Source organism: Mus musculus, chromosome 6 (genome assembly GCF_000001635.26).
Source record: "Mus musculus strain C57BL/6J chromosome 6, GRCm38.p6 C57BL/6J".
In the NCBI taxonomy this organism is placed as follows: domain Eukaryota; kingdom Metazoa; phylum Chordata; class Mammalia; order Rodentia; family Muridae; genus Mus; species Mus musculus.
The window spans coordinates 145087470-145327911 of NC_000072.6; the positions used below are offsets into that span (position 1 = coordinate 145087470).

General features: G+C 44.5%; 4 protein-coding genes, 2 long non-coding RNA genes and 2 pseudogenes across 50 annotated transcripts; 5 read left to right on the forward strand and 3 right to left on the reverse strand.

Annotated features, from left to right (window-relative positions):
* Nucleotides 1-24245: 24245 nt before the first annotated feature.
* On the forward strand, nucleotides 24246-87460 carry Lrmp (lymphoid-restricted membrane protein). Of its 13 annotated transcripts, none has more exons than XM_011241570.3 (20): nucleotides 24246-24315; nucleotides 49991-50138; nucleotides 50713-50794; nucleotides 57480-57539; nucleotides 60167-60213; nucleotides 60311-60375; nucleotides 60510-60608; nucleotides 61818-61888; nucleotides 71175-71232; nucleotides 72905-72968; nucleotides 73064-73091; nucleotides 73408-73548; nucleotides 77728-77862; nucleotides 80500-80647; nucleotides 82278-82321; nucleotides 84035-84097; nucleotides 84186-84235; nucleotides 84515-84616; nucleotides 86235-86342; nucleotides 86968-87459. In XM_011241570.3, the coding sequence occupies exons 2-20, from the start codon at nucleotides 50068-50070 to the stop codon at nucleotides 87209-87211; spliced, it is 1680 nt and encodes a 559-aa protein (XP_011239872.1). In that variant the 5' UTR covers nucleotides 24246-24315; nucleotides 49991-50067; the 3' UTR covers nucleotides 87212-87459. The 13 variants fall into 13 exon arrangements, with proteins under 13 accessions (XP_011239872.1, NP_001268910.1, NP_001268909.1 ...); NM_001281981.1 differs by lacking the exons at nucleotides 24246-24315; nucleotides 57480-57539 and adding exons at nucleotides 28167-28262; nucleotides 50577-50617; XM_011241568.1 differs by lacking the exon at nucleotides 24246-24315 and adding an exon at nucleotides 28170-28262.
* Casc1 (cancer susceptibility candidate 1) lies at nucleotides 87364-123548 on the reverse strand. 21 transcript variants are annotated; one of them, NM_177222.4, is made up of 16 exons: nucleotides 123338-123501; nucleotides 120952-120969; nucleotides 117773-117854; nucleotides 115468-115559; nucleotides 113009-113110; nucleotides 109346-109483; nucleotides 107023-107169; nucleotides 105333-105436; nucleotides 103889-104225; nucleotides 98342-98423; nucleotides 95751-95911; nucleotides 94290-94446; nucleotides 91491-91705; nucleotides 89864-90031; nucleotides 88703-88816; nucleotides 87403-87855 (listed from the first exon to the last, which is right to left on the reverse strand). In NM_177222.4, the coding sequence occupies exons 1-16, from the start codon at nucleotides 123338-123340 to the stop codon at nucleotides 87583-87585; spliced, it is 2193 nt and encodes a 730-aa protein (NP_796196.3). In that variant the 5' UTR covers nucleotides 123341-123501; the 3' UTR covers nucleotides 87403-87582. The 21 variants fall into 21 exon arrangements, 18 of the variants coding, with proteins under 18 accessions (NP_796196.3, XP_011239890.1, XP_011239892.1 ...); XM_011241588.1 differs by having other exon boundaries at nucleotides 87406-87855; nucleotides 105366-105436; nucleotides 123338-123426; XM_011241590.1 differs by having other exon boundaries at nucleotides 87406-87855; nucleotides 117773-118668; nucleotides 123338-123411.
* Nucleotides 94806-100161, forward strand: Gm15543 (predicted gene 15543). The gene is made up of 2 exons (NR_157240.1): nucleotides 94806-94900; nucleotides 99896-100161. It is a non-coding gene; the product is annotated as a predicted gene 15543 (long non-coding RNA).
* A 116-nt stretch (nucleotides 123549-123664) lies between the features above and the next one.
* Etfrf1 (electron transfer flavoprotein regulatory factor 1) lies at nucleotides 123665-129899 on the forward strand. Of its 11 annotated transcripts, none has more exons than XM_006506983.4 (4): nucleotides 123666-124007; nucleotides 127053-127315; nucleotides 127715-127802; nucleotides 127882-129899. In XM_006506983.4, exons 3-4 carry the CDS (start codon nucleotides 127758-127760, stop codon nucleotides 128095-128097), a joined length of 261 nt encoding a protein of 86 aa, XP_006507046.1. In that variant the 5' UTR covers nucleotides 123666-124007; nucleotides 127053-127315; nucleotides 127715-127757; the 3' UTR covers nucleotides 128098-129899. The 11 variants fall into 11 exon arrangements, 10 of the variants coding, with proteins under 10 accessions (NP_001157100.1, XP_006507046.1, NP_001348986.1 ...); NM_001362057.1 differs by having other exon boundaries at nucleotides 123678-123783; nucleotides 127882-129073; NM_001362058.1 differs by having other exon boundaries at nucleotides 123678-123783; nucleotides 127053-127076; nucleotides 127296-127802; nucleotides 127882-129073.
* Nucleotides 129230-162951, reverse strand: Kras (Kirsten rat sarcoma viral oncogene homolog). Of its 3 annotated transcripts, XM_006506919.4 has the most exons (7): nucleotides 162580-162672; nucleotides 159226-159347; nucleotides 146779-146957; nucleotides 144626-144785; nucleotides 137613-137728; nucleotide 135832; nucleotides 129230-133255 (listed from the first exon to the last, which is right to left on the reverse strand). In XM_006506919.4, exons 2-7 carry the CDS (start codon nucleotides 159334-159336, stop codon nucleotides 133139-133141), a joined length of 684 nt encoding a protein of 227 aa, XP_006506982.1. In that variant the 5' UTR covers nucleotides 159337-159347; nucleotides 162580-162672; the 3' UTR covers nucleotides 129230-133138. The 3 variants fall into 3 exon arrangements, with proteins under 3 accessions (XP_006506982.1, XP_006506981.1, NP_067259.4); XM_006506918.4 differs by lacking the exon at nucleotide 135832 and having other exon boundaries at nucleotides 137605-137728; nucleotides 162580-162951; NM_021284.6 differs by lacking the exons at nucleotide 135832; nucleotides 137613-137728 and having other exon boundaries at nucleotides 162580-162762.
* A 108-nt stretch (nucleotides 162952-163059) lies between these two features.
* On the forward strand, nucleotides 163060-164380 carry Gm15706 (predicted gene 15706). The gene is made up of 2 exons (NR_045598.2): nucleotides 163060-163320; nucleotides 163743-164380. It is a non-coding gene; the product is annotated as a predicted gene 15706 (long non-coding RNA).
* On the forward strand, nucleotides 178890-179382 carry Rps25-ps1 (ribosomal protein S25, pseudogene 1; annotated as a pseudogene).
* Gm15707 (predicted gene 15707) lies at nucleotides 227665-229243 on the reverse strand (annotated as a pseudogene).

Genomic DNA, 240442 nt, shown 5'->3' on the forward strand with positions numbered 1-240442 from the left:
TGTGTATACAGCGCACATGATGGCCAGAAGAGGACATTGGATTCTCTGCAGCTGGAATTACAGGCAGCTCAGCCACCCAAAGTGGAGGTTGGGAAGCAAACTTGGGTCCTCTGCGAGAGCAGTACAGGGTCTTAACCACTGAGCCAACCCTCCAGGCTCCCATGCTTCACTTGTTTGTTTGTTGGTTGGTTGGTTGGTTGGTTGGTTGGTTGGTTGGTTGGTTTGAAACAAGGTCTCTCTACATATCCCTGGCTGTCTGGAAACTTACTCCATTTGACTTTTAAAATGACCTTCTACAAAATGCATTTTATGTGGGAGATGAATAGATTCTGAGGTCAACATAATAAAAATATACAAACTGACACGGGAAATATACAAACAGTACAGACTTTCATATGAATGTTTGTGATGACTTTTGAAGGTTTTTTTTTTTTTTGAGACAGGCCTTCGCCATTTATCTTGTCCCTGCTGTCCTCAAACTCACAGAGATCCATCTGCCTCTGCTTCCTGAGTGCTGGAACTAAAGACCTGTGCCCCCATGCCCTGCAAAATCTATTCTGGTTTTTTTTAAATATGTATAGGTGTGTGCGCGTGTGCGCGCGCGTGAGTGTGTGTGTGTGTGTGTGTATGTGTGTGTGTGTGTGTGCATGTGAATACAGAAATGCCACCCAAGACCAAAGATGTTTGGTCCCCTGGAGCCGAAGCTACAGATAATAGAAGATACTCACCAGTTACAATGAGTGCTGGGAGCAGAAGCTGGGTCCTCTGGAGGAGCAGCCAGTGACCTTAACCACAGAGCCAACTCTCTAGTCCCTAGGAACTGTTTATCTTCAATCTTCCCCCCTATCGAAGGCCAGGTTCTCACAGGGTATGGCAGTGAAGTAGCTAAATACCACAGGCTTGCTGTAGCAGAATTCCAAGTCTGAGGCCTAGCCTGGGTGATAGACCAAGATTCTAGTTTTAAAAATCCAACAAACAACCCAGTTACACTGTGTTGTGTGTTTTGAAACTTGAATAGTTCCACAGTAATATGAATTATTTCCACATCATTCGAATATTTTCAAATCATAACAATATTATGTCATATAATAATATATTATTATTCACAATTGAGCACATTATAATAAATCATAATATTTTCAGAAACATTGCTTTCCAACTAGCTACCACTAGAGGGCGATTCTGATTCATATTTTTCACAGCATCTAGCATTTTAACTGGATTTCTTCACCAGTGTTTATGACATTTGACCTATCTATATTGTAAGAGTTATCAATGTCTTCTGGGTTTATATGTAGATAAATCTACATTGTACCTAGTTATCATGATCTCCAATTTATTCTGGATTTATATGTATGTATATTTTTATTTACTTCACCTGTCAGATTGGCAAAGATTGGCACAATTGTCGTCATGAGGTCATGGGTACCACAGGACCACAGGTGCTGGTGAGGCTGCACTGGTATAATCTCTACAGCTATAAATTTGGTAACTGCTAACAACATTTTATAATAAAGTTAGGTGTGGAGGAGGATTGCTGCGAGTTTGGGGCCAACTTGGGCTACCCAGTAAGGGCCTGTCTCAAACAAACAAGACTGGAAGTATGCCATAGTGCTTACTTCAAATTCATGAGGTCCTAGATTCAAACTCCAATACAGGAGAGAAGAAATTCAAAATGAAGCTAGCAATCCAGGGAGACACCTGTGACTGGGGTAGGAGGCTGAGGAAGGAGAATCGGGAGTTCAAGGCCAACCTGTACTGCCTAAAGTTGACAGCCACCAAAGGTTATATAATGTGAATCTAACTCAATAAAAAAATTAAAAAAAAAAAACCAAGCAAAATAATCCCGCAAAATGTCTTAGTCTCTTGACAAACCTTTATTAAACGGTTTGCATGTTTAGAGGTTTAAAGGAGAGGCTGTAGTCTGTGATCCCACCAGAGGCCATGGTGATGTTCATGGCTCCTGCTGCCTCCTGCTGATAAGGGCAAGAAAGTTTCTTTTGCAGTCTGGATGACTACAGACTTGTAACTGGGAATAAGAGACACAGAAGACTGACAACCCCCACACACACCCACACACACCACCCCCCAAAATAACCAATCCAGACAGGAAGCTGTGGAAAAGAGTCCTGAACAACCATGATAAGGATTCTGAAGTGTAGCTCTTCACAGCTGATGGCGTCTGGTGGGGGCAGGGAAGGACTCAGTTTCCTTTAAGGGGCTGCGTGTTTGACCGTGCTCCAGTGATTATACAGGTAATACAAATGGACTCGGTGGACTTTCTTTTATCTTTTGGGGGAAGACACAAGGGTGGGAGGTTGGACCAGGGAGGAATAGGAAGTGAGTGTGATATGAAGTTCCCAAGTAATTAATAAAAATATTATGTTGGGGAAAAAAACAAACAAAATGTAAAACACATAAGAACAGCAACAAAGGGGGAGGAGGAGGAGGAGCTATACAGAGTCTAAAAATAAACACAGAGCTGCTGGGCATGGTGGCGCACGCCTTTAATCCCAGCACTCGGGAGGCAGAGGCAGGTGGATTTCTGAGTTCGAGGCCAGCCTGGTCTACAAAGTGAGTTCCAGGACAGCCAGGGCTATACAGAGAAACCCTGTCTCGGAAAACAAACAAACAAACACAGAGCATGGGAACCCGAATTCGTAATTCGTGTATTTTAGGAGGCAGAGGCAGGAGGATCAGGAGTTCAGAGTCACCCTCAGCTACATAAGCTGCGCTCAAGAGATCTTGCTCAAAAAGTATATAAAGAAGGAAAGAAAGAAGAGGGAGGGAGGGAGGGAGGGGGAGAGGAGGAGGAGAGAGGAGGGGGGAGGAAGGAAGAGCGGGAACTCAGGCCTAACAGCCGTGACACAAGGCTCAGAGCCACCTGCGACTCCAGCTTCAAGGGATCTAACGGTTCTTCTGACCATGGACCCTTGCACAGATGTGGCACAGACATACATACAAAAGTCTTTCAAAAATAGAGAAGTCTACCCTGAGGTACACTGATAGGATAACCTGCAGACTCTCCATTCTTCATTTCTGCTGGGATTTATGGTCAGCCACCATCCTCTGCTGTTCTGAGAAACCTTCATGAATGCTCATCTGGAGCAAGCCAGAAGTCTGTCTTAACTGTTAGTCAAGCGATATGGTCTAGTGGGTTTAAACTGTTGTGTTTGGTTCTGCCCTGTTTCCTTTCTGCCTAGGGGTGGGGGAGGGGAGGGGTGGGGACCTCTGGGTGTTACTGGCTTTGGTCTCTGTGGACCAAAAGCAGGTGACAATCCTGGATATATGTATGATATATGTATGTATGTGTATATATATATCTTAGTGGCTCAAGTTCTTGCTTAGTGTACATGAAGCACTGGGTTGGATCCCCAGCCCTACAAAAACTTGGTGTGGGGGTGCAAATCTGTAAACCCAGCACTCAGGAGGATCAGGGGTTCATAAAGTCATTCTTGAGTAGTTTGAGGTCAGCATGGGCTACATGTAGCCCAGGCTACACCATGAGTTCAAAAACAGCCTAGGCTACAGGAGACCCTGCGAAAGGCACACACTATGACCCTTTTCAGTGGGAGGCACTGTGTGTAATAAAGAGAAACGTCAACCTTATAAGTAAGTCTGCAGATGGCAGCAGAGCATCTGTGGGTTTCTTTAAAACTGCAAACTTGAGGCAGCTTCAGGTCCTGAGCTTAGGAGCCCCCATCCCCACCCCATCGTGGCTTGCTTCCTTGTTGCCTTAGAGTTGGGTTTTGTCACTCGCTAGTTTTGAATCTCTCAGCTGAGTGTTCTTTTCTTTGAAGGACTGGCATGCATGCATTTCTTCACTCTGACTACCTACTCAAATCAGCGGCACCCACCCACCTGGCCCCTACTTCCATCAGAGTGTGTGTAGGATGCTGAATGGGGTTCGTCCCCCCTCCCCCCACGGATGCAGCCTCATTCCTGTCCTAAGCACTTACTGCCTTAGCTGTTATATTTTGCACAATTTATATACCATGTCTTCAAACCAGAAAAGGAAGGGACAGCCTCCTGTATGTTCGTAAACACCACACAGCAACTCGGATTTGTATTATCTTATAAAATTTCAAAATGGCTTCTACAGCTGTGCGTGTAGCTAGGAATGGTAGAGTGCGTGCCCAGTGCACGGCCACGGGTTCAATTCCCAGCACTTCATAAACCATAGCGCATGCACATAATCCCAGCATTCTGCTGCATCATGAATGTGAGGCCAGCCTGGGCTACTACTGTGAGAAGAGAAGAGGAGAGAAGAGAAGAGGAGAAAGGAATCTTCCATACTTCTGACTGAAGTGAGGATATTCAGGTGAGGTTAACCTGGCAGACAGCATCCACATGGTCGGTCCACTCCCCACCTCCATCCCAACACACATAGAGGTGGACTCATCCATGTGGTCAGTTCACACACACACACACACACACACACACACACACACACACACACACACACACACTGGTGGACATATCTTCGAGGTCCCATCCCATCCCCCCCCATGCCCCTCCTCTGCCCCCACCCCGACCCGTCAGTGTCTTTCCTTGCCTTGAGCTGGATAAGAACCAAGACAGGTGTGCCTGATCCCACTTTGATTTCACACCACTCCCTGCCAGCAGGTACAACTTAGCATAAATGAGCTCCACGACCCCGGTCCACCAGCAGACCTCCACCCTCCCTGGTGCAGATGCAAATGACGGTTCTTGTCAAGCTGGGAAATTCCAGTGAAAATACAGTGGTGAGACTTCCCCAAGCAAGTCAGTGGCTCTACTTCAACGGGCCCCAGCTGGGAAAGTGCTTCCTCTGAGGGGAACCACCCAAGGTCACCCCCAAACATTACCTTATTCTTGCCTCACCCTCAAATTACCTGTGGAAAGGCATTGGCCAGGTTCGCCAGTGTACACAGTGGAGATGATGGGAAATGTGAGGAAAAGCCGACAAATGAAGAGAAGAGATAAGGAGCAGATGGACAGAAAGTTCTAGAACCATCTCCACTGAGGCACGTACTCAAACGCCCTTCTTTTTCTCTCTCCTTCCCTCTCCCTCCCCACCCAATTTCTTTCCTTTCTCCCCTTCTTATTCTGACACAGGCTCTCTCTCTCTGTAACCCAGGCTAGCCTCCAATCACAGCAATCCTCCTGCCCCACTCAAGTCCCAAGTGCTGAAATTACAGGCATGATACCACACCTGGCTCTAAAACTGTTTTCAGACTTTGAGGTAGGCTTCTGAGGTCTCTTTCAGGGGTTCCAAGCCTGGTCCTTTGGAAGGCTCCTTGTCGGAAGCAGGGTTGTGGTTTTATAACCTAAGAAAACAGGGAAGCCCTGGGATTCTTAGAGTTGGGGGTTTATTGTACATTTTCTTCTGGGAGAGAAAATAGACTTGATAAAATAAGGAAAGCCAAGGAGACAGGTGACTCAGGAGAAAAACTGCTGTTTCAGAGATGCTAATGGGTTTGCTATGACACAAATAAAGCTTTAAGTCGACAAAGTTATGTAAGGTGTGGCGTGTGTGTGTGTGTGTGTGTGTGTGTAGTATCACCAACAAGTTTGCAGACAACCAACTTCAGGAGTCCAGGACGTGGGGTTTTAAGTTATTTTCAGGACAGCTGTTTTCCACCCCCATCCTAAGAAAGAAAGCAATGTGTTTAATCTAACACTTGTAGAGCTCACCGGTTTAAAGGGAGCATGGCGGCCCACACCTGTAACCTGAGCATGTAAGCTGAGGCAGTAGGATCTTCACGAGTTCAGAATGAGGCTCTGTCTCAAAACACCAGCAACAAAACCGTGGGCTAAGTAGAAAGTGCTCTCTGCCCTCCCACCAGCCTGGCTGAGAACGGGTCTTCAGGGGCTTCCCCTCTGCCCTCCCACCAGCCTGGCTGAGAACGGGTCTTCAGGGGCTTCCCCTCTGCCCTCCCACCAGCCTGGCTGAGAATGGGTCTTCAGGGGCTTCCCCTCTGCCCTCCCACCAGCCTGGCTGAGAATGGGTCTTCAGGGGCTTCCCCAGTGGGCAGGAGTTTCTAGCTTGTTTTGTTTTGTTTTGCTTTGCTTTGCTTTGTTTGGGTTAGATTGGGTTTTGGTTTTTTAGAGACTGGGTTTCTCTGTAGCCCTGGTTCATTCTGGAACTCCATCTGTAGATCAGGTTGGGCTCCAACTCAGAGATCTTCCTGTCTTCTGTGCTGGGATTAAAAGTGTTCCACCACCCAGCTGCTTCTTGCCTCTTGTTGAAGGTTTTGGCTGTACCTGATCATTGGCTATTCAGGGAGCCCCTTGTTTACCATTTAGCAACACATACCCATTTTAAAGTTTACATGCATCCTGGGGCCTGGGGAGATGGCTCCCATGGTTAAGAGCACTGGCTGTTCTTGCACAGGGTTTGATTCCCAGCACCCACTTGGCAGCTCAAAAACAACCTAGAACAGCAGTCCCTGGGGAGCTTAAGTCCTCTTCCAAATGCCAGAGGCCCTTTCAAATACATGGCAGGCACACACACACACACACACACACACACACACACACACACACACACACACACACAGAGTTCTTGACATTGATAGTTGAACAAACCGTCTTTATACACACATATAAAGTGAAAAGTGAGATTTCTTATTTCTTTTTAAAGGTTTATTCATTTTTGTTTATGTGCATGGAAGTTTGCCTGCATATTTCTGTGTGCCACGTGTGTGCCTGGTAGCTAGGGAGGTCACAAGAGGGTGTCAGATCCCCTGGAACTGGAATGACAGACGGCTGTGAGCCACCACATGGGTGCACGGAACTGAACTTGGGTCCTCTACAAGAGCAGCTAGTGCTCTGAACCATCACTCCAGCCCATGGTTTCTTCTCGAGAATGACTCCACTGGGTGTAGTGGTGCATGCCCTTAGCCCTGCATTCAAGAATCGGTTTGAAAGCAGGTGTAGTCTCCATTGACAGTACCAGACTAGCCAGGCCTAAATGCTCAGACCGTCTTAAACAGACAAGCAAACACTACAACCAAGAAGCAGTTAGTTCTAGTAAAATTCATTCTTCGCACTTTACTTTCTATCAAAACCTTTCCACAGGCAGTTACAGCCTAAAGCAAGTTCTTGAGTCGTTTGTGTTTTCTTTGTTTGGTTTGAACCAGTCTCCTGTGTCCCTGGCTTGCCTTGAGTTGGATACAAAGCCAAGCATAACCTTGAACCTCTGACCTCCCTGACTCCTCCTCCTGATTATAGGCGTCTGTCACCACACCCAGCCTCAAGTTTGTGCTTCTCAGTGGTTTGGAGAATGAAATTAGAACTTTTCTACCTGGACTGAAAGCTAAGAAGACAATCAGGGCCTAAACTGCAAAGACAGGACATGTTTCAGGCCATGAGAAGGCTGCTCACACTGTGCAATCTTTATCGATCCATCTCTGACTCCCACCTCGGTCCTGCTAATCCCAGGACTCTTTGTCAGTCTCGGGGAAAGCTGCTCTCTCTGAACTGGTACCTCAGTGCCAGGCAGTAGTCAGCTGAGTCACAGAACTGCAGAAGATGAGGAAAATGGATGGCAAAAGCCAATGGAGTCTTGTCCAATATTCTACGGACAGGATGTTTCAGATACCAGTGCCTATGAAGTAAGAGTTCTCACCATAGCTTGAAGAGACCCCACATCAGTGTTGGGTAGAGCAACCGACAACCGGGGAGTCCAGGGTCTATTTAAGCGTCCCTGTTAGCCTCAGGCCATGTGTGACAGATAGCTGGGGAATCCAGGGTCTATTCAAGGGTCCCTGTTAGCTTCATGCCAAAACAACCTCAGCTATTTGGCTCTAGAAGAAGGAAACAGCCAACTTAATTGAGACCACAGCTGAATAGGTGAGCAGTCTCTGACAATACACTTGGAAGAACCTAGACGGAAGTCACCTTCCTCCCTTCTAAGTCACCCTCCTCCCTGCTAAGTTACCCTCCTCCCTGATAAGTCACCCTCCTCCCTGCTAAGTCACACTCCTCCCTCCTAAGTCACACTCCTCCCTGCTAAGTCACCCTCCTCCCTGCTAAGTCACCCTCCTCCCTGATAAGTCACCCTCCTCCCTGATAAGTCACCCTCCTCCCTGATAAGTCACCCTCCTCCCTGATAAGTCACCCTCCTCCCTGATAAGTCACCCTCCTCCCTGCTAAGTCACCCTCCTCCCTGATAAGTCACCCTCCTCCCTGCTAAGTCACCTCCTCCCTCCTAAGTCACCCTCCTCCCTCCTAAGTCACCCTCCTCCCTCCTAAGTCACCCTCCTCCCTGATAAGTCACCCTCCTCCCTGATAAGTCACCCTCCTCCCTGATAAGTCACACTCCTCCCTGATAAGTCACCCTCTTCCCTTCTAAGTCACCCTCCTCCCTGATAAGTCACCCTCCTCCCTGCTAAGTCACCCTCCTCCCTCCTAAGTCACCCTCCTCCCTGATAAGTCACCCTCCTCCCTGCTAAGTCACCCTCCTCCCTGATAAGTCACACTCCTCCCTCCTAAGTCACCCTCATGGACATGTGTTCTGTTCACAGGTGACTTCTCACTCCCACGTCACCTTTCTTTCCTCTCAGAATTTCAAGTAAAGATGTCACCTGAAAGTAGCTGGTAATGGGCAGTGCCGGCAACTGGGAGAAAGCCTTCTTGGGGCCTGATGATTGCAGGTGTTGGGTGTGGGTGTAGGTTACCAATGCTGCCTATAATGTATGGGCTTTTTATAAAAGATGTGTTTCATGGCTTTTGATCTCAAGGAATAAAAGTATCTCTAAGGAAACAACACAGATGTATCAGAGAAGAGAGCAAAATTAGTTCTGCTAAGAGATGGCTCGCTCAGTGGTCTAGACTGCTTGCTCAATTCCCAGCAACCACGTTGGGCAGCTCACAACTATCTGTAACTCCAGCTCCAAGGGATCTAATGCTTTTATCTGGCCTCATCGGGCACCTGTACATACCACAGGTGGGTACACATACACACAAGCAAAAATAAATCTTTAAAGTTACGTCTATGACAAAATAGTTGGTAAAATTATAAGTCTCAGAAGAAATCAGAAAAATTGGGGCCCAGTGTCTTCACAATGATTTTGAGTGCAATGGTGTGCCTCAAGCTTGGGATCAAAAGATCAGCCTTAGACATGCAAGCTCAGAGCTGGCCACTCCCTCTGATGGTGGCCGCTGTTGGACACTTCACTGGCTGGTGTTGATGGCCATCAGACTGGGTGACGTTGGAGGTCCTACACTCTGACACCGTCTCCCAAGTCTGTCAGGCATTCTCTGGCTCAAAACCGAGCACAGGACCATTAAGAAGCTACTGACATCTTTGAGTCTCAGTTTCTTTGTAAAGGAGATTTTCCATGTATGCGACAGGACATATATAAAGTCCAGGATCAAACACGTACATGTATGTACAGAGAACATCTTGTTAAAGATTTCGGTTGATGAGAAGCAGGGCTGGTGTCAGTGTGCATATGGGAGCTGGTGGCACCATTACAGACTATGGCATCATATGATCTCATATATAAATTTAAAAATAGCCAGGGGGTAGTGGTGTACGCCTTTAATCCCAGCACTCAGGAGGCAGAGGCAGGTCAATCTCTGACTTTGAGGCCAGCCTGGTCTACAGAGCAAGTTCTAGGACAGCCAAGGCTACACAGGGAAGCACTGTGTCTAAAAATAATAAATTAAAGTAAATTAAAAGGCGATGTGGTTAAAAGTCCAGCTCTAGAATCTGCATGGCCTGGGTTTAAGTGTGGACTCTAGATCTGCTCTTTTCTCTCTCTCTCTCTCTCTCTCTCTCTCTCTCTCTCTCTCTCTCTCTCTCTCTCTCTCTCTTTTTGTTTGTTTGTTTGTTTGTTTGTTTGTTTGTTTGTTTGTTTTTCGAGACAGGGTTTCTCTGTATAGCCCTGGCTGGAACTCACTCTGTAGATCAGGCTGGCCTCGAACTCAGAAATCCGCCTGCCTCTGCCTCCCAAGTGCTGGGATTAAAAGCGTGCGCCACCACAGCCCGGCTTTCTTTCTCTTTTTAATGCCCAGGCTGGCCTGGACCTTGTCCCTTGCCTGTGTAGGACCCAGAGCTCTGGTCTCCAACCTTCACTTACTGAGAGCTGGCTTTGCAGGTCTGTACACCACACCCAGATTATGCTGTTTGGGGAATCAAACCCAGGGCTTTGTGTATGCCAGGCAAGGACTGTACCAACAGATCCTCAACCTTAGTGCCTCTGACACTTAAGAGGTGTTGGATGTGTGCTTGATTCTCTTCATCAGATAATGGAGGCAATAGTAATGCTACTCCAGAATCCTGGTTATCACTGTTGCTGTTTTTAAGGACTTATTTTTATTTATTTTTTAAGACTGTATTTATTTTGTGTATTAGTGTTTTGCTTGCAGGTGTGTCTGTGCACTGCATGTGTGCCTGGTGCCTGAGAGGCCAGAAGAGGGTATCAGATCCTCTGGAAGTGGAATTTCAGATGGTTGTGAGCCACCTATGGGTGCAGGAACAGAACCTAGGTTCTCTGTAAGAGCAGTAAGTGCTCTTAGCTGCCGAGACAGCTGGCCAGCCCCTCAGAGCACTGGTTTAAGAATGAGCTGGTAGGCAGACAGTCCTCAGCTCAGTACCTGCTCAGGGTGAGATTTCATCTACACTGTTGGTAGTCCCTGAAAATGTCAGTCTCCCTGTGATGCACAGGAAATTGTTGAGAGCGGCTGAACACTTGGTGTCCAGTGCCTGCAAAATCAATGTGGGAATAAACAGCTGACTGCTAAATTATTGTTAGGGCAATGCTGACTACAAATATAATGTCTGTCCCTGCCTTCGGTTTAGCCACTTCTAACTCATGGGATGGAGTCAGGAAGGAAGGAAGGGAGCCAAGAAGTATCAGTAGAGAGTGTCTGTGGAAAATCAGAGCCATCCATAAGAGAGAGGCCATTTCTAAGCTGCAGTCTGGCAGCTCTGACAGTCCAGAGTCTAAAAACAGAGAAAGCCTTTGGGGGGTTGCTGAGCAAAGTGACGGGTTCCTGTGCTGGGCTCTTGCCTCTCACGTTCTGAGAGCACACACACCCTCATTTCCCATCCTGAAACTCTGGCCCCAAGAACCTCCTCTACCTGGCAGCACAGGTCTCCTCAGGAAAGCAGTCACCTAGCTGTTCTGACCAGTTCTGAGAACGACTCACAGTAGGGATCTTGGAGCAACCAGAGTCCTACATCTTTGAAGTCTCTGTGGGACCTCAGGGGACGCTTCCCCTGCAAGGATCTAGCTACAATGCAGACTCTCTCAGTTCCTCAGCCCTTGGCTTGGATTGCAGCTCTGAGAGAAACACTCCTCAGGATTGGGTGGAGAGAAAACTCTCGCTGAATGTCGATGGTAAATAACCAACCAAGCTTTAAAATACTTGCTCTAGCCAGGGGTGATGGCACAAGCCTTTAACCCAGCTCTCAGAAGACAAAGGCAGGTGGATCTTTTGAGGTTGAGGCTAGCCTGGTCTACATACCAAATTTCACGGCAGCCAGAACTATAAAAGAGACCCAGTCTCAAAAAATAAAACATTTGCTTCCTGTCTGCCTTTTAGTACACCTAAAATAAAACAACAAACTTCTAGAGAGATTGGTCCCCATCCTGGCTTTTGTTTGTTTGTTTGTTTGTTTGTTTGTTTGTTTGTTTGTTTTTAGTTGGCATACAAAGCAATGGGTTGTCAGAGCAACGCTATATTACCCCTTCTTGTTTGTTCCATCCTCCATCCCCTTCTTGTTTGTTCCATCCTCCCTTTCTTTCTTTCTTTCTTTCTTTCTTTCTTTTTTTTTTTTTTTTTTTTTTTTGGTTTTTCAAGACAGGTTTTCTCTGTGTAGCTCTGGCTGTCCTGTAGACCAGGTTGGCCTCGAACACAGAAATCCGCCTGCCTCTGCCTCCCGAGTGCTGGGATTAAAGGCGTGTGCCACCACGCCCGGCTTCCATTTCATTTTTAAATGTTTTATTTTTTTTTGTACATGGGTGTTTCTCTGGCATATGTATGTTTACCACGTATATGTGGTGCCCTTGGATTCCAAAAGAGGGCATTGGATGCCCTGGAACTGGGGTTACAAATGTTGGCTACAGATTGTGAGCCACCATGTAGGTGCTGGGAATAAAACCCAAGTTCTCTGTGAGAGCAGCCAGTACTCTAACCACTGAGCAATCTCTCTATTCTGTTCACTTAAAGTGTGTCTTTCTCTCCATGCCCCCCCCCCCCACTTTCCTGGAGGCCTTGGGTTCAAACCCAGCACCTGACAGATGAGTTTCATTGCAGGAGCCAAGGAGACATACCAGGATGAGGTTAACTTGTCAGTCTTAGAAGCAAAAACTCACTGGAGGGGGGGGGGGAGGGGCGGGGATAAGCTTTAAAGACTCCATCCTTGTGGTCAAAGGTTAAAAGGTTAAAAGGTGCTCAGGGGCTGAGAGATGGCTCAGCAGTTAAGATCATTGACTGCTCTTCCAGAGGTACTGAGTTCAATTCCCAGCAACCACATGGTGGCTCACAACCATCTGTAATGAGATCTGATGACCTCTTCTGGGGTGTCTGAAGACAGCAACAGTGTACTCATAAAATAAATAAACAAATCTTTAAAAAAAAAAAATAGGGGCTGGAGAGGTGGCTCAGCGGGTAAGAGCACTGACTGCTCTTCCGAAGGTCCTGAGTTCAATTCCCAGCAACCACATGGTGGCACACAACCGCCCATGATGAGATCTGATGCCCTCTTCTGGTGCGTCTGAAGACAGCTACAGTGTACTTACATATAATAATAAATAAATAAGTCTTTAAAAAAAAAATAGGTGCTCAGAAGCAAAAACTGAGTGGCATGGCACATGGTGTGGCCTTGCAGAAGTGGAATCGTTTGTATGTGTCTGTCTGTCTGTCAATGTCCCTCATGGCGGGCTGTAAAATAAAAGAATTATGCTTAGCATCATCTAGCTCCAATTGAAAATGATGATTTATTTATCAGGCTCTGCGCAATTACTGGGGGATTACCCCTAATCTAATCCTCTAACCCTAGACTGGGTGCTTCCCCAGCTGTGGACCCCAAGCTGTTTGAATCTTTCTGAGTTATTTTCCTCCAGCAGGCTGCTGTTCTGGGGAGGCATTTCACTCCGTCCATCATGGCTAGTGGAGAGCTACTGTTCTCTCTGTCTTTTCTTCCTCCTCAGCTCCCTCCCCCTCCCCCTCATGGTCCCTACCTTCAAACCCCTCCACCTGGAAACTCGAAACTCCACCTCTCTCTATTCTCCCCAGTAATTGGTTGTAGACATTTTTATTTAACCAACGGTTTTAAATTGGGGAGTAGGGTTTGCACAACGAAGGCTGGGAATTTGCCCCTCTTGGGACAACCATATCTTGGGATACAGAATTTAGCATTTGAATATATAACAGCATCAGACCCACCCCCAACAGTGGGCACAACCTAATCTGAAAAGAAGTCTAGCTGCTTGGGTCATGGCTGTTTCTTTATTTCGGGGACCTACTTAGCCACTGTCTGACTTTCACTCCCTAGGACTGGGCTCAGGAACAAACAGTTTAAGCGTATGAAACTGATTGCCGAATTTAGCTTAAAGACTTTTAATTTTAGCTTTTCACTTCTGTCTTTTTTTGGGGGTGGGGGTGGGGGAGGTTGTTCTTTATAACTTTCCACGGGTTATTTTTAGCACCTAAACACTTCCTGTCCATTGTAAGAATGACACCGTCCTGGGGAGCCCAGGAAGCAAAACCAAGCGGTGGCCCTCACTGTTCTGGGTGGTTTGCTATACACGTTTCCGTGGCCGCTTCTGTCAATGTGGCTTTGGGTTTTGTTTTGTTTTTTTAACTGTGGAGATGTTTGTTAAGACATACAAAAGTAAAGTGGGTAGCATACCGAACCTTTACACCATGGAGCCAGGGAGATAGGTGGTTCAACACGCACACACAGAGGCCCAGTGTCCAAGGCTTAACACTCATGTTAGCTCCCACATGGTGGAAGAGAGAGCCAGTTCCCAAAATTCTTCTGAGCTCCACCTACCCGATGAAGTGCGTACACGCTCTCTCAAACACACAACCAAATAAATACAATGTAATATAATTTTTATAACCTTATATTTGTATGTCTCATTTCTAACTCTTCCCTGTTTCTCCCCCCCCCCCTTTGGGGCTAATTCTCAATAGGACATTTCACTCAGATATGTCAGTACACATGTCTACAAGTCAACTGATAGTTATTTTAAAATTTTTATTACATTTAGTTATCAGTGCTGTATGTGTGTGCAAGCATGCACACATGGAGATCAGAGGACAGTTTGCAGGAGCCTGTGTGCTCCTTCTACTGAGTTGGTAGGACTTCAGCCCGCATCCTGCCCTGTGACAGCTTGACAGGATGGCAAAGGTTATATGGATTATTTTTAGAATCTGATGTATTGGTACCTCATTCATCATAAATGCATGTTTCAGGCCAGTGAGATGTCTCAGAGACTAAAGGTTCCTGCCACCAGCCCTAATAGCCTGAGATCATCTTGGAACCCAGATAGCTGAAGGAGAGAAACCAGCTCACAAGTTTTCCATTGACCTACACATGCACAGTGTGGCTCATGTGAACCTGCACACATGTGCACAAGCTTATACATGCAAAGTACATAGAATTTAAAAATGTTGTCCAAACTCAGGATGGTGTTCTGTTGCCTAGGATACACAAAGTACCCAGGTTCACCCGCTAATACCATGTAAGTCAGGCGTGGTTACACACACCTGTAACCCATCTGTTGGTGGGTTGGCCTGATGCTGCTTATATTCTGATGCTAATTTGAGCCCCCAAAACTGGTTATCCAGAGACAGAGAGTCCCCATGTAGATGCTAGCTGCACCCTTCCCCCAGTTAATTGTGATTGGTGAATAAATATGACAACAGACAATAGCTGGGCAGAAGAGACATGGGTCCTCACGGGCTTGGGTCCTTCCTGTTGACTTCTCGGCCCACATTATTAACCACACAGTGCTCTTTGTTTGTGGAAGAACTTAACACAGATGGTCTTAGACGTTTAATTATTCTCCTCCATCTGTGTTAGAACTGCCTTCACTGGAACAAAAATTTGTGTAAGATAAATACTAAAATAAGTACTTGCTCATAAAAACCGTATCTCCATCATGGGCTTCCAGGGTTGCCCGTAGCAAGTTCTGTCAAAATAAAGTTATGAAATTGATTGTAATTCTTTGGGAGATAGTATACATTGTACATAGAAATACAAAAAATAAGGGTAGATTTCTGAGACAAGGTCTTACGTGACCCAGGCTGGCATGAATCTCAGTGTAGACCACTCATGGCTTGAATCTCCTTATCTTTCTCCTTGGTATTGGGAGCACAGACATGTGCCACCATGCCTGGCTTGGAGAATCTTTGAGGCTAAGATAATAAATATTTATTGTATACATTGACCATATTTATGGTATTGAGGAGGAAACCGGATAAAAAGTTAAGAGCATTTACTCCAGTTCAGATAAACTCCTTGCCTGGCTTTACTTAGAAGGGACAGAGACGCCCCGAGGCTGTCCTCAGGCCTTTTCTCACCTCTAGGGAGATGTCTGACTTGATGACCTGTGTCGCAGACCTGCACTCCAACAAGCAGAACCCAGAAGAGGAGAACGCTACTTAAATCCTTTGGCAATGTATAGTTTACAGTGCGTGAGCCTAGCCTTGGGGTGTCTAAGCCAAGGTCATGCCATATCCACCATTATCTAGCTCATCTCCATCCTGCCAAGCAGAAACTCAATACCCTTCACCAGCAACCCTTTATTCCATCTCCCCTTCTCTCAGGCCCTGGCAACCACTAACACTGCATTTCTCACATCAGTGGAATTATAACAACACCTGGCTTCTGCTTAGGATCGGGTTTTAAAGGCTTGTTCATATTGTAGAAGATATCACTACTTCCTTCCTTTTTATGGCTGAGTACTGTTCCACTGTATGGATATACCACATTCTCTTTATCTATTCTCCAAGTAATGGACTTTTGGGTTATTTGTGCTTCTTGTTTAGTATCAAGAGTAGTGTAATGAACATCTGTGTAATGGTTTTTATGCGTACTTTTATACAGACAGCTTTAAATGTTTTCAGTTCTTCTCGGTATAGGTCTAGCAGTGACATTTCTGTATAACAGAGTAACCAGAGCGAGACAGCTTACATCCTTAATTACCAGAAATACCTGTGAGCTCTTTTCTAATGCTTTCTGTCTCATACAAAACAGTACTGTCTAAGACTCATGTGTCTATGGTCTAAAAAAAAAAAAAAAAAAACAGGCCTAAGGTCAGGTAAATTCTTACTCTGTGCAAAGCCCCATGCTGAAAAATGATGACTGTGGTTTAAGACTTGCTTCTAGGTAGCTGAATCCTAGAGAAGCAATAAAGTACTAAAGAACCACAGAAACTCCAGACAGGGTGTCCCATAAAACACAGACCACAGGGAAACAATCAGGAAAAGAGTAACAAACTTTATACATAGTTGCATCTCCAAACTAAGAGCTAGCATTACAACTAACAAAGTCCCGGGTTAGATTAGAATAGATTCTAGTTATGGTGTGTGTGCGTGTGCATGTGCATGTGTGTGTGTGTGTGAGAGAGAGAGAGAGACAGAGACAGAGACAGAGAGGGAGAGACAGAGACAGACAGAGAGAGACAGAAAGACAGAGAGAGAGGCAGAGACACATACAGACAGAGACATGCCTGCCACGTGCATGCAGTGCTCAAGGAGATGAGGTTAGTCCCCTGAAACTAGAGTTACGGATGGTTCTGAGCTGCCTACCTGGAGCCTGCACTCTAGCCTGGCTGAACAGCCTATGTTCTTGGCAGCCCAGCCATCACCAGCCTCACTTCCTCCATTTTAAATGATCAGTGTAACATTCCGTGCAGAGGTGGAGCTCTGCCATCCCTTGTCTAGGAAGCCTGTCTGGCCAACACTTAGCAAGGAAAAGAAAATGGGGCCCGTGGGACCATCTGAGGATGTGAAGTGCAACAGGATATGCCAAGATGTAGTTTCAGAACACACTGAGCCAGCTTCCTCTCGATGGCTGTTTAGACTGTTTCTCGTGCTTAGATATTCTCAAGTACTATAATTGACCTTTTTACCAAATATGTCATTCAGAAACTAGTACTTTCCCTCAAGCACCAGTTTCTAAACTCTGAGGACAGATATGCGTGCCTCATCTTCCATTGAGGGCCCCCCATGTGGGAAATTATTTAAATATCCGGATGGTCACACTGACTAAGTCACATTATTCGCTAACAGGAAAGGAATGTGCTGTTGAGGCCATGAGAGGCTTTCAGGAGACTCTAAATCTTACAGAAGAAGTTATATATCGTTCTGTGTGTGCATGCATGTAAGCCTGTGCCTCCGCATGATGCGTATCTGTGCAGGGATGTGCCCAGGCATGTGACTTTACCCTCTGGCCCAATTCATTGACCTGGGATTCTAATTCCTTTAAATTATATATATGATTTAATATATTTTTATTCTTCGAGATTTTATAATCCATACAGTGTATTTTGATTGTATCTACATTTTTACTTCTCACCCCCACCCCCTCCTAAATACAGCCCCAAAGCTTCATTCTCTGTCTCTTAAAAGAGCCTGCTCCCTGCTCTCTACCCTAGAGTCTGAGGTAGGACTTTGTCTCTATTTTATTTTTTCCTGTTTCCCTCCTACCACGTGTTCTCACCAACCCCCTCTGCTTCCTAGCACCCTGAGTCGGGTGGATTGTGGTATTTTTACTACTTGGGCACCTGGGTTAGGCTTTTTGTGGTTTTCACCTTGGGTCCAGAAATGCTCATGGCTTTCCTTCACTCCCCATATTTTTTTTTTTTTGTTTTTTTTTTTGTTTTTGTTTGTTTGTTTGTTTTTTTCGAGACAGGGTTTCTCTTTGTAGCCCTGGCTGTCCTGGAGCTCACTTTGTAGACCAGGCTGGCCTCGAAGTCAGAAATCCGCCTGCCTCTGCCTCCTGAGTGCTGGGATTAAAGGCGTGCGCCACCATGCCTGGCTCACTCCCCTGATGTTAACTTGGGGTTCACTGGCTACAGTCCCTGTCCTCACCCTTGCAGTGCCCGGCAGGCAAGGAGAGGCCGTCCATTACAGAAAGAGCTAGAGGACCTATGGGTTTCCATGGCTGCCTCAGAGGCGCAGAGGACCATGGCCACGGGCTAGAACAAGCTGCGGGTAAGTCATCAGACCGCAAAAGCCTACCACAGAGGTCACATGACTTAAATTCGAGCATCAAGGGCTTGCCTACCATGCAGAATCATGGGTCAATTCCCAGCACTTTTCATGCTTGCACATATACCTGCGTACACACACACACACACACACACACAGGCATAATGTATGTATATAATAAATGTAAAAAAAAATATTTTAAATTGTTTTTCTCCCCAAGATTAAAATTCTTAGCCAGATGTTGATTCATGCCTACAATCCCAGCACTTAGGAGCTGGAGACTGGTCGGTCAAGGTCACTGTCAGTGATATTGTGAGTTCAAAGCCAGCCTGGACTCCAGAAGACCCCACTGAATTTTTCATAGATGTCTCAGTAGTCATATACGCTGGTCTGTGAAAACCTACCAATTCCTGGGCTATTTCCCAAAGTTGGCAGGTGAATTCATAAATATACCCAAACTCAATTGAATTCTAAAAAGAAATTGTTAATCTTCTGAGTGCTGAGGCCACAGGAAGTAAGCCCAGAGAGTTGTTTCAGAGCAAAACATAATTTGGCCTATGCCTTTGCCCAAAGGCCAGAGAGGTAGTCATTGTCTTCAGGAAGTCCGCACTAGTCGCAGTAGCATTACACAGACTTTGAACTCCAGCCTACTCTAGCCTGGCTAACACTAAGGGTGGGGCTGGTGAGAGTCATGCTGACTTGTTTGTCACTCTCTGGAAGTCCTGGGGACCCTCACTTTCCAAGGTCAGTCATTCATGACTGTCCTACACCAGCAGTTTCTGGGTTTGACACCTGCAGAGTAACAGATGTGGAGATGAACTGGTACCAGGTCCCCTGTGACCAGAAGACTTTGTGAGAGATTCCTGAGGAGGCCTGAGACCTCTGCGCAGTGCCTAACTGTGGGCGTGGTGGCAAGGGCACCCTGGGAGATGAAAAAGGAGAGACTACTGTGATAGCTGTCACTGGTCCTAGCTAATGCTCCAGGTGGGCCAGCCACTGTCACAACTCTGATAGCTTATACAGATCTTTAGTTGTGGCACTGTAATTTTTTTTTTTTTTTTTTTTTGGTTTTTCGAGACAGGGTTTCTCTGTGTAGCCCTGGCTGTCCTGGAACTCACTCTGTAGACCAGGCTGGCCTCAAACTCAGAAATCTGCCTGCCTCTGCCTCCCAAGTGCTGGAATTAAAGGCGTGTGCCACCACACCCAGCTGTGGCATTGTAATCTTACACTTTAACCTGAAGGTGGCTTTGGCACCCCCACCCCAAGTTGTCTCCTGAACGAGTAAGCTAGATCACAGAAGCATGTAGTTTTAGTTATTTTCAAACAGCAGGGAGTTGCTCTCTGGGCAGCTGGCAACCAAGGCCATCTTTGAAAAGGCAGTTAGGCAAATACTTACTACATCCGATAAGAGGTTTTGTGGCCCTAAGGGTTAGCTTTTAAAGGTGCCATTTCAGCAAGTTTAAATTCTGATGACATCAGAAACCCTCTGTTTCTGTCTAAACTATCCAGATGAAAGCTGTCAGTAAGCTACCTGTCTTCAGGTTAAGTTTGAGTAATGACTGGCACAGAAGTCCTTTACCTTAATTCCTTACCTGTGAAACTGAATAGTTTCTGGGTGAGCTTGTTAGTGACTGTCACAGCTTGTTATTTTACTTTTTTCCTTCACCGAGAGATGACAAGCCCTGGGGAGTCGCTGCCTGTGTGCTCACCCTGGCTTTGTGGGAACCACTCTAGCTTTCCTGGCTGAAATGCTGGTGGCAGCTCCCCCCATCCTCCAGACACACACACCCCACACACAAAGCTTAACATGTGCACAGTGTCCAGTGTACATTCCTCATATCTGATGTCTGTGACATTCACTGTTCTACCAGAAATTCCAGTGTCCTAGACATAGAATTCTAAACCTCTATGTTTTATAATTTCAAGAGAATTCCTCCACCCCCACCACTACCTTCCCTTCTCCTTGTTCTGCCCTGCTCACTCCAGCCCATGGGTTTTTGGTTTTTTTGCTTTGTTTTATTTTTGTTTTTAAATTGATTTATTTGTTTCTTATTACAGATGGTTGTGAGCCACCATGTGGTTGCTGGGATTTGAGCTCATGACCTCCCAAAGAGCCATCAGTGCTCTTAACTGCTGAGCCATCTCACCAGCCCTCAAGAGAATTTTTAAATATCATTAGTAATCACAGAATTACTAATTCTGTGAGATGTAACTAGAAGTCACTACAGCTGCCTCTACATATATTTTAAGTTTTGCTAGAGTCTGGATGGCAAGGTCAAAGGAACTGTGAGTTATGCAGCAAGACCTTGGATGAGTGGGTGGGTGGGTGGATGGATAGAAAGAGAAGTCGATAGATGGTTGAGTGGGTGGATGCATGGATGAGTATTTGGGGGAGTGGATGGGTGGATGGGTAGATGGGTATTGGGGGATGGATGAGTGGGTGGATGGTTCGGTAGGTGGGTGGGTAGATAGTTGGATGGGTGGGTGGGTGGATGGATGGATGGGTAGATAGGTGTATGGATGGTTGGGTAAGTGGATTGGTGGATGGGTGGGTAGGTGGTTGGGTAGACGATCTCTGTGAACTGGCAATCAGCCTGGTCTACATCATGAGTTCCAGTGTAACAGGGCCCTAGACCTTAGTAGGTCCCAGATCTTAGCACAACCAACCCCATGATGGAAGCGTAAAACTCAGCACATAGACAGCCCCAGTTGCCAAGACTAAAACAAAGACCCAATCCATCGAAGTCTGGGAAAGTCTCTAACTGGACTGACCTTGCTTTCTGGCTTCTGTAGTCCTGCTTCTGGATAACTATTCTTGATAACTAAAGCACGTCATCCCAGAACATGGTTTTGTGCTTAAAAGCTCACCCTGAGAAAGGTTCAGTGTTACACTGGGATCCCAAACACCCAGTACAGTCACTGGCAGGCTTTCGATGGGTTTAACCCACGTCTGTGAGCAGCCTTCTCTGGTGAATTCCCATCACACTAGTCCAGCCAAGACTACATAGTGAGACCCAGTCTCAAAAACTAAAAGAAAGCAAAGACTATACAGAGCACGGTAATTATAATTTCTGTTTGGACAGTCAGTTTTAGGGTTCGATTCCCATGGCTTAGGTAAATACAGAATGTCAGAACCTTAGACACAGCTGCTTTGTGGTCCCTCCCTCCTCCTGTGGCTTCTGTTTGAATGTTTACTTAGGACAAGGCTGCTCTGCCCTGGTTTGCCTGGAGCTCACTACTTTGACCAGGCTTCCCCAGAACTCATGGGTTTCACCTGCCTCAGCCTCCTAAATGCTGGGATTAGAGGCATGTGCCACCAGGCCCAAATTCCCCTATGTTTTTAACTATAATTAAAAAACCATCGTTCGGCTGCCCAATAGCGATTGGTTAAAAAAAAAATCCCCAATTTAGGAATCTGTAGTTCTTGTAAATTAGTTGAGTTATATCTATCCCTGTCTTGCTTCCAAATGAATGAGATTGAGACTGTGATTATTTATTTAACTTTTGTGCAATTGCTGGGGGACTAATCTAATTGGGCTAGACTGGCTACTTCCTCAGAAGTGCTCTCCTTACAAACACTTGCTGTTTGTGTCTCCTTGGGTTATCTCTGCTCCACCAGCCTGTCCTCGGGGTCCATTTTGCTTGGGCACATCCTCTTGGTCCATCATATCTAACGAACACCTCTTGTTCCCTCTGTCTTCCTTCACTTTCCTTTTTCCTCCTCGTGGTCCCTACCTGCGACCCATTCATCATGGAGCAACCAGATCTTGGGGTATAGAATTTAGCATTTGAATGCATAGCAGCACTAGACCCAACCCCCAACAAGTCCTACTGTGGTTCACACTCATTCTGAAAGTGTGATTTGCTGGCCCATTATTTTTATGCCATTAATTCACTCTTCCTTCCAGAAGGATTTGTGCATAGAAAAACGTAAGTCCAACCTTTATAATATACAGAAACATTATAGAGGTATGTTATAACCTCTCAGCTCACAATGTGGGGCTTGCAATCTGAGTTTTTCTCTAGTCCAGTTTATACAGATTCATGTGTGCATGTGGTTTCAGAATTTATGAGGAGATAAAAACAGCCTGGGCCAGGAGTTACAGCACTTGCAACACAAACTCATTGTGTGAGTAGAGAGACACCCTCCATGTCCTCTCTGAGCCTCCACTCCAGGTGACTGGTCCACTGGTTACCTGCAGGGCTTCCTGTGCCCGTACCTCTTCACTGCCTTGTGTGTGGTATCTCCTGTGCCTTTCTCTACTTCCTCTATGGACCCTTCTTCCTCAGTCAGGTAGGACTAATTCAACAAAATGCCATGGGCTGGGTATCGTCTTCCAATACTACCAATACCTGGAAGTCTGAGGTCAGAGTGTCATCGCTGTTGGTTCTAGTGGTGTGGAGGGCAGACACTGAGGCGTTAGCTCTGTGGCCTCTTTCTAGAAAGGACAAGTCCTTTACTCTGATGACCTCTGAGGTCTCTATCTGTACACAGGCCTGTGAACATGGTGCTCTGTAGAATTCTATCAGAGCCATTGTGTCTGGCAGGAATTCTGGAGCGATGGTGCCTAGGCTTTGAAGCGTCCTTTTGTAAATAGTCAGTGATTGTTATCTGAGGTTTATGGAGTTGTAGTTCCTGAAGGATTCATAGAGCCTTTGCCCAGCTTAGTCCTAGAGACATACCGGGCAAACCTGAAAGGTTCTTATGGCTAAGCATTGCTTAGGTAACGGCTCCTTCGGAGAACTCCTAGATCAGATAAGAGGTTTTGGTGTGTGGAAACTGGCTTGCTAAAGGTAAAGAGCTTCCAAAAGGCTCCTTAGCAGTCTAGTCCTTCAGAGGCTGATCTCTGTCCTGCTGAGAAGCCAAAATTCATCCTGCAGTCTCTATCTTTATCCCATATAACCCAGAACACCGACAGTGCACCTTCCTTCCCTTTTTCCAGGCTATGTAATCTTCTCTATAGAGTCACTGTGTGTGTGTGTGTATGCATGTGTGTGTGTGTGTGTGTATGTGTGTGTGTGTGTGTGTATATGCATGTGTGTGTGTGTGTATATGCATGTGTGTGTGTGTGTATGCATGTATGTGTGTGTGTATGCATGTGCGTGTGTGTGTGTGTGTGTGTGTATGCATGTGTGTGTGTGTGTATATGCATGTGTGTGTGTGTGTATATGCATGTGTGTGTGTGTGTGTATGCATGTATGTGTGTGTGTATGCATGTGCGTGTGTGTGTGTGTGTGTGTGTGTGTGTGTGTGTGTGTGTGTGTGAAAAGGTAACTTACCAGTTCAGGACCTGCTAGTGAGGCAATGGAATGGAATGCTCACACCCGCATCGCTCACTCCTCAGCTATGGGAGACAGAGGCTCCTCTGCCAAGCTCTGCCTGGTAGTAATGTCATGACTTCACGCCATGTGCTCATAGCTCCTGACCTGAGAAGAAAAACTGGAAGTCTAGGTTTTCAGTAGAATTTTGACTTAGAATAAATATTCTTAGGTTTCTGTTTCTTAAAACTGCTATTCCTGACATGCTTGCTGGTGGCCATTTACAGTCACTAGCCTGCAGCTCATGCAGAATAGATTGTTTCTTGTCTCTGTACCATATGTGACAGTTTTGTTGAAGGAGTTATTTTTGTCTTATAATATAAAGGCTCGGTCCATGGTTCTTTGTTTGTTGATTCTGAGCCAGCCGTAGCAGAATGTCATGGTGACAGGACTGTGTGGTCAACACTGTGGCTGAGGTTACTCACCTCATGGTGGACTGGAAGCCGAGGGGTGGGAAAGAAGAATGGGAGAGAGCAGGGGAGTAGAAGGAGAAGGGGGGATGGGAGGACGGGGGTAAGGAACATGGAGGGTGGGGCTAGAGGGAATCATAACCTTTGAAGGCATGTCTGCAGTGAGCGGCTTCTCAAGGTCGGCTCTAGAGGTTTTTTAATGTGCCCCAGAATTGAGGGACAAAGCATTGGACACATGAGCTGTGGGGACATCACTGACAGTATAGTGATAAGTGACCTTATCCCTGTTGGAGTCACAGCTAATGGGACCTGACAACAGTGTTTGTTTCTCTCAAGGAACGGAATCTGCGTGCATGCCGAGGACACAGCCTCTGAGGGGGAGAATTCTCCATACCATGCGCTCACTCTCACCGGGACTGCAGAGGTGAGGACAAGAGCTGGAGGTTAAGTCCTACAGAAACCACCAGCTGCACCTCTGCCCGTGTAGACAGGGCTTACTTGTATAGAGGGAGGACCAGTGCTACAATGTATCTCCTGTGTAACCATAGCTTACTCTTGCCAAAGATCTGAACTTGCTGAAAACTACCCACGGTATTTGGGAGCTAGCTCTTGATAGGTTTTTGTTTTTTGTTTTTGGAATTCAAGTTTAAATTCTCATAGCTTGGGTAAGTAAATCATTTCTAAACTATACCCAAAAGCCACAAGCAAGTCAGAATTCCGTGTGTGTGGAAGCGTGTTCTGTAAACTGGGGCTTTGGAAATCCTTAGACTGGTGACGGTAAGGCAGATGCTGTCATGCATTAGCTACACTTTGACGTCATTCATGCAGACACTGTCATGTGTGAACTGTGTTGCGATGTCCATGCAGACGCCACAAGCTGTACTTTAGTTTAGTTTTCCTTGGTCTGTGTTTGTTTGTTTTTTCTGCAGGTTTTTTATTTGTTTCGAGACAGGGTTTCATGTATTTTAGGATAGCCTCATGCTTGTGTAGCTAAGGATGATCTTGAACTCTGACCTTTGTGCCTCTACCTGCCGGGTGCTGAGGTTACAGGTGTGCACCGCTGTACCCACCCTGGGGATCAAACCCAGGGCTTTGTGTGGGAGAGGCAAGCCCTCTATCAACTGAGCTGCAGTCTCAGTCCCTTGAGTGTTTTCTGTAGCTCTCAAAGTTAATGCATTTTCCTGAAGTGAAGACACCCATACACCACGAATGTTTGTAATTCAGTGAAACTGATCATCAGAACCTGGACGGAAACTACCATTTTTAATGTGCAATAGTCGATCTGAAAATGGCTAGATAAATTAATTACTTCTTAAAGTCTATGGTTTGTGTGATTTTGCTTTGTATTTTGACAGACAAGAGTCTTTACAACAGGGGAAGAAAACAAAACACTTCTTAGTGATGAAAATATTGTCAGCCTTACATTTTTGTTTCTTGTGCTTCTTGGCTTTGTGCAGTGTTTTAGGGAACTTTTGGTTTTGGTTTTGTTTTGTTTCTGCTTGTTTGTTTGTTTAACTTACTGATCTCTGATGGTTCCTTCAGTGGCTGGCACTGTATCAGAATGTCTCTAGTAGGCAGCTGTGATCTAACCTTGAATGAGAGCAAGGCTCCTACCAGGCCTGTGAGAGTGACCTTGCTTCCTTTGGCCTAAAGTCGCCTAGATGGCGAGGATCCTTTCACTCTGTTTTGGAAACGCAGCCAAACTGCCAGCCTGGAGGAAGCTGTGTGTAATCGCCATAGTGTGTGCTTGGTTCTCAGTACTCTGAGATCAGAATGGTGTCAAGCAGCCAGCCTGGAAAGCTCCACACCTCTAAACGGGCTGACCAGCGGGTGGAATTCTAACCTTGAGGGTTTTTCCTCAGTGAGTTAGGCAGCTCATCCTTCAACTCAGCATGGAGAAGCCCTTGACTCTTTACCAGCCAGCGTGTGTCTTGTCTCGTCTTGTATCTTCTGAAACACCCTGAGTGAGAGTTGTGAATGGGAGACAAACACACCTGCTCTTAGTGGATGGAGCGAGCACCCACGCAAGTACCTGTTTCTCCTGCGGATTTATCTCTCCCAAGTTTTACACTGAAACCAGAGTCACAGCTCTGTTCCTAGCATCCACTTGCTAATAATGTGACTGTTTACAGTTGAGTTTTCTTTTTATTTTAAATTAGATATTTTCTTCATTTACATTTCAAATGCTACCCTAAAAGTTCCCTATACCGTCCCCCCGCCCTGCTCCTCTCCCCACCCACTCCCACTTCTTGGCCCTGGCGTTCCCCTGTACTGGGGCATATAAAGTTTGCTAGACCAAGGGGCCTCTCTTTCCAATGATGGCCGACTAGGCCATCTTCTGCTACATATGCAGCTAGAGACATGAGCTCCGGGGGTACTGGTTAGTTCATATTGTTGTTCCACCTATAGGGTTGCAGATCCCTTCAGCTCCTTGGGTGCTTTCTCTAGCTCCTCCATTGGAGGCCCTGTGTTCCATGTGTTCCATGCAATGTGCGTCCCAATGCAGCCACTTTAGAGAGGGGATGTTGTCTTTCTAGGATCCTGTGAGCCTGCTCAGAACTGTTTGATGTGGACAGCGGCATCAATCCCTGACTGTGGTTTTCAAAAATCAAAATGATGATCTTTATTAGGATGGCAATTATGTCAGAGCAACGGGCCAGCAGCATAGCACAGGCTGACCAGCGTGTCATCTCTGGATGCTGTGACACAGGAATATGGCTTTTCTCAATGGTGCCTGAAGAGAAAGCAATGGAATTCACCGTGACGTGACAAAAGCTGGCACCTCATTCGTGGACTGTGATACCTCACATGTGAGTCAGTTTGGCTAAGAATCTGTAGATGGCCGCAGAAGGGTTTACTGCATGGATCCAAATGTGTCTGAGTGTTGTTGAGACTCATAAGAATCCTACTGTGAAGAGATTGATCTTCTAGTTCTGGGCCAATCTTGACTCATAGACAGGTCCTCAAACAGGACAGTGGAGCTGTTTTCTGTGGGTTGTTCATCTCAGTATCACAGGACTCCAGACATGATGTTGACTGGACACTTTCCTTCTCTTGTCTTTTTTCTTTTTCTTTTTCTTTTTCGTAATGGCCAGTGTCCATCTCTTTCTTCCTCTCTCTCTCCTTCCCTCCCTCTTCCTCACATGCATGCATGCACACCCATACATGTACACACACATATATATGCACATCTATACAGGCATGCACATGCACATACATACATACATGAACACACACATATATGCACACACACTTGATTTTCTTTTGCTGGACATTCTAGATGGTTAGAAAAGTCGAGCTAATGTGTTTGCATTTCTCACATCAGAGCCAAGCCTGTGGTGGTTGCATATTATATCATTGGGTGGACAAGAATCCAATGAAGGACAGAAATTATGACTCAGTGAGTAATGTGCTTACTGAGGACCTAAGAGGGCAGAGACAGGAGCATTGTGGGAACTTGCTGGCCACCAGCATACAGTGAGAGCCATTGTCTTAAGAGATTTAGACAAAAGCAATGGAACAGGACACTAACGTCCTCCTCTGGCTTCTGTATGTATTATGCATAGGCTCATATTATCCACTCTCCACACCTGCACACTTATACATATATGACATACATGCAACATACATACATAACATGCACAAATAAACAAATGAAATATTTAAATTATAAAAATTGGCTATGCTTGTTTTCTTAGATTTGAAAAGGAAATTGGAAAGGAATCAGTAGGATTTGTTCTGGAAAATACCTTCACTTAGCATATGCAGAGTGACAGCATGTAAGTATTGCTACATCACAAGGAAAAGCGAATTCATCAGAAGCATTGGATAAGGAATTCTACCTAAAGCTTCCTGAATTACCCATAGCACACACTTGCTAGGTTATTTTTAAAAGATATATTTTTGATATTTTAAAACACTTTATAATAAATTATTTTTAAATAAAATATATATTTTAGACACATGCAAATATGAGTGTAGTGTCCATAGAGACCAGAGGGAGTAACAGGAAGGAGGGAGAGAGGGAGGGAGGGAGGGAGAGAGAGAGAGAGAGAGAAAGAGAGAGAGAGAGAGAGAGAGAGAGAGAACAGAGAACAGAGTCGAGTGACCATTGTGGAAAAGGACCCAGGGTATGGTGGTTTGAATGAAAATGGCCCCCATGGGCTCAAAGGGAGTGACACTATTGGGAGATATGGCCTTGTGGGAGGAAGTGTGTCACTGCTGGTTGGCTTTGAGGTTTCAGAAGCTTATGTCAGGCTCAGGGACTCTCGCTTCCTGTTGCCCGTTGATTCAGATATAGACCTCTCAGCTACTTCTTCTGTGGGCTGCCGTGCTTCCCGCCAAGATGACAATGGACTAAACCTCTGAACTGTAAGCCAGCCCCATTTAAATGTTTTCCTTTATAAGAGTTGCCTTAGCCTCACTGTCTCTTTACAGCAGACACAGGGTGTCCTAACTCAGACACAGGGTGGACAGTAACCGTAGACAGTGATGTAGACAGACAAGAATAAAGGGAATGATTTATTTAAAACTATAACTTTTTATACACATGTGATCGCAGGTGCCCTTGGTGGCCAGAAGAGGGTGTCAGGTCCCCTGGAACTGAACACATAAAATAATAACATAAACAAATATTTTGGGACCCTAGCATTGGAGGGAATATTTCTTGACAATACTGGGATGGTTGCAGCTCCTGCACCTGGGACTCAGTTCAAAACAGAGAAAGCTACATCCAGTGATTGGACTGTGGGTTTTAACTGTGGCTATGGAAAGAGTGAGATACATTTGGGGGTGGGGGATGGGTTGTCTGTGCTTAGACAGGTAGGAGTGTTTACTGAGGAGAAGGATAAACATCCACTCCCCTGTGTGTGACACAACCTCCAGCGAGGAAAGGAGGTCTGAGTGCCTTCTGCAGGGGCAGTCCATGGAGTGATTTCTTTCAGAGGACCTGGTGAGAGAGGCAAGGGTGGTCTGTAAGGCATCCCACGCGTGCTGCCTCCAGCTCAGCAGCCTCTATCCTCACAGCTGCTGGGGAACTGCAGGAATCAGGCACAAACAAGGAACAAAAGGCTTTTAACTCTCTAGTGACAGAAAGGAAGAAAATTAAATAGGGTGACAGAAAATCGGAAGGAGGAGGCAGGGCACTTTAGTTTGGAAAGGGCAGCCACAGGGGTGCTGTCTGCAGGGGCCTGAGCTGAGTGGAGAGCTGAGGGAGGTGGGGCCATCTGGGGCCCTTCTCAGCACAGGAAGTGAAGGCAACAAAGAGCCTGAGTCTGTAAGGACTTTGCACATTAGAGAAGCAGCTAGGCCCTGGCATTGCAAGGGGGTGGGGGGGTGGGCTGGGCAGGGAGAGGAGAGGGAGGGAGCCCCTGGAAAGGGACAGGGGGTCAGGTCACCTGCAGCTCTGTAGCCCTCGTTTAGGTTGCGATTTATTCTCAGTGTTGTGGGAAGCTGTTTATGACCAGAGTGACCACTGCGTTGTATAGATTTTCGGGGTGAAGAGCTGTCCCTAGGGAGCAAGAGCGAAAGTGTCAGGACCAGAGGGAAGAATATTTCAGCAACAAATCGCTTTTTGGAGAGCCTCACGAGTCAATTTAATTGATCGTGACCCGTTTTGGATGAATAAAATGAAAATTTTAGAGTGTGCAGCATAATAGCAGAAAGCAATACATTTTTTTTGTCACAGTTATCAGTGTATATATGTGTTGGTTTACAAGGTTGAGTTGGAGAATGGTATAGGATTTGCTGTTTAGCAGAGGGTGGGGCATCGTGTGAGTGGCGTGATAGCTGTAGGGAGAAAGCAGGCACCCTCAAATGAGAGGTTTTCCTCTGCAAGGTAGACAGGGCACTCAGAGAAGCAGATGTGGCTGGGTTAGAAACCAGGGTTTAGCATTAAGTCAACCAGAAGAATTGCTGAGATTAGGAATGCAAATTCACAGCTGATATATGTGAATCTTATTTTAAAAAAATATTTATTTTTTGTATGTGACTACACTGTCGCTGTCTTAGGACACACCAGAAGAGGGCATCGGATCCCATTACAGTTGGTTGTAAGCCACCATGTGGTTGCTGGGAATTGAACTCAGGACCTCTGGAAGAACAGTTAGTGCTCTTAACCACTGAGCCAACTCTCCAGCCCAATATATGTGTGTCTTAACACGCTAGTGAAATTTCCTGAGGGAGAAAAATCTTCAAAGATTTAACATCCGTTTCATATCTTTAATGATGGTACCATGTAAGTCTTGAAGAGCTATTTCAATGTCTTCTATAATTCATAAAATCCATGAGTGTCATTATCTTCTAGATGAATGCACATCAGTAGTGGAGATTTTTATTATTAAATATGAACTTCTGATGGCCTTTAAAGTCCTATTACTTTCTTTCAGACTATGATAGGCAGGCACTCTTGGGGTTATTTCTAAAGCTAATGTCTTTGGGGGGGAAACTATTATGGAGCTTTTGGGGATCCCACTTTGGGAGATACGTGGGAAAGGTGACCTTTAAAGGTGACTTTTTATAGGCAGGTAAGGAAGTGACATTTATATATCCTGCTAGCCTGGTGCTCCTGGCTACAGTTAACAATTGAAAGCACAGTGTACTTACATATAAGAATAAATATAATAAATGATTCTTTGGGCCAGAGCGAGCAGGGCCAGAGCTAGCAGAGGTCCTGAGTTCAATTCCCAGCAACCACATGAAGACTCACAACCATCTGTACAGCTACAGTGTACTCATGTACATAAAGTAAATAAATCTTTAAAAAAATGTCCATACTGATCGAGGTCATTCATAGATTCACTGCAATGCCATCTCAGTGGAGGCTTTATAGAGGTAGCATTTTTTAAAAATTCCTGTGGAACCACAAAACAAACAAACAAACAAACAAACAAACAACCCTGACTAGTTGAAAGCTTGAGAAAGAAAGATGGAGGAATTATCCTTCCTGATTTCAAAAACGGTTACAAAACTGTAGAAACCAAACACAGAACTGTGTAGCCCTGAGACATGCAGGCAGGTGAGCAGAGCAAAGAGTCTAGAAAATAAATAGATAGATAAGTAAATAAGTAAGTAAATAAATAAATAAATCCCACACCTGTGTGCACAGCTCATCTCTGACATGACCATGAAGAGTTCTCCATGACCATGAAGAAGGCATCCACAGAGAAGGGAGGTACTAATGGCATCTTTCACTGTGTGCAGAAGTCAACCCTTTGAAAGGCTTAAACACTTACTATATATAAGATCTGGCTGGGCAGTGGTGGTGCACGTCTTTAATCCCAGCACTTGGAAGGCAGAGGCAGGTGGATTTCTGAGTTGGAGGCCAGCCTGGTCTAGAGAGTGAGTTCCAGGACAGCCAGGGCTACACAGAGAAACCCTGTTTCAAACAAACAAAAACAACAACAAACCCAAAAAACAAAAAACAAAAAGATCTGGAACTCTAAATCACCCAGAAGAAAGCAGAACTGTTTTGACAAGATTTCTTGGGTAAGACACCAAAAGTCCAGGCACAGTAAGCGAGACCACATCAGACACGGGATCTCCTACAATAAGTGAGATTAAGAGAAGCATGGTGTTCAGAATGGGAGAAATACTGGAGAATCCTATATCAGATATGGACTTAGCATTTTAATATATAAGGAACACTAAGGACTACATTAAAATACACACACATACACGCGTGCACACACTGGCTTTAAAATGGTCGGGTGAGATGGCCCGCTCTCACAGAGGACCCAGGTTCAGTTTTCAGCATCCATCCACACAGAGGCTCATAACCGTCCCCATCTCTGATTCCAGAGGATCTGATGCCCTCTCTGGCCTCTGTAGGCAGCAGATATGCATATTGTGCACATACCCGCACGCGTGGAAAATGGACACAAGTGTACTGTTGCATTTCATAAAAAGCAAGATGCAGAAACAGCCCAGATGTGTGTCTAGATGTGAATGGATGAAGGTAAGGAGGCGGCTAAGACATGGGAGCTTCACAGCAGTCCATTCACAGATGAGTGGATAAAATGTATCAATCTTGGGTAACAATCTTATTCAACCTTAAGGGAGTTCTACCGCATATGGCAGCATGGATGAACCCAGAGGATGTTAGGCCTCCAGTCATGGAGGATGGGGAATCTGAAACAGCTTAAGCCTCCAAAAGGCAGAGAGTAGGGTGGCTACAGGCTGAGGAGAAGAAGGCAGAGTTACTTTTCATCAGGTGTAAAGCTTAGGCCATTGTGACAAGTGACCTCCTGACATCTGCTGCATGACACAGTACCTGTTATTAACAATACCATATCCTACATTTAACCGTACTGTACACACTGTACCTAACAGTACTGTATACACTCTGACATTGGCAACACCATACATGATGTAGTTAACAATACCATACACACAAACAGTACGAGCATAGAACTGGGCTGTAGACAGTTTGGCTGGCAGCAATGCCAGCTTAGCATGCTCAAAGCCCTGGGTTCAAGTCCAGTCTTTGTACTGAATAAATTAGACTTAGTGGTTGTCTCAGCAAATAGTTAAAATTCTGCTTTATACTCCTGGTAGGTTCGCGTTAGCTTTTTGCTCACGTTGGTTTATTTTTAATATACCTTACCTAGATAAATGGCACTTAAACTGCCCCGAAGCTAGCATACACTCCCTTCTGATATTCCTGAGTTAACACTTACTAAATATATATTTTATCTTTGCTGTCCAAGACCCTTCTGGGCAGCCCTTCTGGGGCTGCTTTCCCCCTCGTACCTACATTTCAGCCTGCTCTCCCCCCTGCTCCTTCCTGGCATAGTCTGTCCTATGCCCTTCTCATGGTGGGATCCCTTCTTCCTCCTCCTCTCTTACTCTGGAATTCTAAAAGTCCCGCCTCTGTCTCCTTGCCCAGTCATTGGCCACTGGCAACTTTATTTTCCAATCAGAGCCAGCTGGGGGTAGGCTTCCTTTAGCCTACATGCAGGACACTGCAAACAGGTTTTTGGGTAACATAAATTAGCATGAGAGCACAAGCTGCTCTAGGTGGTGGATGTGTGTAATTCCAACTCTAGGGAGGTAGAGGAAGGAGGACCAGAAGTTCTCAGCTACATAGAAAATTAGAGACCAGCCTGGGGTATATGAGATCCTATCTCAAAAGAGCATTACCTCTTTTAGTAAGAACTATAAATATTTAAGAGTGTAGATTTCAATATACATTGTTCATATTGTTTTAGCGCCATTACAGAGCATAAGCGACTGTAGGCGGTCGCGCAAGCAGCTTTGGGGAATGCCTCTATATACAAAACGATGCTGAAAGGGCCGTGGTCCTTCTTGCTTCTGATGTTATAAGCAGTGCTGTTTTATGCAGGCACACAGTTAGGCTTTAACTGCAAGGAGCCTGGGACTGATGGCTGTCTTCCCTCTACCCCCCCCCCCCACTTTGATCCTAATTCAAAATGGGTGGGCCCAGTGGGTTAAGGTTTGTACTCAAGCAGTTCCTGGTAACCACTGAGTCATCAGTACGCCACAGATTAGTCTTGCTGGCTAGCGGAGAGTGGGAGCCAAATGAGAAGTGCTAAAGGCTCAAGGACATTTGTGGTGGGAGATAAGAGGTAGAGAATGACCTCTGAGTTCACAGTGGGAATATCCAGTGAGTTTCCAGCTGTGTTGGGGGAGATACTTCCGGTACTAAAGCTCTGCCCGTTTCCTATGATTGACAGTCCAAAGGAGAAAGGTTAACGAAACAAAGACGCATTTCCCTCCGCACCCACTTTCCTCTAAATAGCTCGTGTTGGTGTGTAAAAACTAAACTTGTCACCCTGCTCCCAATGTAGAACATCCTACTTGTGTGCCGCAGGTGTCACAGCGAGCTCGTGGGGAGCCAGTCATGCCACGTGCTCATCCGAAACAGCCCGAGGAAGCTGTGGAGTTGATTGTGAGCTCTGGGGTTGCTTTACTCAAGAGCCTGTATTTCTAAATGCTTTCATTTTTTCAGGTCCTCTCTAAAGAAGTTTGAGTTCCTCACAGTTTCTCAGAGTGACTTGTGACTGAAGTGTCACTGAAAGCTCAGGGTGTTTCTGTCGTTCCCTCCACACACCCCCTCCCCCCCTTTCTTTTTTTAAAATTTCGACTTCATTCAGAAACCATTAGACATTGCTAAGCGGCTGCAAGATGTGCCCACTAGGAAGAAGGTCCATAGCCAGAGAGCACATAGAGCCAGGGGTCCGGAGGCCTTGGCAATATGAAACTCAGGGATATCACCTCAGATGTCCTTAAAATGTGAAGCAAAAATGGAGGAGGGGGAAAAAAGGAACTATTCAATTGTCCCAGGAGGCTGGCCTTTAGCCTGCGCAGAGGAAGTGCAGGGCGCAAGGGTGCAGGGGTGCAGGGGTGCAGAGGAGGCGGTGTTAACAGCCTTCTGGTGAAAGAGGGGAGTACAGAAAGCTTAAGTTGCTTCTAGGGACTCTCTGGGTGGAAGGATCTGGGCCTGCTGCGCCCGCCCGTGCAAACAGAATTGCAGAAGTTGAGCCTACGCTTATCATTTCCCTGAGAAGAAAAGCATATTTCCAGTTTCCTGTGCCTAAGAACAAGCATCCAGCGCCCTTCCCGCGGCTCAAACCCAGGCTGACCTGTGCATATGGGTCAGGGGGATCAGGATGGGGCCTGCGCATGAGGCAAGCCTCTGCTACAAGAACTAGAGGAAGCGATTCCAGAAGGAGATCACAGTCCCCAGCACTACTCAGACTCAGGAGCTGAAGACCAGGGGCGTTCAGTGTAAGTAGCTCATTCTACTCTGGTTCATGTCGCCCAGGATGAGGAGGAAGAGCCTCTGCCGCTTTCCTGGATCCCAGCTGCTGGGTTAGCCAGTGGAAGGGTTAGCTAGCATCGCTCGCTCTCGCTCCCGGGATCTCAGCCTCTGGCCAGGGCCATAGACCCCTCCCCTGCTCCCCGCACCCCAGGCTGTTGCTAGATTTGTCTATGGCTATCTTTCCGTTTAAAATGAAACAGAGCTGGGGCTTACTTAGCTCAGAGGCAACTTACCCTTGTGTGCAAGAGTGTGTATCAATATTAAACACATGTAAACTTGCTTTAAAATTTTTAATGTGTTCTTAATATAAATGTGTGTGTGTATGTATGGATATATATGCACACTTTAGTTTTGTTTTTGAGACAGGGTCTCACTGTGTAGTTCTGACTGACCTAAAACTCTCTGTAGACTATGCTCACCTCAAACTCACAGAGATCTACCTGCTTCTGCCTCCAGAGTGCTGGGGTTAAACTGTGTGCGTTCCTCTGCTCAAATATACTTTACCTTTGAAACGGGTATTTAGAATTTTGTGTGCCAGCCAAAGGCCTATTATGAGCATTTACCAAGAATAATGTGAGAAGACAAGTGTCAAATTACAAATGTCAGGCTATTTATAAACCTGCTTTATTCTACAAAGATGAAATGGAAATTGTAAAGCTTGCGTGCCTCGCCGTTTACCGGACAGCTGCTTTTGTTCAGTGAACTTCTTAATTTAGTGGGACAGATTTTTTTTTTCCAGACATAAGAGTTCATTTATCTCGTGACCCAAATGGTGCTTGGTCTGGGTTTATTGTGAATTTCTGTACCTTTTTCACTGTTGGCCTGAGGAAGTGGCTGAGGCGTTTAAGGAATTGCTTCCTTTTAGAATAGCAACATTGTTCAATATTTTATTGTTACTGTCTTGGTTTGTACAGCTCACTGGTTTTCAATGTTTCAGAAAGCAATAAAAACTGTTCTTTAAATCAGGGAGGGTACAGTGTTGTCATTGCTCAGGAGGCTTTGGAGAAGGGTCTCTTGTGAGAAGAGCTACCCTGTGGAGGCACCGATAAGCAGCTGCGCCCAGTTTGGTGCTTCAGAGCCCATGCTCAGAGCACTAACCCACCGGCCACTTACATCTGTCTTTTGATGAAATTGATATTACATCTCAGTGTTTTGTGAGCAAGTAAGAATTTGGGTCCCCCTTCTCAAGGGTTCCCTGTGGCATCTGAGCAGGAGTGTCTACAGTTATGACACATCCCAAAGGCCATTGTGGGGTTCCTTGCTGGTTATGGTCCTCCAGCCCAGCCTCCAGAGACAATTGGTTGGAATGGTATTAGAAGCGCTTTTTTTTTTTTTTTTTTTTTCATGTGTGGACTTCCTTCCTCAATGCACCTGCTCTCGAGCTACCAGAATTCATGGAACACATGTAGATGGGTGTATTTTGCCTGCCCAGAGAAGGCACACCTATGGGTTTTTGCTCAAGACCATGTCTTTACATGAAGGTCTCTCTCAACACCTGTGAAAATCAACTTTTGGGCAAAGAGAGCAGTTCACATTTTCACAATGCTCTACATAGCAGGTCGACTTGGGACAGCAAAGAGTGAGGATAGTAGCCACACACACACACACATACACATCCCCCACCGCCACCCAGGCCTCTCGAGTTCTGAGTCAGACACTTGAATTATGAGTCGGAAAGAAAGGTATTCAAATGTCCTCAGCTGTTCTGAAACTCTTGAGCTAGGTGAATAAATTAGCAACTGTTCTGACCCATCTCAAATTCATGTGCCAGCTGTGGGAAGATGGGATTGGTTTTCCAGATGAGCAGGCCAATGCCCACAACAGAGAATAAGGAAGTGGTTAGTCACATTTGATTCGGCATCTGAACAGTATTGAAGAACCTAGTCAGGGTATTATTTGGCAGCAGGTCGGGCTGGCCTGTGAGCTGATTGTGCCCACTTGCCTCTAAGGTGGAGCGCACCTTCCTGCTGTAGCTTGCCTGAATGGTTACTTATATATATATATTTTTTAACATTGTATCTATCCTGAGGCCACCTGCATGTTTAACGCTTTCTTCCTGGATTGTATACAAGTATCTTGTGTTGATAGGCAGTATTGGGCATCTGTATCTCTGTTATTGTTATTCATTTTATATGTATTATTATTTTCCCACATGTACGTCTGAGCCCCAGTATGTATTTGATACCTGAGGAAGCCAGATGAGGATGTTGGCACTCCTGGAACTGGGTATATATATATATATATATATATATATATATGGTTGTAAACTGTTAGGTTGTGCTGGGAATCTAACCCATGTCCTCTGGAAGAACAAGTGCTCTTAACTGCTGAGCCATCTCTCTATCCCCTTGTTTGATTTTTTTTTTTTTTTGAGACAGGGTCTTACGTAGTCCAGACTGGCCTGGAAATGGTTAAGTAGCCAATATGACCTTAAATTCCCCATCTTCTGTGTCATCCTCCTGGGTGTAATTGCTAGGATTACAGGTTTGTGCCACCATGGCAATACTGGGCTATCAGCAGATACTTTGAAAAGGAAATGTCAAAGCATTCTTAGATGGAGGTCAGGCATATAACATAGTCAAGGCTTCTTATCTATAGGAAACACAGATGAGAGCTAATCTGGGCTCTCATGATGCCACTTGACAGACCACAAGAGGACTCCTTTGGGGGGAATCCTGAGAAGAGCCTGTCTTGTATTTTTTTTTTTAACAGTGTCTGCATGTGTATGCCACAGGTTGAGGGAGGCTTTCCACTAAACTGTTTCACTGAAACCTCTTCTTGATGGCCTCTCTGTGGAGGATGTGAGCAAGTGAGAAGGGACCACCTGAAGACTCTGAGGACAGATAACGGGTGACAATCACATGCCCTGCATCAGCAGAAACTGGAGGGATGTCAAGGAAGGAACAGGCATCTGGGTGACTGAGACACACACAGATAAAAGGCCCTGGGGGCTGAATGTGACAGTCCATGCCCATGTCCCAGTTCTGAAAGTCATGAGGGGATAACTTGAGCTTCTTAGAAAGGCATTGTCTCAAAAATAAACAAATGAAAGATGCAAAAGGATGGGTGAATGAGGAAACAAAGACAAGGAGAGTTTGCTCAGCACTTCTGATGGGGTTGAGGGACAAGCTTTCCCAAATGCAGATACAGATATGGAGCTGATGTAATGGTTCAGGATGCAAAGGCTCTTGCCACCAGGTCCTACACCCTGAGTGTGATTCCTAGAACTAAGATAGCAAAAGAAAAAAAAATCCCCACAAGATGTCCTCTGACTTCTACATGCATACCGTGACATGTGTGCTCACACACAAAACGCACACACATACCACAGGCATGTATGCATCTGCATGCAGAATGAATAAATATAAAGAAAAATGCAGGTGTAGGTGAGATAAGCAGATGATGTAGTATGGTGGCTTAAGGACACCGAGCTTAATGTCAAACTAGCCTGTGTTAAGAATCCAAGTCTGCAAGAGCACCTGCCAAAACTGGGCAAGTCACCTGACCTCTCGGAGTCTGTCCTTCATGGAAGGCTGCTTCCGGGAACACATGCACTACAGCGACGAGATGCATCCGGAGTGTTGGGCTGGAGCAGGCTTCCCTCCTTCACAATTGGTGTGTGGAATGACATGCTCTGTTATCTCACCAGTCTGGCTAACTAGGATTAGAGTGCCAGGCTTTGCAGCAGAAAAGCCCTGAAGCCTGTGGCTGCCAAGCAGGCAGCAGAAGCCTTTTCAGCCACCTTTGAGAAAGTCACACACACATGTCTGTGCCTGGGTCCTCCTCCCAGCCTCTCAGCTCCCCACGGGTTGGGGCTGGGGGACAGATCTGTGTTTACCTCCACAGCCCAGTGCCTCAGAACTCCCCTGCCTCTGCCCTTCCTTGGCACCAGACCAGTGGCACTGACATTTCTGTAACTTTAGAGTGTGTCTGACATCCTTCCAGGCCTTCTGAACAGGCTCGTGTTATCTCCCTGGCTCCTAGCAACTGAGTAGTTTTCTTACTGTGCAGGTGACAGTCGCACACATTTTTAAGTGGTTTCTTCCTAACCCTGAGTAGCACACAAGCCTTGCATTTTCTTTGTTTGTTATCTATTATGTTTATTATTGTTACTTTATTATTTATTTTTTGCATGTGTGTGTATGTGCACATGAATGCAGGTGTCCTTAAAGGCATAGGGGGTGGGTCCTCCTGAAGCTGAAGTTACAGGTAGTTAAAAGCCTCCTGACATGTGTGCTGGGACCCAACTCAGGTCCTCTGAAAGAGCAGCAAGCATTCTCAAGTGATAGACATTATTATTATTATTATTATATTTTAAATTCTGAAATAATATAATTACATCATTTCTTCCTTCCTTTCCTCCCTCAAAACCTTCCCATATACTTCCCCTTTCTTACTGTCAAATTCATGATCTCTTTTTTATTAATTGTTGCTACACGTACGTGCATGCATGTGTGCACACATGAATTCAGTTGCTTTCAGAGTCCAGAAGAAGGCATTAGATCCCCTTGAGCTACAATTACTGGTGTTTATGTACAAATATGCTCTTAACCACCATTCCTGAGTTATTTTCATTTATATGATTTTCTTTTCTCTCTGTGTCTTTCTCTCTGTTTTCAGTCTTTCTGTCTCTCTGTCTCTCTGTTTTCTGTCCCTCTCCCTGTCTCTCTCTGTCTGTCTGTCTGTCTGTCTGTCTATCTGTCTGTCTGTCTCTCTCTCTCTGTCTCTCTTTCTGTTTTCTGTCTGTCTATCTTTCTCTCTCTCTCTCTCTCTGTGTGTCTGTCTCTCTCTCTGTCTCTCTTTCTGTTTTCTGTCTGTCTATCTTTCTCTCTCTCTCTCTCTCTCTCTCTCTCTTTCTTTCTCTCTCCCTGTGTGTGTCTCTGTCTCTCTCTCTCTCTCTCTGTCTCTCTCCCTGTCTCTCTCTGTCTCTCTGTATGTTTTGTTTTTTGAGACAGGGTCTTACTATTTTCTCTGACTGTTCTGGAACTCATTCACTCTGTAGTTCAGGCTGGCCTCAGACTCACAGAGATCTGCCTTCCTCTGCCTCCCAAGTGCTGGGATCAAAGGTATACACTGTGCCAAGCCCTCATCCATGTGATTTTTCAATTCTCTCCTTCATGCAAAGTCATAAAACATTCAGGACTTAAGTGTACTGTTCAGCTAGCTTGAAAATGTACAAGAAACACAGAATTTCTGCCAGTGAGTGCCCATCCCTGGCCTCACAGCACTCAGCCACCGTGGAGTCACCAGGACACATGGAGCTGGGCTGAGCTAGGCTGGAACCGAGGAAGGCCAGAGGTGTTCTCTGCATTCTGTCTGTCCCTCTCACATGTGTCTGACATTTACTGTGTTTACAAGTAACAAGTTTTGAGTTGTTGGGCTGCATTTTCTCTCTGAATGTCCCATGCATTGGTTCTGTCTATTAATAGAAATCTAAAATATTTGCTGTTTTTAGTTATGGATAAAGACACTGTGAGCAATTGTGCACACAGCTCTGAGGGGACAAGTTCACCACAAATAAATACCTATGTGTAGGGCAATAAGTCATAGCTTAGTCTTAACTATAATTAAAAAAAAATTCTACCAAGAAACTGGAGCAATGGATCAGCAGTTAAGAGCACTTATTGATCTTCCACAGGACCCCAATTTGGTTCCCAGTACCCACAGGGCAGCCCACAACCATCTGTAACTTCAGTTTCAGGGGATCTGATGCCATCTTCTGGCCTCCTCAGGTACTGCACTTATAGGGTACACACATAGAGACAAAACACTCATACGCATAAAATTAAACTGAGAAACAAATCTCTAATTTCCCACCCTATTGAGTGCTCCAAACTCCTCCAGTGCTGTATGAGGGTCTGTGCTCCCCGACTTCAGTGTTTGCAGTTTGGACCCCACTGGCACATCGATCTTAACTCATATTTGTAGGTAACTGTCATGTTGAGTAGTTTTCTGACTGGCTACTGTTTTGTTGTTGTTTTCCAAACTATTCATTTATTAATAGATACACAGATCACTAGATCAATAGCCTCCTTGTTAATTTTCATTTAAAATTGCATTTATTTACCTATTTGCTTTGGTGCGTGTGTGTGTGTGTGTGTGTGTGTGTGTGTGTGTGTGTGTGTGTGTGTGTGTGTTTTAAGACAGCGTTTCTCTGTGTAGCCTTGGTTGTCCTGGAACTCACTTTGTAGACCAGCTGGCCTTGAACCCAGATATCCATCTGCCTCTTCCTCCCAAGTGCTGGGATTAAAAGCATGTGCCACCATGCCCAGCATTTACCTATTTGCAGGATTGAATAGAAACCTAGAACCCCTGTTTAGTTTTGTTTACTTAATTAGTGCTGTTGGTGCTATGGGCTCTCCCAGCTCTACCTCCCAGTCTGCCAACCCAGATCCTTGAGCCTTTGCCGCTGAGATGTACCCACTGCTAACTCCATTGTATAGATTCTTAGTTTATGGCTATGCTCACACTCATGCTGCTGCATGCCTGTTGGAGTCAGGGGACAATGGGTCACCAAATTGCACGGCAAGTACCAATACTCCGAGACCTCACCAGCCCCTCTTCCCCCAACTCTGGTGTCTTTTAATACCCAGAACAGGAAGGGTTCTTTTTTTCCCTGCAACATGTACTGTGTTGTGACAGCAGGTGTGTGGCATTGTTGATGATGAACATTGCAGTTCTGATAAGAGTAGCAGGCATTTGATTTTCAGCAGCCCATTGAGTATTAGAATTTTGTCAGTCTGTGCATTGTCATTCAGAAAGTTGCTTTGGTCAGCTTCCCCCATGGCAGGGCATCTGAGACCTCTGAACTCACAGGCGGCCACAGGAGCTGTACCCACGGGAGGCAGCAGGGCCAGCAGCTCTTGTTTGCCCTGGTTCTTCATGAAGCCTGAACGCTCCAACTCTGCAGCTCCTGCTTTGCAGAAGAATCCAAAGTCCAAATGCAAACAGGAGGCCATCATTCGGCCTGGCCTGTCATATGGAAAATATGGAACTCGCTACTGCTCACGGTGAAATTAAGCGTGCCGTAGTTGGTGTTCTTGCTAGTAGCATGTCTGCAGCATACACCAGGCTAGTAGTGGTGAGGGAATTCTACATTTGTGTTTTGGAGCTGTGTGGCACCCTTTAGAAGGCCCAGACTTCTACAAGTCTACAAGCACCAATCACTTCTATAAGCATCAACCACCGTTTGTAATCTGGGAGGAGCCACCCGTGTGCTTCCTACAATGAGCACAATTTCACAAATCTAAGGGGTCCCCAGGGCATGGTGGCTCATACTGGTAACCCCAGGACTGGGAAGCTGACCTAAGAGTGTTTTTCATTCGAGGCCATGCTAGGCTACACGGTGTTCCAGGCCAGCCTAAGCTACATAGCATGACTTTGACCCTGAGAAACAAAACAAACACAAACAAGCAAGAGTTCTCAGTAGGTGAAATGCTTGTTTTGCAAGTATGAGGATGGGAGTTCAGTCCCTGGAACTTCCATGATAAATTCTGGGCATGGCCATGCACATTTGTAATTCAAGCAGATATGGGGAACAAGCCAAAAAGGAAGGATATGAGCTGGAAGAGAAACCTGATGGAGGGCACTGGGTGGGGGGTGGAGTCAGAGGAAGGAGGGCACTGGGGGCGGAGTCAGAGGAAGGAGGGTAAGGAGGCGGAGTCAGAGGAAGGTACAGAGGTAGAAGGGTTCCATCGTTTGTATGCTAGCTAATATAGCCAAACTGGTGAGATCCAGGTTCAGTGAGAGCCTGTCTCAAATATTCGGGTAGATAGTGAATCAGGAAGCCTCCTGTTGTTGTCCTCTGGTTTCTGGATATGTGCCCATGTGTTAACTCATGTGGACCTATTTTCCTATTCTTGACTATGGGCTATCAAAGAGCATCTTCCCCCACATAGCTTAAAGCGTTGAATAGGCATTATCCCCAGTCTCCAACATTTGAGGGATATGGCTTTAGAAGCCATCAGGAAACAGATTTTATGTAGCCCATGATGGCCTAAAACTTGTCATCCACCTGCCTCAGGATCCCAAGTGTTGAGATGACAGATGTGCACACCGCTACATCCAACTCAGAAGGACAATTTTTTATTTACTTATTTATTTGTGTTTTTATATGTGTGAGTGTTTTGACTGTGTGTATATGTCTGTGTGCCACGTCTGTGCCTGGTCCCTGCAGAGGCAAAAGAGACCATTAGATCTCCTAAAACTGGAGTTACAGGCAGTTGTGAGCAGTCACATGGGCGCAGGAACCAAGCCTGGGTCCTCTGCAAGAGCAGCTAGCGAGTGCTCATAACCGCTACATCTCCAGCCCCGTACAAAGACTTCAGCGAGTAGCTGAGTTCTTCAGGACAGTGTTCACATCGACATATGTATCTCTGGAATTATATCTGTCTGTAAGGTAAAATTTATCTGTCTAAGTTGGATCACTGCCCAGCAAGCCCCACTGACCCTGTGTGTCCCCCACGCTCCCCCAGCAATAAGATTGCAGTGTGCACTACCACACACGCCTTTTCCTGTGACGCCAGGGATCTAAACTCGGGTTCTCAGGCTCTGGCTCTTCCTCCCTCTTTCATTTCTTCTATTTAGGCTAGACTCTCAAAATGTTCTTTTCTTAAAATATTTATTAATTTTTAATTTTCTTTTCTTTCTTTTCTTTCTTCTCTTTTCTTTCTTTCTTTCTTTCTTTCTTTCTTTCTTTCTTTCTTTCTTTCTTTCTTTCTTTCTTTCTTTTTTGTTTGTTTTTCGAGACAGGGTTTCTCTATGTAGCTCTGGCTGTCCTGGAACTCACTCTGTAGACCAGACTGGCCCCGAACTCAGAAATCCGCCTGCCTCTGCCTCCCAAGTGCTGGGATTAAAGGTGTGCGCCACCACACCCGGCTAATTTTATTTTCTTAATTAAATATTATTCTGAGTGTATGAGTGTTTTGTTGGCACGTATGTATGCATACATGTGTGCCTTGTACCTGAGAACTTCAGAAGAGGGTATTGGGTTCCTGAAGTTACAGTTGTACATTGTCATGTAGGTGGCAGGGACTAAAGCAGAGCGGTGGGTATGTCCTACCACTGAGTTCAAGATTCACTCACTCATTCATTCATTCATTCATTCATTCATTCATTCATTCATTCATATCTGTCTGACAGAGTGCATGTGCATGTGTAAACACTTGGACGTCAGAAGAGGGTGTTGGATCCCAGAGCTGTCATTACAGGCATCTGTGGGATGTCGAGCTCGCTATGCGGATGCTGGGATCCGACCTCCAATCCTCAGGCTTACACAGCGAGTTCTCTTAACCGTCCAGCCAGCTCTCAGCTCTCCCTTCAACACGACCCTAAAGTAGAATGGATTTGAGTCTCCTCCTTAGTTCATAAACCTGGAGCCTGAAGGACAAGCTGAGCCAGCACAGGGCAGAAGAAGAAAAAGGGGTGGCGTTTGCACATTTCTCTTTCCAGGGCCCATAATATAACTAATTATAAACACGATATAGGCCCATTTAATAAAAAAAATGACATAAATTAGGTAAAGCACCTAAAACATGTGCGTGTCTGCGTGTGCACGTCTGTGTGTGCACGTCTGCGTGTGCGCGTCTGTAGTCCTGAGCTCTGCAGGTGGCAAGAGGACCAGGAATTCAAGTCTAGTTCAACCAGCCCAAGAAAAGCAACATTTTCAGCACTAGTGATGGTTGGTAGACACCATCCTCTTGAGCTAAAGCCATACTTATCTGGAGATATACAATTATATTACATTATACATATTATATCCATATAAATATCGTATAATTATATATGATATAATTATGCCATTTTAATAAAGAAAATAGTTATATATTATACATAATAATGTTTAAATTTTTTTCATTTTATTTTTATTTATTCACTTTATATCTCACTTACTGTCCCTCCTCTCGGTCACCCCCTCCAAAATTCCTTTGCCCCTCCCTCCTTGTCTTCTGAGATGGTGGACATCACCCTAGCTATAGTCCAGCCCTGGCACATCAAGTCTCTGTGAGGCTAGACTCAGCCTCGCCCACTGAGGCCAGACAAGGCAGCCCAGCTAGAAGAACATAACCATGAACAGGCAACAACTTGTAGGATAGGCCCCACTCCAGTTGTACAGGACCACATGAACATGAAGCTCTGCACGTCTGCTATATCAGTGCAGGGCGAGGGTGGGGTAGGGCCAGCCCATGTATGCTCGTTGTTTGGTGGTTCAGTGTATATATATACATATATATATGTATATATATATATATACACATACTTCATAATATATAAATATATTATATAATATTGTATAATTATATATTATAAATTATATAATTTATTTTATGATTAATTTTTAACATTCTTCTCTCACATATTAATCTCGACTGTAGTTTTCCCTTCATCTTCCCCTCCCAGTCCCCCTCCCCACTCCCCCTCTCCCCCAGATCTGTTCCTCCTTCGTTTCCCTCAGAAAAGAGCAGCCTCCCGGGGATATTACCAAACGTGGCATATCAAGTTGCAGTAAGACGAGATACCGCCTCTCCTATTAGTGCTAGACAGGGCAACCCAGTAGGAGGGAAAGGGCCCCCAAAGCAGGCAAAAAGGTCAGAGACAGCACCTGCTCCCACTGTTAGGAGTTCCACAAAAAGACCAAGCTACACAACTGTAACACATACGCAGGCCTGGTCAGTCCCATGCAGGCTCCCTAGTTGCTGGTTTGCTGACTATAGATTATTTTATCTTTTAGAAACTTACATTTATATGAACGTGTATATGTATGTACATGTATGCATGTGTGTGGAGGGGACCACCTGGGATATTTATATGTATGTACGTGTATGCATGTGTGTGGAGGGGACCACCTGGGATATTTATATGTATGTACGTGTATGCATGTGGGTGGAGGGGACCACCTGGGATATTTATATGTATGTACATGTATGCATGTGGGTGGAGGGGACCACCTGGGATATTTATATGTATGTACGTGTATGCATGTGTGTGGAGGGGACCACCTGGGATATTTATATGTATGTACGTGTATGCATGTGTGTGGAGGGGACCACCTGGGAGAGTCATTTCTCTCCTCCCATCTACTGGGTGTCAGGACTCCAATACATCAGCTGGGCAGGAAGTTCCTTACCACTGATTTATCCAGCACTGTGGCCTCTGGGAGCTGCGTCTTTACAAACTTCTTTGTTCTCTGCCTCAGGATCTTAGTGCCGATCCACTCAGCTCCCTGTTCAAAGTCTGGCTCTTACTGATGGGCTAACTAGGGAAATACAGCGAGAATTTCATAGTTGTGAATGTTTTCCCTTGAACAATAGTGATTAAAACTAGTCACTTTCAGCCTCCTCAGGCTGTGGGCGTTCTCTAGGGCCCTGTTGTGTCTTGTGCTTTAGATGATTATAGTCTGTCTATCTTTCAATCTACGCTGTCACTCTCTCACAACAGGGCTTTTCTGAGTCTCCTCACTATGAGCCCCTGTCTTGCACAGAGAGACACCAACTTCTGCAGGAGAAATTGGTAGGCCTGAGGTTTTTGTTTTTAAAAAAATTACTTAGGTAACAACTGTGATTTGGCTAGTATAGGAAAACAAAATGTAATTTAAACCAGGCACAATGGTTGCACCTCTAATCCCAGCATTCAGGAGGCAGAAGCAGGTGGATCTCTGTAAGTCTAAGGACAGCCTGATTTATGTAGTGCCTTTTAGGCCAGCCAGGGCTACACAGTGAGATGCTGTGTCATTACAAAAACACCCTCAAACCACACAGAAAAGAAAGGATGGACAGGGACTGGAGAGATGACTCAGCGGTTAGAGCACTGGCTGTTCTTCCAGAGGACCTGGGTTTGAGTCCCTGTCCCCTCGTAACCATTCACAACTATCTATATTTCCATGGGGTCCATTATCCTTGTCTGGTCTCCTCAGGTGCTGTACTCCCATGGTGCATACATATAAAGGCAGGCAAAACACCCATATACAAAATAATAATAATAACAATTAAAAAATTATTTAGTATGTATGAAAAGGCTGAGGAATCTAAACATATTACTTTTCTACAAAAAGATTACCAGATAGGCAATGGATACCTCTCCTCCTCTTCTTCTTCTTCCTCCTCCTCCTCTTCTTCCTCCTCCTCCCCTCCTCTTCTTCTTCTTCCTCCTCCTCTTCTTCCTCCTCCTCCTCCCCCTCCTCCTCTTCTTTTCCTTCCTCCTCTTCTTCTTTTTCTTCTTCTCTCCTCTTCCTCTTCCTTCTCCTCCTCTCCCTCCTCCCCCTCTTCTTCCTCCTCCTTCTCCTCTTCTTCCTCATCTTCTCATTTCCTCCTCCTACTCATTCATTATACCATTTGGTGTAAGAGGTAGAAATCTACCTTTTGATCACAATACCATGAAGAATGAGGTAAACGGCCCTGCCCTTCACTCCTACCCCTTTCCCCAAAGCCTTGTTTCTATCTAGGTGTGAATTGTGTGGACTTGGTGATGTGTGAGCATCCCGTTAACTGCTGCCCAGGGGTATTCTCCCTGGTTTTGTTTGTAGGTGCTTGGGACTGAACCGTGGAACCTCACAGGTGTTGATAAAGGCTGTACCTGAATCATATCTCCAGCGTTTTAACTTTCTATTTGGAGACAGGGTTGTCCTAAGTTGCCCAGGCTGGCCCTGCACCCACTATGTGGCCCAGGCAAATCTTGAACTTGGATGCTCTTGCCTGCTCCCTGGGTATCCTGACTCTACGCCTCCTCCTCCAGGGCAGGCTTGAATAAGAATTTGGATTTGTTCCTGTGCCATAGCCTTGGGAGAAGCTTTGTTCTGTAACAATCCTCACTTGGGACCTATCACATCCTGGCTACTTTTTTCTTTGAAATTTTATGTGTTGTTTATTTTATGTGTGGGGGTGTTTTGCCTGCACATATGTCTGTGCACTACATGTGTGCACTGCCCACAGAAGGCAGAAGAGAATGTCGGATCCTCAGGCACTAGAGTTATAGATGGTTGTGAGATGCTGGTGTTGAAAACCACAAACTGGGTCCTCTGTAACAGCACCCAGTGCTCTCTAAAACCTGTCTCCTTTTTAAGAACTATTTTTAATAATTGAGAATGTCATACAATATATTTGGCCATATTCACACCCCCTCTAAACTCCTGCAGACCCACCCCCACCTCACTGCTCATCTACCTTCATGTATGTTTGCCCCGTTCCCTCCCCAGTGTGGTTTTCTTAAGCTGAAGGAATTATCTTGAGAACTATGGGGTGGAATTTTCCTTTAGACAGCTAATGATGCTGGTTTTCTATTCAGAAGCAGCAAACCATAGCAGAAACAAGAAGGAAGCAGACATCAGGTACCCCTGACCTGGAAACACTCGGTCTAGTGTACACCCACTGCTGAGTGAGTGTGGACACGCCCCTCCCCACTCCTGCCCACAGAAAGGTGGGGAGGACTTCCTGGAAAGAGACAATAATTCATAACAATTAATCTGTCCAGGGAGATCTATTGGATATTTGTCTATGGATTCAGTTCATTTAAACTGGAAGATCCACTCTATACCAAGCACCATTATGCATCATTAAGAACAAATCCTAAAATAACAAGACTCAAGTTCAGAAAACTTCCATAGAAGATGGAAGAAGTGGACCAGGAGGGGAAGGGAAACGGCTTTGGGAAGGACTCCAGTGGGTGGGGTGGGAACAGCCAAACCAGCACTCAGAGAACAGAGAAGGAAGGGCATGTGAGCTTCAGCCTCCATGGAGTGTGAGCTAACATGGGTTAAGGGGTTACTAAGAACGAGGAGAAAGCAGTGGAGGATGGGACCTGGTGGCCGGTCTGTAAAGCCAAGCCAAAGGTCAGGAAACCGCATCCTGTGAATGGCCCAGGGCCAGACACCATCAACCCTGCCTGTGTTTGTTTATCCACGAAAACTCTCAGCTGAGCACCACCCTCACGGTGGAATTATGGCTGCATCCTGTAGTCTCAACGCTCCGGTTAACTTAACTGTTCCTCTGCACAGTCTGATGGGGGCGATGCCAGTGTGATTCCCATTTACTGGATCTACAATTGTGGGGCTGGGAACAGAGTATGCCCGATGATGCTCTACCACTCAGCTGCTGCCCTGGCTCCTGGACCATCTTATTTCTCATTGAGAAATATTTTTAGATTATTTTATCTTATTTTATGTGTGTGATTGTTTTGCCTGAATGTAAATGGACACCATGTTTGCCTGGTGCTCACAGAGACCAGAAGAAAGCATCAGACCACCAGACCTGGAGTTATACAAGATTGTAAGCCATTGGGTGCTGGGAACCAAACCGAGGGACTCTGAAAGACCAACAAGTGTGCTTAAGCACCACATCCCTGCCTGTGGTAATCACTTGAAAGATGGAGAAACGGAAGAACATCAAACATAATTTGCCTGAGATCATGTATCCCTTTACATATAAGTGGATTAGGGCCCTGAGTGGAGACCTTATTTACATACAATCTCACAACCTGCAAGAGGCCAAGCCAGGATATCAACCAAAATATTGTGATGGATAGAAAAGCTGCATTTCTGTTTGTTTGTTTGTTTGTTTGTTTGTTTCAAGACAGGGTTTCTCTGTGTTGCCCTGGCTGTCTTGGAACTCACTCTGTAGACCAGGCTGGCTTCAAACTCAGAAATCTGCCTGCCTTTACCTCCCAAGTGCTGGAAGCTTGCATTTCTTTTAAAAATTAAACCTGGCTTCTTCCTGTGCCCCAAAACGCAACAACCACACTCCCCAAAAGGAGTGCTTTGTCGCCACAGCCCGTTCCCTGCCTGCATGCAACACCTGGTGGTTTCTGGTCACAGTGCCTATAGCTTTCCTCTCAAGGAGTCTGCAAAATTGTTCTGGAAGGCTGGGTAGCACATACCTTAGGCTTTTCTAGTCCTGTAGTCTCCATGGCAATGCTTGGGCACCAGTGCTAAAACACACAAGCAACCACAGCCTGTCCTCAGATGAACAGCCATGGCTATGTTCTAATTCAACTTCACTTATAAAAACAGGCCAGTGTTGTGTGTTGTCTGCTGGCTGTGCATTGCAGAGCAGCTAGTGGCTCGGTAGACAAGGGTGGCTCGGTGAACAAGGGTTTCTGTCCTCCAGTAGCCACAGCTCAGTTTGTGGGGTTTTGTTTTGTTGTTCGTTTTTAATACTTCTACCTCTATGTAGCTAAGCATCTAGGGGTTTTAGAATACCATGTTAATAGAATTGGTTTGTTTTTTACCTTTTCAGACATGGTGCAACCAATCTCTTGGGTGAGAAAAGTTTAATCTTTAAGACAATTTGAATCAGAAGTTCACATCTACTCTCATTCCTTCCTGCTGCAGATGCCTGTGTCTTGACGGCCTCACAGCAATTCCAAGGCTAGAACTGACACCCATCTCATGTGCCAGAAACTCAGCCCATGCTCTGTGTAAAAGGTCCCCCAGAGCAGGAACCAGAAGATGGGGCTTTGGACGTGACAAGAGGGTGCCAGTAAGTGAGGTCACAGCCGCCCTCCTCCGCCAAGGGTGTGCGTGTCTGCTAATGAGCTCTATTTTATTGACGTTGTTACTTCTTTGCTATTTTTTGATGGCGCTTCTCCAGCTTTCTGAGGATTCACGGTATAGAATCCAGACATTGCTTTTGAACTTCATGAGACAGCTTTGAGGAACACATTACATTTTTACTGCTGCGTTAACCCCGATGAGTCATGGACGTGGTTCAGACTCCCTATGCCGTAGTCCTCACCTGTACTTTAAAGCCAAAAGACTGATTTTTAGAAACGGTTGATGATCGGTGGAGTTGGCAGGGCTAACCCCTCCCCCACCCCCATCCTCCCAGTGAGAGTCCTTTCTGCTCCTGAGTGGAGGAAACAAGACTTTGAATTGCAAATGTCATATTTTCATTTCTGGTTGGCTTTTCTGTCCTTAGTAATTTCTCTCTGGAGGAAATAGGAACTCTCTTCCTGCTTGGTAAGAAATTGGCTGGTCTGGGGAGGGGTACTGGGAACTCTGGTAGTCCCCTGCTAAGTTTTGCAGAAAGCCACTCTTTCTACCTCTACCACCAGGTGCCCACTCCCCACGGAAGGCTCCATCTTGGGACAGGAGCTTCTAGACTGTACCAGAATGAACGAGGACCAGAGTACAGACGTGAGTACGGACAGAGATCTGTCTTGTTCTCAGTACCACCTTGCTCTGACCCCTTTGAGGGCTGTTCCTCCTTCCTCCCCTTTTTTATAAGAAATAGTATGGGGCGTCCTAGGACTCGTGTACATAAGAAACATCTAACTTTGAAGCCAGGAAGTTAAATTCAGTGACTTAGGGGCTTTCTCTTCCATGCAGAGTAGAAATCTGGGTTACTGGCTGGGAAGTTGGTTCAGTGGTGAAGAGCACAGAACACTTGCTCTCACAGAGGACCTGGCCTCAATTCCCAGCACCCATCTGAGGGCTAACGACCACTCCTAACTCCAGTTCCAAGGAAAATGAGACACTCTTCTGGCCTCCATGGGCACTGTGTTATGTGGTTCACATACAAACATGCAGGCAAAAGACCCACACACATAAACAAATCTAAAATAAAAATAGAAACAAGTTTTGGGCTGAATGAGTTGCGTGGAGTGGGCTGAACTTTGTGCTGTGTCTTGTTTCCATATTTAAATTTGCTAATGGCTGTAATAGATCTCAGATGGCCCTGACTTTCTAGGACCTGAGATCAGGGCTAGATAACCTTAAAGGCATTGGCTTCTTATTAAAGAGTGCACATCACCAGAGGCAGGTACCAGTGGTACCCCTCTGCTAAAGATGACAGTAACCTTAACAGACTTCACAGGTCCTAGGGAACTTCTCCAGGCCAGACAGACATTCTGTATGTTTGTTCCTTCCTTGGTGTTCAGGATGACCATCGCAAACTGAACAAGTAGTCAACTCTTTTGATGTAGTTACAGATTTGAGAGCTGCCGTAACATTGGAATGCCTCGATTACATCCCCCGCCCCTGTCCCTACACCCATTTAGACCTCTGTCTGTACAGCCTATTCCTCGGTGACCAGCAATCTGCTTTCTCTAAAGACTTTCTCTCTTGGAAGTCTTCTACAAATGGAATGAGCCCTCTCTGGTCTCTTGGGCCTGGCTGCTTCTGGTTAGCATTAGGTTTTCAAATGTCATCCTTTTCGGGTCCTTGCTCTGCTGTATGGTGATCCTTCCCTTCTTCACTGGCTCATGGGCATTGGAGAAGTTCCTGGCCTCCTGGGAACAATGCTTCTGTGAGTATCAGTGCGTACGTTTTCGTATAAACGGCTTTAAAATGCTTTTGCATGTAGACCCGTGAGGAGACTCGTGTTCGCTGTCGTGATGAGTTGCAGAACAGACGGCCTGCTCTGTTTGACATCGCCACTATCAGCAGCCTAGGGCTTTAATTTCTCTACCTCCTCACCAATTCCACTTCACTGTGGCCAGCTCAGAAAATGCAAAGTGAGACCCTCGTGGGTTTGGATTTGCATTCCTCTTATGAATAATGGTGTCCGTCATCTCTGCATATGCTTGTTGGCCATCAGCTCTTTCCAGTGAAAATATGCCTTCCTGAGGTCAGCCTCCCACTTTACCCTTCCTCTGCTTATGTTTCTGAGCTGTTCTCATCCTTCCTGTTATGTGCACGCATCGGGTTTTTATACATCTGTGATTTCTGACATGCAATTACACATAGCTTTTATATGTAATTACTCATTTATGGTTTCTAGACATCGGTACCCACCTTACCGAGACACTAAGGACAGGAAATGAAAGGGACATGAGTGTTTCTTTGCTATTACTTAGCTTTCTTCTAAAGTTCTAATACAGGAAGTTGGCCTTAGCCTCTCACAAGGATGTTTGGTTGTTAGTAATTTCCTCTTTATCGGGCACCAATTTCACAAAACAAAGAGGGAAGCGGCAGCATGCTTGAGCACCAGGCACGGGTGCGGGAAAGCATTTCCACAAGCCTCGTTAACCCTCTCCCCTGCCAGGGTGGGGTGGCCTCTGCTTTGGCAAAGGAGGCATCTGGAGTTGAGGGAGTTAAATCATTCCTTGAAGATGGCTGTACTAGCAAGTAGCAAACTCAGGGTTCAAATCCAGCTTCCTGTAGCCTCAAAGGTTCTAGACTTTCAACATCCCCTCTTAGCACATTGAGCTTAGATGCCTCCCTCATTGTGGTCACTCGTGGTTGCACTGAAGGTGGTCTGATGCCTAAGAGATGGACCACTTTGTGCATCTGACAGGAGCTGGAGCTCCAATCAGTAGGGTCGGTGGCTGAGTTGTTTTGTCTGTGGTCTTGACATCCATTCAGAAACGGACGCCCCAGAGTCACAGTAGAAACATCTCTAGCATGCTGCTGGAAGAATGCCTGGGTCCCCCACTCTACCTTCTTACAGCCCCAGGAAGCTGTCTAGCCTGTCAGCTGTACAGTGGCCTAAACTACTGGTTCTCCATATTGTCACCCCAGGTTTCTGTCCTCCAAGCAGGCTCTACAGCCTAAGATTAACATCTCCACCTCTCCCCCACCTTGTCCTCTGAACACATCCCCAAAAGAAAGCACCCCCTCCCCTTGCCACCCGCCCCTGAGCATTCCATGGTGAGCTCTGACTCTTAGTGTTCTCGTGAATAATGAGAACAGGGATTAGAATAAGCACAGGATAAACGTGAACAGAACTCATAATCCAAGTTCACCAGAGCTCCCAGCGATGCCGGCCTTTCCTTGACCCCTGGCTTTCTGCCACGGCTCTCTGTCCATCTCTGCTCCTATGAAGAGCTGCTCGCCTCCTGCCCGAGCTCGTCTGCCACCTCACATCTGCATTTCTACCTTCACCTCCCCAGCATGGCCTTGTGTTATCTCTGTAGCTCAGCCAAACCAGGCAGGGGTAAGTCACGATAAATCATGTATACCTGTCTGGGCGTTTCCCCAGAACGCTGCTGTTTCTCCAGGTGTCAAAATTCTGTTTGGTTCTCAAGGCCAGTTTCAAAACCCAAGTGCCTCACAAGACCTTTCTGTGGTAACAAAGTGTTGCTGCTCGAAAGCCTCCACTGCTTGGGATAGAGACTTCTAAAAATTGGGGTTCAAGGTCTGGTTTCCTGGGCTAGCTTGGATAGTCTCCAGAAAAGTCATTTATGGCCAACATGCCTTCCTCTCTGACTCTTCCCATTCCCTTTAGGGATCCCAGTGCCTCTTTTAAAATTGAAATTATTAGATTTTCAAACATTTCCCCCAGGGTGGGGGAGGGTGCATGTTTCACAGCCCAGAAGTGAAGGTCAGAGGTCAGAGGTCAGTTTGCAGGAGTCAGTTCTCTCCTTCTTTCAGGTGGATGGAGGTCAAACTCGGGTCAGGAGGCTAGGCAGTGAGCTGCTTATTCACGGAGCCATCTTGCTAGTTCTAACTAGATAATTTCTGAAAGACTCCCATAGTTCATGTTGCCTAGAGCTCACTGTATAGCCTAAACTATCCAAAGACTTTGATCCTCCTGCCTCAGCCTTGTGAGTACTGGGACTGTAAGTATGCACCAGACCACCAGACTCAAGGCCCCAGTAGCTGTGTTCTCCCTTTCTGGTCACACTGAAGTCATTCACCTTATCTGTTTATCTGTCTCTGTGTGCGCGCACCTGTGAGCACTCATGTCATGGCAAGTGTATGGAAGTCAGTACAGTTTGCAGGAGTCCGTTCTCTCCTTCCACCGTGTGGTCCCAGGGGCTGCCATCAAGTTCTCAGGCTTGGTAGCAAGCACCTTTACCTGATGTCACTGGCCCCAGATTCTTATTTTCGGTCCTGTATCAGGCGGTAAACTTGGTGGAGACAGGGTCAGATGGGGACACAGAAGCAGTTTGTCCTTTAATCAGAGCATGAAAGACAGCAGTTGCTCCGTGGATTGGCGACTGAGTGCGCAGGCGCAGGGTGTCGGGGGGTTTCCCTTTCTAGAGAGCAGAAAAGGCATCTTCGGAGGTGGGCGGGTCTGTCCGCAGATCTGTTCCCCTGCAGACTCTGTGAAAGACACCACTGGAGGTTGGTATGTTGACTTTCTTACCTGGAGCGTCCTAGGTCCTACCTGCCTAGAAAATGTCATCAGCGTGGCAGGCTTTCTGTCTGGAGGCTCTCAGCTCGTCAGAGGGTTGGGAGTTATTAGCCCCATAGGCAGGGTCCTTCGGTCACTTATCCGTGTGTCCCCAACAACCTGGGTAGACTGGAAGCCGTGTCACCCCCCGAGCCCCCACTCTCAGTGTCCACTTCACCATCGTTACAAAGAAGGCTCAGCTTGCGCTCTCTCTCTCTCTCTCTCTCTCTCTCTCTCTCTCTCTCTCTCTCTCTCTCTCTCTCTCTCTCTCTCTCTCTCTCTCTCTCTCTCTCTCTCTCTCTCTCTCAAGGGTGTTCCTAGAGTCTGAGGAGTTACTTCCTCCCTTCCTCTATGGTGTGCCTAAAGTCTCAGGATTCACTTCCTAGTTTCCCCCACATCTACTGAGGAAGCTCCATTTTTTTCATTATCCTAGATCATAATAGGTAAAAGTGAACAGCTGTGTTTGTGAGAGGGTCTTCGAATGGCTGAGGGAGTCGCGGAGAGAGCCGGACGTCCTGTGTGGGAGGCTCTAAAGGAGAACAGAGCTCACTTAGGGGCAGAGCAGAGAAGCAGAGAGGCGGCTGAAATGAGCTCCCTGGATTTCACAGCAACGCGGGAGGGGTAGAGAAAGAGAGACTGGCTGGAGACCGCGAGATAATTCAGAGAGCTAACCCTACTATCTACTCTTGTTGATTAATTTTAGCCAGATGGAATCAGTTTTGGAACTGAGCAGGCCTGAATGAAGACTGAGCCTGTATTAGCTCTGGGAACTTATACATAGCTGCACCTGTCTGAATTTGTGTTCCCTGTGAAAGGGGGTGTCCTTTTGCAAGGCTTTTTGCATATCTATGTAATGCATGCAAACGCATTCCTTTATGTATATTCCATATGCACCTGCACATAAGCATCTATATAGCCAAGTTCCTGCCCACTGGCCTGGGTGCAAGCCAAGTAGATCCACAGGGAGGGAATGCAATGCATTCTGCATTCCTCTGCTCTACTCGCTGATGAGCAGGGAGGCCTTTCATTTCACGAGCCTCTTCCCAGCATCTCCAGGGTGTCCCTAGAGCTCACAGACGTCTATGAACCCCAGGTGGACTCAGAGCTTTGCAGCTTGTTGAGTAAGGAGGTTGTTCCTCCACACACCCACACTTCTGTGACATCCTCGCTTGCTGGCCACACGGTCCACAAGCCTGTCTGCATCTCAACCTCTGCCATTCCTTTTCCTAGGTCAGTAACAGACAGTTCCACCCCACACTGCAGGGCTCTCAGAGAATGCCCAGGTGGTACAGTGTGAGCGACAGCATGTGAAAGTAACTGTCCACCTTCTGGGATGGGCAGATGGCTCCACAGTGCTGGGGACAGCGGTCAGGAGCACAGCGTCCAGCACTGCTGTGCCCTCCACAGTGGTGTCCATTTCCCCAGGGTCCTCTCAAGTCACAGAGATTTCTCTGGGACAATGGCTCCTCCTCAGCCTGCCTGCTTCTCCTCAGGCATTGCTTTCTCCACTGGCCTAAAGAACAGGCAGCTGCTCTCCAAGTGCCTTGCAAACCTCCATACATGCTACATGCTTGTTTCTCCCCTGAATGCCCTCAAGTTGAGAGTTCTGTGACACAGCTCTCAGGAGGCAGCATCAGGAAGGGAGGGTTGAGTCTGAGGCCATCCTGGTCTACGAGGTAAGAGCCTGCTTCAGAACAAGACAGAATAAAACTGGATGTTCTTTCTCTCCCTCCTCTTGTCTCTGATATGATCCTACAATGATACTTGGCAGTGTATGTAAAATTTCTGGTTATATTAAAAGATTTAAAAAATTTTTTATTTTATGTGTATGGCTGCTTTACCTGCAAGTGTGTATGTGTAACACACATATTTACAGTGCCCAAAGACAGTATTGGATTCCCTGGGGCTGGAATTACAGACAGCTGTGAGCCACCGTGTGGGTGCTGGGAATCAAACCAGGTCCTCTGCAAGGGCAACCAGTGCTGTTGACCACTGAGCAGTCTCTCCAACCTCAGGACTGATCTCTCTCTATCTCTCTGTCTCTCTGTCTCTCTCTCTCTCTCTGTATGTGTGTGTGTGTGTGTGTGTGTGTGCTCATTTGTAACACACCATGTACGTGGGTACTGGCAGAAGTTAGAAGCTGGTGTCAGATCCCCTGGATCTGAGTTCCAGGCAGCTGTGTGATGCCCAGCACAGGTACTGGGAACTGAACTCAGGGCCTACGCAAGGGCAGCAAATGCTCTTAACATCCAAGCCCTCTCTCCAATCCCAACCTGGCTTCACATCAAATGCTCACAAATAGTATCTGTGGCTCTGACCCAGAGTCAGAATGGCCAAGGGCATTAAGCGCAAAACCTACTCCCCAGAGAGCAGAGGACTGGCAGACGAAAGTCCGAGGTTTTAGTATAAAAGGCCGTCATTGTTTTTCCTCCCTCGGATCCTCGTTCCTGTCCTGACTCGTTTCCGGATGACACAGATGTCACCGGGAGAGCAGAGTCACTGGGGCAAAGGATGGGATGGATAGAAAACTGTCTTGGGGATTTTCTGGGCATTGTCTGTCCTGTCTTCTCAGGCTGTGCATAGTCACAGCATTAATAACCCTGGAGAATAAATAACATTGCCAGCTACAAGATTGACTGATAACCGGTTCTAAAGTAACCTCTCAGTGCTGGGTGTGCCCGCGGGTCCCAGGGTGTGGTGCGCTTTTGGTTACAAATCAAAAGGGGGGAAAAATAAGGAAATTGAGTTCTGTTTCTGTCCCAGGTCAGTAGAACACTGTTCCTCTCTTCCGAACATTTAAATGGGCACAGAGTCCAGTTTGAGGTCTGTATAAACTCCGGCTACGTTTTTCTTGTCTTGTTAATTTGACTAGCATTAGCTGTCTAAACTCAGTCCAGTAGTAAAATTATATTGGCGACACCTGTTTATCAGAGGAAGTATTTCCATTTGCAAAGATTGTGGTTAAAGCAGCATTTTACTGAGAACAAGTGTCCCAGGCTACCAGGCTTACAAATCCCTACGATCTTGACTTTCCCAACTGTTTTTCCTAGTTTTCTTTGTGCTCATTGAGATGCTGTTGCTCTGTGTGTGTGTGCGTGCGTGTGTGTGTGTGTGTGTGTGTGTGTGTGTGTGTGTGTACCTGTGTTTGCTGACCCAGCCCACAGGAGACTGTCACTTTGTTCCATACCTCGACAACCCCACCCTATGTTAACTCTTACTCACAAGAGCAAGGGCTTTTATGTAAATGGGATCAGGTCTCTATTTGAATGGATTGCCAGAGAGGAAAAAGCTGTTCTCCTTCTGGGGTTTGCTTCGTGGAGTGAGCCAGTCTGCTGCAGTAAGTCTCCCACCCGAATTCACTTTATTTCTTGACTTTCTTTGCGTTTAAACTATGTTCAAGGGCCGTGTTCTCTCTCAGTCTCTCCAGGTCACAAGGTTGGTGGTGGTGGGGTTAAGGTCTTGCGTGAGCGTGGGATAAGGGCTTAAACAGTTTAAATTACTCCATATACACAGAGAGTTTGAAGGCCTTCTCTCAACTCTCCTATACTACAACCTGACATTTGAAATGGAATTTGGGAACAAAAGTCCAACCCCTTCCCTCTGGTTATTCTCAGGCGGTGAACGCATTGCTGGGCCAGGCTTATGACAGGTTAGGCTTGAGTTCTGCTGTGTCGTTCCCTGATTTATAAAGATTCATGACGAGAGCTAAATCTGACTGCTTTACCGGGAAACTCTTCAGGGCGTGGGGGGAACGAATGGCCACTCAGTTTGTCAGGTCTCTCCCGGATCGCATGGTACATTTGTGCAGTTAGTAGGAGTCTGATATTTATGAAAACACTTCTGAGCATGGATCAGATCATGAGGTGGGAGCTTTCTACTGTGCAGACGCTAAGGGGACAGCTTTGGGACAGGAAGGCCGCTGCAGGGCACCCCACAGATGCTACCTGTCTGAGACAGGATAGGGACAATCATACGTGTTCCCTGCAGTCATATTTTGGCTTTAAATGAGGTAATTAGACTTTTAAAATAGAAGGTTTGCAAAAGAAATTGTTTCCTCTTCTGCCCCTTCTGGAAACCTGTTTAATGAAGCGGGAACACTCTTCTAAGTTCAAGTGTGAGCATCAAGGTGCCAGCCGACAAGCTTGGCGTTATCACCGCAGCTAGTCAATGCTGACGTGGCTTGTGTTAAGGCATCATAAATGATTTTAGAGAAATCAATTCTTGATTTTTTTTATTATGTAAAATATTTTTTTTAATTTTATTTAATCTTTTTTAAACAATCCAGATTTTTATCCCCCTCCCAGTCTACCCTCTGACTATTCCACATCCCATATCTCCTCTCCCCACCTCCTGCCCCCTCCAACCCCACCCCACCCCCATCTCCATGAGTATGTCCCCACCCCACCAGAACTCCCTACTCCCTGGGGCCTCCAGTCTCCTTAAAGGTTAGGTGCATCTTCTCTGACTGAGCCCAAACCCAACAGCTCTCTGCTGTATGTGTGTTGGGGGCTCATATCAGCTGGTGTGTGCTGCCTGGTTGGTGGCCCAGTGTCTGAGAGATCTTGGGGGTCCAGATTGACACTGCTGGTCCTCCTACAGGGTCGCTTTCCTTCTCAGCTTCTTCCAGCCTTCCCTAATTCAACACAGGGGTCAGCTGCTTCTATCCATTGGTTGGGTGCAAATATCTGCATCTGACTCTTTCAGCTGCTTGTTGGCTCTTTTGGAAGGCAGTCATGTTAGGCCTCTCAATTCTTGATTTTTATAAACTATGATAGCCAATGAAATGGAACAATATTTAAAACTTCCCCGGTTTATAGATTCTTTCATGTGCATACTGTATATACGTAAAACTGTAATCACTATGTATTTAAATAGTGCATAGATAGGGCCAGCCTCATTTAGCATCCTGTAGGTGATACAGAACAGTTCTTCAGCATCTGATAATGACCCCAGCTGGCTACGTGAAACAAAACATCTCACTATGTGGAGATATCTACAGCTATCAACCAAACATTTTAAAATGCAAAACCAAAAATAAGTAAGAGTTGTGAGGAAATTTAATAGAAGCTTAAGCAGTGACACAGAATCTTATTTTTGAAGTTTGAGCTTTTTTATTTTTATTTTTTTAGTATTTGAGAACACACGAAAAATTAATATTTAATTTAAAAATAATTTTATGTCCATGTGTCCTTGTGAATGAATGCACATGCACATGCAGGTGCTGGCAGGGTTGGGGCTGGAAAGGGGGTATCAGATCCCCTGGAGAAAAACTTACAGGTTCTACAGAGCTGACATCCGAGGAACCAAACTCGGGTCCTCGGCAAACGCTGCAAGCCCTCTCACTGCGTAAATAGTGACTCATTTAGCACTGATGGGGATACGTGCCTAAAGCGACCTTCCTGGGATGGTCACTGTAGATCCCTCACCATGTGTCTCCTTGTTCCCTGCAGGAGAATGGTGCTGACCACTTGTATTCCGAGAGCCCGTCACAGCTCAGGTCTGCCACATTTATGAACTTGGATGTGTTTTCAGTTGGGCTTTAAGAGAGTTATTTGCCGAGCGTGTTGAAGATATTTCTTGTGTCCGTTTGTCAGGGAGTATCTCACACAGCCATCGTCTGAACAGACTTCATCCTCGGAGAGCACTGTGACGTCAAGTGGTAAGTAGCTCTGCGAGAGAGGAAATTGGCGTTCTCGTTACCAACCGGCTTAGGTGTGTGCAGACGAGAGGTGGCGCCCAGGCAAATGCTTCTTTTGTGTAGCTCTCCTGCTGTCCGCCTTTTCCCGTTGGCAGAGTCTGGATCAGACATTTTGCACATGGCTTCTGGTGACCTTGACTGCAAACCTCTCTGTGAGAAGGAGGAGGAAGCAAGAGCCGCCTCTGCCATGCAAGGTACAATGTCGATGAACTCCAGGGCAACATGTGAGCAAGCCCCTAAGTGGGGCCTACAAACTAGAAAAGCCAGTGGGAACAAAAATCACAATATATTATAGTAGGCCTTACATATTGCCATCTGACAGAAACTGACTGGATTCAGTCAGGTCTGATCAGCTGGTAGGAGAGAGAGAGCACACCCTTAGAATAATGATGAGAAAATCAGGTCGGAATAATGGAACTGTTAGCCCAGGTCCACTAGGAATCCAGGGAACCAGCCAGGCAGGCTGATCAGGTAGGTCCATATGGCTCCCAAGGCAAAGCACTTCTCTATGGCCATCTCCAGTGAGACATCATTATGGCTGACAAATTTTAAGATGCTGACTGGCCTAGAACTCACTATGTAGACCAGGCTGGCTTTAAACTCACCACACCTGGCTAAATCCTATGCCTTTTGATTCCAGAACCTTCAGTTGTATGTAGGTCTAAAATTGGAGGGAAAACTGAAAACTTCCATGGGGAAAAATAATATTTTTTTTAAAAATGATATCTATTTTGTTATTCTTTCTTTTTAAAATTATATATATATATATACACTGTCTTCAGACACACTAGAAGAGGGCATCGTATCCTGTTACAGGTGGTTGTAAGTCACCCTGTGGTTGCTGGGAATTGAACTCAAGAACTCTGGAAGGACCACTGAGCCACCTCTCCAGCCCTTATTATTTCTTATAGTCTTTTATAACACTGTAGGCTGATTGTTTCTTGAGAAGTGCCACATGTTAGGTAGTGTTCTCCCAGCATTCTGTGCACTGTGCAAAATGAACAGAACTTACCAAGCATGACATTGTCCCCAAAGGGTCCCTTTGCCCAGTTTCATGCTCTGAAGCATCCATGCTTGGTGGAATGCCTTGATCATTACCAGCCCTGTATATACCACAGGGCTTCTGGCATTAGAAAAAGGCATAAAGAAACACTCAGTCCTCCGTTTGAAAGGGCACTCTACAGACTGGGGAACTTTCTGCAGCTCAGCTCCTGCGAAGGCATAGGGGGTGGGGGGCGGGCCTCCTCCGTTTGTGCAGAGCAGACTTCGTGCTGCGGGGCCTCTGACTGCAGTCACGTGCCAGCCTCTGTCCTTTGCTGGTCTACCCACATCACCACCCTGCTGCTTCTTCCTCTTTTGATTGATGCATCTCCAGCCCTTCCCTGTGTTTCCTCTTCTTACAGGCACCAGCCTAGCTCCTGCTGCTTATGGAGACTACACGAGTGTGGGCGTGGCCAAGGCTGCATCCCAGCTGGTGAGGAAACAGTGATAAGCTGTAGGATCTGTCCCTCTGAATTTATGTCACACTCTTTAGAAGTCTCATCGTACACTTTCAAGATATTAAGAGAAAAATCTAACTTACTAGAATTTAGTTATACAGCCCGGGTATTACTGACTTGGGCAAGGTCACACACTGAGCTCCAGTGTAGACAGCCTTGTTCCACACTGTCATGCACTCATTCACTCACTCATTAATGCGTCAGACGTCAACCAGAAACAAGGTGATGAGGGCATTACTGCACATGGTTGAGCAAAACAGCAGCTATGAGTGAATGTGTGACAATGTGTGTGAGTGTGTACATGTGTATGAGTGTGTGTGCACATGTGAGAGTGGGTGTGCACATGTGAAAGCGTGTGTGCGCATGTGTATATGAGTATGTGAGAGTATATGTGTGTGCATGTCATATGAATGTGTGTGAGAAAGTGAGTGTGTGTGAGTATATGTGTATGTGCATGTCATGTGAGTGTGTGTGAGAAAATGTGTGTGTGTGAGTATATGTATATGTGCATGTCATGTGAGTGTGTTTGAGAATGTGTGTATGTGAGTGTGTGTGTCTGTAGGATGTCTCAGCAGAAGACTGAGGCCTATGTGTGTGAGTGTGTAAGAGTGTGTGTGAGTGTGTGCATGTGTTTGTGTGTGTAGGATATCAGCATAAGACTCTGAGGAGGCCTGGGAGAGTATGTTTGTGTGTGTGTCTGGTGTGTGTGTGTGTGTGTGCTCACAGCATGCTGATCAGACATCCCAGTCACTGGTATCAGAGCCCAAAAGGTCACAGAGGAAGAGCCATGGGGGTGGCATAGAAGGCAGACTAGAAGTACTGAGGCTGTGGAATATATTATTATAAGGTTAACACAAAGACCCACAGAAAGCAGGGGAACTCCGCCCATGAGGAAAGACCCACTGAGAGGCTGGAGGCTGCACTCTAGCTTCACGGATCTCCAAGGCTCTTTATGTTTTGCTCCTTCAAGTGTGTGAGAGTGTGTGTGTATGAGTGTGTGAAGTGTGTGTGTGAATGTGTATATGAATGTGTGTGAGAGTGTATGAGAGTGTGTTTGAGTGTGTGTATGAATGTGTGTGAGAGTATATGAGAGTGTGTGTGAGTGTGTTTGTATGAATGCGTTTGTGTGAGTGTATGTGAGAGTATGTATGTCTCAAAGGTGACTGATGGGTCTGTTATTTGGAATTATCCTTTAGTATGGGGTGTAGCTAAGATGCCACACTGTCTACTATAGAAGCCTCTGTCTCCTCTTATTAAAAATTAGAGCAAGTTCCAGTTCTGTTGTCATAGCTCAGAGACGGGAGGTGGTGAGGAACATGGGCTCTCAACTGTGAATTACTGTAAATTACTGATGGGCACAAGTGAAGGCAGGCCCAGGCCCACAGTTTAGCCTGCAAGATGAACGCATGCAAAGGAGGCAGGTGCAGGTTCAGAGCTGACCCTGTAAGAGTAAATGATGAGAGGAGGGAGGGAGGAAGAAGGGTAGAATTTGAGGCAAAATAAAAGCAGTGTGACAGACAAGATTTCACAGTGCTGTAAGTCCACCCAAGGAGGAGATGCACATTCCTGTCATCAGACAAGTGTGTGGGTGGGATCTCCCAAGGACTGGCAGGCAGGCTGAAAGTACTGAGGCTCTGGAATATATTATTATCACCTACTAATGCTATTATTTTTTATTTTTTCTGATAGGATCTTATCATATAGCCCAGGTTAGCCTAGAGCTTGTGATGGTTGTCTCAGCCTCCTGAGTGCTGGGATTACAGGTGTACGTACATATACTGACACATTCAAGGATAATAGAGCCTTGATGGACTATCTGGGGTCTAAGCAGAGAATACTGTGTTGAAGGGGGACTGTCGCATGACACTGGGAACTCGTGTAACGGGGAAGTGGAGGGAACACTAGTCTTCAGGGAGGAGGGATTTGTAGACCATTTTAGACGTTGCTGTGATCAAGTCAGAAAGAGAGTAAAGATGATTTGTATGGTTTGAGAAGTCCTGGGCACAGGTGGGATAGGAGTTGTTGTAAATGGAGGCCATAGCAACAGGTCCTGGACGCCTGGCTAAGACAGGCAGGAGTCCTGAGGCCCTGAGATGCATTGAAGGACAGCTTGAGAAATTGAGCACATTTCCCTGTCCTGAGAAGGAGCTGGGCCTGTTACTGCATTTGTCACATTTTATGGAAACCATCTCTCTTTTTAGGCTTATTTTCTTTTATTGAAATTAGATTTTTTATAAGCTATTTTCTGATTTGTCTTCCCAACTGTTTATAGTCCCTCTCCATCTCCCCTTCCATCCAGATCCACACCCATTCCGTCCCTTGTTAGCAAACAAACAAGCACCCAAGAAATAATAATAAAATAAGATAAAAACAGGTCAGAACAGGACAAAACAAACAGAAGGAAGAAGCCAAAGGAAGAAGCAAAGAAACACACACGGACACGGGAAACCTGCAAAAACATAAGAAGGAAGCCACGATGTGTATGCAGAGGGCCTATAATGAAAAAATAAATCAGTTTAAGACAAAGAACCTGTAAGGATGCCATTGACTTTGTTTTGTGTTGGCCATCTACTGCTGGTTAGGAGGCCCACTCCTAAGAGTAGACTAAAGTTTTATTTGCAAGTAGTTTTCAACTAGAGATAGCTTCTGGGTTAGGAATAAGGACTTGTGTTCTGGTGCAGACTTCTGGTGCAGACTTCTGGTGCAGACCTGTGCAGGCCCTGCGCATGCTCACAGAGTCTCTTCATGTGAGTTCATGTGTGTCATTCATGTGAGTTCATGTGTGTGTCAGTCTTGCCATGTCTAGAAGGTCTTGTATCCTGGGGTGTCCCCCATCCTCCCTGGCTCTTACATTCTTTCCACATTTTCTGTAGAATTCCCTAAACCCTGCGGGGGCAGGATCAGGGTGGTGATAGAGACCATTTATGGCTGTGTGTTCCAAGGTAACTCTGCACATTGTCCGTCCGTGGGTCTCTGCGTTTGTTCCCATCTGCTACAGGAGGAAGCTTTTGACGATGGCTGAGCAAGGCTCTGATCTATGAGTACAGCAGAATGTCATTTATTGCTCGATTCCTTTACCACAACAGTATTACCTGGTTTTCCTCTAGGTTCCTGGCCTATTCTGTCTCAGGTTCTTGGCCACCCACACAGTGTTAGGATGGGTTCCATCTTACAGAGCAAGCCTTAAATCCAATCAGACCTTGGTTGATTACTCTCATTCTTTAACCTGACCAGTGCAAGCAGGTCACCATTGTCCAGGGAAGGCTTTGTAGCTGGGTTGGTGTTGGCCTTTCTCCTTTGGTAGCGTGCAAAGTTCCTTCAACTACCGTGAGTACTTGTGCATAGGAGTGAGGGTTCCAGGCAGGCAAGAGATTGACGTCTCTGGGTTCCAAGAGTTGTGCTGGTGTGGAGACCAACCAGTAGCTTTAGATATAATAGTTTGGGGGTTCCCATGGAACCCCTTTGGACAACAACTCAATCAGACGTAACTCCTTCGCAGTTCTAGAAGCTTCATTTGGTGTTAACAGTGTCCAGCCGGGGGCTCTGTGTCCCGTTACCTGGCGATTTCATCTAGGTTTCCTTCTCCCATGGATATATTTTAGGAAGCTTCTAGTGTGTTGGGCTTCCCTGTGACCCCCACCCTCATCCCCAAATGGCCCTTAGTTTTAGCTGTCTCTCCTCATGTTTTCTCTCTCACACACACCCTCTTCCTCCCACTTCCCACTGGATCCTTCGTTCTATTCCCCAGCCCTGTTTCTCTCCACCTATTATTCTATTTCTCCTTCCTGGATGCAAGGGAGATGCACACCTTGGCCATAGTCCTTCCCTGTGCCTCTGTGGTTATACAGATTGTAGCTTCAATGATTGAACAGCTAACACCCACACAGAAGTGAATGCATACCATATTTGTCTTCCTGGCTCTGATGACCTAACTCAGGGCGATTTATTTATTTATTTATTTATTTATTTATTTATTTATTTATTTATTTATTTATTTATTATTTTTGGAGCTCCATCTACTTACCTGAAAATTTCATGATCTCATTTTTTAACCTGATTTATATTTAGCCAATATTGCCCTATGTAAATGTACCATATTTTTTTCTCCCACTCATCTGTTGATGGACATCTAAGTTGTCTCCAGTTTCTGGCTGTTGTTGAATAGAGCCTCAACATGGTTGAGCAAGTGTGTTTGTGGTAGGATGAAGTGTCCTTTGGGTATACGCTCAAGAGTGATACAGCTGGATCTTGAGGTAGATAGTTTCCCAGCCTCCCGAGGAACTTTGACACTGATGTCCATAGTGGCTGTACATGTTAGCACCCCCACCAGAAATGGCTGGCATGAGCTGTTCTTGATTTTGTTGGTCTTGGCCATTCAGACTGGTGTAAAATGCAGCTGTGATTGGCATTTCCCTGATACCTGAGGACTTTGGACATTTCTGTGTTTTTCAATCATTTGAGATTCCTCTTTTAAGAACAATCTGTTTAGATCTGTACCCCTTTTTAATTAGGTTATTTGTCTTCTTGATGCCTAGGATTTTTTTTAAAGTTCTTTTTATATTTTGTACATTAGATCTCTATTGGATGTGTAATTGGTGAAAATCTTTCCCATTTTGTAGGCTACCACTTTATCTGAATTACAGTGTCCTTTGTCATATAAAAGCTTTTCAGTTTCATGAGGTCCCATTTATTAATTGTTGACATTAGTGCCTATGCTATTTGTGTTCTGTTCAGGAAATTGTCTCCTGTGCCAATGTGTTCAAGGTTATTTCCCATTTTCTCTTCTATCAGGTTCTACATGTCTGGTTTTACATTAAGGTCTTTGATCCACTTAGACTTGAGTTTTGTGCAGGGTGAAAATTATCAATTTACTTACATTCTTCTGTATGCAGATAACCGGTTAGACCACCACCATTTGTTGAAGATACTTTCTTTTTTCCATTGTGTATTTTGGCTTCTATATTTAAAAAAAATCAGGTATCCTTAAGTGTGTAGATTTATGTCTGGGTCTTTGACTTAATTCTGTTGATAAACATGTCTATTTTTATGCCAATACCATACTGCTTTTACTACTATAGTTTTGTATTATAACTTGAAATCAGGGCGAGTGATGCCTCTTGCAGTTAATTTATTATTCCAGATAGTTTTAGCTATCCTGGGTTTGTTTGTTTTTTGCTTGTTTGTTTGTTTGTTTCCATATGAAGCTGAAATTTTTTCTTTCAAGATCTGTGAAGAATTGTGTTGGAATTTTATGGGAATTGTATTAAATCAGCCATTTTTACTATATTAATCCTACCAATCTAATCCATGAGCATGGGGACTCCTTGTATCTTTTGGTATCTGCTTCAATTCTATTCCATTGAACAATGTGTCTGGCTTTGTGCCTAAACCATGCTGTTTTTATTACTATAGTTCTGTAGTACAACTTGAGACCAGGGACCGTGATGCCATCCTGATGATGTTTTTGTTTGGTTGGTTTGTTGGTTGTTTTTTTGTTTGTTTGTTTGTTTAGACTTTTTAAAAAAAATCATTCATGAGTGTTTCAGGTATCCTGATTTTGTGTGTTTCTATATAAAGTTAAAATTTTTTTCTTTTAAGATCTGTGAGGTATTGTGTTGGAATTTTGATGGGATTACATTGAATCTGTAGAAATGTTCCTTCCATTTTTATCTTGTGGAATAATTTGAGGAGTATTGATATTTATTATCTTTTGAAAGTCTGGTAGAATTCTGTGCTAAAACTATCTGACTCTGAGCTTTTTGAGATTGAGAGACATTTAAGTACTGCTTTTATTTCATTCACTAGGAGTTGTAGCTTATCTGCTCTTGATTCAACTCTGGTAGGTGGATATATATTGAGAACATCCACTTCTTTTAGATCTCCAGGTTGGTGGAATACAGGCTTTTAAAAATATGTGCTCATGAGTCTCTGGACATTTTTGGTGTCTTTTGTATTTCTCCATTTCTCCATTTTCTTCTCAAATTTTGTAAATTTGGATCTTGTCTCTCTACAGTTTAGTTCATCTGGATAAGGATTTATTGATTCTTGTTGACTTTTTTTTTTCCTCAACGAACCAATTCTTGGTTTTATAGATTCTTTGTACTGTTCTCTCTGTTTCTATTGTTTTTATTGACTTTGGCCCTCCGTTTATTTGCTGCCATCTGCATTTTGGGAGTGTGCTTACTGCTTTTTGTTCTAGAGCTTTCAGGTGTGCTGTTCAGCAGTAACTAGTATGAGAACTCTCCATGGGCTTGCCTCTTAGCACAGCCTTCACTGTGTCCCATGAGCTTGTATATGGTGTGTTTTCATTTTCATTCAATTCTAGAATTGAATTTTTCTGTCTTGATCGATTTTTTTATTCAGTAGCGGTACTGAGAACCCATGAGTTTGTTGGCTTTCGGTCATTTCTGTTGTTGTTGATATCCAGCTTTAATCCATGAGGCCAGATAGGATACAGGATGTTATTTCAATTTTTATGTATCTGTTGAGGCTTGCTTTGCGTCCAAGTATATGGTCAATTTTGGAGAAAGTTCTATGACCTGCTGAGAAGAAGCTATACCCTTTTGTGTTTGGATGAAATGTTCCGTAAATATCTGCTAGGTCCATTTGGTTTACAGTGTCAGTTAGCTCCAGCAATTCTCTATTTAGTTTTTGTCTGGAAGATCAGTCTATTGGTGAGAATGGAGTATTGAAGTCACCCACTCTCACTGTGTGAGGTTGATGTGTGATTCAAGCTGTAGTGGTGCTAATTTTGCATTCTTGGATGCCCCCGGATTTATTGCATGGATGGTAAGAACCCCAGTGTCCTCTGGGAAGACTTTTCCTTTTATGAGAGTGTAGCATCCTTCCCCATCTCTTCTGATGAATTTTGGGTTGAAGTCTCTTTTGTTAGATATTAAAATGGCGATACTACCTTACATCCTAGGTACATTTGGTTGGAATATCTTTTTCTATCCTTTTGTTCTGAGGTGATGTTTATCTTTAACATCACAGAGTGTTTCTTGGATGCAGCAGAAAGACGGATGCCGTTGTTGTGTTGTATCTGTTAGTCCGTGTCTTTTTATTGGAGAATTGAGATCATTGATGTTGAGAATTATCAATGTACAAGCGTTTATTGATTCTTGTTATTATGCTATACCAATGTGGGGCTTTCCTTCTCTGTTAATTTGATGGTCTGGGATTATTTATTCCTTGTGTTTTCTTGGGTGTGGTTAACCTCTTCAGGTTGACGTTTTCCTTCTAAGCACCTTCTGTCAGGCTGAATTTGAGGACAGATACTGCTTGAATTTGGCTTTAAAATGAAGATTTTTCTTTATCCTATTGTAGTTGAAAGTTTTCCTGAATATCATAGTCTGAGCTGGCATTTATGGTCTCTTAGAGTTTATAGAACATCTGTTTAGGCTCCTCTGGCTTTTAGAGCATCTATTAAGATGCCAGGTGTCATTCCCTTTATGTTTACCTTTGTATGTTAATTGGTCTCTTCCTCTTGCAGCTTTTAATATTCTTTCTTTGTTCATTATGGCGTTTTGCGTTTTGACTATTATATGTCCTGGGTACTTTCTTCTCTGTTCCAATCCAATTGGTGTTCTGTTTCTTCTTGTACCTTGATAGGCATCTCCTTCTTTAGGTTAGAAAGTTTTTCTTCTATGATTTTGTTAAAAAGATTTCCTGGACGTTTTGTGCCTAGATTTTTTTTTTAATTTGACATCTTCTTTGGCCAAGTTATTCATTTCTTCTATCTTGTCTTCAATGCCTGAGATTCCCCGTTCCATCTCTGTATTCTGTTGGTGAGGCTTGCTTCTGCGGTTCTTGTTTGAGTTCCTAAGTTTTTCATTTCCAGTTTTCCTTCAGTTTGGGTTTTCTTTAATGATTCTATTCCCACTTTTATGTCTTAAACTCTTTTCTTTATTTCATCCCACTGCTTCTTTGTGTTTTCGTAGATTTCGATAATGAATTTATTCACCTCCTCTCTAAGGACCTCTATCGTATTCACGAAGGCGGCTTTGAAGTCCTTGTCTTGAGCTTCAGCTCTGTTGCATTTCTGGCCTGCTGTGGTAGGGTTGCTGCACTCTAGTGGAGACATTGTCCTGGCTGTTATTGTGTTTTTAATGTTGGCATCTAGGAATCTGTGTCTGGGGTGATTGTAATTCTAGGTGCTGATATCTGGTCGTCTTTGTCCGGTGGGTGTTCTTTCCTTGGTTTATCTTGTGTTAGGAGAGTGTGGTGGCTGTGGGTTGCCTGGTAGGGAATGCTTTGAGGACCCTGTCAGGTGTGGCCACTGGGTTCCAGGTGGAATGTGTTTCTAGGTATTGGGAGTTGATACTTTGGAGTGAGGATGAGCTAGAAGGAGGAGTACGATTGAGGTGGTGAACGTGAGAGAGGAAGTTATGTCACCAGGATCTGCACAGGCCACTGGGAGTGGGGACAGATGGAAAGAGAAGCCTCAGCAAGTGGTCTGCTACATTAGGCTTATTTTCTAAAAGAGAATTTAATTTCCTGAGTGTTTCCACTTATCTGACTGTATCTGATAGCCTCACAGAAAAAGACAATGTGCACACAGTGATTCCACTAAGTTTTCTAGACCAGTGTAATACAACCTGCTTATACAGTTACACACATGGGTACAAATACACATATGCTTATTATATAACAGTTGATTAATAGCCTTAAAATATATTTGAATGAAGCTATGCATTCAGTTATATTTTAATCAAGTAAACCTAGCACTTGACTGCCTTAGGCAGGAGGATCACAAGTTTTAGGCTAGTATGGGCTATATATTGAGATTTTGTGTCGAACAACAACAAAACAACTAAGTAATTCTGTGTGTGTGTGAGACATGTGTGTGTGTGTGTGTGTGTGTGTGTGTGTGTGTGTGTTCGTGTGGAATGAGAGTCTTCCATAAAGCCATGTAGGGCACCTGTTGCTGTAGCCTGAGATGATTCTGGTATAGCTCCCTCCACCCTCTGCTGTCTTCCCTGGCTGACAAGTCCCTCTATGCTGAAGCCCCTCGGTGTCTCTCTCCTTGTGCATATCCTTTAGCTTCCTTTGTGACAATTCCTGTCACTTTCACATTTTTACATTTATGTCACCTTGGCCTCAACTGGACCCTTGGAGCTGGTCTTGTCTGTGCTGACCTTTGCTCCAGGTCCTGGAGTTCTACAGAACAGACGTGGGTCAGGCAAAATCGAGAAGCACAGAGCGCTTTGGATATGAAGAATTTCCATCCCATGCATGCCAATAAATTTCTTCTAATTTTAGGAAGCAGGAGAGGAACTCAGAACCACAGAAAACGGAGGGAAGGGCAGTGCCCCGGGAGGTAAGGCATGCTCAGGCAACCAGAGTAAGTGCCAGTTCCGGTGATACTCTGAGGGTGAAGCCATGTCTGCCACCTACAGGATGTTCAGCCTCCTGGGTTAAGATCAGCCAATGGGATCAAGCCTTGTGGCTCATTGCCTGATTGGCCACACATGCTTCCAACAGTAGCTATTTGAAGCTAAGAAGGAAGCCTGTGTTACAAGCTAGTGGACACCACTTTGAGGTTTTAGTACCCTACATAAAAGTAAATATGCCGAGATTCTCAAAACAGCTCCTGCCTTCCTCTGGCAGGACTTCAGCACCAGCCTCATAGACACTGGACTGGGTTTGTCTCTGGTCCTGTGGTCTCGGGAAGGTGCTTAACCTTCTGTTTTCCCTTTTTTGAAATGGAGAGTTGACTATAATAATAATAATAATAATATTATTATTATTATTATTATTATTATTATTATTATTATACTGGGCTTGAGATGTGGCTCAGTTGGTGGGATACTTGCTTAGCATATAAGAGACCTTAGGTTTAATTGCTCATCATCACATAAAATAGGCCTGCTGATTAACATCGCTAATTGGGGCACTCCACAAGTGGAAGCAGGAGGGTCGGAAACTCAAGGTCAGCTTCAGGTAGATGGTGTGGCCCTGTCTTAAAAAAAAAATCAAAACAAACAAATAAAACCCCCAAAACCTTCTTGGGGTTATACTACTATACTCATTGATCATTGAGCCATTTCAGCCCCTCCGAAGGCAAGGCAATTAGGTAAACGGTGGTTTCATAGCCTCAGAAAAGCAATCCAACTATTTGCCACTGAAGGTTTGCTTTGACATCCTCATGTGATTCTACAGTTACATAAAATCACATCCTTATCTTGTAGATGGTTTGACAAGGTCTCGGCTTGGTCTCAGTCACATGTCTAAAAGCCAACTGAATGTTGTCAAATTTAAAGCCAATGTTAATTGCGGTTCAGAGCCGCTGCAGAGAAAACAGTCATAGCAGAGACAATATCACCACAAAGTGGATGTCAAGTTTACCAGCACTGTGTGAATCCGTTGCTTTTCTTGGTGCTGTAACAAAATACCCGACACAAGTAACTTATAAGAGGAAAGGTTTGTAACTTAAAGGATACCATCCATCGGGAGGGGGAAGACATGGCAACAGGTGCACCAGGCAGGGGGTCCCCTTGCATCAGGACACAGGGAGATGGATGCTGGTGCTCAGCTCGACTTCTGTTTATTTAGTCTGGGACCCCAGCCCTTGACATGGTGCCACCCACATATAGAGGCAGCACCGTAGCTGATTTGACTCAACCTAGGAGCTCCCTCACAGATGTTTCCAAGGTGACTCTAAATCCCATCTAGTGAGCGCTGCTGTTCTCAAAGTCTTGATCCAAGGCTGAGCCAGATGCAGACGTGCGCACTGACACAGAGGACACCAGGGTCCTCTGACTCTGAGCTGTGCTTGGTTTTCACACACCATTGGTACACCAAAGCACAAGTCTGTGTGCTCCTAACGGCTGATCGCACTCTCTTACTATGTTAGCAAGTGCATTAGCTGCTTGTCAACACAGATACTTAAATGAAATATTTTTTTAAAGTGAAGCTAGTATCTAACAGCGCCCGGTGAAGACGGGCTTTTGGGAGTTGACTGTTTTACAGATGCTTTCCTCGTTCCACAGAGACGGAGATTTCCATGCCCCCCAAAGCATCTGTGAAGCTCGTTAACTTTCAGCAGAGTGAAAAGTAAGGCCCCGTTCAGCCTCTGCCTTACACCTTTGTCTTTAAGTCTTCCCTGTTCTGTTGGGTGTGTGTGAGTTAATCCTTCATCTCCCCCACAGCACTTCAGCTAATGAGAAGGAAGTGGAGGTGAGTTTAAAGCAAATGTCTACCTGTCTCCTCCTCTCCTCTTTTCCCTCCCCTTCCCCATCTCCTTCTCCTCTTCCCTTCTTCTTCCCTCCTTGCCTCCTTTCTCCTCTGTCCATCTTCTCTCCTCTCTCCCTCTCCATCCAGCAACCCCCCGGCCCCGCCCCTCCCTGTACTTCAGATGTTCGCACCATGGCTTTGCATAAGCCAGTCACCAGACTAAGTGCACACAAAGCCTGTGTGTGCTGCCTAGGATTCTAGAGGGAAAGGAAGTCCCCTCTAACTACCTCTCCCTGTCCTCTCGATGCTGTGGCCACAGGCAGAGTTCCTCAGGTTATCTTTGGGACTTAAGTGTGACTGGTTTACATTGGAGAAGAGGGTGAAGCTTGAAGAGAGGTCCCGGGACCTGGCAGAGGAAAATTTGAAGAAAGAAATCACAAACTGTTTAAAGCTTTTAGAGGTGAGCAATACTTAGGGACATTAGTCACATGCTTATGCCCACTTCCCTTCCCTCCCCCCTCCCTCCCTCCTTCCCTTCCCCCTCCCTTTCCCCTCCCTCCCTCCCTCCTTCCCTCCCTTCCTTCCCTCCCTCCCTTCTTTCCTCCCTCCTTCCCCTTCCCTTCCTTCCCTTCTTTCCTCCCTCCCTCCTTCCTTCCCTCCCCTCCCTCCCATTCTCCCTCCCTCCCTGTGTTTGTCTTTGCCTTACAGTAATCATCCTGGTTAGCCTGCTACTCAATGTGCATCCCAGGTTGGCTTTGAAATCACAGCAACCCCCTGCCTCTCCCACCGCTCAGGTTCTAGGACTGTAGTTGTGAGCCACCATGACCAGCCATTTAGTTATTGTCCTTTGATTTGGTTTTGTACGTGGTATAGGAGTCTAGTTCCATACATGAGCATGAGCATATACACACTTTTCTTAACACTGTTTCTTGAAGGACACAGTCCTTTCTCCGTTGTGTATTTTTGGTTTCCTTCCCAAAGATCATTTGACCACAGACGTGAGAGTTGTTTTCTTGGCCTTCTGTTGTGTTCTGAAAGTCTGTATGCGTTTGTTCCAGTACTATCGCACTGGAATTACTGAAGGTCTGTAGTATGTTCTTTAAAAATTATTTTATTATACTTCTGTAGTGTGTGTGTGTGTAGGGAGGCACACATGCCATGGCACATGTACGAAGGCAGAGGACAGTTATTCTTGTTTGTATATTTGTGGTGGAAGGGGCATGCACATGCCATGTGGGGGTACATGTGGGGTACATGTGGGGGTACATGTTGGGGTACAGAGGACGGCTGAGGGTGGTTTCTCCTCCCGCCATACGAATCGTCGGGGCTGGCACGGTGTGCGTTTGCTCACTGAATCAGCTAGGTAGTGTGCTTCAAAGTCAGGAAGTGTGGCTCCTCCGATTCCATCTTCTCACTAAATTGTTTTGGTTCCTCAAGAGCCTTCATTTATTTTAGGATAAATTTGAATATGAATCACCTGTTGTACCACTGAGTTACGTCCCCAGCACCCACATCTCTCTGTTTCTGCTCTCCCCATGACAGTGTTGAGATTTTGATAAAAATTTTGAAAAGAAAATTGCCACAGAGTCTTGGCTTGCTTAGGTCATCGGGACTATCAACCCATGAATACGTGGGCTGTCTTCGTTATTTCATTTGTGTCTTTATTATTTCGAGGGATAAGTTTTCTACCTCCTTGCTTTGGTTTATTTCTGAATATTACATTCTTTGTGATACAATTTTAAATAAATTGTTTTATTAGCTTATTACTTTGAAAATGTGTCAGTACACAGGGTACACAGAATATAACTGATTCTTTTGAATTTGATTAATTTTTCTGAGTTTATTAGTTTGAAAGTCTTGTTCTGCTGCTAGGGTAAACTGTAACTAGAAATCACACTGTGAATGGAAATATTTTTTTTCCTCTTCGTTTCTATTTGGGATTCTTTTAAAATTATTTTTCATACCTAATTGCTTTGGTTGTGGAACTGACGTCATAATATGTTGCATAGAAGTGAGGACAAAGGTTCATTCTTGGTCATGGAGGGAGGGATCGTCCTCTGCCATCGACTCTGACACTCACTGCACGTTTCTAGCCCATGAGCTCTATGACGACTTTCTTCCTGTTCGTGTGGTGCTTTGACAGACAGGTTCATCTCTTCAGATGCCTTCGGATTTTCTTATTCTGGTTCTGCTATAATTGTGTGTCTTTTGTCTTCATTAGAATTCCTCTGGATTCTTTTTTTTTTTTTTTTTTTTTTTTTGGTTTTCCAAGACAGGGTTTCTCTGTATAGCCCTGGCTGTCCTGAAACTCACTCTGTAGACCAGGCTGGCCTTGAACTCAGAAATCCGCCTGCCTCTGCCTCCCAAGTGCTGGGATTAAAGGCATGCCCCTCCACTGCCCGGCCATTCCGCTGGATTCTTGGTCAATATGTTCTTGTAACATTTGTTCAACCGTGGTGTAGAGGTCATACATTCCCAGAGAATGGAAATGCCCTTTCTTGTTGAGTGTTGGGAAGGATTTTAAGAGGGTTGGAATGTACGCTTTTTTTTTTTTTTTTTTTTTTTTTTTTAGTATTTGATGGAATTCCTTAGTGAAATCATTTGTCTGCGGGCTTTTCTTTGTTGAGAACTTTTTTTTATCACTCATTATTATGTCTGGTCAAATTATTTCTTCATGTTTCTGCTGTAGTTAGCCACACCCATTTTGCTTACACCTTACCTCTGCTCTCCCCTTCTCAACTGGAGGCAGTTATTCAAACCACTGCCGAAAACTACACATCTGACAATGGCCATCTCTTGTGGCCAACAACCTTGTTACCTGCAACTTCCATTTCTGTCTATTTCAAGTGTGGCTGCCTTTCACTGTGCCTGTGTGATAACAAGGGCATAGCGTCTGTTACCTGTCATGCTGTAGGATTATTTGGAAGGATATACACAGCAAACCAGAAAGATCAAAACTTTGCATTTCCAAAATCACTAAGCAATCTACCACTTGTGGTGCCTGATGCTATGATTGGTAGAACTCTCTTATGGTATCCACCCAACATGATGGCATCTCTCTCAGGGCTCATAGCAGCACTTAAGATCTGGACACCCTGAGATATTTGACAATCACATAGACAGTGAGAAGTAGCTTTGTTTGCTCTCGAGTCTGTTCTTCATTCCAGCTGCGGAGAATGGCCTTGAAAAGGTGTCATCAAGATAAAGGGTGTGTGTGAAGTGTAGCAGCATATGTGCCCAGCCAGCCTGGCCACACCTACTTATAAGAGAGGATACTGGTTTGTCCTTGTCTACTGCAGCAAAATACCTCACAAAAGAAATTCAGGGAGGAAAGAAGTTATTTCTTCTTATATACAAATAAAAATTTGAGATTATGGCTCATTGTGACCAGAAGGCATGGTGACAAGAACAGTCTAAGCCACCATGGGCACAAGAGGCAGCAGGTCACTTGGATCCAGGCAGGAAGTAGAGGAAGATGAATGCTGGTGCTCTGCTGGTGTCTTAGTCACTGTTTTGACCAAGGAAACTTACAGGACAAACAGATTGTTGTGGCTTACAGTTTCAGAGGGTGAGTCCATGACTATCATGGCAGGAAGCAAGGCAGCAGACAGTCAGACATGGCACTAGAGCAGTGACTGAGAGCTCACATCTCATCCTCTAGGAGAAGGTAGGGAGAAGTAACTGGGAATGTTGTGGGCTTTTGAAACCTGAAAGTCCACCTCAAGTGTCTTAGTTAGGATTTTACTGCTGTGAGCAGACACCATGACCAAAGCAACTCTTATAAGGACGACATTTCATTGGGCTGGCTTACAGCTTCAGAGGTTCAGTCAAGTATCATCAAGGCGGGAGCATGGCTGCATCCAGGCAGACATGGTACAGGAGGAGCTGAGAGTTCTCTATCTTTACCTGAAAGCTGCTAGAAGAATACTGACTTCCAGGGAGCTAGGACAAGGAGCTTAAGCCCACACCCACAGTGACACACCTACTCCAACAAGGCACACCTCCCAAACAGTGCCAGTCCCCTGACCAAACACATGCAAACCATCACACCAAGTAACACACCTCCTCCAACAAGGTCATACTTCCTAATCCTTCCCAAATAGTTCCACCAATCAAGGACCAAGTATTCAAATGTATGAACCAGTGAGGGCCATTCTCAATCAAACCACCACACCTTGATTCTTCTTTTCCCTCCTGTTATTCGGTCAAGGGTCCAGGCATGTGATTGTGTTTTCCCTCCTCTCTAGACACACCCAGACACACCCAGTGATGTATCTCCTGGGTGGTTCTAAAGCCAGTTTCAGACCAGTTGAAATTATTGTGATTCCCCCCTCAAAAGACCAGTTTGTCCTCACGTGACACATTCTTCCCATGGATTATCTGTTCCTGTGCATCCTATCCTGGGAACCAGGAAGGAAAGCCGTGAGTGCACACAGGGGCTAATAAAGAGAAGGGACGGAGAATGGTGTACCATGACCCAACACAGGTAGTCGTCATCACTGGGCCTTGGTGGTGCTTTTTACCACCCCACCACCACCACCCCCACCCCCCAACCCCGTCGGGATGCTTAGATTCAAACGTAGTTCAGTTGTATGGCAAGCACTTGTTGGGCTCTTCCAATGCTTTGGTTTCCACGCAGTCGCTGACTCCCCTGTGTGAAGAGGACAACCAGGCTCAGGAAATCGTTAAGAAGCTGGAGAAGAGTATAGTACTGCTCAGCCAGTGCACAGCCCGAGTGGCCAGCAGGGCTGAGATGCTGGGCGCCATCAACCAGGTAATGGTGAACTGCAGAGGATTTGTGCTCCCAGAGGGTGTGTGTGACGTGTCTAAAAATAAGTTTTCAGAACACTTCTGTGCACAGAAAGATGAGGCATAAGCGCCTTTCTCCCCTAAGTCACATAGGCTAGAGTTCTTCTTTAGGGTATTTCTTCCATGTTCCTGTTAAAAAAAAAAATCCCAAAGCACTAATGCAAATGAAAGGAGAAGGAGCCAGGAGATTGTGAGGGCACAGCCCCTCCGTGTGCACATGAGCACTGACGAGTACCCTGATACAGTGGGAACAACCTACGTGCAGCTTCAAGGATGTCTGGAGATGCGACTGTAGTCTGCGTGGTCACTCCCTGTCTACCCACCCATCTGCTTTCATTTGCACACAGAGTCACAGGAAAGTAGGATTTCAAACATTCATCATGAGCAGTCCTGATGAGACTTGACTTCTTAAAAGCTAAACAGACAGGCTAAAACATTTCCTTAGGAAGATACTTAACGTGTTGGAGGCTTTCATCTGACAAGTTGTTATATATTCTAGCTCTTTGTCAAACCCTCAGTGGGGGATGTGCCAGGCTTTACAAACCCAAGTAAACTCTGTCAGCTGCCTCATCTACCCTTCACCATTCACTGTGTGTCTGCGCCCACGTTTCTTAGTAACAGACTCACCAGGCCACTTAGTGACATGTCATCAGTTTTAAACACGATGCGTTGCTTTCTTGCTATGGTGATAAACAAACATGTAGTACTTTTGTCAGTCTCTGCCCTCTCACACCTGTCCCATGTCCCTTACTCTCTCATCTTCTTTCTGGACCAGGCTTTAAACTTTGCAGTCGGATCTTGTGTTCCCTCCCTTGCAGGAATCCACTGCTTTCCACCTTCCATGTTTCAAACCACTTGCCTACCTGCCCATGTCAGAGCGGACGATCGTGCATGCCACTCAGGGTTACACACCCCCTCGTGTACGCCACGCAGGGTTACACACGCCCTGGCCTGACCGAGCTCTTCACTTACACTGGATGCCTCATGTGGGGCCTGGGAGCTTCTGTCCCTTCTAAGTCAGCTTCACATCTTGTCCTCAAACCACCACCATGTCTTCTCGGGTGTTCTCTGTCAAACGATGACTTTGCTACTGAGAAAACAGGGAAGACACAGAGGGAAGGAGCTGCCCCAGGCTTGACCCTACCATCAGAACCCACATATGCTGCCACCCTATCCAGAGCTAGAGACAACTGCTCTCTTATACTGTCAAAGGGCAGCCATCTTACCTGTGCACAACATCCCATCCTTCTCCAGTTTGCCCAGAAACATGAGCGAGCCTAAATTCTGCCAGCTGAATCTCCTTCCTTTCTACAGTTCTTTCCAGTCTATGAAATCATTCCCACTAGTACAGGTATACATTGTTCTTAAGATGGAGGGCATAGAGGTGGTATAAAAGAGAGGTAGTATAAAGTCACCTCTTCATCGAAAAAGAATTAATACAAGCAATAGAAACTGAAGCTGAGTGGCCCCCGTGTGCATCCCAGAGCCTGGGACAGTAACGCTTAAGATGGCTGTGTGCTGAATGTTAGACTGAGCTGCATGGTGTGAGATGCCATCTTAAAAATCAAAGATGCTCTCTCGCTTTCCTCCCCCACCACAAGCCCCTGCTTTCTTTGGCCATCATCTTGCTTTCCTCTTCCTTTGTTCTAGAACAAGTCTTTCGATTCTCATGTTTAGTCTTTTCCCTCTAGTATCCTCTTAAACCTCACCAGCCCTATGCTGTGCCCCCACAAACCTGCTTTTATTACACCCACCACCGCCTGCACACCCCCAGGACCAGCGTGAGTCTTTGCCTTCCTTAAGCTGCTCTTTAGCTCAGCATCCTTATTCTGCACCCCTGCCTTTCCCCTCTACCCTACAGGCTACTCTGTTGAATGGCCCCACCCTTTCTCTCGGGCCTCACAGAGCCAAAGATCTCCTTCCGTTCACCCTCTCAGCATCTGTACTCAACCCGTGTGCTCACAAGTTCCAAGGTGGCTCCCTGACTTCTGAGCATCACCTCATGCTCTGCCCTGAGATGCAGATGGAGCTCAGCATGTCTTTGCTGATGCCTGATATATCCTGTGTTTAGCATCCTCAAAGTTACAGACCCTCTGGATCCTTCCCCACCCACTGTCCCCCTCAGTTCTAGTGGCACAGGTCAGAGCCAGTGTGTGTGTGTGTTGGAGGGGAGGGAAGCTCTCAACACTCCTGTCTCCTCTGTACCTCATTGTTCTATCTTTGGACCACCAAGAGAATAGAGCCACAATTTCTGTTGGTGTATTTACTATCTGCACCCAAGTCAGCTCTGCTGTACTAACACAATGGCTTCCAAAATGGCCCTGCTTATGTTGGACCCTAATCTAATCTTCCAACACAGTCTTTGATAAGCATCGTGTGTGTGTGTGTGTGTGTGTGTGTGTGTGTGTGTGTGCACGCTGGACTTGCTTCAGTGCCCCTGTGGAAGTCAGAGGGCAACTTTGAAAGTGCTGACTCTTTATCCCCAATGTGGGTGGCACGGATGGGACTGAGGTGGTCAGAGTCACACACAAACACTTTTCTCATGGAGCTGTTTCGCCTGAGCGTGGAGGACGGTGCTATTAACGGGAGTTGGCTCTCGTAGGAAAGCCGGGTGAGTAGAGCGGTGGAGGTGATGATCCAGCACGTGGAGAACCTGAAGCGGATGTACGCCAAAGAGCACGCAGAGCTGGAGGATCTGAAGCAAGCACTGCTGCAGAACGACAGGTCTTTTAACTCTCTGCCAGATGAAGGTAACAGCCCTCGAGGTGGCAGTGATGGGCTGGAGAGCTAGCTCAGCCGTCAGGAGTGCTTGACGCTCAGACTTGGTTCCTGTCCAGTGGCTCACAACTGCCCGCAACTCTAGCTCCAGGGGGTCTGGTGCTCTCTACTGTCTTCCATGGGCACTGCACTCACATGTGTGTGTGCAACACACACAGTGTTTTTAGTTTTGGGTTTTTACCTTTTTTTTCTCTTTCTCTCTTTCTTCCTTTCTCTGTCTCTTTTTCTCTCTTTTTTTCAGTTATTTATCTTTTGAGACAGGTTCTCTCTATGTAGGACCTGCTGTCCTGGAACTCTCTTATGGACCCAGTCTGGCCTCAAACTCAGAGATCTACCTGTCTCTATCTCCTAAGTACTGGGATAAAGTTACGTCCCACTGTGACTGGCCTACATAGATTTGGGGTGGGGGATAATAGTTAAACTTTCCTAAAAGTCTCTTCTTTCATGCTCCTGTACTAACTTGCTACATTGTAGAATAAGATCCTTAAGTTAAGGTTATATTAGAAAAATATCTCATTCTTTGGTTCTATATAAAATATTAAGAAAAAAGACAGAAAAGATTCTTTGGTAATATTCTCAAAATTTATTAAATTAATTAGATCACTGAGATGAGACAAGGTACTTAATCTGATTCATTAAGTAAACTGTAGTGTCTAGCCAGGGTGTGTTACAGTTGACTGTTGTGTCTAGCCAGGTTGTGTTACAGTTGGCTGTAGTGTCTAGCCAGGGTGTGTTATAGTTGACTGTAGTGTCTAGCCAGGGTGTGTTACGGTTGACTGTAGTGTCTAGCCAGGGTGTGTTAGTTGACTATAGTGTCTAGCCAGGGTGTGTTACAGTTGATTGTTGTGTCTAGCCAGGGTGTGTTACAGTTGACTGTAGTGTCTAGCCAGGGTGTGTTATAGTTGACTGTAGTGTCTAGCCAGGGTGTGTTACAGTTGACTGTAGTGTCTAGCCAGGGTGTGTTACGGTTGACTATAGTGTCTAGCCAGGGTGTGTTACAGTTGACCGTTGTGTCTAGCCAGGGTGTGTTAGTTGACTGTAGTGTCTAGCCAGGGTATGTAACAGTTGACTGTAGTGTCTAGCTAGGGTGTATTACAACTGGTTTCTTCTGCACACATGCTGATGTGTGATAAACAAGCTACACCCACCAACGGAGATTTTAGATTCTTGAAGGAGTGATTGATCCTGGCACAGTAAGCTGTCTGATGGATTGGAAGAGAGAAGTCTTAGGGTTTTATTGCTGTGAAGGAACACCATGACCAAGGAAATTCTTATAAAGAGTTAATGGCCCAGGCTGACCTTGAACTCAGCAATCTCCCTGTCTTAGTCTCCTACAGAGGCCTTAGTAAATCCTGTTTGACTTTTACCTGACATAAATGAATGTGATTTTTAAAATGGGAAACTGTGGGGGCTGGAGAGATGGCTCAGTGGGTAAGAGCACCTGGTGGTTTTCCAGAGATCCCACACCCAGACAGTGGCTCACAGATAGCCATAACTCTGGTTCCAGGAGATCTGATACGATGCATAGACATACACTCGGGGAAAACATACACATAAAATAATTCTCAAAAACTTTTCATGTGAAAATGGTTTTCCTTTCAGATGACTGTCAGATTAAAAAGCGTTCATCTTCTCTAAATTCCAAGGTAATTACTGATTTCATAATTAACCAATGTTGATGAAATGCTCATGAAATGTTAAGATAGTATTTGAAGTTATGTGCCTTTTACCGTAAATCACAAAGCTGATTTAAATTCACCTGCATGGATATATACATGTGTATCTCTACATATATGATTTGTGAGTACAGTGTTCTGTTTGTATGTCGACCAGAAAGGCCCAGCAGCTCGAGGAAGGCCAAAGTAGCACAATCTTGTGTTCTCTAAATAAAAGCTGGGCCAGGCAAGCAGATAGCATAGAGCAGGCAGATCCTCAGGATCCCTACAGGTGCCCCCTGCCTGCACCCCCAAACTCCCTCCCTGTGCCCCGTCCCCCCTGCCTGCACCCCATCCCAACTACTCTCAGCCCTGAGGCTCATATCTCTACTTCAGAGCCAGGCAGCTTCCTTACTAAAAAGTCCCAAAGCAAGAGAAAAGGCCAACTCATTCCCCTCTGCAAAATTGCCCTGGAAGTCCAGCACAACACCCCGACTTTGTTCTTGAGGGGACACTGAGATGGGGGACACACAGCCTGTTTCCTGGGCACCTCCATGGCCTGTCTAAAAATCAAAAGTCGTGTTGCTGAGGAAGGAGGCAGGATGAGGATGGTGCAGGAGGAGAGCCCACGGAGTGGTAGCCACAGTCAGGAGGTCCCTGCAGAGACACACCCAACAGTGCCCCTCAGTAATGCCCAATTGGCTGCTTAACGCAACGGAGTTGATGGTGGAAGTTGGCCATTGGAATCCCTTTAGATTATTTACTATGCTTAAAATACATTTTATTCATGAATGATACTTACTGAAGCTACAAAATACTATATAATACCCCCATGCAAATCTCAAGGCCAATAAACACATTCGTTTGTTGAAATATAACGTCTCATTTATAATGAAGTCTGAAAACATTGCTCACTCCAAGCCTGAGACGGGGGGACTCCCTCCACTACACAGTGAGTTCACGCATAGAATGGGGGTTACCCCAGGCTAAGGGAGACTTGGGGAAGTCCCAAGCCCGGGGTGCTGTTGCTTAGTGGTATGGTAAATAAATAAATAAATAAATAAATAAATAAATAAATAAATAAATAAATAAAATGTTTGTGATAATGTTTGAGGAGAGGTATGTGGCTGACTTAGACATCACACCACCACAAACGTGTATCAAAGCCTCTGATTTCCCCTTGGTGTGTGATTTTTTTCTCTGTGTTAGTTAAAACAAATATAGCACAAGTTCAATGAATCATAAATGAATTGAGAAAATTACAGGAGAAGCTATAAATGTGGCGAATACTGGCTTCCTCTTGAGCTGGAATTTCCTAAGCATGGAAGCGAAGATAACAAAGAGAGACAAAACAAATACATTTGGCTAAATTGCAATACAGTTTTTCATCCATGAAGACATAGAGAAATAGTAAATCATCATAAATGTGAAAATGTCTGCCATGTTTCTCAGGGCAGACACGCACGTTGTGACTCAGCAAGGAAAAAAGCTCGAGACAGATAAATGAAAGCCCAGACAAGAAACTTCACTCTTGGTTAGCTGAATTATATAAATCAGAGGTTGGGGGGCATGGAATATGGATGGAAAGGTATTTCTGAAAGGCGATTTTTCCACGTAAGATCCTCGGGTGTCGCCTGCGTGATGGCACGCGGCATGGCAGAGGATGTTAGGATTTCTCTAACTGCACATTTCTCTCTTGGGTAGCCATCTTCTCTTCGAAGAGTGACCATTGCCTCTTTGCCCAGGAATCTTGGAAATGTGGGGCTGGTGAGTACCTGGGGAGGTCCTCGTCTCTGTGACAAAACTGTCATTCCTTCACTGAACACCTGTTTTATGATCTCTCAAACCTCGGAAGGTGTCAGGCATGGAAAATAATGACAGATTCAGCCGGCGGTCGAGCAGCTGGTAAGTGTGACTTGTGCCCGCCCGCTGAAAGTTGGTCTCAAGCACATGAGCGTTGATAATAACCTTTGATTCGCTCAGAGTCCGGGCAGCAGCGCAGATGTGAAAACTGACCGTTGTGCTAGTTGTATCGGGGAATAAGAGTTACTTTGGTGTGCAAAAGAAAGAAAGAAAGAAAAAAAGCAAGACAGTGTGGTTTCTGCACTGACTTAGGCAGCGGGGAGGGAGAGCAGTGGTAACATGTACAGATTGGTTTGACCTATGGCCGTTATCTTTGTGTAGGAGAATCCTGGGGACAAAGCAGGGTGAGCACCGCCCCTCGCTGCATCGCTTCATCAGCACCTATTCCTGGGCCGACGCTGAGGACGAGAGAAGTGACGTGAAGTAGGTGACTCACGGGGTGTCTGTGACATGATGTGAGCTGAGGTGTGCTGAGTGGTGGCCACTTCAGCTCAGTGGAGACAAGGGCATCAACTGGCAAAGCCTCAGCTGTGAACCGCTTTATAAATGTCAGTTGGGAACAGAGTGGCTCCGCCAGCCCTCAGGATGGCAACCTTTTAAGTTAAATAATTCCTTGGAATTTCCCAGACCTAGGCATGCCTATCATCAGAGCCATAGAAGGGAAATCACCACCTTAGAGTGCTAACATGGGGAACGGATACAGAACACATTTACATGTACAACATATGGCCCTTTGTGATGTGTGTACTCATCTGTCTTGCATAAAGGAGGGCCATTTGGTTCTCTGCTCAGCAATGTTTGTCTTTTTGATGAATGGGGGCTGCTATGTATCCCTAGCTGGCCTCAAACTAATAGCAATCTGTCCCATCTCAGCCTCCTGAATGCTGGGATTACAGGTGTCACCACCAAAGCTAGCAAATTTAGTAAGTTAAAATATGCTGCGTGCTTCCATAGTGAAAAGCAGAGCAGGGAAGATGAGTGGCAACGTTTCGCATCACGCTGCCTCCTCGCCCCACCTTGCTTTTCCGTTTTGACACCTGTTAAATCATCTCCCTCAGATCTCTTCTTCTGAGGTGACTTCACATTCACAGAGCGCCTCCAGCATCCTTCCTCAGTCCCGAGCAGCAGGAAGAGACACCATAGGCATCTTGCACATCCCGGGATCCTGTGGCATGTACTCCCCCTTAGATATAGTGGTGGATCTGTTGTGAGCCACGTGGGGAGCATGCCCAGTGCCTCCTTCAGAGACCGTTTGCTTAAAGCTCCTACTCAGGCTTTGTAAACAGAGACTGAGATCAGGAACTCACCAGAGTGTGCCTCAGGCCCCTCCTCAGACACTGTCCTCTTTGGCAACTGGGAGTGTTGAGCTAAGGATTTCCAAATTCATATCCAACCAGGAGCCCTCAGTTACAGAAGTAAGTTTGCTTAGGTGGAGGGAGCCCTGCCTAGGTTATGATTTAAAATAGACTCCATGTAGCCTCCTTGGCTTTAACTAGCTTAGCATTCAGAATATGTTCAGATGCCTTTAATACACATAGCCTGTATTCCATGTTAGCACTGATCCAAAACACGATCAAAAAGAATCCAAAAGTGGAGGAGCCCGCCTGGGATCCCTGCTCTGAGGAACGGAGACAGGAGAGTCTCCCCAAGTGTGAGGCCAGCCAGGGCTGACCATGAGACTCTGTCTCAAAACAAAGAAAAATTTCTACTACAAATGCACTCAGCTGCTTGTAGAAGATATTGAAATATGATAATAAACTTCTATTAAGTATTCATCATTTCAAGAAATGTGTTATCAACATACTTTTAAAAATGTGGTTACAGATGTGCATATACATCCATGCTATTGATTAGAGGAGGCTAAGACTGACTTCTGTAATTCTTCCTGAACCTCCCCTTGTGGGTCTCACCTGACCATTATACTACACAGATGTTATTTTAAATTCCAGTAAGTTTTGTGAGCGAATATTTAGAATGTGATATTTCTGAGCACTCTGAGTTATGAGTGAATCTTGTCATTAGTGTCAAAACTTACTTGCAGAGCCAGAGACGCCCCAGAACCACAAGGCGAAGAGGCAGTGGAGGGGACCAGGAAGCCCAGCCTTTCTGAGAGGAGAAGCAGCACATTGGCCTGGGACAGGGGCACAATGTAAGCTGTGCTTACTGAGGGCAGGGGTGGGGGTGGGGCAGGGGGCGGGGCGGGGCGGAGGCGAGGCGGGGGATGGAGGGCACTGGGCTAAGCTTACTGATCAGACTGCTTTATAGAAGGGCCCCACCTAACAGTTTTACACCAGGCAGGAACTTGACCTCGGTCCAGGCAGCCTTGGCTTGGAGCCAGGCCTTCCCAGTCTCTGGCTTCAGCAGCTGCTTTTAAGGGCAGTGAAAGCCCTGGCTTGGGCGGACTGTGGAGGCTAGGGCGGAGGTTAATGAGGCAGATGGAAACCTTGGGTTTTCTTTCGTTTGAACGGGAGCGCAGAGGGCTGCAGACTGTAGTGGGAAGTACACTAACCCTGCTTTGCTTGACTGAAGGATGAGGTGGATGCATGTTAGAAGTTCGTGCGTGCCTACATTACGTCTTTAGGGTTGAGGCAGGCCTAGTTCTTTCCAATAGTTATCAATGTTGGGGAGCAGGCTGTGCCCCAAGCCAAGAGCTCCATCCTAGCGTGCATCTAAGGCAGCGCTATTTGGCACTCAGAGACCAGTGTCCCCTGAACGAAGGAGAGTCTCCAGGCCCCACTCAGTGACCACCCTCTCCGTCTGTGCCCTCCCCACAGCTGCAGCTCAGTGGCTTCCTGGGTCACTCACCTGCAGGCGTCCTTCAGAAGAGCCAACAGAGCACTCTGGCTCACGGGGCTCATCATCATACTGATCGCAGCGCTGATGAGCTTCCTCACAGGTCAGCTCTTCCAGACAGCCGTGGAGGCTGCGCCCACACAGGAGGGGGACTCCTGGCTGTCTCTAGAACACATCTTATGGCCATTTACCAGACTCGGGCATGATGGACCACTGCCAGTGTGACTGACGTGCAGCTCAATGTACCCTTGGATTTTAACGTTTCCTTCTGAGATTTGTAAATTGGTAACTTTTTTTTAGTAACTATAGTGCAAAGCTAGGGTCCTCAGCAGCTGGGATCTTTTTATTCCCCAACAAAAGCACAGGGGACTACAAAAGGGAGGGGACCCCACCTAGGGTATTTTAATGAGCTTTCTGAGTGAGAGGCATCAGACTTTATTGAGATGTATCCAAATAAAGACCATTCAAATCTTTGTGCAGTGTGGCTGGAACGCCTGGTGCTCTTAAATCACTTTAGCGGCTGACTGGAAAGATACCTGATTCCTCTCGGTATAAGGGTCCACCATGCTTACACACGCTGTAAGGGCTAGGAATAGCTAGGAATAGCTGAGGACGCGGATAGACAGCAGCATGTAGCACACTGAGTCGATGAACTGGCAGTTCGAATGCCTGACCCTCTCCATTGCCACGGGGGAGGCGAAGTCCTTCATCATGTGGTACAAGGTGGAGTGGAACTCGGTGCCCTCCCTGAGGGCCTCCGAGAACTTGTCGTTCTCTTCCTGCATCTTGAGCATCTGCGCTCTGTCACCACTGAACATGAGGAGCGACCAGGTATGGTGCTCTGTTTCTTCTGACAGTTGTTCCCTCACCTAGAAAGAGAACGTGAATTCTGGGATTGCCAAACATACACAAGGAAGGAAGATGGAACTGCTGGGTACCCAAATTACCCAGCTTGCAGATAAGTCTCTCATGAGGTAGACCAGGCTGGCTCAGCCTCCCCAGTGCTGGAAGGAAAGGAGCATGTTGGCAAACATAGCAAAAGGCACTCTGCGTGCTGTGGTTCTGAACTGCTTTAAACCATGAAGCATCTAGCAAGCATTGGTTGGTACCCGGGTGCCTATGCTGTGCCCAGCTACCGCTCTGGGAGATGAGGGCGCAGCGGGCACCCAAACCAGAGACACTGGTTGCATCAGTGAGACCCAGCTCTCAAGGAGGCTGTACTCAAGTAGGGAGCAACAAGGAAAGCTTTACAGCTTTACAGCTCATGGGTGGAGTTCGGGAATGGAGCTGGGGGGTGGAGCTTGGGCGGAGCTCAGGGGCGGAGCTCAGGGGTGGGGCACTTGGTACACAACGTGTATGAGACCCTGGCTTCCCACACAACTCGGAGAGAAACTCAGTCAACCTTGAGCATGAAAACAGTGTCCTTCCTACTCATACACAGTGATGTGTCAGAAGTTATGCTGAATGCCTGGCCTCCGTAGAGGGCTATGAGCCACACAGACACTCCCACACACATGGTTTTCCTGTTTGCTCTGGAGTCAACACAGACACAATGGCACGGCATTTGGCACTATAGTGGTGAAGGTCTGAGAGGCTAGAACTCAGAACTTGAGAACTTGGTTTTGAATGCTCATTTCACATCTTTGAGAGGTGGAGGGGGCCACACCCTCCCTCCCTTCTCGGGTGTTTTCTAGGTTCTGGGTTTGCACACTTTACCCGAATCACAACCCTTGTGGAATTGCAGACCATGTTCCACTTGCTCCAGCCAAACGAGAAGGCAGAGCTCAGCAGGGCCATTTGCCGATAGGCCTTCAACTCCACCTGGGGTACCTGTCCACGGGAGGATACGTACAGTCAGTCTTACAATGTCCCGCAAGCGTCGTCTCCATCAGACCTCTCTGTAGTCTGTCCTTCAGACAGAAGGGTTCGTTTCAAGGTTGAAATCGGATTCTGTGGCTCTACTCTCAAAATTAGGCAATGGTTTTCCCTTTCTGCACACCCCCTAAGGTGAAGAGTGTCCACTAAGGCTGTTGTGAGCTGACCTCTGTGAGCCGACCCCTACCGTTGCATCCTTCCTAGCCTAGCGTAGGCAGAGCAGACCAGACCGAGGGCTGCTCTCCCAGGGTGTGGCTGCAGCTGTGCTTTCCACCTAGCGAGCCTCCTCCCCAACACCCCCTGAGGCATACCCACCTCACTCTCCAGCTCTGATGGCCACACACCTTGCGGTCCAAGGCTCTACGCGGCACCCTGCTGAGGACTGTGTGTGGTCCTACTTTTCAGGACCATTTCAATTATGTTCCTTTCTCTGGTAGAAGGTTGCTCCCAGGGCAGGGGCAGGAACAGAGCAGTAAGTACAGTTAACTCTGCAAACCTTTCTACCTATGCATTTACGTCCAGACCCTCAGGACACGATTGACAGGTGTTACGCAGTTACTGACAGGCGAAAGGGCCCCAGAGAGTGGTGGCGGTGTTCTTGGGTACAGAGCTCTTCTGCCTACAAATCTGAGCACTTGCGTTTCCATTTATCACCACGGGGCTTTACCAGGTGCCTGCACTCTGGGGCCAGGCTGGCTGCTAGAGCCATCTGCAAGCCCTATTCTCTAGGAGCCCCAAATTCACACAGGAACTCATGAGCCAAGTCCCTGGAGCAGCACAGAACAGCACACAGCCATGGGGACGTGTTTGTGTGGGCTGGTGGTCCCTGCATGAAAACGAAGACAATGCACAGCAGTGACGGTGTGGACCGCAAACCCCCCTCACCACACTGCTGATCTTAGCTGAGAGGAACCTGGGTTCCTGGTGTTTTCCCTGACACAGTTGAACTGCAGCAGCGTCCTTGGTTCCCACTACATTAAATTTAGAGAGATACATTCTTGCCTTATTGTTGATGACCACATAAAAATGGGAGTATACAGCAGGGAAGATGTTCAGCCCGGCCTCTTTCAAAGCCAGAATGAAGGGTATAGGAGCCATCCATTTTCCTTTTAGATGAAACTCGAGTCCCTTGCCCCTCAGTTTCACTGAAGCCAGCATGCAGAGGTTTTCCTGAGTTTCAAGAAGAGAAAGGAAACCATTATTCCAGCTTTAGTGCTCTTTAGACCACCTCTGAAACCCTAGGCTACACCACACTAAATAATGCCTCTGGTCTGTCTTGGGACTCTTCTGGAAGCTGGGCCACAGGACCCCAGCACTGCCCAGGAAGCTCACAAACTTTCCAAGCTCCCTCTGGGTGCTTGAGGGATTAAAAGTGGTGTCTCAGATCTTTCTATCTTAAAAGATGTGAACGCACTCTGCTCGTTCTGAATTAAAACGGCCATTGAGGCAAGCATGATTGTCCTTCTAAGAAGTATTCTTAACGCATGCTCTAACTGCCCGGTTTTGAAGGGACACAGGGTTGGTATTTATGCACCCTCCCTGTGAACAGTTACTGCCATTTAACCTAGTATATCTAAGAGATCTCAGGATCTATTAGGTGCAAAAATGAGGTCAATTTTTTTTTCATACCAAATGCTCAAAATCTAACACATATTTCACAGTTGCAGCAGACGTCAGTTTGGACCAGCTGCATCTTATTTAAGAGCTTAATCATCACCCGCAGGAGGTGAGCTGTAAAACCTGACTCTGCCGGCTACTTTGGGCATTGCATGCAGTTGGTACACATACATGCAGGCAAAAACACAGCATAACAATAAACAAACACTCAGTAGACGTCAGCCCTGCACAGAGCCTCCTGGCCACAGGGACAGGGTGTTTGGAAGCCTAACCTGGCAATACCCAGTACACTCGAAAGTAAATGTCTCCTAACAGACTGAGGGAAGGCTGCACTGTTTTAGGAGCCTTTGTGACAGTGACAGTCCTGGGATGTCAGCCAATAGCCACCGAGGCTTTCTCTATTTATTTAGTTTGCTGGTTTGATTGCTTGTACAGAGCTCTGCCTGCCTCTGCCCCGAGTGCTGGGATTGAAGATGTCTTCCACTATGCCTGGCCTGTGGGTTTGAATCCTGATGGTCTTTCTGCTGTATTCCGATGGAGTTCCCGCCTGTTCTAAAACAACTGAGCTTTGCACATCACAAAAGTCACCAATGATTCCAAGTACCTTCAGGGTCACACCCTCATCACCAGTCAGCTTTAAACATCTCCAAGCTGCCAAAGAAAGCCCCTGAGGCTGATATGCAGTGACTCTTCCGCCTTCAGCCTCCCACAGGAATCAGCTTCTCCCGGGGCTTCCAAGGCTGTGCGCTTCTGAGGGCACTGGTCTCTCTCAGCAGGATGGGCTTTAGAGGCCAGGGTGCGGATGGTGGATCAAACACTCTGAGTTTCACCCCGGGCAGTCGTCTGAGATGACTGACCCATCCCCAGTGACCCAGTGACCCCGGAAACAAGCTGGAGCCTCGCTTTTACACACTGTTGGTTGTTTACTTGATGAACCACAGCTCCAGAGACATCTTACATGCCTGCCTGGGGACACACTGCCTAACTATGGGCGGGCCATGGCGTCCCTCACCTTGATGTATATCTGGAGCTCCATGAAAACCGTCTTCACTATTAGAAGGACTTTGTTCATGCCACAGGGACTCATCTCCCAGGACTGGTAAGGCATGTTCACGTGAGCATCCTGAATCAAGGTCACAGGGCCCAAAGTATCCATACTGAAGGTTAGGAGCCTGTCTTCTCGGTTGTAATAGACACTGCTGATGCCATCTGACCGCCAGAATTTACCTGCGCAATGCAAGACAGGGACATTAGTTTCATATTTTTTCCTATGAACGTGAATAAGAACATCTAAGTATATATAATGTGCACAAATTGGTTTTCTGTATTAAGACACGTGAGGAAAAGCTCCCCGCCCCTGGGAGAGCCCTGTCTCCAGGGTTCAAACTCCACATATTCTTCCTGGCACTGGAGGAGACACTGGGCTGGCTGTTTCTGTCCCTTGCTATTTCAGGCGCCTATTAGCCCCACTCTCCTGCCTTCCCAAGCTCTTCCCCATACACGCCTGAGCCCCAGCATCTGCCATCTTCCTAGGTAATTCTCCCCTGGCTCTGTACAGAGGCTCTTTAACTATTTTATTTTATTTTTTAAAGGGGATGGTGGTTGAGACAGGGTTTCTTTTCTCTGTGTAGCCCTGGGTGTCGTGGAACTCACTCTGTAGACTAGGCCTGGAACTCACACAGCTTGGCCTGCCTCTGCCTCCCGAGCGCTGGGATTAAAGGTGTGCATCACCATGCCTGGCTAAAGGACTATTTTTTTTTTGTTTAAGATTATACTTTCACTGATCATTTCTAAGTTTGTTACTTATTGTTATGTGTTTTTGCCTGCATCTACTTGTGTCTACCAAACTGCATGCAATGCCCAAAGTCGGCAGCAGAGGGAACCAGCCCCAATGGGATTAGAGTTACAGGGGGCTGTGAGAGGCTATGTGGCTGCCCAGAACAGAGCCAGGTTCTCTGCAAGAGCAACAAGTGCTCTTCCCCGCTGGGCCAGCCCTCCAGCCGTGTCACTGCTGTTCTAAAGCAGCTGTAAAGTGTCTCTGAGCACAGTCTTGCTCGTGGGACGTGGATGCAGCTGGGCCGCCATGGCCCTCAGCCAGTGAGGTGATTTTTAAATTCCCTCCCAAAGAGACCCCTACGTACAGCCCCTTCAGAGTTCATTTCCAGTCCCATCTCTGGGGCCCTGCCTGTCACCCTTCTCACAGGAGTTCACTCGTGCATGCAGTAGGCAGCACGCTTCACCCCTTACAAATCAGTAATTTGGATCCACTTTAGATTTGGGGAAGAAAAAAAAAGTCACTGAGCGTGATAGCACGTCCCTTCATCTCGGCACTTGGAAGGCAGAGGTCGGAGGGAGTTAAGTTTGAGGTCAGCCCGGGCTATGTGCTTAGCTCAAGGCCAGGCTGGGCCGCAACAAACTAAAATGTGGGAAAATGATTCAAGTAAACATTGCATCCAACAGGATGAATGCAATATGTAAACAGATGCCCAGCATTGGCCCTGAGCAAACAGGACACAAAAGCACTCTTCAGGACACTAGACAGATGAGGGAAGCGTCAATAGGGGATGTGACGTGGGCAGAACCTGTCAAATGGTACAACAGTGGTGAGAAATGGGAGTCTCTCAAGGTGAGACTCACTTGCTACTTGGGAGCAGTAGGGATCCGATGACAACCACAGGTGTTGGTCCCCAGATGCCACCTTACTTGAGCCAGAATCCTTCCACCTCAGCTGAGCAGGCCAGGCAGGCTGCCAGTGAGATTTTGGAGTTCTCTGGTCCCCATCTCCACCTCACTGCAGGAGCACACGGATGCATGCTGCATGCCTGGCTTCCCCCATTGGGCTCTAGAGAAGCAGACCTGGTCTCTAAGCCAGTGGAGCCAGTGCCCTACCCATGACGCTCCTCTCTGGTCTAGTGTGGTCGATGTAGCCAAGAAAAACAGTTAGATGTATTACTCTTAAAGAGACTCTTCTGGGCAGGCATGATCCAGTTGGGTAAAAAAGTGCTTGCTGAGAAGCCTGAAAACCCGAGTTTGGATCTCTGAAATCTCATGGGGTGGAAGGAGAGAGCTGAGCCCTGTGACCTGACCTCCAGGAGTGCGGTGGCAGGCACGGCCCCTGCCACCAAAACAAATCAACTAGTGTAAATGTAACAAGTTCTGGGCAGAATTTCGGTGGGCAGAACACCTCCCCAGAATTCCGGGCTCTATCTCAGCCTTTGAGGGGTAGACACAGGGAGATCAGAAGTTTGGAGCCATCCTTGACTATACCTTGAGTTTGAGGCTCAAAATCATGAAAGAGAGAGGGAAAGAAAGAAGAAGGAGGGATGAGGGGGGAGGAATGAGGGAGGAAGAGATGAAGGAAGGAGAGATGAGGGACAGAGGGATGAGGGAGGGAGAGATGAGGGAGGGAGAGATGAAGGGAGGAGGGAAGGATGAGGGAGGGAAGAATAAAGAAGGGAGGGATGAGTTAGGGAGGGGGAGGGAGGGTTAAGGGAGGGAGGGAGAGATGAAGGGTGGAGGGAAGGATGAGGGAGGGAGGGATGAGGGCAGAGAGATGAGGGAGAGATGACAGGAGGGATGAATGACACTGGGATAAGGGAGCGTTGGATGAGGGGCAGAAGGACAGAGGGATGAGGGAGGGAGGGATGAAGGAGGGTAGGATGAAGGAGGGAGGGATGAGGGCAGAGGGATGAGGGAGAGATGAGGGGGGAGGGATGAGGGAGGGAGGGATGAGGGGAGGACTACCTACTGCAGTTGTTTGCACTACCCTTCTTGCTGAATGAGTATCAGAGCTGCTGTGGTACGGCTGTACCTTCATTGTCCCACCTGACGACCCTAGGGCGCTCAAAGAAGATGACGCTCTTGTGGATCTCCAGTGTGACCTCTATGGGTGGGAAGGTGACGTCTGGATCAGGTTCCTCTGTGGTGTCTGGAGGATATATAAACCTCTGCAGTCCTTCCTGGAGTATCTTTTAAGTGACCAGAGTAAGGAAAGTCAGAGGGGGTGGCAATGGCCAGACGCACTTGTCACTAAGCCTGTCACTAACAAGCTTCGCTTGTTGCCACAGGCCACCACAGAACGAGTAGGGAATATCACAGCAAAACTCACAGATGAGCAACTTAACCATAACCTCAGACCTTCCTGCGGGTCAGGCTCCCGCATGTGTTCTTCAGCGTCTACATCCCAAGCCCCGTGACAAGTCTGTGCTCAGCAGTACTGATAACCAAGGCCTCAGAGAGATTGGGAGACCTGCCAAAGACTTCAAGTTCACACTAACACTCAAGCGCCTCCCAAGGGATCCAACGTCACTGGGTCTCACATTTCAGTGAAGGACACCCAGCCATAGAAAAGACCTGCGGATGCCCCTGGAGAGGCACAGGAAGGACTGGGTGAAGGTCTCAAGCAGACAGCAGATTCCTGAGGTAAGGCAGGGCTCTGAACCATTGTAATCGGTAGAAAGAAGGCACCAAGGGAAGATGAAAAGCTTAGAAAATCCAGAAGAATATTCTCATGGAATAGATTGAAAATGTTCCACGCTTAAGTGAGCCCACGCTGTCCTCTTAGGAGCCTCAGCCGGGTGTGCAGGAGGATTCGGTGGATTCGGGGGGGGGGGGGCAAAATTCAAGAATGGATCGTTGGGTGAATTCGTGAAAACTCAGCTTCTTTCCCAGGTATTAAAAATGGGGGGGAAACACTCTTATTTTTTAAAGTTTTATTTCTCAGATATAAAATGTTTTCACTTGGGGCTATTTGTAGCTATGATGCAGAGGGTCATAGGCAGGATCAGCTTGTACACACAAAATAAAAACAAAATCAAGTTACTAAGCATTAAAATAAGTGAGGTAGGACAGTGTATGCTATGATCTCAGCACTCAGGAAGCTGAGGCAGGAGGATTATCCCTGCCCCGATGCTCTGCTAGGCACACCTGGACTAGTGTACCAGTGGTATGCCCACTCCCTTTCCTTCAGAGGTTTTAGGGATGAAGAAGGGGCCTTGGGTTCTCAGTCAACGCAGCCTACCAATGTGAAAATGGTTACCACCTGGCCATTTAATAGAAAAATATATATATATATTTTCCAAGCTCTGATGGAGACTGGCTGTATCAAGGGCTGACTGACACGCTGGGGCATTAGGACTGTAGGTTTACAAGTAAGTTAATAGGTAAGAAGTTCTCCTAGGATAAGATTAACATGCATTAGAGGCTGAGGCCATGGGAAATGAAGTAAAAGCCAGGCAATTTCACCTCGAATGGGTCCCGAAGAGTCTCCTACCTCCACTAGCACCCAGCCCTTCACAGGCTTGCACTGAGGGGGCAGCTCCAGAACATCCAGGTGGTACACGCCGCCCAGGGTAGAGAAATGGCACAAGTCCACCTTGTAGGCTTGTGAGGCTTCTGGCAATTCCACCACATTCTCTACCAGGCACAGCTGTGCTAAAAGGAACCACAGCGCAGGCTCAGAAAAGATCATAACATTGTTGCGGTCAAGAAGGATACAAAGACAAAATCCCAGGCCTGCTAAAGCTTTTTGTCTTTAGCTGCTAGACTTTGCACAAGGTTCTCAAGGTTTAAGTGGGAGCACAGTGTGTGTGTGTGTGTGTGTGTGTGTGTGTGTGTGTGTGTGTGTGTGTGTGTGTGTGTGTGTGTGTGTGTGTGTGTGTGTGTGTGTGTGTTAGGGGTAGGAAGAGCTCTGCTTACAACAAACTCTAGCATTGTAGGAGGCTACACACAATAAGTATGTATTACTGGTAAAACTATATTCCATAAAAGACAAAAAGTTTGATTAATTACTAAGTCCTTAAAACTGGACATTATCAGACCAAAAAAATAAAAATAAAAAAATCAAAAGATAAGTGGGAAGGTCATGGAGGAAAAGTAGATTTGGGGGCCATGTAAAATATGAAAGTTGGTTATTTCAACAAAATTAGACCCAGCTCAGGGAAGTGATGGACTGAGACTTTTGTGGGAACTATACAATCTAGTGACAAACACACAGACAAAAGTGGCACCTACAGTCACCATGGCAAGGAACATTCTCACCTCCACCTCCAAGACAAAGTCAGACACTCAAAAATATTACCCTGAGCAGTGGTCAGACTTAATTCGAGATATGCAGGCTGGCGGGTGTGCTGTACACGTCTAGTCCCAGTCCTCAGGGGGTACAGGCCCGAAGGTCATTACAAGCTTGAGACCTGCTTGTTCCACAGAGTGCTAGGCTGTACAATGTGACCCTGCCTCTCCCCAGGAAAGCTGACTAATATATCCTGTCCAAGTTTCTTCAACTATAAAATCCACAATGGATTTGGACTGTGTTACAGAGTTTGGAAGGGGAATGAGAGGGTAGGTGCAGAGCAGGCAGCAGGCAGCAGGCAGCAGGCAGCAGGCAGCAGGCAGCAGGCAGCAGGCAGGCAGTGAGACACAGGGATTGGTAGTGGTGTTTACTATCAGTCTGCTCCCATGCAAGAGGTACAGCAGGGCTCTCTGAATGCAACCTCTGGAGATAGGATACTGAAAGTTAACAGAAACAAGCAATAGATAGATAGATAGATAGATAGATAGATAGATAGATAGATAGATAGATAGATAGATAGATAGACAGATAAAAATTAAATCAAGTTAGGCAACTACTGGTCTCTTGTTGGTGCATGTTTAATAAACTAAACTCTTTAATTTTAAATGTATTTAATTTATAATTTATTGGCCTAAAAAGAAGCCAGAAATACTACTGTGTCTAAATTTAGAGGGTGAAGACATCTCTGACTTGGGGCTCATCATGTAGGGAATTGGGGTGTTCATGACAGAAGTTCCATAACCTACTTTATCATCCTAGATCTAGAAACAGAAACTCTTGCCTGGTATCAGCTATAGGAATGCTCCAAGGATGGGAGAAGGGATGTAGCCGGAAGGGTGGTGCGCTTGCCTAGAATGCAAAGGTCCTTGAGTTTGATCCTTGCACCACATAAAGCCTGGCACATGCTTGTGACCTGCACTTGGGGAGGTGGAGCTGGGCAGATCAGAAGTTCAAGGTCATCTTCAGCTACATAGAGTTTGAGTCTAGCCTGGGCTACTTGAGACAGTGCCTCAGAATATACAAACAACCAAATAAGAGGGTACAAAGATTTAAGCATGGCAAATATGCTTAGAATACACAGAACAGGTCACTGAGAAGGAAGAGCAGTGATAGTTGAGAGGACAGACATCATCAGACAGACACCAGACTTGTGAGATCATGTCCACCTTGTCAGGCTGCATCCAGTGACACCTGCCAGGACAAGACAGTAAAGGGTTCAGGCATGTGTTCATCCAGGTGTGTGCTCTCGTGAGTGTTCATTGCAACAGTGAGTACAGAGAAGAAATCAGTTATGATCTCACTAGCAACAGAAATTTAAATATTGTTCCCTGGGCTGGAGAGATGGTTCAGCAGTTAAGAGCACTGACTGCTCTTCCAGAGATCCTGAGTTCAAATCCCAACACCCACATGGTGGCTCACAACCATCTGTTATGGGCATCCAATGCCCTTTTCTGGTGTGTCTGAAGACAATGACAGTGTGCCCATATACATGACATAAATAAATATTCCCTTGTTTGGGTTGAATTATGAAGCTACTTTAATTGATGAGGCAGGTTACCAATGCATTCTGGGATCAGTGCTGAACGTCATTTGTCTGGAACATATTTTTTCCCTAAGTACATAACTTAATATTGAGTAGAAAAGTATGATTATTGATTATTGACAGTTTTTTTTTTTGTCTGAGAGGGACTGTGGAGGATTTGTGCTTCAAACATATTTCACTCTACAATGGCCTTGCCTTACTTTTCTGTGAAGGAAGCCTCCATTACACACCGAGGGTGGGGACAGAATACCTGCTAAGACTGCTTCACTCAGCAGCTTCATCTCCAGTTCAAGTTGGGTGGTTTGGGAATCCTCCCCTTCAGAGTCGGAAGTCTGCAATAGAAGAATGGCTGGCAGTGAGCATCAACATCCTCAGAAATTATTCTCTAAATGCAACAGGAGGGTATTGGTCCGTAAAATAGCCTAGAGACCAGGGTGAGGCTCTGTCTCAAAAAGCCAAACCAAAAGGACAACAAAACCAGCAGCAGGAACAGCGGCAGCAGCAGCAGGAATGGCTTTTTTAGCACTTAGCCTAAATGCTGTCACTTCAGGGACAGTCTCTGGCCTGTTGATTTGATTTGTGCGTATTTTGTCTCTTGATCACCCTATGCAATCTTTTCAGTACACATGCTGGTGTATATCCAGAATATAGTAGGCTGTCACCCCTCTACAAGGCTGCTCATTAGAGACAAGTCAGTAGACTGGGAGGTGGCCCAGCTGGCAAAGTGCCTGCCTAGCATGCAGGAGGATGGGGTTCAAGCCCCCAGCCCTGCATAAAACAGGGTGATGGTTTTTGTCTGTGATCCCAGCACTCTGGTGGAGGCAGGAGGATCAAAAGTCCAAGGCCATTCTCAGGTACACAGCCATTTGAGGCCAGCTGGGTTACATAAGATGCTGTGTCAAACCCCCTAAATCCAGAGAAACAACAACAAAGCAAACAAACAAAGCCCCCAAGATCATTCAATGGTAGAACCCTGAGGCCACATGGAGTCTTAGGTTCACTCTCTAGGACCAAACAGACACAACCAAAGAAAGGCAACATCAGGCTGAGTTTCTTATAGCAGATTTCACCTGAGAGTTAGACTGTGTGTGTGTGTGTGTGTGTGTGTGTGTGTGTGTGTGTGTGTGTGTGTGTGTGTGTGTGTGTGTGTATGCGTGTGTAGTATGAGCATGTTTGGGCATGTATGCCTCTGTGTGAATGTAATGTGTGTATACACATTCAGGCATGCACATGTGTGCATGCATGCTCTTGAGTGTACATGTGGAATTTTCTTATGCATGCTTGTTCAGTTTTTCTTTTGGAAGGACTGGGGATTTAAGCCAGGGCCTCATCCACACCGGCCAAGCATCTGTCGCTGAGTTACATTTCCAGGCCAGTTCAGTCCCTTAATGAGAGAGACACTTCGAAACTTAACTTTCAATTCAAAGACCCATGTCCATCTATCTGCTTGTTCCTCAGGGTAGTAAAATATTTTTGAAACTACTATTTTAAATGTTCTACTTTGAATAATTTCTCATTAATTATGCCCTACTCAAATTAGCCCTTTCTAAACATGTTGTGCTATAAACAACTTAGAATGTTTATGGTATTTTAAAATATATTAAACATTTAAATATTTTTATTGTTAAATATTTTTTTAAATATTTACAATATTTTTAAAAGCCATTCAAATCAATTAAGAGTCGGTATTAAGAGCCCTCTAGTGGCCAACTTCTTAATAAGCTCATGAAAAAAGAAACCTACACTGTCATTTAATGTCAGAGAATTTTCAATTTACATTACTCTTCACTCTCAACTTGACTAGATCCCACCCTGAACATGGACTTGCGATTCTGTGAGATGATGTCACAACCTAAACAGAAAGAGAAGAGAGAGAGAGCTGAACATGGACGTTCACAGTCTCTGCTGTCTGGCTGCAGAAACCCCGTGTATCGCTACCTCGCGCTCCCGCTGCTCCCGTGATACACTGCATCCCGTCATGCCATGAACCTATACAATCCCTTCTTTCCCTAAGTTGTCTCTGCCTGCTATTTGCCACATCAGTGAAAAATGAAAGTACATAGAAAACGCAGTATTGAGGCGCAGCGATGTCACTGCGAGCAACCTGGCCACGTGATCATAGCTTTGTCACCGCGAGCAACCTGGCCGCATGATCATAGCTGTCACCGAGCATCCTAGCCACGTGATCACAGCTTTGTCACCATGAGCATCCTGGTCGCGCGACCATAGTTTTAGAACTGATTTGGGGCGAATACGGAAACAGCCTAGAGCCATAAGCCACAAGAGCCCTAGAATTCTGTAAGCAAGAGCTCAGTGGCTGTCCGGGTGGAAGTTTGGTAGAAGACAATAATGAGAAATCAGTAGAGTGTATGGCTTTTCAGACAGGGTACAGCATGAGGCTTCAGAGAGGAAGAGGAGGAGGAGGAGGAGGAGGAGGAGGAGGAGGAGGAGGAGGAGGAGGAGGAGGAGGAGGAGGAGGAGGAGGAGCCGTTGTCCTGGGAACTAGGCTAGAAGCTGATGATGTCATATCCTGGCATAGGATTTCCTAAAAGTTTGAATGAGGCTGGATCCAAAAGTACTGAACTACATTGACATTTTAAGACAGAAACAGCCAGGCTGGTTGTGGTCACTGCTCACAGTGCTTAGATTCATAGTGAGGGGGTAGAGGGCTTTAAGTAATGTCCAGTTTGGCGAGGAAAGGGGTGAGTCTAAAGGTACAGGTGAGGAGGGTGGCAGCCCCTCTATGCTAAAACTCTCAGAGCCATTAACGGAAAATTGGGACAAGTGGGGGTGGGGGTAGGGTGCAACAGAGAGCAAGACCCCACCCATCAAAGGCTCTAACTCAGATCCTGCCTGGGCACTTTTGCCTCTGTGGACATCCTGCACATGTCCTCCTTACCATGTCAAGTGCTGTCAGGCTGGAGGTATGACAGCAACAGCACACATGCCTAATATGTTGAGAGGGGGCCTCCTGGAAATGGCCCCTCTCTCATCTCCCCACATTCTCAGTGTAAAGTGTTTCCTATCCCAACTCCCAGCCTGCCTTCACAAGCTCTGGGAAAGCGTATGAGGCTCCTGGCAACTGCCTGCTTCGGGGTTCTGAGATCTATCTGGGTATGCCACAGGATGCTCCGCCAATCATCACACCAACTGGAATCTACCCAGGGCAGCATTCAATGGTAATAGAAAGCAGACAGGCGTGGTTAGCCACATTCTCTAAGGCCATTAAGACTAAGTCAGGATTAAGCGTGGTCCTTCCAAGTTCAGAGAGTAAGTCAAACACCTGCTGGGACAGGTGTGAGACCCTAACACACACAGGTCCTGCCGCTGTTGTTATGAATTCACAGGCTTACGCTTTTAATGTAAAGTATTTCCAGGATCCGGGGATTGCTCAGAGCAGGCAAGAGCACGTGCTGTCCTTCCAGAGGGCCTGAGTTGTTTCTCAGAACCTGAATGAAGCAGCTCAAACTCACCTGCGCCTTCAGCCCCAGGGGCTGCTATGCCCTCCCTGGCCGCCCCTGACACTGCACTCATGGGCACAACCCCACCAACTAAAACCAACACTGTTTTATGAAAACTGTTTCCTAAGTGACCTACATTAACAGAATGGCAAACTGCAACTCCATGAGGCCACCCTGACGGATCCCTAGATACAAGATGGAATGCTTTAGTTTGCAAATTCAACCCATGGTTCAAATTACAGTTTCTAAGTTCTGTCATTTTGCAGTTTTTAAGTTAATGCAATTCTTATGTAAGACACTGGTAGATTTACATCAAATATTAACTATGATCAAGCCACTTGATGCAGAGTGGAGAATCGTCCAACACCCCGACAGGCCAGGAACGCTGCGGAGTCTCTTGTCAGTCACGTCCGTGATGACGGTTCACTTGCTCTGTTCTGACTGCGACTCCTGTGGTGCTTGACGTGAACCCCCATTTCCTTTTATTGTATTTTAAATTCTTATTTACATTGAGATGATGCTGGTTCAGGGACCACTTCCCATGGCCTCCCACTCACCCACATATTGCCTCCTGTCTGACTGTTAAAGCGATCTTTCCTCTCCCTGGGAATCAAGCAATGGCCAGGAGGTGCTGATCTCTGAGAAAGCTACCATTCCCAGAGCTGAAGTGAAACTGAACAAAAGAATCCTATTTCCTGAAGGGAATTTTTATGTTTGTTTCTCAGACAGAGTCTCACTATGTAGACCAGGTTGGCCTTGATCTCGCAAAGACCTGCCTGCCTCTGCCTCCTGAGAACTGGCAGGTTTTTGAAGAAGAAAACTGATCGGTCATTTCTGGCTCTGCAGCAGCCTTGTCCAGTTCTCTTCCCTGCAGGCCTGTACACCTTCCTGTTACAATCACACACAGTACAGTTACCTACCTGTGTGGACAGTCACCTCACACCCGTTTTCTCTATTGCTTTAGACTTGTAGATTCTTTAAATTTTTTGATACAGCTGGTGTATTTCAAATAGGGTTTTTTTTCAACATGTTCTTAGAATATCAAATGACACAAAGTTTTCAGCTTTACATGTATGCTTTGTGTGTGGATGGTATGGGTGCATGTCTGAGTGTGTGCACATGCCTTGTGCCATGGCTATGTGTGGAGGTCACAGGATGGCTTTCAGGAGCCAGTCCTCTCTTTCCACCATAAACGCCCTGGGGACACATTTAGGTCTGCAGACACCTTTGTCCACCGAGCTGTTCAGGGTCTAATTCACATTTTTATTTCAAATTCACACAGGGTCTATTCCTTAACTCTTTCCACACTTAAAGAAAGTGAACCAATAAAAGCCATGCACTGCTTTGTCTTATGCGCTCCTGCTGAGGTTTTGGGGTTCCCTGAAATCCCAGTAGGCTGGGGCAACAAAAGCAGCTTCGAGCTGAGAAAGGACTATCCAAGTCCAAAGCTGTTCTAACATAAAACGCACTATGAAAATCCTGACGGTTAGAAAATCAACAGAAGCCACCACAGGCAGGAGCCTGGATATTTTCAGTGGTGCATGCACAGGGGCTCGGGGCAGAGGTGGAGTTTGAGTGTCCTGATTCATCGCTCCCTAGGCCCTGTAGACAGGGTTAAGGTAACCAAGTACCTGTGCCTGGTGGTACACACCTTTAATCCCAGCACTTGGGAGGCAGAGCTGTGAGTTTTAGGCTAGCCTGGTCTACAGAGTGAGCTCCCAGTCAGCAAGGGATATACATAGTGAGACCAAGTCTTAGAAAGCCAGTGCTGGAGAAACAGCAAAATAATAATGATAATGATAATAATAATAATAATAATAATAATAATAATAATAATAATAATAAAATTAAAAAATAAAAAAGAACCCCTCCAGTTTGCACAAGCATTTGCTGCAAGTTTGCATTTAAGGGCAAGCTACCTAGAAGGACATGAGCATCAAGCAACCATACCCCAGCCTCAAGGCTTTGCAGCAACCAATGGACCATGAGACTGAAGAGCCTGAGGCTGAAGCCGCTGGTCCTACAAGCACTACTGAACAGAGGGGAGAGAGACACACTAACAGCCAGGGCACAGACAAGGAAGAGGCTTCTAAATGGTTTCTATTTGCTCAGGAAAAATCTTGAGAATACCTCCAGGGACCTGCCAATGCTTACTGCACAGGGCAGACCGGGATCTGTTGAGAATATGTCAACCTGGGTAAAGCGAGTCAGGCCAGTCACCGGCCCTTGAAGGGCTGAGGCAAGAGGACTGCTGTAAGTTTGAGGCCAGCTTGGGCTACCTATCCTGGAATGTAGACAGATGACAGACAGACAGACAGACTGACAGAGTATCCTACCCTTTGTAAGACAGTGTTCTCTATAGCTTCATATTTGTTCTCCTCTTGAACCAAGTTGAGCTCTCTTTCCTGTTCAGCCTTGGGCTGCTCATCTTCGTTGGCAGCTTTTTCTTCAGTAAAGAGCTTTTCTTCAGTCATGGCCTTTTCTGTACTTTCCTCGACGTTGACTTGCTCTGCTCCCACGGGGTTCTGATTTTGCTCAGTGACGGCAATGGGGAACAAGGGTGTGATGTGGTCATAGCGTGTGTGTAGAAGCCGAAGAGCAACATTGCTCGTGGCCAGGATCCTTGGGATTTCAAATCCAATTTGTGTCTCTGAGAACCTCACACTCCGGTGCCTGCCAGAAATCAATAGATGGAAGCCAAGAGGGTGAGCAAGAGGGGCAGTCGGGGCCTCACGCTGGGTCTGAACAGGGTGTCCTTTTTAATGCCCCTCCTTTGGTGTCCCGAGGCATTGGGAGCCAGTGTTTCTCAGGACACTCTTGGCTTCCCACCCACACCTGTCCCCAGCTGAAGCTTTTGCCTCTCAGTGCTCCTCCCAGTGCTCCTCCCAGGGCTCCTCCCAGGGCTCCTCTTTCTCAGTCTCTACATCTGACTGGTTACAGTTTCAACTGCTGCTCACTTTACCAGGGGTCAGCAGCAGCTTTGGGTCTTTTTTTTCTGGCATAATGTAGGGGGAAGAGGCCTCCCTGAATGAACTCTAAGAGGGTCCGAATGACCCTTCCATACGTGTGAATATATTTCACGATCAGAAGAATCTGTGTCACTGAAACTACTGATTTATTCCTGAGGACTCTCCAAATATCCTCTCGGTGTCTGGCATGCTTTGATATATCATCTAAGAGTAGCCAGCCTGCCACTGAATGACTCCTTGCAATCCTCTCCTGTCTTTATTAAAGCCAAACCTGCCTGTCCCCACTGTGGGAGAGCGTGCCAGCTTCCTCTCCTGTACAGAGGAATTTCCCCCATGATTCTGTGTGCGGCATTGTCGACAGCAAAGACGGTGACACACTGCCTTGAAGTCAATAGAAACCACACTTTGTGGAAAGTACAACTTGGTAAATATTTTGTTCCCTCCTTTTATGGCATACTGAAAATGAAGCTCAGAGCCAGGAGTGATGTCACAGGCCTGGAAGCCCAGCACTGGGAGGCTAAAGCAGGAGGATGCTAAAGCAGGAGGATGCAGCAGTTCAAGGCCAGCTGTGGCCCGGGTAAGGGCTGGGGAGGCTTCCTAGGGTTCTTCCCTAAGGTTTGTTTTTTATGCAGTGTTTTTTCTACATGTGCACCACTTGTGTGAGCAGCAAGCGAAGGCTCGCATTTACTGGAGCATGCACGCCTGCTCTAGACACTAGGATTCAGTGCTTTCTACAGGAACTGATGTTCAAACTTCAAGCCAAGCTACTAAATGCCCCGGCCTTGGCATCTATGAAGTGGGGAAGGGGTACCTTGGATTCTTTTTGAGGTTTGCCCACACGTACAGGGTGACATTCTCATCTTTGATGATTTTCTCCATATTCCCAGTGTCCAGATCTGCTAAGTTACTAGCTTGCTGTAAGAGAAAACACAACAGAACCTGACAAAGTCTCTCGGCCTTGGGAAGGTGCACAATCACTGGATTCTTTGTGTTATTAAAAGAATAATCTGGGTAAATGGCGCATGATCTTTCTAGGAAAATAATACTTCAGAGGCCAAGGAGATGGCTCACTGGTTAAAGTGACTGCCATGTGTGAGGACTAAAGTTTGAGTCCCCCAAACCTCTGTCAATGCCTGGGGGGCTTCCTGCAGTATGAGCCTAATGAGGCAGGGGTGGGAACTCCTGGAGGAAGCTGGCTAACTAGATCAGCCCTATTGAGAGGTCTGGGTTCAGTTGAATGACTCTGCCTCAGCAATCAAGGTGAACTTTGAGCCTCATATGCACAGGTACCCAAGTGTGCAAATGCACACTTACACAGGAGACAATAAAAGATCAGCTGCAGTAAGGTAACGCAGCTCGCTCTTTCCTTCTCTGTGCCCAGACCTGGCTATCTTCCCTGTCTTCATCTGTCTCCTCTACGTCCTGACTCCCTTTCATTTCTGTGAGGTGCCAAGTGAGCATGCTAGCAAGTACTCTACCCAGCAATGTTTCCCCAGTTCCCCCGGTTTTCCTGATGCACTAAGGGCTGGCTTGTACCAATGTCTCTACCTCAACCGCAACATAATGTATAAAATAAGATGAAAAGTACTGTACTTTCTCTTAGTAAACATCTTCGTCACTGATCAACCCACACACTTCCTTATTCCGTTTGTCCTACAATACGCACAGCAGATGCAAGAACGTGGCGGGCCAGTTACAGCAGGAGTGAGCTCAGCACTCTGCAGCCCTGTTTAGACTTAGACTGCACCCCAGCGGGGCCGCCCAGGGACGGGTTCCCAACCAAAAGACCCCAGGCAAAATGGCTGAACGCAACCTATGCCTGTAGGCTGTGTTCTGAGGATTCTCCAGAAATGCAACAAGATTAAAGTTTATAAAACACATTCATGGGAGAATTAAGACTCTGGGCCATGTATCAGGACTTTGACCTTGTGAGTTTTATGAAGCTCGCTGGCTCAGTTATTTGGATGTTTCCGTCACTGGTGAGATTTTTGGGGATGAAATGTGTAACACACAAACTTTTGAATGGTGTAAGGAAAGAAAAGAGAGACAAAGAAAATGTTATGATACATTTAAAATTTTGATTTTTCTCTATAAATTATAGCAAAGTTAGAGAGCCCAGATGGGAACTCATGGTACTGTCTTTTAAGTCTCATATTTAAATATAGTACTTTCAAAATAAAAACTGGAGAAAACTAGGATGTCAGTAATTGTGATCTATATCATCAGCTATCTCATATTGGTTTGTAAAGTATTTTTTTTCATAATAAATTCAGTGAACTTTGGCAAATATAAGGAAAACGAGCTTTTGGCTGATAATGTTTTGTCTCTTTAGAAAATAAAATATAAACAGTTGTTAAGTCACAGAAGTATGGGTCCTTCATCTCCTTGATTTGTCCTGAATACTGAAAGGTTTTTAGAGACCTAAGTGGACCAGGACACACAGTAAGACTGCTGAAGGCAGCCTGTTAAAGTTAGTGCTGTAAGAGAGATACCGCCCGTACTCGAAGAAGTAGTTCTGTGGCCACGTTGATCTTCAGGCTGAGCAGCTCTTGTAGGCGCAGAATTGACCCTTGATGCTGCAGGACAGTCCTGTGGTCCAGCTCATATGTCGGAGTTTCCAGTAAAATTAACTTCACCTTTTCAATCAACTGAAATATAAAGAATATCACATCACGCACCCGGAAAAGGTCAAAGGGACATGGAAAGGGACTGGCCTGTCACTGCAGAACAAGGGAAGGTGTCCTTTCCTTCTTCTGTAACTTAAGATCACAGAAAAAGAAAACATCTATCCCAAAGAATTCCCTTGTATGTGTCCAACCCACAGGCACGGAGGTCTCGGTGGCCAGCGTAGAGAGGAGCCGCCACTTCATCAGCTGAGACCAGCGGATGTCATGTTAGCTGATCTTCCATTATTGTTGAACAAGACTGGATTTTCCTCCATGCTGGGATAGAAGAAACTGGTTTTATTTTTCATAATGATCCAACTTAGTTGTGTCTGAGTGTAAGCTAGTGTGGTGGCTCTCTGGAGGACAGGAGGGCGCCTGAGTAGACAGGGGATGGAGGCGCTCACTGCTCCTCAGCCCTGAGGGATGACTTTATCCTGCCTCCATCATGATACGTCCTTAAAACTCCCTTAATGATGGGGTTCAGAGACTCTTCCGGTCGGTGAACACGGCAAGCCACTGAGCATGCAAAGCGCCCAGAGAACTCGGGAAACCATAGCAACCTTCCTTACACACTGTGCCCTGTGCACGTCTTCATCTGGAGGTTTATACCAAGCCGAAGTCCCAGTTTTCTCTGTTTGGTGGGCCGTTATAACAGAATGTCTCATCCGCGGAGAGAGTTTAGGGAATCCTGTTTAGAATTGGTTGCTCGGAGGTACAGGTAACCTGGGGATGCTTGGCAGACATGCAGAGGCTTGTGGGATCAAACCCTTAACACACAGGGGATTATGCTAACTCTGGCTAGTTAACACTAGCATTAAACTCGACATACCCAGGTGATGTCCAGAAAGAGATAATTAGTGTGTGTGTGTGTGGGGGGGGTCGGGATGGGCATATACATTTGGTGTGTGTGTGTGTCAGGGAATTTTGATACATATTAGTGTGTTTGGGGTTCCACACAGATTAGGGTGTATGTGTGTGTTCTGTGTGTGTGTGCATATGTAAATGTGTGTGTATATGTCTGGATTGTGTGTGTTTGTGAGTGTATGAGGGTTTTTATACACATTAGGTGTATGTGTGAGCATCATTAATGTTTTAAGTCTGTATCTTTTCTTTGATTTTGTTGGACATCATGAGTTAAGAGAATTTCTATCTGTCAGTTCTGGGTGACTATCAACAGTGGGGCTTTAAACTGCTTCCCCTCACTTCCAATCACCTTTCCACATGCCTGGCTGACCCTCACTGTCATGGGTGGCTGCTCTCTCATCTCTCCACCCCTCGTGCTGCTGTGCGCTCGCGCATCCTTTCAATGTAACTTCCAATTTGTTTGTGATTAAGAAACCTCATCGGATATGTACAAGCTAGAAACGATGCAAGTCTGGTCCTCTGCAGAGTGTATCTGGTCCTGTCATTCATAGTTTGAGGTTCCAGCCACTCTAGTGCATTTTGTTCTTACTGCGGCTTTGTTCTGTGCGTGCTTGTAAAGGATTGTGAGCCACTAGCAATCACAGGCAGACTGTAGAGTATCCATCTGCAGTTTCAATGGCTTCCAGAGTTTTCCCATGGCCTAAAGTATTTCACATATTTTTAATGAGATAATGTAGTTAAAGTTACTTATATTTTTTCCCTCAGTATGTTTTCTTACATGAGTCTACCCATCTTATTTGCAGATACAGAAGTTAGAATATTGTGGCCATTTTTACCTTCACTAAGAAGGTAAATATGAACAAGACACAGCAACAGGCTTAAAACTGTCACAGGGAGACTTAAAAGGTAATAAAGAGGAGGAGGAGGGAGAAGAGGAGGGGGAGGAAGAAGAGGAAGAGGAGGAAGAGGAAGAAGAGGAAGAAGAGGAGGGAAGGGCAGAGTAGAGAAGTTCTAACCCTGGGAGGATCCTGACATTCCCTTACAAACACACTCTAATGAAGCCATTTCCCAATTCCTAAAAATCCCAGCACTCACCAGACAGCAGCACTGGGCCTTAGGGGAACACTTAAAACCCACACCATAGCAACAGAAGTCAGCTGGGAATACAGGTCTCCCACTGAGTAGGAAAAGCTCTGCTTTGTAAGGTGGGGAAGCACAGGCAGGCAGGGCTCAGCACAGCCCTGCGTGTTAGTGAACCGACACTGGGCGTGGAGTCAGGCAGCGCAGTACTTACCGACAGCACCAGTTTGCTTTTCTCCATCACTTGTTCAAAGGCCTGGTTCTTCTCCTCTTCCCACAGGCTAATGAACGTGTTCATTTCCTGGGCAACCCAAGGGTCGGGGCTCCCATCACACTCCGTGTAGTGCTTCCACTGGGGATACAGATTCGCGAGGGTCACAGTCACGAAAACACAACCAAAGAGCAAAGTAGCATTTAAAAGTTGCAGGTTTTACTGGGGAAGGGAACATGTACACACTGCCATGTGCATCTGCAGGTCAGAGAACAGCCTTCGGGAGCCATTTCACTCCTTCCACCAAGTGGGTCCTGGGGCTTGAACTCAAGTTACCAGGCTGGGCGGCAAGCACATTTATCCATTGAGCCATCTTGCCAGTCCCTAAATTGTTTTTTGTTTGTTTGTTTTGTTTTGTTTGAAATCTGAAGCCTCAACATAAGTACCACAATTTACACAACCAGTACTGATATAAACTGTATGACCAAAGAAACGAACTCAAATAAGCAGTCTCCCCACCTCCCTCCACACATGCTTCCTCCTTTTTGGAAATCGAGTCTAACTCTGTAGGCCTGGATGCCATGGAACACCTGTGTAGACCAGACTGTTCTTGAACTCACAGAGACTCCCCCTACATGCTGTGATTAAAGGCATGCACCACATATCTAGCCCGTTAGGGTCCTTTCCATCTAAATACTTTCCAGTCTCCACCATTCACTGGGACACAAATTCTGTGTACTTTCATGCATTTGTTTTGAGGTTGTGTGAGCGGTTTGCTTTCCAGTTCCCTCTGACTGATGGCTGCCATTGGGTGCTCCCAGAGCCCTCTCGCCATGCTGTCCACGTAAATTCTGCATGTCATCACGCTGTGCTTATTTTAAACTCTTAACGTTGTGTCCTGTTCAATGCTGAGTTTCCCACTGGCCTTCTCACAGTTGCATTGTCTCCAAAGTTATGATTTCCGATTAAACTAAACGGCCTGACACACCCTTATATTTTATTTACTACTGTGTGTGTGTGTGTGTGTGTGTGTGTGTGTGTGTGTGTGTGTGTGTGTGTCTGTATCTATGTCTACATACAGTGGCCAGAAGAGGGCATTAGAATCATTATCTCCCTCTGCCTTTCTTTTGAGGCAGAGTCTCTCTCTGCACCTCTCACTCACCCTGTCTAGGACAGGCTGGCAATCTGGAAACCGTAATGATCGCCTACACCCCATCTCCTCTCTAAGCTGGGATTGCATGTGTTTGCAGAGGATGCTGGCCTCGCAGAGTCCAAGTTTTGGTACTTATGCTTACAGTGCAAGTACTTCTAAACACTGAGCCATCCCCCAGGCCCCACGCCTACGTATTTTAATTCAGGCTCATTACCTCAGAAAACACACACTTCAGAGAGACTGCAGATTCACTTCCAAAATCTACAGGAGTGAAGCACATGGAATTTTTGGTCTCCAAGCATGTGCTGCACTTATTTACACTGTGATGTCATACTGATCTATAGACAATCATGCACATACACACACACTCACACACTCTTTTACACACACACACACACACACACACACACACTCACACCCTCTCACACACTCACACACACTCACACACACACATATACACCCCAAAATAAACCTTAACAAGTCATCTCTACAGCACCAATGCCTTCCATCTGCTGCGTGTGGTACCGTGTGGGAGCATCTCACCCACTGTCAGGCCACTGTCAAAGCTAGAGTCTCCTCTTCAACATCAATAGCATCTTTGGTAAGACAATCCAACTGTCCATCCTTCATCTTTATTAGAAGAGTGAGGAAAACAAGGCCGGGCCAGGGCCACTGTATTTAACACCTTCAACTGTTTCATTATAAATAAATACATCCCTCTGTCAGTAGGAATCTCTCCAGGAATGCTCCCCAGTGGAGACACTTCAGAGTAACACTCTCTCTGCTGTTACAGCCTCAGTCTTCCTGCACGAAAAGCACAGGAGCAGCACTCAAGGAGACTCTCGTCTGATCTCAGCCATCGTCCCCCTTTGGGTTAGGAAGGCCGTGCACACCTTATCTATGCAAAGAGCACATCGAACCACGATTCACCAAACTGGACGGTCTCAGAACCACAGCAAGTAGTGGGAACCAAAGCCAAAGCTGTTACTAGACACCATTTGCCAGACTTTTGGGAGGGAGACACAGAGAACAACTTCACTAGCTGCAGTCAGTCAACCAACTAGCCAACGGGTCTTAGCCTTCATCTGCTAACTAGCCACAGGGCCACAGGAACTAACCAGAGGTGCCCCTGGTTTGCTGGGGCAAGGATGCAGATCAAATCCTCAGCTCCCCACAAATTTTATTTCCAATGCACGTGGATTCTTTAAGGACAAGAACTTCTTGAGAAGGCCTCTGCCAGCTTCACACTTTGCTTCTATGGCTTCCTCGCCTCCTGGTCTTCACAGAGACGAAGAACCTGGCCGTCCTCTGGATTAGGCGTTGGCTTAGGGGCAATGGGCTGGCCTTTTCTGGAGTAGGTCTTGGTTTAGACCTTGGGTGGTGGGCTGTTAGCCTGGTCTTTCTGCCACATCATCGATAAGGGCTGATCTACTTGCTTGCCATGCAGCACTTGAGTTTCTTCCAGAACATGTCTCTCTGTGTGGTGAGAGGCCTGGCCTTCAGCCTATCCTGGCTTTGGACTTGGCTTCCTCTCCAGGCTCAGTCATTCCACCTGTGCCTGGAAGTGGGGCTGCGCTGTCACTTGGGTGCTTGGAGGGCATTGGGGCATTCACCAGGACCATTCACCAGGACGACTTCAATGCTTTTATGCCTCAGGGAGTAGGGAGTCTGAGGAGGGAGGAGAGCTGGGCTCTGGGGCAGAGATATGAAGAGAATCCATACTACTGGTTTCTCACCTTCCAGAGACTCAGGTGATAGTACTCCTAAATAGTGAGAGTAGTAACATCCAAGATTACTACAGAGGGACCAATACACAGGTATGATCATGAATAGCTTGCATACTTGGAAAGTTGCCAAAATGCTGCTCAGACATGATTTAAGCCTCTCTTGTAAATGTGGCTCAGACATGATGTAAGCCCCTCTTGTAAATGCTGCTCAGACGTGACGTATGCCCCTCCAGCTGAGAAGATGGTGCTGAGAGATATGCCTGCTCCAGGGTTTCCACACACATTCCCAGTCCATACACACAAAGTGGAATGTACTAGTGCATAATCCAATGGATCATAGAGATTTCCAAGTGAACAGTGAAGGACTGTGAACATTCCAGGTGTCCCTTTACTGACATAAGCTTTCTACAACTGCATCCATTTCCCCCTGAACACATGGGCCATATATGTGCCATATATGTGTCATGTATGTGCCAAATGAGGTATTTTTAGATGATTTCTTAAAAATTTATTTATGTATTCCTGTGTGTGCGGTGCCTGCAGAGCCCAGAAGAGGGCATTAGACACCCCCAGATAACTGGTGGTAACTGTAGTAACTGGTGGTTGTAATGGATGCTGGGAACTCAGGTTCTCTACAAGAACAGTGCACACTTTTAACCACTAAGCCATCTCACCAGCCTGGAGCTTTTTCCTTAATAAGATTTCCCAAGATAAAAATTAGTACCAGCCTATAGTTCCCTCGAGATGCCAGAAGTATGAGCTCAAGAGAGGAGAGAAACACCTCACCTGAGCCAGAGCTCGAATTTCCCGCTTCTGTTTCTCTGCTTCAGGAAAACAACCCTCGAGCAGAGCAAGCTCTTCAAGCTCTTGGCTTCTTCGTTCTAGGTCCTGCCACAGAAGGAGGCACATTGATTGCTCTCGCATGGCTTTCGTGGAAGAAAGTTGTTACTTTGAATAAAACTGCTAATGCTGACTGAAACAGTAGCTTCAAAGTGGGCTCTTCAGATGTTTAAAGGTCCATAATGTGAGAGATACTATTTGCCCTGTGGTGTGAGCTAATACAATTCTAGGTGTCTTGGCATGGATCAGAGCAGTGGTCCCACACTACACTAGTTAGGGTGTGGGAGCATGAGCGGTGGTGGTGGCTGCAGGAATTAATCCACTAGGTTGTAACCCTAAGTATCATATACTCTCACTTTATTGCGATAAAACAGAAGAGGCATTAAGTGCTCCTCTACACATCAAAGGCAACAGTGTTCCAAGAAATAATCTGTATAACTGAGTATTTTGGGAGCTGTGCTCTCAAGAGTGTATCGGCTGAACACAGCAGGTCAAGGGGAAACACCAAGATGTTTGTTTGGAACCACAAGGTTCAGCATTCAAGCAAAAAAATAGAAAAAAAAAACCTATCTAATGAACAGCAAATCTTTTAAAAACTTCCAGCTTGATTGGCAATGATACAAATATAGGTGATATTGTTTTTCTTTTTTTTCTTTTTCTCTCCCCCCACCCCAGACAGGTTTTCTTTGTGCAGCAGCAGCTCTGTCCTGAAACTTGTAGACCAGGTTGCCCTCACACTCACAGAGATCTGCTTGTCCCCGCCTCCCAAATGCTTAAAGATGTGCACCCTTATGCTTGGCTACAATATTGCTTTTCTTTGAGATGGGGGTCTCGCTATGTAGGTTTGGCTGGCCTCGAAGGTCTATGAAAGCAAGTCTACCTCTGCCTCCCGAGAGCTGGAATTAAAGACATTCGCCACCATGCCTAATACATTTGTGATGTTTGACAATGGAGAATAAGACAGTTCAGCATTTGGAGGTAAATAAGTCACTGACTCAATACTTTCTAAGAAAACAACACTTGTCACATAGCAATGCTTGGTTTGCTGATAGGTATGTACCACTAACAAGGGCATGCGCTCATGAATGTAGCTTCAGATTCCACATCAAGAAGCTCACGTGTTAAGCTTGGGAAGGTGCCTGTGGTCGAGCTACTCTGGAGACTGAAGCAGGAGGGCCACTTGAGATTGGAGTTTGACTTCAGCAACAAAACACAGTTCTGTCACAAAAAGCAAGAAGCAGCAGCAGTCGTCATGTGTAGCACCAGTCGCCATGTGTAGCAGCAGTCACCATGTGTATAGCTTAGGTGCAGTATCCAAGAATACCACGATGATCTGAAAGCTAGGGAGACGTTTTCCCACTTTGTGGATACAAGCACATGTGAACTGTGTGTGTGTGTGTGTGTGTGTGTACATGCACAGTGTATGTGTGTGTGCATGTACACACACAGGATGTATGTGTGTGTGTGTGTGTGTGTGTGTGTATGTATGTATGTATGTATGTATGTAGGGGTGTGTACACGCAAACACAGGCAGTAGCTGACATTAGATGTTCTTCCTTGTTCTTTCTCCTTTATGTTTTGAGGCAGGATCTCTCACTAAAACGGAAGCCAGTCAGTTTGACTAGGCTAGCTGGCCATGCACTTCAGGGATCCACCTGTCTCAGCCCCTCAGTGCTAGAGCTGTAGGCAGCCAGGTCACCTGATTTTCCCTTGGAGCTTAGAGCTCATCCTTTCTAGGCAGGCATTTTCCCACCTGAGCCATCTCCCAGCCCCGTGTCATCTTCCCCCCATTTCTGTACGAGGTGAGCTTCCTTTCATGTGCTTCTGCTGAAACATGACGACAAGATGCTGATGCTAGCATAAGGACCCTGGTGTCTTCTGTTAAGCTAGACGCTAATGAGATCTTTAAAGACATGGCCAATGCAGCCAGGTATGGTGACATGCGCCTTTCATCCCAGCACTTGAGAGGCAGAGGCAGACAGATCTCTATGAGTTTGAGGCCAGCTTGGTCTACACAGAGTTCCAGAACATCCAGAGCTGCATAGAGAGACCCTGTTTTAAAAAAGAAAAATGCAGGTGGTGGTGGCGCACACCTTTAATTCTAGCACTCAGGAGGCAAAGGCAGGCGGATCTGTGAGTCCGGGGCCAGTCCGATCTACAGAGAGAGTTCCAGGACAATCAGAGCTACCCTCAGAAACCTTGTTTGGAAAAATAAAACAAAAAAAAAAAACCCAAGCAAACAGACCAATGATGTTCACTTCTCTAACTGAAAACCCATGTGAAGTCATGCCCCACTGCAGTGAATGCAGGGCCCGGCAGGGCTGCAGCTTTGCTAGGGCTGGGCAGGGCTGCAGCCCCAGACGCAGGCGTGGGTGGCAGCCCCGCTGACACTCATCCTTATTTACTTTCTTTTCCAGCAGACTCCACTTCTCTCTCTCAATCCGCTGTATTTCTAGCCTTTCCTGTTCTTCTTTTTCAAATTTCAGCCGCGCCTCTTCTGAAGAACCAAAAAGAAATCAAGAGTCAGCTGCAGGGATTCAAACACAGCGTTTTAAGTTCTTGGAGTTCCTCTTGAGTATTTCTAACACAGAGCAGAACCTTTTATGGAGGTCACAGCCTCTACTGTGTAGCAGAGATGAGAAAACACTCACTTTCCAGCCAAGAAACCCATGAGTCAAGCACATTATATCCTTGTCGAAGGCATCCTTTTGAAAACAGTGCTCTGAACAAAGAATATATCCATCAGCTTAAAAGTGAACATGACTAAGTTTCTGATAATGAGGGGTCCACAGTGGTAACCCCAGCTACAGGAAACCTGCTGCCCTTGCCTTGCCTCCAAGGACACCTAGCACACATGGTGTGCAGACATAAGTACAGGCAAAACACACAGACACTTAAGATAAAAATAAATCTAAAGAAAAAAATTACATTGATAGTGGGCTGGCAAGAAGGTGCACTGGGTGAAGGTGTTTGCAGTCAAGTCACCCTGAGTTCAATCCTCAAAAGCCACACTGTGGAAGGAGAGAACGGCAAGTTCTGCAAGGTGTCCTTTAACCTCCAAAACCATGCTGGCGAGCATACGTATGCATGAGCACGCGCGTGCACACACAGAGACACACACACAGAGACAGACAGACAGAGAGAGAATAAAATAAAACAATAGCAATTCAATAATGATTTTAAGCTGTGTAGCAGTTCCATCATGGCTGATTAAGGGGAAATAAGGTTTTCAAAAGTCTACAGTTGGCATCAATGCTGTCAGAAAGCCGTTACTGTAAGCTTCCCCTGCTCTCACTATTTAAGATAAAATATGAAGTATCAACTCTATCGAGGTGGCTCAGCAGCTAAGGGCAATGGCTGAGAGGACTTGGGCTCAGTCCCCAGGGCTGACACTGCAGCTCACAACCATCTGTAACAGTTCGAGAGGATCCACTGCGCTCTTCTGACCTCCTTGGGCACTGCATGTATGTGGTGCACAGACACAGATGCAGACAAACACTCATACACATAAAATAAATATATCCGTGTTTATAAATTCTATGTTTAAGAACACGAAATAAGCCCAGGATATAGATCCTGGTATGATGACAAAGGCACGTGCCCTCAAGCCATCTAATGACCCACGTTTGCTTCCCAGATTCCACCTGTAAAGAAGAGGACTCACACATGTCTTCTGACTTCTACATGCAAGGCAAAGCATGAGTGTCCCTCAATAAAAAAAACAAACCTATAAAAGTCAATTAGCAAACAACATAATGTGCTTTATTATTTACAAAAGGCAAATATACATTAAAAGTCAACGGAGTCCTTGAAACCCCTGAATATAAATCTACAGATAGTGAATTGTAATAACTGCAACCTCCAGGGCCAGTCAGTCTTTCTAATGATTTGATTTGCCGAGTCTTTTTATTACTGTTTAACATTAGTGAATGGGATTTCTAGTTTAACTAGCAAAGAGATATTGCTAAACACTGAGAAACTAGGTTCAGGAAGTTAAAACATGCAGTGTTCTCGCAGACGATCCACACAGACTTAGTTCTTAGCACCCACATCGTGTAGTTCACAACTTCCGGTACCCAGATCCAGAGGAGCCCAACGCCTCTGGCCCCCACGGGCACCTGAACTCACTTGTGCATACCCATGTTCAGACACACAACACACACATAACCAAGAATAAACAGCATAAATCTTTAAAAGAAAAAAAAAACACCCAGGGTTAAAAAACAAGTCAGGCTGTTGTATGTAGCTTTTGCTAGTGTGTGCTTCTCATCAGTAATAAATTTTAGGTTCAGGACTCTTACCACACAGTCGGCACCAATGTGCCTGTTTTCATCAGTAGATTATAAACACTTTGAGGTAGGCCAGATAAAATCAGCAGACAAAAACATGGGCTGATCACCTGAATTTGAATTTCTCAGAAGCAATGTTTTTTGTTTTTGTTTTTGTTTTTTTGGCTAATTTAAATATGGCCCAAAATATTGTATGGGGCAAAAAATCAAAAGATCAGCAGAATTGTACCGAGCACTGAACTCTATCTGGCAGCAGCATGACTTCAGTGCACGCTCAGGTGTGGCTGTGTGCACTGGTGGTCTGCTCTAAGCACTAGGAATCCTTGATAAAATTAAAGCCTGTTGAAATGCCGAGTGGCTGTGTGGGTGTGAACCCATGGCTAATGCTCTGTGCTATGATATCCAGCCCGGCACTCAGTACCTTCCTCCTTCAGGCGTCTCTCCTCCTCCTCCTGCATCAGCCGCAGTCGCTCGGCTTTGGTCATCTTTTTCTTACTGGGAGCCTTAACAAAGACCACAACGTTAAAAAGGCTGTCAACGTGCTCCTACGGGACTTAAGCATGCCTCTCCAAACAGCAGACGTGAGCTGCTGGAGAGATGGCTGGGCAGGTGAAAGCACTTACTGCTCTTACCAGGGTCCATGTCAGGCAGCTTACAACCACCTGCAACTCTAGCTCCAGGTGACTCAATGCCTGCCTCTGGCTTCTTCAGGCCCTCATGGTGCAGATAAAACCACACAGGCCTGCACTAGGATACCTACATTTTAAAGATAAATCTTAAAAAATACCAATTACGAAAACAATTATTGATTTTTATGAAACCAAATTTTATGTACAATAAATTCAATAGACAAGACAGCTAATTTGTGTCAGCACAGACTCTGGCTACTACATGGATTAGTCTGGGGAAAAAAAAAAAACAAGAAAAAACAATCACACCCAGCACTCCACAGCAGAGACGACACTGGCAAGAATGTGTGACTGAAGTAAGCTTTGAGCTTCCAATCTGGAGAAGTCTATAACACAGCCACAATAGCAGACCATCAACATCAAAGACATTTCCGTGACCAACAAGCTTTCAGTTATTTTGCAAGTTTGGAGGGAGGAGAGAGTATTTTCAGTTACAGGGATCAAGTCTATGAAGCAACTGGTAGTCCAACTTGTGTTCAAAGACTTTACATTCAGGAGAAGGCATGTAAGTACAGGGTAATGCAGCCACAAGTTAGGGAGCTGGAAGAACAGCAAACTCAGTGGGCTCTGGGGAGACTGCACAGAGGAGTCAGGAAGCAGGTGATGGAGTAGAAGGCTGGAGCTCCTGCTGAGGTGGAGAGAGCAAGGCAATGCATCCTAGTAAGTGCCACATGAACACAGACCGCACGCAATACACTCATAGAAGCATCTCTTCTGAACTATCAAGAGCCCAAATGGCTTGACTAGAATTCAGGGGCTTCCACACATTTATTCAACAAACATTGATTCAATTTCCATAATAGATCAGCACTGCACTAAATGTTACGGACACAAAAATAAATGTGATATGGGCTGGAGACTTCAACTTAGCGGTAGAGGATTTGCCTGGTGTACACAAGGCCCTGGGTTCAATCCCCAGATGACACGCTCCTGATCATAAATAGCTCACAGGCTGAAAGTAAATAACAGCAGGCCAGGAAGGTGGCTCAGGAGGTAAAGGCACTTGCTGCCAAGGCTGACAATCTCAGTTCAATCCCCAGGGCTCACATGCTAGGAAGAAAGACCAGATTCCTGCAAGTAGTCCTCTGGCCAGCACGTTGTGTGCCTTGACATGTCTATAAACTCAAACATGTACATATGCAATATGATCCAAGACTTACAACCAAAGCATATTTGCAGATGTGTTGAGAACCCACAGAGCAGACAGTGACTCCTTAGCGTGCCCTAGACACTAGTTACAGGACCCTAGGCAAGGCAAATCCCACATACTCAAACCCATACATAACGCCACAGTATTTGCAGGCAACCTACATATATCCTCTCTTACACATTAAACTCTACCATTCCGGACCTTGGCAGCAGCCATATTTACTGTTCAGGAATTGCTTCATGGTAAAGTCTGACATATTCACTGCAGTTGTGATTTTACAAATCTTTATCACCCAAACATTCCAAGGTGTTTCTTCTGGCTTTCCGAGACACACGGGACATGCTCTGTATTACCACATTTATTTAAAAACTTGTATGTGAATGAGTGTTTGTCTGAAGGTATGCCTGGTGCTCACAGAAGTGTTGGATCCCCTGGAACTAGAGTCATACAATTGAGAGCCACCATGTGGATGCTGGGAACCAGGTCCTCTTCAAGAGCAGCAAGTGCTCTTAACCACAGTACCATCTCTCTAACACCCATTCTCGTTGTTGTTGTTGTTGTTGTTGTTGTTGTTGTAAGGCCACTGTGTAGCCGAGGCTGCATTAGAACTTGTGGTCCTTCTGCCCCTGGGATCACAAGAAAGCACCACCATGTCCAGCATTCTGGTCATTATTCTGAGACAATTCTATGTCCGCTTTAATCCATGGATGCAGAAACCATAGATTAGGAGGGCTGAATGTAATGATTTTTCAAGAGAGGGTGGTGGGATTTATGGAGAACAGACCACTGAGATTAAAAAACAAAACAAAAAGCCTCTGCTGTGGTCGGGGAGGCAACAGAGACCAGTTTCTGAGCACAGACAGGACGGTGGAAAGATCAACGTGCCTTTTACGCTCCTGCAGGTGGCTTCTGCTGAACTCTACGGACGCTGCTTTATAGGACCTCAGGACCAATGTGATCGTTTTCCATATGTCATGACCAGAGCAAATCAAATGTCTTTGGTAATTGCTTAATTGTGTTATTACACTTTTGGGAGGGGACTCGACTGGCCATGTATGAGGGGTTTTGTTGTTGTTTTGGGCCCAAGCTGGCCTAAAACTCATGATCTCCCTACTTTAACCTCCTACAAGCTGGGATTACAAGTGTGAGATACTATGGCACACTTTAAGAACTGACATAAAAAAAAGAAAGAAAGAAATTTTTTTCAAGTAAAACATAATCTGTTGGTAGGCTAAATATGACCTGTAATTAGGAGATTAAAATATCTGCTTTAAAGTTATCAATCTACAAAGCAAAGAGGAGAAAAAGATATCCCAGACATATGGGTAGTATCTCCTTTATTCAACCTCAGTTTCTACACTGTACAAACAAAAGCAGAAAACCACAAGTGTGCTAGCTGAAGGTCCTGTTTTAGTCACAGGAGGACTGTAACTATGGCTTATGTTTATCTGAAATAGAGAAAAGGAAGGACTAACCTAACATATTCTACAGTAGAAGAAAAAGGTGAAGCCTCATAGCCAGACACCGGTCAGCACTAAATGCAATCTATATGTTTTCAAACTAGAAATACCATCAAATGGGAAACACATCTGTAACTATGAAGAATTATCCAATGATGTAAATAACATTATTATCTAAAAGGTGAGTAGCAAATTCGATAAACTATAACTAACTAGAAAATTATTATAAAATTCCAAAAGATATTCATTTGTACAGTATGATCATAAAACTATTTATTTTGAAAACATAATTTCTACATACCTTTTTTGATTTGGGAGCCTAAAAAGTTGGAAAACAAAAGAATTGACACATTTTAAAACAGTATTCAGATACTTTCAACAGAGCATCACAAAATACATTAATTAGGAGAAGCTAGAGAAGAGCCCGAGGGAATTTCCTTTGTGCCTCCATTGCAACTTTTCTGTGACTCTTTGGCTACCTTAAACTGAAAAAATACTATAAAAAGAAGTCAGAACAAACTGAAAACACAGGCAAGAAAACCCACAAGATTTCTCACGAAGCATCTTTTTGAGTTAGTCAATACAATTTCCTATATCAATGAGTCTGTGATAGGAGAGCAAGCTAAAAAAGGACTGGTTGAAAAGATGCCCTAAATCTCCACGCATTACTGACTATTGATACTATTTCAAATTTGCAGATGTAGCGGCTGTCTAAAAGAAACCTTTCTATTACATAAGATTGATAGTATTTTTTTTTAAAAATGGGGAGAGAATCAGTTTCTTCAAGTTTGCCAATTAACGATGAAGTGAAGACTGCCCAGCCACATGATTTACAGTCAGTCTGCTCTTTTTGGAAAGCTCTGTCCTTCAATACTGATTTACAAGTACAGGTATTTCCCGTGATGCTATTCGTAAACTCCTGAGAAGGCCTGTGTGCCCATCAGCTCTCTGGTAAAGAACCTGTAAGAGGCCGTCTGAGTGTAAATTACACAGTTTACATATCTGAAGAGCTGCACATAGGAAGGGCTGGTTCGAGCCATGGGAACATCATTCTAAAATGCCAGTGCCAAATTTGGCACACAGTAAATGAGATTTAGACGACATCTTCCTGCAAGGTGCACACATTTCAGAAATTCTCTCCATAAATATTCATCAGGGAGAGAGCAACGAGGGAGGCTTTGCTCTCATGTGATTTTTACAAATAATTTTTATCCTGGCTGTAGTATTCCCTGACACATTGTTAACATATTTCCATCTTGAAACAAATACTGTATGGTAGGCTATGTAAATATCCTCCTCAAAGAGCATATCCTAAAGATGATGGGCACATTTTTATCCCTCACTAGTATTTCTAACATGAAACAGGTGTGGGGAAAGTCCTATCTTTATCCTTCACATAAACATAAGAGCCATCAGTAGTAAAACTTTTCAACGTTCAAGTGGCAAAGGACTTCCTGACAAGCTTTTTGAGAAATTTGTCCTCTTGGACTTACAGTATAGTTGCTTCCCTTCCTGAATTGTATACTTCCTTAGATTGTGGGGTTGAATTATGCATTTTCAAATTCATATACTAAAATCTTAACTTCTTGTGTGTTAGCGTTTGACCTGCTTATGAAAAGGGTCTGTAATTATTTCACCCAATTAAGAAGAGCTGATACTGGAACTGGACAGGCCTCTGGCTCAATATGGCTGGTACAGGTTACAAAGAGGAATCTTGGATACAGACCCTCATGAAGAAAATAAGCATCGTATGAAAAAAATGAGTTTACACTGCTACACACTAAAGAACTATTTAGAAGTAGAAGAGAGATCTGAATAAATCCCTGCCCCCATGCTGACACCCTGACCCCAGATGTTCAGTCTCCAGAATGGTGAGGTAAGCAGTTTCTACTGTTTAAGCAAACATGTTTATGGTACTTTGTTTCCTGGAAGCCCCATGATACAGTTAGGTTTGAAGCTGCAACCTCCTGGAATCTACATTTTAAATATTCCCCCAAATGGCTTGGAAGTCTTTGAGAAACAGTGCTATGTAGATAGGAAAAAGAAATTAAATCCACCTTTCGATGTAGCAAATACGTGCTTGTTCTTGTAATTTGCCAGCAGTCTTAACTTGGCTGATGACCCATTGGGGGTCTTGCCAGGGGAGGCCTTCACTACCCATTTCTTCCCACCACTTACAGAAAATACATACTTATATCTTAAAAGAGACTGAAAAGCACCAATCTTTTCTTCTCTCCTACCCTTAATAGCTTGATTACTCCGCTTTAGATACACCAGCTGTTACCTTGGTAAAGCTTGTGTCTGATATTCTGCTTAACTGACAGAGCCGGAGGGCTGTAATATTCTCCTTTGTGTGTCTCTGGCTTCCAGCCAGCAAACACAAATAATGCACTCTGAATCTCCCCTCAACGAGTGTGATAATTGATGATCTCTTGATGGAGAATGGGAAACAACACACGAAATTTGCTCCATATTGTTCTGCGTTGGAATGAAAACTTTTCTGACAAGGCAGTCAGAGCCAAAGTGGGAATGTACATCACCGGAAGCTAGTAAAGTTTAGTCACTGCAAAGATCTGGATCTCGCCACCTCTGGATCGCACTGCCCCTGTCTGCCTGCCCTCCCTCGACAGCGCTGAAGTGGAATCCGCACTTGCCCCTTTCCTGTCTCCCTCACTTTCCTGGCTTACCATGACAGAAGCAGGAACTTTGCTTAGGGATAAGTGAACTCTGCAGAGCAGGAACGCTCACGGTTGTCAAGACGACAGGCCACGCCCACTCACAACTCCCAGTGTTTTGCGAAGGACAACCTGCGCAATCGCACTGTAGTCTTCCGGTGAGTACTGCCCAAGTCGTAGACTGGTTACACAAGCCACACTTCCCACATAAGGTACGCCCACATCGCGGCTTTTACCTAATCCCGCCCATTTCCGCCTGATGCCCCGCCCCAGCAAAGAAAGCGGCCTCGAGTCCCATACACTGCTGCCTGTAGTCCCGCCCTGAGCCCACCCCCGCCTCTCAGCTCCGCCCACTTCCGGCAGACGGTCGGAGCATTTACGGCCGTGGTGCCGCAAAGCGCTGGAGTGAGGCGGTCTGAGCAAGCTGTCGTCTGGACCCCAGACCTGCTGGTGGTGAAGTATGCCTTAGGCGAGGGCTTCCGGGCGTGGGGAGAGCTGCGTCTCACACTGAAACGCAGGCTGACCTGGAACTCGCGGGCATCCCTCAGCTTCCTCCTGAGAGCTGGGGTTATAGCCGAGGCCCGCCACGGCCAGCCTTGTAAAAAGGTTTCTTCCTCGCTTCTTTTGCGTCTGGACGAGCCCTTCCCGGGGGATCTGGGGAATGGCGCCAGCTCACGACTAGGTGAAGCCATAGGTTCCGGGCGGGTCCCCCAGGGAGTCATCTGGCCACAAAGGCGAGCTCCAAGAGGGTCGCTACCTTGATATTAAAGTAGTACAGATTCTTCACTGATCGTGGGAGTTTAGTTTCTATGCAAAGCATTCGCCCTTCTCAAGAGCTGCTCACACACTAGTTTAACGTGACTTCTAAGAACCAGTAAGCCATTGTTGTCCCAAGGTCACGGAGCGCTGTACTGTTGTGGCAGCCTGCAGAATTTCAGCCCTTCTCCATAAGAAAAGGCACTTGAGACGTAGAGGAATGGAGACAGTTCTTTAACCCAACCCCAGCTTACGGCCCGTCTAACCCAAGATAGAGTACTAATGCTCTGTCCCTTACATAAACTAAATGTTCTGTTCAGTAGGACTGACAGCTAGTTTTTGTGGGTTAAGGTCATTGGTTGCACAACACTTAAGACCTTACTGCCCTCCGAACCTTGGTAATGAGATAAAAACTTAACACCTACTGCATATAAATTCAAATTTGTTTTATCTTAGCTGTTGAGGTATGGAAGGTAGCCTTTGTTTTGAATTATTCAACAAAGCAACTACTAGTGTTTAGTGACAGAAAACCTCAGACTAAACTAGGAAGTGGTGTGGAAGTACAGTAATTAACATGGTGACTCAGGAGAAATGGCCTTACTCAAAATCACTGTGTCATTATCAACTTCTCTCCTAAGAGGAAAACTAATAGTAGAGATGTGTTAGATCCCATGGTTCAAGACTCTGTGCATGCTTTTTTGAGTTTTGATGTCCTCTAGTCCCTGGGCAGGATTTGTGAGTAATAAGAGGGCTGCTTTCTGGCATCTCTTCATCTTGACACGGGTTGTACTAGCCCCTCTCTCCTGTCATGTACCTGTACCATCTAAAGGCGTATGGTCGCACAACCTCTGGTATGGGGAAATCTGACAGGACAGTTTTCCAGTACAGTCTGAAGGAATACTGAGTCTAGTTCACTAGACCACTGAAACAATACACTGCCGTCTCCATTTCCTTCAGCTTTTTTTTTTTTTTTTTTGGTCACTTGAACATCATGGGGCAGAATAACATCATTGGGCATCAAGCCCCTATTAGAAATAATAGTGTCCTACTAAAATGACAACGCCATCATTCCTTTACTCAAAGTCCCCAGGGAGAAAGGACTTACAGCTCCTCCTTGCACATATCCATGTTCCTGGAATAGCCCGTGACTTTGAGCCATGCACTCATCCAACTTTGATAACTTCCAGGACTCCATGCAGGTCTCTGCAGCAATTAAGTTGTTTTCTAGTTTGCAAACTAAAGGTTTTTCCCAGCAGCAAAAATAAACTAAAAATTCCTGAAAATCAACTGTATCATAAATTACCATCAAAGTGCATGGGGCAGGGGTAGGCGAATCTTTTATTACTCATACTCTGTGGGAAAAGCAATTGGGAAGGAGAACTAAGGCAGGTCTCTAAAAGCTTTCACAAGTTACAAATGCCAAGTTTTATCTATATAATAATTTCAAGCCACATAGTTTTAAGTCATTCTTCAACAAGGTATACCATCCTGGTATTATATTACTCCTCCCCTCTCTCCCTACTCCCACTGTTAATATTATTAGTTAAACACACCTGTTAAATTACCTTTCAGTATTACACTAAATCTTCAGGGAAAGAAAACAAACCATGAAATTAAAAGAGAAAAGAGAGAGATGGTTATGGCAGTAAGACTCTGGAAGCTGGAGCCCATGAGTGACTATGAGTCAACCCTAGCAAACCTCAGTGGACACTCACTACTCTTCCCAAGAGGAAGCAAGCAGAATCAACTAGGATCTGTACACTTGGACACTAAACGCAACACCAGTCACAATTGTCAGTATTAGTGACAGGGTGCCACTATGTAACTTCAATCATAGCTCTCCTTGAACTAAGGGTCTTCCCCTGCCTCAGCTTCCATCCAGCTCAACACAATAATTTTTGGACGAATTTTGAGAATCTCCATTTTCTGCTAGTTAATTGTAAAGTAACCTTTAATTCATCTTTAAAAATAATCTACTTTGAAATTTTATTTTTCCTGAATAATACAGTCCAAAAGATATTAGTTGTCTGGCTCTAAGCAAAAGCAGCAGCCTTAAGGGACAGGATGAAGGGCTGGGAGACCTTAAGAATTCAAGACAAAGGAAACAGGTCTCAGGTAAAAGTGGTTTGTGACAGCAGCCTAGCAGAAGAGGACACTGATTGGGTGGAGAGGGTAGTGGCACAGGTTGTTGGAGTTAGGACAGGGTGAGCATTCCAGGCAAGAGTGGGATCTGGGAGGGAAGGTACGAGGTGGTGACAGTGGTAAGAATTTGGTTCTAGTAGAAGTGATGATCCAAAAAAGTCAATTAATGAGGATAATAGGAACCAGCTTTTTTGCTGTTGGACATGAGTTTTAGAATTACTGACAGGAAGCTAAAATAAAAATAAATCCTGTAATATGGGAACAAGCTAGTACCAGATTATAGAAAGGTCACTAAAAACCACACACATGCACACAACACTCAAGTCTACAGGTGCACACCTTTACTAGGTGGCACTTACTGCCAAATGGGCAGTTCCATTTGTAGTGCTTCTACTACCGTATTTCTCAACCCCTGGGTCATGACCCCTTTGGGGTCAAAATGATCCTCACAGGGGTGACCTATGACCATCTGCTTGTCAGATGTTTATGATTCATAACAGTACCAACATTACAGTTACAAAGCAACAGTGAAATGTTATGGTTGGGAATCACTACACCGTGAGGAACTATATGAAGGGGTCACAGAACTAGGAAGGTTGAGAAATAGTTTTCTAGTACATACATCGTACTTCCTAAGATACCCCATCCGTGTGCTGGTTTATAAACCCGCTACATGAACGAGGCTCTTGGGAAGAAATAATCTCACAGTGGAGAATGGTGGCAAGTACTGTATTCGGGTGGTCAGAACTACCATCAGCCATACTGGATGGAACACAGTGGGAATCTTTTTTAGGTTTGGTCTAACGAGGCCTCTCCTTCTCCTTGGCAGCTAAAGCACCGAGTCAAAAGCATGGTCAGCAGCATGGATGCTGTCTGCTCTGCCTCCCGTGGAACCTTTCCAAGTGCTCCCTTTGCCCGCTGCCTCTTACTCTGCATTCTCCTTAAGGACCAACCTTCTTGATCTTGATCGAACAACCCAATTTATCTTAGTTTTAAAATTTCCTCCAAGAATACTCTTCTAGATTTGGACTCTTAGTTTCTTCCAAATAATCAAGCCAAGCCTTGAGAGCAGGGCAGACAGCTTTACTTTTGGTAAGGAAAGCAGGCTTAGAAAAGTGGTGTTACCCAGTGCCTCAATAAAACAGCTCAGTACAAATAACCATTTGGGGGGATAAGAAGTCTTAATGGCAAAGCACTTGCACAAACAAGAGGGTCCTGTAGACCTGCAAGTTTGTAATCCCAGTGTACATACAGGGGGGTGAGAGGTAGGAGAATCCCTAAATGAAGGAAGGGCCAGCTGTTTGCAGCAACAACTAAGACCCGTGGAAAGGACTGACAGCTGAGGTCATCAGCTCCAAATGCACACTGGCAAGTACAAGTCTGTACACAAGAATGAAAAGCCAGCTCACCAGCTCCATGGGAAGATCTCTGGTTCTTTAAGATTTACAATGCAGTTATTTGCAAAAAAAAGAAAATCTTCCTTTTCTTTAGGTATATCATGTATAAAAGTGGATCAATTCCATGTTAAGTGAAAATGGCCAATTCGTTACGAGGAGAAGTACTGACTCTTTATAAAAATGTAAGTAATTTATGCTGCCAGCTTTATAAATGTTATTATATAACATGGATTGCTTAGAAATGCATCTCTCTTTTTAAAGCTGCTGTATCTTGGACGGGACTATCCAAAAGGAGCAGACTATTTTAAAAGGCGTTTGAAGAACGTTTTCCTTAAAAACAAGGATGTGGAGGACCCAGAGAAGATCAAAGAACTTATCGCACGAGGAGAATTTGTAATGAAGGAGCTAGAGGCCTTGTACTTCCTTAGGAAATACAGAGCTATGAAGCAACGTTACTATTCAGATACCAAAGTCTGACCAATCATTGCACCAGTCGAGCTGACAACCAGTGCTGGCTGTTTGCCTGTACCAACTATTAAAAAATAATTCAGTTTAAAAGGGTGAGATACATGGTTTTTAAAAAAATGAGTTGCCCTACTGTACTGAAATAGGTTTCAACCTTATTGATACTGAGAGCTTTGCCCATAATCCTTTTATTACTGAAATAGTAACTTTAGTACCTTTCATGATAATATAATTTTGAAAGAAAATACACTTAATTTTTAAACATGTTATAGCCAATTTTCTTAAGTCTATTTCTTCATTTACTGATGAGATTGTCACTATCGAATGGTGTCTGACAGGCTTGCCCTTTAGCTTCTAGAGTGTCTTTGTCCTTGTTTTTTGTTGTTTTGTTAGCCCATCTAGTATACTAAAGTGCATATTCAAGGCTCTCTACAGACACCTCAAAATGATTTAAATGCAGTTATCAAAATAAGACATGTGAAGGTGACCTCTATCTTGAGAAGCTCAGTGGGTGACTAGCATTGTGTAGCTATTATTCCCATTATTCTTTGTGCTGCTGGCCTGCCTTAAGTTCTGAACCACTTCAAGTAGCTTTCATGAGGAGTTGTAATGTTCCTCTATTTCTGCCATTAAAGCTGGTATATTTTCTGTCGACCTGTAACCGAGTCCATGTGGCAGTGGACCTAACCCAGGCAGGACTGTAAGTTTAAGCAAAAATGTTTATGTAATGTTTTTAGCAACGTTATAAATAACATTTCTAACTTAAAAGCTGCAAATAGTGTTGCTTATAGGATTCTGTATCAGGCTGGAGAGATGGCTCAGTGGTTAAGAGCACTGACTGCTCTTCCAGAGGTCCTGAATTTAATTCCCAGCAACCATATGGTGGCTTACAACCATCTGTAATGGGATCTGATGTCCACTTCTGGTGTGTCTGAACACAGACAGTGTACTCATAGAATAAATAAATAAACGAATAAATCTTAAAGTCTTAAAGGAGTCTTTATCAACTACCAAGCAGACATTTCCACCAAGAAATACCTATAGCCAGGATGGGGATGAGGCTCAGTGTTAAGTACTTGCCTAAGGAACACGTGAGGCTCCAAAATTGAGCCTTAACCACAATTAAAACTACATAATTACACACTTCATAGTCACCATAACTATTTTTATTACATTACAATGATTAGGAGCAGTACGGTTCATGACAAAAATATTACAAATTTCAGATCACTTCACAGCACGTACTCCTATAAACATTTAAAAGTTAATTTTAATTAAGAGTGGTCACTTTTAAATTTAATGTTTGATATGACCAACATTCCCTAGGTCAGCGCAACCAAAGGATGGAAAACAACTGGATCACACTGCATATGTCCCATAACAAACAAACAAACAAACAAACAAACAAAACAGAAAGAAAAGGAATGGAAAGAAGGAAAGCACAATGTACAAAATGTGCATGTTTCAGTTTACACTATACAAAAATAGTTAAAATACATCCCAGGTAAACATGTTACACTAAGAAATAGCACTAGTAAGAAATTGGCACTCAAATAAAAATGCAGAAGTGTTTCAACATGAAGACATGAAACGGGATTGGGGCACTGGAGCTAACACAGCACACAGCCCACTCAGCGGGTTAGCGGGGTCTGAAACTGGCATTTCTGCAGAACTTTATTTTTCCCAAATTCATCTAAAATGCCTACCACCATCCCAAACAGGCACTTCAAATTATTGAACTAAACCACAGATCTGATTCTAATAACTGTTCTTTGAAAACTAATGTACTTCTTTAGAAATAATTTTCATGTTTTGACAGAATTTACAGCTATTGGTATTATCTGTTCAATTTTTCAATGCAGAATTCATGCTACCCAGTATTACACAGAAGTTATTGAGTATAAATTCACCTTTAAATAACTTTTGGGTTTAAAAAATGACTGCATAATTCTCAATAAATCACTACTTTTTAACAAATGGAAATTAGTTAAATTTTTATTGCCTACAAAAAAAAAACCCTTCATGTGTGAGTGTGTGTGTGTTGTATGTATGTATGTATGTATGTTTGAGGAAAATGTAAAATCAGTGGAATACAAAATGAGATGAATTTATGCAAACTGTAACTTTTGACATGCCTCACAGAACTTGTATTTATGTTAGGACAAAATTGTGCAATGGTGGCAAAGGTCGATAACCTATAAAAGTTAAGATCTAAATTCCTATGCAGTGTGACTCAGTCAGTAGAGCCTAAAATTCCCTACTGAAAATATTTACTCAAATTGTATTTGCCTACTATATCCTTCCCATAAACATGTTAATGCCTATGACTGTAACTTAGCATTGCTTTTTAACTTCAACAAGGACTTTAAGGCTGCAGTAACTAGATAACATATTTGTTTCTAGGATTCTTTCCCCTTTTGTTAACCAAAGTGTAACACAATTCAAATTTACATAGTGGTAATTACCACTTCTTTAACACATTGTCCATTAAAAATATCTGATTATACACTGCAGCTTTTGAAGTACACCTGTTCCTCTGAATAGAAATGAGAAGTATTACTAATTGCATTTTAAGACTTAAAATTCACCCAAAGAATGTTCTATGAATATGTACAGTTTAGAACATTTCAAAAAAATAGTTTAGGGTACTTCTGTTCCTTTAGAAAAATGAAATAATTATATAAAGTAGTTTGATTTAAAAGTTGCATTGGATTCACAGCAAACAATTCTTGCTAAACTGGGGGGGAAGGGAATGTACAAACCCAAACTCCTCTCTGCAAAACTCAAATCATGTATTTCATTATGTCTAAGTCATATGCTATATGCCTTATTTAGTGGTATTACAGATCATGCTACATACCACTGGCCAAGGATTGAGGACACCGCACCCTGAGTGCCTAGTGTAATTCCCAGAATATGACAAGCACTGAATAAATGTTGAGTAAATAAAATTTTTAAAAAGACAGCTTTATGATTGAAACTTCGAAGTGTTTTTCATTGTTAGACTGTATTTATTAAAACAATAGAATCTATCACTTACCATGATGATGGCTAGATGAAGATTAAGCTCACCTTCCACTGGACTGTGCTCTGTCTGTTCACACTAATTTTGAAAATTCCTACTGAGGCACCAGTGGCCTGGGCAGCAGGAATGAAGTCCAAAGGATTGAGATTGAATTGTTGTAGTGGCCCTGAAAACCATCTATTAGTTTAAATCCCACTATGGTGTCTGTTATTTTCAGTCCCGGGGAAGAAAGCCATAGGGCAGCTTTGATGTACCTACCTTAGTGGGCAAAGTTCATGAAGTTGTCCATAGTGGAAACAAAGTTTGAAGTGGGGGAAATTATTAAAACTACACTAAGTGATGGGCAGGTGAGAGACAGGCTGAAAGCCAGCATAATGTTGGAGGGGAGTCCTGAAATGGGAGAATGGATACTGAAATATAAATTTTACCTCTTGCACAATTTGCCCAAGACTGGCAGTGAAGATGTTAATCCATGTAAAACAGTTACAGATTGTGCTGAGCTTGATAACTAGGTGTGTCAACATGTAAACTATGTTACACGGCTGGGAGGTTAATGTCTTTGAGATGATTCAAAACCAAGCAGACAGTGATTTGCTTAAAATCAGACAGACATCCAGTCCTCATAGTCCAGTGATATTTCCATCTCATTTCAAATGATGTGAAGGGTTGCTTTAAGTGCACTGAGGAGATTTTTTTCCTGTTAACTATTCTTAAAGCATTAGATAATTTTAAATACCTATCAGATTTGGGAAGTACTTGGGAATGTTTGTTTAGCTAGAGTTGAGAGACTAGTCAAACCTGCATTTTCAAACCTTCTTAAAACCTTGCTTTAAGATTTACTCTTGTTGTAGCCTCCTACCCCAAAATCTCAACCTTGAAGCGAACATCGAAATTTTTAAAAATTTTTTATTATTATAAACAAATTTCTTGATTTGTCAGTAGGACTGTTACATGGTGAGAATGCATTATACTAAGCCATCAAAGTCTCCTTATCCCCTATGTTGACCAAACAATGCGTCGCCAACATTGAATGCAGCAGTGCTGCAAAACCCAGTAGCGTTCGTCACAGGTTCACGTAAGGCCCAACCCTGCAACTCTGGTCTCCTCAACACCTGCCAAGCTATAACTGTCTCAGATCATCTTCAGCTTCACAACCATTAAAACTACTTTCAACAACAGAAATTCAAAAAAGACTTGAAAGTTAGGATAAGAACAATCTGACAAAGGGGAATTGTACTTAATTCTTATGAGAACTTTTTATATATGCTAAAGTTGTTTGAATTATTACAAAAATTTAGTAGCATGTAAATATAGCCCAAATGGTTATTACTATTTCATACTGGGTCTGCCTTACCAGGAAAAGCTATTATAGGAATCTTACAGTAATTTAGCTAACATGGAAACTGAATGGATTTCAACATTTTCCATTGCCTTTTTTTTTCCATTTTTCCCCTTTTCTAGAAAAAATATACTATTTGAGGGAGTGACCAAGATTAATTGCAGTGGAAAGCTACAGAAAGCCTTTGTGAACAGTCTGCCTACGCCTCTGAAAGATGATAAAGTCTAGGACACGCTGGACGCGACTCAAAGGGAGCCTAAGTCTGTGACCCCTCAGTGTCCAGTGAAGCGGCGATTGACTGCTAATGACTCCATTGGATGAGTAGATGGACACAGAGCAGGGATGGTCCGGAAGCTTCATTATCCTGCTTCCCATCAGTGTTCACAGTTGGTAAGAGAACTAGCAAGGAATCAACTGCATGCACCAAATCCCAAGACAGAGTCTCAGGTCTTTAGTCTCTTCCACAGGCATTGCTAGTTTAAGTCCAAAACCCAGGGAATACTGGCACTTAGAAAAAAGAAGGTTTCCACTGTTCTTTTAAAATAAGCATTTGAGATAAAAGCTGACAGTTTGCACGAACAGAAGAAAAAAAAAGATTAGGTAATGCTAAAACAAATGCTAATAATTTAGTGTAATGTACAAAAATCACACTTTTACTTAAGTGTGCCTTAAGAAAGAGTACAAAGTATTCACATAACTGTACACCTTGTCCTTGACTTCTTCTTCTTCTTCTTCCCATCTTTGCTCATCTTTTCTTTATGTTTTCGAATTTCTCGGACTAATGTATAGAAGGCATCGTCAACACCCTGAAATATAAAAAAAAAGTATATATAAGACATGTTAATATGCGATGGCTTGCCATGCTCAGATGACAGACTTTCACTGTTAATGGACGCTTGAGTACCCAGAGTGTAGTTCTGTTTTATGGTTATATTTTGGCAACCGAATGGGCTTAAGAATTCTTTAGGCTATATCTCTTCATGGATAGTTGATGTTTTTAGACTTTTAAATTATTAAATTTAAATTATTATTTAAATTTAGGTATTAAAATATCTAACAAAATACCTGATATTTAGTAATTTAGATATTTAGTAATTTCAAAATAATTATTACTTGTATACTTTCAAGTTACTCTTTCTTTCAAAGCAAACTACCTGACATTTATAACAACTTTATTTTATGGTATGAGTGTTTTGCCTGCATATATGTCTGCACCATGTGAGTCCAGTACCCAATGGAGGCCCAAACTAGACATTAGATCCCCAGGGACAGGAGTTACTGACAAGTGTTAGCTGGGTGCTCCTAACCACTAAGCCATTTCCCGGCTCAGGCGTGCTGATAATTTAAATGGAAGCTCTGACTTTCACAACAGGCGACATAGTAAGTGATGCACAATGTAAGTCTAACAAATGGCTTTTTCTCCAAAAGGACTTGATTCCCACTAATGTTTCTCTACTAGCAAACTTAGCCACTCAGCTCCCCATGCCTGCCTCCATGTATGGTAGGTGTCCATACATCTTAATTGTCCCCCCAAGTTTCTGGACTTCAGACAGTAAGCCACATTATCTGTAGATATTGGTGCCTTAAAAGCTGTGATGCCCCTGTCCTCTGATGATAAGTGAAATTGTCTGACCGGTGGTGTACTTGACCACCCTCCAAAATTGTCTTATTACTGCTTTACCATTTAGCTATTCAAAATTTGTCATATAAATACCCCGTCTTCAAAGAACATTCAACATTAGTCATTAAAGTCTACACCTATGTTTCATTAAAGTAAAATACCTAAATGAGTTGTGACTAAAACTGATTCAGTCAAAGTAATTCCCAACCTCCTAACCCCGGGAGTGACAAGAGCATTCTAGGAGCAGAGCTTCAGGAGCCAACTTTAGACCTTCAATCCCAAGTTCACACTAGAGTCAAAGGAAAGCTGAACAGAAAGTGGCCATGCTTCACCTTGTTTGCTCATCCTGTAGGAAGTACTGAAAGGAATCTTAACCTACCAATGCTTCAAACCTCGACACTAGAGGGGTCTGGAGAACAAGCACCCAACAGTCTAAGCCACGTTAAAAGCAGCGGCACACGGGTCTTCACTCTTGTAATCACCTGTTTTAGTATTATAAATTGTGCAAGTAGCATAATATGTATTTAAGCACCCTATGTTAAACACATTATCTTCAAAATAATTGAATGTCTTAAGTGGCAAGATTTTTCCTTTACCATATTACTAAGATATTTTGTAATTTCAAAATAATAACTCATTTTGACAACAGATCTCTAATTCAGGAAACACTCACCCAGTACTGTTGAAAATGTACAACATGCAATGAAGCTTGCTCACATTTAACAGACAGAAACTGGATAATGTCAGTATCATCTCTTTGAATATGAGTGAATAAATATATATTGCCTCTAACCCCAATCTGCACTCATTGGTGCTTTTCACCTCCTGAGATCCATTACTGATACAACAAGCAATACAGTCAAGGCCTAACTAGATAGTGAGGTCCACTCAGACAGATACAGGAGACAGATGTTTCCTTCCTTAACACACAGTGGGAAACTCTTCCAATGACATAATAAAGGTACCTATAATTCAACAGCACTGTACGACTTAGGGACATAAGACACTTGAAATGGGATAGTATCTTTTGTCTACATGTCTGTATGTGGGGGGGGGGCGGCGGGGGGGACCAGTACATTTAAGTGGAGGCCAGAGCAGGCCACTGGGAATCTGTTCCCTCACTCTCCACCTTCTTCCCATGAGGCACAGCATCGCAGTGAAACTGGGCTAGGTTGGTAACCAGCTCACTCCACCAGTTACTTCTGGCCCCTGTCCCAGCACTGGGGGTTACAGGTGTTTTCTGGCTGGTTATTTTCTTGAGTTGTAGGGATTTGAACTCAGTGTTAATGTTTGTGCAGCAAGCATGCATATTTTCACTAGCATATTCACTAATGAAAACTATCTCCCAGATACTCCCCCGAAATGGAGTCTTACCTAACTCCCTTATCCATCATCAATTCCCTTGGATCACACATTATGGTATCTACTCTATTTCATCATCTTTTTTAAAAAAATTACATCCATTTATTTTTCTGTTTGTGGTCATGCCATAGCACACGTATGAAGATCAGAAGACAACTTAAGGTTCTCTCCTCCCGTTGCATCTGAAGGATCAAGCTCAGGTCCTCAGTCTTGACAGCCATCTCATTGCCTCCCCCTCCCCCCACCAACTATTTTTACAATGAAGAAAAGTACCAATGATACTAAAACAATGATGCAGAAAATAAAAATCCTGAGAAAGATAGCTGTAAGACAGTTTTTAAGATGGAATAATACACAGCCATTTAGGAGACGAGGAAGACAGAATTTGACAGCATTTACCCTCTTGTCAAGTTCTGACAGTGTGTGAGTCTCCAGCTATGTTAATTCTAATTAGATGACTCTGATGTTAGAGAAATGTCATAGCTAATGTACAAAGGGCAGTGGACTCTTTGTTCACCTGGGAACTGAGTCTCATAAAATAGCACCCCATATTTTGCTAATTATTTTGTTTAGACTTATCCCTTTCCTAGGATGAAAAGCTAATTTGTATGTACTTATCACTATCAAATACAAACTTTAAATATTTATCTCACTATAATTCTAAATATAAAATACACTTTTTATGTAGAAAGTGCTATGTGATTAGTGATTCAATTCATAAAATCCACTATTAACAGTTACAAAAGTCTTTGCTACAAACTGCATAATTTAGACATTCAGAGCAAAGTGCTTCAATGTTTGCTTGAATACAATGTAAAGTGTACTACATTCTCTAAATATTGTTCTATTTTAAAACCATCTAAGAAAGGGGAATAGGGTTAAAATTACCATTTTAATCTGGTCATGGCCATTATCTCAAACTTTAACTTTTCAAATTGTATTTTAATGTTAAATTGTACCACAGTTTCTAAAAGTAAAGTATGGCTTTACCCAATCACAAAAGTTTTAAGAGTTCATAATCCCATTAGAATCCCTGCAAGTAACGACCACTGCTTCTGCATCTAAATCTCTTAGTCTTAAACACTGGGACTGCTTCATGTCCTCCAGGAACACAATATTACAACAAAAGCACACACTTCAACATGAGGTTTTATCACCTCACTGAGTGAAGAATGTGCTGAGTTAGACAAAATATAATCTGGGTTGATTTAGACAGGAAAGTTAGAGTCCACTCAGTCTTTACTAGGAAATACCTATATACTAGAATCTCAACATGCAATGGGCACAAAGCTAAAACATAAGGTCCAGCTCTTTAGGATTCTATTGTCTAATAAAAGAATGACACATAATGCAACAAAGGAAGCCACAGTATATTGGAAATACACAAAGCCACAATGGCCATTTTAAGGGACTGTAGAGATTCTTATAGAGAAGGGAATCATATGTTAGCTGATGAATCAAACTAGGAATACTGGTGATCCAAACAAGAGGCAAGACTAAATGGAAGGCAGAAAGAACGTGTGTGTACACGGCCAAATCGGGTAAGATGACGTCGTTTTAGATATAAAGTTTCAAAAGACTAGAAGGAGGAGAGTGTTAAGGACCCCAGTAGATGTGTTTAGAGATACTGACAGTGAGCGCACTATCTAAGTCACTGTCTAAATTTACAAGAAAAAGACTGTGCTATTTACTTGTTGCTGATGTCATTCACTGTACAGGAGAAATCAATAATAACATAATAATGAGACAAAGCCATAGCATAGGAACCTACAGCTGCTTCTAAATGGGTACAGGAGTATGGCTTGTTAGGCTTTTCCTACTTCTGGGCCATATTACTATTATATATATATATATATATATATATATTTACTTAAAATTGCTGGTTATCTTAAAACTTGATTTCCCTCAAAAATAAATTATTAGTTTCAAATATTTAGCTTACTTAAAACTAATGAAGCCAATAAAGTTCATGAGAAATGCAGATCAGTCTACTGTAGCCATCACACAGGTCAATTATATACTCACATTTAAAATAAATGTACTCAGTACAGAAACCAATGACAAGGTTCTATCGTTTAATACCTCAGAGCAGAACCACACCGAAGTGGTTCTGACCGCTCTGTTACCTCTGAAGACATCTGCTTTGTACCAGAATGAATATGCTCAACTTACCAGATTACATTATAACGCATTTTTTAATTTTCACACAGCCAGGAGTCTTTTCTTCTTTGCTGATTTTTTTCAATCTGTACTGTCGGATCTCTCTCACCAATGTATAAAAAGCATCCTCCACTCTCTGCATTGTAAAACACAACCTCTTTAAAGTCTGTTTCATTTGGAAGCGTAATTTACTGGGATAGCCATGTGTAAGACCTTTGAATTATGAGCTTTACAGTTCAGAATTTTTTTTTGTTTTTGTTTTTGTTTTTGTTTTTTTTAAGCAGACATCAGATTGAATAAAATTGAGGATGCAGCGTTAAAACATGAGCTAGAACCTGGTTTGTTCTCAAAAGTGTTTATGTTGTTTGGAATTAAGCGTTTAAATGAAAAGCCTAACTATATGTGTATGTTTCTCGATACAATAATTTTAAGTTTGATGAATTGCAGTTGGGAAAAGTTCAGGCTCTCCTTGGATAAAGGGAGACCTGTAATTGCCATACACCACTGATGCCCACCTTTTACCCAGTGGGATGGCAGAGTGAAAAGGCAGATGAGGAACATGAGGCCTTGTTAAAACAAACCCAAAAACCCATGTCCTGACCAAGGTGAGTCCAAATACTTCTATAGGACCCCCAGATTCATCTTCAATTAGTTTCTAGTCAATTTCCAGGTCCATCAAAGACTGCTACCACAGTGAATGGGAAATTACAATATTAAAATGACAAGTAAAATGGGGAATTTAGCAAAACAAGAAAGCTTCACAAACCATTTGAAATATATAAAATAGGAGCAATACATGTCTCCTTAACAGCCTGGAGAGCACTGTTCAGACTGCTGCTGTGTGCCTTCCAGTTTCACTTATGTATTCTACTTTTTCAGTATTTTATATGCATGAGTGCTCTGCCTGCATGTATGTCTGTGCACCTTGTGCATATCTGGAGCCTTTAAAGGTCATAATGAATCACATCTCCTAGAACTGGAGTTAACAATGGTTGTGAGCCACCATTTGGTTCAACTTTCTCAAAGAAAAAATTAGGCAACAGCCTAAAAAGTGCAACATAGTTATAACTATAGCACCAATTTCTTCAGAAAAACTCCAGTTTTTATCTAAGAGCAATATCCAGAAACTTCACATATACATAGTACAAATTTAACTTCAGGTATAATACTGATGTCCATGCTCCTAAAAAAAAATACTTATGTGGTAAAATACGCCAAATTTCCTATTTAATTTAAAACATTTCATTTTAATAGTGAATTGCTTATGTAGGTGACTGGTTTATGTTTTATTTTCTACAATTAGTAAAATCAATGTTTCCACTGAACCAAAAGTGCTAAGATGCACCTGGGACCTACAAAGCTGATACACTGAAAACTTGAAGCCAGGCAGGCAGAGTCAGGTAACTCGGCACTAAGGGCAGTAAGCCAACCACTGGGCTGAAACCCTGCATGTTACGTCATCTGTAGCCGTCAACAGTTAAGAAGATAGCTCAGTTATTTAGGGCATATTATGTTTTACAAATCTCTAGAGTATATAAGAACTGAATCAGTGAAATTCAGTAATTTGCCTTTAAAATTCATAAAATTTTGTGTCAGCAAAATAGGCATTTAAATAATATGATTCCATATTAAAGTATATACTTCTAGCAAATATTGTGTGTCATCTAGCGAAAAAAATTTTAGAGTATTTTTATTATTCTCAAATTAATTTTCATAGTTTTTAATTATTTTCTAATAAAAATTATTATAGCCCCAGAAAAAAAAAAACTTCTTTAAAAAGTAGTGTGTATGTGTGTGTGTGTTGTGTGTACATACGTACACAGGTGCCTTTGGAGGCCAGAAGGCGGCCCCAGATGACCTGGAGCTGTGGTGACTGGTGGGTGGGGGAGGCAGGAACCACAGCCAGGGCCTGTGCGAGAGCGACCAGCATTCTCAACCCTGAGCTACCTCTCTAGCACCCCAACATAATTTTATTTTAATGGAATCCATTTATGCATATCCTAGCAAGGAAGAAAACATTTTCAATGTTTAAAAATCATTAAATAAAACCCCTACTTGTTAATTCTTAGTAGTTTTATCATTCATCCTCAGGACAGAAAAAGGCCTTACTTATTCATTTACTCATCTAGCACAAATGTTCACATTATATAAAGAAAATTATTTAAGGCAAATGACTTGCAAAGTATTTAAAGTGTAAAGTGTGACTGGTCAACTTTTATTTCATAAATAATTATTCTTTTTTAACTTGAAAGCCAATGAAAAACTTCTCCAAATATTTACACATTTCTTTATAGAAAGAGGCAAACCAGGCAAAAGCTCATATTTTCTTAAAATCTTAAAGAATGTAAATATACCTTCTTTTCGAAAAAAAGTTCAATGTTACTGTAAAGGTCAATGTGCTATGAAGGGAGGAAGGAGGGTCTTTGTCCTCTAATTTAGCAGAGGCACAGTCTGATTGTAACACACTTCTGAATCAGTTGGCTGTGTCTGCGGCTTCAGTGAAAGAAAGCATCCCCATCACCAACTCAAGACTGTGATTGTTGTTTCCAGCAATGCAGAGAGAGAATTGGAAGCCAATAATTAAAGAGACAACCACCCATCACCAGAAATTTAGCATTAGGATCTCAGTAGCCAAGAAAATTAAAACCAAGAAATATTTATTATTGAAAAACTTTCTTTCTTAGCTTTATAAATATGAAATTTAAATTAATTTTAAAGTTATTTACCCACATTTTGCATACTTATTCCTTGAAAATAAACGTTAAAGTTACACAGGTATCCAGAGAACCTGAGAACACTGTTATTTGTCCTTGCCCTGCCACCAACACTGGCTCTTACTTTTAAATACTACATAAGCTACATCATTATAAATATGGAATATTGATTTATTATTTCAAACTTTGAATTAATTTTTAAAGATAAGGCAATTATGACTACATGTTTAGCCCCTAAGGACACAGCGATATATACTTGAGGATATGACAGACCACCACATTGGAATACTTTCAAATGACACTTAGTAAACTCTAAGGGCAAATGAAAATATCTATCTATAATCAAGGATATCCAAGTTTAAGTATGTAATTCTTCTTTAAACAAAAAGATCTGACAATATTTTCAACTCAAAGCAGACTGAGACTATGAAAGTAGAGCACCACTGTAGTGAACTGTTAACAAATAATACTCTTTATCTGTTCTCAGTAAGACTATAATTTATTAAGTATTTTATTCCTTTTGAATTTGTAAAACTTGCTGAAATCTGTGAAGGGGATGAGATATCCATGTAGCATCAGCTACGACTCTACACAGAGGCTAGAACGCCAGCCTTCTGAGGGGGAGGGGGGCTAGAGAAACTAACTTATGTTCTAATTTTTTCCCAAGAAACTCCATCAAACTATAACCCATCTCAAGAACTATTGAAGTACAACATAGCAAGTGTTTAATAGCTCATAAAGTTCAGAATACTCATTTCATTGCACCTAAGGTTTTAAAATTTGCTTTGCTTTCTTAAATAGCTTTATGATAAGCTTTCTTTCAGAAATGCCTTCTATCAACTAATTTCATATCTTTAGAAAGTAATTACAAACCAAGAAATTAATCAGTATTGGGTGATCTTTAAGTCTGAAAACTTTCTACACTGCTCAAATTCAGAGCAGCAAATGTAAAAAGGCTGGACCAGTCCTTCAGAAAACCCTGCTTGCCATCACCTGACACAAGCTCGTGCTGACTTTTGGTTTTAGGAGCCTGGCAAAAGAACAGCCTTTCCCAAGGTGTCTGTGTTTCAGTTGCAACAGGTTTTCCTAGTGTGCTGTCCAAAGAAACCAGAAAAATCTGTCAATTACTAAGTGTCTTGATAAATGTGAACTAGCACTTTTATATACTAGGAATATCCAGGTCACATACTAGAACACCAGCAAAAATGTATATCCTTTGTCCTTTCAAAGGAGTAATAGACTGAAAGGACTAAAAGGCAAAAATCCAGCTCAGCACAGTGCCATACATCTGTAGTCCCAGGGACTGGAAATGAGAGCCAGGGGGGTCACTTGAGCACATGAGCTCCAGAATAGTCTGAGCAACACACACAGCAAGACCCTGTCTCAATGTGGGCAAAAAGCACGCACACGCACACACACACAAAATCTATTAATCATTATATACTGGCAAGGTACTATGCATTTAAAATTAGCAAGAAATGTACTGATTAAAATACATATTCTGTAACTATATCTTAGAAACAGAATATAACTTCTTTCATTAAATATACAAATTTTGCTTTAAACTGGTAAAATAAGCCTGTGAGTTTTAGGCTGAAGGTCTTGTGTATCTACTAGCGTCTTATCAGTTTCCATCTAGAGAGGTGGAGACTGGCCGGGCTGGAGAGATGGCTCAGCCGTTAAAGGCTAGGCTCACAACCAAAAATATATGAGACTGACACACTACAACCTACAGGCCAAGTACAGGCAGGGTCAGCTGTTCTGGTATTAGCTGACAGCGAGTTTTAATTTTCAAGGCTTCTTAGGGAAAATAATGTATAAGATAGCACATTGCCATCTGGGCCTCTGTAGAAAACAATTGTCATGCCCTGACTTGTATCTCTGAGAACTTCTGAGTGAATACTCAGTTCCTATTACCATAAATACAAGTCTTTTGGTGCTTTTGGTAAGCTCATGAAAAACAACAAAAATTCAAGCAGAAAACAGGTTCCTGACAAAATACATTAAGGACAGGTATACATAGCTAAAATAACAAATAAGCAAATAAAAAAGTAACAAAATACTCCCCCCAAAAGGAGCTTCAAATCTTCACAAAAATTGGAGAGGTAAAATTTATTAAACTGTACCTCAGATGGGCAGTGGTGGCACACGCCTTTAATCCCAGCACTTGGGAGGCAGAGGCAGGTGGATTTCTGAGTTCAAGGCCAGCCTGGTCTAGAGAGTGAGTTCCAGGACAGCCAGGGCTACACAGAGAAACCCTGTCTCGAAAAAGGAAAAAAAAAAATGTACCTTAGATATTATAAATTACCAAAATTATTTGGAGTAGCTCTTTAGAATCTTCCACAACTTTATAAATATTAAATTATTTTTAAGAACCATTAATGATTTTTCAAAGCAAATTAATTTCTAAATAAAACAAGTCCAGTGAAAAGCTAGCATCCAAGTTATAGTTAGGCAATATATTGTTATATAAAAGAAATCAAATAAAATAGGAATAAACACAAGAAGGGCTAAGCACTGCTTAAGAAGTTTCTGTATCTCTATACATGTCAGATGACTCACATTACCTAAAAATCAAATTTAAGTTCATGTATTTCTATACCGTATGTCTTTAAACTGTCAGAGTGAACTGGGCATGGTAACATATGCCTGTGATCTCAGCACATGGGCAGTAGAGGCAAGAGTTCAAGGACAGTCTCTACTACATAGTCAGTTTGAGATTTGCCTGGGCTGTCACTGTCAAAACACCAAAAACTAAACACAAATGAAGAAAGCAAAACATTTTTTAAAGGTGTAGGTAGTGTGTGTGTGTGTGTGTGTGTGTGTGTGTGTGTATGTGTCACAAAACATTGTTAAAGCTAGAAAGCTATTTTAAAAAGAAAGTAGGCAGTGTTCTAATCAATAATGAACCACAGCACACCAAAGCATTAATGTCAAACACAAATCATAAATGAAATGCAGTTATTTAAGGCTCTTACCAAGTGAGAAGTGGAGCGCAACCCAGAGGTAACCCAGAGACTCCGTTCACTGTGCTCTATGACCTCTACTCAACCTGGGCCCAACTCCCAAGCCAGCACTGCCCAACCATTCCAAGGAATGCACAATCCTGGGCTCCAGCACAAGTCCACTGGAGTACATCTGGATGTGACTTAGCAAGGTCGGTTGGTTTGTGTGTGTGTTCAAGTGTGAGAAGCGCTTCTGCGTTTACAGCCCAGGCTCAGGCTTTCCCTGTCCTCCGTGAGATGTCAACAGCAGTGATGTTTACTAGTATGAAAGGTCCCTTTACAAGCTTAAACACTGGAAAGAGTAAAGTGTGGTGGTAAAAATCTATATAGTATATTTTCAATAAAATTCCTTACATTGAATTATGTCATAAGAAGTCTTAGGGGAAAGTTACAGATATTATATTTTCTGTGCTACTTCTAAAGAAAATCAACAAGACTTGGAAATAGAACACAGAAACAAACCTCTTCCTGTCTTTGGAGTGTGGGATGGACTTAATAGCTCCTCTACCATGAAGCCTAGTGATGTACACCAAGTCTCTATAAACTCTAAGTCAACTGTGAACAAACTGGTACACAGGAGAAGCCCATGTGACCAGTCTAACTACAGAAACTCACTTTTTAAGACTGTCTAGTTACTTTCTAAATATTCCCTTATTTTAACCACAACATTCTCCCTAAAGAATAGCTCCACAAAAACTTTCTGCCAAAATGTTATTCTTCAAATACAACAAAATTTAATCTAAAAACAAATCCTTAAAACTGCTTCTAAAATAGAAAACCCAAAACTTTATTCCATCGTTCTTAGTCTTTATCATTTCAGTGGAAAAATTTTTCCACATTTCTTGAACCCTACATGTAAAATGTACTCTAGACGGAACAAAAAATTTCAATATGAAAAGAAATCAAAATACCAGGCATAGTGAAGTATACCTGTCATCCCAGCACCTGCAAGACAGACTTAGGAAACTGAGAGTTCAACCCCAAGCTGGAGTACACAGAGAGACCATTTCAACCCCCGCATCCCACAGAGGGGCCAGGGGGAGAAAAGAGAAAAAAAATCCAAGTAATATTGGTCCCTGGATAAGAAGTACTCTCCATTCAAGAGAAAACATTTGCCAAATAAACATTATCTTATTTTATTTCTATGTTAGGATAATAAAAAGACTGGAGAATCACATTAGATGATTAACATGTAACAAGAGTTATGGTAGCATGTATACCCCTAATGATGCCATCAGGAAATGAAGATCAATGACGAACACCATCTGGAGCACCAAGCAGAGCACAGACTCACGTCTGTCCAGTTGTACTCACCTGTCTTGTCTTTGCTGAGGTCTCAATGAACGGAATCCCGTAACTCCTTGCTAACTCCTGAGCCTGTTTCGTGTCTACTGTTCTAGAAGGCAAATCACACTTATTCCCTACCAGGACCATAGGCACATCTTCAGAGTCCTTTACTCTTTTAATTTGTTCTCTGGGGAAGAAACAAAGTGAAGCAGAAGCATAAGTAACACAAAAATACTTCAAACCTTGCCCTCAACTTCATCTCACAAAGCTTGACTGAGTGGTTTCTTCATATGAATCCTAGTTTCTACCCTACCAAATTGTCTTCACTTCTCTTATTTTCCCTCTAAGACAAAAAAAAAAAAATCTTACATATCTGTTCACTTACATATATAAAAATAAGAAATATACAAAAGTTTCAAACATTTTGGTTTAAAATTATCTTAGAAATATGATACATATATGTAAATGTGTATGTATACAATTGAAAATATTTTTATCCAACAGATATGGTGACTCATGCCTTCAATCTCAGCATTAAGGAAGCAGAGGCAGTAGGACCTCTGTGAATTCAGGACAGTCTGGTCTACAAAGTGAGTTCCAGGCAAGCCAAAGCCACATAGTAAAATCCTATCTCAAGAAAAAATGTGTGTGTTTTTACCAAACATGAGTTAACAGCATCAACATAACTGACATTTCAGGACTCTCCCTGCCATCTGTGGGTAAACATTCTGAGAATCTTGCATGAGTGCCTGAAACTAGGGATGGTACCAAACTCTTCATATACTATCTTCTCCTCCAGTACATGTCAATAATTCAGTTTAATTAACAATATAGTAGGAAAATAAAACAAAAAAACATAACAATATATAGTAAAAACTATTCAAAACTTAGAAATCCTTCATTTTTTGAAATTCCCATTTCATATTTTCATACTTAGGTGAAGTGCACATGAGTGAAACATCAGACAACAAAGCTATGGGTAAGGGCTCCTGCATTACTCAGACACAAAGACAATCATGAAAGACTGATTTCAGTTTCCATGTTTAACCACGCATATGTGTGTCTGTGTATAGGTACATGCATGTGAATTCAGGTGCCAGTGCAGGCCAAAAGTATTGAATTCCCTGGAGATAGAGTTACATGTGGTTAGGAGATGCCTTAAATGGACATTCACCTGGAATTAACTTTGGTCTTCTGGAAAAGCAACATAGTCAATAATTGCTGAGCCATTTCTCCAGCCCTGAAGACTGATTTTTTTTTTTTAAGAGCAACACTAAAGGGAATACAATATGTATTCTGTGCAAAGTCTTTTTTATGTTTTGTTGTCAATGCAACGTATAAATAAATTCTAAATTTGGGGAAAAATGTATTTCTTCCCAATTTCTGTGGATATCCAAGATGCTGATTGGAAGGTTCATATCCCCAGATCTTCCATGAGCAAAGTTCACCTGAACACCTACAGAAAAGTACTCTCCCAACCCCTTCTCCCTAAACCCATGCAACTACTCGTAATGAAGATGCTACACTTAACCAGGCTAACAACAATTATAAGGCACAGCCAGGAAGAAGGATATTTGCTTAATAAACAGTGCAACAAATACTGTAAACCATCAAGGGAAGAATGCAAAATACATTTCATATAATGATTAAGTAATCTTATGTACATTTCTCCGACTCTTAAAATAAAAGTCAGTAATTGTTCTAATTCTTCAACCCCTTATAACCATCTAAACATATTAAGAAAAAAAACAAAACAAAACAAAACAAAAACATTTAAGGCCACTGCTTATCCAACCAATGAAATTCTATAGTTAAATATGATTATTTTTAAGGTCATTGGAGTAACACCATCTCAAACCTTTTTTCCATGTTTCTGTTTCTGGTTGATACAGCTACCTATCTAACAATGTAAAAACCTTACTTTTCTAGTGCAGGGTAAGGTAGGTAAGAGTACAAAGGCCCTGGTGTCAGATAGCACCCCTGCTATCTGTACAAACAAGGACAAGTCATGTAACTGCTGTAACCCTAAGAAATGCATTTGTAAAACAGGAATTCTGCATACTTGATACAAATGTTTTCAAATACAAATAGATCATGCAGGCATAACAATTAGCAAAGAATCAATAAATGTAAGCTATCATTACTTCACATGCCAACTTTCTTATTCAACTTAAACCCACCTATAATGGTGAATATCTTCAAATGATTTAGTATTATTTATGGCAAATACACAAAGAAAGCCCTCCCCAGTTCTCATGTACTGGTCCCTCATTGCACTGTACTCCTCTTGACCTGCTGTGTCGAGAATATCCAAGAGACAGGTTTCTCCATCAATTACTACTTGTTTCCTGTAGGAGTCCTGAGAAGGGAGAAACACAGTCTGGATTATTACAGTGCATCTTTTACAAGGTGATGTAAACAGCTCAACAATAGAAGACCCCATTCAAAACAGGCAAAGCACGTCAGATAGTCTCCAAAGCAGACAAGTGGCCAATAAGCACTTGAAGAGATCATTAAGAGAACTGCAAATCAAAACCATTAGACACCATTGAGTACCCATTAGGATGGTTATTGGCAAGCACCTTGGGAGAAGGAGGTGGACAAATCTCTGTGAGAACTCAAGGCCAACATGGTCTACATAGTGAGACCTTGTCTTAATGCACTCCTGGCCAAAGAAACAAAAACAAAAACAAAAAACAGAAAATGAAAGCAGAGATTCTGTAGCCAAAACATAGAAACAACTTAAGTGTCATAAGGGGGGGACAATATTCTGAAAACATGCTACAGCGTAGATGAATCGTGAATACATATGCTAAGTAACATTTTATTATTTCATGTATACTAGACACCTAGAATAGGACAACTCAGAGAGACAAAACAACAGAAGTTCCTCTAGAGACTAAGAAAAAGATAATTAGAACTGTTGTTTAATGAGTACAGAGCAAAAACTTTCTAAATGCAAACAATGCTAATGGTCACACAACACTGTGAATATAATAATGCCGCTAAACTACACACTTAAAAACAGTCAGGAAAGATGGCTCAGCCATTAAAGGTTAGGCTCACAACTAACCAAACCAAACAAAAGGAGTGGCAAACTTTGATTTACTTACACACACACACACACACACACACACACACACACACACACACACGCACACACGGTATGTGAAGATTAAAACTTGTAATTATATAGATTTAAAATGTATTAAAAATTAATACTACAAAAACAGCGCTCACAACTCTTATCCACGATGACTTGGATATCAGATCACTACTTTACAATCAGCTCAGAACACCAGGCTTGACGGCCAGTGCCATCTTTACCTGCTGAGCACCTCACCAGCCTGAAGGGCTCATGTCCTTGACAGAGATAATTTCTACGGAGATTCAGCTCTTGCTTGTCTCTCTTTTGTACTGATGCTAAATATATTTTTTTGTTTAGCTTTTGCTTTTACTTTCTGAATTCGTTTTCTTCACGCTCAGGATTAAACCTAGAGTCTCACATCCGCTAAGCATATGGTCTACCACTGAGCTATAATTATAGCCCCACACTTTAGTCTCTTCTACTTCCTAAGTATCAGCATTACAGGTGCGCCCCTGTACCAACAACTTACAAAACTTTCAGACCTCATTTGACAGTACACACATAAAATAACAGCTGGCTCTGCAGGTATTTTGTAAGATGTTTCTGTAATGACCATTCACTCATTCAAATAAATAGACCAAGACACTGGGAAAGTTGTCTCACTCTGTTCCTTTCCTGATGCATACTGACAGCAAAATTCTGATCCACATGCAGTTATCATAAAGTGTAATCCACAGCCTACTTATAAGCTATGCTGCTAATTGCAAACAATGGGTTTATGTTAAAAATTCAGTCACTGTGAAGTTATTTGACTACAGCCAGTATTCTCAGAAGCATGTAGTCCCCGTGCTACATGAAAGACAGGGCAATTCAACAAAAACTAAGGGTCAAAAATGCTAAATAACTAAGTGTGATCTGGAAAGAAGCCACAGGTCTGAAAAGAAAGCAAAAAGCAAGCAGAACAAAAAGTGGTATTTAGGGCTGAAGAAATGGCTCAGCAGGTAAAGGTACCTGTCACTAAATCTGCCAGCCTGAGCCTGGTCCCAAGATCCAGCGGAAGGAGAGAATCAATACCCACAATTTGTTACTTAACCACTACACACAGCAGAGCGTGCACATTTGTACACACACGAAGATTAATAAATTAACTTAAAATGATACATGTACAGTAAATATTTTGTTCCAATTTCAGTGTTATTGACAAAAAGTAGGGAAAAACAAAACAAAACTCTGTATCAATGTAGCATCTAAAACCCCAAGAGGTTTTTACAAAAAGCTTAACACACTTCCCCACAGGCCAAGGTCTATCTTGCCCACTGTTTTGTATGCCCCAAGATCCAGACTTTACACACTAAATGATTCTGAAGCCAGCAACTCCGAGACCCTGAAGATGATGTGACAAAGACTCATGTAGCCCTTACAGAAAAACCTGCCAATCCCTGTGGGTAAGCCAGCAAAATAACTTCATAAATTTGAGGTATTCTGAAAACAATGTTTTCCTTTATTAAAAATAATCATATTATCAAAGTACACATTGTCAAAGTTCAACCAATTTAAAAATAGATCCAACTACAAGACTAGTTAATGATGGAACAAAGAAAAACACCAATATTTCACATCTTAAATTAGTGTTATTTCCTGCCTTCGAAGAAGGCACACCAGGTAATAACTTACTACTGTCCTCAGGAAATCAGGACAAAATAAAGTCACTTAAACTCACTGAGCACAATAAAAGAACAAATAAATAGAAGTTATTCCATATAGGGGAATTATCCTCAGCAAAAGTGACTTTTTTTCCATCTATGAAGTAGTATAAAACTTCTAAATAAAATGTACTCTGCCGGCAATAAGGCACTGCAGGTGGAATAAAATCATTTCTGGTGATGAGGCACAGTCCTTTCAGAAAGCCATTTTGTAGTTAAAGTAATATAAATGTTCATAACCTTTGACACGATGCCATTTATGATGATTTTAAGAAAGTAACAGTTTAGTTTAAAATAACAAGTTATATACTAATGAGGTATCTTAAAATATCTTACAAAATTACATTAGGTAATCAATAATAACTCACAATATTACACCGTTTGTCTATTCTCAAAATATCCCATAAATCCAGGCACCCACCAGCACCACTACCCCATCAGGCATCCCTAGAGCACATGAAGGAAGGCACTGGCTGGCTACTCGGCAGGCACTGGTGTACTTCCTGGACTCCTAGGATGTGTTCTATTCAAGGAAGCGGAGGACTGTTCTTTAAATGTTGATCATGTCATCTCTTAGTCTCTCAGTTCTATTTCCCTTCTATCTTAAAGACAAAATCTGAAGAGCATTCCTTATCCAACATTTCCAACGTTTCCTTTGTGCCATGTATTTTCATTAAACTCATGCCTGCCCACCCCCAACATGCTTTGAACTGAAAAGTAGCAGTGCTAAGTCTTAAATATTGCAGGAATCAGTAAATATCTGTTGAATGGATGCATCTATTTAATATAAATACATGCAAATATGAAAAACCTAAATGTAATTTTAATTACAATTATGTTAATACAAACACAACAGAATTTTTAAAAGATTGTACTAAAGACACTGCTCATCTGAAATGAAACCACATTTTTATTTTTATTCATTTTATTAGTTTGCAAGAAAGGTTTTTTTTTGTTTTTGTTTTTTTAAACAGTTCAGCTTTAAATATTCTTCAGTGTTTTTTCTTTTCTTTTTTTTTTTTTTTTTTTTTGGCTTTTCCGAGACAGGGTTTCTCTGTATAGCCCTGGCTGTCCTGGAACTCACTCTGTAGAGCAGGCTGGCCTCGAACTCAGAAATCCGCCTGCCTCTGCCTCCCAAGTGCTGGGATCAAAGGCGTGCGCCACCACCACCCGGCTTTCTTCAGTGTTTTAAGTGTCTTCTAAAGCTAAGTATAAGTTTAAGATAAATTTTTAAAAGATTCCATAAATTTTAATATGGCAATAGTAATTTTTAATTACAAATTCTAACAAATTTAATATATGGTACTTTCATTCAAATCATATTATGTTGACACAATTAGAATAATATAACTATTTTAGAACATATAAGACAGAAAGCTGAGGTTTTTCAAGTATCTTAAGGTTTTCAAGTATCTTAAATTTTAGACCATGAAGAATGACATCAATTGAGGAACAACTGCTAAGATATGACAAAACAGCCCGACTTTGAGCCAGACATTTGTAATCCCAGAGAGGGAGGAGATCAGTCTGAGCTATTGTACAGTGAGTTTAATACTAGCCTGAGCTACCTGAGAAAACTCAATATTAAAAAAAAAAAAAGACAAAGTTGGTGCACACACGCCATGCATTACATCGCTTTCCCAAGCAGCACTGAGAACACACCCATTCATCACTAACAAAAGTTTTGTGTTTCTATTTTGAGAAAATGTTTCCATACAGTACAAATGGTTGTGGTTTTATTTGAGGAATATTACTTTTTGAATCTTCATACTTCTGCTATGCCTTGACTCCTTTGTATCTTTTTTGTTAACTTGTATGGCTTTTTAAAAAGTGTTTGTTTGCCGGCCTTTATGCTTTAATGAACATAAACTTTATCTGTAGAACCATTAAGAGGAATTGGGGTCGAGGTGGGAGATCACTCAAGGAAAGAAAAACTCAATGACCAGAAAGGCCTGTGGTTTTCTAGTGCAACTCAATTATATTTAGTATGCTCATTTTTTAGAATAATCAACTTGGGAAGACAGGCAACAGTGAACAGAAACTTAAAAGGTAATGAGGCTTTCACTGAAAGGACTCCTATTACTATTAATAGTAATTACAGCAGCTGATGTGTACTGAGCCCTTACTTATATGCAAACAGGGTAATAAGCTTATTACAGGTACTGTCTTATCCAATCTACCTTCAGGCTGTGCCTTTGTCTTTTGTTATGAATAGGGATGCTGAAATATCAGCTCATGTGTTATTTGGGGATTTACTTCTGCAGTGATTTGCTGTTTTCTTAGCATGTATTACAAGTACTTTTTACTGTTTAGTAACACCTATGGGAAAAAATTATGAAATTGACTTTCTCTGTTTATGGTCTAGCACTTTATATTATTACCTTTCTAAATATTTAAATCCATTGAAGAATGATGTGTTCCATACCACTGTTTATAAAGATTGTACACTCAGTTCTCAAAGGTAGCTAGAAATATGCACAGCGGCTGGATATGACTAATACCAGAACACAACAGAATTGAAGAGCCAAGGCTGGGGCTTGGGTGACACATTCTGTAATCCCAGAACTCACTTGGGAGGTTGAGGCATGGGGACCAGGAGTTTGAGGTCAGAGTCTAGTGAATTCAATATAAGGCCAGCCTAGGGTACATGACACTCTTAAAAAACTCCAACAACTGCAAAAGAGGAGAGAATGTGAAGTACACTAATAGATTTATAAATTCATTCCTACCTACTATGCTATATACTCCAGGAATAGTTACTGCAATCCTAAAGGTCCCATTTTGGGCTAGGTATTACAGCTCCTTAATCTAAAACAAAAATGTTCTAAAGTCTAAATTTTTGGATTAGGGATGTCCAACCAGTAAAATTTGCACAAACATTCCAAAATCCTAGGAAATTAAATTTGAAAAATGTTTGGTTCCAAACATTTCATGTAAGATACTCAATTTGTATATAGTTTCAAAAAGATAGCAAAAAAATTTGTTTTATCTTTCTTTTTCTTTGTTTTGTTTATTTTTCCCTGAAACATGTAGTCCTGGAAGTTGCTGTGTGTAACAGGCTATCTAGAACTCAGAGATGACCTACCTCTGCTTCCAAGTGTTGGGATTAAAGCCATGCACTACCATGTCTGCCTGGTGGTTTTTTGTTGTTGTTGTTGTTGTTTTGTTTTGTTTTTTTTCTCTGACACAGTATCACTATGTAGCCCAGACTGTTCTCAAATTCAAAATCCTCCTGCCTCACTCTTCCAAGTGATAGAACTACAGGTGTGTACCACCACAACCAGCTCAATCTGTATATGGAGGAAGCAGATCCAGTGGAAAAGAAATGCATTTAAGCAATTAAGCAAATAGAAATAAATGTTAACACTAAGCAGGACAAAGTGGAATGGTACCATACAAGAGGTCAACTTTGCCTATGTGACTTAAAGACAGGGGAGAGAAGGTCACTCAAGACAGGAGCAGAGAAAACGTACAAACATGAAATACCACACTGAGTATTGTAGATTCAAAGAGTTCAGTTGGTCTTAGCTTAGTGAAGATAAAGGCAAATAGCAGAGAGTAACAATGAAGCAAAAACCAGCTTCCGAGAGTCTTAAACACAGCTCTTAAGAGCCGCACTTTACACTGTCCAGTCACCTCTGAAACGTTTCTAGGTAAGAAGGGGCACTCAGACTCTCCAACCTGACTGCAAGCATTGGAATGAACTGTGGAACGGGAGAGCTATTTTTTTGCCCTTCCAGATACTGCTTCAGCTCAGCACACACACTCAGAGGTACCAGCGATAGTTGCAGGTGAAGACTTTGAATTTTTAATTACAATATCCCCCAAATCATTGCTGCAATCCCTGACTATCAGGAGTGGTAGCCACTTCTTGATGTTATATTGTATTTCAGTGTTGTCTTTTCAGTCTTCTCATGCCTAATTAATTCTCCATATGAAGTTCTCAGTGTGGAAGTATCTAGTGCACTGCTGACTCCAGTAAGTGTCAAAATCCAAAGGGGGAGAAGGAGGAACTGAGGAATAATGAAGTCCTTACAAGAAGACAAGAGAATGTTACTAAGGTGGCCAAAGCAGTAGGGATGGAGAACACTTAGCTGGTCTAACTGGCACAGCTGCCCTCACAGGCAGCTAGCAGGAATGTAGATGAGGTACAGATGCTCTCAACAGTGACTAGGCTAGTCCTCAAAAAGTTAAACCTGGCCAATCTCAGAGGAACTAGAAGAGATAGTCACACAAAAAAATCTGAACATAAATGCACAACAAAACTGTTATTTAAAAGAGCTCTAAAGAAGAACCCAAATGTCATTAACTGATGAATGGATGAACAAACTGTGGAATGTCAACAAGAGAGAACTACCTTCCCATAAAAAGGAATGAAGTGCTAATATTGTAACAAGGACAAACTCTGGAAATATGTAAAAATCAGACACAAGGCCAAGCAGCAGTGGCACACACCTTTAATCCCAGCTCCTGGAAGGCAGAATTCGAGGCCAGCCTGGTCTACAAAGCAAGTTCCAAGACAGACAGAGCTACAAAGAGAAATCCTGTCATGAGACTAAATAAATAAATATCTGACACAAAAACTACACTGAATGATACATGATTCCTTTAAATGACATATTAAGACAATGCACATGCAAGCAGAGAGTAGTTAGTGGCTGCCAGGGGCTGGAAGGAGAAGGGTTTGGGGACTGACCACTAATGTGTATGGGGCTCCTTTCTGGTGTAATGAAAATATCCTGGAACCAGATAGCAGTGATAGTTGTAACCCTAAGAAATAACTAGTCATCACTGGCTGTGTACTTTAAAATGTTATTTTGTTCTATGTGATTTTCAGCTCAATGTTTTAAAGACAGAGACGAAGTGTAGAGAAGATGAGTGTAATTTTAATTCCCAACCTAAAGACATCCTGGCATGCAGGTCTTGGTACTCAGGGCCTGGAGTCTTTAGCTATTGACAGCTGTAGAATTTCCTTCCTTGTGGTATGGACTTATCAAACTACTTCATCTCCCATCTACTCCAAGCCACTGTTCCTTCAGTGATGAAAATGGATATAATCATACACAGGACAAATAGCCAGGTGAGGATTAAAAACAACAAAAATCCTTTCATAAGATGGAAAGTGTTATACAAATCCATTATAATTCTTTTATACAGTACACCAAGCATTCTACTACTGACCACAAAGTGGTATTCAGACCACTGGCTCTTAATGACTACCCAGAAGTACACCTTATTGTTATACAGCCACAGACATCTGGACTTAAAATGGTCTTTGCAGTTCTCCTTACCATGTCAAAACACAACAGGTCTGGACAAGACCCACAAAAAAACAAGCGAAAACTGACAGTTCAAGATTCCTATTTTGATTGGTAAACAAGGATATTAAAGACTTTGTTCTCATGATAAAATAAGATTATAAAATTCTTTTAAAGTAGGAATAAATAAAAACAAAAACTTATTTTACAAATTCTACGCTTTTGGAATTAGGATAACTAACACTTTGGAGAAAATAAAATATGCAGTACTCCTTAAAAAACAAAACTACCATTAGTTCAAAAATCTGAATAAACTCAAATATTATCAGAATTTTGAAAACAAGGATACTAAAAGGCACATATAAAGCACAAGCAATCAAATTCAGGTTGTACTGCAGCATTTAGTCCCTTCATCCAACAAGCTCAGCCCAACCAGTGTTCACAAAGGAAATGCACCCTGTGCTCTCCCACACGGCCTTCTTTCCTCTTACATATCAACTGTATAAAAGACTCCCAAGTAAAGTTAGCAGATTTATAAACTGATAGAATTACAGGTTGCATCTAAAGGTTAAAAATACAAAAAACAACCTTGAGTTTTCATTGTTATTTATTACAAAAGCAGGTAAGTTACCACTAGAGGGCACTCAAAAAAGGGAGATGAGCTGGCCACAGCTTTAGAGGAAAGTTTTCTTCAAACAAAACTGCTTTTAAAAAATAGACTTCTAGTCAAAAAGTTTTAATACAACTTAAGAGTAAGATAACATACTGCACAGTAACATAACAAATCTATGTCATACTTGAAAATCAGAATAAAAGTTATCACTGGGACATAAATTTGATAATCTGAGCAATGGTTAAAACTGTATGTAGCACAAAAGGCTTTAACTCAGAACTGCTGATATTCTGGGCTAGTTCTTTCTTTGCTATTTCTAGTTGAGCTGTGTGAGGACTTCATATGATATTGCAATAACCATTTCCCACTAACAAAGTTAACTGAAAAACTAGTGCACTTCAAAAAGGACAAAAATTTCAGAAGTCAAGGTGATTCGCATATCCACTATCTCCAATATTAACATGTTCTATGGTAGTTTTCTATATGTATCTGCCATCAAGCAGTCATTAGTAAATTCAAGTTACAGTATACTGATGCACAGACTAGAAGATTATTAAATATTTTCTTAGTTTCAAAGATAACTACTTTTTCACTTACCGTAGTGGAATTATCACTTGTTTCACAAAGTTTAATAAATTCAGTCTCAAACTAGCTAAATATCTTTAGGCCAAGTTAAAACACCTCACAAGTTTACAGATATAAATCAAAGAAGCAGTGACTGCTCTCTTTCACCTCCTAGGATAATATTTTACAAATTTGAAATCACTAAAAAAAAATGTAATGGTATTATCACTTAAATTTTTAAAAAGTATCCTGCCATTTTTTAAATGTAAAGATGTAATGGAATCCCAAAGTACAAGCACTTCACCAATGGGCTATAGCCACAGCCCCTCCTTCATTCTTCACTCTAGACAGGGTCTCACTAAGCTGTGCAGGCTGACCTTGCACCTGCTCTGTAACCCAGGCAGATATTAAACTGGAAATCCTTCTGCCTCCCAGTATCGAGTAGCATCTGCCCCCAGACCCAGCTTCCATGCTCTCATTTTCTCTCTGGCACTTTTCTTCAATTGAAACTTTTTGTACATGTAGGAAGTTGGCATTTTTAGTCAATTAAATCTCTTTCGCTCTTTTGCCCTTCTTACAGCTAAACCACACCAAGAGAGGACCATGTCAGTTTCCTCAGACTCACCACAGATTGTGAGAGAAGGTATAGACTTTTCTCCAGCTGCTAAACTACCTGGGGGAATGTCAGGGTCAAAGTTCACAGGTTATCAGTGCTCCCCAGAGTCAAGTCTTCTGGCATGGCAGAAATCATAATCAAGGTTAGAAATTTAAATTTATAGACTTTTCTACCTTCTTCATACATGATGAATTGTTAGGTGTATATTACATTTTAGCAAACGTGAACTAAAGGCTTCCTAAGCTCTATTTTACCCTGCTCCTACAGCTCTGACGTCATGCTGTAGATATTCGGGATGCCTTCTGAACTAACAGGAGGAAGCACAATAGAACCCCTCAGATTTTCAAGGAAAATGAAGGTTAACTTCTGCTGAAAGCATCTTCCAAATCCCAGGAAAACGTTCACATTTCACATGCATTCTATTAAAACTTCCTTTTACATGTGATTTAAATGGTATAACATGCCAAGTAACCTTGCATTTAGAATACCAGTCAAAATGGATGACCTTTTTGATCTTTCTGGAAGGAAAAAGCAGAACTACATTACAGCACTGAGCTGACCTGTCAAAAATCAGTGTATGAAGACTAGTACAGAGGAGCTCTACGTCACTGATGTAACTTGTTAAACTTGACAAGCAAATAAAAGTCATTTTTATATCTAAGTACCATCTTTTGAAGGGTGGTATACTACTACTAACATTATTTGACACTTCCTAACAATTTTTTAATCAACCTTCAATATTCTAAGTTATATAATCACCTTCCCAAGCTCGCCACTGCCCTCAAAGCCCAACCCAGCACACTGTTTCTTCAAGACAGAAAGAGACCCAAGCCAGGGCACTGTGACCTACTTGAGATTTCATAGCTATGGATTCTGAAGCACTACAAAATTCTACACAAGTCTTTTTTTTTCTTCTTTTTAAATTGGTACATGAAGTAAGGATGTAGCTTGGAGAGTAGAAGATTGCCCAGCAAGTCAGAGGGCGTGGATTCGATTCCCCAGCACAGCCTAGAATGAGCATGGAGGCATAAAAGCCTGTAATGGAGCCCTGTCACTCAAGGAGTGGAAGCTGCATGATCAGGATTGCACGCTAGGTCTCAGCTACCTGAAGAGCCATCTTGGGATACATAAGAACCTATCAAAGAACTGAAAATGGCACATTAGAACAAAGAGGAAAAGCTAAAGATTGGGATATCATCATACTGCAGTAAAGATGCCTAAAAATAATCTAACAATAGGTTATTTCAAAGGCAAAGTAACATTTATTTCACACTTCACTGATATTAAATTTAATATATTTAGACTACACATAAATACTGGAACAATTACCTTGTGAAAAGCCCTTCCTTGGCCGGGCGTGGTAGCGCACGCCTTTAATCCCAGCACTCGGGAGGCAGAAGCAGGTGGATTTCTGAGCTCGAGGCCAGCCTGGTCTACAGAGTGAGTTCCAGGACAGCCAGGGCTATACAAAGAAACCCTGTCTCTAAAAAACCAAAACCAAAACCAAAACCAAAACCAACCAACCAACCAAACAAACAAACAAACAAAAAACGAAAAGCCCTTCCTGCTAATCTCGGAGGTTAAATACACTCTTCTTTGGTTAGGAAAACCTAAACCTACTGACAGCAATAGGAGGTACTACCAGATTTTTCAAGACCTCTTCTAGGTATCAATTCTATTTCTTAGCAGTTGGCCTTTAATTGGTTAAGATTCTATGAAATGAAAATTGTCTGAAAATAATCCTGAAGATCTTACTCATCAAACTGTATTAAGCTTAAAAATTTTAACCATCGGGGCTAGAGAGATGGCTCAGTGGTTAAGAGCATGGGCTGCTCTTCCAAAGGTCCTGAGTTCAATTCCCAGCAACCACATGGTGGCTCGCAATCATCTGTAATGGGATCTGATGCTTTCCTCTTGTGTGTATGAAGACAGTGACACTGTATTCATAAAAATAAATAAATCTTTAAACAAAAAAAGAGCACTGACTGCCTTTCCAGAGGTCCTGAGTTCAATTCCCAGCAACCACATGGTGGCTCACAGCCATCTTAATGGGATCTGATGCCCTCTTCTGGTGTGTCTGAAGAGAGAAGCAGTGTACTCACTTACATAAAATAAATAAGTCTTAAAAAAAAAGCTCAACCATCAAGTGATTCTATTTTCCTAGTATAATCAAATTTTCTCATCACATCAACATTCCAAGTAATCTATAACAATAAAGTGTTTTCAAAAGAGTAACTTTCACTGTACATGGTGGTGTACATCTTTAATCGCAGCATCTGGGCAGCAGAGGCAGGTAGATGGATCTCTGAGAATTCAGAGCTAGTCTGGTCTACATAGTTGAGTTCTAGGCCGGTCAGGGCTGCATAGTAAGACCCTGCCTAAAAGACACCAAACAACAACACAATAACAACAAACCCATAAAACAACAACAAACCTTTCAGGAATAGATCAAAGGCAAAGCTATATTCTTAACTCTCACAAAATCATGAAATTTATTTATCAAAATGCAAATACAAAGCACGGATGGCATCTTGGACCTTACTCTCTGTGGTAAGCTCTCATGAGAAGTGGACTTTCTTTCTCTGTGGTGAGCTCTCATGAGAAGTGGACTTTCTTGCACCTATGGTTCCCTAACACCCAGTTTAAAGCCTTGGAACTAAAGGACATCACATATAACTGAAATAACTTTCAATATAATTTTCTAATAAATATAAAAATGATATCTTTTTCAAAGCGGCTGGCTGCCGTCCTTTACAAGCGCACGCAGACTGTAGAGCAGCGTTACCTCTATCGTAGGGTCATACTCATCCACAAAGTGATTCTGAATTAGCTGTATCGTCAAGGCGCTCTTGCCTACGCCACCAGCTCCAACCACCACAAGTTTATACTCAGTCATTTTCAGCAGGCCTTACAATAAAAATAATAAAATACAACTAAATTAGAACATGTCTCACACAAGATTATCAAAAACTTTATCAATATTTTAACACTCACCTTTGTGTGTAAAACTCTAAGATATTCCGAATTCAGTGACTACAGATGTACAGAGTAACCTGTAAGTCACTTACAACTTTCTCATCAACACTTAATAAAAATACATGGAAACCAGTACTTTCATCTTCTATCATTTAGCTTGTTGATCTAAACAGCCAGATTACTGTTTTGTAGCAGCTAATGGCTCTCAAAGGAATGTATCATGACTTCACTCAGTACAAATATTCTGCATAGTACGCTATACCCTGTGGACACACCCGCATGAGCTTGTCGACAGCTATCCCAACACCTACCCTTGCGGTATTCTTTGTTGACTGGATATTAAAAGTTAGAAGTTAGGTAGCCTAAGAACATCTGTGTTGGAGCCAACAACTGCAGAGAACTGTTTTAAAGCCATCAGAGCAGTTCTGCAATAAAGGGCAACAAAATAGGAAGCCGAAGCTGGTGTCAAAACTGCACTGTGCTGGGGAAAGACATATTTAGGCAATGAAGCAAATAAAGATAATATTTGATGGCATTTTAATCTATAAACTATCTGTGGGAAATGGGTTTAAATATTTGGTATAGGATCAGATCAATTTTAACATATAATCCTTTGAGTACTAAAAACAGTACCTCTGTACAAGGAAATAAAATTGAATGAAATTCAGAGATAAAGACTATTTTTGGCAAGAAAAAAAATGTAAAGAACATAAAAGAGTTTCTCAGTAACCTCTGTGACTTCTGCCTTGCTTATAATACACTGCACTCCCAACAGGTGCACTAAGTGCTGGCACTGTATACAGTTAACAGCCCTGAATACAACACTGTTGTTTCCTAGTCTGCTTTTCCAAACATTTTTGAAATAAAATTAATATATACACTTTATCTCCTTTCCCTTGTAGAACATATATTATTGCAGATAAAGAGACAAATGGATACAAAAGAACTGCACTAAAGTCACAATTTTGTTATAGAATAGATAGTTCCAGGTCAATGTAAGTATATACAGTGTAAACAAACACAAAATACAGTCTACTTATTGACCACCAAGAACTGTTCACACAGGCACCAAGAGGGGAAAATGCAGTTTGTTTTTCCAACACACTGTCTTCCTTACCCTGTGCCTGAAGCCCTCAGTAACAGGACCACAAGGGCAGAAAACCATTGTTATCAGACCTTCATCCAACTCCTGCCCTACTTTGCCCCACCTATCCTTTCTGGCTGCTTGTCTGGGGCCATCCTGTGAGCCACTACTAACCTAACTTACCTGTTTGCCTTCAAGTTTTGTAACAAATGTAGACCATGGCAAATGGGATAGATGAAAAGAAATCACATGGAAATGCGACCTTTGCCTCTCCCTCCCGCAAACAGTGTGGCTAGCGTACAGGAGCAATTTTGGGTCCCTAAAACTTTGTGTGGTAGGGAACAGGATTAGGAGGTTAGAACCGTTTTTACAGCAATTGTTTTTTAGCCTTCTTACTATTACAAGGACAGTTGGTTCTCTAGGCCCTGTAATCACAACAAAGAGAATGCAGATGCAGATATGAGATGTAGATATGAAAGAATACTGTTATGTCCTATGAAGCACAATTAAACAGATTGTTAATGTGTAAAACAAAGCTACTCTAATTCTTTGTTCTAGAAAATTTATTATTTTTTCATTAAAAAATGAATTCATGTTACCAACAGGCACTTTATTCCTAGTTCTAAATAAACTGAAAAAATGTGTTACTTCTAATATAGTAAATATTGGCATGTTCCCCCCCTTCAAGGATTTCTGAGACCCTCAATAATTTGTTTATAGGTGCAAAGGGGTCCCACAGACTAAAATGTTGGCTAATTTAGGGTATACTGTGGACAGATATTGAATCATTTACACCGTAGCTTTTGCTGAATAAAATTTATTGTCGGGTTTTTAAAACTTAGTAATATTTAATTAAGTCCACTAGAAAAAAAAGAAGTCTTACTCAAGAAAAACCTTAAGCCTGAAAGGTTCCCCCACCCACCCACCCCCACCCCCAGTTACAAAAGGTAATAAAGGGGCTCAATTCCAACCAAAGTGGAAAAATTAAATTACTATCCGCCATCTCTTAAAACCAAGGATGCTTGTGAATAGCTACAGTTTCAAATTAAATATATGGATACCTAGCGTATCTGATGTCTATTGTCTATCACATGAGGGGTCAGCAATCAGGCCCTCGGTGGAAGAGTGACACTGGTCATTTGGTGGCAATTTCGAAGTGATTATTATGAGCAGACTTGTTCAACATTTCCTCTCAGATGATTCCTCTACGACAAACACAGCATGCCATTCTGCTTTTAAGTCCTTGCCTTGATGATCACCTTGCTTTAACGGGGCTGGCTCAGGACTTGAGCTACTACATGGGCCTAGGGGGATTTCAGAGGTCGGCCCGAATGCTACAATCAACTCTGGAGTCTGGAAGGGGCAAGGGACAAACCGCAGGACTGAGGGGAGAGGGCAGCAGGCGATTCAAACTTGACGCTGTGAGCCGAGCTGCCTGCGCTCCACTCGGGGAGAGTCCCCTGCCTCGGCTCTCGCCCTTCGTTCCCCCTGTGTTTTCACGACACAAAGCCACTCAGACTTGCCGCATTAACTTTTCTGCTTCCGTGCGGGTCGCTCGCGGGCTTTCCGCGCAGGGCGTGGGCCACCTGTTCTGCCAGCACCATCCCTACCTCCACCTCCTCCTTTGTGGCCGCGGCAATGTCACAGCCCTTACAGGCGTGGGGGAGGGGAGCGGTCGCGAACTCCGCGGCGGACGCCTTTCCCCTCCGAGAACCACGACGCCCTCCGGCCACCGGGTCCGAGCACCTCCCGCCGCGACCTCCCCCGGGGCCCCGCAGCCCGGCCAGGGGAAGCGGCGTCCCCGCACAGCCCGCGCGCCCGACAAGTTGAGCCGGGCGCGGGGCGCCAGGCGCGGATGCCGGGTGCAGCAGAGGCCGGGCGCGGAGGCCGGGCGAGCGCGGAGGGCCCGCCGCGGCCGGGAGGAGGAAGGAAAGCCGCCCCGTCCGGGAAACGGCGGCCGCCCGACCTCGGCGCCCCGCGCCCGCCGCCCCGAGCCGGCTTCATTCAGCGCCGCGGCCCCGCCCGGCCGCGCCGAGCTCCGCACCGGGCAGCGGCCCAGGAGCGCCGCCCGCGCCCTACCTCTCTCCGCGCCGCGGAGCCGCCGCGCCTCAGGCTCCCGCCGCCGCCTTCAGGCCCGCGCCGCGCTCGCTCCGGGTCCGAAATGGCGCGGGAGCGGGACTCCGGGCCGAGCCGCCGCCGCCTTCCCCTGCCGTCTCAGCCGCCGCCACAGCGCTGCCGCCTCAGCCGCCGCGGCCGCCGCCTGCCGAATCGAGCCCGGAGTGCGCGATGGGCCCGGCAGGCGGGCGGGCGGCCGCAGAGCAGGCCGATCGATGCGCTCGGTGCTCCGCGCTGCCTCGGCCGCGCGCGCGGGAGGGAGGGAAGGAGGGAGGGAGGGAGCGGCCGCAGCGCTGGGAGCCCAGGAGAGCGAGGGCGGGAAGCGGCGGCCAGGACGGGCCCGGGCGGGGGCGCGCGAGGGTGGTGCCGAGAGGGCGTCGGCCAACGCGGACCCCGACCCGGGGCTGGCGCTCCCGATAGCCCCGCCTCGCCGCTCGTTCGCACGCGGCCGCCCGCCCCGCTGCTGCTCCTCCGGGCGCGCGCGGCGCCGCCGGGGGCGGACCCCAGCCGCTGGCCTCGCGGTCCCTTGGCCGGACTGTCCGAAGCCTGCAGGCTCCCAACCCGGACCTCCTCTTTTTGTTTTGAGACAGGGTCTCTCTGTGTAGACCAGGCTGGCCTTCTGCCCGGATACCACATGGAGAGCCGCTTTGTAGGAAGTGCCCTCGCTCCACAGGACAGATCCGAGGAGACTTCTCAGGACGCCAGGTAGAAGACATTCATTCATCAGTTACCACCGCAGAGTTAAACAGGGAGGCAAATAAGCGTGCGTTCCTCTAGACCGCACTGATGCCCCTTCTAAAAAATGCCATCAGTTGAGGCCTGGAGAGCCAGGGCCCCCGCCCAAAAGACTGCCCATCCACCCACCCACCGACCGCCGTCTGTCCTCACAGCCCCATCACCAGCCACGCGTGAAACTGTTACACTAGCTCTCTGAAGTGATGTCACTCTTCTTGCACCCTACCTCTCCCTCCCAGCACCAGGTGGGAGGCCCGGGAAACAGGAGGAAGACAGGGAAAGAAAGAACGTGCCTACTCTGTGTCAAGTTAACTGCTAAATGTTTTTGCACATAGCGTATTTAATTATCACAACGCCCCCGCGAGTTAAACATCATCTCGACTATTTTACAGATGAAGGAAGAAATTTACGGAAAGGAAGAAATGGCGGCCACATTCACACTGTTAAGCTGAAGGAAAGATACTAACTCAGTATCTCAGTCTGCCTTGAGCTCCCGCGTGGCTCACAGTTCAAGAACATAAAGGCAAAATTCTAAAATTCTATGCTGCCTTTGACCACTTGCTACCTTACCTTACCTTCGTGTTTCACCTTGACTCCTGGCTGCTCCGAGAATGGGGAGGTTGGCCTTTTCCTCTGAGACTGTCCTCAAAAACTGTCTCCTAACTACCAATGCCCAGAGCTTCCTATATCATAGGCTTTAAGCCTTGTTTAAATGTCTCATTTCTTAAGTGAGAGCTTCCATAAAGAGCGTCTTTGGGACTGCAGTCTCCCCTCAGTCCCCGAACACTACTCCTAGTTTTCTCCAGGACACTCACCACCATTTAATGCTTTAGTATTTCATTTTAATTCTCTTTGGTTTTTGTTTGTTTTGAGAGGGTCTCTATGGAAGAGTAAGCTGGCCTCAATCAAACTCATAGAACTCCTCCTGCTTCTGCCTCCTGACTGCTGGGATGAAAGGCTTATCACACTATGCCTGGCTCTCTTGATTTTCTTAACTCTTCTCTTTTCCCCCAATAAAGAATAAACTCTGTGAGAGTGAGGATTCTGACTTGTTTTGTTGACTGCTAAAATTCTAGTGCCTGTAACAGTCCTCTTTTACAAGTAAGACATTCAGGGAAGACATGAAGTGCTGAATAAACAATCCAGGCACCCTCTTTATGAACCCTGAGACTAAATCCTTACTTAGAGTTCTTTAAACCCATCAGTGTCTGCCTTCATCATCTTATGCAACCGGCTTTTACACTCACCAAGGTCACCTTCTGATGAGCCACATGCTAGGTGACGAGAAAACTGTCTGCTGAATAATGAGCTCTTTGAATTTGTTAAATTAATTTCTGCTTATTTGAACATTGTTTTGTACCAAACCACAGATTATTCTGTGTTAATTTAAGTCCACGATAAGCATCTCTCTCTCTCTCTCTCTCAGCTGCTAGTTCAGTGTCCTCTGCAATTGGTGCTCTGCTAACCATAAAGGGACTGCAGTGCTCTGTAGAGCACTTCGATGCTGATTATAAAAATTCTGGCAGCAGCAGAAATCTAATCCATCCACAGGGTCTCAGTTACCATCTTGGCTCGTGGTTCCCAAAATGAGTTACTGTTCTAGTTTCTTCCTGTGACTTCAAGAAAATCCTCTGACCAAAAGCAGCTTAGGGGGAAAGGAGTTCATTTGGCTTATACGTCAAGGTCACAGACCATCACTGAAGGATGTCAAAGCTGCAACTCAGGCAGGAACTTGAAGCAGAAACCATGGAGGAACACTGCTTGCTGGCTCACTCCCAGGCTAGTACTTAGCTAGGTAGAGCCAAGGACCACCTGCTTAGGAATGATGGTGCCCATGGTGGACTGGATCCTTCTTTGTCAATTAACAATCAGGGAAATTCTCACAACCACAGACATGTCCACTTCCAGTCTGATCTGGGTAATCCTTCAGAGTAGGCTTGCCTCTCAGACAACTCTAGGCTGTTCCAAATTGACAATTAAAGCTAAGTAGGACAGTTCCTTCTGTTGGTCCTATGAACCCTGCTTTCCAGCCTCACCTCAAAGAGGATGTCTCCTTTCATTCCCACAGCAATTCTTACATAAGCTGTGCCAGGCCTTTCCACCATCCTGATGATGTCCTGGCACTCTCAGGAACAGCCACCTCCCCCAGGATCTTCCCTTTTTTTCCTTAACACTACAGGGTCCAAGGTGGGAGGTGGGGGGTTGGGGGTTTTCACTTTCCATGGCTTCAGAATCATTTGCCATGCTTACATAATTTAAATTCCTAGCCCCCCACCCACACCACACACACACCAGGTATTCCATATAGTTAGTGTGAGATAGATCAGAAATCTTTGGGTTTGTTAGCACATTGATAGTCAGTTCTTGGCAGCCATTCTTTCTACATCTATCGTCTGGAGAGGTGTTTCCTCAAGTCTAGTAGCTGTTCTACAGAGTCTACCTGTCTGCCTGTTTCCACAGACTTCCTGAGAACATGGACACAGGCAGGTACTGGGATCACAACAGGAAAGCGAGGAGGAATAACAAACATAAATGGTACTCAGGGCTTGCTGCAAGCTGAACGGGGCTTCTGCCCGCTCTTGTAGACTCTTCCGGAAAGGTAGTTACACATGCACACAGCCTTTTGACCTGTCTTCTGAGGTCAACTGATCCCTTTCTTTGTGGAGCATCCTCTTCTGCAGATAGAAAAACAAAACAGAACAAAAACAAACAAAAGAGCTACAAACAACAAAACGAGAGTACCATGTGTGTCTTGGGACTTCAGAAGGTGTGAAATGTTAGGACACTACACCACAAATGCCAGAAATTTTATCCTAAATAAGGACATCTGAGGAAAAAACTATCAGCTAGGTTCCTCTTAATCCCAGTGACTGAATGGAAGATTGTGAGACTAAGGCAATCCTGGGCAATGTACACTCTATACCCAAAACAGCTGAAATAAAAACAAGAATATCTTTAGCCAGAAAATGATAGTTCAGTCCAAGAACAACTGTGCTTTTTGTGGTTCAGTGGTGGGATCTAAAACCTCACCCGTCCCTCTTTAGGAGTTATCTATTCCCTGAACTCTGGTCATTCTATTCATGAACAAGCCTGTGTGGGCTTCTTAACATCATTCTATTGCTGTCTAGGCTTCTGGTGTCCACTCTCTATGACACATTTAAAACAATCTGAAAAGGACCTACCAGTACTATGTCTGCCACTCACTGAACAATAAGAAGAGACTCTGTGGGACTGCTTTTCTGATGGGTATCTGGCCATCTTTATATCTAACTAAAAGACTACTAACCTTCGTTTGTGTTCCAGTCCTGAGTCCTGACACTTGTGGCCACAGTAACATGACACAGGGTAGGAAAATTAAACACCAGGACCCATCTATGTTTCTTTCTCTGGGACAACCTGTTTTGCTCAGGTAGAAAGTGTGCACAGGTGAGCAGGACCTGTCTAGTTCACTTGGTCAGCACATTGTCTCTTCTATACACGATTTCATGAGACTGAATTTCGTTTTGGCTTCTCTATTTTTCTCACTGGGCTACACAATCATCCAGGCCCTATCAACTGAACTCCGGGTTCCTGCAGAGCAGCTAGCTCTATGTGTGTTTGCTGAAGTGAGGGAATTATAACAGAACCTCAGCCCCGTCTCCACAGAGCCACTTTGTTTCCCTTGAGCTGGTCTCCTAGGTCACCTCTAAATGAATATCCTGCCATTAAGGCTAAGTCTTGTGTGTTGAAGCATAGTGTGAAATATCCCTCACAGTCTCCTGTGTTTGAACAACTGGTCCCTGGCTGATGGAACTGTTTAGGGAGCTTGTGAAACCTTCAGTAAGTAAGGCCTTCCTAGTGTGTCACTGAGACACCTGCTCTGAGGCCTTAGTTTCTGCTCAAGGTCTCCTGGTCTGCCAAGATGTAACAGACTCTATCACAGGCTTCAGACACCATGGACAGAGCCCCAGCTACCTTGTGTTCCCTCCATGATGAGTTAGTTGTGTCCCCTTAAAACAGGATGCAGGATAACCTTTCCCTCCCTCAAGTGTGTCTGATGAGAAAAGCAATCAGTACACCATCCAGAGCCAAATTCACCTTACTCTCCTGAGTAAATTCTTTCACTGATTTCTTCTATCTTACCTGACTGGCATCAAGGCTCTTCAAAATATTAGACACAGAAACTTAACATTTAATGCATTTTCCTATTCAAAGCTCCTTTAATTATATTGTCATATTGTCAAAGGGTTTATGTGTGTGTGTGTGTGTGTGTGTGTGTGTGTGTGTGTGTGTGTGTGTGTGTGTGTGTCTCCTCGGAGGCCAGAAGAGTACTCGGCTCTCCTGGAGCTAGAATGGCAGGCATCCAGCACAGTGCTGAAACCCAAACTTGGCTCCTCTATGAAAGCAGTCTATATTCTTAACACTGGGCCACCTCTCCAGGCCCTAACTTATCATGTCTGCCTCTTCCACATTCTTCCTTATGCATTTCTGGAACATTTTCCTTGCTAACTTCTTGCCTCCTAGATTTATTCTTTTCTATCCAGACCACAGGTTATTGTTATATCAGTCTTCCTTATGCATACCAATTATCACCACCACCACCACCATCAGGCATTACTGTGTACCTACTCCATAGAGCCCGCACACACATAGGATGTGTAGTTTTTAGTGCAAGGAGTTGCATGCCAAGTTCATAATAACAAAAGATGATGATGCCTAAAAAAATAGAGAGTGAAATAATTCTTAGTGTCAGCTAAGCCTTCCCTAAGTCTTTGTCTTGCTTGCAAATCTTTAATGACTTCTTACATCCAGCAGAATCAAGTCCAAAGCCTTGGTACCCAACTTTGGGGGCATCTATAGTCCAGCATCCTGTGACTTTGCTTTCCAGACTTGCAAAGCAAATGTTCTCCTCTCTTAAAATGATTTTCTCATGTATTCTCATTCTGTCTCTGTCTCTGTCTCTGTCTCTCTCTCCCTCTTTCTCTCTCTCATATGAAAGCATAGCATGTGTCTTTTTTTTTCCCCCTTCACAGAGCTCCCTCAGCCTCACTGCTAAAATTCTCTTTCTTTCAAGCCCTACCTTGTCCATGGGCTTTATTAACTTTACTGTCTACCTGAGTTCCCATTCCATCATTTCATGTGTTTTAATAGCATCTGCCCAGGTCAGTTCTCATAAAATTCTAGAGGAAGTAAGGGCTGTATCTCAGGTGTGTGAGCCGCACCCATCAAACCAGACTAGCTTACTCCCGTTGCTCAATAGCTCCATGAATACGCGTATGTGCTTATCAGCAAGGTAAATATGATGAAAGAGGTGTTTGAGGGAGATTATGATGGCAGCTACAAGCAGAAAGATGGAAAGCGGAAAAGACCTGAGGTAAAGCATTCTGAGGCTAGTAACAACATACCTCCTAGTGGTGGGAATGGTTATCTGGCTCCACTGACTTACCCTGTGAGCGCAAACAAATCCATGGATGTCTGAAAGCTGCCTGTGTGAGAGAGGCCATGCCTTGTGGCTGCCTTTAGAAAACACCTTTAATGAGGCAAGTCTCCCACACCTGTAGAGAGCCTTGTCCCCATCTGTCTGTCCCCTTCTTCATGTCTGCCCCTGGGGTTCACCCCATGGTCACCAATCTCTAGAGAGATAACCGGTTGTTCACAGTATCCTTGCTTCTGGCTACAGCTACACACCCCATTCCACCAGGAGAAGTTGGACTGATTCCTACAAGTGCAACATGGGTCACGTGTCCAGAGCCAGCACTCCAGTGACTTCTCAAGGGACTGGAAAGGAAACCCCAATTCCAAGCCATTCAACGACTTAGTTTTTGCGAGCTTCTGACCACATCGTGCATAACCGTAGGCCTCCCTAGGCTCCAGTGCTACCAGCCCCCTTCCCTTCCCCGTGCACACCAGGCATACCTACTTAGACAAGTGAGCCAGAAAAAAATTGGTCCATGCAATTTGCAAATGACAGGTTTGTCGTTTTCTCCAGGAGGTAGGGGGGGGGGTGCTCCTGCCAGAGAGCTCATTTCCTTCTGTCATGGCTCAGCTCACTGCCACCACTTCATGGAGTGACCCCAACACCCTGTCTCAGTCAGCCCCACCCATCCTGTTCCCAAACTCATACCCTGCAACTAAACTGTTAACCCCATGCCTTGCTTTGTCCTTTGGTTCATGGTTTTCACATCTGAAATTACTTTGATCTCTCACTCGCTTGCTTGCTTGCTTGCTTGTCTGCTTCCTCCTGTGAAATGTAAACTTCATGAATCAGAGACCACTGAATCCTCAAGGGCCCGAGAGAAGCTGGCGCACAGAAGTCCCTTCATAAAAATGTACCGATCCTGTTGTACCTGCTTGGTAATGTATTGTGGTGGCTGGGGTAAGATGTGTGGGTCATGTACCTGCTTGGTGACGTGTAGCAGTGGCTGGGATGATTCAGGGATGTTTGGACTGATGTTGCTCGAGATGGTTTCTTTTCAGGTGATGAGTGAGAAGCTATTTAAAAAAAAAAATGCAGCCAGGCAGTGGTGGCGCACGCCTTTAATCCCAGCACTTGGGAGCTTGGGAGGCAGAGGCAGATGGATTTCTGAGTTCAAAACCAGCCTGGTCTACATAGTGAATTCCAGGACAGCCAGGGCTATACAGAGAAACCCTGTCTCAAAAAAAAAAAAAAATGATAATGATGACGACGACGATGATGATGTAAGGAACCACAATAGTGACTGAATTGTGCTGTTTTCTGGGATTTTGTTTTTGACTTCTCTTTTAAATGGAGCATTCTGGATGTCTCCACAGTTGTGTTCCAATGACTGCAGAACCTGGGAAGCTGTTGCTGCTGCTGCTGCAGAATACACTGCTGTTGTTTGCCATGTTGAAGTGGCATGTGGAAATTAACAGACATATTCATCTAGAAACAATTAGACTTAATTTTCTTTCATTTGTACAGGGGTCATGCACTGTATTAAATATGTAAGGTTTATCTATGTGGGAGTGGTTACAGAAATTATTAAGATATTTTCTGACTAATGGAAAGATGTTGAGAAGTGCTCCGAGGCAGACGGCAGTGATAACGCCCTCTGAGAGTGGGCTCCGCAAGGTCACTGTGGTGTCTTACTCTCTGCTCAGTGTACTCAGCGCAACAACATGTCACTCGGCATCCGAATAATCTTCACGAATACTAGAAATCACCACAGGCGTTGAAAAGGTTGTTTCGGGCTGGCGAGATGGCTCAGTGGTTAAGAGCGCCGACTGCTCTTCCGAAGGTCCCGAGTTCAAATCCCACAACCACATGGTGGCTCACAACCATCCGTAACGAGATCTGATGCCCTCTTCTGGAGTGTCTGAGGACAGCTACAGTGTACTTACATATAATAAATAAATAAATCTTAAAAAAAAAAAGAAAAAGAAAAAGTTGTTTCCTTTTAACTTCCCCAAGGATACACTCACTGGATCTACCTCCTGGGAGCCTGGTTTTCTGGTTTCTGTGTCTTTTCCCTACCTGTGGTTATCAGGTGAGGGTTGAGGAGTTTCTGTCCCATTCGTGGTACTGAATATTCAAACACAGTCCTGTGTGCATGGGATGTTTTGCTAACAACAGACTACATATGTGATGCAGGTGCCATAGAGCCTAGCTATATACAGTAAGCTATACCTAGGCCTGTGCAGGGACATGAAGTGACACACTGGTACAGCCCTCAGAATGCAGTCCTATCACTCTACCCCGGACTCTGGGGCTATCTTCCTGTTCATAAACAGTCACTCATTTACTGTGGGTTTGCTCATGTCCTGGAGTATATGGGGAGGTCAGAAGACAACTTGTGGGACTCAGTTCTTGATGAGGAGCCTGGGATTGAACTCAGGGTCATCGGGCTTGGTGGCAAGCATTTTTGCTAACTGAGTCATCTCAGTGCCCTTTGGAGCTTTCCTCCTCTGCCTCAGTTTACCAGTTAGGGTCCAGCATCATGAACTCATTTAGGACCCATGCATCCTCAGCTGAATGAAGTGAACCTCATTTTTATTAAATTCTTCCAGACTCTCTGCAAGATCACTGTGGTTACCAGATGGTTTCTTCTGTCTGGGGTCTGTTAACGTAGGTAGGGAGGTTTAATTGGAGACAAATATCAATTTCCCTTTATTCTGCATTCTTTCCATAAGCAGTTCTAATGCTTGCATAAAATAATCCTGTACAAAGAAAGCCATTGTTTCTGTTGCTAACCTAAAGAGGGAGGAGCATAAGAAAACACCTAGCTTAAAATGTTAGTCTCAGCTTTAAAACCCAATAAACTAACATTTGTGCATGTAGCAGCTAATGTAATCTGAGCAGCATTCGTCCTGTGCTCTTGGCACTGCGATCATTTCATATGCGCCGTGTGCGCTGGCGTGTCCAGTGTCCTGGCACACAGCAAGCCAGACAAAACCTCTTTCTTGGCGCTCACCTTGCGAAGAGATGGACTACAGGCCTTTTGGTTGCTGGGTCTTTTTACATACTTAAAATTGTGTGTTACCATACATGAATTGTTACAAGATAACTACATTTAAAAATAGTGAAAAGTACTGTTAGCCTTAGCCGGTTTTTGTGTTTATTTATCTTCAATGTGCGTTTGTATGTGCATAGGTGTGAAGGTCTGTGTGTTTGTGTGTGCATGCAGAGGTGTGGAGGTCAGAGGACAACCTTCAGAAATTATATCTCTCCTTCCACCACATGGGATCCAAGAATTGAACTTGGGCTTGGCAGCAAGGACCTTTACTAGTCAAGTCTTGACAGCCGTCCTTTTTTGTTTGTTTGTTTTTTTGTTTTGTTTTTCGAGACAGGGTTCCTCTGTGTAGCCCTGGCTGTCCTGTAGACTGGCCTCGAACTCAGCAATCTGCCTACCTCTGCCTCCCAAGTGCTGGGATTAAAGGCAAGCGCCACCACTGCCTGGCTGCCAGCCATGCTTTTAAAAGAGCTTTACTGAGAATTGCAACATATTCATGTACATCGAGTGAAAACCCAGTGCTTTCCATTATGCTCACAAGGTTGTATAGCCATCACCACGGCTGATTCTAGGATATTTCATACTCTCCAAAAAAAAAAACCTCTGTAGCCATAGATCACCTCTGCTTCTCCCTGCCTCTCCTGGTCCTGCACCGCCAACCTCAGGCATTCATCTCTTTTCCGTCTACACACTTGCTTCTTCTGGACATCAGAAAGCATCATTCCTTCTACCTGTACCTACAAGCCCCCTGCCAGCATCTCCCCACACCCTAGCCATCTAACTTCAGATGCCCACCCTCCTGCTCTCATGCTATGGCACCATTGTCTCAGATGACACATTTCAGGTTCTAGGGCGTTTCTCTTTCTGTGCCTGGCTAAGCTCAACTTAAAATGACATTCTCAGATCTGTCCACAGCATCATGAATGTCGAGACTTCACTTGGTTTTACAACCACCTAGCATTCCATCCTGTACACACGTCACACTTCCTTTGCCTGCCTGCCCATGGGGGCACACTTCGTTAGACTCATGGTCTTTGATTCGCCTCACCCCCACCCCATGGCACTGGAAAGAAACATGAAACAGCAATTATTTCTTTGAGATGCAGATTTCATTTAATATGACAGCACAATCAACAGTGGGCCTGCCAGATTATACGGCAGTTCTGTTTTTAATAGTCTGAGCACTTCTGAAATTGTCTTCTCTATAATGGCAGCTCTTACTGAACTCTCCACCTGCCAGGGCAAGGAGTTCTGTTTCTCCCCACACTCATCAGGACTTATTCTTTGTCTCTCAGACAGTGTGGCTAACAGGTTGAGCAGGCGCCTCATGATTTTGAGTTCCTCTTCTGAGTGATTCTGGCTGATTCTCGTGTTCCCAGAGGCCACTCTTTTGTCCTCTTTCACGAATCATCTATGTAGGTCTTCTCAAGAAAGACCTTGTTTTACCTTGCTTACAAATCACCATGCAGTCTTACTTAGTAGAAGAATCTAGGCATCCCCATGTCTGCCCCACATCCTATTTGTTTAAATATCACCATAGCATCCAGAAAGACTCTTACTTCCAAATCCTGGTGGGGCCTGTATAGACTTAACTTTGCCAGCCTCTTGCAAAGGTCCTAGAATTTCTAGAGTGCTTCTGCCACACTTGGAAAATGGATGTACAAGAGACAGCTGTACTAACCTGTTCACTAGAACAAGAGCCATGCAATAGTGAGCTTTCCTGAACTTCAAAAGGCCTGGACCCTCATTATATAGCATTTACCGAGAAGGGTGATCAGGAAAATATACCGCTAAGACAAAGCACAAAGGAAAACAGACATGCAAATGACACGACTACATCCTGTCACCGAACCCCCTTGTTTTTAGATCAGTCTTGGAATAATGAGCATCTTGGAGTATTTTACACGTATTGATTCGGCTTCCCAGACTGATGATAAAATGTTTCCAAATGAAATTGCTGTGCACTTTGAGGACGGTTATAGCTGATGAACCAGGTGGTAGGCAGTGGTCCTCAACCTTCCTAACGCTGCAACCCTTTAATACAGTTCCTCATGTTGCGGTGACCCCCAGCCATACAATTATTCGGTTGCTACTTCATAGCTGTAATTTTGCTACTGTTACGAATCATATGTAAATATTTGATATGCAGAATATCTGACATGCGACCCCAAAGGGGTTGTGACCCACAGGCTGAGAATCACTGATGGTAGGTCATCTTTCCTGGCTTGAAGAAGGGCTCTGCACTAAAACAAGTTGTGTTAAGACTGTAAGTGGCTCTGTGGGCTCCAGGCTTTTGAGTTTACCAGAACCAGGGCGGGTCACAGTGCTGGGCTTGCATTATTATGGTTACTATCTTCATTATTCTTAACTTTGTTCATGTTTTTAAAATCTTTCCCTCCCCAATGCTTTCTTTCCTCCCTCCCTCCCTCCCTCCCTCCCTTCCTTCCTTTCTTCCTTCCTTCCTTTCCTTCCTTCATCCCTCCCTCCTCACCTCCCTCTCTTATTTCCTTTATTCCTTTCTTTCCATCTCCTTTTCAAACCTTTCCTTTGCATTTTCAGAAGTACTAAAACTATGAAACTCCCCAGACTTAACCTGATCCCAAGCCTTGGTCAAGCTCCCACACACATGTGTCCCTTCAGACTTAGATTATACCCCATCCACTGGTGTTTAACATAGTCTCAAGATTTCTCATTCAAAGGCCAAACCATTTGAATGGTGAACAAGGGGCCCTGCCTCTCCAGCTGTGCGTCCACTCTCCCTTGTATAAATCCTAGTTACCAGACTGGCCTCCTCCTGAGAAGAAGGGGTGCTTTGCATAGCTGTGTTCACCGCCTGGAGGGGCCTCTCTCTTCAGAATGCCGCCTCCCTTTTCTCTTCTGTTATCTTTAACTCTTTTCTAAAATGCTGATTTCTGCTCAAGGCCGTCTCTAACCACCTTAACTGATTTTGTTGTTTTTATTTTAAACTTCACTTCCAGAACTTGGTCTTCCCCATACCTCCCCACCCCACCTCCCCACCCCCATCCACATTTCTTTTTCAAAAGAACCTGTCACCACCTGCCGCCCACCATGTTTCATTTATTTACTTGTCTACAGTCTGTCTTATTTGAACTAGAAATTAATCTGGGATTTTTTTTATTCTATTTTTTTTTAGTCTAGTTCAGTCTATTTTATTCAGTGTGGTTTTTCCATCACTAGAGCACACAATAGTCACAAAAAAAGTGTGACATGGAAAAATGTTGAGAAGTCCAAAAATACACTTTGACGTATGTCAAAATGAGTAAGAATGTGGTCAACCAAGAAAGCATGCTTAACTCGATAGTGAATGTGTGTTTCCAGAAAGTCATCCTGAAATAAACTATTCCATTAACACCGAAGGACAAAATTCTCCATTCGACTGTCGCTGTTAATGGGAAAATGCTTTGATGCGGGGTGATTAAGTGTCCCTGAACCTATTCTGAATATTTTTCTTTCCCCGTTAAGATATAGACAAGTTGTTAGTCTGAAGTCATTTTTTAGCAAAGCAAACAAAATTAGCAAACTTTCAATAGCCAACCTAATTTCACATTCCCCTCTCAAGTAGCCTGAGCATTCTTCCTACCGGGTTACATCCTCAGCACCGATATAACTTTCTAAATGAAAATCTGCTGTGTAACTGCTTATACAAGGCCCAAGAGTAGAGAGTGTGGCCTCTGTCGTTTTGAAAATGTTTGGAGTCAGGAAAATCTAAGCTATAGAGATTAAAATGAAAAAGAAAAGTAAGAATCTGTGTCATGTTCTGAATGTGTGCACATGAGTGTGAGTACTGGGGTGTGTGCACATGAGTGTGAGTACTGGGATATGTATGTGCATATGAGTGTGAATACTGGGGTATGTATGTGCACACAAGTGTGAGTACTGGGGTGTGTGCACCTGAGTGTGAGTACTGGGATATGTATGTGCATATGAGTGTGAATACTGGGGTATGTATGTGCACACGAGTGTGAGTACTGGGGTGTGTGCATATGAGTGTGAGTGCTGGGGTGTGTGCACATAGTGTGAGTACTGGGGTGTGTGCACATGAGTGTGAGTGCTAGGGGTATGTATGTGCATATGAATGTGAGTACTGGGGTATATATGTGCATATGAATGTGAGTGCTAGGGGTATGTGCACATGAGTGTGAGTACTGGAGTGTGTGCACATGAGTGTGAGTACTGGGGTGTGTGCACATGAGTGTGAGTACTAGGGCGGAATGTGCCAAGTATCCCTTGCATACACCAAGCATGTTAGATAGTGACAGCACTAGAGAGTCCAGCAGCCCTCAGCTAGGCAAACTGTTGAGACCATGTTTGGTGGTAAACCTTTTAAAAATATGTTTATGTGTTTTTTCTGGCATGTATGTTGTGTAGCACATGCATGCATTGCCCATGTGGGACAGAAGAGAATGTTACATCCCCTGGAACTGAGATTACAGCCAGGTGTGAACTGCCTGCCATATGAGTGAGAGGAGGCAAACCTCTACAAGAGCAGTCAGTGCTCTTAACCACTAAGCTAGCTACCTCTCCAGCCTAGGGTGAAAGGGTTTTCATAAATCATGTGTTACCAATGTTAAAGAACTTCATATTTGCACTGGCTTTGACGTTTCTAATTCATGTTCAAGGCTGACTAGCACAATGCCTCCATGGCTGGCTTGCATATCATAGCACTCTCAAATGGGGGAGTGTATTTGTGAACATGATGGTCTTTTAACATTTCAGAGGAGACTGAAAATTGTCTGCTTCCTTTTCTGTAAAATAAATACAAAGAAGGCTTTGGTCCTCTTCCCAATAAACTGTTGGGCCATCTTTTCCAGGTTTTTCTAAGAGTGAAACACTGGAAAATCATTCGCCATACGCTGACTGGTTTCAGATCGCCAGACGGGAGCCATGGCAGTATTCATGGCTGACGGTGACGTGTGAGTTATAAATCCCAAAATGATTCCGTGTAATACTCTAAGACATGAACACAGGCTGGGCATGGTGGCGCTCACCTTTAATCCCAGTACTTGGCAGAGGCAGGCGGATTTCTGAGTTCGAGGCCAGCCTGGTCTACAGAGTGAGTTCCAGGACACAGGAAACTCAATGCCCCAAGAGTAGGCTTTCAGAATTTTGGTTTGATTTGGTTTGGCTTTGTGCTCTAGGAAATCTCAAAGCTTCTGGGGGGGGGGTGCATTTCTTGTTAAGAACAGGAGACCTTTCTGGATTCAGCAGCATCTCGACACACAACCGTGAGCAACGTGCGAAGAGGTTTTTAGTTTTCCTTCAGTGCCATAGATGAACTGCTAAGTCTGTGACTCTTGGGTACCATCTCATGGATGCAAAGTATGTGTGGTGTTGCTGTGGTACCAACTCACCTCCAAGAGCTTCAATAAATTAGCACACAATGAAAAAAGGTGTCGCATAGGGCACCAACACTGATTGAAAGCGCAGGCAGCTGATATCGGTAGTCACGCTCACTACTGACCACACAGGCTTTTCCACTGGGTTCCTAGCTGACTCCTCTAAACTGTGATTTTTTTTTTCTCCCAACTCATACTATGTTCAGATTCACCAGTGTTCCTTCATTGTTTAGAATTTGTAAATGCCTCCAGCACAGATATCTGCATCAAAACGTTCCAGACTAGATCTGCTTTTCTGATCTAATCTCCTTTGCTACTAAAACCTCTCAGGTGCCTTGCTTGAAGATAAAATATCACAGAGTTGGGGCTGGCCTTAGTCTCCTCAAGCCTCAGTTCCTGAGTGTTGCCATTACATACCCAGGTCCCCACACTGCCTGCAGCTCCTATTTCCAAATCCGAATCTTCCCTGACCCCGTCAGCATTAGTAAAGCAGATCTTAACAAGGAAGGTGCAGTTTTTACTGTTCTCACTGCTGTGGCAAAGACCTGGCAAGATCAACTTAGGGAGAGCTTGTTTGGGCTCACGGTTCTAGGGTGGTACAGTCCACCATGGCGGGGAGCAAGGGCAGGCTTGGCTGCAGAAGTCTGTGGCTGCTGGTCACATTGCACCAACATTGCAGAGAGAGGATACTGCTGTCTATTTTACTGTCTTTGTTTTATTCAGTTGATGATCTCCTACTTAACGGTTCCTTCCTCCTCCAGGGTGCGTCACCAGTTAAATCTCTTTGGATCTGTCATACCCAAAGACTGGTTTCAGGCGATTCTAACTTGTCAGGTTGACAATGAAGGTGAACCGTCACAGATTATGGACCTGAGTGTCCTATCTATTTCTTGGGTCTTTGGGGCAAGTTGTCACAACCCTTTGACAACTATGTCACAGTGTTCTCTCTGGCATTTTCAATATGGCTTTTGAAACAGGGCAACATTGTACCTCAAAACAGCTTCCATCTAGTCTCAGAGATTGTTTGGGGGGGGGGCTTCTTCCCTCACTTCCAGTAAGGAACCCTCTTACATGAAAGTCCAGATGACATTGTCTGATAAATGTATGTCTGATTCTCTGAGACAGTACCCACCACTCTCGCCTCACATTCTGCTTGTTCCTGCATCTGGTGCTGAGACCACCTCCAAGAAAAGAATCCTCTTGCTAATGACATTACCCCTTTGTGTGTCTCTTAGTTTTGGAAGGTACTTTCTAGCGTGCAAAAATAGAGGCACACCCAGGTCACTCCCCAATAAAGAGAAATGTATCAATGTGTTCTGCAGAGAGGCAGAAAAAGAGCAAATGGCACTTCAAGTGAACAAAGCCATGATCTCTGAGACAGCATGGGACTCAGAGGCTCCAGCTGCCTGTTTAGGGAGTCGCCCTTGTCTGCTTCCTTGGAGGACATGCCGCCAGATGTTCCTGCTTCAGGTTTGCTGAGATCCTGGCGATGTAGCAGCCTTCCATCCCTGCTTCTCAGCTCCATCCATGCCATCTACAAATTCCCTCTCCTGGAGCTCCCCCTTTAAAGTCTAGACAGTGAACTTCAATGACCTGGCCACCGAGTAGCTTATCATAGGACATATGTGTTGAGCAGAGCTCATGGCTCTGGCGACCTGAAGAGAGACATGATATATTCATTTAAAGAAAAGTTGAGGTTGGGCCACTGGGCTTCCTTTTTTTCCGACATCTTAGCGAGGCTGCTGTGGTCTACACGACTCTCTGAGCTTCGCCATGCCGCCCAAAGACGACAAGAAGAAGAAAGATGCCGGAAAGTCGGCCAAAAAGAATAAAGACCCAGTAAATAAATCTGGTGGCAAGGCCAAGAAGAAGAAGTGGTCCAAAGGCAAAGTTCGGGACAAGTTGAACAATCTTGTCCTGTTCGACAAAGCAACATACGACAAGCTCTGTAAGGAGGTTCTGAACTATAAGCTTATTACTCCAGCCGTGGTCTCTGAGAGACTGAAGATTCGCGGTTCCTTGGCCAGGGCAGCCCTTCAGGAGCTCCTTAGTAAAGGACTTATCAAGCTGGTTTCAAAGCACAGAGCCCAAGTAATTTACACCAGAAACACAAAGGGTGGGGACGCTCCAGCTGCTGGCGAAGATGCATGAACAGGTTCAATCAGCTGTACATTTGGGAAAATAAAACTTTATTGAATCAAAAAAAGAAAAGTTGAAGCTATTTCACTTTGAATGGGATCGTAAGTATATTAGGTAATCAGAACTCCTCCTTAGTCCTAAAGCAATTTTATTTACACACTGTGTTCTGCTCCCACTTGACTTTAAGATCTGGAGCAATGATCTTACTCCACTCATCTCTGAGTCCTCCGCAGAGAGTGGAGTAGTGCTGTTACAGTCCAATAAAAATACATTACTGTGTACCTAGATCATATACTCCAAATACATCTATCCTACCTGGCAAAGTACTGTGACTTATTATCTAGTATTGGATAATAATCCTCAAAGGAGGATTACCAATGTTCTTAGTAACATTCATGTTCAGAGAGTTTCAGTCTTTGACTCTCCGTTATAGCCAAGCAAGTGCAAGGTCAAAGTCAGACAGAAGCACAGGTCGGGGTCACCTGCCAGTGCCCTTTTCTCTTCACTATAGACTGTGTTATTTTGCCTCCCTTGTGCTAAGCAAGTCTCTGTTGCAAAGCTTTTGGACCATTAACAGAGACAAACATCTTTACCCCGAACTTTACATGTGCGTCAGCATTTTCCATCATGAAAATGTAAATAGTCTTAATGGCTTAAGTGGCATTCTGAGTTTAACTACCAATGCTCACCAATTATTTTCAGGTCCAACAGTGTCACTGTGAGCATCCACTGACACCCTCAGCAATCAGAGACAATTCAAGGATCTCAATCTCACGCACCATCTGGCCCTTGCTCCTGTAGGGACCCATGGGAGCTGCCAGCTTGCTTAAAGTCAGAGCTATCCTTGGCACAGAGAGTTACTCTAAAACAACTCTCTCCCGTGTTTACTTGGGAATAAGGACTCACAACACCGTGTTAAACAGCACAGATTGCTTTTATTTTAGGAGATGGTTTTCTCTCTTGGAGAATTTATCCTTTGTGGTACTCAAGTGGAGCTTTACAGTGCAACGCTAGTTACTTTACAAGACATAAAGGAGAAGGCAGAGCTGACAGCCCAGGCTGCTCTCCACTCCTACAGTCAGTGTGGGGGAAGATTCAAGAGCTTGGATGGCCGCTCATGCCCTATTTGTTTACTGATAGGGGAATTTCCCTTCAAGTGTGAGCAGTTTCAGAAATTCCATGACCTGTGCAAGAGAGTGAGCCACACATACCCTCCCGCAGGTTTGGAGCTCCCAAGATTCTGTGCTGTTACGTTTCCTCTTCTTCTTGATTATCTCACTATAACCGTCGCCCCAAATGGACAATATCCACACCAGTGTTGGTTTATTTTTTTAAGATATTAGATATTTAAATTATCTGTGATAATTTATATCTGGAATTCAATGATAAGAGTCTAACACGGAAACGGCCACTTTAAAGACCAGAGATGCAAAAGTCACAGATCCACACCCACAGCCAGCTCCTCCTGACACTATTGGTCTCCTGTGTGGACTGGTATTACTGGGAGGTACAAATGTGGTTCCTCCACTCTTCCAGCATCATTATAGCCCGGGACAGACCAAAAAGGACCAAGCATTTGTCCTCAGCCTTTGTAAATCATCTCAAGACTGTCCTGCCCCCACTTCATTTAACTCCATGGGAGGACTTACCATCACACAGTCTTGCTTTTAGGTTGCTTTGAGAACAGGGTTTATGTAGCCCAGGATAGCCTAGAATGAACTATGTAGCCAAGACTTCCCTTGAATTTCTGGTCTTCCTACTGCTACTCATCAAAGGATGAGGTTAGAGGTGAGGTCACACTTTCAGGTTATGCAGGATGGGGTTGAACCCAGCACCTCCTGGATACTGAGCAAGCACTTCACATTTCCAGCCACAGAGAGTCATATTTTGTTCATCATTCATTGATTCATTTATTCATTCAGCAAATATCAAAAGAATACCTACTGTGTATGAGTCTATAAAGGATTTAGCAATAACATTTAAAAAATAAAACAATAAAAATAAAATTCCTGCCCTCACAAAGCTTATCAGCTAGGTGATTGCACACTGTTGCTTTTCTGACTCGCTTGACCATATGTTTCCCCCATGAGGACATCTCTGTGCCCTATGCATTTATTCTCTGACACACAGTCCAGCCTTGTTTAGTGCCTGGTGGTCAGTACATGGCTATAGAATTGAATCAATATTTATCTATGTTTAGTGAAGATGTCCATTTGGCTATAGAGTGTCTCCCAAGGGGTTATGGGCTGGAATCTGAGTCCCTAGTACGGTGGAATTGATGTAGTGAGCATTTAAAGAGAGATGTAGCTAGCACAAGACAATCAGGTGATGACCATGTTCTGCTGGTCTCTGGGAGTGAGTTCTTTCACAAAAATACACGTGCATTATAATCAGGGTCACCCCACAGACATGACCCCTTCTACACATAGCTAGAGGGGTCCTCGCCAGAGGCCAGACAGATAAGGCCATTTGTTCTATCTCAATCTCCAGTCTGTGAGCTCAATAAACCCCTTTATTTATAAGTTTACCCACCACCAACATTCTGTCATAGTAGCAGATAACAGATAGTATCTTATCCCTAAAGTCAGAAAGAACATTATTGAAGACCCATTCAAGGGTAATGTGGAACATGAAAGGACTCTGACAGCGGGTTGGGTATGGGGAGCAGAAGGCCTGCAGCTTGGTCCCCTAAGCACAGGGATAACATGTCTACAATGTGCTCAGGGTGTTGGCTGAGCAGAGACAGAGATTTCCACAGACCTAGAGAGTCATCTAAGAGGGACCTGAAAGCCCTCTTTCAACAACAGCTAAGTGTGAGAGCCTACAGAAGCTGGCCGGAAGCCACTGTGCCCACAGTAAGTGGGTGGGTCACACAGAGAGATACAGACATGCTTGCAGTGATAGGAATCAATGTCAGAACTACATCTTCTGGCTAGAGGTGGAGGTAAAGGAAGGACGGGGTAGAGATGAAAATGGATAAGAAGGTATCCCTAAAACATAGAAGCCTAGTAATGACAAACAAACCGTGGGCAGAGGGAAGGGGCTCTGAAGTGGGGCTTCTGGCCATGACAGAGGCAAGGGATGGTGCACAGCTCTTAGGGCCTTTGTTTGGTCGATGTAGGGTCTCACTCCATGGCCCAAGCTGGCTTCGAACTGTGCCAATACTTTAACCTTCTGAGTGCTGCAGCTAGACCTGAGCCACCACATCCAACGTAGCAGCCCTGGTGAAGGGGTTGAGCTGTAGACTGAGAATTGCCAGATCCAGCAATCAGTTCAAACTTTCTGGCATGTAAGTGCTACACAGGCTGCTCAGGGAGGAAAGTCATCAGCACCCTTACCCAGATGCGAACTCCAAGAGGTACAGTAACATCTGGTCTACCAAGAAATGTTTATGGGTGGAATAGTGCCACATGTGTTGGACTTTCAGATTTGATTTTAAACCCATTTCACAGGAAGACACACACACTTAGGACTGCAAATCTGACCAAGAACCCATGGCTGGGAAATTCACAGGCCACAGGGATCAACTTGCTACCGTTGTTTTGCTAAATGGATGTAGAATCAAACTGCCTTCTCTCATGTATCTCTCTCCCTGTAGATAGAGGCAGCTTTGAACTCATCATAGCAGCTTCTCTATGTAGTAGATGGTTCAAGAGCAGAGTCTGTCTGTAGAAGGCTCAGGCACAGTGAGACACCCATATCACACCACGCCAAGGCTCAGAGAACTGTCTCCTAAGAGCACAGAAAGATTGTTAGAGTCAGCGATTGGGAGGACTCAGTAAGACAGTATCTTCTGGACATAGCAGGATCATCACCTCCATGAACTCACAGTGGCCGTGACTGCCTGCACAGATCAAGCTAGTCAACATTTCAGCATGTATGGGGGAGGGGCTTGTGGCCCTCCCATTCCATCATGCAAGGAGGGAGGGGCTTGTGGCCCTCCCATTCCATCATGCAAGGAGGGAGGGGCTTGTGGCCCTCCCATTCCATCATGCAAGGAGGGAGGGGCTTGTGGCCCTCCCATTCCATCATGCAAGGAGGGAGGGGCTTGTGGCCCTCCCATTCCATCATGCAAGGAGGGAGGGGCTTGTGGCCCTCCCATTCCATCATGCAAGGAGGGAGGGGCTTGTGGCCCTCCCATTCCATCATGCAAGGAGGGAGGGGCTTGTGGCCCTCCCATTCCATCATGCAAGGAGGGAGGGGCTTGTGGCCCTCCCACATGCCTACCTGAGGAACACAGACAGTGAGGGGCTGCTCATAGAGGAAGATCAGGTTTTGTTAATGGTATGGCCCCCTGGTACACCAATCCTGCGCCAGTGGATGGTCCACACCATGTGTATTTGGTAGCACAAATTGGACTCAGTGAGGTAAAGCATGAAGTTTGGGAGGAGAGAGTGGGAGGTGGATCCTGATGGAGTTAGAGGAAAGAAGTGTGTGTGTGTGGGGGGGGATATAATCAAAATACATTTTATGGATGTATGAAATTCTCAAAGAAATAATTTTAAATTATATATTCAAAAACATAAGCCTTCAGTGTAGCTTAATGTTTTCTAATAAGACACAGATGTAGCACTATATGCTACAGCACAAAACAGACCCTAGAACTTCCTAGTATATGACATAGTATCAATATTTACAAATGTCATACAGCTGCTTAGGATTGTGCTACAAGGATATGACTTTTTCCAGTGTATTGTTAAGTGAAAGTAGATTTCCAAATTCTATGATCCTATTTTTGTAATAGATAAATATTTGCATATGTACACGGGAAATGTCTAGAAGGCTGTGCCTTGAACTATAGATGATAAACTGTATGAAATGAAGAACTCCTGGTGCTGGGGAGGTGACTCAGTGGCTGAGAGTGTCTGCCGTGCAAACATCAGGACCCATGTTCAAACACCCAGCACCCAGACAAAGAGTTGGCCATGACTTCTCTTGTCCTGGGGTAGCAGAGACAGGGCTCTCTGGACAAATAGCCTAACTCACATGGTAAGCTTCCAGTTCAGCGAGAGAGACCCTGTCTCAGCCCAGTGAGACAGAGCAGGAGAGAGGAAGACATCTCAAACACTGCTCCAGCTTTTACATGTGTCATAGTCATGTACGGCATAGTCAAGGGTGTTTACAGACACATACACACATACACAGATACATACATTCATACACACATAGATACACAAACTTATACTTACAGATACACATTCATATGCCCATACACAGACAAGCACACGCATACATGCATATACATGCATACACACAGGCGCAGATGCCTGTACACACACAGACACACATGCATACACACTAAGGCAGAAAAACTGCTTATGCTTAAGTTTAATTTCTTTTTACAACCATGCATGGCTTCTAGAAATAGAGATAAAGAGCAAAGGGGATGGAGAGTGAACAGGTTCAGGGACCCTCTTTTCTCTCTTCAATGTTTCCTTTTATTCCTAGAGTGATTAGAGATAAAATTCTTAAAGAATACTTGGCTTGCTCTTTCAAGTGATGGCTATTCACTAAGCACCCACTTGGAGCAGATCCTGTTAGCTTAAGGTGTGCCCGTGAGTGGAGCAGATGTGGCCTCTACTAGAGCAGAGCCCAGAGAGGAAGAGAAGAGCTCTCTTAGCCCTTGGCTATCTAAGCCTGGCTTTGGTTCACACTTTGATAAAGCTACCAAGTGAAGTGCCCAGCAACCTATCACGTCTTCCTACCATGGTCTGGGCTCCCACAGGTTGTCCTTTAAATCGTCACAGTCCCCCTATGACTCTCTCCCCCTTGAATCTAGAAGTGCAGTAAGGACTTTCTGAATTGTCTTGTACAAATAAGTATTTATCCATTTGAAGGAGCAATTTTTGTGGCGCATGTTAGCAGTATGGCTGGTACAGGCAGAGAAGGTTAAAGGGCCGGTGTGTAGGCGTTGAGATGATTCATTATCAATGCTCCTCACCTTGTTCTTCAGTCATGTGACATTCCAGCCCTGGCCTGGAACTGTTAGTCTCTGTGCCTCGTGCTGATTGAACACTAGAATGAAGACGACAGCTGGCCATCGGTGATGTCACTTCAACCATCAACCTGGCTGGCTTAACAATCACAGGTCATTCATGAGGAGCACCTGGGATGTCTGTGAGGCTATGGGTGTTTCCTCAGAGGGTTAAAGGAGACGACTTGCCTGAATGTGGGCAGCAGTGACCCACGGGCAGATCCCCAGGCTAAGACAATACCAGGAAGAAAGCCAGAGGAGCCCCAGCATCCACGTCTCTCTGCTTTCTGATCCACCCGGATGTGAACAAGCAGCCCCACCCTCCCACCGCCGTGCCTCCTTCACTGGGGACTGTGTCCCCTCACAATTTGAGACCAAAGAAGCTTATCCTCCTATAATTGCCTCTTGTGAGGTATTTGGTCACATTGATTATAAAAAGCTGCAAGTTATTAGATCTCATCAGCTAACTGATGATATCTACCCATTGTATTCCCCAGAGACCTCCAGGAAAAAGGGGGGCTTCTGGCCATTCATTCAACACGGCCACTGTGCATGCTCTTATCTTGGGTTGAACTGAGGGACAACGAACAAGCAGGCCACGCTGTACTAGAAAATCAGACGATCACATTTACACAATGGTTCCAGTCTTCCCGGTTCCAAGCCTCAGAATGCTAAGGCCACGAAGCACAGGTACTTTGTACTGAGATGGAGACAGAGTGAGTTTGTCTTCCATATTCCTTGTGTGTGTGTCATCTCTGTACCCGAGTGTAAGGGTCTTCGTGTCTGTGTACTCACGTGCACACATGCAGAGGCCAGAGTCAGGTGTCTTCCTCCACTGTTGTCTACTCCATCGCTTTGGAACATGGTCTCTCACTGAACCCAAACCTCCCTCCCCGTTTTGGCTAGGCTGGCTAGGCAGCACGCTCCAGGATCCACTTGTCTCTGCCCCGAAATTCTGGAGTTACAGATACACGCAGCTATATATATCTGTCTTGTTATGTGGGCGCTGGGGACTCAACCTCACTCTTCCCCTCTGAGCCATCTCTCTAGTCTCCACTGAGTCTCTCCCTAGCCTCTGATTTAATTTGATTTTTTACAAACAAGTGTTATGTTTTAGCTCAGTTCTACATTTACATGAAAGCTGTGGAAACTGGCTCAAGGATGTAGCTTGGTGGTAGACTGCTTGATTCTTGTGCATGGGTCCCTGGGTTCAATTCTCACACACTGCAGAGAAAACAGCTAGATAAATGACTCCATTCAGTAATCTTTGAACGTGTTCGGCATTGAGCACATGACTTCGCCTGCTTAGCTTCCAATGTCCTTATCTTCAAGATGAGATCTACAGAGCCGTTTTATGAGTTTGTCAGAGTAACTTTCTTAAACCTTCATTCTTGTTGCGCAACAAATGTCAGCCTTGCCCTCAGCTGTGTGACTGGGTTTCTTTAAAGACTGCTTGTCATTCCTGGATGGACAGGCCAGTCCTTTATGACTTCGCAGCCTCTGTGTCATCTGTCCCAGCCTCTTGGGTAGTGGCCACACCCCACCAGGACTCAGATTACTTAAGAGTTGTGTTCCAATTAGAAAAGGAAAGTTCTTATTCTAGGAATTACTGACTATGTCACCGTGAAATTGGAGCCATTTCAAAGAGCTGACACACTTAGAAGGCTGGAAGGAACTAGAACCACGTGCTTCATATTCTCCGGCATGGTTGCTCCCCAGCCGGCTGAATTCACCTAGAAATGAGTAAGATCAACTGACTCGCTCGTGTGAGAAGAGTCAGCCATCAGACCAGAGTAAAAGAAGATTTTCAAGACCCTGTCTCCTGTGATGCTTCATGCTGGGCTGAAAAATGAGCACAGACACATATAGTTTTTTGTTTTTTTGTTTTTTTCTAAAACCAAACCCCACACCTCTTTGACTTTTATTTGTAAAGAATCTTCCTAGTTTTGAAAATTACTTAGAGTCATTATTATGGGGAACTGTCCATTATTATTTTTTAAGATAATCATTTTTGGATCTTAGCAGTATACCAAGAACCATGCCAAAGGGTGGTATTTTCGAATCAGCCTCATCATGTCCTCTATGCAGATGGCCCTGTTTATGGGCCTGTTTCCAGAACCGGTGTCTTTAGGCCCAACAATGACTGTTAATGAGGCTTTAGCAAATTCTCTGGGGCTGACCACAGGTAGGAATACCTTTGCTGGGTATTGGTCTGATGGTCTGATCATGTAGACAATGAGGAATAAGGCAGCCATGGATCTCCACAGAGCAGAGCAGAGGTAAGACAAACTGGGAGTTGTTGTAATAAAATTTGATGAGACTTATAAAGTCTGGAGTCTCACAGCAGTCAAGTCAAAGCGTAGTTTGATGGTGACAGTGTGAGGAGCTGACGCTCACTATGAGAAATGTGGGTTGTTGACAACATATGCCATTGAATCCACAAACTTACAGTCCTTTAAGGCCTCCTTTCTGCCCCCACACTTTACCCTCCCCCTCCTTTCTCCTCAACTCTTTTCTTTTTATACCCTTTCCCCTTGGCCCCTTTTCTTTTATACCTAAGTTAAGAACATAGTTTCTTTTTCATTAGTATTCAAATTGCTATCTCTTTGTTTTTAACTGGAATTGGGGAGCTTCCTCAGGTCAGAAGGCACTTTCACTAGAAACAACCAGAAACAAACTAACCAGAAACTGAGTTCAAACACTTAGTGAGCCTCTTTACGATGATCAGTTCTTATTAAACAATACAGACTTAGGCAAAATGAGTCAGACATAAGGATATCGCATTCCCCGAGACCATTTGAACTCTAAGAAGTATTTTCTATTATTAAAGTAGTTCACCAGGCAGTGGTGGCACACGCCTTTAATCCCAGCACTCGGGAGGCAGAGGCAGGTGGATTTCTCAGTTTGAGGCCAGCCTGGTCTACAGAGTGAGTTCCAGGACAGCGAGGGCTACACAGAGAAACCCTGTCTGGACAAACCAAAAAAAAAAAAAAAAGTAGTTCACTTGTTTTTGCCCAGTCCAAAATATTGGAAAAACAATGTAAAATACATTCTGAAACTCATATCCCAAGAGGTCTGTCAGTCCTCCAATTTCTTAGAACAGGTGTCTTATTTCCATACCTAAATTTATGCAGTTTGGGGCTTCACCTGGATGGGGGGGGGGGGGAAGAGCAGACTTTCTTGCAAAATCAAGCAAGCAAACAAAGGAATTCCCCCACCTCCACTCCCCTTGCCCTGCACTTTAAAGCTAGATAGAGAAGTCACCTAACTGAAACTTCAAAACAATGTGGCCTTGGATTTGAGTTTCAGTCTGGCGGTTTGAGGTTTGTAGGACCCCCAAGGCCACACACAGCATGTGGAGTGCCTTGTCTGTCCCAGATGACTTCTGCTATTATCGTGTTAATTTGATCCTTTGAAGGTGCAAAGAATTAGAAATAACCACCTGATCATCTGTTCCAGGTTTGCTTAAAAGCGAATGGTGAGAAAAAGTAGGTAAAAGTTGAAGGGCCCGTTGACTGGCTAATGGAGAACTCACTAGCCTGTCTTGGCCATCGGGCGGGCGAGCTGTGAGGAACAGCTCCAGCGAGGGCGCCTCCGTTCCCCTCCCTTGACCAGCACTCAGCTCCCCTCCCGTGACGTCACGGGAGACCTTGGCTCCTTGCCACGCCCATGACTCAGCTCTAGCGTCTGCTTTTCTCCACCTGCTTATTTTCTAATTACTACCACTGACTTCGCTCACTTTCTCTCAGTCTTGCGGCTTTGCTTACTCATGGCTTCTGTTTCCTGTCTTCCTTCCCTCCACTTCTGCATTTACCCAGCGTTGACCCTCCCAGGATGTTTCCTACGCAAATTCTGCAAGACAAAAGAAAGTTGAGTGCTACATTCCAGGCCAGGAGACTTCAGGTCCCATGCCCTCCCTGACTAATTAGCAAGTCTCAACAACAGCAAGGACGTAGCAACACACCTCTAGGGAGCATCTCACCAAGCCACTGTGATGCTTTGCACGGGAGAGCCACAAACTGTTGTAACCAAAGACACTTAGCCTGAAAGACTGCACGGTGTTTATCATTCAATTTTGAAACTAAACAAAGCCTGGTGTTAAGGTATGTTAGTGGTCCTCATCACTGCAGAACCTACCGAATATGGAAAAGTCTAAAGCTTGGCTGGTAAACCCTGCCAAAAGTGAGCCGCTTTGGCCGAATTGTCTTTGCTTAGGAGAGTGAGTGGTATTGGTATATGCATTGAAGGAAGATTGCTGACTTTAGAAAAAGTAGAGTAGGAAGCGAACAAGAAATGCGTCCTTAGTTTCCCACCTCGGGATGCTACAAGGAAGTGGGAAGGCAGAAACAGGACTAGGATCAAAACCACAAAACCGGCTACTCACCCAGAGCCCAGGCTTTCTGGGCTGGACTTCGTATGTGCACAGGCATATCTTTTTCTTTGCTGGAGGAAGATTCCATAGTGTAACAAAGACTTTGAAACTCTCATTAGAGAATCTCCAACCCCAGCTCCAGGCGCTTATTCTGCCAATACGATTTCGCCATTTCCTCCCTTAAACAATGTGAGTGACAGAAGCTCTGTCCTAGGTTTGACGTGGGGTATAAAGAAAGGCCTCGGGCCGCATATCAGGAGGAAGGCTTGCGTTAACTCTTGTCAAATGTTAAGCATGCCCAGTCATGCATTAATCAATCCTTCAAGACTGACTGAGAGGGGCAACTTCCATCACACCCATAAATAAAGCCGCAGACTGTGGGGTGTGCACAGTGCTTGGCAGGGAAACATTTATAAGTGATTTGTCATAAGGATATTCATATCTATTACAGACATTGATTTTGTTGTAAGAATCTAATGTTTTGAGCCTTTTTTTTTTTTTTTTTTTTTTTTGGCTGTACAATCAAGGGATTAGGAAGAAGATAAGGAGGAGACATTACCTCACAGGCTATCCACACATATTATCTCTATATAATTTAGTTGTGATTATAATTATAATTCCCTAAAAAGCACTCATGGCTTTTCAAATATGAGGTATTACCATTTTGTAATTATTAATCACTCCAACCTTCTCTGTATTCTTTCTTAAGAGCGTCTGAAAACACTAATTTTATCTGATTGATAAGGTTTTCCTTTCAGATTCTTTCCAACAATGAAATCATGTAAAGCCCAGCTCAGTAGACATCAAACCGCAGACGTGACTACACATCTCTTTCTGTTCCCCGTGTGTTGGTGATTCTCACTGATGTCGCACTAACAAGGGCCAAGTAGGGCCGAAGGAGTTTATTTTGCCTTCTCTTTCTGGAGGGAGACAGCCTATCACAGAGAGGGGGGCATAGCAGCAGACATCCATGAGCGAAGCCTTAATGGCAGAAGCAGGAGGCCACTTGGCTATGCTCCATCTACACTCAGAAAGTAGAATTTGAATGAGAAGAGAGACCCAGTTACAAAGTTCAGGCCTGTCCCCAGGGATCTCTCCCTTCACCTTCTAAAAGTTCCACAACCTTCTCAAACTTGGAAGGTTCCCTGTTGGGAGCAAATAAGCAAATCTATGAGCCCACGGGTGATGTAATTCCTTATTCAAACTACAGCAACCAATCTTTGAGGAGTCAAGATTCGACGACTTGCTGAAATTCTGTATCATTTTAAGTATTATACTTATTTAAGTTACTTTTTTAGTAGACGAGGAAATCAGACACAGGGAAGGTATACAGAATCACACCAGAGATAAAGCTGGGGTCATGAAAACATAGATCTGTGGACTCCATCAGTCTGCCTGCCATCAGGACCAGCAGGCTAACCATGCATACCAGTGACCAGCCACATGGACCAGGGAACTGTACCAGACAATTCCACCAGTGACCAGTCAACTGCATCAGTGGAGTAGCCTGCATCAGTGACCAGCCACTTACACTAGTGGGCCAGACACTGGCACAGGTTGGTGACTCATTGAATGGGAAGTGTAGCTGGACTCAGAAGAAAAGCACAAGAGCTGTAGCAGTGGATCAACAGTTAAAGACCTTGCTGCTCTTCCAGAGGACATGGATTTGGTTCAAGGCACCAACATGGCAGCTCACAACCATCTGGACTGGAAATGGCCAGACAGTTGGCTACGGATCAACTCTCTCATGGGTGTGGGAACACCCAAAGGGTTCGTGTGAGTTGGAAGACCTGGTTCTAAGGTGGATCGTTCACATGGTGACATTGGCACCAGCTGCAGGCACATGGCCTTCGTCACCTCCCATAGGAGCTTCTTCATGGGACTACTTGAGTGTCTTTACAAGATGTCAGGCAGCTACTTCTTTAGAGCAACCAAGAGACAGTGACAGTAGTCACACACCATCAGGTCTATATATGTGTGTGTCAATCATATACTTCCAAACCTTTATTTCTGGGGAGTTACGGCACCTGCATTGCTGATCTGGGCCATTTGCCGCCCGAACAAATATCAGATGAAAATGATACAAAGCTTGTAACTTTTAAACTTTGCAAACAGATATAAGAGGCATCTTTGAAGGAGAGCTTCCCTGCCATCTTAATTCCAACTGGAGAACGTTGGAGGGGAAAACTTGGTCAGACATGTACCGTGTGATCATTCCACTGACCCCTGATTTGGTTGTTCTAACCAGAACCACTTGCTCAGAGCTCAAAGCAAAGAGAGTGTGTGGACATGAGCTCAATGCCCTGCACTCATGTAATAGCAGGGTGGTGCTGCAGGCAGGGTGTGCTGGGCAACAGACAGGAGGATCCTGGGCCTTGTTGGCCAGCCAACACTGCTGAATCGATGAGCTCAGCAGTCAGTGAGAGGCTCCTTTAGAAACTGAAGAACAATAGAAAAAGGCACTTGGTATTGACCTCTGACCTCTAGACACATGGGCACGTGCACCAGCACACACACACACACACACACACAAACACATCTATAGCACAATATTAAGATGAATAAATTGATGTTGGTATGACCAGTACCTTTAGATCTTTCCATTTATGAGCACGCACCTCTGTGTGCTTGTGTCTAGCTCTGTGTGGTATACCCACATTACCAAAGAGAAAACAGAGCCCTGTAAGACTAACTTTCCCTTGGTCATTCAGTGTGCGTATGGGGAAAGTAAGATCTGGGCGAGTTACTACCAGAGTCAGTCAGTGTACTGCTTTATTTTAAGCCCTACTGTGTCTCACTGTAGCCCCCTGCAGTAGCCAGGGTGAGTGGGTAACAAACCTAGAGAAAATGTGGTCACGAATGCACGTAAGGATAAGGAGACTAGGGAAATAAACACACTAAAAAGTCACAGCAATTGTGCACACCTATGCCTGTGTGAGCAGCTGTGTGCACTCTCCTCACCTGTCTCCCACGGCCGACGCTTTCCCATCTTCATGCAAACATTCTTGACGCCATCCACGATGAGAAATCAGCTAACCTCACATGCTCTTTGCCTCAGATCCTCTCTGATGACCTCAGATTGCTGTGAACCCTCGGGACAGCATCGTGAAGTTGTCAGTGCTCCCCGATGCTCCTCATCTTGTCCTCTTACTTCTCTGTGTGCTGTGGCCAGGTGGATGTGCTATCAGGATAACCTTTTGCTGAGGCCACCAGGTTAGCTCATCATTCCAAATCTTCACAGCTCAACCTCCTGTCTGTTGTTTATTTGATCCATCTTCCTAGGATTCCTGGACACATAAGTTCCTCCAGTCTCAGTATCTTCTTCCCTCCCTCCTCCCCCTCCCTCTTCCCTCCTCCCTCCCTCTTCCTTCCTTCCTCCCTCTCACCTCCTTCCTTCTTCCCTCTTCCCTCCTTCCTCCCTCCCTCCCTCCCTCCCTCTTCCTCCCTCGCTCCTCCCCTCCCTCCTCCCTTCTCCCTCCCTCTTCCTTCCTTCCTCCCTCTTCCCTCCTTCCTGCTTCCCTCTTCCCTCCTTCCTGCTTCCCTCTTCCCTCCTTCATGCTTCCCTCTTCCCTCCTTCCTCCCTCCCTTCCTCCCTCCCTCCTCCTCCTCCCTCCCTCCTTGCTCTTAGTGCCCACATGCAAACCTTCTCTCAGTAAAAGGTACCATCATGCACCCAAGTCAGAAACCACACCCTCCTCGATCCCTACCCAGTTCCCACACACAACTGACCAACAGACATCATTTCCAACACCTTCCCCCCTGAGGGTGTCTAGTCCTCACCAGCTGCTCTCCCACGCTATCTGTAGACTTGGATAAGTCTCTTTTCAGTTGCAAGTAAGGCCCAACCAAACACCTTTTATTGCAACACCCTCTCCCCAAGACCTGCATGCTGGCTCCTGCCTCTGCAAGGCCTTGCTCCCCCCTGATGCCTGTTTCTCATTGCCTTCTATAGCTCTCTCTGTCTAGAATATTTCCTCCTGGCTTCGCTGACAGAATGGCACTATTCATTTTGTCAAGTGTCAGCTGGAAGAAACTCTCCCAAACGTTCTCTCTGCTAGGCATACTTAATTGTTCAATAACTGTTCCTTCCATATTCGGAGCTTGATTTCAAGCCTGTGCCCTTGGTGTTTAAGACTCTGCCCCCTCGGTTTCCTAGGGATGTTCTGATTTACCTTTTCTTTCAGCCTTGCAGTCTCTTCCTCATTTTCCGACTACCTGAGTAGAAGTGATGATGCTCTGTTTCCCCACTGCCCTCTCCTCCTAGTGTGTCCCCACTGCCCTCTCCTCCTAGTGTGTCCCCACTGCCCTCTCCTCCTAGTGTGTCCCCACTGCCCTCTCCTCCTAGTGTGTCCCCACTGCCCTCTCCTCCTAGTGTGTCCCCACTGCCCTCTCCTCCTAGTTCTATCTCTGCACCAGTTGGCATTATCTGTGATTATTATTATTTTATATTTTTAACTTTTATGTGTATGTTTGTCTGCATGTGCATAGGTGTATCACCTATGTGCCTAGTACCCCTGGAGGTCAGAAGAGGGCATTAGGTGCCCTGGGACGAGATCACAGATGGTTGTGAGCAGTGGAGTGTGCACTGGGAATGGAATCCAGGTTTTCTGCAAGAACAGCAGGTGCCGTGACACGCTAAGTCATCCTTTAGGCCCTATCCATCTGTGGTTGTTTAATTCATTTATCTATATGGGTGGGTTTCTAAGTTCCCCAGTTAAATATATATATTCTAGCATTCAGTAAACCCGAAATAAACATTTTAATGAATACAAATTTAAAAGTAGCTTAGTGTGTATCAGTTACTACCAAGTATCAGATACTCTACTGGGTGAGAATACAGATTTAATAGTAGCTTAGTGTGTATCACTGGACATTGGAGACCCTTGTTGGTCTTCTGAAACTTCAAAGCTGAACCTGTGACACACATCCCTCAACAAGACCACACCTCTTCCAACAAGGCCACACCTCTTCCAACAAGGCCACATTGCCTAGTCCTTCCCAAACCGTCCCACCAAATGGGGACCAAGTATTCAAGTATATGAGTCTATGGGAGCTCTTCTCATCTAAACCACACGTTTTTATTTCCCTCATGGGGGATTGAACCCAGGTCCTTATGCTTGCATGACAAGTAGTTTGCCAATGGAGCTAGCCCTAGACACACACACACACACACACACACACACACACACACACACACACACACACACAAATTAAAAACAAACACAAACAAACAAGAACCTCATGCAGACATAAAATGCATGTGTCAATTAATAACATTAAAATAACAATCCAGTAAATTTTTAAAAAGAAATGAATACCTGGCCATAAGTACAAGAAATACAAATGACTTGCAGCCCAAACTTGCAAAAAGCAAAACATTTATAATTTAGAATTTCTGGACCTTTTACTTTTTATGTCACTCTCATAAATATAAAAATAGATAAATACTGGAAACAGAAATGCCACGATGGATCCCCAGATCTTTGTCCACAGGGTGGTTCGTGTTCTCACAAAGCACTAAAGCAATCATATGGGAAAAGCAGTTCTTGCCAATAGACGGCTTTGAAAAAACCATCTCTCAATATGAGAGAATATGAATCTCCCTTTCTGCCTCACACAATAGCCAGGAAATAAGTCAGGTAGGATTACAGTTCTACATAAAACCTGTCCTCCTTACCTTTGACTGTCATCATAACACAGTCACCTAGGAAAGGAGGCTTACCTAAGGGTTTTCCCAGGTCAGACTGACCCAGGGCATGTCTCCACTGCCAAATGATGTAGAAGGGTTGGGTCTACCACGGGCAGAACCATTCCCTAGGAGGATGGTCCTGGGCTGTGTGAGAGAGTAAGCGAAGCGTGAGCAAGCTAACAGCCCATTCCTTTAAGGCTTCTGCTTCAAGTTCTAACTTGAATGTCCATGTGAAACCCCTCAGTGACGGATGGTAATCTGGCTGTATAAGTCAAATAAAATCTCCCTTCCCTTAAATTACTTTGGGTCAGAGTGTTTTATCACAGCAGACAGGAAACTAGGGCAGAAGCCAAACCTTCAGGGGAAAACAGAGTAGCTTTGTGACTTGGGAACAGGCAAGATTCCCTTGGTAAGATGGAGAAAGCAATAAGCAGGAAAGAAACTTTGTATAATTTAAACATGGCAAAATTTAACATCTCACAAAATTATCAAAAGACAATCAGTAAGCACACCAAAGATGGGTGAAAAAATACTTAATTTACAGTTTTCAGCAAAGAATTATGAAACAGGATTGTAATGATTTCCTATAACAAATAATAAAAATAAAAATTAAAATTAAAAAAAAATAATAATAATAATAATAATAATAATAATAATAAAGATTTGAACACCCTGACAGGAAGGACACAGATTCCTGATGCCCATGTGACACACAACAGCATTAGCCACCTAGGAGAATTCAAATGAAACCAAGATAGAACTGTATACTGTAAAATATATATATATATATATATATATATATATATGTGTGTGTGTGTGTGTGTGTGTGTGTATAGAACTATATATATGTATAGAACTATATATATATGTGTGTGTGTGTGTATAGAACTGTGTGTGTATATATATATATATATATATAAAACTGTATATGTAAAATTGTATATATATATATGTATGTATAGAAAGGCTAACATGAGAATTTAAAATTGTGTATATATATATATATATATGTATATATATATATATGTATGTATATATATATATGTATATATATATAGGCTAACATGAGAATTTCTACCGAATTCAGGAGCACCAGAACTCTCGCACACAAGAAATATAAACTCTAAGAACAACCTTGGTGTTTATTTATAAAGAGATTTGCATATACACCTATGTTAGGACCTTGCAGTTCAACTATTTACCCAAGAAAAACGAAGACATATTTCAAAGAAGACATACACAGGAGGATTCACAACTTTATTACTGACAGCCACACACTGGAAACACCTCAAGTGCCTGTCCTCAGGAGAATGGATAAGAGAATTGTTGTGTTTATACAAAGCACACTTTTCTACAATAGAAGGGAAAGGATCAGTGCGCTTGCCTGTTCTCAAAAACAATACCATGCTTGTTGACTATGTGCGTATGTGCCGGTGTGTGTAGATGTGTGCACATGAGGGCAGGTGTGCAAGGAGTTCAGAGGAGCGTGTTAGATGCCCCGAAGCTGGAGTTACAGGGCATATGGGGGATGGGAGCCAAACCTGTATCCTAAGAGCAGTATGTGTTCTTAACCACAGAGCCATCCATCTCTTCACCCATATGTAAGTTTTTGCCTAAAAGGAAACTATAGGCCCACAAACACTGATCTGCTCTGGAGCTCAAGAACTCGCATGTTGAGTGGGGGCGGGGGAGAGACTCCCTGTGACTGCGGTTTACTTTGATACATAAGAAAACGCGCATTTGTTACATTTCCTTTTCCTTTGATACAAAAGGGAAAGTGTGTTGGCTACTTTTCCTGTTACCCTGACAAAACACTGGACATTAACAAGTTAAGGAAGGAAGGGCGTCCAAGGCTCCCAGTTCCAGGGTTGAGTAGATCATGGTGGGAAGCATGGTGGCAGCAGCCTGATGTGGCAGGTCCCACTGTGCTAGCAGCCAGGGAGCAGAGAGGGTTGGCCGTTGCTGCTCTTCAATTCAGCTTCTTTAGAGACACCTTCAGACCCACTCAGAGCTGTGTCTCCATGGTGATTCTAAATCCTGTCTACTTGACCCTGAAGATTGGCTAACTTTCACCGATAGATAGGTATGATAAAGTAAGTGTAATACAATACAAATAAATGCCAGGATACGAATATATGTTTGCTTTCTATAAACATTTTAAAAAAGTAGTTTGAATACACTGAGAACCAACCGTAGGGACAGACAGCAGCATGGTGACATAAGGGACATAGGAAATTTCACGTGGCATCTGGTGACTAAAATGTGCTGAAGAGATGACGTGACCAGAAGCTTTGTTGCATGATATCTGATCGCACTGTGAAGCTGAGATTGTGTTATTTTCTGAAAAAGACTTTCTAGTTGTGGTGTAGCACCTGCCTTTAATCCCAAATAATGAAAGCAAAGTTAGTTGATAGAAGGAAGCAGCCATGTTTGAAAGTGATGTCCAATTGAGGGGCAAAGTGAAGAATCAGAGAAGGATTTGACAGAATGAGTCAGAGGTAGGATATGCTCTCACTGGAAGAGACAGGAAGGAGAGGCGACTTGAGAGAGCAGTGCAGAGAAAGAAAGAGGCAGTTTTCCTGAGACAATTATAGAGAGAGATAGGTTGCAGAGAAAGAACAAGCTAGACACAGGTGAAGACAGCATGAGCCAGAGAACGAGAAGGAGCCAGAAGATTAGAACAGATTGCCAGAGTTAGTTTGATGCCAAGCAGAGCAAAAAGTTAGAGGTTGAGAGGAGCCAGATTAAATCAGTTAGCTTGGAGAAGAGTTTGAGTCAGAGCAGCTGAGTTGAACCAGCAGGAAGAGTTCAGAAAGAACTAGAAGGGTGAGCTTTTTCAGCTGTAAGTATCAGAGGCTGAAAACATTCTAGCCTAGATTGTAAGACTGTAGTAAGATTGTATGGAGTCTAGAAGCTTAGGTTAGAAGACACAGGCAGTAAGCCTCAGAGATGCCAATTACGTCAGGCAAATGAAGTCCCTTTTACAAAGTATGGCTGTGGTGAGCCTCAGTTCCCATGGAAGAGCTCTCTCTCTTTTCATGTTAGGCAGAGATGGTTCTCGACTTTCTCTCCTGTCTCCAGGCTGCTGTCTTCAGTTGTGGTCGAATCATCCTCCCTTTTCTTTTTTCAATGAGTTTACTTAATCAACTTGGACAGAACCGAATCACTGTGAAGACTTCTCTTACATTTCCTGTGGGTTTGCATGTTTTTCCACACTTTGATGTCCTATAACTTTAAGATATTTGCATATAAGTAAAATTTTCTGTTTGAATGCATCTATAGAGGAGAGAGGTTTCAAAGACCTTTGTTTCTAGCCCTTAGGGCATTTACTTTGAAATATTTTCCCCAAATAAGCAAGGAGTTATTACAAATGGACAATAGAGAATGAATCTATTTTATGTTTCTCTGTATAAAACATCCAAGCAAATGCTGTCTATAAAATACTACAGTAAACACTGAAGGCCTTCATAGATGACAGTTCAAATGTTTTCATTTTAAGTTGAAAAGCAAACGCCACTCTTTGAAAGTCTTTTTGTTTGCTAGGACGGTGAATGTGTTCTGTTCTCTGCTGTCTTGGTTTTTTCTCCCTTCATTTTTCTACTCCCATTTGATAATGCGAGAACTATTTGCAAAGGTGTAACAGGCACTGATGTCATGGGCTTGGGAACACTAAGTGTTTACCATGTAGGGAGAAGAAGCAGCAGAGGCCGAGCAAGCCTCCTGTTTCCCAGCAGCTCCCTCCAAAACCCAAAGCTGGTCTCAGGTCTGGTGAGAAGCCTGTGGAAAATAAACATTATCTGTATAGATAAATGAATTGGCAAAAACACAGCCACAATAACCAAGGCTTGCCTTTCTATATATTAAGTTTAAAGCATATAATCTATCCCTAGATCAGATGAGAAAACATTAACTGTCCATGCATGCATTAAATGAGGTGGGGTTTTTTGTTTTGGTTTGGTTTGGTTTTTTTGGTAAGTTGAAGGATACGCAATGCATTTTGTCTGCAGATTCTTTTTTTGTTTGATTCATCTTGGTCTTTTGAGGCAGGATCTCGCCCAGATTGGCCTCTGGCTCACTTTGTAGCTCAGTGTGAAGGTTAGATTTTTATCACCTTGACACAAGCTAGGACTACCTAGGTTGAGAGAGACTGGCAGCCGAGCAAATGCCTCCATCCAGTTGGCCTGTAGGTCAATCTGTGAGTCGTTCTCTTGACTTATGGTTGACGTGGAAAGGCCCAGCTCACTGTGGTCGGGGCTGCCCTTGGACAGGTGAGCCTGACTTTATAAGAAACCAAGCCAGTAAGCCGTGCTCTCCCTGCCTCTGCTGCAGTTCCTGCCTCCAGGTTCCTGCCTAGAGTTCCTGCCCTGACTTCCTCTCTTTACGGTGGCCTATGAATGAAGCATGTCGTCAAACGAACCTGTTCCTTTCCAAGTTGCTTTTGGTCATGGTATCTTATCCTAATACTAGAATGCAAACTAGGATAGCAAGGCTGGCCTCAAACTCACAGCAACTGTCTCCTCAGCCTCCCTGGGCTGGCATCCCGGGTGTGGCTGCCATACCTGGGAAAAGCTCCTGGCAATTTAGGAGTTTCCCTCTTGTGCAACTTCCACAATTCCCATTTCTGTTTCACAAAATGGCCACGCTGTTGGCCTATTCAACAGCTAACTTCTTTGCTTCTTCATCCTAACAGAACTCGGGGTTTATTTGGGTTCTCATTCCCAGGTCTAGGGCTGCCTGACGTATTTACCTCAACAGTTCTGGATGTTCTGAGTAGCCATGCTGACGTGCAGCTACAGACTGATTTAGAGCATTGTAACATAATTCTCCTAAGGTGGACGTCTGCCTTGGGGCTTTGGGAAATGCCATCCTGGGAGAGGACGGTGATGTCACCGTCTGGATCCTCTTGTGCTGCATCTGCAGTTGGCACCTGAGATGGCCACAGTTTCCTTGTTTTAAGACTAAAGACAGAGCCAGCAGGCAGAGAAAGGCACAAGATAGAGGTGATGGAGGTGTGGCCCTGGCTCTGTGTCTGTAGCTTGTCTTCCTGCCCCATAAACCAAGTGTTATACAAGTTTTCTAATGCAGCTGCTGGGGCTCAGAGATAAATCTTACAATTTGATCATCTACAAATGTCCAGTATAGGAAGAGAGTTCACCACAATATTTCAATTTCGCCTATATTTTTGATACTCTTCAAGCATGCATTTGTTTACCTTGTGTAGTATGTGTGTGGGCATATTGTCGCACCTATGCACATGTGGGCTTGTTTGGAAGTTCTAGCAGGAGAGCACAGCTATGTACCCTTGACTGAAGACTGGTTCTCCTGTATTCGGGGAATGTTGTCCTCTGGAGTGGTAAGGGGGGAAGGGAACACTGCCTAGTTAGCCAGATCAGCCAAATCTACCCTGAACAATGGTCATTGGGGTGACAGATGTGCAGCCAGATCACTCTCACATCCCCCTGTGTGTATGCAGAAGTCAGAGCATTGGCGCTAAATTTCCTGAGGATTCAAACTCAGGTTGTCAGACTTGGCAGCAAGCACCTTACCCATTGAGCTATCTTGCCAGCACGTGGCTTTTATTTTTAATATGGCCTGATAGATGATTAATATATACTATATGATATAATATATTAACATCTATTTTATATACCATTAATAATTTTATACATAATATGGAATTAATATATAATATTTTAAGGCATTTTTATTAGAGATTTTTTCATTTACAATTGAAATGCTATCCCTGCCCTGCTCCCCAAGGAGATAGAGAAAGTACCCAAGGAGCTAAAGGGGTCTGCAATCCTATAGGAGGAACAACAATATGAATATATAATATATTATATAATGATATACTAAATATTATATATATGTATACACACACACATACACATATATATATATATTTCCCCCCCCTGGAGGCTAAAAGTATATTAAGATTTGCTTTTATGAAAAGAAAATTATTTTTTTAAATCAGGGAAATCTTGCTCTCCTGTCTTTCATTCTGTGTGGGGTTTTTTGTTTGTTTGTTTGTGTTTGGTTTGGTTTTGGGTTTTTTGAGACAGGGTCTTATGTTGATAGGCTAACCTTAAACTTTCTATTGAGTAAAGAATGTCCTTGAAATTGTAATCCTCCTGTCTCTGCTTCCACACTGCTGGTTTACAAGCAGCACCATGTGTATTTTATGCAATGCTGGGGACTGAGCCAGGGTTTCACTCTGAAGAGAAGCAGTCTGCTAACGGGGCCTCTGATGGAGCTACGTTCCCAGACCCACAATATGTCTTACATCGCATCCTAAGACCAGAGTGCTGTCATAAAGCCTGTTTAAGGGCTCTGGTTATTTATTTTCTCCTTCCCTTACAAATCTACAAGGTTTCAACTAGCTCAGGAGGGAAATGGCATCACAGTCACACGAGGGGCCCATGAAACCGCAGCCGTTTAACAGGACGGTGGTTCATACTGCTGTCCTTGTCTGGGGAAGCCGAACATGTGACAGAGGGTCAGTTCCCCATCAGAGACTCCACAACTGAAGGGTCCTTTGAGGAAATCAGATTCTTCGGGCCCTACTTTGAAAACCTCAGGTTAGGTGACAGGGACGCTGCTTTTATTCGCATTTATGATAAGGGGGGCTAGTTTAAGAGGCTGAGGGAAAAAAGCTGGTCACATTTGTGTAGGAAATTTTCTGTGAGAGAAGACAACTGGGAAGGTCCTTTCCTTTGAGTTAGCTGTGGGGCCTCCTGTCCCAACAGGTCTGAGGTGCTAAGCACACTACACTGTGCCCAGAGCCTGGCTCAGTCAGTTGTAGAGGAAGTGGAGGCCATCACACAGAGAGGAGAGGAGAGGAGAATCTGAAATGGAAGGACCTGTGTTTCCTTTAGAAGCAGCTGTCTGCATCTTTTCTTGTAGCTGTGATGGAATATGTCAACAGAAACAACCTAAAGGAGAGGGGTTTATTTGGCTCAGAGTTCAAGGTTTCCTTCCATCTCCGATCGGGTTACACCACACCACAATCAAGGAGCAGGGACCAGGGGCTGAATGCAAGCAAGCCGGTGTTCAGCTCACTCACTCGCCTTTGTACAGCCCAAGATCCACTGCCCAAGGAAGGGCCCTGCCTTTTCACACATCACAAAACAAAAGCAAGATAACCCCACCAGCATGCCCAGAGACCCATCTCCCACATGATTCTAGAGTCTGTCAAGTTAACAACCAACACTGACCACAGCTGCCAAATCCTGTTCTCCCAGATAATTTATTTTTATTTGTTAGCTCCTGTGACCTCTATAGTATATAACAATTAGAAAAATATAAGGAAAAAGAGTTCTGTTTTATGGAGCACTGGCTATGTGCTCCATATTATTTACATGTGAAAATCAGTAAAACACATTGGCAGCTGTTGAAAGGTAATGTTAATTACAAAACAATAATCATGATAGGAACAAGGGGGAGAAGGCTGCTCAGAAAATCAAGTGTTTGCTTTGCAATCATAAAGATTCATGTTGGGCTGGACATGGTGGCATATGCCTTTAATCCCAGCACTCGGGAGGCAGAGGCAGGCAGATTTCTGAATTTGAGGCCAGCCTGGTCTACAAAGTGAGTTCCAGGACAGCCAGGGCTATACAGAGAAACCCTGTCTCAAAAAACTAAAAATAAATAAATAAATAAATATCCATGTTTAAACCCCCAGAACCCTCATTTTAAAAATCAGATTCGGACTTGTAATCCCTGCCCTGATGTGGCTGAGATAAGAGAATTCTTGGAGCTCACTGGTCAGCTTGGTTCTGAGCCATTGTTTCTCTGTCTCAAGAAACAATGTAGACAGTGCCTGCACTCAAGGTGGACACCTGGCCCATGTGTGCATGCAGTGTACACACAGGTCCCTGCACATACATGTGCATGTACATAAACACAACATTTTGCGAACATAGTTCATGCCTGCCCACCTGCTGCCGTGTTCCTTGCTATGATGGTCACGGACTCTAGCGTCTAGAACCAAGAGCCCCAAATTAAAAGCTTGTTTCTGAGCTGCCTTGGTCGTGGTTTTTAATCACAGCAAAAGAAAAGTAACAAAGACACAAAGAATCTGAAAACTTTCACTTCTCTTGGTTCTGAAGATCAAATTCGGAGTTAGCTCGCATGCAGACAAGGGCGCTGACCATGAGCCCTACCCAGCCCGAACCTTAAGACATTTTAAAGAAAAGATGCAGTCAGGGGTCCAGGGGGCTGCTTGGCAGTGGAGAGGAAGAGGGCATTGCAGTTCATTCTCAGGCCTGAGTCTAAAAGTCAGCTCAGGGGAACACAAAAACGTCTTCCAGAGAGCTGCCTGGGTCTATTCAGGCCACTAAACCATTGAAGAGAGGCCAGCATTAGGAATGACTTTATTAGTTTATAAATAATAGTAGATAACACAATTTAGATGCAGGGCACATGGAATTTAAGACTCTCCATGGAGCCACAAAAGAAAGGACTTTAAATATAACAATCTCTGAAACCCAATACATACAATGTTGCTACTGATCAGGTCTTAGGAGCCATCAGTAAGAAACAGCAATTGTTTAAAGGTGTCAGCTGCACCACCAGCTTAGGTGTGGCCCTTTAACCCTTTATAGCTAGGCATGCCTGTTTAGCTGCTTCTTCCTTCACAGGGAGCCTCCTTGGGCTTCGATCTTGCCTTGAGTTTTCTGGCTTGGTCTTTGCATATTTTGATGCAACGTCCTATCAGTGAGCGCTGCTGGTCAATTTTTTAAAAAAGGAAATAGCTAAGTCATCTGGTTCCACTTTCGATGCAGAGCCGGTCCAGACAGGACGGGTTGCTTTGTGCAGAGTGTTTTGGCAGGTAGCCACCTGCCCCTGGAGCATGATATTTCAACCGGGGTGTGCGTCTCAAGATTGTCACTGTAAAGAGCAGCCTTTAGCCCCTGTAGGTATTTGCCGACTGCTCTTCACAGTAGTAGCAACTACACGGACACTCAGTCCATTATAGTTTTTGAAATCTCTCTATGGCTTTTAGCTGTTTCATAATAAAATGATGGAGATATTGGAATTAGACTCTTTAAAATAAAATCTAAGCCAAGCATGTTGGTTCATGCCTGGATCCCAGAACTTGGGAGACAGAGCCAGGAGACAAGGAGTTCAAGGCCAGCACCTATTACATAGTGAATTTGGCACCAGCCTTGGCTGCATGAGATCCTGTCTTTCAAAATCCAAAAGAGGTGGCCAAGGAGATAGCTCAGGCAATAAACCTCATGCTGCACAAGTGTGAAAGCAGGAGTTCAGATCCTTAGCACACACAGAGACAGCAGATAAGCGCGCCAGCCTGCCTGCAATCCCAGACAGCAGGTTAGTGCACCAGCCTGACTGCAATCCCAGTACAGATAGACACAGGGACCCCGGAACAAGCTGACTAGCTCAGCTAGCCAAATAGGTGAGCTTTGGATTCAAGTGAGAGATTCTGGTGTATCTGCATGTGTGTGTGTGTGTGTATGTGTGTGTATGCGTGTATGTGCATATATGAATATACCATATATACATACCATAGATAGATAGATAGATAGATAGATAGATAGATAGATAGATAGATAGATAGATATAGTATCTGCAACCCAGAAAGCCTAGTCAAGTTCTGCTTCCCCACCCCCCATGCACACATGTGCTGAGCCCATACACATTAAAGACCGTGCATGCACACAGGCACACACACCACAGAGTCACACAACAACCCAAAAAAGTAAATAAAATAAAATCGGGCCCTTTTTCTTAGGAAGCGCAATACATGCACACAATAAGCTGCACAGCACACACATGCACACAATAAGATGCATGACACACACAATAAGGTACATAACACACAGGCAATAATTTACACAACACACACACAACTTGGGGACATAAGTGTGTGATCACATCTAAGTCGAGCGAGCACCAATGCCAGATCCCAAGCGCCCCTGGTGCCCTTTCCAGCTACCACCCTAGCTCTCAGATGACAGCTTAAGTGTGTGCAGCTTTACACGACTGGCTCTCACATTCTTGCTATGGGCTCCTTGAATTGTTAAGTACTGTAGCTTTGCTTGACTCCTGTTGGGGGTTCCTAGTGTGCCCCGTGTATTCATAGGATTTCTAGTTATAGTCCAGGCATTGTCATGAATATTGAGGAATGTTGAAGAATCTCCTGTGTCAACGTGGTGTCAAGAATGCTTTCCAGTTATCTCTGATTGGTTAATAAAAGGCTGGACAGCCAGTAACTGGGCAGAGGAGATAGAAAGGCTGGTCTGATCCCAGCCAGGGGTCCAGAGGAGAAGTGCCAGGTGGGAGTTAGCCAGGTAGAAGGGCCATGAGGTGGATGAAGAAGACAGTCACCATGAGGTTGGGAACAAGAAGTCGCCAAGGGGGACACACATGGAGCAGAGCAAGTCAGGGAAATTCAAACTGCAACTAGCACAGGGCCTGTGGCTGGGATGTAGATAGCTTGCTTAGAGGATTAGAATAGTTTAGAACTTGCCCAGTCAAGGTGCTTAAAGTTTGCTAATGAACTTAATGCGTCTGTCTCAATCATTTGGGAGCTAGCCAGGTTAGACAAAACTGCTGCTTTTAAATTTCACCCTGTAGGCTCCCGTGGATTTAAGACTTGTCCAAGCATACAGGTTTACTTTGCCAATGCCTTACTGAGATTAAGAAGGTTTTCCGTTGGATTCTGTGTACCCCAGCCACCTGTCTGGAACTCGGGCCTGAACCCAGGATCACATACCAGGATAGTGCGCCACCCCTGAGCTACATCTCCAGATCCTCTGTTTCATCTTTTGTTTTCTCCATGATAGAGGTGATGGCTAGCTTTTGTGATTAGTTTGATTGAATTTGAAATAATGGAATATAATTCAGAGAGGATTATGGGAAGCGAAGAACTGCCCTGTGGGTAGGCTGGGGTCTTGGACAGAATAAAAAGGAGAGGAGAGAGTAGGGGAGGGGAGGGGAGGGGAGAGAAGAGGGGAGAGGAAGGAAGAAGGGGAGGGGAAGGGGAGAGAGGGTGGAGAGAGAGAGAGAGAGAGAGAGAGAGAGCACGCGCACTGAGCATCAGCATTTCTCTGCTTCAAGAAAGTCCAATGAGGTGTGGCCAAGCATCTTGCTGCACAGCCAGGAGATGGTCCCACCATGTTGGTCTGTGCCCCTCATCCTGGAAGCTGCGATTCGCCCGCTCTCCTTAGCTTGTTTTCTGCCAGCCATCTTGTCAGAGTAACAGGGAAAAGAACTAAGGCACTAGGGTCCAGTCAGGACGAGGCAAGCACTGTCTTGTTGAACTACATCCCCAGCCTCTCTGGTTTGCTTTTGTGATGTATCAAGTATGTTTCCATCCAAAATTAATCCCTTTCATCACTGTGGGCCAACTACACCCAGAGAATGCACCACGACGTGTTTATGCATTTACTGTTGGCTGAGCTTTGGATCGCGTCCTACTTTGGTGAACAGAAGGTGAGGGTTTCCATGTCTGCTAATGGATTACAGATTGCCACTTACTAGACAAAAAAATAGCTTTAATGTGTTCAGACCTATACACACCACAGCCAAGCATAGTCGGACTTGTCTTTTCAGGGAGGCCAGAGATAAAAGTCCCCTTGGAGCTAGGGTTAGAGGCAACTATCAGCTGCCCAGTGTGGGCACTGGAAACAGAACCAAGGTCCCCGGGAAGAGCACTGAGTTCTCTCACCCACTGAGCCATCTCTCCAGTCCTGGACCCTTTCTTCTTCCTCGTGGGTTGGGTTCTACCTCTCTTGAACTTAAAGTGAAATCAGATCATTACCACTAGGATCTCCCCTTACCTAGCTCACTGGCTCCTTCCATTGGTGTGGTGTGACATAGAAACACCTGCTCACTTGCCTTTTGGGTTGGTTTTTTTTTGTTTGTTTTTTTTTCTTTGTTAACTTGTAAGACTTAATATATAAAATTTACATTTTCTCCTGTATTTATTGAGGGGAGATATGTGCTCCAGTGCATGATGCCAGGTGACAGCTGGCAGGACACAGCTCTCTCCTCCATCAAGCGGGTTCTGGGCGTTAAACCTAGGTTAGCAGGCTTGGCAGCAGAACCCTTAACCCACTAAGCCATCTCGACGGCCCTTAACATATTTTATAAGAGGCATTTATTATTAATTATCTTACTGTTATTTCCCGTAGCTCTGAGACCTCAGCCTTTGTTCTCTTAGTGATGTTGGCTTTGGATAATTCCTAATTTTAGTTTAGCCCAATTTTCCAGTCTTTTTGTTTTAACTCTTGCTGTTTGTTGTACAGAAACTATTTTCCTTTAAAGACATGAAGCTGTGTCCTCTTAGGGTGAAGAGATGAAGACAGGAAAGAGGGAGTGGGGGTGGAGACTCCGTGGGTGACAGGCTGAGAGGTCCCCACAAGTTCACCCCTCCCCAAACGTCTCAGCCCTCTGCTCGCCTGCCTCGTTAGCTACCATTATGTAATGAATTTATTCCATAATTGAGCAGCTCAGAGCTGTCTATAGGTATGGTTTGGCATGGCTCTGGTCCTGGCCTGAGGTGACAGTCACAACGTCAGCCATGTCTGCGGAACTGACTGTGAGTTTAACACTTAATGATGTCATCCCTGGCCCTCTCCCCATCGCTTGTCTACACAAGTTGGAACTGCCCACCAAGGGTACTGAGCGGCAGGAGAACACTCAGAAAGGGCGAGAGAAGAGAAACGGCAGAACCCGTCACTAAGAGGCTGTTCACACTGCTCTGCGCTGAGGGACAGTCCTCCTTGCTCCCACCTGGAGAGGGCTGGGGCTAACCCAGCTAGCAGGGCTACCCAATCCCCGGAGCTCTTTCCTCTCTCTCCAGTGATGTCTGAGGCTTTTCCTCCTCAAGACTTCTTAGTGTTTAGGGATAAAATAGGAATGAGATTGCCTGCCCCTGGTCTGACCAAAAAACAGATAGCCATTTCATAAACTCAGTACTTTATTTTATTATTGCCACGTGTATGAAGTGTGGGCAAACATCACTGGCACCGGATAACCATTTCTTAACAACCATCTTTGCCCAAGAGGCATGTCAGGGATGCAGAGATTTGGAAATGTTTTTCTTAAACTGCCACCTTGTTCGGTTATTTTAATTTTTGATATGATTTCAGGTCAGTCCAATCCATTGTAAGAGGCTAGAGCGAAGGAAAAACAAACAGCTAAATTTAAGAAGCCCAGTCCCGAGAAGGTTCACTTGATGTGGTCTCTCCTACGTCCATTTTCTGCCCCTTAGTTTATCTCTCACTTTCTCTCTGTGGTTTTTATGTGCCTGTGGCAGTAGCCTCCAGGGGTGGGGTTGAAAGTTATGTGTGTGTGTGTGTGTGTGTGTGTGTGTGTGTGTGTCATCATGTTGTTATATCTTATGATTATGGGGGGAATGTTGCGTGTAGTTTTAAAAGTCACTACCACCTTTGCCTGGGACTGCAGCCACACTACCAGCCCCCTCCCATTTTCTCTTTTGTTCCACCTGCCTTTGCCAGCCCTAACCAGGCAGGCGTCTCTTTCTACCTGCCTTTGCTATGGGGGATAGGAGGGTCTACCCGCCTTTGCTCTGGGAGGGGCTGCGCTACCAGCTCCCACCAGAGACCCTCGATAAAAAACACTCACATTCAGCTTGTTGTTGTTTAACTTGCCTACTAGGCACAATTGCTGGGCGCAGCTATCTCCTGCCTTGGAAAAGTGCGCCCTTACCAATTCATTATCTCATCTCTTCTTCCACCCTAAACTTAGTGGCTTGTTCCACCTAGCCCCTGCCAAATATCCTTGGCCACCCACCCGTGGTGGTGGTGGTGGGGTGCAGGCCCGAGCTTTCCCTGAGGCTTACGTGATTGCTGTGTGCTTCTTCCTCCAAAGCATGGCAGAAAAACAAAAAACAAAAAACAAAAAACAAAAAACAAAAAACAAAAACAAAAAAACCCCAAAACTCTCCTTCCTCACATCTACCTTTTCCTCCTGGGACTCAGAAGTACCCTCTGCCCAGCAACTGGCCCTCGGCCTTTATTGACAAATCAAGGATCAATTGGGGAACAGGCTTTGCATCAGAACCTTCCCTTACAGGAAACCACCAGCAACCTAAACTTCATCTGTCGTTTAAATCTGTGGATCACTCACCTACTTTAACTGTACACATATTCTTGCCTCCTTGGTCAGTGTCTTGGTTTGGGTGTCTGTTGCTGTGACAATACACCGTGACCAAGAAAGCAAGTTGGGGAGGAAAGGGTTTATTCAGTGGGCTGGGCCCTCACCCATTGATCACTAATTTTAAAAATGCCTTACAGCTGGGTCTCTCGGAGGCATGTTCTCAACTGAGGTTCCTTCCTTTCATATGACTCTAGCTTGTCTCCAGTTAACATAATATTAGCCGGCACAGCTGGTAAGAGCATTTCCCGGATGGAGCCTCAAGTTCTTGAGGGTTGGATTGTCCTAGGCTGAACAGCCAAGTCTTGTGGGCGAGCCAGTTTCTGCTATTGAGTCTAGGTGATCTTGTGTGATTCACATGTCACGAACAGCCTCTGTCTCCCCTAAAACACTGTCTGGTGAGGGATTCGGGTTACTTGATCACCCCACCCATCTAGCCTGAAGGTGGAGAAAGTCCAAATCTAAATTCTGAGTTTGTGACTGTGTGTGTGTGTGTGTGTGTGAGAGAGAGAGAGACAGAGACAGAGACAGAGACAGAGAGACAGAGGACAACCATTGGCATCTTCCTTAACAGTCGGCCTCTTTTTGGGGACCAGGGCTTGCCTGCTTGGCTGGGCTAGCTAGTTAGTGAACGAGCACAGAGACGCAAGTGCCTGCTCCTTCCACAGTGGGAATACAGGTGAACATCAGCAGGCAGGAAGAATACAGACGCAAGTTCCCAAGTTCAGCTTAACATTTTCTCTTCTTAGACCTCTTTATGGCACGTTTGCATGTAAAGGGGAGATTCTTGAATGACATGACTAACCAGAAACTTAAAAGGGACTATGGACTCGCTACAAGCACCCAAGAGCAAACACTAGGGAGGCACACTCAGAGGAGGACAATGGCTGTTGTTAAAGCACAGAGTGTGAGGGCGGTTGTCTAGGGCACAACCTTCTGACAGGACTTTAAAGAGTAGCACACCAAGTATTTCAGGCATCCGTGAGAACTCGTTCTGGACGCCCTTGGGAAGAAAAGAGATATTCTTTCCAGCACCCACACAGCCAAAGCCATCCTCCTAACAGTACCCAGAGTTCACATAATTGGCTTGAGATTTTCAAATGTTTCAGCTTGGTCACGGGAGGAAGAACCTTGCCGTGGCCGGTTCCTCATGTTCCTCGGTCTGATCTGTTCTTAGCTTGTGGGTTTTACTGGTCTCTGGGTTCGTTTTCCTGCCCTGGCTTCCTAGGCATATACACTGAGTGGAGAATTTCTTAAAGTGTGGAATTCTAAACAGTTCAGTTAAACCTTTATTGAAGCCCACTTACGTTTGCTACATTCTTACCTCCAGGCTGTGCGTTTGCAGACAGAGGGGATAAGAGACCAATAAGCCACTGGAATCTTTGCCCAGGAGAAGGTTTGTGCACAGTATCATTTCCTGTGCTTCTCTGAGAGCAGAGTAGTCATGGATCCTGACTAAGCTTGTAAGCTCCTAAAGCAATGTGGGAACCTTTTATGCCTGAGAAGGACTCTTAGAAAACTACCATAGAAATGAGTTTATATTTCAAAAATCCAGCAACTGTGCTTTATATATACGTATTATTTCACACTGCCCAAAATGTCTTAAGAAACATTTTAACATACTATTTATGTTAATTTCATATTGATTATTAGGGAATGTTACACAATGTACCCCGATTACTCTGACTTCCCAGTCCTCCTAGATCCTGTCCTATTCCCCTCACACTTTGTGGCCTCCTGCACATAAAAATATTTTTAAAAAAGAAAAGGGAAAAAAGTCTAATTTGTGTTGTCCATATAGTCAGTGGAGCATGGTCGGACTCCTGGCAGCCAGGCCCCTAAGATACATTTTCTGTTCCAGAATAAATCAGTAGAATCTGAAGATGCTTCTGTTACGGTTCAGCTACAATGTATCCTCCAAAAGCTGTCTGTGTTGAACTCAGCCCGCATATGGTGGCTCTTTGGGGAAGTGCTCAGATTGGGCTGGTGCTGTTCCGATCAATGGATTAATCTATTAACGGATTCCTACCTGAATGGATTATTGGGAGTTGGTGGATATGGGCAAGATGGTACCTGACTGGAGGAAGTGAATGGTTTCTTGACTTTTCTTCTGTCTCGTTTGTTCCTGCCTACTAGGAGGCAAGCCTCCCTACAACTCCCCCCCACCCCCGCCCCATCATGTAGTTGAATCTTGCCTTGGACCTAGAGTTAGGAGGGAGGTTTGCCAAGGGCTCCAAACCTCGTGATGCATGGGCCAAGCCGACTTCTCCTGTACAGCACTCTCCTCAGGTGTTTTCTGGATACCATGGAAACTTGTGAGATTAGTCACACACCTGTGAGACCAAATAGGAGGAATGGAAACCCTAATTCAAACTCAGATATTTGTGCTTCGAGTTTAGACACGATGCATAGCCAAGAAAAATTATCAACGTAAACAGCTTTGATATGCAGGAATGCCCTAGCATACAGGAAAATACACATTAATAGCTATTTCCTAAAACTTAAAATTTCTTGAACAAAACACCTTCCCAAGGTGATTATGCAAAGTAGCCCAGTAGTTTCAAAGCTCTATCAAAAAGGGAAAGAAAGAAATGTTGCTTTATGGATGTCTCAGTAGGTAAGGCCCCTGCCACCTAACTCTATGACCTGAGTTCAATCCCAGGGACCTTCAGGCTAGAAAGGGAGAAGATATACAGGCAAATTGCCCCATGACCTCAGCATGTGTGCTGGGGCATGAATCCATCCACATTCACAGACATGTAAACTAAGCAAACAAGGGAAGGGGAGGGGAGGGGAGGGGAGGGGAGGGGAGGAAAGGAAGAAGGGATGGGGGAACAGAGGAAGGAATGTTTGAGTGAGATTGTTCTGATAGCCGCCCTGAGCCATTAAATAGAAACATAGATTACTGGGGGTCCTTGAGCTGTCTCGAACGGTATCAAAAGCCAACAGAGATCATCTCTTGAGGGAGTCTGTAAACACAGTTCTAACTGAAGCTCAGAGACTACAGTGCATCAGGGCATTTCAAGTTTTCTATAATTACATGATTTAGGAGGAAGCTCAAATCAAGCCTCCCTTTTGTCGTTTTGTAGACTTACTCTATAGCACAGGCTAGCCTGAAATTCACAAATCTTTCTGCCTCAGCTCCTCACATGCCAAGACTGCAAGTGTACACTCCTTTGCCTGCTTTCTACTTTCTGAAGGTGAAGACCTGTGACAAATATGCTAGAATCCCTAGTTCTAACAATTATAATGCCCCCCCCCAAAAAAAAACCCATTGACGGTCAAGTGACCGTCAAGAGAAAGTGCTCAGACAGGAATCTTGAGTAGAACTCGGGTGGTTGAGCATGCCCCACCTAGTCTGTACAGCAAGCTTACTGTAGTCAGTGCTGCACAAGACGAGAGTGGGGCTACAGACAAGGGTAAGATGCTTCTTGCAGTTGAGCCCAGCATGACAGTTTCATTGGCATACGGGTTGATTTGAAACTTGGCAAGGCGATCTGCAGCTCTAATTAAAACCCCCCAAGGGTCAGTCTTTCAAGCCTTATCCCTAATTCATTCTCAGGCAGCTCTGGGTCTTAAGGAGACTTGCTCAGCTTCTGCAAAAACTCTGGAGAACACCCTGGCAACCAGACATCTGGTGCAAATGCAATACTCTGAACAAGCCACACAGAAGAGCTCTGTGAGCCCCTCTGCCGCAGGCCCTGTCTGTGGAGCACACACACAGACCTGATAGCTAAGTCTGGCCAGTGGTGTGTGCACACCTGGAGTAGGGCCAGTGTGTGCACACCTGGAGTCCCAGCACTCAACAGGCAAAGGCAGGAGCTTGAAGTCAGCCCGGTTTATTTGGTGAATTTCATTCTAGCCAGGGCTTCATAGCAAGACCCTGTGTTAAAAAAACAAATGAAGCCTAGGGTGGCAGCGAATACCTTTGATCTCAGCTCTCAGAAAGCAGTGATAGGTGCTTCTCTATGCGTTCCAGGCCACCTGAGGCTACATAGTGAGACCTTGTCTCAAAACAAATGAACAACAACAACAACAACATCCCATACAATTAATAACAAAATCAAGGGGTTTGGAGATGGCTCAGTACATAAGGGTGCTTGCTGCTAAACCTGACAACCGGAGTTCAATCCCCAGAGCCCACACAGGTGGAAGAAGGAGAGAACTGACTCTTACAAGTTGTCCTTTGACCTCCATATGAAAACTGTGGCATGAGCATGCTCACAGTCAATTGATGAGCCACTTAATCAATCAATGCATGCAATTTTTAAAAACCAAACCAACAATGACAGTGACTAAACAAACGAAAGAAGCCAGACTGGTCAGTGCATGGGGCTCAAGAGCTGTGTGTGGAGTAGTGAGTGGGCTTTTGGTTTGCTCTGCTTTTTGTGATATGGTTTCACCCTGTAGTCCGAGATGACATCATACGCTGAGTGGTCCCCCTGCCTCAGCCTTCCTGGTGCTGTGAGTATAGGAATCTCCTGCCACTGCACTGGATTGTAGTAGTGATTTTAAAGGTTGCAAAGAGCCAGGCAGGAAGTAAGGGAATTTGAGGATCTCTAGTGAGAAATGTGTCACATACTCTGTGTGCCAGGTGCTGTCACAGGATGGTGGCAGTGCGCAAGGCAGAGTTGTAGCTGTTTTTGTTTGTTTGTTTGGTTTTGTTGTTTTGTTGCTTTTGGGGGGGGGGAGTGGCTTACAGTTAGAGGGGATACAGTCTATGATGGCACAGAAGTCACAGTGGAGGCAGCAGGAATATGGGGTGTGTCTGCTTGTTCCCACCTCAACAGATCAGAAAGCAAATGGGGGAAGAGGAAGGAAGAAGGAGGGGGAGGGGAGGGAGAGGACTTTTTCCTTTTTTAATTCTGTTTGGGACCCCAGCCCGTAGACCTGTGCCCTCCATATTCAGGGCATTCCTTGCCCACATAAATTAACCAACCCTCTCTATAAACACCCCTGTGAACACACCCAAAGGCATGTCTCTCTAATCCCTAGGCATTCTTAATCCTGTTTGGTAGTGGATTTAGTCATCACTGTTGGGTTCCTAGCCTGAGGGCACAACTCTAGATTATTCACAGTAGGGATCACTGTGAAAACCCAAGTCAGTCTGGGCTTTCTTCACTGATTAAATATCTGAGGAGAAAGGAAAAAAGTTCTGGGCTCCCAGTCTCTCTGCTCCTGCAACTTGAAATCCCATCAATCTAGAGGAGGAAGTTCTAAGAGGGCAAGCTTCGTTTCACTTTAGGCAGGACAGGAAGCCAGGATGTGTAACTCCAGACAATTAACAAAACGGAATAAATAAATCCTTCAAAAGAGAGCTGAGACAAAAAGATGGCGGAGCGAGAGCTAACGCATGGCGTGGTGGTGCCTGCCTGTGCCCTCAGAGGTGGATAGGAAACAAACGGGAAGTCAGGTCAGTTTCGGCAAACTAGGAAGTTCAAGTCTAGCCTTGGCTACGCAGCAAGACCTTATCCCATTCAAAACAGATCAAAACACCCAATGAAGGTTTGATAACGTCTTAGCCACTTTCTCCCTCCTGTGATAAAACACCTGGAGAGAAGCAGCTTCAAGGAGGAAGGGTTGGTGTGGGTTTGCCGTTCCATCCTGGGGGAAGATGTGTCAGGGGCAGGGGAGAAGCTGGCCCCGTCACTTCCATAATAAGCAGAGGTGAAAGAATCCGCTAGAGCTTAGCTTGCTTCTCCATTCATGTAGTCCAGGATCCCCGGCCCAGGGAATGGTCCTGTGCACAACGAAGATGAGTCTTATGCATCAGTTAATGTAATTAAGACTCTCCAACAGGCTCGTTCATAGGCTCATCTCAGCAGGTGACTCCAGAGCCTATCAAGTGGACACCCAACGCTCCATCACAGTGACAAAGAGTAGGGCATTAAAACGGGGCTGGGGAAGATAGGCGTGCAGAGTGAAGGAAGAGTGGCCGAGCAGGGAGGAGATGAAAACCTTAGGGGTGAAAGACAGGTAGAGATGAAGGCCACGGAAAAGTCTGGAAAGGATGAAATCAGACTGAATGACGAAGTTTACCTAGAGAGGAAGTAAGTTCTAAGCCCCCAGAAGTGTAGGGAAATCGGCCCTCGACATCTGTCATTGCGCCGGAACCAACGTTGCCTGATGGCTGTTTTCTCCACGGGAAAGAGGAAGAGAGCAGGAGCAGCCTGGGGGGAGGGGGAGAGGGGGGCCTCCAGCGGGGCATTTCAGAGGCGGGAAGAGAACATCATCATCGGTGTAATGCTCTTCCCGACTCTGCATCAAGCTGCTGAGTGACCCACCGCGGGCAAACTCCCTTGTCAGCCTCCTGTGAGATGCACAACTCCTCTGGATCTTAGACATCTCCTTTCTCCAGTGCTTTTTTTAAAAAATACATTTAACACCTCATGAAAAACTGGAGTGCTGGGCTTAAAGACACGCACTACCACCGCCTGGCACTTTTGGGTAATATTCATTTGCCATGCCTCAATTCATGAAGAAACATCGCTTGGCGAGAAAATCCCAGCCGTTGGCAGCTGTAAGGTAAGCACCCCTGGGTCCCTCAAACTGCTTTAAGGACTGAACTTCAGAGAGAAGACACTGGAATTTACAGAGCCCACAAAGCCAGTTCGTCCCCTCCCCCATACTTCGTTTCCTAGAATCCAGTGGAATGGGCAGTGGAATGGTCAGAACATCTTTGCGATACTCTGGGCCAGATCGCCCCATCCCTCCGGCTCGCAAAGCTGAGCAGAGTGCAATGGCTTCTAGCCAGGCCTTTGCCCTGGGAACCTCAGACAGGAGGCCAGGGGGATGGGCAGCGAAGGCTTCCTGTGTGGTGCGGTTCTGCTGTGCCTCAAAGAACTGATGAGAATAGCACTTCACAGTCCTTTCATCTCGGGAGCGCAGACATTTTTAACCGACTGATAATTCCATTGTGCAGACAGGAGCACGAATCCGGAAGCAACAGAAGTGGGGCCTCAGCCACTCCGTGTGCTTAGCAGGAGCGAGGCTTCGCATTGCTGAGCTCTTCCAAAGTGTCCTCCCTGCACGAGGCCGCTGTTGACTAGGCTTTTATGCTAACAAGCCAGAAAGGCAGCCTGTACTGCCAGCGTCGTTTTATAAGGCAGCCCCACTGGAAGACGATATTTAAGGGTTATACCACAGCATTGATCTTCATAGAGTTGCTCCATCAACTGGGATCTCTAGCATCAAGCAAAAAGTAACCTTTAATGTTTTTTAATTACAGCTAGGAGATTTTAAATTTTAAATTTAGTTCGTTAATTGTCATTGTGCGCATGTGATATGTGTAGGCATGGTGGAGGTCAGGGGACCACAATGTGAGTCTGTTCTCTGCGTCCACTTTGTGTGGGTTCTGAGTACTGAACTCAGGTTGCCTGGCTTGCTTGGCGAGCTTAGTGTCTTTGCCGAGGGAGCCATGTCACAGCCTCACAAGACCATTTTTCCAGGAAGAAGCCTTCACTTGGAGTTAATTTATATAATCTTGTGAGAATGAATTAAGAGAATTCATTGTGTCCTCCTATACACAAGATTAAAAGCACCAAGTTTATATACAATAGCAGGCAAAGACACTGGCTGCCAATGACCTAAGTTCAATCCCTGGAACCCACGAGGTAGAAAGAGAGATCGTCTGAGAGTTAGCCCCTGGGCTCCACCATGGCATACACGCACACGCACACACACGCACACACATGTGTACCTTCTCACAACTATAAATATAGTAACACTCTAATATGATGGATGTGGACAAATTGCAAATCTACAAGAATAAATGTAATTTTTAAAAATTAAAAAAGCTGTGAGCATCCACTTCTGTATTTGCCAGGCACTGGCATAGCCTCACAAGAGACAGCTATATCAGGGTCCTGTCAGCAAAACCTCACAGTCATCTATTGGATGGAACACAGGGCCCCTAATGGAGGAGTTATAGAAAGTACCCAAGGAGCTGAAGGGGTCTGCAACCCTATTGGAGGAACAACAATATGAACTAACCAGTACTCCCAGAGCTCGTGTCTCTAGTTGTATATGTAGCAGAAGATGGCCTATTCGGCCATCAATGAGAGGAGAGGCCCTTGGTCTTGCAAAGATTATATGCACTAGTACAGGGGAATGCCAGGGCCAGGAAGCAGGAGTGGGTGGGTTGGGGAGCAGGGCAGGGGGGAGGGTATAGGGGACTCTTGGGATAGCATTTGAAATGTAAATGAAGAAAATATCTAATAAAAAATTGTTTTAAAAAATAAAAACGTCTCCCACTAAGTACACAAATATGAATACAAAATACTTAAGAATACTTAGGATATTTTCTTGGGCAAATTATGCATATTTCTCACCTATGTGGAATTGAGGTTTGTGCACTTGGGTACGTCTTAAGTAGAAAGGGGACTGAGATGGAGGGGGAAATCTTGAGTGGGAGACAAAGAAGCAGGATGAGACATGTGACATAAAAGCAAAAATGGGGGGCTGGTAAGATGGCTCAGTGGGTAAGAGCACCCGACTGCTCTTCCAAAGGTCTGGAGTTCAAATCCCAGCAACCACATGGTGGCTCACAACCATCCGTAACGAGATCTGATGCCCTCTTCTGGTGTGTCTGAAGGCAGCTACAGTGTACTTACATATAATAAATAAATAAATCTTTAAAAAAAAAAAAAGCAAAAATGGGAGGGGATTGGCACCATCATGGCACAGAGGAGGGGGTGCAGTGAAGCAGAGGTAAGGGCAGGATGGTGTGTGTGTGTCTGTGTGTGTGAGCTCGTGTGTACATATGCACGTGTGAGTGTGTGTCTGTGCATGTGCATGTATATGTGCATGTAAGTATGGATGTGTATACAAGTGTGTGTCTGTCTGTTCATGTGCATGTGTCTGTGTGTGCACACGTGTGTGCCTCTCTGTGTGTACATGTATGCACATGTATGTGCATGTGTGAGTGTGTCTGTGCACATGCGTGTATATGTGCATATGTATGTAAGTATGTATGCGTGTACATGTGTGTGCACATGCACACATGCATGTACATGTGTGTGTCTGTGTGTGCATGTGTCTCTGTGCACACACATGTGTGTCCATGTATGTGCATGTGTGTATGTGTGTGTCTGTATGTGAAACTCCTCAGAGAGATCTCTCTGCTTTGTGCTAACCTGAAACATTAATAAATGAAAAAAAATTGAAAAGGTGATGGTTTCTCAAACTTTATGCTTTATGGATTTAAAAGAGACCTTTTACAAGCAAAAGTCAGCTCTGATAGCAAAGGCCTATAAGTACTTGGGAGACTAAGGTAGGTGAGTCTTGAGTTTAAAGTATTTCTGGTTACATAGTAAAAGCCTGTCTCATACAAAACCAAAAAACAAAGAGAGAGGGAGAGCAGCTAAAGGGATGGTTACATCATCATCGCCACCACCACCATCATCACCATCATCATGAAGTAAGGTTAAACACTTTAGGCCTACCCAAACTGTGAGCCCTAAGTACATTTCTTCATGAAAACATCTAGCTGAAAAAGCATTTTGGGAAGGAAGGTGTGTTTGCAGGTAACAATCTTCCTGCCTGCCCAGCACTTTCACTTCCTCCACGGTCCTTTCTTCCCCTTTCGCCTCGGCGTCCATGGTGCTGGGATTAAAGGTACAAGCCTCTGCACCCGGCTGCAGGTTATTCCTTTTGATATTTGACTATAGTTTATTATTTTGTTCAGCCAATAAATATAATGGTGTTGGGCAAAAAAAAAAAAAAAAAAAAAAAAAAAAAGGTTATCAGGGGAATAACCTCATAGTCTGCTGATGGAGAGGCCCATCAGAAAGGATGTGGACAGACTCGAGCAATGCAGGCTTCTGCTCCAGGAAGAGAAGCTGTCACCCAGCCATCTCCTCGTGGGCTCTAAATCTATACACGCAACTGAAGCCCGTGATTCAATGCCCCCACCGCTCTCCTCTATTCAAACCCTGGGAAATGCGGCTTGTGTAACAGAGTCTGGTGTCATCGTAAGCAGAAATGCAAACAGGGACAGAAACCGCATGACGTGGCTCAGCTGTCAGCTGCTGAGCCTGCGAGTTTATAGCATGCCTATTTTTATCCTCGGATGTGAATAAATGCTGAAAATTTGTTCTTTGTTTCATTCGTGAGTCTGTGCACATGTGTGTGTGTGTGTGTGTGTGTGTGTGTGTGTGTGTGTGTGTGTGTGTGTGTGTGTGTGTGTGTGTGCCTTAGATGTATTTGTCCTCACTGGCCTGGAGCTTGCTGGGTTAAGCTGGGCTGGCTGGACAGTGAGCCCTGAGGGGCTCCTCACTCCACACTGTCACACCAGCTTTTCTGTGTAGGTTCTGGGAACTGAACTCAGGATCTCAGCTTGCTACATTTTACCAGCCAAGCCTTTTCCCAGGCTCCAGTTTGCTTTGTGATGGTCACTCTGGGCGGGCAGCAACAAACGCTGATGAGGATGTGGGGAAAGAGGAACCAATATCTACTGTTGGTGGGAGAAGAAACTGCCGTAACCACTACGGGGTTCAGTATGGAGGTTCCTCACAATACTGAAAATAGAACTGTCACATGACCAGCCGCACCACTCTGGAGCACATAGCACAGATCCCTAGGTCGACACGCTACAGAAACATGTGGCCATTCACGGTTATTGCTACAGCATCTGCAAAACTCACAGACTGGAGCCTAGATATCTATCAGATGAAAGAATAGAGAAGATGTCACCCATACGCACAGTGCAACTTTATACAACCCTCAAAACAACTCGACAGTGCATTTGCTGAAAATGGATACAACTGAAGATTGTGAAAAGTGAAATAAGCCAGACTTTGGGAGACAAACATCGAGTGAGAATATATATAATGTAATATATAATATAATGTATAATATACATAATGTTATATATATAAGGGAAAATATTACTATATGTCTTAGGGTTACTACTGCTGTGATGAAACACCATGACTAAAGCAATGTGGGGAGGAAAGGGTTAATCTGACTTCCACTTCCATCTTACAGTTCATCATCAGAGGAAGTCAGGAATTCAAACAAGGCAGGAACCTGGAGGCAGGAGCTGATGCAGAGGCCATGGAGGAATGCTGCTTACTGGCTTGCTCCCCAAGCTTGCTCAGTCTGCTTGCTTACAGAATCCAGGACCACCAGCCCAGAGCAGGGGTGGCACCACTGAGGTTCCTCCTTGTGGTGGTTTGAATATGCTTGGCCCAGGGAGTGGCACTATTTGGAGGTGTGGCCTTGTTGGAGGAAGTGTGTCACTGTGGTGGGGGTGGGCTTTGAAGCCCTGCCCAGTGCAGGAGTCAGTCTTTTCCTAGCAGGCTTCCCTGAAGATGTAGAACTCTCAGCTCCCCCTGCATCATGCCTGCCTGGATGCTGCCATGCTCCCACCTTGATGGTAATGGACCGAACCTCCGAACCTGTAAACCTAATAAGAGTCGCCTTGGTTATGGAGTCTGCCCACAGCAGTAAAACCCTAACTGAGACACTCCTCTCAGATGACTTTAGCTTGTGTCAAGTTGATAAAGAGCTAGCAGGCACACCATGGTAGAAGCTTTTGGATCCTAATTAACTTCATTTTACTGATTTCAAAACGCAGTGTGGTAAAAGCCAGTCTCAACAGAAGTGCATGAAGGGAGCCGACGATGCATGCATGTAATAGGAACCACAGGACCTCAAAGGCAACGCCTCAAAAGCCGTCTCGCAACTTCAGATGCAGATTGGACACTTCAGAGCTCCTCTGCAGTCTCTGGGTTGGATCCGGCCACATTGCCTAGCGCAGAATACCTTACAACTCTCTCTAGGTGTCTGATGTTTTGGGATGCCATCTCTCTTAGCCTCAGTGGCAATTCACAGGCATGATTTTGTTGATAATCCTCAAACCCACAGGGACTAAAGCTCACAATCCTGTCAGAAGCTTTGAGTGTTTACCACTGAGTAAACATGAACACTTACACCATTTGCATGAATAAAATATATGATGGGATATTTTTATCTATAAATACAATAAACAGAGTTGAATTGTGTAAACATGGGATGTAATTCTGGTTCATATTTTTTTTCTTCCTCTGGGACTGGATGGTTTGATGCATGTTTTTGAAGGGTGTTTTCAGCTCTGAGATTTTATGAGTATTTTTTCTGTTGGAAAAAAGCAGCTGCCTCTTATAGCCCCTCATCTGGAAGATCGAATTGGAGTCTGGCTTTGGGGCCCTAGGCATTCATTGTGTACTGTAATTTTTCAAGAATATGTAGCTTGCCCATAAAAATATGTCTGTGGGATGAATCTTGGCACATGACATTTCAGTAAGAGAATATATTTAGTAATCCATGAATGTTTAAAAGAGTAATGTGCAGAGGAGCTATTTTTAAAAATCTGGGTGGCAAAAAACCCATTGGTTGTTATTGCCGCCCTACGAATGTGTTTGGCCATAACTAAATATCAACTTTAAAATTTATTTTGTTAGAAAACATTTGAGAAGCAAGGATTTGGGTGAGCCCCTTTGCTGACTCACCCCATCACGGAAAGCAAATAACTCAGGTCCTTCATTTGGAAACCTGGGAACAAGGAGCAAGGCTATTTGAGGGTGTGGTCTTTCTGGGTGTAAGGTGTATCACTTCCTCTGCTGTGTTGACTCGATTCAATACCGCGCTTGGGCTCGTCGCTCAGATTGTGATGGTTAATGGTGATTTGATCTCAGTCTCATTTTGGTCTCCTTTTCCTCTGTTCACTTAATTTAATAGACAGGTTGTCCTAATCCTTTAACTTCAGAGAGTCTCAGTTCAGGAATTTTCCATAGCAGATTGGCTTGTGCGCATGTCTGTGGGGGACCGCGTCACTGATAATTGACATAGGTGGACCCGTCCCAACCATTACCTAGGGAGGTGGTAATGGACTGCATAAGAAAGCCACTAAATCATGTGTCTGAGAATAAACCAGCAAGAAATAAACCTCTATGATGTCCTGTAACCTGGAAGGATGAGAGAATTCAGCCCGTTCCTTCCATAAGTAGCTTCTTGTCACGTGTTTGTCACAGCAAAGGAGGGCAACAAACATCCATACCGTGTTTAGCAATCTTAACTTTAAGAGTATAAAACCACAGCACATGTGCAGTTGGCAGTCACTATCCTTGTGTGTTTGCAACTTAGGAGCGGACCGAACACAAGCAGACAGTGTTAAGATGTTAGCTTTTTACTCATCACGCGCATTATTGTTAATACCTCACGAGAGGGAATGAAAATTAACACACAAAGAATAAAAATGGTTGAAGTAGCTTGGTGTAGTAGAAATCTCACTCTCTGGGTCTGAAGCGCTACAACTTGGTTTGTCTTAATATTTTTATTTGCAAAACAGGGATAATTATGGCTCCTTGTAGGGCTGTCCTGGAAATTAGATAGACCCAGAGTTCTCAGAAATGGGGACAACAAAAGGAATGCCACCCTTGAAGTACCATCCCCACAGTAGTCCCAGGCAAGCAAGGCCAATTAGCAGTGTCAGTAAGGGAGGGCAGTGGGAGTTTTAAGAAAGGTGTTGTCCTGGCAGAGGTGGAGTGTATGGATTGAAGTGTAGACAGACAGTGGGTGAAAGATGGGAAAGCAAAGACAGACAGCAGGAAACTTGAAACTCCCCCCCCCCCCAGTGCTAAAGCCACACGCACCGATTATTAACATAACACCTCCATATTGTTTTTAATAGAAAGTCCAAGTAAGATATAATAATCATAATGGCTATTCTCACAGTCAACTTTGAGATTCAGTATCACACCCAGGGGACTTGGGGTATGTTTGTGAGGAGATCACCCAGAGGTTTAAGTGAGGAGAGAAGATTCACTTTGAATGTGGGTGGTCCCATCGCACAGGCTGCGTTCTGGACGGAATAAGAAATAGACAGTGAGCGGAACACCAGCATTAATTATCCTTCTCTGCTTCCTGTCTTTGATCCAGTGTGACTTGCTGCCTGGCTCTCCTGCGGCCATGCAGACCCTGTCCTGAGGACTCTCTTCTTCTTAGGCTGTGATTCAAAATAAACACTCAGCCCCCCTTAGGTTGCCTTTGTCACAGCCGAGAGTGCAGCAACCTGCACAATCACAGAGCTAGAAAGGACTTCTGTCCAGCTGTGAGGTAAGCCACTGGACAGACACCTCAGCACCAAAGGACAGCAGTGACCACCCAGCTACAGAATGCATCGGCACCAGCCACGCTGTCATGCGTGTCTATAATGTTATTGGTGGTGGTAGGGATGTCCTTATTTTAAAAGGGTATTTGTGAGATTTGTTTGAGAAGTTATGAAAAAGTAGACAAGTCCTGAGACACAGCCAGAAATCAATGCATCTTTCCGCTTATGTGTAAGATTTGGATGGCTCAAAAACTTAGAAATATATGCAAAGAACATAGGAGTTTGACTGAAAACATTTAAACAGGCGGCTATCCAGTTTTGTCAGTACCACTGGAGGATTGTCCTGTCTTGTTTTTAGGTGTGATTTTGATGACTCTGTAGAGATTGAAATTAGATCCATTTCTCTCACAGTGCACAAAAATAAATTCAAAATGGATCAGAAATCTCAATTTAAAGTCAGAAATCCTGAAATTGCTAGGAAAAAAAAACATAGAGAATACACCTCAAAATACAGATCTGGATAAGAACTTTCTGAACAAGATTCTAACAAGGGAATAGCCCCAGGTATCAACAAATGCACTACTCAAAATAAATAAATAAATAAATAAATAAATAAATAAATAAATAAATAAATATTAAATGCTTCTATATAGCAAAAGAAACTCTCAGCAGAATCAACAGTCAGCCTACAGGATGGGAGGGGAAATTCTTTGCAAACTCTACTTCAGACAGAACATTAATATAAGAATGTTTAAATAAAATGCAAAAATTAAATGTCCCCCCCCACCCTGCGCATGCACGCGCATGCACACACACACACACACACACACACACACACACACACACACATACACACACACACACACACACACACGACACAGAGACACAGAGAGAGAGATAGGGAGAGGGAGATCTGACAGCCTCCACCCTACCCCCAAATGTATGGCCTATATATGTCAACAAGTGTTCAACATTCTTAACCATCACAGAAATAAAAATTAAAACGACTTTGAGATTCCATCTCACCCCAGACAGAACGAACGGCTGCTGTTAGAAAGAGGTAAGAAAGGCCAGTGAGGAAGGAAATGGGGGAGGGTGCATGCCTATGTTCGCGGGCATGAGTGTAACTTAGTGCAGCCATTCTGGGATCCATACAGAGTTTTCTTAGAGAACAACAACAAAATCAGACCTAGGGCTTCCCTATGGCTCAGTTCTATCTCACCTTGAAATAAAAGCCCAAGGACTCTATATCGTACTACAGAGATACCTGCACAATTGTGATTACTGTTGGTCCATTTACAGCAGCCAGGGGATGGAAGCAGCCTAGACAGCCATCAACTGATAAGGAAAGTGTGGTGTATGCTCAGAATGCAATTTCATTCCACTGCAAAGAAAGATGAGCTAATGGAACTTATAAGAAAATAGATGAATCTGGAAAGTATCATACGAAGCAAGGTGACTGAGACTCAGAAAAAAAAAATCACATTTTCCTCATATGGGGGTCAAGCTCATAGTTTCTATGTTCCTGTGGGAACAGCAGTAGATCTACTACACAGCATGGTTTCAAGAGTGAAATTAAGGTAATAAGATAACTCAACTCGAGGTCTTTGATTAAGTGATCTTTTGTTCAACCGTGAGATCTCTGTTGGCTTGACCTGTATCCCTGGTCTGTATGAAGCTCTAGCAAACTAGAAAAACAATTTGAAAACTTCCCAAGGTGGGCCCCTTTCAAAGCCCCTCTCCTTACACAAAGGATTTATAGCCATTTCTTGGTGACAAAACACATTTAAACCCTTTGAAGACTATGAAAGTTTTCATGGTATTGACATATACTGTGCCAGGAATTCTGTCTATACTTAGTAATTTTTTGTACATTTACAATTTGGATGATTATAGTTTACAAACCAGTCTTTAATTACTAGTTAAAACATGTTGTAGTTAATGGATTTAGACTTGGAGTATAAGTTGAAATTTTACTGAGTTGGCATATGCACTGCAGCAGAGTCATCTCCAAGTTAATCGTGCATGCAAATTTGTCATGTTTATGATTTATTTAATACCAATAAGGCTTGCTGGGTCAATGATAGTGTTGAAAAAGAGACCAATAATTTCACATTTTGAATGGAATTTAAATAACGTGGTCAAAGGAGTTCGATTATCGGTAAAGAGCCTGAACATTAGCTGAGGACATAAGCAGGGTGGCTGCCATTTACTGAACTTCTGACAAAGGCTAGTTAGCTGAATGTCACATTTCATTACAGAGCTACCATTTACAACTTATACTTCAATTAAAACTGGAATGACCTACTTTTACATTTTGTTTATTTGTTCGTCTGAGCCTTACTTTATAGTCACTGTATAACCTAGGCTGGTCATGAGCTCCTGGCAATCCTCCTGCCTCTGTCTCCCTAGTGTTGGGATTATAACAAGATCTACCATTTGTGGTAGAGTAATCTCAGGCACATCAAAAATTCTCCTTCAAGGGCTGGAGAGATGACACAGCAGTTAAGAGCACTGACTTCTCTCCCAGGGGTCCTGAGTTCAGTTCCCAGCAACCACATGGCAGCTCACAACTGATTTGACACTCTCACACTCAGACTTACATGCAGGCAAAATGCCAATGCACATGAAATAAAAATAAATTAATTAATAAAAAAATTTCTCCTTCAAAGATCCCAGGAAAATTTACTTATAGCACATGATTAATCCAAAAATCACAATTCTGGAGTTTTACTGTTTTTGAATTTCGACTTATTTTTATTAATAATTATGCATGTTTATGGTATATAATATGATCTATGATCCTTTGTACATTGTGGTATTTTAACACTTCTTGTGACAGAATCTCATGATGTAGTCTCGGCTGGACCACAGACTCTGCAGGATTGCAAGCACCACCACACCTGGCTGTTTTCGTTCTCCTCTGCATTGCAGTACTGATGCTCGATGTTTTGAAGTCTCTGGGAGATTTCAAATAACTAAGCAGAATTATCCCTAAATTTCCAATTCTCTTTCTGACTGAATTTTAGATTTGGGGCCTAAGGCAAAAGTTGTGGCGCTTATGAGCGTATTGATTTAATAACGTTACAGGTGAAAACACAAACCACAGGAAGGTTTGGAGAAGAAAATATAAGGTTGTCATGTCTTTAGTGCTGATACAGATGCAAGCTTCAGGGAAGGAAGGAAGGGGTGCTGAGAGACCCATCACCAGCTCAGGACATATGGACAGCTGATGGTTTCTGGGGGTAGGAGAGAGTTTTCCTTGTGGTTATGGCCCCTGGTAGGTTGACTGTGCTCCAATGGCTGACTCACACCCATAAATAGGATTTGCTAGCGGAGTTGAAACCCAAACAAATAAAAAAACCCCAAACAACAAATAAACAACAACAACAACCCCCAAAACAAAAAGAAAACATGGATTTGGGAAGGGGTGGGGAGGTCAGGGCAGATCTGGGAGGAGTAGAAAGTGGATACAACCAAACTACATGGCATGAAACTCTCAAAGATTAATGCAAATATATTGATATAAAAAAATAAAGACATGCTTCAGATTCCTGAGTATTCAAAAGGAATCTGCTCATTGGGAATTTTCATGTTTCTAGGGGAGGATTGATCCCGTGTAGTCACAACAGTAAGGATGTGGACATCAGGCCTGGGAGCCAGCCAGTAAGCGTGTTCCTCCATGGCCTTCAGTAAGCGTGTTCCTCCATGGCCTCTGCCTCAGTTCCTGCCTCCATGTTCCTGCCTCGTGTTTCCTCCCTGACAGGCTACAAGCTGTAAGATGAAATAACACTTTCCTTTCCACACTGCTTTTGGTCTTCGCATTTATCACGGCAGCAGATGGCACACCAGGACACTGGTTAATGGAGACATACCTGTTTGGTGGGGCACGACAGAGTCGGGGCGGGTGGAAAAGACCAGAGAATGAGCAGCTCTGCCCTAAGTTATGCTCTGGGTTAGTGTTAACTGGAGTGGCATGTGGCCATTTAATCCTTCCCAGTTTTCACATACCAGGTCTCAGGTCTCTCCCTCTCCCCCTACCCCACCCCCTCCCCTCCCCCTCCCTCTCTTTTTTACTGTTCAAGGTTTATTTGGTGTTTTCATTGGCATGACACTTGAGTGGTTGGTCCCATCATCCATATGCAGATCTTACATTTCTCATAATATTGCAATGCACGCGACAGGCACATATAACACATAAAATATCCTGTAGAACATTTATGCAAAGATATGCATCATGGACGTACACACTGGAGCCAGGTTATGACTAACTGGGAACTCACTGGCCTAGGCATGTTTGGTGAGGGTGCACAGGGCAGCAATGCCGCAGGCTCACAGGGTAATAGAAGCCTGCACAGTTGGCAGTGTGTCTTGGAGACAGTGGGACTGTCACACTAACCAGGTTATCACTACACAAGTACCACTTGGCAGCAGGGCAGAGCTGTGGGCACTGAGATGTTTCTTCACACCACCTCAACATCATTGTACTAACCACAGCTCAGACGAGAAGGGTGTGGTCTGCCTAGAAACCCTGCTGCAGCCTGGACAGTGAAGTGCTAGGACACGGGGAAGACTTTAGAATTGCAATTCCTTCTGGATTCCCCAAAGGGTGTCTGCGCTCTTCTTCAGACCGGCCTCTTCCTTGGGAGTCAGTGTCACCTTCACAACACCTGAGATTCCATTTTGTGTCAGGATACATGAGACACTGAGGAAGACACCATCATTGATTCCATAGAGACCCTTAATCATGGTGGAAATGGGATGCACTCGCCTAAGGTTCTTCATTTTGTTTTCGGCCAAGTCTGCCACAGAGAGGCCAATGGCCCAGGATGTGTAACCTTTCAGCTTGATCACCTCGTACGCATTGTCCACCACCTGCCTGTGAACCTCCTTCCACTGCTCCTCGTCTGCATCAGTGCCCAATTCTGGGTTCAGAGACTTCAGGGAGACGCCGACAACATTCACACCACTTCACACAGGCACACTGGCGTCGCTATGTTCTCCCAGGACCCAGCCGTGACAGCTCAGCGAGTGAAGCCCCAGCCTTTCTCCCATCAGGTAACGGAACCCAGCTGAATCCAGATTGCAACCACTCCCAATAACTCGGCTTTTGGGAAAGCCACTGATTTCCCAAGCCACGTAGGTCAGATATCCACTGGATTGGAGACAATCAGCAGCTCGCAGTGTGGACGGTACTTCTCAATGTTGCCAATGATGAACTTGAAGATGTTCACGTTTCGCTGGACCAGACAGAGCCGGCTCTCTCCCTTTTGCTGACGGGCCCCCTGTGATGATGACCAGCTTGGCGTTTGCAGTTACACAATACTCTTTGCTGGAGACAATTTTTGGTGTTTTAAGGAAGAAGCTGCCATGCTGAAGATTCATCATCTTACCCTTTAGCTTGTCTTCCATGATGTCAACAAGGGCAAGCTCATCCACCAAGTCCTTCGTTAAGACACTGATGATACAAGCCATGCCAACAGCACCGACCCCAACAACTGTAATCTTGTTCTGGGGAGCCTGCTCTTCCTTAAGAAGATTCATAATCAGCTGGTCCTTGAGGGTTGCCATCTTGGACTTTGAATCTTTTGAGACCGCTAGTGCACGCTGGGGCAGGGGGGCGACAGGCGAGCTGCAGCAGTGTGGCCTGGGCTGGGCAACAGTGGCTCCAGCACACGGGGCCTGTCTCTTGAGGCGTTTCCCTCACGGCAATTGCAACAGATGTGGTTCTCATAGGAGGGTTTCAAATTCACTTCTCATTAGCCCCTTGACATCAGTCAATAAATATCTATCAAGCATCTACTATGTTCTGAATAACCCATGTGAGTCAAGCATGCAAAAATCCACACCCCAAGGGAGTCTGCTTTCTAGGAAGAGTGAGAAATAAAAATGAAGGAAATAGTGTGTTTCACCCAGTCAAGGCACAGGACTCCTGTGATGGTTTGGATATGCTCAGCCCAGGGAGTGGCACTATTAGAAGGCGTGGCCTTGTTGGAGTAGGCGTGGCCTTGTTGCAGTGGGTGTGACACCGTAGGTGTGGGCATTAAGACCCTCTTCCTAGCTGCCTGGAAGCCAGTTTTCTGCTAGCAGCCTTCAGATAAAGATGTAGAACCCTCAGCTTCTCCTGCACCATGCCTGCCTGGATGCTGCCATGCTCCCACCTTGGTGAAACAGGACTGAACCTCTGACCCTGTAAGCCAGCCCCAATTAAATGTCATCCTTATGAGAGTTGCCTTGTTCATGGTGTCTGTTCACAGCAGTAAAATCTAAGACAACACCATTTTACATTGTGATTGGCAGCACATGTTTCTACTACCAAAACAATCTTGCCCCTTGTAATCAAAGGCCTACCACATGCAATGGGATATTATTAACTTAAAGAGTGCAGAATTGAAAAATGAAAAAATAGCAAGGAAGCAGGAAGAGCTGGTGATGCAGGGGAGCTGCTGTTTTAGATGGGAGAACTCCTCGGGCAAGGTGACATTTGTGCGCAGACCTAAGAGTGGATGGGAAAATCACCCAGATAACCAGGAAAAGCATCCCCAGGAGAGAATTGCCAGTGCAAAGGTCCTGAGGCAGGATATTGCTAAACATATTTGAAAAACAGCGAGGTAGCTGGGCAGAGGAATCCCAGCACTGGGGAAGCTGAGGCAGGAAGATTGTCATGAGTCTGATGTAAGAACAGCAAGGAAAGTCACTTCATACAACTGAATGAACAAAGATGGACATTAGGGTGTAAGCCAGAGAGCCAAAGCAGTGCGGGTCACAAAGGACACTCAGCTAGTGACTTTCCAGTGATGGGAAGACATTAGGATAAGAATTATCAAGAGGCCAATAAGGGACATGTTTGGAAAGGTTGATGAATCCGCTTATTAGAGCCTGAAACTCAAGAGAGGTTGCAGTTGGAAGCATTAGGTGCAGAGTGCCTGCAGCCAAAGTGTGTATGAATTGTGAGTCATGTGTAAAGAGTTCTGAGGACCAAGCCCTGCTGAGGTCTAGCATGCGCTGTGAGCCACACAGGCCAACTGTGCCTTGGGGGTGACTTACTCTTTCTCCTCTGATAACAAGACCCTTGAGTTAAAGTTCTACTAGACCCAGTTCACCCAGAGGGCCCAGCAGGAAAGCTGGGCCTCTGCTTGCCCCTCACCGAAATTGCTTCGACACGAGAGTGTTCCTTAGGTGCAGTGGTCTTTGCTACTTTGCAGGTTCTTCTTTTTCCACTCTTCACCCCCCCATGCTGTCTCTCCTGCCCCCCCCCATTTCAACTCCTATCATTAGATAGGAGAGAAAGAAGGATGGGGAGGTGGAGAGGGAGGGGGAGGGAGAGAGACGACAGGCAGAGATCTGAATCTAATTTCTCTTTGTTTCTTCTTTGATTACAACTACTAATAAACCACAACCAACCACCCCCTGAATGATCAACAACCACCCAACAGGGAGATGGGACCATAGACTATATACACCCTCTTAAAAGTTCCCAGAATTCCAATCATCACACAACTGCAGAAACTGTCTGCAGCTGGCAAAACCAAGTCTGTGCTAGAGCATGAGGCAAATCATCGTCAGCTGCTGTCTGAGGCAGGAGCATGGACAGTCCAAAGTATCCCCACATCCCTTCATTCCATGTTATGACATAGCTAATGAGGTTTATCATCCTTTGCCCTGAGGGACAGTAGGGACAATAATGGGAACTGAGGGACAGTAGGGATGATAACGGGAAGGCACATATTGACTTCCAGTTCCCAAATAATGACACAGAAACGTCATTTATTTAGACCGAGTGCTAAGGGCTATACGTAATAATTTATTTTACTTGAGTTGGTGGTTGAGTAATACTGAGAAGAAGGGCTAAGCTCTGACTTTAGGAGTGCTGTAATTGTACCATTACTGCCACCTCACAGAGACTGGGAAATATCTGGATGAAAAGGCATGTAGAGAGAAGCCATGCTCAGGTCAGAGACAGGTCCATCTTAGAAGACCCTGGAGGCTGATGACGCTCAAAACACGGTTCCCCAACTGTAGTGAGAATTCTGGAATTTTGGTTTCTTTAAATATTGTCATATTTAATATGCTACTAAATACGCTATTAAATATCCAATAATTTACTTTTTAGATTTAAATTAAAGGGAAAGAGTCAGAGGTGGAAAGATTCACCACCCAGACTCAGAGGAAGTCAGATATGGATAGGTAACTAACCTACCCTGAGACAGATATCTAGCATTTATATACCCCCTGGACGGACATAGAAAAGCCCAAATGGCTACAAAACCTTTACTAATGGGAAAATTGAGTTACAAGCAGTTGGGAAGGCAGCCCAAGCTAAGGCCGTGAGCATTGCAACTCCACAGTCGTTCCTTTTTTTTTCCAGATGAAAGTTTGAAGAGTCACTCTTTTGAGACAATCTCTTGATATTAGCACAGGCTAGCCTCAAACTCACTAGGTAGTTCAGAATAGCCTTGAGTTTACGGCAATACTCCTGCTTTAGTCTTCTGCATTCTGGACCTATAGATGTGAGATGTACTGCCTGGTTTGAAGATATATTTTTCTTAGCCAAAGTTTCAGAAAGCTACTCAATAGCATTGCAGTTATAAAATTATGTGCAGGGGTTTTTCTTGGTATGTCATAAAAAATTAAATGCAAAATGTCTTTCTGGTACTGACGTGTAAGGAGCTAGGACAGAGCTTTGCGAGCGTCACTGACACACATTACAGACTCGACTCCCAGAACCCGTGGTTTTAAAAAGTTGGCTATGGTGGCTCGGGTTTGTAATCCCAGTGCTGGGAGGGGAGATCTCTGGGGCACACTGGCCACAATTTGGTGAGTTCCAGGATATCCAGTCTCACCAAAAGAAAACAAAACCAGAAACAACGTAAACTTTGTTGGAGGAATGATACCCAAGGTTGTCCTCTGGCATTCACATGCATGTTCAAATTTATACGTGTGCGCACACACACACCTGTGCACACATGTTCACCTACATGCACACACAAACATACATAATAAATTGATCTCCCCTCCCATCATGAGAATGAAAAGTAGAGCAAAGCAAGTACATTGGACGGAGTAAGTGCAGGGCATTATGGGAAAACAAGGTGTAAGTGAATGGCATTATGGGAAAACAAGGAGTAAGTGCAGGGCATTATGGGGAAACAAGAAGAAGGCGTAAGTGCAGGGCATTATGGAAAAGCAAGACTTATCAGGATAGGAATGGTCCGTGGGTGATCTCCACACTGACATTCCAAGACCACATATGAGCAGGCGGTCTCAGACACAGCTCTGAAATGGAATACGTCATTGGCAGCATGAAAGCCTCACTTCTCTTTTATAGCAGATCCCATGGGTAAGAATGTGATCCTAACACGTGTGCTGCCTGCCACAGAGAACTCATGTTACAGTCCCGAAAGGCATGCCGGAACCACAGTTCTCATGAATAAATTATCTCCGAACCGATCTTTGTGGAAAGGTGCAGTTTATAAACGTTCTGTCTAAGGAAAGCCAGCCCTGTTGGCCTCTAGGGGATCAAATCTCAAGAAATATTTTTATTTATTTATTTATTTGTTTATTTGTTTATTTATTTATTTATTTTCTTTTCCGGAGTCTTTATATCAGTGGCTTCTGGAAGCAAGTCCCCAGCTGGGCCTGGGCAGTGCGCCTGTACAGCGCATGCAAAAGCCTAGCTCAGAGTCCAGGACTGAGAAAGAAAATAACCCAACCAGATTCAGTTAGGCTCGGGTCATTTCTCCGTGGTTATTTTTCTGTAAAATTTCAAGGTGGGCCACCAGTGTCCCTCCACACATGTGTGTGTGTTCACAGGGATGTGGCGCTTGATTAACCGAGTCTGCAGCCTCATCCCTTCGCTTGTGAATGTTGTGAATTCCCTTTGGTCTCTTACCCGCAAGCGTCTTTATGACCTTTGCTCATGACTATTTAACATAAATAGTCATAATAACTCACAGCCTGAGTTCAATCTCTGGTACCCACATGGTGCAAGAAAGAACACCCACCAGTTGTCCTTTGAGCCCCACATACTTGACATAGTATATGCATAATAGCGGTATGTGCATACCTTCATGCATACACAAAACAAAACAGGTTTTTAAATGAGAATGGAAACCCTTAGAATGAGGATTAAAAAAAAAAAAAAGATTTGCGACTCTGGGGCTAGAGGTCTTTACCAGTGGTTCTCAACCTGTGGGTCGTGACCCCTCTGGGGTACACCAGCTATTTACATTATCATTTGCAACAGTAGCAAGCTTACAGTTATGAAGTAACAACAAAAATAAGGTCACCACGACATGAGAAACTGTATTAAAGGGTCACAGCATAGGAAGGTTGAGAACACAATGCTTTAACACATTAGCATGGCTGGGTAGGATACAGCGGCAGGAAGTTCTCTAAGAATCTGAGGGTTAGCTTAGTCTGTGTGGTCAATTCCAGAACTACTAGGGCTAGATAGAGAGGCCCTGTCTCAAACAAACAAACAATTCCCCAAGCAACAACAACAAAAACAAAGAAAAAATAAAGAAATAGACTTGACTTGGAAACTAACGGTCTAGGCCCATGATCCCAGCTACCTATGGGAGGCTCAGGTGTGGGCAATTGATTTCAGATGAGAGAGAGAGAGAGAGAGAGAGAGAGAGAGAGAGAGAGAGAGAGAGAGAGAGAGAGAGCTAAAGCACTTGCTTAGTACATTGCAATACTCAATAAGAAGCACTACAAATAAGTACAATTAATAAAAATAAATAGATATCGATAGACCCTAGTCCTTCACACATGGGCACTAAGCCACAATAGGGAGACATTAGCTAGACCCCAGGACAGCAGCACATCTGATGAGCTAAATATTAACAGTGACACTGAGGTTTTTATAGCTGTTTCTTGCTTGATGTTGTGTTTTCTAGTGTCTACAATTAAATAAGCTAATTTGCCACATGTAACCATTTCCAGTGTGAACTGTCTATGTATAGCAAGATTCCCAGAACACTGGGTTCCTGCAGCAGAGTCACTTCGTTGTTCTTAACAGTTGGGCGTGTGTTCTTTCTCACATCTTTACTTATCTGCTTGAAGAAGAAACCGTCTGAGGAAATAATCACGGTGGGTCTGAGTTTAGCTGTCTCCCTAAAGAGGAAAGAGAGAGGGGGAGAGAAAGGAGGGGGAGGGAGGGAGGGAGATAGAGAGAGAGAGAGAGAGAGAGAGAGAGAGAGAGAGAGAGAGAGAGAGAGAGAGAGAGAGAGAGAGAGAGACTCATTTGGAAGCACGAGGAGCCTTAGGTTCAATCCTTAAAATCACATAAACCAGCATGGGGGTGCACATCTCTAACCCTTGTGTTCCAGGGGTGGAGGCAGGAGATCGTAAGTTGGAGGTCATCTTTGGCTGCATAGTGAGTCTGAGGCCAACCTGGGTTACACAAGATCCTGTTTCAAAAGAATGAACCCCAAGGAGCCGTGTTGTCCCTTCGAGCAGAAGACATAGTAAGAATGCCTCTGAGACAGAGCAAGAGTCTCCCCAGATAGACAGGGTTGGAGAGCACAGGCCGCCGTGGAGGGAGCGAGAGCCTGGGCTGAGAGGGTCCCTCAGGAGGAGTTTGTTGCATTCTGGGAGGTTTAGATCGCTGCCCTCCACTACTGTGGTTCTGTGGGACAGCACAGCTTCTTAGAGTGCTGACCACGGGGAAGGTTTGGGAAGATTTCATGGGTGAGGCCACAGGGGCATCTTCAGAACCAGGTGCTGCCTGCAGCCCGCTTCCAGTAACTCAGCGCCAGCAGCCAAGTCATCACCAGCCGCCAAAAGCGACACATTTCCACTGTTGCCACTGGTCTCGTGTTCTCCCTACCTACATGCGCTATGCCCTTTAGAAAGCCTGTGCCTTCACAGCGTCTCTCCACCCTTGTCCAAAGGAGGCAGCCTTTTGTAGAACCCCTCTCCCTCAATAAATCTCCTTCCTGAGGTCTGCTGCAGGGTGTGACTTTGTGTCAATCCTTGGCCTGCCCTCAGATTGGTGGGGGAAAATTAAAAGACCTAACACTTTCTTCTTTCTCCCCCTCTTTCCTGGTTTTCTTTTTCTTTTCCCTTTTCTTTTCTTCTCTCTCCCTCTCTTTCCTTTCTTTCTTTTCTTTCTTCCTCTTCCTCTTCCTCTTCCTCTTCCTCTTCCTCTTCCTCTTCCTCTTCCTCTTCCTCTTCCTCTTCCTCTTCCTCTTCTTCTTCTTCTTCTTCTTCTTCTTCTTCTTTTTTGAGACAAATATCACTGTGTATCTCACAGTGTTAGTTTGGCTTCAAACTAAAAATTCCACACCAGGCAACACATCTTTATCCAAAAACTCCCCTGTACATGTTGCAGAAAGTAAATTTTTTTTTTATTTTGTACGATTGTATGCATAGCCCCCTTCCCCAGGAACTATCTTCTCACTCCATCCCTCTTCCACCTTTGGGGTGATATTTGTTGGAAGAAGCCTAGCCACCAAGAACCTACCAATCATCCCTTCTTCACCTTCCCTGTCTGCTTGAAGAGATCTGGCAGCTCCTAGGAGACCCAACTCTGGGTACGCTCTATGGGAGTCTGCGGAGGAGGAGTCTTGCTGAACTGGGAAGGCCCACCCTGAGTAGGGTGGCGCTACCCCATGGGCAGGGTCTCCAGACTGAATGACGAAGAGAGAGTAGCTGCTTCCCAACCTCCCGCGGTCTGTGATTCTGCCCACACGCCTTTCCTATCATGAGGTACTGTACCCCTTCAAACCTTGAGCCAAAATGAACTCTGTCCCACTGAAGCTGCTGAATAGAGACTATTTACCACCTTTGTTTCAAAGCCACAGGACTGACAACCCACACAGGGACTGGGGTTATAAAATATAAGGCTCGCCTCCTGTTGCTGACTGGAGCACCAGTTGCTAATCCTGCTCCTAGAGCCCAGAGCCCAGAGCCCAGAGCCCAGAGCCCAGAGTTGGGCACATGCTCACAAGTCCTACAGCTGGTACATGCAAACTAAACTCAAACAAGAGGGCTAAGATGTGCCATCTTATTACACATCTGTTTGGGCTCCAAGAACACTACCCCCTTCCCCCAATCAGTGGGAGCAGGCCTATGTTGCTAATTGGACATTGCTTTCTCTAGTTGACCTGAGTTTATCTTACACTTTGTATCCACCTAATTAGAGAAAGCAGTCAAGAACAACAGTTTGGTAGAAACTTGAAGTTTCTTTCTGAGAAACCTGCAAATCATTCTATAAACCAGACATTTCCAGAATTGTAACTGCTTTTGTGTGTTGCTTGAACATTCCTTCCCTAGGCAGAGTTAGACAGTAGCTACCCTCTCCTCACAGTGTTGCAATGACAATCAAAGGTTCATGAGGGGGTGGGGAGGTGGGGGATGGCTTGGGGTGGAGGGAAGACCAATGATTTTTCATAGGCTTCAAAGATTGGGTGTGTGGATGAGCCCAGGGCAGCCCCATTGGGAGGTCTTCACCCAGCATGGTAATGGCTTCCCCTTAGACTCACACGTTGGAGGTCCTCATCAAACGAACTGCCCTAGCTCATACACTTTGGCACTTCCAAGGACCATGTGCAATTAAGGCTGATTACGAACAAGCAGCAGGGAGGGGCAGCTGCAATCTCAGGTGTGGCGCCAATGACCCTCCCCCACCCGTCCTTCTAGGGGAATGTCGACTGCCAACAAACTGCAGGTAGAGAGCCTGCTTCCTGCTAGCAGGCAGGCACAGCTGTGTTTCCCTTGGAGGACCAAGAGCTCTATGGCAGTATTTGAATAAAGAAAAAAAGAATTAGTGGGTGAAGGGCAAGCACTACGTGTAAAACATAGTAAGAACCCAGCAATGAAGTCACAAGTCACTTGTGATGTTTATTAAATGTATATTCTGGGTCCCACTAGCAAACTTTGCAGCAGATCAGTTTTGAGAAATTCTCTTCTGGACCCTGAGAAACAATATATTATAAACATCCTGAGTACACACACTTATAGTTTACTTATTTTTAAAATTTCCCAGTTTTGAGACTGTCTTGTTTTTATATTCAAAACTACATATCTATTTTCAACAAAAAGAAAGGATTCAAGTTGCTGCCCAAGATGACTAAAAACAGCTACTTCGTATATTTGAGGTTCTAATTGACATGTCGGTGTGAGCTAGGGCCCATGAGGAAGCCTTTTCTTAGGCACAGGACTTAGGAGAACAAGCTAGCGACTGCAGCCAGACCCACAGGGAATGGCACAGCCTGTGACAAGTGCCTTCACCTCCCTGGCTCTCTTTAGGCACATTCAACAACCTCGGCTCAAGGTCTGTGAGCTGAAAGAATCCAGTGCTGGAGTAGAAATGTGGTCTCAGGGTACTTCAAATCTAGTCCTCTCAAGATAAACTCCATACCGCAGGGAGAGGGAAGGTTTCAGGGACTTCTAGGAGAAGGACTTTGTTAACACCACGATAACCTGGTGTTCTGACTAAAGTGAGAGGTGTCACCTTTGACCAGCACCTAAGAGAGCTCTGAGCTTCTCAGGACAACTCACCCACCTTAGCGGAGATGGGGCTGCTCTCCACCGGAAAGCATCTAAACCCTGTAGCTTTGTTAGCCAACCAGTGTGAGCAAACCAGGGAGTCTGCACTAGGTCTCTGCTGTTGACTGTCTCCTCCTCCAGAGATTTAACTCAGGTTACCCCAGTTAAGTAGCCAGCACATTTATTTGCTGAGCTTTCTTCCCGGCTCCCAAGGCTGACTCTTTTTAAAGTGGAGATGAGTTTCCAGAGAGCAACAATGATGCAAAGATGCCCGCATAAGCCCACAGTCACAACCTGTTAGTGTTAGTGTTATTTTAAGATTCGAACCTGTAGTAACTAAAGTGTCAGTTGCTTGCTTGAGTTCTCAGAGAACGCCTCCTCCTGCTTTCTCAAAGCTAATGGGCACGGCTAAGCAGGGGCATGGGAAAGGTTGAGATGGCATTTGGGGGTCTGAGTGAGGCTCCAGGGAGGTGAAGCTCTGCTGTTCTTGACCAGAGGACCTCAGACAACTCAGGGACCGACAACCAGCATGTGGGGTTTAGGGCATCTGAACCTTGACCTTTCCTTTCTACTTGGGGGAGGGAGGCATGGCTACTATAACTGCCAGAATGTCTCCCAGAATATTCTACTGATTATTAATTTCCCCAGCATCTATCTTCAAATCCCTCAGCTTTCTCTTTAAACCATATGCTCATTCAGGAGAGGCTCTCTCCTGACAGAATTACAGAAATACAATTAAACAAACATCAAACCGAATTTCTGCCTGCACCGGCGCCTCGCCCACTTCTCTTACGTAACCCACACAGGCAAGCAGATGGTTCATTGTGATGAAATATGCATATATGTGTCTAAACACAAGTTTAGTTATGCATGTATTCAAATGAAGGTTAGGAAAGGGAGGTCTAAGAGAGTTACATAGTATAGGTCAAAGGGCAGCCAGGCCATAGGTAGAATAGGGTTCAAGTGTGTGGCTTGTCCTTCCCCACAATACCCCCTACAACACACGCAGGCAAATCTCTCGTGCTTGTTGTATGGGAGACCTTGCCTACTTGCCCTAGTGGCAGAAGTCACTCAAACGTAGGAACGAGGCAGCTGGTTTGCTACCTACCCCCAGGGACTGATGCAACCTTCTTCATCACCATCTTCACCACTGCTTTGTCTGACAAGTCCGGCTTGACCGACAGTTCTACGTGAAGGGTTTCCTCAAGAGCTTTGCCTCTGTAGTGTTTTCTATTTGGTTACACCCTTCTCAAGGCAGATGGAGCCAGTCCACATCGTTGTTTAAAGCCTCTGGTCTGCATTTTCACTTAAGTTCCGGGGAAGCACTTGCAGGGACAATCCGTGCAGTGTCCCAGGGGGCAAGGGGAGTTGGTCCCCTGAGAACACAGCCATGCTCTGTACCCCACAGAGGATCTGGAACAAACAAGTATTCAAGGTGCTAAATAATATACCCCTTAAAACCCAACAGCCCTTCTGCAGGTCAGGCTCAGCTTATGGAAAAGATCCCTTCTTTGTCACAGTACAGAGAAACTGATTTTAAACTGCCACCATGGCTGTGCTTATAAGCTCATGTAGCTCCCAGCATACCCCAGCCCCACCCCAGGCTGTTTTTCAGGTGAGCAGTATAATTGTCTTGAACGGGTGGGTTCCGACTAGGAGGGAGGTGTAGACACAGTAGTTTTCCAATGTATGTGTGTGTGTGTGGGGGGGGGGCTGTCTCTAGTGCTAGGTAGTTATTTCTAGTTCAGTCAGCCAGACTGCCACCCCTTGACACTTCCCTGATAACTGAATGTGACTCCTCTTCATGTTACTGGAGGCAGGAAGCCCTGATCCAAGACAACATGAGAAGGTGTTTTGTATTAATAGCAGTCAAACTGCATGCTTTCCAGGGTTTGATGCTGAAACTTGGTTATTACTTCAGGGGAAACCACTTAATATCAACCAAAATATATCTGTACATTTTTATAACACTCAATATAACATAATGCTAATATAATAGTATACAGTAATGTGTTTGATTTTAATCTCCTTACCATTAGTACCTATTTGTTATAAAGTATATGAACAAATTCAGATAGATGCCATCTTGTAATGACATCTTGGTCGACCAAAGCCAGAGTCAGCTGCTCGCTCACTATTTTGGAGGCTGGAAAGTTAAACAGGGTCTCATGGATCCCAGGCTGACTTCAGGCTCACTATGTAGCCAAGGCTAGCCTTGAACTCTGATCATCCTGTGTCTACCTGCTGAGTACTGAGGTTGCAAGTGTGCAGTGCTGGGCCTGGCCTCTCATTTCTGAAACAATCCCTTCCTTGACTCTAGACAGCACCTCCAGATGGGAACTACTTGCCCTCTCACAATTCGTGGCCACGGGAACTGG

Coding starts and splice junctions, on each gene's coding strand:
- Kras (XM_006506919.4), bottom strand. CDS start 159,336: ATGACTGAGTATAAACTTGTGGTGGTTGGAGCTGGTGGCGTAGGCAAG. Junction 144,786..146,778: donor GAAGATATTCACCATTATAG/GTGGGTTTAAGT, acceptor TTTCTTCCCCAG/AGAACAAATTAAAAGAGTAA. Junction 137,729..144,625: donor CCTCAGCAAAGACAAGACAG/GTGAGTACAACT, acceptor TTTACAATGCAG/AGAGTGGAGGATGCTTTTTA.
- Casc1 (NM_177222.4), bottom strand. Junction 95,912..98,341: donor GAGTGAAGCAGTCTTAGCAG/GTATTCTGTCCC, acceptor GGTTCCTTTTAG/CACAGCTGTGCCTGGTAGAG. Junction 87,856..88,702: donor CCACAAGGGTTGTGATTCGG/GTAAAGTGTGCA, acceptor TTCTCTTTCTAG/GTGAGGGAACAACTGTCAGA.
- Lrmp (XM_011241570.3), top strand. CDS start 50,068: ATGCTCTGTGTAAAAGGTCCCCCAGAGCAGGAACCAGAAGATGGGGCT. Junction 50,795..57,479: donor ACGAGGACCAGAGTACAGAC/GTGAGTACGGAC, acceptor TTTCTGTCCCAG/GTCAGTAGAACACTGTTCCT. Junction 86,343..86,967: donor GCCTGGGACAGGGGCACAAT/GTAAGCTGTGCT, acceptor CCCTCCCCACAG/CTGCAGCTCAGTGGCTTCCT.
- Etfrf1 (NM_001163628.1), top strand. CDS start 127,758: ATGGCCAATTCGTTACGAGGAGAAGTACTGACTCTTTATAAAAAT. Junction 127,803..127,881: donor TACTGACTCTTTATAAAAAT/GTAAGTAATTTA, acceptor CTCTTTTTAAAG/CTGCTGTATCTTGGACGGGA.